At 43.0% G+C, this 288,358-nt stretch overlaps 1 protein-coding gene across 1 annotated transcript; it reads right to left on the bottom strand.

Moving 5' to 3' along the window:
• Nucleotides 1-70,846: 70,846 nt before the first annotated feature.
• Nucleotides 70,847-222,288, bottom strand: pemt (phosphatidylethanolamine N-methyltransferase). Its single transcript, XM_048552447.2, has 7 exons — nt 222,004-222,288; nt 214,203-214,310; nt 186,044-186,159; nt 144,959-145,104; nt 102,258-102,369; nt 80,794-80,868; nt 70,847-74,910 (listed from the first exon to the last, which is right to left on the bottom strand). Exons 1-7 carry the CDS (start codon nt 222,286-222,288, stop codon nt 74,886-74,888), a joined length of 867 nt encoding a protein of 288 aa, XP_048408404.2. The 3' UTR covers nt 70,847-74,885.
• Nucleotides 222,289-288,358: the final 66,070 nt, after the last annotated feature.

Below are 288,358 nucleotides of genomic sequence, written 5' to 3' on the forward strand. Positions count from 1 at the left end.
ATCTGCTAGAATTCTGCCAGCATTCACAATGCCTCTTCTCCCTCCAATACCTCCCTTCATGATTTCTCTTCAGTCACAGACCCCATAGGTGGGGAGCATTGGGCCAGTACAGTTGGAGCTGATTTTTCATTCTTCTCTTCTGCTTCCCTGTTAGCTGAGCTGAAACAAACAAGCCATCAAACCTTCTGGGATGGAAAGCCATTTAAATTCCTACTTGGTCTGGTCCAGGAGGATGCAGCCAGGGAGAACACTTTCCTCCCACTCAGTGCAGACGTGGGTTCAGTTCAACCCATATCCTCAGGGATTCTGTGGTTCTACATCAAGATTCTCCTTTGTTGGAGAGAAAGGATTTTTGGTTTAATTTATGTTGCGATGTTGCTATTCAGTTAAACTCAATGCATTATCGTCAATTCCTGTCTGGGATGTGAATTAAATCCAACAGTTTAGCAGGGGAATAGGGCACAGTGTGGACAGGAGCAAGGTTAGCCAGATATAAAAGAAATGCGGTACAGTCCAGCAGGTGGAGAAAATCTGGGCAGGATAATGCACATGGGAAGCTATTTTAGTGCAACCTTATTGGTAAGGTGGATGAACCTAGAGTATTGATCAGCACTTGGGAATCCGATATTGTTGCAATCATTAAGACATGATTGAAGGAAGGACTGGATTGGCCCCTCAACATTCCAGGGTATAGAAGTTTCAGGTGTGACAGGGTGGGGGCTGATGTAAGCGAGATGAGGGCATTGCATTATCAATAAAGGAAACCATCACTGCAGTAATGAGAGGAGATGTCTTAGAAGTCTTTTCAAATCAGGCCATCTGGCTAGAGTTTTGGAATCTAAAAAGGGGCAATTACCTTGCTGGGATTATACTTCAGGTTTCCCAACAGTCAGAAGGAGATAGAGGAGCAGAAATGCAGGTAAATCCCAGACGGGTGTGAGAAGCATAAGGTTACAGCTGTAGGGGATTTCAACTTTCCTAACATTAACTGGGGTTGCCTTTGTGTGAAAGATTAGACGGGATGGAATTTTTAGAGTGTGTCCAGGAGTGTTTTTGGTGCCAGTACATAGTCTGGCTAGAGGTGGGGCAGTGTTAGACCCAAGTGGATGACGTTTCCCAGGGCGAACATTTTGAGGATAGTGACCATAACTCAGTAAGTTTTAAAGTTATTATGGAAAGGGATAAGGATAGTGCAGAACCGAAGTGTCTAAACTGGGAGAATGCCATGACTGATATGATAGAATTCCTACAGTTTAGTAACAGGCCAATTGGACCAACAAGTCCACATCGCCCCTCTGAAGACCATCTCTTCCAGACCCATTTCCACCATCCTTTTCTCTATAACCCTGCATTTCCCATGGCTAATCCACTTAATTTACATACCCCTGGACACTATGGGCAATTTAGCATGGCCAATCCACCTAACCTGCAGTGCGAGGGAACCGGCAGAAACTCACACAGACACAAGGAGAATGTGCAAACTTCACACAGACAGTCACCCGAGGGTGGAATTGAATCCAGGTCCTTGGTACTGTGAGGCAGCAATGCTAACAGGCAGCGCTGTGGCTCAGTGGTTAGCACTGCATCCTCACAGCGCCAGGGAGCTGGTTCGATTCCAGCCTCAGGCAACTGTCTGTGTGGAGCTTGCACATTCTCCCCATGTCTGCGTGGGTTTCCTCCAAGTGCTTCGGTTTCCTTCCACAGTCCAAAGATGTGCAGGTTTGTCCATGCTAAATTGCCCGTAGTGATCAGAGGTGTGTGGGTTCTAGGGGAATGGGTTTGGGTGGGATGCTTCAAGGGGCAGCGTGGACTTGTTGGTCTGAAGGGCCTGTTTCCACACTGTAGGGAATGGAATCGAATCTAATCTAACCACTGACCTGATTGTGATTAAAAGTCTGTCACTAGTGGGAGAGGGATCAATACGCAGACCCTTACTCTTTGCTATGTACATTAATGACTTGGTGATGAATGTAGAAGATACAATTACTAAGTTTGCAGATGGCACAAAAGTTGGTGATTGTTGTTTATAGTGAGGAAGATGGTCTCAGACTACAGTCTGATATTGATCAGCTGGTAAATTGGGCAGAGAAATAGCATTTAAACCTGATAAATGTGAGGTGATGCATTTTGCAGAGTCTAATAAAGGAAGGACGTACACAATAAACGGGGGTCCCTAGGGAATACCGAGCTACATAGGGACCTTGGTGTGCAAGTCCATAAATCCCTGAAAGTGTCAGCACAGGTAAACAGGATGGTGACGACTGCACACAGGATGCTTGTCTTCATTAGACAATGTGTAGAGTGTGGGAGCAAGGAATGCTTGTTACAACTTTATAAAACATTGGTTAAGCCACAGATGGAATACTGGAGTGCAGTTCTGGATGCTACACGACTGAAAGGATGTGATTACACTGCATTGGATGCAGAAAAGATTCACAAAGATGTTACCTGGAATGGAAAGTCTCAGTTATGAGGAGAGACTGGGTAGGTTGGGTTTGTTGAGGGATACACGTTCACAAGAGGTATGGACAGGTTAGATCATGAAAGTCTTTTCCCGATGGCAGGCACATCTAAGATGACAGGGCATAAGTTTAAGGTGAGGAGTAAGTGGTTTAGAGGAAATCTGAGGAAAAGTGTTTTTTTTTATCCAGAGGGTGGTAGCAATATGGACTGTGCTGCCTGAGAGGGTGGTGGAAACAGATACTCTCAGAACATTTAAGAAGCATTTGGTTGAGCACTTAAAATGCCAGGGCATGCTAGGCTATGGACCAAGTGCAGGTAAGATTAGATTAGATTTGATTCCCTACAGTGTGAAAACTGGCCCTTCGGCCCAACAAGTCCACACCACCCCTTGGAACATCCCACCCAGACCCATCCCCCTGTAACCCACACACCCCTGAACTCTATGGGTGTTTTGGCATGGCCAATCCACCTACCCTGCACATCTTTGGACTGTGGGAGGAAACTGGAGCACCCGTAGGAAACCCACGCAGACTCGGGGAGAATGTGCAAACTCCACACAGACAGATTTCCGAGGCTGGAATCGAACCTGGGTCCCTGGCGCTGTGAGGCTGCAGTGCTAACCACTGAGCCACTGTGCCTGTTAAAGGGATTAGTTTAATTCAGTGCTTGTTGGTCGGCATAGGCATTATGGGCTGAAGGGCCTGTTTCTATGCCTTTCGATTCTAAATCCATTTGGCTGGGATTGGGCAAAGTGGTTAACAGAAGCGTACTTTTGAAACGTGCTTCCTCAGTTTGGGTCAAGGGCTGCAAGGTTTGCTTCTGTCATGCTCCTTTAGTCTTCAAATGGTGCCCACTCTGTGCCTGCACTTGCCAAACACCATTTTGGTGAGAACATTAGGAGCCTGTGCTTGAGGTGAGCAGAGTAGGCAGTTTGTACATGAGTTAGTATCGAACATCAAATGTATAGCAGTGCAATTACTCTGCACCTTCCTGCTTTAATCATACATTCAGCCGCAGGATTGGCTGTTATTCAAAGGGATTACCAGCTGCCGCGAGGTTAGCTATTGCTAACATTTGACTAGCTCTGGTTGTACTGGGAACTGGCTGTTTTGGGCAGTCAGCTTACGATTGGTGAGAGTCACAGGGAATGGTGCTGATGAGGAGAAGGCCTTGATCATGACAGCAAAGATCAAGGATGCTGTTGTTGCAAATCCCCCCCAGTCACTGGCTGAGACAGACATGGGCCAGGGCCAGCAATGACAAAGGTTAATTATTCCCAAACAGGGGAAGAGAAAGGAGAGGAGGCTCTAACCAGGAGGCCTTATCTATCTAGGCTCTCCAAGTCTTCATTCACTAACCAGCTTTCAGTCAGGGGATGTGCTTTATGAAAGAGGCACTCAAACAACATGAGTAATTCCTTGCAACCAGACCTGCAGCTACAGAGCAGGGTGAGGACAGAGCCCAAGGCTGTAGAAGGTTCATATTCTCTGAACATCCTCATGTATCAAGTTAGGGAAGCATTACTCAACTGACTGTGCACAGCAGCCTCAGAGAGCTATTAGAATGCAACAAACCAGGCAGCATCTTAGGAGCACAAAAGCTGACATTTTGAGCCTAGACCCTTCATCAGAAAAGGGGGATGGGGAGAGGATTCTGAAATAAATAGGGAGAGAGGGGGAGGCGGACCGAAGATGGATAGAGAAGATAGGTGGAGAGGAGAGTATAGATGCAGAGGGAGCGAGGGGATAGGTCAGTCCAGGGAGGACGGACAGGTCAAGGGGGCGGGATGAGGTGAGTAGGTGGGAAATGGAGGTGCGGCTTGAGGTGGGAGGAGGGGATAGGTGAGAGGAAGAACAGGTTAGGCAGGCCCCGGGGACAAGCTGGGCTGGTTTTGCGATGCAGTGGGGGGAGGGAAGATTTTGAAGCCGGTGAAATCCACATTGATACCATTGGACTGTAGGGTTCCCAAGCGGAATATGAGTTGCTGTTCCTGCAACCTACGGTTGGCATCATTATGGCACTGCAGGAGGCCCAGGATGGACATGCCATCTAAGGAATGGGAGGGGGAGTTAAAATGGTTCGCGACTGGGAGGTGAGGTTGTTTACTGTGAACTGTGTGTAGGTGTTCTGAAAGCGGTCCCCAAGCCTCCGCTTGGTTTCCCCAATGTAGAGGAAGCCACACCGGGTACAATGGTTACAGTATACCACATTGGCAGATGTGCAGGTGAGCATCTGCTTGATGTGGAAAGTCATCTTGGGGCCTGGAATGGGGATGCAGGAGGAGGTGTGGGGGCAAGTGTAGCACTTCCTGTGGTTACAGGGGAAAGTGTCGGGTGTGGTGGGGTTGGAGGGGAGTGTGGAGCGGACAAGGGAGTCGCGGAGAGAGTGGTCTCTCCAGAAGGCAGACAAGGGTAGGGTTGGAAAAATCTCCCGTCCCCCCACTACATCCCAAAACCAGCCCAGCTTATCCCTGCCTGCCAAGGCTGTTCTTCCTCGCACCTATTCCCTCCTCCCACCTCAAACAACACCTCCACTTCCTACCAACTAACCTCATCCCACCCCCTTGACCTGTCTGTCCTCCCCAGACTGACCTGTCCCCTCCCTACCTCCCCACCCATACTCTCCTCTCCACCTATCTTCTCCTCTATCCATCTTCTGTCTGCCTCCCCCTCTCTCCCTATTTATTTCAGAATCCTCTCCCCATCCCCCTTTTCTGATGAAGGGTCTAGGCCCGAAACGTCAGCTTTTGTGCTCCTGAGATGCTGCTTGGCCTGCTGTGTTCATCCAGCTGCACACTTTGTTATCTTGGATTCTCCAGCATCTGCACATCCCATTACCTCTGAGCTATTAGAACATGTGTGTTTGTGTGCCTGTGTCTGTCTCTGTGTGTGTGTGTATGTGTGTGTGTGTGTGTGTGTGTGTGTGTGTGAAAGAGTGCGTGCTTGAGTGTGTGCATATGAGTGCATATGTGTCTGTGTCTATGTGCGAACGAGAGCGTGAGTTTGTGTCTGTGTGTCTGTATTTTTGTATGAGTGTCTGTGCGTATTCTGTGTGTCTGTGTGTATTCTGCGTGTCTGTGTGTGCACCTGGATAATGAGCCTCACTGTCTTGATCAGACAGAATCCAGGAGGCAGTACACACAGCTTTGCCTAGCTTGAGAGTTGCCCCTCAGTGCAGTGAGCCATAGACTGCACCCATCTGTCTTTCTGGCTGAGCTGAGGTTACAGCTCTCTGACTCTGACATTAATACCAGGCTACACTCATATTGGTGAGTATTCACAAGCCTGGCAGCAGCTGTCATGCTTTCATGCTGTGCCCGTTTGGTGTTCCATCCAGCTTCCAGCCAGCTCACCACAGACAGAGGCTGCTACCCTTTATGGGTTGTTCTGAGCCAAGGTTCCTCCCCACAATCTGACCACATGTAGCCAGTGTGATGACAGTGAGAACCAACCTCCTGAGAGAATCGCCAAGGGGGAGATTATTGGAGATTCTTGAAAGTTTCTGGAGGAGTTACTTATTGGAGTGGGTGGTCTGGTCTTTCCTCTAGCCTCTGACCATTTGGAGAGGACAGTCTGTGGTACCTGTGAGTACTTCATGAGGAGGAGGAAGTGAAGAAAGGTAGGAGGCAATTGACACAACCACATTCCGACTGGGCTGGCCATAATCACACAATGTAACGCCTACCTCTGTTAGTACAATCTAATGCGACGAGGGTACATCTTTACTGTCATGAGAATGAGAGACTGCAGCACTCAGGATACACTCCATTCCAAAGACAGTACCTGACTGCAGCATATTATTAGCCAGAGACAGCAGGGATCAGGGATTAGAATCATAGAATCCCTACAGTGTGGAAACAGGCCCTTCAGCCCAACAAGTCCACACTGAATCTTAGAGCATCCCACCCAGACCCACCCTACAATAACCCACCTAATCTACACATCCCTGGGCACTGTGGGCAATTTATCATGGCCGATCCACCTAACCCGCACATCTTTGGACTGTGGGAAGAAACTGGAGCATCCGAAGGAAACCCACACAGACACGGGGAGAATGTGCAAAGTCCACCCAGACAGTCATCCAGGGTTGAATAGAACTCGGGATCCTGGTGCTGTGAAGCAGCAGTGCTAACCACTGAGCCGGATTATTGCAAGGTTTTTGATAAATCACTCAGGGCAGTACATGAGTGTGTAATGAACAGTTCAAAGGTTAGAGTTAGTGAGCTTGGAGCAGTCAGGGAGAAAGAGAGAGACTCCACATTGGACCATGCTCTTCATTCTTCAATGGGATGTGAGCATCACTGGCTATACTAGTGTTTACTGCCCATCCCTAATTGCCCAGAGGGCAGCCAAGAGTCAACCACATCACTGTGGGCCTGGAGGCATATGTCGGCCAGACCAGATAAGGTCAGCCGTTTGCTTCTCTGAAGGGAAGTAGTGAATAAGATGGGGTTTTACAACAATTCACAGGAGTTAATTTTCAAAAGATGTCAAGTTTTTAATTCAATCAAAATCCCACGAATTGCCACAGTGAAATTCAAGCCTTTGCCCCCAAAACATTCTCCTGAGTTACCGGATTTAGCCACCTTTGCAGTTAACTGTTTTCCTGGGAAGGTGACTAAACTCCAGGAGATGCAGAGACATAGAGTTAGAGAAAAAGTCGGCAATCTAACTCACCCACGCTGAACTGAACTAGCCCCCATTTGCCAGCATTTGGCCCATATCTGAGGGAGGGTCACTGGAACTGAAACATTATCTCTGATTTTTCTTCACAGATGCTGCCAGACCTGCTGAACTTTTTCAACAACTTCTGTTCTCACCTATCCATGTACCCCTCCAAGTGTGTGTTTAAATGTGGTTATTGTACGTTCCTCTACCATTTCCTCTGGCAGCTCATTACATACATGTACCAACCTCTGTGTGAAAAGGTTGCCCCTCAAATCCCACTTAAATCTTTCCCCACTCATCTTAAATGTATGCCCTCGAGTTTTGGACTCCCCTACCCTTGAGAAAAGACCTTGGCTATTTACCTTATCCGTACCCCTCATGATTTTATAAACCTCTCAGTTTCCGATGCTCCAGGGAAAAAAGTCACAACCTTTTGACCCTCTCCTTGTAACTCAAACCCTCCAGTCCCAGCAACATCCTTATAAATGTTTTCTGTACCCTTTCTAGCTTAACAAAAATCCTTCCAATAGCAGGGTGATCAGAGTATTCTAAAAGTGGCCTCACCACTGTTTTGTACATCCATAGCCTGATGTCCCAACCCCTATACACAACACTCCGATCCGTGAAGGCAAATGTGTGAAAACCTTCATCATCCTGTCTATCTGTGATCCCACCTTCAAGAAACTATGAACCAGCTATGAACCCATAACCGTAGGTTTCTCTGTTCAACGACACTCCCCAGATCCCTACAATTAACTGTGTAAGTACTATCCTAGTTTGTCTTACCAAAACATAAGGGCTCACATTTATCTAAATTAAACCCCATCTGCCACTTTGCAGGCTCACCCGATCAAGGTCTTGTTTTACTCTTAGATAGGCTTCTTCACAGTTCACGTTACCATCAAATTTGGTGTCACCCGCAAACTTACTAACCGTGTCTCCTGTATTCTCATCCAAATCGTGGATAAAAATGACCAACAATGGACCTAGAACGGATCCTCGCAGTACATGCTGGTCACAAGCCTCCAGTTTGAATGACAACCCACTGTCTCTTATCATCAAGCCAATTTTATATCCAATTGGCTAGCTCTCTTTGGATCTTATGTGATCTAACCTTACTAACCTGTCTACCATACAGGTCATTGTCAAAGACTTTGCTGGAGCCCATGGAGACAATCTCTGCCATTCTGCTTCATCTGTAAACTCTTCAAAAATTCTGTGCGTTTAGAAGACAGAGAGATGTTCTCAGGAGTAGGAGGCAATTAAGGCAGAGAAGTCTTAAAATAATTTATAACTCAGTACAAGGGAGAATGAGAAAGGAAAGGTCACAAACAATATTTGCTTAATGCCACTGAGAAAGATTGGAACACAAGGAAAAAGACAAAGAGTAATTTTAACCTGGTGCAGCTAGCGACCAGCAAACGCCTGAAGGCAGTTATAGCACAGTGTGTACTCTGTGGGAGGGACTTCAATGTCCATCACCATGAGTCCCTTGGCAGCACCACTCCTGACCGAGCCATTCCTGTCCTAAAAGACATAGTTGCTGGAATCTGTCTGTGGCAGATGGTGATAAAAATAACAAGGAGAAAAAGTATCACAACTGAGCTAGGCTGGATGAGCTGGGGAGGGCTAGGAAGGGCTGTGCTAGGCTGGACTGGGCTTGTCTGATCTGGTCTGGGATGCTACAAGGACAGGATGCTTGCTGAGTGGGCGATCAGGCCAGGGCTTGAGGCACCACCAGGTTGAAGGATGAGTCTGGGGACACTTCATAGGAAATCGAGACCTCTGCACAAATACTTGCAAGTAGTGGAGCTGATCTCCTCAACCAATACAACATGAGATTGAAATAGAGAGAGAGTGTGGGAGGCAGGGAGAGAGAGAGTATGGGAGTCAGTAAGAGAGAGATAGAGAAAGTATATCTGGAAGGGAAAGGGAGTGTCTGTATATGTGAGGGAGTAAATTTCATTCATCAATAATATTTTGAAGTAAGAAAGGAACTTTCTCTCTAGCGCAAAGGCTAAAATTTATTGGTTAATGACAACATCTGGAGAGACAAGTGAAGTCCTACATTACAATAAAGGCACAATGCAAGTGAACTGCTCCCCAAGTTATTATCACATTGCAATTGTTGGGAGCTTCCTTTGTATGAACTGTTGTCACAATTCCTACAATCTATTAGAGATTACACGTTATGTATACTTCAATGGTTGCAAAACATTTGATGCATCCTAATGTTGTGAAAGTCATAATATAAACTAATGGCTTTCAAAGAGGGTTCCAAATATGTATTTCCAAATGCGTTCTACAACAAAAACTCCATGCATTTACAGTGTCGTTCTAGTAGTATGGTGTCAGAGGAACTTAGGGCATCTGCAGCTGAAAGCATAGCCAGCAGTGCTGGCGTGATTAAAATTAGTCAGTCAAAAAACAGGAAACTCTGAAACAGGGAAACAAAGTTGTGGTTTATCTTTACACTCCAGGGTAGTCCAGGGACAGTAAGCAGTTTTAACGGATAACAGCAGATTCGGATAACCTTTTGTGCAGTTCAGCTAGATGTAATGGTAGACAGCAAGACTGGTCATCTACAGTGTCTTTTCAAGTCTGCATCCTTTGGACTTGACAGAACGGAGGTGTGGGCCATTCTGACAGCGGGAGCAGTTATCAACCATGGATTGAAAATATTTGGTTAATGCAAGGTCATTGTCAACACAGCAATCAAATTGTGGGATGTATCACAAGGATGTTTGATGACAAGTCAAAACAGATTATTCGAATCTATATTTTCAACTTCCTCTACTGCCCCATGCCCTTCTTATCTCTATAAATCTGTAACAGCTTTCCAATCAGCAGAGATCGGTACTCTTCTCCAGTTTTGGTTTCTAAAGTATCCCAATTTAACTCCTTCAGCACTGGTGACGATGTCTTCACTTGTCAAAGGCCTACACTTCAGAATTTTCTTCTAAAATTCCTTGTTTCATATTCGTCTTTTAAATCACCCCTTAAATGCCATGTCTTTGGCTAAACATTTGGTCACCAGTCCTAATATCTTCTGATATAGCTGTTTGGTAATGCTCCTGTGAACTACCTTGCAATATAGACGCACCATATAAATGCAAGACGTTGTTTCAGAGTCATTTGCAAAGCCATACTTAGGATATTTCTGACCAGAAATTTAAAAAGTAATCGTTGATTTATATTTTGCTTTTCACTGCATTATGATGTACCAAAGTGTTTCATAACTATTGACATACATTTAATGTGGAATGACTATAATAATATAGTCTGCTTCTGCTTCTCAAACATTTTCCTTGCCTGTAGGATGCAATGAAGGGTCCTGACCCAAAAAAGCGACTTTCTTGTTCTTTTGATGCTGCTTGACCTGCTGTGTTCCTCTAGTTCCACACTGCGTTAACGCACTGAATCATACCTCTTTGATCAGATTTTCGGACACCTCTTCTAATATCTCCTGAAGCATTTTGCCCTTGTATTTTGTCTAATAATGCTCTTTTAAAGTATTTCAGCAATTTTTATTACATTAAAGGTGCTACATTAATATAAGTTATATTATTATAATATATAAAGTTGCTTTTCTGTTGAATACTCACTGCAATACGCACATTTCACACTAAACTCTTTCTAATATCCTCAGTTTATTCATTTGTATTTGTTGGAATCATACCAATCACCCTCACACTAGTCAGTTGGTTTAGCATCACCAGCAACCTCAACATTATTATCAGAAGTGATTCCTCCATATCGTAGTGGGAATAACAGATGCCATGACCTCACGAAACACCATTAGTCACTTCCTCAGGCAGACAAATGATCCATTGCCCTTTCATCATTGGCACTTTTTCACAGCCAAGATAGGTTCACAATTCAGGAGTCAATATGTCTCAAATTCTGTCTTGTATTTTCTTTTCCACCCAAGACTGAAAATTTGGAGAAAATAGGTCTTGAAAGACAGATAAGAGAAAATTATTGGACTGCCAAAGAAGTCTTTTAAGCAACTAGAGGAAACTGATTGTGTCATTAGAATTTCCTGGGCACTATTTAAGAAAATAATAAATGGGAGCAGGAGTAGACCATTCAGTCCCTCAAACCTGCCCTGCCATTTGATAAAATCATGGCTAATCTGCCCTAACCCTTGACTCCTCTTAAATGCCTGCTCCTCAAAGTCCTCATCTCCCGAATATTTAAAAAATCTATCTCCGTCTTCTTTAAAACATTCTGTGAGCTAGCCTCCACAAATCTCTGGAGTAGAAAATCCCAGATATTTTAATTTGATTTGATTTATTATTGTTACACATACCCAGGTACAGTGAAAAGTTTTGTTTTATGTGCAGTACAGGCAGATCATACCATACAAAGTGCATTAGAGAATAGAACAGAGCAAGGAATACAATGTTACGGCAGCAGAGAAAGTGCACAAAGAATGAGATCAACATTAAATTTAAAATTTGAGAGGTCCGCAACGGAGAAGTCTGGTAGCAGCGGAAAAGAAGTTGCTGTTGAATCTGTTGGTATGTGTGTTTAAGATCTCCATTGAATCCCCACGTTGTGGAAGCTGGCCATCCAGCCCAGCGAGTCCACATCAACCCTCTGAAGATCATCCCACTCAGATATACTTCTCCTATCCTTATAACCCTGCATGCCCTATAGGGAAGTGATTACAACTGGGGTGGGGGGTGGTTTTGATTATGTTGGCTCCTTTCCCAAGGGGGCAGTGAGAAGTATAGATGGAGGCAACGGATGAAAGGCTGGCTTGCATGAGATATTCACCATCGTCTGAGAGAAGGAATTCCTTCACATCCCAGTTTCAAATGAGTGTCCCCTTAATTTGTAACTACCTCACCTAGTTCAAGATTCCCCTACTAACTATTTCAACATCCACTCTACCAAGCATGCTCAGAATCTTAAATTAAAAACTGAAATAACTGTGGATGCTGCAAATCAGAAGGAAAAACAGAAATTGTTGGACAAGCTCAGCAGGTCTTGTAGCATCTGTGGAGAGAAATCAGAGTTAACATTTCACGCCAAGAGATCCTTCCTCAGAACTCTGAGCCGACCTGCTGAGCTTGTCCAGTCTAATAAATAAAGGTATAACTTGTCTAGCCTTTCTTTATAAGTAAACCCCTTCAATCCAGGAATCAGCCTAGCAAATCTCTTTTGAACTGCCTCCAAACATATTCAGACTAAAACCGTGTACGGTACAATAGGTGTGGCCTCACTGACTCCCAATACAGTCGTAACAAGACTTCCCTATTTTTAACCTCCAACCCCCTTGCAACAAAGGGCAAAATTCCATTTGACTTCTTAATTACTTGCTGCCCCTGTATGCTGTTTGTGTTTCATGGACAGGTTCACCCAGATCCAACTGCACTGTTTTGGAATCTTTCTCCATTTAAATAATAGTCTGCCTTCAATTCTACATACCAGTGTGCATGACCTCACACTTCCCTACATTGAAGTCCATCTAACAAGCTTTTGCCCACTCACTCAATCAATCTATATCCCCTTGTAGACTCCTTATGTCTTCATCACAACATGCCCTCCCAGTTAGTTTTTTTATCCTCAGCTAATTTGGATACATTATCTCCTGCCCCTTCTCTAAGTCATTAATATAGGTAACAAATAAGAAAAGTTCCAACTCTCTTTTCTGTGTGTTCACAAATCCTCAATCCATGCAAACACGTTACTCCCAGTACTGCAAGTTCCTACCTTGCATAGTAACCTTTTACATGACACCTTATCAAATGCCTTCTGAAACACCAAATACACTTTTACCACTTCCCCTAATCAACTCTGCTTGTTATATCTTCAAGTGAAAAGTGTACAATGTTGCCACATTACCGTGCCATCTTGGATTACAGAGTGAATTACTGAATAAATTGTACATATGGTAAAATGCTGAATAAATTAATGCTAAATTGATATTACTAAAATTGAAAGAGCTTCTTTCCCTCTTCATCACCTTCACCCTCTCTGCTCCCCCAGTTACCCCAGGGTTCTGGCAATATGCTCCTTTCCTGTCCCCACCGGTGCGATCATTTACAACAACCTTCAGCGTAGTTTTTTCCCTGGAGATAGTAGGAACTGCCAATGATGGAGTCAAAGGTAACAAAGTGTGGCTGGAGGAACACAGCAGGCTAGGCAGCATCAGAGGAGCAGGAAAGTTGATGTTTCGGCTCAGGTCCCTTCTTCAAAAATGGGGTTTGGGGAGAGGGCGGGGGCTGTGAAATAATGAGAGAGGTAGGTGGGATGGTGATGGGTGAGTACAGGTAGGCCGTGGTGGGAATTGATCAGTGAGGTGGAAGGAATTGATAGGTGGGAGAGAAGATGGACAGGCTTTGTCGGGTCAAGGAGGTGGGGATGAGAGGGAAGGTTGGACATGGGATGAGGCTGGGGGGTGGGGAAATTTTGAAGCCTGGCTAAAGAAATAAGCACAGAGGTGGAGGCTCTGGAGAAAGTGTTCGACATCCACCTCCTTGGCATATACCTGCTTTTGGGTTATGTCAAATAACTCGTCCATTACTGACAGAGATCTAAGTGAACTCAGCGTACAAATTAGGATCAGGAATAAGCCATTCAGCCCCCTCAAGCCTGCTCCAACATTCTAAATGATTCAAAAGGGCTTATATTCAGTGTAAAAGACTTTTCTGCTGAACTGACCTATTTGGAAACTGCATATGCCTTGGTCACAATGATGTAACAACTGATGTAATGTCTTCGATGCAGTAAAATGTCCCACATTAGTTACAAGAATGGTGTCATACAGAATTTGACACCATGCCAAAATATGAAAATATTGGAACATATTATACTGAAGCTTGGAAAAAGAAGCAACTTTTAAAGAATGCCCCAGAGAGATGGAGAAGTTAATGAAGTGGCTTTGAAGATATAGAATGCAGGCAGCTCAAAGCAGAGGCAGCAATGGCTGAACTATTGAAAGGGGGATCCGAGAGGTTTAAATTGGAGTAGCACTAAGTGTTTTGAGAGGCTGGAAAACCCAACACATACTGTTATGTGGAAAGAGATACTAAAACACATCTTATTATCCACAGCCCATTCGAGAGTGGTTTGAGATTCATTGAATGTGAGGGTCGGGATGGGGTTGGGGAGACTGACATTTGTCTCCACCAGTAATGCAAAACAGGCTTGCAGCCAATCAGCTGCCGATTTGTCACCACGCCAATTTTTCACCAACCTAGTTCTTATTTTCCACTGACTTGGTAAACATGACCTAGAATTCTAATGTTAAAACAAGTAAAGTTGGCAGCAAAACTAGGAAGCAAGATTTTAAATGATTATTCTGTCAAATCGTCGAAAGAAAAGTGGTGAAAAATTGGCTGCTGATTCACTACAAGTCCATTTCACACGGCTAACATTAATATCACCCCCTTTCATTGCAGCTAGGGGAATGTGCTTAAAATAGGCAAATCAAAATGCCCATCTCTCTATTTTTACACCTAAAATAGGTTTAACCAATGAGTACACAGTGGTTCAAACCTATCAGATCCCACGTAATCAACATGAAATTTGAAGTAAAGAATGCCATTTCAGGATGTACAATGATAGTCTTCTCCTGACATGAGAACATCACACAATGATCCAAAATTAAACAAAATCTGTATTACAACGAAAATAATGCAGCTTTTTTTCTTTGAAATACCTGGGAAACTGTTCATTGCAAGCAGTTTTCTAAGAAACATGACTAAAATACTAAGAGCATGAAAGAACTGACATTCAGACTTTGATAACAAAGTGTGGAGCTGGATGAACACAGCAGGCCAAGCAGCATCTCAGGAGCACAAAAGCTGACGTTTCGGGCCTAGAGCCTTCATCAGAGAGGGGGATGGGGAGAGGGAACTAGAATAAATAGGGAGAGAGGGGGAGGCGGACCGAAGATGGAGAAAAAACAAGATAGGTGGAGAGGAGAGTATTGGTGAGGAGGTAGGGAGGGGATAGGTCAGTAGGGAAGATGGACAGGTCAAGGAGACGGGATGAGGTGGTAGGTAAGAAATGGAGGTGTGGCTTGAGGTGGGAGGAAGGGATGGGTGAGAGAAAGAACAGGTTAGGGAAGCAGAGACAGGCTGGGCTGGTTTTGGGATGCAGTGGGGGGAGGGAAAGAACTGGGCTGGTTTGGGGATTTCTCATGCAGATGGCCTCAAGGTCCTCCGTTTCTTCCTGTCCCGCAGGCCTGACCAACCCCCTCCACCGACACCCTCATCCGCCTAGCCGAACTCGTCCTCACCCACAACAACTTCTCTTTCGATTCCTCCCATTTCCTACAGACAAAGGGGGTGGCCATGGGTACCCGCATGGGCCCAAGCTATGCCTGCCTCTTTGGAGGTTACGTGGAACAGTCCCTCTTCCACACCTACACAGGCTCCAATCCCCACATCTTCCTCCGTTACATTGATGGCTGTATCAGCGCCGCCTCTTGCTCCCCAGAGGAGCTCGAACAGCTCATCCACTTTACCAACACCTTCCACCCCAACCTTCAGTTCACCTGGGCCATCTCCAACACATCGCTCACCTTCCTGGACCTCTCAGTCTCCATCTCAGGTAACCAGCTAGAAACTGATATCCATTTCAAGCCCACTGACTCCCACAGCTACCTAGAATACACCTCTTCCCACCCACCCGCCTGCAAAAATTCCATCCCCTATTCCCAATTCCTCCGCCTCCGCCGCATCTGCTCCCACGATGAGGCATTCCACGCCCGCACATCCCAGATGTCCAAGTTCTTCAAGGACCGCAACTTTCACCCCGCAGTGGTCGAGAACGCCCTTGACCGCGTCCCCCGCATTTCCCGCAACACATCCCTCACACTCCATCCCCGCCACAACCACCCCCAGAGGATCCCCCTCGTTCTCACATACCACCCCACCAACCTCCGGATACAACGTATCACCCTCCAACACTTGCGTCATCTACAATCCGATCCCACCACCCAAGACATTTTTCCATCCCCACCCTTGTCTGCTTTCCAGAGAGACCACTCTCTCTGTGACTCCCTTATTGGTTCCACACTGCCCTCCAACCCCACCACACCGGCACCTTCCCCTGCAACCGCAGGAAGTGCTACACTTGCCCCCTCAGCTCCTCCCTCACCCCCATCCCAGGCCCCAAGATGACCTTCCATATCAAGCAGATGTTCACCTGCACATCACTCCGCTTGGTTCGCAATAAACAACTGCACCTCCCAGTCGCGAACCATTTTAACTCCTCCTCCCTTTCTTTAGATGACATGTCCATCATGGGCCTCCTGCACTGCCACAATGATGCCACCCGAAGGTTGCAGGAACAGCAACTCATATTCCGCTTGGGAACCCTGCAGCCCAATGGTATCAATGTGGACTTCACAAGCTTCAAAATCTCCCCTTCCCCCACTGCATCCCCAACCCAGCCCAGTTCTTCCCCTCCCCCCACTGCATCCCAAAACCAGCCCAGCCTGTCTCTGCTTCCCTAACCTGTTCTTCCTCTCACCCATCCCTTCCTCCCACCTCAAGCCGCACCTCCATTTCCTACCTACCACCTCATCCCTCCTCCTTGACCTGCCCATCTTCCCTACTGACCTATCCCCTCCCACCTCCTCACCTATACTCTCTTCTCCACCTATCTTGTTTTTTCTCCACCTTCGGTCCGCCTCCCCCTCTCTCCCTATTTATTCCAGTTCCCTCTCCCCATCCCCCTCTCTGATGAAGGGTCTAGGCCCGAAACGTCAGCTTTTGTGCTCCTGAAATGTTGCTTGGACTGCTGTGTTCATCCAGCTCCACACTTTGTTATCTTGGATTCTCCAGCATCTGCAGTTCCCATTATCACATTCAGACTTTGTATGCCTCAGTTAGGAACATAGAAGTCATTGAATCGAAGGGCAGGGGTCGGCTATATGGACCTTCTGACCTGCCCTACCATTCATCAAAATCATGGTTGACCTTATTACGGCCTCAGCTCCACCTTTCTGTTGACATCCCATAAACCTGAGTCAGTTGTCCATCAAAATCTATCTAACTCAGTCCTGAATAAATTCAAAGACCTAGCCTCCACTTTTTTTCCAGGATAAGAGAAAAGCATACTTTAATGAACCACTGAATCTTATTCTTAAACTATGTCCTCTGGTCTAGTGTCCCCAAAAATTGGGGTGTTTCCCCAAGAGGATGCACGTTCAGCCAACCCAGGCCCCAAATGATCTGTTCACATCTAGATGATTACCTCTCTATAGTGATTGGAGTGTGGCTAGCCAAGCAAATCTCATAAAATATGAGTTCCTTGATGGGGGTTGTTATTCTGGTCTAATCAGGGTGCCCTGTCTGACAGATAGATACAGGAGCGTCAGAGGTTCTGTTTATTCTAGGAGCTGACTCTGCTGTGTCAATGTCATGTTCTATGTACGTGTAAATAAAGTGTGACTTGGTGATGGAATGCTGGCCTCTGGAGTCTTTTCACTCCCATTCTTCTAAACTCCAACAGATACAAGGTCTAACCTGTTGACCTGTTCTTCATAAGATAAGCCATTCATCCCAGGAGCTAGTTGAGTGAACTTTTCTGAACTACTTCCAAAACAATTAATTTTTTTTTTAAGTAACAAGACCAAAACTGTACACAGTTTTCCATATGTGGACAAACCCTGTACAAATGTAATAAGCTGTCATTTACTAAAACTGCCATTTCACTGAAAAGGGAATGATTGCACCTCAAAGGAAGCCCAGTTGTATAGTGTAATGGAAAAGGTAAAATTCTCAACATTTGCTAACATAAAAGAGCAGGGCCATGTGTAATTATCTCCATTTATGCCAATGTTTACTTGCTTTCACATGGGGCCAGAACATTGTTTGGAGGTTGGATAGGGTTTGGAGGTTGGATAGGGTTTAGCAGTGAATGGTGGCAGATGTTTTCTGATGCGCACCATTGACAATTGCACTGAAAACTGTTGGAAGGTCAATCCAGTAAGTGGTGTAGTGATGTCAGTGTCACAACAAAGAGAACATGAATATTGTGCTCAATGGTCTAGTTCCACAGAGTCAATAGAATGAGGGAGTGAGAGAGAGAAAGAGAGAGAAAGCAAAAAGACAGAGGGAAGAAAGCACGAATTAGAGTCAAACAAATAGTGGGGACAGAAAGAGGAGTTGAGAGAAAGAATGGAAGCATGGATTGTGGAAAGAGAAGTACGAAGCCATTCAACAGCCAAAGATGATATTGCAACCTGGTTGTAATTCAAGCTGATTGAGTGAATGGCAGTGTCACCCCCTGGCTTCAGGATGATGAATATGGAAACATCTGATGGCTATATCTTTATACTGCTTTCATAGAAACATGGGAATCTTGAAATAGTGAATGACCAAAGCACATCTATTTAAATAACAATAAGTAACTTAAGATTTGTGCAAACTGGCATCAGATAATTTCAAATATGAATGGAAATTCAGGTAATACCCAGCAGACACAGTATTTATACCTGGTTAGGAAAAACCTTTATCTGTCTGATCATTCTTCCCATGAGGCCACCTCCCACTAAAAACATCCTTTCCTCCAGAGAGGATCCATTCGAGTATTATAGTTTCCTCACCGGGTATCCTCCCTGATCATTATCACCTACTACTGGAGTCCTCAGCGCAACTGCTAAAGCGGCTCTGCTTGGTAACTTCATCAACATCACCGATTGCTGCTCAAGGTTCCATTACTAACGTCTTTGCTACAAGCTTACCACCCTTCCAACTACAGATAGCTCGCAGTGACAATTATTACATAATCAGCAGGTTCAGCTACACCACGACGGCCAGATAGGTCAGGTCCATGTTAATGGCAGCACTGTCTTTTTGCATCACCAATCTGGGAAAATGATAAGGGCTTCCTAACATCCAGCATTTTCCTGAGTGGACCTTCTGAACATTTGATTTGTACTTGCACCTTCCAAGTGATCCAGGCTCTACAGTGGATCATTCTCTTTGGGGCCTAGGTTGGTCAGATCTCCAGGAGTCATGACGGGTAGAACATAATCCTTATGCCTCTGTCTCTGCAGTTTTTTTAGAAAAGGAGTTAGTCTCCCCCAACCCCTGGATTCACAACATGTAGGTCAATCACAGATTCTACTAAGTGACTCCAGACCAGCCATCTCACATACACCAACTCTTCAGATTCTGCAACACTGCACAGAAAGCTGCTTGCCTTCATGTCATCCACCAACTCAAGTAAACTCCCTGTGTGAGCCACTTTCTGATGTTTCCCTCTATCTATTGGTCCAACAGCACAGGTGTGGCCACCTGTGTTCAGCCATTTGACTACTCCATGGTGTCTAGCATTCCAATTATCCTGTCTTTCAATCCAAAACCTGCTATTCTGATTTTGGAGGAACATACAAGTGCTGATTTCAAAGCCCCATCAGGCTTGGAATCATTCAATGCCTTCTCCTCAGCACATCTCTCTCAGTCCTGTTGGACGCCATCTTGAATACCTGGTTTAGCCTTGTCAGTTATCCATTCACGGAACCAAAGATTTCCATCACAAGGTGTGGCGAATCTGTGGAGTTGATTCACAGGGAGGACTAGGCCCTGTCTAAAAAAGAGCTAGTGGAGAGAATGGCCTGCAGGTGAGTGTGGCGTTGTGACTGTGAGCATAAACCAACTCTGGAAGGTATGTGGGCCACTTTGGTTTACTTTCAGGAGACAAGGTATGCAGATAGTAAGGTAGTGTTCAGTTATTTTAAAAATGTGGGCATCACCGCCTGGCCAGCATTTATTGCCCTTGAGAATGTGGTGGTGAGCTGCTTTCTTGAACCGCTGCAGTCCACCTGTGGGTTAGCCCCAGAATGCTGTTATGGAGGGAATTCCAGTTGAATCGTAACCACTGTCCATAACCATGTGGATCTTAGTGGGTGCTGTGACTCCTGGGAGGGCCTGGTAAAGCTACTGTAGAATCTTACTCCTTCAGTTACATCCCTGATCACTGTGAATCCAACATGGAATATAGAAATGGGACAAACCAATCACACTTGGGCTATTTTTGAGGCATTGGTCATGGGTGGGAATGGCCTGCATGAACTTATGCAGACATCCTTGAGTACAAGAGAATGCTCAAGTTTCATCGCCACCGAGTCAAATCACCATAAAATTGATTACAAGTCACTCCAGAGGTCTCTAGGCTACCAGGGAACCCATGTTGAGCAGAAATCATTTCCTCACTTTGGCCACAAGTACACATCTCATAATTATGGCAGTTGTTATTCATTTCAGCAGTGACCCATGGCCAGAAACACTGCCCTCTTTCAGGGCAGTCACCTTCTCCATTACCTGGTGTCCTGCTTGAGTGAGAATTGCTCCCAACAGTTGACACTTGAGGCTGTCAAGAAGAAGTTACTTCATATCTTGAACCAGCTGATACAAAACTCTATTCATAGAATCCCTACAATGTGGAAATAGGTCCTTCAACTCAACCAGTCCACATTGAACCTCAAAGCATCCCACCCAGACCCACCCTTCTATAACCCACCTAATCTACACATCCCTGAACACTATGGGCAATTTAGTCTGTTCAATCCACCTAGACTGCACATCTTTGGACTGCAGGAGGAAACCGGAGCATCCGGACAAAGCCCACTCAGACACAGGGAGAATGTGCAAACTCCACACAGACAGTTGCCCAAGTCTGGAATTGAACCTGGGTCCCTGGTGCTGGGAGGCAGCAATGCTAACCACTGAGCCACCGTGCCACTCCATAAATTTATCTATTCTCCGTCCTAGATAGTGGGAACTGCCGATGCTGGACAATCTGAGACAACAAGATGTAGATGAATACATCAGGCCAAGCAGCATCACTGGAGCAGGAAAGCTGACAGTCTCGACCCCTCTTCAGAAAAGTGGGAGGGGAAGGGGATTCAGAAATAAATAGAGAGGGGGAGGAGGCGGATGGAAGATGGATAAAGCAGTAGATAGAGTGAGAGGAGACAGACAGGTCAACGAGGCAGGGATGGAGCCAGTAAAAGTGAGTTTAGGTGGGGAGTTAGGGAGGGGGTAGGTCAGTCCAGGAAAGCCCGAGTGTGATTAGTTTGTCCCATTTCTATATTCCATGTTGGATTCACAGTGATCAGTGATAGGTCAAGGAGGCGGGATGAGGCTGGTAGGTAGGAGGTGGGGTGCGAGAACAGACGGACAGGTTAGGGAGGCAGGGACGAACTGGGCTGGTTTTGGGATGCAGTCAGTGGAGGGGAGATTTTGAAGCTTGTGAAATCCACATTGATACCATTGGGCTGAAGGGTTCCCAAGCAGAATGTAAGATGCTGATCCTGCGACTTTCAGGTGACATTGTTGTGGCACTGCAGGAGGCCCAGGATGGACATGCCATCCAAGTGTTGCTGAATAAAGAGATCTTAGAGTGCAGGTTTGTAGTTCCTTGAAAGTAGAGTTGCAGGTAGACAGCATAGCAAAGAAGGTGATAATGGGATGCTGTGATAAGGGGAACTGCAGATGCTGGAGAATCCAAGATAACAAAGTGTGAAGCTGGATGAACACAGCAGGCCAAGCAGCATCTCAGGAAATGCTGCTGAGATGCTGCTTGGCCTGCTGTGTTCATCCAGCTCCACACTTTGATACCCCCTGGGGGGCTAGTTGAAGTGGTTCGCAACTGGGAGGTGCAGTAATTTGTCACGAACCGAGCATAGGTGTTCCACAATGTGGTCTCCAAGCCTCCGCTTGGTTTGCCCAATGTAGAGGAGGCCACAACGCGAACAGCGGATACAGTATACCACATTAGTAATGTGCAAGTGAACATCTGCTTGATGTGGAAGGTCTTCTTGGGGCCTGGGATGGGGGTAAGGGAGGAGGTGTAGGGGCAGATGTAGCACTTCCTGCGGTTTCAGGGAAAAGTGCCAGGTGAGGTGGGGATAGTGGGGAGTGTGGAGCAGACAAATTAGTCACGGAGAGAGTGGTCCCTCCGGAAAGCAGATATGGGTGGGGAGGGAACAATGTTTTTGGTGGTGGGGTCTCTTTCCTAACCCTCTTTGCGCTTGTTTGGGCTCCCTTATCAGTTCTATCCCCTATCTTCTCCAAAAATTGAGGTGTGGCAGACAGCGAAGAATGCTACCTCAGAGTACATTGGGATTTTGATCAAATGGGCCAATAGGCTGAAAAGTGGAAGATGGAGCTTAATTTAGATAAATGTGAAGTGCTGCATTTTGCAAATCAGTGCAGGAATGATACAATTAATGGTAAGGTCCTGGGGAGTGTTGCTGAATAAAGAGATCTTGGAGTGCAGGTTTGTAGTTCCTTGAAAGTGGAGTTGCAGGTAGACAGCATAGCAAAGAAAGTGATAATGGGATGCTGTGATAATGGGAACTGCAGATGCTGGAGAATCCAAGATAACAAAGTGTGGAGCTGGATGAACACAGCAGGCCAAGCAGCATCTCAGGAAATGTAGAGGATTGCCCAATGTAGAGGAGGCCACAACGCGAACAGCGGATACAGTATACCACATTAGTAATGTGCAGGTGAACATCTGCTTGATGCGGAAGGTCTTCTTGGCGCCTGGGATGGGGGTAAGGGAGGAGGTGTAGGGGCAGATGTAGCACTTCCTGCGGTTTCTGCTGTGTTCATCCAACTCCACACTTTGTTATCATAGCAAAGGTGGTGTTTGGTTTGCTTGCCTCTATTGGTCAGTGCGTTGAACATAGGAGTTGGGAGGTCTTGTTGCAGCTGTACATGACATTGGTTATGATATTGGAATACTGCATTTAATTGTGGCCTTCCTGCTTTAGGAAGGATGTTGTGAAACCTGAAAGGGTTCAGAAAGGATTTACAAAGATTTTCCTGGGTTGGAAGGTTTGAGCTATAGGGAGAGGCCGAATAGGCTGGAGATATTTTCCCGGAGCATCAGAGGCCGAGTGGTGAACTTACAGAAGTTTATAAAGTCATGAGGCTTGTGGATAGGGTAAATAGACAAATTATTTTCCTCAACGGGTGAGTCTAAAACTAGATGGCATAGGTTTAAGGTGAGAGGGGAAAGATTTAAAAGGGACATCATGGGCAACGGTGGTGTGTGTTTGGAATGAGCTGCCAGAAGTAGTGGCGGAGGCTGTCTGGAAAGACGTCTGGATGGATGCATGAATAGGAAGGGTTTAGAGGGAAATGGGCCAAATGTAGGCAAATGGGACTAGATTAATGTAGGATATCTGGTTGGTATGGATGACTTGGACTGAAGGTTCCTTTTCCATGCTGTACAACTCTATGAGTGTCTGACTATTTGATGGATGTTAAAATGTACTGTTGTCCGCCTCAATCAGCTGAAGGTATATTGAGGTCCACTTTCAAGGTACTTAGCAAATGTGAATGTACAATCAAATTTGCAGACAACACAAAAATGGATGGAAGGGCGAGTTGTAAAGTCAATGCAAACAGCTTACATAGAGAATAAAAACTGAAAGAACTGCAGATGCTGCAAAATAGGAGCAAAAACAGGAGTCACTGGAAAAGTTCAGCAGGTCTGGCAGTATCTGTGAAGAAAACAGTGTTGACGTTTTGGGACCGGTGTCTCTTCGGCGGAACTGTTTTGAGGATCCGAAACATTCACTGATTTTTTCTTCAAACATGTTGCCAGACCCTGTTGAGCTTTTCCAGCAACTTCTGTTTTTGTTCCAGGTTACCTAGAGATATTCATTGGTTAAATAAGTGGCAAAATGTTGGCAAATGAAGTATAATGTAGGAAAATGTGAAGTTGTTCATGTTGGCAGGGAGAACAAAAGAACAGAGTGTTACTTAAATGGAGAAAAACTAAAGAAAACATCAACACAAAGGGACTTGGGTATACTTGTGTACAAGACACAGAAAGCTAGCACTCAGATGCAGCAGGAAATCAAGAAGGGAATTGGAGTATAAGAGTAGAGAAGTCTTACCGCAATGGTATAAAGTTCTGGTGAGACAATATCTGAAGTACTGTAAGTGGTTTCATCCCCTTGTTAAGAAAATATATCATTTCATTGAAGGCAGTTTAGAGAAGGTTTTGTCGGATGATCCCCAGTATAGAGAGATTATCTTATGAGCAAAGACTAAACAGGTTGGGGCTCTACTCATTGGAGTTTAGAAGAATGAGAAGTAATCTCATTGAAACATACAGGACTGTTAAGGGAACTTACAGGGTAAATGCTGAGAAGATGTTTCCCCCCTCATGGGCGAGACTAGTACCAGAGGGCATAGTCTCAGAATAAAGGGATGACAGTTTAAGACTGAGATGAGGAGGAATTTCTTGCCTCAGAGGGTTGTGAGTCTTTGGAACTCCTTGCCACAGTGAGCTGAGGGAGCAGAGTCTTTGTGTATTTTTAAGGCTGAGATAGATAGACTCTTGATCAGTTGAGGAGTCAAAGGCTAAGGGAAAAGGGCAGGAAAGTGAATGTTTGAAGTGTAGGATCAACTGTGATCTCATTGAATGGCAGAGCAGGCTTGAGGGGCCAAACTTCTGTTCCTACTCCTTATGGTCTTATAGTGAAGCAACATCTGGTTGTACTTCTCTGGAATTGATTCAAATCTCACTCATAAGTGCATGGGTGGAACTGTGTGAGTTCAGTGATCCAGTGGGTCTCTGTTGTTGAAAGTGGTTGGGTAGATTGTTGCCTATAACTGTTGAATTTCTGCATTGAACAGAATGCCTCTGAACTTCTGGAAAATAGCCCAACTGAAAGCCAGCAGTTCCAGTTTCATGCTGGGGTAATTCTATATGTTCCTCTCATTCAGCCTGGGTCCCTAACTGGTATGAACCACTGCTTTCTGCGTTTGAGCCTGTGCCCACACGAACCATAGGCCAAGGAAACTGGTGTCTGATTCCCACAGAAGATCATGGAATTGGGCAACCAACCATGAATGGCCTCGTACATTATATCCTGTTATAACCTGCGAGTCCAAGGACCCCATGCAGCTCCCTCTCTATCTTTGTCCTCTACTGCTCAGATCTTCAGATTGTCAGATGTACCACTTTCCCTGGTAACGAAGTGCTCAAGGTACTGTTCCTTTGTCTGGAAAAGTTAGGACTTCTGTTGTTTGATTTTCAAGTTAATGAATGACACACGGACTAAGGCAGTTTGTGTTCTTTCAAGGGTGTCCTTGAATGTCAAGGCAAAGGTGAGTGCATCATCCAGGTACACCAGGAGGGACTGGAAGTGAAGGTTGCCAAAACAATTATCCATTTCATGCAAAAATTTGACAGGGGCATTAATGACCTTAAACCACATTCTTATGTATTCATCAAGATCCCCCAGTGCCTGTTTGGAATAGTTTTAACAGTTAACAGGACCCAAAACACAGCCAGTACAACCTTCCTGTCTTGTCTTCCTCCACATACTGACAGTGTGCTTTCTGAAAAAGTGCACTCTTTGTTAAACCATTTTCAGCATGCTTACATTTTTTTTGTTTTTCATTCGTGGGCATTGCTGACTGGGCCCCAGCCTTTTGAGAAGTTGGTGGTAAGTTGCCTTCTTAAACCGCTGCTGTCCATTTCATGTAGGTTGACGCACAATGCCCTTTGGGAGGGAATTTCAGGATTTTGACCCAGTGATACTGAAGAAACAGCGATATATTTCCAAATCAGATGATGAGTGACTTTTAGGGAACTTAAAGGTGGTGATATTTCTTCTCTAATCAAATGAGCAGAAGCTCACCAACTCAACCTTTCCTCGTAAGAAAATCTCTCCAGTCCTGGAATCAACCCATTGGACCCTTCCTGGACTGCCTCCAATGCTAGTAAATCTTTCCATAGATAAGATGACCAAAACTGTTCACAGTATTCCAGCTCTAGTCTGACCAGTTCCTTGTATAGTATGAGCCTTTGAGGTGCAAGGAGATGCTGCACAGATTGGGGCTTTATTCACTGGAGCATAGGAGGTTGAGTGTGACCGTGAAAAGGTTTATAAACTCATGAGGGGTATAGATAAGGTGAATGGCAGGCGTCTTTTCCCTAGGGTGGGGGTTTTCAAGATTAGGGGGTGTATTTTTAAGATGACAGGAGAGATATTTAAAAAATACAATGGAGGCAAGTTTTTTTTTTACACAGACAGTGGTTTGTGTGTGGAATGAACTTCCAAAGGAGGTGATGGATGCAGGTACAGTTACAATGTTGAAAAGACATTTGCACAAGTACATGAATAGGGAAAGTTTGGAGGGATATGGGGCAAGAGCAGGCAGGTGAGGTAAGATTGTAGAAAGCTACAGCACAGAAGGATTTGGGGATTTTTGTGCATGAACTGTGAAAAGAGAGGATCCACGTTCGGTGGGTAATGGACTAGGCAAATTGATTGTTAAGTTTAGTGGCTGAATATGGTTGGTGTGGCGTAGTTGGATCAAAGACTGTGTTTCCAGGCTGTGTGAATGTATGAGTCATTGAACCCTTACTGTGTGAAAACAGGCCATTCACCCAATCAAGTCTACACTGACCCTCCGAAGAGCTTCCCACCCACACCCACCCTCTACCCTATCCCTGCATTTCCTACCCCACTGTGGGCAATTTAGCATGGCCAATCCACCTAACCTGCACAGCTATGGACTGTTGGGGAACCTGGAGCACAAGAGAAAACACAGACACGGGGAGCATATGTAAACTCCACATGGACAGTTGCCCAAGGCTGGAATCAAAACTGCGCCCCTGGCACCAAGAAGCAGCAGTGCTAACCACTGAGACATCGTGCTGCCAAGTCTATAAGATGCCGCTGTTGTTATATTCCATTCCCTTTGTAATAAAGGCCAACATTCAATTTGCCTTGTCTATTGCTCACCAAACATGGATCCTGTCTTTTCATGGCTCATGCACAAAGATCCCCAAATCCCTCTGTGCTGTGACGTTCTGCAATCTTTCCACATTTAAATAATAGTTAGCCTGACTACTCTTTCTGTTGAAATGCTTAAACCTCACATCTTCACATTATATTCCATCTGCAATGATTTTACCTTAGCCTGTCTATGTTAAACCATAAGACCATAAAGAATAGAATCAGGAGGCAGCCATTTGACCTCTCAAGCCTGCTCCACCATTCCATAGGATCACGGCTGAGCCAACACTCTTCACATCCTCTTTCTTGCCCTTTCCCCATAACTCCTGATTTCCCCATTGATCAAAAATCTATCTATTTCAGCTTAAAAGACACACAAAGTCTCTTGCCCCACTGTAGCATGGAGCTCCAAAGATTCACGATCCCCTGGGAGAAGAAATTGCAGAAGAAGAGTGGGCATGGGGAATATGCTTCCACTAGGCACAGACTCAGAGTGAAGAGACAACCCTTTAGAACTGAGATGAGGAGGAATTGACAGTGGAATGTGAAGCTCTCTCCCTACAATTTAATTGGTATTAACTCAATTAAAATATTAAATGTGGGATTTGAATTTTATTCTGAAGTTTATGCTTGCTAAGGACTCCTGTGCTGCAGTGGGATCCGGACTGTGTCTCAGTGATATAAAGGAGCACTGGAGACTTTTCACCAGCAATGCCTCTGTTGTAGCATTCTCCAGCTTCGACAGGAAGTCCAACAAGCAAATGCCATGCTCCTTCTTCAGCCAGGCCTAGTTGTAGCTGTTAGAAAGCCTGAAAAAACCAACTACAATGTTGGTCATAGAGGGTCTAGAATCCCTATCATAGAATCCCTACAGTGTGGAAGCAGGCCCTTTAGCTCTTTGAGTCCACACCAACCCTCTGAAAAACATTCCACCCACACCCACACCGTATGCTTGTAATCCTGAATTTCCCATTGCCCACCAACCTAGCCTGCACATCTCTGGACAAAATGGACAATTTAGCACGGTCAACCCACATATCCTGCGCATCTTTGGACTGCGGGAGGGGAACCCACACAGACACAGGGAGAACATGCAAACTCCACACAGACGGTCATCTGAGGCTGGAATCAAACCCGGCCCCTGGCATTGTAAGGCAGCAGTGCTAAGCACTGTGTTACCCCAAAGTGTGGGGGACACAGAGTGTGAAACTAAGGGTTGTGTGCGTGAGGGGACTTTGAGGGATAATCTCTTTATAACATTTACTTTTTATTAACAGTTAATAACCTTTTGAATTCAAAAAATAACATCCAAAAGAAGTAAGTTATTGTTTAAAAGAAAGGAGATAAATTTCTTCCGGCCTTAACAAGGATATACAGGGCCTGGAGAGCTGCTGTAACTAGTTAGTCAAGTAACTAGATTGAGCTGGTTTCTCAGCTTTGGCAGGGTGACCTAACGTTTTTCAAAGTTTATGCACACAGGGGTTTTCTCAAAGCTAACTGTGTGTGCAGAGCGCAAAGCCAGAACTGGGATGAATTGAGAGGAACCAAAACATCATCAGTTATAGAAGCCGAATTAGGCCATTTAGCCCATCCTGTCTGCTCCACCATTCAACCATGGCTGATATACTTCTCAACTCTGTTCTGCTGCCTTCTCCCCGTAATCCTGGATCCCCTTACCAGTCAAGAAACTATCTATCTCTGTCTTAAATACACTCAATGGCTTGGCCTCCATAACCTCTGTGGCAATGAGTTCCACAGATTCACCACCTTCTGGCTGAAGGAATTCCTCCTTGTCTCAGTTTGAAAGGGTTATCCCTTTACTCTGAGTCTGTGCTCTCAGGCCCTAGTCTTTCCTACTAGGGAAGACATCTTCTCTCCGTTTAAGATAACAAGGTGCAGAGCTAAATGAACGCAGCTAGACAAGCAGCATCAGAAGAGCAGGAAAGCTGATGTTTTGGGTCTGGACCCTTCTCTAGCATAAGCTATCCAGGCCCTTCAGTCTTCTGTAGGTTAAGATTCCCGTCTTCATCTTTCTAAACTTTACTGAATACAGACCCAGGGTCCTCATTCACTTCTTATATGACCATCCCTTCAACCCTGGGATCATTCTTGTAAAACTCCCTCCAATTCCAGCACATCCTTCCTGAGATACAGGACTCAAAACTACTCGTAATATTACAAATGTGATGTGGCCAAAGCCTTTTACACCCTCAGCCGTACATCTCTGCTCTTGTATTCTAGCCCTCTCGAAATGAATGATAACATTGCATTTATCTTCCTAACTATCAACGTAACCTTTATGTTAACCTTAAGAGAATCCTGGACATTGATCACAAGCTGTGGATTGAATATCCAGAGAATGTTGCCACTTGCTTGGCTCTGTAGCCCTATCACAAGGAGCAGGTGAAGAAACTGAAGTTATTGAAGAAAGATATCTAAAGTCCTTTGTGTATCAGATTTTTGAAGCTGTATTTCATTTCAAAAATATACTATACTTCTAGTCTTCCTACCAAGGTGCACAATCACACATTTTCCCACATTATATTCCATCTGCCACTATTATGCCCACGCTCTAGCCTGTCCAAGTCCTTCTTCATCACCCCTGCTTCCACAACACTACTTGTCCCTTCACTTCCTTTGTGATATCTGCAAACAATAGCACCCCCTCAGATCCTTTGTCCAGATCATTAATGTACAAATGAATAATTGTGGTCCTAATTTTGACCCCTGTGGAATTCAATTAGTCATTAGCTGCCATCCTGAAAAAAGATCCCTTTATCCCAACTCTCTGCCTTCTGCCAGTTAGCCAATCCTCTATTCATGCCAGTACTTTACCCCTAACAGTGTGGGGTCTTACCTGATTCAGCAGCCTCCTGTATGGCAACTTGTCAAAGACATTCTGGAAATCCGAATAGATCACATCCACTGGCTCTCCTTTGTCTGATTTCGTTGTTATCTCCTCAAAAAATTCTAACATATTTGTCAGACATGGTCTCTCCTTGACAAAGCTGTGTTGACTCAGCCCTATTTTACCATACTCTTCCAAGTACTCCCACAATTGCATCTTTAATAATGAACTCTAAAATCTTACCAATGACTGAGGTTAAGCCAATTGGCTTACACTTTCCTGTCTTCTGCCTCCCTCCCTTATTGAACAGGGCTGTTGCATTAACCATTTTCCAGCCATCTGGGACACTTCCTGACTCCATGATTCCCAGAAGATCACCAGTAATGCCCCCACAATCGCCTTAGCTATCTGCTTCAGAACTCTGGGGTGTCATCCATCCAATTTGAGTGATTTGTCCACCTTCAGATCTTTCAACTTCCCCAGCATCTTCTCCTTAGTGATGGCCATTTAACCTTTACCCCTTGACTCTTGAACTCCTTGCATGCTGGTGGTGTTTTCCACAGTGAAAACTGATGAAAAGTACCTATTCAGTTCCTCTTCCATTTCTTTGTTCCCCATTACTACTTCTCTAACCTCATTTCCCACTGGTCCAATGTCCACTTTTGCCTCTTTAACTTTTTAGGCATCTAAAAACAGTCTTGCAGTCTTCTTTTCTATCACAAGCTAACTTACCATCTTATGCCATCTTCTCTTCACTTATTGCTTTTTCAGTTAATCCATGCTCATTTTTAAAAGCTTGCTAGTCCTCTAGCTTCCAACTAATCCTCACCACATTATATGCTTTTCATTTGCTTTTATGCTGCCCCTGACTTCCCTCATCAAGTATTGTTGCCTTGCCCTCCCCTTAGTATGCCTCTTCTTCCTTGGGATAGATTTCTGTTGTGTCTTCTGAATTACCCTAGAAACTCCTGCCATTGCTGCTCCACCATGGACCCCCTTTTGATCAACTCTGGCTGGTTCTTCCCTTAGTTACCCTTATTCAATTGTAATACCATTGCATCTAATTCCAGCTTCTCCCTCTCAAACTGCATGGGGAATTCTAATATATTTTTGGTCATGTAGAGGTTTCCTCATCATAATCTCCTTAATCAATTAATTGATTATTTGACTGAAAAACTGACACAGTAAAGGTGACAGAGTAGATGTGTTGCAACTTCAGCATGTGGGAGGCCCTGGACGCCATGCCAATCCACAGCAACTACACATGTGATTAGTGTCTGTAGCTGGAGATGCTGCAAATCTGAGTTTTGATGCTGACATTGCAACACTTCAGGGAGGGAGATGGTTACTTGGACACTCTTGATTCAGAAGGCAGTCATATCCCCCTAGGTTGGTGTTGCCTAATTGGTTCAGTGGTCAGAGACAGAGTTGTGTGACTGTGAGCCTGGTAGGTAAAGGGATCAAGGAGACACTGTGGAGAAGCTTCAGCCCTTTCAATTGTCAAAGGTTGGAGATCTTTGCAGGTTGCATGGACATGAGTGAAAACTGCAGTGTGGATGAACTAACTGACCATGGCACCATGGAACATCAAGCCAGTCATATCAGGGGTAGAGTGAGGAGTGTAAAGAAAAATAGTGATAGTAAAGGAAAGTCTAGTGATGGGGTTACAGCACTGGGGATCTGGGCTCGATTCTATCTCACATGACTGTCTGTGTGAACATTTTCCCTGTGTCTGCGTGGGTTTCCTCTCACAGTTCAAAGACATATTTGGGTGGATTGACCGCGTTAAATTGCCTGTGATATACAGGTGGTGGGCCAAAAGGCCTCTTTCCATGATGTAGAGATTCTATTCTATAATTCACATGTAAAGGGTGAATGGCCTCCTTCTGTTCCCATTCCCAAGTTCTTGTGATTCTGTGCCCAGATGTGTGAAAATATCACTCCAGCCAGGACCTGTCTTCTCAAATCTCAAGTGTGTAGCATTTCAGTGGAATGTGATCAGGTAATGATGTAATAATGATGACTCTCTGAAATTCAGCAGCATTGACCGTTGGAGCTCACCACCAATTGCTCCAAATGTGGCAACTCGTCCTTCAAGCTGCCTCATTCTTTGAGTCCAAATGTCTCACTGATGAGGCAGAAGAGCGGCAGAAAAGGAAGCAAGTCCTGTTTTCCTGGTCCCATTGCATCGGAGGGGGGTCCTGCCTCATATGTTTAAAAGTCTGTGCTTGAGAGTCAGCCATGTGAAGACCCACACTAGCAACCAATGACCCTGAGTAGACATCACCCTCAAATCAAGAGACAGCAAATATCACCAAAGTATAGGTCAGCTGTCACTGAACAGTGAAACAGGCTCCTTGGACTGGCTGGCTCCTGTTCATTATACTCCTTGGATTCTTAGTTTTACAGCTCATTTACAAGTAGCTGCAGCAAAGCTGAGAAGTATCACTTTGATGCCTATGAGCGCCAGCCTACTGTGCAGGGAGCAGCTTGCCTTCCCTGTTTAATTAGGAGCGTGGTAGGAAAGGCAGTTTGTGCCAGCAGCCCGGTAGACATCCTGTTGTCCTGCATTCCCACTGCAAACACAGGGTTCACCCTTTTCGATTTACATAGTGCGTCATGGGGCAAGCTGATAGCATTTTATCATCCAGTTTCTCACATTTCCCATTGCAACAAGTAATTCAGCAGAGGCGAGTAAAAAAGGATTGCTTTTAAATAGCATCTTTCACAATCTAAGAGCAGCGCAAATGCATCACTAAAGTGACAAAACTCATTGACAGTTGAGAAACGAGTTTGTATTCCCTATGTTTCCCTATGAATTCTTGTCAATGATTAGAATATAAGCTGTTGGCACAAATGGGGTAGAAATAATCTTTGAAGAATTGGTGACATTAAATTTTCTCCCATTTCACAAGTTTATAATTTACTGTTGGCTTTGAGAAAATCACATGTTGATTTCACATCATTCTTGCTGCTCAGGGCTGATTCCACATCAAAGGCATCTCTCTTGACATTGTCTATAGGCACCAGGAAGTCAAATATACATGATATTTATAGGAGAGAAATGTTTTTGAGTGATTGAAAATATCTTTATTTTCACAAGATTTCAAATTGCTTTTTGGCTGAACTTTTATTATCACCTTTATTGCAATCTCTAAAGCACTTTGCAAGCTGTACCCCCACCACAAAACAAAAGCTGCATGGTGAAGTAATTGCACAAAAGCCTTGTTGAAAAATTAACCTTATATTCTAAATTGGCCAGCAAATGCAGGGGATTAAAGAGATATGTTCTGAACATTTCAAAAAACCCCAACGCTTTCTTCACAAAAATGACATCTCATTCTGAATTAGCTTACCAATTAGTTTTAATTCAAAAAAATGGCTGGTTAGGCCTGGTCATTCAGAAATTTTTTCTTTTTAAGAATTAGAGTTAGCTTTACTGTCACATGTACTCACATGAGTACAGTGAAAGCCTTACATGTCACCAGTTATGGTGCTATCTTAGGTAGAGACGCTTAAGGAAAAAAGTCTTAGGGGAAAAAAATTAGAAAAATACCCAAAGAAAACATTCAGAATAACAGTCCTTCCAACCCAGTCCACACTGGCACTTAGCCTCTATTCCATGTGAAGTCTTTATTCCAGACCGTGCCGGGCTTCACCTTGAGGCTCTTGAGACCGGGAGACTGCTCTGGAATCACTTTGAGGTCAGGAGTCCATGCTGGGGCCGAGAAACTGTCACACTGGACTGAGAGACTGACATGCCAGGCTGCGTGATAGAGACAACAAGTTGTAGAGCTGGATGAACACAGCAGGCCAAGCAGCATCAGAGTTGGCCAACCCCCATTCTAACTCCCCACCTACACTCACTTTTACTGGTTCCACCCCTGTCTCCTTGACCTGTCTGTCTTCTTTCCACCTATCTGCTCCTTCATCCATCTTACATCCGCCTTCCCCCTCTCTATTTATTTCAGAATCCCCATCCACTCCCCCATTTCTGAAGAAGAGTCCAGACCTGAAACGTCAGCTTTCCTGCTCCTCTGATGTTGCTTGGCCTGCTGTGTTCATACAGGTCTACACCTGGTTATCTCAGATATTCCAGCATCGGCAGCTCCTACTATATCTGGGAGATGGCGATGCCCAGTTGGGAGACTGGCACACTGGGTCTGTGCTGAGGCCAGGTGTCCGAGTCTGCGCTGAGGTCAGGATCTCAGGACATTGACAAAAAGAAAGAATGGAAAAAGAGCATGACTACCTTTGTTAAAAACACAATCATTAGCCTCTCTAGGTTGGAAGGGGAATGATTTTTATAGTTCAATTTCATTTCTGCACACTGTCAGTTGCTATAAATCTTTAAAATATATGGTTAAAGTTTTCATTGTTAATCTCAGAATCCAATTTTTCAATCTCTTTTGTAATTTCTATTTTTTAAAAGCTGGTTTGGTGCTGATTCACCCACACCTCAGTTGTTCCTCATCACTTCCCAATCTTTAAATCTCACTGGCTAAGGGTTGATATTGATGAAAGTTCCGGACAACCCATTGCCCTCACTGTTGTCAGTTTTGCACTTCCAGCAATTTATGGTACAAGCCCATTTTGAGTTTACATGTATGAGAGGAAGTCTTACCTCATGATGGAAATATTACTGTGCAAATGGAAATTATTCAGCCAATCATCTCTATATTTACTCTCTGAGGGAGCTATTCACTGTGTACCATTCCCCACTTTCTTCGCCTCACCCTGCACATTCTTCCTTTGCAAAGAATTCCCTTTGGAATGCCTTGATCAAACCTGCATCCCCCACACCCTCAGTTTGTGCACTCCTGGCTTCAACTGCATGAGCAAGATTTTTCTCACGTCACTTTTGACAATGACGTCAAAGCTCTGCTTTCTCATACTCAAACACTTTTACAACTGGGAATAATTTGTCGCTAACAACCTTGTTCGGTCATCTTGTGAATTTAAAAACCTCGAAAACTTGGATGTTTTGCTTCTGGCGAGATCCAGCCCAAAGCATAAATTGAATCATTACTGGTATGAACTGACCAGTGCACTTTTCAATAATTCAGTTCAGGCACTTGGAAATGAAAAGTTTCTGCATTGGGAGTTATTGCAGCTTGAAAATGCAAGTTGTTCCATGGCATTTCCTAAACGAATGGTCCAGAACAGATCGGCATCTGATATATGTTGCTAGGTAGAGCTGAGGGGAATGAGAGCTCCTATACACTGTTTTCTAAAATGGTGCATCATTGAATCTGTGGCTGGATCTTATGCTGCACTACATTCGCTGCTTTGCAATTGTGATAAAGCCTGCCCATGTTCGTCCATTTAATCCTGCGGTCACTTAACTGCTGTCAGGCTGTTTACTGGCCAGAGATGAGTGCTTCTGTTCTGTTGGAGTTGCCTCCCAATCAAATCCAACCTGTGGCCTCATTGGTGCCACCAAAATAGGTGGCCACTGCTGGAACTACATCCAGTCCCCAACAGTGAGGAGCCATTTTATCAGTCTTACAGGTAATTAGGACAGCAAGATGTAGAGCTGGATGAACACAGCAGGCCAAGCAGCATCATAGGAGCAGGAAAGCTGATGTTTTAGGCCCAGACCAAGGTAATTGGGATGGGAGAGGAATGGTCTTGGCAAGGACCTGGTAGACAGATCAATACAGAATGGCGATACGAGTTGTGTGGGAAGTTCAGTGTGTGGCTGGTGGGAGAGGAAACAAGGAAACATTGAGGAGGGGATTTTGTGGTCTCTGATGAGGCCAGCCAGCCTATAAATGAGTCATTGACCCTTATCTACCATAGGATCAGGCAGTAAAGACTGCCAAGCTGAATGATGAGGATGGGACTCTCCCGCTGCTGGGTAAATCTCTCAGTGGTAGTAGGATGAGCTCCTCAGCTGGTCATCAGTTGGCCAATGTGAACCTTGAAACTGACTGATACCGGCTCTTGACACTGGTAAAAGTGTAAACAAGGGCAAGGGCAGGAGGTAGGCAGCAGATATGGAACACGTGGCTTTGCAACCAAGTTCACAAGCTGCCCGCTTGGGGAAAAGTCAAATCCAGCCCTTGGTTTTTTAAGTTGGCAACAGTTATGCCGAGAATGTTGAACTTGAACCCTCAAGTCTGGGATTGGTTAAGCGGTATCAACATTTTAATTTATCATATTATTTCACCCAGCTCTTATCTGTCCAGCAGTAAACATTTGTAAGCCAATGATCTCCGTAAGACAGGTATGCATGATCAAAGCTTTTGTAAATTCCTGAATTTAAAAAGGTACCCACTACGGACTCAGCTGTGTCTTTGTGAAATCTGAGCTTTAGGGATCTGAATGGCTGGAAGATTTCCTCTAATGGTTGTTGTGGGCAATCTCCTACACACAGGAGTGCAATTCCAGACACAAATATTCATTTTATCATTTCTCTAAACCCAACTGTGCTCTCCCACCGCTACCCTTTCCTCTCTGTGTCTAACTGTTCAAAGATTTACTGATACAGAGCAGTAAAGAGTATATTGTTCAGTCTGAAGATATTATTAAAGGCAGAAAATATATCTGCGTATGAGCTGTAATATTTCCTCTTTGGGCTGGATTATAATGAGAGGATGTGTCCTCTATCATATAAATTCCAGGGGTAAGCTACTGTCTGCTTGGCCAACTACAGCACTCTTAGTTAGACCAGGGAGTAGTTTTTTTCTTTCATACTAGACCAGGCTGCCCCTGGAGGTTCCTGTATTTAAAGAGGAAGGTGGCAGCAATCTCCAACATGAACAGTACCTTACGCACCATAGTGAGCAGGACCTGCCCAAACAACATGGAGGCAGTGACGTGGATTTGATTTGATTGCTTGTAGACTCAGACTTGGCTTGAAGTCGCCGCTTATACATATAATTAACTGCAGGGTAGAATTGAAGATCCTTACAGAAGAAATCCTTATGCTGATCCTCAACAAGGAGGAATATTCCAGGTACTCAAATCTGGTAAGAGATGCACTGCAACAGGAGAGTTAGCAACTCCCTGGAGAAGGAATATTAGTAACACCAAAGCAGATGTAGACTGCTTTGCAAGGTGGTGGTCTGTGGGAGAGGTCCCAAGTTGGGGGTCAGCAGTGAGGGAACTGATAGTGGAGTCTCGGTGGGCATGGCTTAAAATCCCTGGTGGGCCAGGGAAATTTTAAAACAATGCAACAATTGCATTGCAGAGGGCAACGATTAGTGAGACACATCAAAGATCAGTGCTTCGGCCCCAGTTATTGACGATATATAAAAAGAGAATTGGATGAGGGACACAAATATAATATAACATTGTTTCAGAGATAGTAGGAACTGCAGATGCTGGAGAATCTCAGTTAACAAGGTGCAGAGCTGGATGAACACAGCAGACCAAGCAGCATCAGAGGAGTAGGAAAGCTGACATTTCAGGCCTAGATCCTTCTTCTGTAAAGGTATTAGAGCTATTAAATACAATTCTCTCCCTGCTGCAGCAAAAAGCCAGAATTCTCTCTCTGTTGATAGATAGATTCTTTCTGTGTCTTTCAGGAACATCAATAAAGGTTTTGTTTGCATTTTAACTATGTTGTAAGAATAAAGCATGTTTTACTGGAAACTGAATGGTGGATGTGTTGAATGTCATGACAGAGAAAATAAAAAGTTAAGCTCTAGGCTATCTCCTTGATATCTCTTGAGAGAGTTTGGTCAGATCCATAACAAAATCTAGAACTAGGTTTCATATTTTAAAAGTAAAGAGGTACCTACTTAAAACTGAGGTGAGGAAAGTCATACCCTCCCACAGGCTGATGCTGTCATTGAAATATCATCTTCTGGAGGTCCATCAGCTGCTCCATGATCGTCCTGGCTGAAGAATGGCTGCCTTTTATCTACCTTCCACATCGGTCAGGGCGTAGCATAGCAGAATCACCAGCGGATAGCCTTTTTGTCCTCCTGCCTGGGCTCAACATGGACCCCATCATGGAGAAGGGAGATGAAGTGGAGGATAACAAAGTGTGGAGCTGGATGAACACAGCAGGCCAAGCAGCATCTCAGGAGCACAAAAGCTGATGCTTCGGGCCTAGACCCTTTGTCATTCTGAAGAGATAGTGTGTCTCGTTCATCTGGAGAAAATAGCGTTGAGGGCAATCGATCCTGACCCTCCTGTACCTCTGGCACATCCTGATGGGCACTGCAGCTGGGACCTCTTCATGTGGAGGCTGTTTGGCATCTGCTGGTACTGCTGCTGGTCCTGGGCTGGCTGAACCATCTAGTGACCATTGAGGAAGCTACCTCCTGCAGTAACTATCACCCTCCAATGCACAATCATCTCCCCCTTGAGTTCACACCCTCACAAGTATTATCCCCTCTATATTTCAGCACAATCACCATGATTGAGTCCCCAGCTTCCCTGCACAGTGGTGACCTCTGATAAATGTTGCCTTGACTTTCAGTGGTCAGGCCGTCACCCATAGCAGTGACCAAGACTCCGGTACCTTGACTGATGTGGACAGAGAGCCCTGACTCACGAGTGACTGGACCCTTGACTAATCTCTGTGCCTCCCCGTACCTGACAGATCACAACTCCCCAGGCTGCTTTCACAGACCCACAGGACTGTCTGGGCCCTACTCCCTAGACCACAGTGATTGGACTGCCTGACATTGTACATTCCAAGAGGCTGACTAACTGTATCCAAACCTCTGAACTGACATTGGTGCATGCCCTTGACTCACTGTGCTTGGTCGCCCCTGACTGAAGAGTGTCACCCTTGACTGAGGACTGCTTGAGTACACTTGAGTACAAGAGTTGGCAGGTCATGTTACAGTTGTATAAGACTTTGGTTTGGCCACATTTAGAGCACCATGTACCGTTCTGGTCACCACATTCCCAAAAGGATGTGGATGCTTTGGATAAGGTACAGAGGAGGTTCACCAGCATGTTGCCTGGTATGGAGGGTGCTAGCTATGAAGAGAGGTTGAGTAGATTAGGATTATTTTCATTAGAAAGACGGAGATTGAGGGAGGACCTGATCGAGGTCTACAAAATCATGAGGGGTATAGACAAGGTGGATAGCAAGAAGCTTTTTCCCCCCACAGAGGGGGACTCAATTATAGGGGTCATGAGTTCAAAGTGAGAGGAGGAAAGTTTAAGAGAGATATGTGTGGAAAGTTCTTCACGCGGAGGGTGGTGGGTGCCTGGAACGCGTTGCCAGCGGAGGTGGTAGACGCAGGTATGTTAGCATCTTTGAAGATATACCTGGACAGGTACATGGATGGGCGGGGAGCAAAGGGATACAGACCCTCAGAAAATAGATGACAGGTTTAGACAGAAGATCTCAATCGGCGCAGGCTTGGAGGGCCGAAGGGCCTGTTCCTGTGCTGTAATTTTCTTTGTTCTTTCCTCCCTATGACTATGAGATAGGGCTGTTTACTTGCAGCACCTTCAGTGTATTTGCTACATTTGTAGCTCCACATGGTTTGAGTTTGACATAACCGCACTGCTGTACAGTAACATGTCCACCCACTTTGACTGATCCTTGCTGATAACCATAATGAGCTGCCTGGCTTTGGGTCCATGTGAAAGCGAAGGGAGGCAGAAGCTCTGTGAACCTGTTACCTCTGACTGAGAGAGCTGCAGCTCCTACAAGTTCCCCTCCAAGCTACTCACTATCCTGACTTAGGAACGTATCACCGTTCCCTCAGGGTTGCTGGGTCAAAATCCTGGAGCTTCCTCCCTAACACATGCACTGCTCAGTTCAACTTAGCAGCTCATTAAAACCTTCTCAAGGGCAACTAGGGATGGACAGCAAAGGCTGGCTCAGTCAGTAATTCCCTTGTCCCAAGAATGAATAAAGACAAAGTAGTCATGGGTTATGGAGGTTCTACATAAGTCTCCTGTCCCCCACTGAATCCGGTCTATTCCCTACTTCATTTCAAGAAAAATGAAAATGACATTCAAGAAGAGTGGAACTTAACACAAGTTGAGATAAAAGACATAAGACAAGTGTAACTTATTGGAAAACATACATTTGATTTCCCTGGGGTAGACTTCTTTTGCATCACTGAGTAGCAGACATCTGCTGCTTTCTCTCGCTCTTAAGAAAGCTGGGGGCTGATTGAAAATTTCAAACTGAGATTGATAGAAGCTTGTTTGTCAAGGGATAAGGGTATAAAGAGTTACAGAAGCAAGGTGGGTAAATTAATTTCAGTTGCGCTGTGATTTAATTCATTGGCAGAATGGGCTCAGGGAATTAAAATGATCCTGGCTTGTTCCTACAAAATGCCATGATAATAAATTGTTGTCAGTGATATCACCACTGATGTCAGTCCCAAAGCTTCACATTTATTGCAATTTCCTGTACTTTAAGAGAATTGGAATACAAATTAACTGATTTATTTCAGATATATCTATTAGACTTCCTGAATGCTCTGATCCTTTGTCAATTTGATTTCTTTGATACTGTATGATGTGGTTTCCCTCAATTTCAAATTGTAAGGCAAAGATTGTGTAAAATTGTGCTGCTGCTAGAAACAAAGGGCTCCATATAGAGAGCTGAATGGGTGATATTCAAAAGGCTGTCACAAGATACTTGGTGAGATTCTGGCATAAAAGTGCCGATAACAAGTAGAACCAGCGTATCTCTGATGTCTGATCTGCTGCACAATGACATCATTATGTTACCGGAGTGAGGAGTGACTCAAAACAAGCTCTGTATATCTGATCTCATTGTGATTTTTCAGCTGTCTGGGTCAGATTCATTATTTGCAATTCACCAGCTAAAGAAATATCTAGCAGTACCTGTGAAGGGTTTTATGATGCAGTGGAAGATAGGGGAGGGTGTAATAATGGAGGTGGCCTCACAGTATTGTTTAAGGAGTTAATTACAGCTGTCAGAAGAGATGATATTTTGGAAGAGTCACTGAATGAGGCTTTGTGGGTAGAATGTAGGAATAAAAAAGGGGACAGTCACACTGTTCGGAAACGTACAATAGGCCCCCAAACAGCCAGTGGGCGACTGAAATAGATGGGCAGTCAATTCACCGAGGTGTGTAAAAATTACAATAGGGGATCTATCAATCCCAATATTAATTGGGATAATCATATTATGAAGGGTTGGTGGGGCGGGTAAATTTCATGAAATGTATACTGGAGGAGAGTTTTGTAATGTCTAAATGTGATGGTCCAATAAGGGAAGGTGCAGTGCTTGACATAATTCTGGGGAATGAAGCTGGGCAGGTATATGAGCTGAGAGTTGGGGGAGTTTTATGATAGCAACCACAAGACTGTATGTTTCAAAATAGTTATGGAAATCTTTTTTCACGCTGACGGTGATGGGGAATCTGGAATGCTCTGCTTGGGAGGGTAGTTGAGGCAGGAAACTCCACAACCTTTAAAAAGAACTTAAATGAGCCCTTGAAATGTCGTAACATTCAAGTCTGTGGGCCTGGTGTGTGAAAGTGGAACTAGTAGAGGTAGGAGTGTGCTTTTTGTGGTAGAGACTGGCCGAGTCAAAGGGTTGTTTATTTCTATGCTTCTATGACTCTATGATAGTGACACTACCTCTGGGCCATAAAGTCCAGGATCAAGTCCCATTTGACCTGGAAATGTGTCTGAACAGGCTGATTAAAGTAATGAGAGATAATTACAGATTGTTTTATTGGAGGAGTTCCCAACAATGTGTACTAATTGAATTTAAAGCTGATTATGTTGACAGATAAGATCAGCACTTAATTTGAAACAGTTGTCTCAATGTTTTATATGAAACAGAAATGTATTAAACTAAAAAAAAACTTGCCAATTCCATTTTTTAAAACAATTCATTAGCTGATGTAATTTGTCAAATTATTTCCTTTATCATTGTGAATAATCCACTTTAATTGAGTTGAATTAGCTTTATTTAAAACAACTGTACCATTGCCTAATTTGATGATTAGATAATTTAAAAACAAACTTAACAATAAATGAAAAGCAAACTACTGTGGATGCTGGAAGATTGTTTCCAATGTTTTTTGACTTAAATTCATTCAACAGGAGCAGAGTTAATTTTTCCTACCAACGATCTTTCATTAGAAAGTATAAGTTAGATGATTTTAAGCTACTCAACTGGCATTTTAACACCACTTCCAGGTTTCAAAATCTACATGTATTCTTCCAAGTAGTTCCTACAAATACAGTGAATTGTCTACCATTGTGTTTCAATATAGAAAAGGTCTATGTTTTACCATTGAGAAGAGAAGGAGGAAATATCATTGAATCTCTACAATATGGAAGCAGGCCATTCAGTCCATCAAGCCCACACTGACTCTCCGCAGAGCATCCCAACCAGACCCCAAGCCCTATCCTATCTCTGTAACCCGACATTTCCCATCACTAATCCGCCTAACCTGCACATCTTATGACCGTGGGAGGAAACCAAAGCACCCAGAGGAAACACACATCGGCATAGGGACAGTGCACAAACTTCACACAGACAGCAACCGGAGGATGGAATCAAGCCTGAGTCTCTGATACTGCAAGGTAGTCGTACTACCTCCTGAGCCACCATTCTGCCCAGGCTTTTAAAATGCCCAGCAATGGAATCTACTGATTAAACTGGGACTGTGACAGCAGAAACAAGGTGGATAAGCTGGAAAAGTGAAAACCTTGAGATGTAAAGGATTTTATTTCTCCAAAGTAGTGAATATGCAGAATACATTCCAGGTTAATGCATTTAGTACAGCACCAGTGATCCTAATTCAGACAAATACCTACAGTGAAACAAGACTAATGGGGATATGGACAAATGTGCAGAATATGACATCACCAGGGCTCCAGGGGTCTTGGAAATGTGAAGCAGAACAGGGTAGCTCATCGAGGGTGAAGAACACAAGAAAGAAATTTGCATAACTAATTTGGAGATGGTATGATTGATCTTTTGGGGAAAGGTTCAGAAACCTGGCAGCAGCTTTTCACAGGAGACAAAATGAATTTCATTCAAAGTTCACATGTGTTATGATTTAGGATTGGAGTCATTTTGAAGGAATGAGCAATCTTTCTATGTTCTCACATTCCTTGAGGCTTGTGTATTTACAAATGACTTGGATGTATCTATATTAATCTTTCTGGCAGAGTAGTTGTGAAAAATCTCATTTGGAAGGCATAGATAGAAGGTTATAATTGAAGCATTTTGGAGGTTGTTTAGAGTAATGTACTATTGCCATTCTGTGCCAACACTAACGATGCAAATAAAGCAAGCTTGAGATTAAACGACTTTGCATCCTGAAACTGTTTTTAAGAGGATAGGTTGACATATTTATTAAATGCCAGCAGATATTCTTCTGCAAATGATGACACATTGCTTAAGCAATTTCTTTTTCCTAATTATTTCTTACTTGGTGCACACCTCCTCTGTTCGAGGTGTGTGCTCTTCATTGAAGAGTGATTGTATAACTAACTATCACTTATTGTTCTTGGTCAAGCGTGCGAACATTGAGGAGCATCAGATGTGTGCTATTCCCGTACCATAAAAATAACATCAGTACACCTCAAACACATAAAGGCAGATTGTTCCAGAACAGCTAATCTCCATCTCATCTTTCCAGCCTGGGTCATCAGAAAAGTGATTGAAGGTGTCATTAGCTAGGCTGTCAAGTGGTATACATGGAATGGAATCTAATGCACAGAATGAAAGGAATAAAGGAAAGGAAAGGTTAATTAGAAATCTTTGTAATTGGGCAAAAGACTCTTTCATCACCATTCGTGACTCTTTAGATACTGAAGTAGTCCATGTTCAAATACAACAAGACCTGGGAAATATCCAGGCTTGGGCTGACAAGTGGCAAGTTTCATTCACAATACATAAATGCCAGGCTACGACCATCTCCAGTAAAAGACAATCTAATCACTGTCTCTTGACACTGAACGTATTACCATCATTGAATCCCCCACTATCAACATCCTTGGGGCTACCATTGACCAAAAACTCAGCTAGACACATCATTTTAAAAAATGTATTTACAGGATGAGAGCATTATTGGCTTGGCAGCATTTATTGCCCATCCCTAATTGCCCAGAAGGCAGTTCAGAGTCAACCACATTGCTGTGAGTCTGGAGTCACATGTACAAACAGTGCCTAAAACATCAGGTCAGAGGCTAGAAATACTGTGGCGTGTAATGACTTTGTGACTACCAAAAGTCTGTCCATTTTCTACAAGGGACAAGTTGGGAAGTGATGAAATTCTGCCCACCTGCATGGATGAGTGCAGCTCAAATAACACTCAGGAAGTTTGACACCATCCAGGACAAAGCAGCCCACTTGATTAGCATCGTATCCACAATCATCCTTTCCTTTCACAACTGATGCTCAGTAGCAGCAGTGTGTACCATGCACAAGATGTGCTGCAGAAATTCACCACAGACCCTCAGACAGGACCGTCCAAACCCACAACTACTTCCATCCAGAAGGACAAACACAGCAGTTACATGGGAACACTACCAACAGCAAGTTTCCCACAAACCCACTCACAAACCTGACTCGTTAATATATCGCAGTTCCTTCACTGTTGCTGGGTCAAAATCATGGAATTCTCTAAGGGCATTGTGGGTCAACCTGCAGAACATGGGGTGCAGTGTCTCAAGAAGTCAGCTCACCACCACCTTCTCAAGGGCAACTAGGGATGGGCTGTTAAATACCAGCCATTTCCCATGACTGAATAAAAGGTCCATGGAGATGGAAAACACAGACCGGTCTCTTACAAATCTTGGTTGTTAAGTGATAGAGTGAGGACATGTGCAATATTCAAAAAGGGACCTCCATTAGCTTTAAGGTCACATGAGTAATTTGCTGACTTCATCTTAGATTGTCACATAATTATGGAAACAGACAATCACCCTTCAGTCACACAACTGAGCTCAGTGCAGTGATGTGGTAAAGAATTCAGAGGTTTTAAATAAAATTGATGAGATTTGATATTAGGATGGAATATATGCAAACAAAACAACACTCTGCAGAGAGATGTTCTTATGCTTTAAATGGAGATTCCAGAAAAATGCGATACTGAATTGGTGGAAGTCGAGGAGGTTACTGTAATGATTATTGGCAATCACGAAAAAGGTTGAGTAAAATTAGGTGATGGATGTAAGCAGATCAGAGAGTATTAGAGGATGTATACCATACCTATTCTGTGACCTTGAGCAGAGGATGTTCTGACAGTGATTGAGGGTTTACTATGAAATGATGATACTATAATACTCCCAAGGATATTGGGACTTGAGATCTGACGAGACCTAAATTATGAGCATTGAGGCATCACCAAGTGCAGAGCCAAAACGTGATGTTTGATTTGGTGACCAGGTTTTGCTAGATCATTCAGAGAAATAATATCCAGATGTGTCACATGGCCAACTTTGAGACAGGAATCAAAAGAACTGTTAATATCATTGCTTTCTTGTACAAGGCCGTGGCAAAGCCCAGGAATAGGTTTATTGGAGCATAAGGAGACAATGCTTTGAATAGTTTGAGATGACTACCCGAGATGGCTTGAAGTGAAACAGTTACACACTGCACAGTAGAAACAGTGATTATATAATTGAAAGAAATTTTCACAGGTCATAGGCTCTTTGATATTGGGATAATGGTTAATGTTCTTCCATATTCCCTTCCATATGCATTGATGTCAAAATCACAGACTTACAGGAAATGATTTGGAAAGGATATTTGCCACTAGAGTGATAAAACACAGATTGCTGATTTTCATATCTATCATCTGATTTCAATACCTGGGACTTTCACAGGCTGAAAGGGAAAAACAATAACAAAATTACTGCAGCAATCATTTGGTCACATAGGTGTCAAGTTGTGGGAAGCCAATGTGAAGTTAATTAAATTGTCTGAACTGGAATTAACCCTTTTAATAAGAGACTTCGAAACTAGGCCAAGCAGTCAGGCATGAGAAGATCCTTATCTTTTACCTTGATTTAGACCTGCATCAGTTTGTCGGCTTTGGAGATGAAAGGCATTTCCTATAATTGCCAAGCTTGGGAATCAGCTAACTCAGGCATTGAAATACACAGCCAGCTTCACGAAACTGCTTTTAGTAGATCAGGGGAGATGGATTTGTAACCGCAGAACTGGAAAAAGCTTTCCACCATTGTAACCAGCAACACAAATTGGAGAAAAACACATCTACAGAGCTTAAAACGATCTGCACATTTCATGATGGCTCAGTACACAAAACATCAATTTAAACAATCATTCTCAGGTTAAAACTTTTATATTAAGGACATCCTAAAGATGTTACACTGCCTATTCTCATATCTTCCTCTTCTATTGGACAGAAACCCTCTAACTTTGTACCTGCGTGTGTGGACCCCAGATGTTGCATCTTCATGATTTTTCTCTGGGTTAATGGTTAACTAAAATGGTCTTGAGGAAAACCTTGTAATTGTCTCCTTACTGATACGGTAGACATTGTTTAATAACTTTTTTTTATTCAGGGGAGGTATAGCCTCATACTAAAAAGAACACAAGTCTTTGCTGTGGTAGTTGTAAAGACTTTTCATCCTTCCTAACCTGGTTGTAACAGATGAAACCATTCCATTTGCCATTCAGCAAAAATCATGTGGATGTTATGGAAATTTGAGCAATGTCATTGTCAGCTGGCCTGCAAGATAGGAAACTTTTGAATCAAATTTTTAAATTCAATCTATTATTAAAGTAAACAGTAGGCTGTAATTGTGATTGTGAAGTCCTAATGCTACTACAGCTGTTATGTACTAGCAAGTCATCTCTTCCATTGCGTGTGCAATGTTTCCTATAGGTAGTTTCCTCAACTTAGTAATTATGTAATTTGTGTTGGTCACTGGAATGTTATCCTGCTGTTTATGATAAATATTGTAAGTAGGAGAAGGGGAAAAAAAACAGTATTATTATTATGTCATCTCCAATTACAATCACCTTGGAATAGGAGCAAAGCACAGCAGGCAGATGTCTCCTTATGTTACCCTTCCTTTTTCTCACATTGCTCTGTTTTAAACACAAACACAGCGTCGATCAACCTTTGAACACTTTCTGATGGTCAATGGCCATGCACAGTCATCTCAAACTCATTCTGTTATGAAGAGTTACAAAAGAATGTTTTTACTCAGATTGTTGCTGCACAAATAGAATCGCAAAATATCAAAATTACCAAAGTGAAAGTTTACACTTGGACACCATGAAATTCATTGGAATTAAACAACCAACATCAAAAGTTCCCACTTGGCTGCAGCAGATCACATGATTAGTCTATGCTTCTCCCCACCCCCAGCCAATTCACCAAACAAAAAATATTGATAAGAATGTAGGTGTGTGCATGTGCATGTTGTCAATATCAACAAAGGTTTTGCTTTCATTCCATTTGAGGCAGGGAGATCATGGAATTACCGTGATTTTGCCTTCTGCAAGTATGATCCTGCAAATAGGATCAAGGTTTTTCATGTTATTAAATCCTGACTTCTCTAGACTCCCTGCTAATTATCAGTGCCAAGGGACAGACCAATGGGGGAGTCTAAACAGAAGAAGCATTTCTTTGTTAACAAGACAGTTGAGTGTATGATAGCATTAAGTACAATCTACATTGCTAGTTATGCATTATCAGTAAAGACTTTTGAGGGCTGTACAGAATACATCTGCTCTCTGTGAAAGATGGCATGGATCTTGTGTATCATTGTCAGTTTGGGAGGAGTTAATGCAGCTTCAATATTAACTCTTTCAGAACCATTATAGTGAAATAACTGCACACAGAGGCCAAGGTCCTGTCACCAAATCACCCTTTGTTTACTTCTGCACAGTACACTGGTTATGACCAGCCACCTCAGAGTCAGCCCCTTGAAAAGGAGAAGACTCTAAATCTCCAGTTTATGTTTGTCAGCTAGGGTTTTCTGATTGGCTGGGTTAACAATCCAATCAAAGACCTCGTAGCCAACTAAATCCACCTAGTTCCAATCACTACATCCCTCCCCTTGAAGTCCAGAGATATCGGCCTGGTCTTTCTCTTGTAGCTTTTCTTGTGAAATTTTCACCCCAGTTCTGGTTCATCTGACTCAACTCTGACACAGAGCAGAGTGCACTGGAGTGTAGCCAGTCTCTCGTGTCTGGAACATCTTGGGAGAGTTTCCTCCTCTTCTTCCAGCAATAATGGTATCGAGGATGCATCCATCTCAGACTCTGAGGTTTCCTTGACTCTAGACAGAGGTGGAGAGCCTATGGTTTCTGACAGGCCTTCTGGCTGTTCCAAGGGTCCATTTCGCTCCTGCCCCTTTTGTGAGATAACAGCTATCAGGTGATCCACATGTTGTTCAGGACTTTACCACCTACCCAAACTTTGTACATCACAGGGCCTGACCTCACATCACCCTCACCTCGTACCCATACGGGGACATTTACGTGGTTCCAGCACCAAATGCCATCCCCTGAATTAAATTCTCTCCCGCTTAGAGGAGGCATGTGACCAGCCTTGACGTTCTTGCTGCTGTATCACCAACCCCCACCCCCATCCACACCAGGTATGGGAATATCAGGTTTAACCTGGTGCAGAGTCTTCTCCCCACCAGCATCTCTGTGGGAGCTTTCCCTGTTGTGTGTGGGGTGGTAGAACAGGAACTGGGACAGTTTGGTATCTAGTAATGCTATAGTCTGCTTCTTTAGGCCTGCCATCAAATGTTTGGACTGCTCTTTCCACAGGACCATTAGATGATGTATGGTGTGGAGCTGTTCTTATGTGCCAAATGCCGTTTGACTTTAGGAAACATTCAAATTCCCTGCTGGTAAATGACATCCCACGGAGTTGATCTGGCCATTCCCACAAATGTGGGGGTGCAGCTGGTGGCAACTTTTGTCCTGGTTGGCACTCTTGGGCACTGCCCCACCAATGCAGCTGTGTCAGCATCCAGACAGTGTTTTTTTTAATGAGTATTGTCATCTTAGAAACCCCTGGATGACCCTGGTGGAGCTCAGCCAGTATCTGGCAGCAACTTTTACTCGGGACAATCACGGTTGCTCCCCACAGTAATATGTTATCCTCTGCAGTGATCTCGTCTCACTGGGTCCAGAAAGGTTTCAATCCCTGTTTTGATGGCCATTCTGTCTCCCCCACTACCGCCAGCTGTTTCAGTTTCACTATGACAGAATCTTTGTGTCCACATTCAGATATTGTCAGCAGTGACAGGAAAGGTGACCAGGAAGTTTAAAACCAAAATGGACTCTTCTAGTCAAGGCACCACCAGTGGAGTATCTGCCAGTGGGCGGTGGCTCAAAGTATTCACAATAGCCACTTGGCTTCCTGGATGGTGTTTAACTTGGTATGTGCTGAGAATAAGGGCCCAGTGCTGAATTCTACTGAAAACTATGGGTAGCACCACCTTGTCTTCCTTTAGTAACCCTAGCAGGGATTTCTGATCTGTTACTGTGACAAATTCCTATCCATAAAGGAATGATAGAATCTTCTCTCACCAAAGATGAGCACCAAACCTTCCTTCTCTATCTGGGTGTATTTGCGTTCAGCATCAGCCAAGTTCAGGAAGCATATGTTATCAGGTCTTCCCCTCCACTGGGCCTCTGAGCCAACACTACCCCACTACTGAAAGGGGAGGCATTGCATCTCAGCACCAGCTCTCGCTCCAGATCATTGTGGGCCAACACCTTAGACAATGATAGCCTTTAGGGCAGCGAAAAAGCAGCTGCATCTTGGCTACATGACCATTATCCAAGGCTGGCCCTTTTTAAACAGCAGGTGTAAGCATGTCAAGATGGAGGCCAGGTTCCGTAAGAATTGTCTGTAATAATTCACTAACTCAAGGAAAGACTTAAGCTGCAGGACAGACATGGGAGCCAGGGCTATTTAGATCACCCTCACTTTCTCATCCACAGGTGTCACTAGGTTTTGTCAACTCTAATGCAAGGAGGTCACTTGGGATGCCTGGAGAACACATTTTTTCCACCTAAGGTGTATGCCCACCTGGGAGAAACATTTAAACACCATGTCCAAGTTTTCCAAGTGCTCTTTATTGATCTTCCCTGTTATTAATACATCATCCAGATAAATGCCAACCTGGGGTAGCCCTTGTAAAATGTTCTCCAGTCTGCTGAGAGTGTACAGGCTGACAATACCCCAAAAAGGCAGTCTTGTACATTGATATAAACCCTTATGGGTGTTAATTATAGCATACACTGGGATTGCTCATTCAGTTGCACATCCAGCTTCAAAGGACAGCATCACCCCACACCCCACACCCCACACCCCACACCCCACACCCCACCACCACCTCCCCGAAAAAAAAAAGCCCCATCAACTTTGTCTACAAATCCTCTCTGAGAGACATTGGGTATTTATCCAGATTTGTGAAGGAGTCTACTGTTTGCTTAAAATCCTCACAAAGGCGAGCCAAGCCACCAGGCTTCACAGTCAGTGCTGCCCATTCTGCAAACTGCACCGATTTAACGGCTCCTTCGCTCTCCAGCCTCCTGATCCCTGTCTCTACTTCTCCCCACAAGGCAAATGGCACCAGGCAGGCCTTGTAAAATTGAGGAATTGTGTCCTGGTCAACAAGTAAAGTAGTTTTGACTCCTTTGATAGCCCCATGCCCTTCTCTGGTATTTCACTAGGACTTCAAGGAGTCAGCCATTTTCTAATCAAAAAATGTTGAGGCAATCAAGGCAAATCTTTCTCATCCAATCCCACTCCAATAGGTTGGACCCAGCTTTTTAACCACCAATGATAACTGCACCAACTACTTCTTATAGGAGACTGGAACTGAAGTCATACTCATAATCTGCAACAGTTCCCCAGTGTACATTCAATCTGGCTGAGTTCTGTGTAAATTTAAAGGTTGGAGACTCAAGGGAATCTTGTTAAAACAGGTTCTGCAACCACACTTACAGCTGTGTCAGTATCAACCTCCACAGAAACTGGGTGACCATTTAACCAAACATTAATTATAATTGAATGTGAGGCTGGATGAACACAGCAGGCCCAGCAGCATCTCAGGAGCACAAAAGCTGACGTTTCGGAACTAGGCCCTTCATCAGAGAGGGGGATGGGATGAGGGTTCTGGGATAAATAGGGAGAGAGGGGGAGGCGGACCGAAGATGGAGAGAAAAGAAGATAGGTGGAGAGGAGAGTACAGGTGGGGAGGTAGGGAGGGGATAGGTCAGTCCAGGGAAGACGGACAGGTCAAGGAAGTGGGATGAGGTTAGTAGGTAGGAGATGGAGGTGCGGCTTGGGGTGGGAGGAAGGGATGGGTGAGAGGAAGAACAGGTTAGGGAGGCAGAGACAGGTTGGACTGGTTTTGGGATGCAGTGGGTGGAGGGGAAGAGCTGGGCTGGCTGTGTGGTGCAGTGCAGGGAGGGGACGAACCAGCCCAGTTCGTCTGCTGTGTTCATCCAGCCTCACATTTGATTATCTTGGATTCTCCAGCATCTGCAGTTCCCATGATCATTAATTATAATTGCTTGTGATTTGGGTGTCACTAAGCAATTAAATAGTTGCAACCCACATGTAGGGGAACTTTCTAGCATATGCACTCTCCAACAAGCTTTCTTACTCAAGTCAGGTCTTGTAGGACTTCTTTGCTATCTCAAACCTACATACCGGCAGCTACTATAACAGCATGTCAGTCCAGATCCTGAAGAACTGTTCAGCCACTTGGTTGAGGCTTGGCTTTATTGTGGGTTTCTGCTGTGGCTGGCCTAGTGTCCTTCTGCTCAGGACATGCCTTGTGTGAGGTTTTGCATTTGCCTACACTCACAGTGTTCCCAGAGCTCAGTCAGAGACATGAGGGTGTCCACTCCCATTGGGATGTCCTGTAGCTCCACTTGCTGCATTTTCAGCTAACAAGACCATACTGCAATGCCTGTTTGAGTCCACTTGGGCTTCAACTAGGAGAAGCTTCTGTATGGCTACATCATTAATCCCACATACCAAACAAAAAGTCTCCCCGTGCCTCATTCAGGGTTAATCCAAAAATCACAGGACTCTGCTAGTCATCTCAACCTTGTCAAAAAGCCCAATATAGATTCCCTTGGTTCTCTAACAGCCAAATAAAACCTATGGCATCTCAGGATTGAAGAAAGTTTGGGGTCAAAACATTCCTTGACCAACTCCATCAAATCTTAGAAGGTTTTAGTGTCTGGTGCCTCTGGGAAAATTACTACCCACCCCCCAAAAAAAAATTCTGTTGGGTCCACAAGCAGTCAGAAGGAAGGCTCAGGCTCTCTTCCCCCAACTGAAGGGATTCTAAATCTCCTGGTTACATTGATCAGCCAGGGCTTTCCCCATTGGCCCATGTTAATAATTCCAAACAAAGATCTCATAGTCAACACAATGCAGCTGGTTCCAATCACTACCCCAGATAACAAACCCCTAAACCTCACACTGTTATAGTGATATCCTTCATTCTGCCTAAGCTGAGAGAAAACTGGCATCGGGTGACTAAAGTCAAAGAGTTAAATGTGTGGCTCAAAGTTTGGTGATGGTGGAATTTAGTTTCAGTTTATGGGGCCCTGGAAACATACTGGGCTAGAAGGAGCTGTTATGGTGGGGTAGGCCTTACTTGAACCGTGCTGGGATCAGCATCTGGGTGAGTCAAGTAACTAGGCCTAATGGGAATGGATTCAAAATAAGTTGTGAGGGACTGTAAGGGTGGAACATAGGCTTACACAGCAAAGATATCGTGGCATTGTAGGGCAGCTACTTAGATACATATATACAGCGTGGGACAGGACGGGGCAGAGTGCACAAGCACCAAAGAACAAGCAGGCAAAGGTCAAAAGAATAATGATAAAGCCAAATTAATGGCTCTTAGATGTGTGCAGTGTTCAAGATAAACTAAATGAATTAATGGGACACATAGAGGTTAATGGAATGACCTTACAGACATAGTTACAAGAAAATCAACACTGGGAACTATAGAACTATGTGACTTTCCAAAAAGACAGACAGAATGGGCAGGGTGGTGGTGTAACTTTATCAGTGTGAGACGGAATAAATTCAATAGTCAGAAGTGACTTTTGATCAGACAGTACAGAACCCACATGACTGCTAGTAAGAAATAAGAAGAGGACAAGACATTGATGGAGAGGACTATATGCTCACTAACAGTCACTTTTCTGTACAACAGAGAATAAATCAGGAGAAAATCAGAGCCTTATGGGTGACTTTAATCTTCATGTAGAATAGGAAAATCAAATTGGCAAGGGTAGCCATGAGGAAGATATATTAATTGTCTTCAGGACAATTTCCTAGAACAAAATGTTGTGGATCCTACCAGGGATCAGATTGTTTTGGATCTGGTGATATATCATGAAGCAGGATTAATAAATGGTTTCTGAGTGCAAGATTGCCCAGGGAACCACCTACATAATTTAAAATTCAGATTTAGAATGAGAACCTTAGATCAGAAAGAACTATACTAAACTTTAAGAAAGGCAATTTCATCAGGATGAGGGCAGAGTGAGCTGGATTGGACTGCGAAAGGAATTTTGGGAAAAAAGACAGTTGAGGAATAACGGCAGGCATTTAAGGGATAGTAAATCACTTAAAATAAAGATATTTCCTAGAGTGGAAGAAGAATTTTAGGAAAAGAATAAGTAAACCATGTTTAACCAGGGAAATTAAGCATAGCAATTCCCAATCCCTCACACCATTAATCCTGCCTGCCCCCTGTGCTACCCACTCACTCACTCGAGTCACCTCCCCACCCACAACAACAGTGACAGCTGGGCCACCCATTACATTCTCCTGTAATATCGGCCTTTCTCTCCTTCTGGGGGAAAACAGTCCACACTAGGGCAGAATTAAGACGGGGTGATGATCGATTGGTATCCCCCTGACTGCTACCTATTAACAACCACAGCCTGCTTCCTGGTTTTGTGAGGAAGGGCCCTGACCCGAAACATCAGCTTTCCTGCTCCTCTGATGCTGCCCGGCCGGCTATGCTTCTCCAGCTCCTCACTGTAAAGCAATCTAGCAATGTTGTGAGCCTGGTATCTCTGGCTGAGGGGGCAAAGTGCATAAAGGCAAGACCATGCAATGCAATGCAGGGCAGGGCAGGGCAGGGATACTGGGAACATCGGGGGAGGCTCACAGTAAGTGAGAGCTGTGAGAGTGAGGAAAGCTCCTGGAGAAACAGCTTTTGGTGCAGTCCATGAGCTGATGGTGTGTCCCTGAGCACAGTGTCCCTACTGCAGCATTACAATGAGAGTTACCAGGGTTGCCTGAGGTATAGCATTGCAGGGTAGAAACATCCTGCAGTTGGATCGGAGATGAGCCTTGAGGGTTCTTAGAGATTGGCACAAGTCAGATATCAATGTCCATGGACATGGGGTGGAAGTGTCATGTGCCCTGAGATGTTGGTGCCTGATGTCCAATATGGAAGTCCTTTAGATCCTTCTGAATTTGCCATATACCTGCTTGAACTTCCATGTTATCATTTTTGCTTGTTTGATGTGTTTGCTAAGATAAAAATCTGAATATCAATGAGTCAAGTTGTGGCATTAAGTAGATATTTGACAAGCAATAGTCTCCCTTAATTGGGCGGCACGGTGGCTCAGTGGTTAGCACTGCAGCCTCACAGCACCGGGGACGCAGGTTCAATTCCAGCCTCGGGTGACTGTCTGTGTGGAGTTTGCACATTCTCCCCGTGTCTGCATGGGTTTTCTCCGGGTGCTCCGGTTTCCTCCCACAGTCCAAAGATGTGCAGACTAGGTGGATTGGCCATGCTAAATTGCCTGTAGTGTTCAGGGGTGTGTGGGTTATATGGGCATGGGTTTTGGGTGGGATGCTTCAAGGGGCAGTGTGGACTTGTTGGGCTGAAGAGCCTGTTTCCACACTGTAGGGAATCTAATCTAATCTAACTTCTTAGTGAGAACTTGGCAAATGCATAAATGATGCAGTGGATTGCTCGCAGCATCGAGATAGACCCTACCTGATCCCTTAGTCAGTTCTGCCATAAATCTTACCATTGCCACATTGTTCAGACCTTTATAAGATTCCACCCAATGCCTATGTGCCATGCACGTATTAGCTGTGCCCACTTCCATCTCCTGTAAGATGAGTGATCCTTAAGATATCATGTGCATTGGAAACTCTTGTGCTGATCTTATTCCTCCTCTGCTCAGATTGCAGAGACTAATCTCTGTTCAAAAGTTTAAAGGCCAACTCTAAAATTGCATAATATAATAGGTCCCTCAATCTCTTACTGGTATATAGACACTCATGATTAAACCTGCTCAGCAGTGAAAAGAATACTAAGTACAAACCATATCCATTAAATTCACCACTGCTTTTGAAGCTGCATTTCAAAAGTCAGCCAGTCTGGAGAGAGATCTTATTTTAAGAGATAAAGGTACTATTGTATAAGGAAAAGAGGCAGTAATAAATTTATCAGCATTCAGTATGCTGAATGATTAAATTTCCCTGACATTTTAAATAAATGTAGCTAGAAAAAAAGGAACGATCAATAATTCACTCTATCCCAGTTTTCTTATTGATTTGATCACTTAATTCCAGATCCTGTCACCAAATGAAATTACTTGTATCAATGTATCAATGAACCGGAGAGAACTTCAAGTACAGCATTCATAATATTACTGTTTCAATATCTTTCATTTCGTTTTGGCTTTGTAGATAACATAGAGGAAAGTTTCAAAATCTGGCAATTTTCTCCTTCCCTTGCTGAAATTTCCTTTCCCACATCATGAAATAACAACTTCCATTAATAAAGTGTGGACTTGTTGGGCTGAAAGGCCTGTTTCCACACTGTAGGGAGTCTAATCTTATGATTAGAAACAACACCTTAAGATTTAGGGATACATAATATGATCAAACAGAGTCAGCATGGCTTCATGGAGGGGAATCATACCTGACAAATTTATTTTAATTCTCTGAGAAGGCCAAAACACTGTAGATGAAGCTAAACAAGCAGGTGTAGTATATTTGGAGTTCCAAAAGGCATTCAGTAAGGTATTACATTTAATGCCACTGATTAAGAACCCTTGGTGTTGGAGGTAGTATATTAGATTAGATTACCTACAGTGTGGAAACAGGCCCTTCAGCCCAACAAGTCCACTCTGCCCCTTGAAGCCTCCCACCCAGACCCATCCCCCTATAACCCACATACCCCTGAACACTACGGGCAATTTAGCATGGCCGATCTACCTAGCCAGCATATCTTTGGGCTGTGGGAGGAAACTGGAGCACCCAGAGGAAACCCACACAGACACGGGGAGAATCTGCAAACTCCACACAGACAGTCGCCTGAGGGTGGAATCAAACCCAGGTCCCTACTGCTGTGAGGCTGCAGTACTAACCACTGTGCAACGATGTTGCTGCTTGGATAGCATTAGCATGGGTAGAGGACTGGCTAACAAATAAAAAACAGAGATTTGGAATAAGGGGAGTATTTTCAGGATGTAACCAGTGGAGTGCTACAGGAATCAGTGCTAGGGCTACAATTATTGAAATATGTGTTAATGACTTGGATGAGTGAAGTAAAGATATTGTCACCAAGTTTGCAGATGTTACAAAATAGTGGGAAAGCGAGTAGTGAGAATGAGTCTACAGATGGATATAAACAGGTTATGTGAATGGGCAATATCTTGGCATATAATGTGGACCAATTTGGAGGTTATGCAATTTGAGAGTATGAACAGAAAGCTGAAATTAACTCAAAAGGAGAAAACAAAACTGCAGAAAGCCGCTAAAGGTCACTAATCAGACCACAGCTGAAATACTGCGAATAGTTTTGTGCCCCTTACCGAAGGAAAGATATATTGGCATTGAAGGCAGCCCAGAGAGTGTTCATGAAGCTGATACCAGTTTGAATGGATTGTCTTATGGGCTTGAGGATGTTGGGCTTGTACTGCACTGAGAATGAGAGGAAAATGTACTAAAACATACAGAGCTCCAAGGGGACTTGACAAGGAAGATGTGGAAAGATTGTTCCTTCTTATGGGAGAGTCTACGACCAGAGGGCATGATGAGATAGTTAGCTGTTCTCCATTTAAGACAGAGATGAGGAGAAATTTCTTCTCTCAGAGGGGTAAGTGCATTTGTGAAATGTCTCACCGCAGAGACCTGTCAACAATGGGCCATTAAAGATATTGAAAACTGAGATTGACAGATTTTTAATCAGTAACAGAGTCAAAGGTTATGCAGGAAAGTGACTTGAGGATTATCATAGAACGCCTATGTTGCCAAAAGAGGCTATTTGGCCCACTGAGTCTGCACTGCATCCTACCCTATTCCCATAACCCTGCACTTCTGATGGTTAATCCACCTAGCTTGTACATCCCTGGACACTACAGGGCAATTTCCAATGTCCTGCCTCCTACCAACTTGCGCATCTTTGGACTGTGGGAGTAAACCAAAGCACCTGACATAAACCCGAGCAGATATGGGGAGAATGTGCAAACTCCACACTGACAGTCACGCGAGGATGGAATTGAACCTGGGTCCCTGGTGCTGTGAGGTAGCAGGGCTAACCACTGAGCCACTATGCCACATAAAAGATCAGCCAAGATCTCACTGAATGGTGGATCAGAACCCAGGGCTGAATGGCCTACTTCTGCTACTGCTCTGCCTTGTGGCCATTTGTCCGCATCCACAGCATCTGTGCAATGAAAGCAGAGTTAACATCTCAAGTCCACTGACCCTTCTTCAGAACCATTCTGAAATGTTTAACTCTGCTTTCTCCGCACAGACGCTACCAGACGTGCTGAGCTTTTCCAGAAATTTGTGATTTTGTTACTGATTTCCAGCGGTGGGACTGCCAACAGCTGAAAGCAACACAAGATGTCCAGAGATATTATCCCTGATACAATTTTAACCCCACAAGATGTCCAGAAGTACTTTTCAGTTGACTCAGAGTAGCTTGTTTGGTGTAGTTTGTACTGAAGTATATCATAAGCTAGAACAATAGTAGATCTGTATGTCCAAGGTAACACGATTAAGAAAGTCCACACAGGTTCCTGTTATAGACACACTGCTAAAGTTGGTTGTAGAGTGGCAGCTGGATAAGGACACCTTTGAGTCTGCTCATAGAAGAATTCCATACCTAGCTGATTTAAGATCTAAGATCCATCACAGATAGATTTACTTTAGTTAATCACAGTTAAAGATTTTGAATTAGTTATAGATTATGTATATAATCTCCTAAAAAAACACAACAAGCATTAAAGAGATTCCACTAAATAAGATAGACTTAGGCAGTAATGGAGGGCCCCACTTTACTAGCAGGGAGGATCAGTTACGGGGGTAGAAGTCAGCAGTATTGCAATGTGTTGAATGTGATACACTGTGAAAGCCCCGAGGGCAGAGATGAAAGTGCCTGGGAAACATCATGAGGGTCACGGATGACTGAGGGTTGTACATAAGGCTGCCCAACACTGACAGCACAGCCACATGTTTAATTTGATTGGGTGTGTATAAAAATAATGGATAACAATATTAGGCTGTATATATTAAAGGCAGGCTGAAAACAACGTATCAGAGTTTATGTCTTTCCTTTGTTTATTGAAGAAGATTCTAGGCCCTCAGAGATTTCCTCCCAGCTGTGTAACTTCAATAAACTCTTTGATGCTGGAGTTGGACACCAGATGTCAAGTGATTTCTTTCGTCATTCCACCCCAACACCCGGTATTTGCAGTTCCTTGGCTTTTTGTTAAGGAAGAACAGTGGACAGTATCTGTAAATCTTACAGCATATAAGGAGGCTGTTCAGCCAGTTGTGACTGTGCTAGCTCCCAGTCCCAATGTACATTGCTCATTGACTTGCAGGCTTCTCCTTTTCACATATACATTCCAAATTCTCGATTGAAAACTACTACCAAAATTGCAGGCACACTTGCCTGGATATAAATAGGAATTAACAATGGGACCAAGGGAAGCAGAGGAGTAGTAATGATTTTTTTTCTGGATGAATAGAGACATACTTTCATGGCAGTGAGAGGCCAGTGGAATGAATATCAGAGCGTTTGATCAGCAAAAAATGCTAGAACAGCCAGCAGAATTTGAAATTCATTAGAAGTTGAATTACAATGATATATAAAATTTTTAAAAAATTAAAAATCTTTACTTCTGTAAAGGGGTTACAGATAATTGATCACAGGTTAAAATGATGTATTATTCAACAGATGTTTAGTGATTTATTGCAAACTCAGTTGTAATTAAATGGATTTTCTATCAGATTGTATTATTCAGTGATGTTATCAGAAACAACATAAATAAGATTATTTAAAGATGTGACTGATCAAATAAGTTTGTGTGAGTCATAAATATTCTTTTGAGTTGCCAGTGGGAGTGTAGTTGGCAAGGAAAATGCCCTAAAATAAGTGTTTTTCTTTTAGCAGAGGGCTCAGAAATTATGGTTGTGGAGTTTAACACGGAATATTAATAAGTATTCTGCCTTACCATGTTTGTACCTGCATACATTAAAAATTGTAATACTAACAAGAGCCAAGTGTTAATCACATCGTGATCACATTTTAGTTTCAACACCTACAGTAAATATCACACTGTGAATACGTGTGGATCAGGTTAGATTGAAGATGGAGCCACAAAATTGGAAGGGACCAGGGGTGTTGATGATAAAGATACTGTCGGACAGATCTTCCCATTCTTTCATCCAGGTAATATACATCAGACAATAACTCAATGAGGAATGGATAGTACTCTTTATTCCGTGGAACAGAACTTGCCTAATTTCATTAAGTACTTGCATCTAATGCAACACTCTGCACACCTCAATAAATCCCTTCTTGCTCACGGTCATAGAATCTCTACAGCATGGGAATAGGTCATTCAAGTCCACAACAACCCTCTGAATCCTCCTAGCCTGCAAATCCCTGGACACTATGGCAATTTAGCACAACTAATCCATCTAATCTGTACATATTTGGACTGTGGAAAGAAACATACATAGATACAGGGAGAATATGCAAACTTCACACAGACAGTCACCTGAGGCTGGGATTGAACCAGGGTCCCTGGGGCAGTAAGGCAGTAGTGCTAACCTCCGAGCCACCGTACCAACCTGATTTAATGAGGTGAAGATGCCGGTGTTGGACAAGGTTGGACAAAGTCAGAAGTCACACAACACCAGGTTATAGTCCACCTGATGAAGGGGCTTCACTCCGAAAGCTTGTGATTTCAAACAAACCTGTTAGATTACAGCCTGGTGTCGTGTCACGTCTGACTTTGTCCAGCCTAATTTAAGTCAGTTACGTACTTTTTGTATTTCAGGCACCGTCGTTAGGGAACATGCCACCCTGTGAATGACCGTAGCATGGTGATGCCACTTTTGGGATTAGGGAAATGTCTAGCATTGCTGCTTGGGAAAAGCTGAAATGGTTGAGTTTTGCAGCTGGCTGGATGGTTGCTCAATGCTGGGCATTGACTGATCAAACGTTTCCACTTTGTACTCCAGACATCCTTCACTTTCACAACAAATTTCATCTGGCGTCTGTTTATTTTTCAAGGCCGTTAGTTCTGTCTGAGTAAGAAGGCTACATATGATAATGTGCACCTTGGAAGCAAGGAAGGTGCTGGCTGTGGTTGAGAAATGGAATTCCTCTTTGAACTGCACTTCATCGCCCTGAATAAAATGACCATGTTTATAGAGTCATTCAGCATGGAAACAGAACCTTCGGTCCAGCCAGTCTGTGCTGACCATAATCCCAAACTCAACTAGTCCCACCTGCCTCCAAACATTTCCTATTCATACACTTATCCAAATATGTTTTAAATATTATAACTGTGCCAGCATCCAACACTTTCTCTGGAAGTTCATTCCACACACAGACCGCACATTGTGTTAAAAAATAGTGCCCCCCATGCTTTTTAAAATCTTTCCCTTCTTACCTTAAAATTATGCTCCTTCACATTGAGCTCCCCTACCCCAGGGAAAAAACACCCACTGTTCATCTTATCAATACTCCTCATGATTTTATAAACCTCTATAAGGTCACCACTCTGCTCGCGTGTAAGAAGTCCCTGCGTATCCTGCTTCTCCTTATAACTCAAACCCTTCATTCCCGGCAACCTCCTGGTAAATCATGTCTGAATCCTCTCCAACTTAATCATTTCCTTCCTACGACAGGGCAGTGAGAACTTCACACAGTGCTCAGGAAGAGGCCTCACCATTGTCCTTAACAACCTCAACATGACGTCCCAATGCTCTGAGCAAATAAAGGCAAGTGTGCCAAACCTGCCAGTTTGGTGGGAAGGTAAATACTGATTTGTGATCATAAAAGCTTAAGCAATACATAAGGCAGGAGAGCCCTATTTTGGGTTTTGGGTGAGTTGCTGGCTGGGATTTCCTCTGCCTGTGCCTCTGAAATTCATTTGCTCTTACATTTACACATTTGATTCCAGCGATACTGAGCCCGTTTGTCCCCAGGACTTGAAATCGCAACTCCAAAATGAAGCTGTCAGCCTCCTTGTAGCATTCCACATCTCTCTGTCCCCAACCCCTCACCTCCAGAATAGATAAAATAAACTTATATCAGTAAATCAGTGTCAGACATCACTACAGCAGCAGCCCAACCTGTGTGAGATTGTCTGAATAAGCTGTTGATGCTGGACATGCTAGCCCAGGGTGAGCACCCCAATGTCTGCTATTTTATCCTGCTTTTGTAGCAGCTCCGTGAAAGTGGCTAAGCTCTTCGGCAGTTCCAACTCTTTCATGTGTACAGCAGAAAGGAGAGGATTATTAGTCTATAGACTATCACCTTTAATCATCAGATGTACCTTTCTCATTCTGAGGCTAATGTTTGAAGTCCACAAGAGGCCAAGTTCAGTATAGTAATTCTTGTCTGTATCTCACTGGAAGCAATGGAAGCAAATCCTAAGCCAGTAACTTGTCCAAAACTCAGTGTCCTGAGGTGTCCTGTCATCTGTACAACAGCATAATTTGCTAACCAGCCTAAGCAATCGCCTATATACTACTGGGACCCTCCAAATATAGCAGCTGACAAACATGCTCATCTTCACCATGAAGGACTATCTAGAAATTGAACCAAATAAGGCAATCATCATTATAAGCAGGGAGGGGAGCTAACATGAAAGCCACTGACAGTCAGGGACTGAGATCGGAGACGGACAATCTTGTGGAGTCTGCCAGGAGCTAGGCCATGGTCAAGCAGGCGGTGGGTTATGTATAAGCTTCTTGGTTGCATCCATGGTGTTGTTGAGGCTGCAGATACCTTATGCCTGGGGGTATCCCCTAGCTGAAGGAACGGTAACAGTAAGAGGAGACAACTGAATTTAGAAGGACAAGACCTGATAGCACAGGGGAGGGAACTAGACCGTCTCACAGTGGGGGCATCAAAACAATCATGTTCACTCCATACTCAACATGGGGAGGGGACAGGATCAGCAAGGAAGGCCCTATCATAGAATCATAGAATCCCTACAGTGTGGAAACAGGCCCTTCAGCCCAGCAAATCCACACTGACCCTGACAGCATCCCACCCAGATCCATCCCCAAATAATCCACCTAATCTACATGACCCTGAACACTATGGACAATTTAGCATTGCCAATCCACCTAGCCTGCACATTTATGGCCTGTGGGATGAAATCGAAGCAAACCCACGCAGTCACAGGGAGAATGTACAAATTCTACACAGACAGTCATCCAAGGGTGGAATCAAACCCAGGTCCCTGGCACTGTGAGGCAGCAGTGCTAACCACCACGCCAGCCCAAAGGCCATGGCTGTTTCATAGTTATAGACTTCAGGATAAAAATGGGGCATTGGTAGTAACATAAAGAGAACCAACTGAAATGGAGGAATAGTGAAGTGTCATTGGGGAAAAGAGTTAAGTGGTTAAAGTAAAGAGGGACTGCAATATATCAAAGAAGTGTGGATTGAAGGTCTATTGTAGGATATAGGGCATCTTGCAATTGCTTTCAGCAAATGCAAACTCTAAAACTTACCAGAGATAATAGGAACTGCAGATGCTGGAGAATCTGAGATAACAAGGTGTAGAGCTGGATGAACACAGCAGGCCAAGCAGCGAAACATGCTCCTATGATGCTGCTTGGCATGCTGTGTTCATCTAGCTCTACACCTTGTTATCTCTAAAACCTACCATATTGATCTGAAGACTAACTGTGCAGTATGGTTTTGATGCTGAGAAGGTTGCTGGTGGATGACTCTAGATACTGTACTTTAAGAGCCAGCACATTCATGAGAGATGGTAGGGGCCACTTTGCCATGCAAGTGGAATGTGGAACACATTCTCACAAAGAATTCAAGCTGATAGCTGGATTAGCAATATTAAATCTGTACCAATAGGTTTTTACTAGCCAAAGACATTAAGGGACATGAAGGGAAGGCAGGTAGATGAAGTTAGGAGATCATCCATGGCCTCCTTGAATGGCAGAAATTCTGCAAGGAGTTGAATAGTCTCCTCTTGTTTCTTTAAAACTTCAACAAGGAACTGGATAAGGCCAATATTCCAAAATTCAGACATAAATTGATGAAAATGGACTGGATACACCTCCTTGAAGGGAACATCAGTTACCAATATTTCAACAAATACAGGGAAATAAAGAAGTGAAAATATAAAGGAAATTAAGGGAAAGAAAGAGAATTAAAAAGAAAACTATTAAAATCAAGGGAAATGTAAATTTTTTTACCAATACACAAAGAACAAAAAGATAACTAAAGAAAGTACAGAGCCAATTGACATTTTAAAACATTGCTTGTTGTAGATACGGAAAATATTGTGGGAATACTTTGCACCTGTTTTCACGTAAGAGAAGCAAGCAGTATATTTAATTACGTGGATATTGTGTGGGACAAACAAGTCAAGAGAAAAAATACTAAACTTAACTTCTGTGAAATAAGTCACCAGGCTTAGATGAAATGTATCCAAGACTGCTGCAGGAAGTAAGCGAAGAAATAATGGAGACTGTGATAGTAATTTTCCAATTTCCTCTGACTGTGGTGCTCAAGTACGAAGGAGATGTTAATCCTGTCCCATTGTTAATACAGGGAGGAGCGATAACCTGAATAAATGCAGGTCAGTCAGACAAATCATTCTTATGCACAAATTATTGGAAACACTCCGACTGATTACAGCAGAATGTACTGGATTAATCAAGATCAGTCAGTATATTTTAGATGAAGGTCATGTCTGACTAGGTTGACCAAATTCTTTTTGAGGATATTACATGCAGTGTGTGTGTTTGTGATGTACAAAGAACAAAAAACAGTACAGCACAGGAACAGAGATAATGGGAACTGCAGATGCTGGAGAATCTGAGATAACAAAGTGTGGAGCTGGATGAACACAGCAGGCCAAGCAGCATCTCAGGACCACAAAAGCCGACCTGTCGGGCCTAGACCCTTCATCAGAAAAAGACGCTTTTCTGATGAAGAGTCGAGGCCCAAAACGTCAGCTTTTGTGCTCCAAAGATGCTGCTTGGCTTGCTGTGTTCATCCAGCTCCACACTTTGTTATCACAGAACAGGAACAGGTTCTACAGCCTACCAAGACTGCTCTGACACATGATACCTTTCTAAAATAAGCCTTTAGGCTCTATGTGGTCCATATCGCTCTAATTCCTGCCAATGCACATATATAAGATGCCTCTTAAATGTTGCTATTGTTTCTGTTTCCACACTTCTTCTGGCAGCACACTCTAGGCACTTACCACCCTTTGTGTAAAAGACTTGTCTCTTACGTCTCCTTTAACCTCATCCCCTTTTACCTTAAGCCTATGCCCCTGGGAAAAATACTCTGACAATGCATCCCATCCATGCTTCTCATAATTTCATAAACTTCTATCAGGTTTCCCCTCAGCCTTTGATGTTCCAAGTGAAAACAAGCCAAATTTGTCCAATCTCTCCTCATAGCCAACACCCTCCAAACTACTAACATCTTAGTAAACTGTTTCTGTGCCCTATCCAAAGCCTCCACATCCTTCTAGTAGTGTGGTGACCAGAGCTGCACACAATACTCCAAATGTGGCCTAACTCATGCTCTATACAGCTGTGACATTACTTGCCAATTTTTATACTCTATGCCTTGACTGACAAAGGCCACACACTTTCTTGGCCATCTTAACCCCTTGCTGGCTTAACCCTTCAAGGTGTCCTCAATAGGGAGGTGATATTCTCTCTAATCAGTAACGCACCTCCCCACATCTTTTAAAATCCATCTATATCACACCTGAAACATCTAAATCTCAGAAAGTTAAGCGGCCAAACTTGGCCCTCTCTCAACCAAGTCTCTGTAATAGTTACAACACAATAGTTCTGATCCAAAATGGCAGCAGAGTAGGCCTCCTGCGCCAGAGATTGTTTGCTCTGACTGCTTTGCTTTTTCTTCTTTATCTCATCTCTTTTCTTGTTTTTACTTTCTTATCTTGCCCTGAGCTTGGATGGCATTTATGGTGGTGAAAGCCCAACCTGCAGATCTTGAGCTGTCTTGATCTGGGCCCAAGGTGGGGTCCTTAGGTGGGCCTACCATGGTCCTTGAACAGGCTCAGGGCATGGAGGAGAGTGAACCCCTACTTACATCTCCAGAACAAGCACAGGACCTAGAATTGATTGCTGCTACGTTCGGCAGAGGAGACATCAATGCGGTATGCCCAGCCGTAAAAGATTGCATTTGAGGATCAGTGATTTCATTGTTGGTTGGCTTCCGCACTGGCAGCAGCAAAACAGTAGCTGAAGAGCATCACGGCAACATAAATGAGATGGATCCTGTGGTGAAAGAAACGACTGATGTCGGTTGGACCAGTGCAGATGGTGGCACAGTATCAGCCCAACAGTAAAGATGGTGCCTGAGGATTGATATTTTTGTTGTAGGTTCAGTCTGGAAGAGAGAAGGCTGAGGAGTGACATGATTGAGGTATACAAAATTGTGAAGAACAGAGATAGAGTAGACAAGAGGAACCCCTTTCCTTTGACAGAGAGTTCAAAAACCAGGGGTCATAGATTCAAGCGAAGTGGCAGCAGAGTTAGAGGGGGCGTGATGAAAAACCTTTCATCAAAACTTTCAACTTTTCATCCTCACTGTCCACAGGTATAGTGCTGAAAGATTGGAGTGAGGCAAACCTCATTCTCTTGTTCAAAAAAGGGAACAGGGATAACACCGGAAATTACAGGCCAGTTAGTCTTATGTCAGTGGTGGGCAAATTATTGGAAAGGGCTCTGAGAGACAGGATTTATGATCACTTGGAAAGGCACAGTTTGATTCATGATAGTCAGCATGGATTTGTGAGGTGTAGATCATGCCTCACAAACCTTATTGAATTCTTTGAAGAGGTGACCAAACATGTGGATGTAGGTAGAGCAGTGGATGTGGTATACATGGATTTAAGTAAGGCATGTGATAACGTTCCCCATTGTTGGCTCATGCAGAAGGTGAAGAGGCATGGGATGGGGGAAATGTGGCAGATTGAATTCAAAATTGGTTGACCCTTAGAAGACAAAGGGTGATAGTGGACAGAAAATATTCAGCATGGTGCTCAGTTATGAGTGGTGTTACAAAGATCTGTCCCGAGTCCTCCTCTATTTGTGAGTTTTGTAAATGATTTGGATGTAGTGGAAGGGTGGATTAGTAAATTCACGGACGAAACAAAGGTGGGTCAAGTTGTGGATAGTGCAGAGGGCTGTTCTAGATTACAAAGGGACATTGATAGGATGTTTAGCTGCGCTGAGAAGTGGCAGATGGAGTTTAACCCTGAAATGTGTGAGACGATTCATTTTGGAAGGACAAATTTGAAAGCAGAATACAGGGTTAATGGCAAGATTCTAGGCAGTGTGGGGGAGCAGAGAGATCTTGGGATTCATGTCCACAGTTCCCTGACAGCTGTCACCCAGGTGGATAGAGTTGTAAAAAAGGCGTATGGTGTGCTTGTTTTCATTAGTAGAGGGATTGAGTTCGAGAGCCGTGAAGTTATGTTCCAGCCATACAAAACCCTGGTTCGGCCACATCTGGAGTATTGTGTCCAGTTCTGGTCACCTCATTACAGGAAAGATGTGGAAGCGTTAGAAAAGTTACAGAGGAGATTTACCAGGATGTTGCCTGGAATGGAGTGAAGGTCTTAAGAGGAAAGGTTGAAAGAGCTAGGGTTTTCTCTTTAGAATGACGAAGGATGAGCGATGACTTGATCAGAGGTATAGATAGTTAGCCAGAGACTTTTTCCTAGGGTGGAGGTAGCTTTTACGAGGGAACATAGTTTTAAAGTGAAAGGAGGTAGGTGCTTTATTCAGAGAGTGGTTGGGGCGTGGAATGCATTGCCAGAGAGAGTAGTGGAGTCGGCCTCAATAGGGGCATTTAAGCAGCCTTTAGATGGGCATATGGATGATCACATGAAGTAGTTTAGAAGGTTAGACAGACCTTAGGTTTAGGGTAAAAGTTCGGCACAACATCATTGGCTGAAGGACCTGTACTGAACTGTTCTATGTTCTTATCATTTTACTTATTGGCATACTGCACTGGTTACAACCACCACCGCAACCACCCCCTACCCCCGCCATTTAGCCTACATGGATCTTAGACAGTATATGACGAGGTTCCATCTCACAGATTAGTCAGAAAATTGAACAGTTCCAGGGTCCATGGAGCCAATTGGATCTAACATTGGTTGAGAAGCATAATGCAAAGGTTGATGGGTGCATTGTGTGTCTGGAAGACTGTATCTAATAGGTTTTTGATGCTCTCGGGACTGGATCCCTTGCTGTTTGCTTCAAAAATGAATGAACTGGACTTAAAGGAAATGGGAATAATTAAAAAGGTCTGTAGATGACGACAAAAGACGATGACAGCTGTGATCTGCAGAAAGATGGCAGTGGACAGAAAACTGGTGGATGGAATTCAATTTAAAAATGTCTGAGCTAATGCATTTGGGGAGGGCAAAGAAGCTAACGGCTGCATATTGGTAGGAGTCTGAAAAGTATTGATGAACAAAAGGAATTTGGATGCAAGTCCACACACTCCTGATGGGAATACAACAAGCAGATAAGGTGATTAAGGCAGTATAAAAGATAATTTTCTTTACTGACCAAGGCATACAGTATAAAACCCAGGAGGTTTTAGAAAGAACTGAAAGAAACTTAAAGAACTGAATAAAACACCAGTTAGACTGCAGCTGGAGTACTGCATGGTCATGTCATTACAGGAAAGATGTGACATCTCCCAAAGGTGGTAAATTACATGATGCCAGGAATGGAGAATTTTTCTCAGAGGCAAGATTGGGCAGACAAGAATGGTTTTCTTTGGAAGAGAATAAACTGAGGGGAGAGTTAATTCAAATGCACATAATAGAGGTTCCCGGGCAGAGTGGATTATTGTTCTCATTGAGAGATAATACCCTGGGACAAAAGTTTGAAGTAATAGGCTTAAAGTGGAGTAGAGGAGAAATGTTTCCACTGAGAATGCAGAAATCACAACCTGCCGGTGTGGTAAAGGCAGAAACCATCAATGCATTTTAAAACAAAAAGGATGCGTGCTGGCAGTGCTGTTACATACACGGCTTCTGGATCAAGAACTAGAAGATGGCTTCAGTTGGATCACTATTAATAAACAAAATGGACAATACGGTCCCCTTCTGTGCTGTAAATCTTTTCATGTTTCTTCGAAGTTTAGGGACTTTGGTTCTGCAGCTTTTTCCACTGTCCAGTCATAGTGCAAGGGTATTAAGAATTATGGAGCTCAGTTGGGTAGATAAGGTTAAGACGCAGATCAGCCATGGTTTAAATGAACTGACTCAAGGGACAGGCTGTCCTTCCCTTGTTCATATATCCCAAGATTCCTTGTGGGAGTTTACCCTTTGAAAGCATATAAACACACACTTGTACATTGGTGTGATTATGTCAGCTACATAGAATCTGAAACGGAGTTTATGGACCTCTTACTGCAACATATGGCTGGGATAACAAAATATGTTAACATAGTAACACTGTGAGAAGCTGGATGAACACAGCAGGCCAAACAGCATCAGAGGAGCAAGAAAGTTTGACGTTTCTGGTCAAGACCCTTCTTCAGAAATGGTATCACACAACATCAAACTTTCCTGCTCCTCTGATGCTGCTTGGCCTGCTGTGTTCAACCAGCTACTCACAGTGTTATCTCAGCAGTTCCTACTATCTCTATGTTAACATGGTACACATCTTCAGAACTTGAAAAGTGTTTCAATTATGATGCTATGCCAATTTCCCAAAACTTTGTTCCACTGGATTCATGTTCATTGGCTGCTTGGAAAACATTGATAAATTATGTATCATCCACTGTATTAACAATTCTTACCCTGATACTTTAATTAAAATCTACCATAATTTTATGAAAAATAGGTTTCACCAGGCTGCACCTCTATTTGTTGTTCATTAGAATATACAAATAAATCTTTGATTAATTTTCTAGACTAAGTTAAACATTCATTATGATCACTTTCACTGAGGTTTACATTCATGAGAATGATTTATTTAAAATAGCAATTAAGTTCTCACTCCCAAACACCAACACATACCAATTAGTTGGATTAGATTAACAGTGTAAAACCCACAGGGTATGTCGAAATATCCTCAAAGCCTCTAATTTTTTTTGTGTGCATTTTGGATTCCTGCATGCTGTTCATATTTCGCATAAATTTCCTGTGTACAATTTATGGGTTCACATCAATTCTTCGACATGCAATTTTCGTGTTTGTAACATTTGATTCATTAATAAAGGTGTGTGCATGTGTGAGCTCACTGATTACAAAATCCTTTGTCATGACACAATGAAAGATGGTGCTTGAAACGTTAGCAGTGATGCATTCATATTACAGTTGAATGTCACATTGATCAAGGTGAAACATCTTTATTGAAGAAAGCACTCAACGGTTTTGGATGCAGTATAGGCATTAACTGCTTCCAGGTAACATAAATCATAGATTACCTGCATAATGAACTTAATTTTACACTGATGCGTCAAAGAGCCTAACCTTCCGACCTCTGAAGAACTCTTGTATTGGTGGTGAGGTAGGGGGGAGAAACACTCCTTCCTTGATTCCAGACTCACTTCTTTAATATACTTTGGCTCAGGGCCGAGGAATTTTCAATATCAAGCATTTGTCACTAATTTGTTACTAAACTGATTCTCTGATATCTGCTCTTTGTGTAAACTGCTTTTACAAAAATGTACTTCGCTTAACCAGTAAAAAGCACTGATAGATCAGTGTGTACTTCCATGATCTGATCCAACTGGATCCCTGCCTGGAAAAGTTGTGTCGCCTCCCAAGGCCTATGTAGTGTCCTAACGGCCAGACTGTTTCCCCTGGCACCACTGGTTTCCTTTCCAAGTTTAACACTTTCAGTCCAGAAAGCAATACACAGCAATTACAACACAATAATATTTGAGGTAGCTCAAAACAAAGTTACAACCAGAATTACATTGCATTAAGGTCAATACACTTCAGGGAGATTCATCACTGAGCAGCAGTAAAGTGAATGGATGACTTGTTTGTACAGAGGTTTTTTTGAGGGTGTATTAAGACGGGTCAACAGCAAGTTCAAGCAACTGTATATTTACATAGCAAAATCTTCATGTAATGTCAATTAAACAATCAGCTGTAGATTAAATATTAACTGGAAACCAGCTGTTTTAAACAGCAGCATCTGAGAGATGTTTTCAATCAGAAAGGGTACAGGTCAGCGCTGGGCAATCGCTGCTCATACCAGACTCAATTTATCTTTGAAGCAGATGGCGGCACAATGGAAATCGGTTCAAATTCCACTACAGCAGTTATCTGGGAGTGAGCAACAAAAGCAGGCATTGCCAGTGACACCCATATCCCATGAATAAATTGAACAAATGTAAAATCTTAGCTCAGAAATGGACTGATTTTCACAAAACCCTGGGAACAGCAAACGATATCATGATAGGTGATTGCCTGGTGGTATTATTGCTAGCTTATTAATCCATAGGCCCAGGTAATAGTCCAGGTTCAAATCCCACCATGGCAGATAGGGGAAATGAATTTTTAAAAATTCTGAAATTAAGAGTCTAACGATGACTAATGCAACCATTGCTGATTGTCAGAATAAAAACCCATCTGCTTCAGTGATGTCCTGAATGGAAGGAGATAACAAAGTGTGGAGCTGGATGAACACAGCAGGCCATGATGTTGCTTGGCCTGCTGTGTTCATCCAGCTCCACACTTTGTTACCTCAGATTCTCCAGCATGTGCAGTTCCCATTATCTCTTACTCCTGAATGGAAAGAAATCAGTTATCTTTACCTGATCTGATTTACATGTGACTCCAGATCCAGTGTGATGTGATTGACTCTTAGCTGCTTTCTGGGTAATTAGGGGTAGGAATAAATGCTGGCCTAGCCAGCAAACCCACATCTGCAAATGAATGAAACTGATTTCAATTACAGGTTACCTACTGATTGGTTCCATTGGTTGCACAACTCCAACAATGTCAATCATTTTCCATTATGCTACAGATGACTTTGGTGAGTGGAAGTACTCCAATTTTCAGGCTTAACTGCTGCCTTGCTGTGAAGGGAAGCTGCTGTCAACATGACCTCTGGAATTCATTTCTTTTCTGATAAAAAAACCTATAGTCCAAATCTGTAAAAAGGGCTGGAGTGAAGCACTCATCATGAACCCAAACTGAGCATTGTTGAAAATGTCAATATGAGCAGCATAACAGATCTGTTGAGGACAACTTGCGTCATTTTGTTGGTGTTTGAGAATAGATTGATGGGAATATAATTAGCTGGAACGGCGACATGGAACTTTGTTTGCTGTCACTGGAATATGCAATAGCTACAGGGCACTTCTGTTTTAAAGAAGGTTTCCGTCCCAATTTCATGGCAAGGAGACTCCGCTCTTAAAGTGACACAGACAAATCCAGGAATCCACAAAGATAGGAACAGAGAGGATCAAGGAGGAAACCCGGCCACTTTTTTTAACAATAAGTGCCATGTTCTATGTTTTAAAGATCCTGTAGCCAACTTAAAAGCTGCTGAGAGAAGGTAACTGTGAGAGAGAAATGGTGGTGGCAGAGAGGGGATTAGGGTGCCAGGTAGGTTGGGGAGGTAGCATGGCTTTTAGGTCAGGGAGATAGGGTGCCAGATGAATGATGAAGTAGGGGGTACGATAGTAGATGGGTAGGGTTGGGTAAGATGTCATGTAAGTGAAGGGTACGGGATGCAAGTTGCAAGGTAAGTGGATGAATGCTTAAGCATTGAACAGGAGCATTTGTCAGGCTGGGATCAGTTCAGTGCAAGTGGATATTCTGGTTTGGGGGCGGGGGGGGAAGGGTGCAGGCCTTGGGGATGTTGGGCTTAGGATCCTGTGTCAGATCACGGAGGAGAATGCCAGCTCCAGAGCTGCTAGGTGTTGGGTGTTAGCTGTTACCAGGTGCACATGGTGGTAGCAGTGGGGTTAGTTGGGGTGCAGGCTTTATTATTTCAAGGAAATTTCAGCGTGTTTAGTAATGCCTGCTGAGTCAGATACGTCAGGACTTCATGGCCTCAATGTGCAATGCCACCTTATTCTGCTGCAATGACTACTTTCCCTTCTGGATAGCCCTAATACTTAACTTTATAAGTCAGTTGAATGGTAACCAAACAATTACACTGTTGTGTGAGGCAACAAATCACAAACACAGTAATAAGGAACACAGTAGGAAATGTTTTACTGTGCCACCAATTTCAAATTCAAAATTGCACAGAAAATTTGCTTTTGTAACATAGTTAGCAGTCTGTAATTATTTCCTTGCTTTCAGAGTTCAATTAGTGGTCACTCAGGGTCAAGTGTGGTTTTCTTCAGCTTTCCTCCTCTCAAACAGATCTTAGAACATAGAACATTACAGCACAGTACAGGCCCTTCGGCCCTCGATGTTGTGCCGACCTGTCATACCAATCTGAAGCCCTAAGGTATGGCTCATGTTAAGGTAGGAGAGGATTTGAGATTATTCAAATTACAGTAAATTCTCTCCAACTTTTTTTAGTGTGATAGCAATAACTGAAACATTTCTTCCCCTTTGATGGGAAGAGGGAACATTTGTCCTGTTCTAAGGAACGGTCACTGGACCCAAAACGTTAACTGATTTCTCTCCACAGACGCTGCTGAGCTTTTCCAGCAATTTCTGTTCTTGTTTCGGGTTTCTAGCATCTGCAGTTCTTTTGGTTTTTACATTTGTCCTTTTACATTTAGTTTGATTTGAGTTTGCTAATGATGGCTAGCTGAAGTGGCAGTGTCTACTGTTACGTAGCACTGCTGTCCCTGTACCACACTGAAGAGTAGCAAAGGCAGGGTTGGACTCACCATGTGAAATAAATGGTCCAAATAAAATATAGAGCAACAATTATTCTTGTACAAATTACCCTTATCCTTTCAAAAGAAAAAAACACACACAATTTAAAAGGCTATATAATCAGTTGCAAGTAAACATCAGAAACTGCAGCAAAAAAAAGTGTTTTGGACTGGTCGCACTGACCTCCACAATTTTTTTTTAAAAAGAGCAGGGCACTGAAGTTAGACTCCTTTCCCACATCACTCCAGCAGCCTGTTGTATTGCCAGAAAGCAAGAAATGTTTTTGGAAGATGAAAATCATTTTAAAATTTTGTGTTGTGCTGATGAACTGATGTGACACAGGTGGCATACAACTGATTACTAATACACCGAGAATATCTCATTTACTCTAAAAACAAAAATCTTCTCAAACCTTTGGGCATCTTGGCTATAATCTAGTTTCAAGATCTGATTATCTCATATTGCTTACAGAGGTCCCTGTTAAAATCAGGCAGCTCAGAGGCTGCTATGAAGAAACTGGAGCACTGGCAAGTGCATTGGCAGTAAATGTGGAGCTGGAAAAGCACAGCTGGTCGGACAGCTTCCGAGGAGCAGTAAAGTCAATGTTTTGGGCCAAAACCCTTCATCAGGACAAGGTGTCTTTTCCATTTCCACATTTATTGATTTCTAGTTTCCAGCATCTGCCTTCCCTACCGTCTCCAAGTGCTTCGGCAGATTTAGGGAGGGGATTGTGATGGGTAGTGAGTCAACCTCAGGCCTGAGATGTCAGGTTTCCCTGTACAGCTTGGAGCATCAATCCTGCTTCAGTTGGTTCACTGGGAAACATGGAAAACATTAAAGGTGTAGAGTCACCACAGTCACTTTTAGCCCTGGATCTGGACTCTGTAAAGTTTGGTTTTGGGGAGAAGCCACCACTACTCTTTGCCCTTTACCCTTGGGTAAAAATAAGTCCTAGACTGTAATGACATAACTGGGGCTTAGCCCATACATTTAAAGGACACTGCCTGCTTCAACTATCAGTCAGAGTAAAAAACACAATACCTCCATTTAAATCTTATATAATACTACTGGAAAGGATTCCTGTTTTTCATAACTAACTGCAATGTATGCATGTACACCAAAAAGCTGTTTTACAATGTTACTACACACAGCAGAAATCCTTTTTCTCGCCTTACTGTTTAAATGTTTTTCCCTTTCATCCATTTTGCAAAGGCTCTTACAATACATTGTTCAAACAGATATTCTTCATTTGTAAGCCAAAACATTCCATTTCAGCAGACAATTTGACTGTAAGAGCCATTAAATCTGGTCCTCACTCAAAACGATACTTGTTCATATTTCAGAGAGTCATTGATTGTAAGCAGGGAACCAGAGCCCAAAGTGATTTTGCCCACCTCGGCTGAGAGGCACCGACACCAAGTATAATCCACTGATATCAACTAAATCAGTGCAGGCCAGGAATTGAATTTGGAACTCTCCAGAATACATGGCTACAAAATGATTTTCATGGTGATGGCTCAGACAAAGACACTGGAAACATATTCTATTGTATACGAAAATACATATTTTTCTCATCCATTAATACAGAATACAATTTGATCTATATTTGAGATATCATCGTTCAAATTACGCTCCGTTAGAGCACATCTTGGCAGTGCTGTAATATTTTTATATCAAGCAGGTTTGCACAAAAGTCAATAGCAGGCAAGAGTTTACAAAATAAAATGATCGGAAATGCTAACTGTGCAATATTTTTGATCAGTACTGTGTTCTAATGTAAAAATAACAGAATTCAGTAGGTGATGTGGTCTTTTATGCTGTGCCCTGCAAGGATTCATAACAATATGCACTGTCTTGCTGCAAGCCTGCAGAGTAGATTAATAGAAATGACAAATCCAATTTCTATGAACGGTTCCAATCTTGCCAGCTGTCAAAAAGAAACATATTGTTAAAAATCAGTCTTACAGTGCTACCATTACGTTATCAAGTGTGAAGGCAACACTAAATCAGAAGGAATTAATGAGATCATTAGCATAGCAGCAAGAAATGTTTGTGCAAATTTATCACTAATATAGCAAGATTAGACAATCTAGTTTGAGAGAATTAGTTTAATTAATGGAATGATGTGATTGGATATTTTGGGTTTTAACCGTCTGTCCAGATCTTAGCTTATTGGTATTGAGACAGTACCATTTATATGTACATTTCCAATGAAGTCATGCCAAACAATTCAATGTTAATCCATTGGCAATACGAATGAGACCATCATTACTTTGCATTGTATGAAATATCCTAGCACTCCTGTTAGCATTAAAAAAATTGTTGAGTTCACCCTTCAATGTTGGCAACAGAACTTTAATTAACTATATTTAAACGGGCCTTTATTAGTAGAACATCATAACTAAATAAAAGAACTCTTTCACAAAGCAGTGCAGCTCCAAATTGAATAAAATGAGGAATCCAACTGAATCCAATTAGATCTTGCCAAGATGTCCCATCCATTTAATTCTCCTTCATAACTTTTTCTTTTTGACGATATACTTCATCTGTGAATGGGCTGACGTTTACAAGAAAGAGACAAGACTGTTAGATTAATGTGCAGCTGAAACTGAAAATGCTGTTTGTGTAGCTGTACTCATGTATTCTGGCCAAAAGTTTGTATCATGCTGTTGATCCTCACTTAACAAGAATAGCGCCAAGAGGCAAAAATGGCATTCCCAAGAACAGTCAAAAGGTAAAATTGTAATGTGTCAATAATGGACTGTGTTGGTTTTATATAAGAAGATGCTTAAAGCTTTTCTCAAAATATCTTCTGGAATTTTGTACTGGTCACTTAAATTCCCATTACGCCATGTTATAGCAACTAACAAAATAATTCAAAAAAAGAAAGCAAATTGATGTATAGTTTAGTATTTTACATTGCTGAGCAACATTTTATCCCTTGCCAATTCTTTCCTTATTTTGAAATACACCTTCCTGACTGAGAGTTGCCATTTTGTACCATGACCAGACAGTTATTTACATGCACACTGAGGTGGAGCGGCACAGTGGCTCAGTGGTTAGCACTGCAGCCTCACAGTGCCACGGACCCAGGCTCAATCCCAGCCTCAGGCGACTGTCTGTGTGGAGTTTGCACATCATCTCCATGTCTGCATAGGTTTGCCCCCAGTGGTCTGGTTTCCTCTCACAGCCCAAAGATGTACAGATTAGTTGGACTGGCTGTGCTAAGTTGTCCAGTGGCCAGGGATGTGCGGGTTAGATGGATTAGCCATGGAAAGTGCAGGATTACAGGGAGAGGGTTGGAGGGTGGGATGTTCTTTGGAAGGTCAGTGTGAACACGATGGGCCAAATGGCCTGCTTGCACACTGAAGAGATTCCTTCATTATGTTACAAATGCTGGCAGACTATTTGCCATTGAAAGTTCAACCTGAACTGTCCTTGATTGACGTCCACAGACAAACGCTTCCACCAGGGGTTGCTGGTAGGAGGCACTCTGGCCAAATCGTCCCCCTCCTTAAAACAGGGTGATGAAACTTATTTTCATTTCAGCCAATGTCAACCCAGTGAAACCCTTTTGTTAGGTACAGCTGAGTCACTGACTGCAGAAGTGTGCGAACCACTGAGGCAGTTGGATTTTGTTTTTAATTCTAAATGAGTATAGTATCTAGGTCAAAAATTAAAACAGTCAGAGTGACTTACACACAAAGACAATTCAAAACGCAACATCACATCAAAAAAATGTTACCAATTCACAAATTCAGTTTTTAATAAAGAACTTGCCTTTGAAACCAAAGTGAAAGCACTTTCACAATAAAAGAGTCTAGGATTGCCAGAGAAACTGCAGGTTTAAATATCAGTTTCATGGACATTGTTGTAGACAAACAAGGAGAAAAATCTTGGAAGCATTGAAAGAACAATGTGAATTCTTTCAATGTACCATTTAATTACTCTTGGTCATTAACTATAAGAACACTGGAGATGTAAGCAAATATTGTTTGACTGGACGAGAGAATTGGTGGCAGGAGCACACGACCAGAAATATGTTCAGCCAGAGTTGAAAACCTGAGTCACAAGTGCATAATACTCCTGTCAACAGCAGCAGAATGGACTAGATTCATACAGAAGGCATGCCTCAATCAAAACTCTTCTGTCGGGTTAGGGGATTGTGGACTCCAAGCCTCTGATGGCTCAGTGGGCAGTTAAAGCAAAAGAGAGGGAGGAGCAAACAAACACCAAAAGACTCCTTTTCATTACTGCTGCTCCAAGACCCTTTATCAGAATGTTAAAATGCCTGTAGATACTCATGTTTTTAAAGTGGAAATCTCTCCCATTCGACTTGGCTGCAAGACTGGTATGAAAAGCACAGATTTGGTCTACACTTAATCAGTTGTTGGAGGTCAGTCATCTCAGCTTGAAATGTCTCTGCATGAGTTCCTCAGGGTAGCGTCTTAGGCCCAACCATCTTCAGCTGCTTCGTCACTGGCCTTCCCTCCATTATTAGGTCAGAGGTGGGGATATTGAGTAATGATTGTAGAATATTCAGCACTGTTTCCTATTACTAAATAATGGTACATACTAAATGTTTGACACTGGAGTAGTTTGTGGTCACACATAGCTCAAACTAGACCATTCAGTTTTACACTGATAAATGGCAAATAACATTCAAGTTTCAAAAGTATCAGAAATCAGAATCTCTGACAACAGAGAATCTAACCACTTCTCCCTAACAGTCAATGAATTTACTGTCACTGAATCAAAGCATCACCATCTCCTGTTCTGAAGAAGGGTCACTAGACTCGATATGTTAATTACAATGCTATTAGGCAAGAATTACGATGAAACAATTGGGATCAGATGTTCTCAGGGAAATGCACAATAGAAGTGTGGAGGTTGTTTAGGTGGCAGTTGCTACAGGTACTAGATAGGTTTGTCTCATAGATGCAAGGAAAGGATGGTAAGGTGAGGAACCTTGGATGACATGACATGTTGAACACTTAGTCAAGAGGAAGAAGGAAGCTTATTTAAGGTTGAGGAAGCAAGGACTGGATAGGGCTCTAGAGATCTACAAGGTAGCCCAGAAGGAACTGAAGAATGGACTTAGGAGAGCTAGAAGGGGGTATGAGAAAACCTTGGCTGGTAGGATCAGGGAAAACTCCAAGACTTTCTATACTTATGTGAGGAACAAGAGGATGGCCAGTGAGGGCAGGGCCAATCAGGGATAGTGTAGGGAACTTGTGTGCAGAGTCAGAGGAGGTAGGGGCAGTCCTTAATGAATACTTTGCTTCAGTATTCACCCGTGAGAGGGGCCTTGACGTTTGTGAGGATGGCATGAAACAGGCAAATATGCTCCAACAGGTTGTTGTTAGAAAGGAGGATGTGCTAGTAATTTTGAAAAACATGAGGATAGACAAGTTCCCCGGGCCAGACGGGATAAACCCAAGGTTACTATGGGAAGCGAGGGAAGAGATTGCTGCCCCTTTGGCAATGATCTTTGCATCCCCACTGTCCACTGGAGTAGCGCCAGAAGATTAGAGAGTAGCAAATATTATTTCCTTGTTCAAGAAAGGGAACAGAGGTAATCCTGAAATTACAGACCAATCAGTCTTACTTCTGTGTAGGGGGATGGGCTTAGATTAGTTCACAGGTCGGCACAACATCGAGGGCTGAAGGGCCTGTTCTGCGCTGTACTGTTGTAAGTTCTGTGGTGGGCAAATTATTGCACAGGATTCTGAGAAATAGTATGTATGATTATTTGGAAAAGCACAGTTTGATTAGAAATCATCAGCATGGCTTTGTGAAGGGCAGGTCATGCCTCACGAGCCTTATTGAATTCTTTGAGGATCTAAAAAAACACATTGATGAAGGTAGCGCAGTGGATGTGGTGTATATAGATTTTAGCAAAGCATTCGATAAGGTTCCACATGGTAGGTTCATTCAGAAAGTAAGGAGGCATGGGATTCTGGGAAATCTGCCTGTCCGGATATAAAACTGGCTGTCCAATAGAAGACAGAGGGCAGCAGTTGATGGCAAGTATTCACCCTGGAGCTCAGTGACCAGTGGTGTGCCGCAGGGATCTGTTTTGGGACCTCTGCTCTTTGTGATCTTTATAAACGACTTGGATGAGGAAGCGGAAGGGTGCGTTAGTAAGGTTGCCGATAAAACGAAGATTGGTGGAATTGTTGACAGCGTGGAGGGCTGTTGTAGGTTGCAATGGGACATTGACAGGATGCAGAGCTGGGCAAAGAAGTGGCAGAAGGAATTCAACCCAGAAAAGTTTTGGAAGGTCGAATTTGAATGCAGAATACAAGGGTAATGGCAGGATTCTAGGCAGTGTGGACGGAACAGAGGGATCTTGGGGTCCACGTACATAGATCCCTCAAAGTTGCAACCCAAGTTGATAGGGTTGTAAAGAAGACGTAGGGTGTGTTAGCTTTCATTGGCAGGGGAATTGAGTTTAAGAGCTGTGAGGTTATGCTACAGCTCTATAAAACTCTGTTAGACCACATTTGGAATAGTGTTCCGAGCCAGTCACCTCATTACAGGAAAGATGTGAAAGCTTTTGAGAGGGTGCAGAGGAGATTTACCAGGTTGCTGCTGGGACTGGAGGGCAGGTCTCATGCGGAGAGGTTGAGGGAGCTAGAGCTTTCTTCATTGGAGTAAAGGAAGATGAGCAATGACTCGATAGAGGTTTACAAGATGACGACGCACAGATAGAGACAGGGTGGAAACGACTATTACAAGAGGGCATAATTTTAAGGTGACTAGAGGAAGGTATGGGGAGATGTCAGAGGTAGGTTCTTCACACAGAGGGGTAGGCGTGTAGAATGCGCTGTTGGCAATGGTAGTGGAGTCAGATACTTTAGAGACTTTTAAACAACTCTTCGGTAGACATATGAAGGATAGTAAAATGTAGGGTATGCAGGGTAGATTGATCTTAGTCGGGTAATATGTCAGCACAAATTCGTGGGGCAAAGAGCCTGTACTGTTCAATGTTCTAGGTTAACTCTGCTTTCCGTCCAGGTGCTGCCAGACATGCTGAGTTTCTTAGCATTTTCTGTTTTTACTACAATGACTAACTCACCTCCTGTCTAATTAAAGCCTGTCATCATCTGCACAACTACATGAGATGGAATACTCTTCAGTTGTCTGGATGAGTGCAGCTCCAAAATACCATCCAGGACAAGACAGTTACATAATCAACATCCTATTCATCAGCTTAAACATCCAGTCTGTCCACCACTGACACTCAATAGCAGTGGTGAGCACCATAAACAAGACACACTGCAGAAATTCATCCAAGGCTCCTCAGACAGCACCTTCTAAACTCATGACTTCTGCCAAATAGAAGGATAAGAGCGGCAAACAAATAGGACCACCCCACTGAAAGTTCCTCTCCAAACCACCCATCATCCTAACTTGGAAATACATCAGCATTCATTCAATGATGTTAGATCAAAATCCTGGAAGTTCCTTCCAAACAGTTTTGGGTTTATTTACACCACATAGACTAAATATCTTTTTAAAAAGGAACCATCTTCGGAAGTAAACTGGCACAAAAAGGAACAGCAGCACCATTAGTATGAAGTAAAGGTGTAAAATCCTCTTCATGGATGTAAATAAATGAAGATGAATATAATGCTATAGATTGACCTGAATACTGGGACTGTCTAAAATATACTTTAACAGTAGTTAATTTACACATTTGGCAACACTTTATTCAGAAGTACATTGAAATATAAACATATGCAATGGACATACCAGGAAAATACAGCTATGGACATTAATTCAAACTAGATAATACAAGACCTACCTTTCAATCAGAATTGCAACCTTGTACACAGCTGCTACCCAAGCAGTAAGGACCAGTCCGGTAGGACTAGCGTTCCTGTTGATTTATACCAGTGGAAGGGAAAAAAGAAAACAACATTACTCCAAATTACTCTGAAATTAGGTACCTGATTAAAACAATTCTTTTCTTTTAAAAAGCAATACAAAGGCAATACACTGCAGACGTTGGAAATTTTTTAAAATTCATTTGTGGAATATAGGTATCACTGGTTGGCCAGCATTTATTGCTCATCCATCATTTCCCATGAAAAATCTGAAATAAACAGAGAAGAACTCTACAAGAAAGACAGCCCTTCTGGAAACAGAAAGATAGTTAGGTTTCAGGTCTGTGACCTGATGTTTTGATGAAAGGTCACAGACCTTTGGGACGGCACAGTGGCTCAGTGGTTAGCACTGCAGCCTCACAGTGCCAGGGACCTGGATTCCATTCCAGCCTCGGGCGACTGTCTGTGTGGAGTTTGCACATTCTCCCCATGTCTGCATGGGTTTCCTCCAGGTGCTCCAGTTTCCTCCCACAATCCAAAGAAGTGCAGGCTAGGTGGATCGGCGATGCTAAATTGCCCGTAGTGTTCAGGGTTGTAGGGGAATGGGTCTGGGTGGGATGCTTCAAGGAGCAGTGTGGACTTGTTGGGCCGAAGGGCCTGTTTCCACACTGTAGGGAATCTAGTCTAATGCATTAACTTTGCCTCTCCATTTCTTCCAGACTAGCTGAATCTTTCCAGCATTTGATGTTTTTATACCTAATACAGCAGGCTTGAACAGATACATTCGGGTGCAGTCTAAGTTTTTGCACTTCACTTTATTAAGCCGATCAAACATTATACGTTAGATGCTCTGTTCCATTTACTTCGCCTCCATCTTCCAAGTTAATCTCAAATCTCCCTTGTTACAAGGCCTCACTCATTTCTTTTCCCCAAACCACATCATTCGATCACCCGTGCCCAACAATTGCGGGCAGATAGGCAGACATTTCAAGTGGTCCAAACTAAGTGAGTAATTGTACATCACCAACCGCAAAATCAATAAGTACTGCCCAACAACTATCAAATGAGTTAATAATTCAAAACAGCTCTCAGCATAGGCTAATTAAAGCAGTAGTTCATTTCATGAAGATCAAAACATTGCTTCTCTCTACAAATTCACTTACTTGGCCTAAAATGAGAAAGAATATATTTAAAATGACTGTAGCTCAAAACCAAATTATAATAACTCTTACAACAATAAATTATAAAAAAAAACCAGGCTCGACTTCAAAAGGAGTACATAAATGAGGTCCTTGGCTAGTAATGTGCTCGGAAAAACTGAGGTATTGATGCTATGTTGCTAGTTTCCAGAACAAAGCAGTTATAAACTATTTGGTTTATGGGGAATATTCAGTCTCTATTTGTCAAAGACAATTACCAAAACGTAAAACGGAGAGGAATAAGTTTGGCAGGGACTCGCCATCAATGTGAAGACCTCAAATAAATGACTCATACAGGGCACTGTTGTAAATAGTTTGGAATGTCAAACCTATTTATTAGATAAACATACATCTAACATAATCATCATGTTAGCAGACATACTGGCACAGTGGTTCAGAAATAGAAATCTTGGCACTGGAAATCCATAAACCCTTGTCTACACATAATGCAGGCAGTTTCATTGGAACGTTCTTAAGTGAATCATTTTTATTTGCTTGGAGAAGGCAGTGGTGTAATGGTATTGTCACTGCAGTAGAAATCCAGAAGCCCAAATTAATGCTCGGCGGCCATGGATTCAACTCCCACCAAGGCAGCTGTTAAGTCTGGAATTATAAATTAGTGTCAGCAACGGTGACCATGAAATCACTGTCTATTACAGTCTTTTATTGTTCTAAAAATCTTTACGGAAGGAAATCTACCATCCTTACCTGATCTGGCCTATGATCCAGACTCCACATCCACAGCAAAATGGTTGACTCTTAAATGGTGAAGCAAACTACTCAGCTATTCCAAACTAATACAGAAAGTTCAATAAGGAATTAAACTGGCACCAAAATGACAAAGGCATAATCAACTCTGTCAGCCCTGCAAAGCACACCTTTCTAATATCTGAGGGCTTGTGTCAAAATTGGGAAAGCTGTCGACGGACTGTTCAAGTAACAGAGTCAATACTCACAGAACTGTACCTTAAAGACACCACTATCACTCTCCCTCACATCACCTTCCATCCCACTGGCAGGCTAGACCAAAAATGCAGCAAAGTAATGCAAAGGCACAGGAATGGCTTTGAGTGAGGGGTTTCAGAGTCCATCACCATGCATGCCTCAGTAGCACCAGTAATGCCTGAGCTGGACGAGCCCTAAAGGACAGGGTCTTTAGGCTGGGCCAGCAGCAGGTATTGAGGGAACCAATAAGAGGGAAAAAAACTATCCGATCTCATCCTGGTTTCCTGTGGAAAAGGCAGGAAAGTATGTCAACGATTATTAGATCCACTATGCTCTCACTGAATGACTAGTCTAATGGCAACCATGTAACCACTGCAACTTTGGTAAAAGCCCGACTCATTCACTAGTGCCCTTTGGAGAAGGAAATCTGTCATTCTTCCCTGATCTGGTCTTTAGACCTACACACCACTGCACTCTTAACTGCGATTAGGGATGGGCAATAAATGCTGGCTTAACTAGCACAATCCACAACACATGAATGAATTAAAACGAAACAATACTGTCCATTACAGTATTGGTAGGAATGACCAATATGAATGAATCACATGGTCTTTGTGGAGATGACGAAATCCTCACATTGAGGATACCCTTCATCCTGTTGTGTGGTATCACACCATGGAGATGGATTTTGAGCAGACCTATTAACTCAAAATTGGGTATTCAGGAAGCACTTTGGGCTATCAGCAGAGGCAGAATTGTATTTAAACACAGCCTTTCACCTCATGGCCCAGCAGAACACCAATTACAATTAAGCCAGGGGATGAACACATGAACAGTGCAGGGGGGCATGCCGGAGCAGCACCAGGCATGCCTAAAAACGAGTTGTAAATTGGTGAAGCCACAACAGAGGGCTACCTGCATACCAAACAGCGCAATAACAAGTCACTGACAGAGTTAAGCAATCCCACAACCAAAGGAGTAGATCTGAACTCCTTAGTCCCGCCACGTCCAGTTTTGAGGGCAGTGGACAATAAAACACTTCACTGAAGGTGGAAGCTCCACAAATATCCCCATCCTCAATGATGAGGGAGGCCAGCACACCAGTGAAAAACATGTGGCTGAAGTATTTGCACTCATCTTCAGCCAGAAACGCTAAGTGGATGATCAATCTCGGCCTCTTCCTGAGGTCCCCAGCATCACACACACCAGGTTTCAGTCGATTCATATCACTCCAAATGATATCAAGAAAAGGCTGAAGGTTTTGAATACTGCAAGGGTATGGGCCTTGATAACTTTCCATCAATAGCAAAGAGTCAAAGAGTCATACAGCATGGAAACAGGCACTTCAGTCCAGCAAGTCCATGCTAATCATGTTCCCAAACAAAACTTGCCTGCATTTGGCCCTTATTCTTACAAACTGTTCTTTTCATGGACTTGTTCAAATGTCTTTTAAATGATGTAATTGTACCTGCAACAACCACTTCTTCTAGCAGTTTATTCCACACAAACCACCCTCTGTGTAAAAAGTTGCCCCTTGTATCCTTTTTAAAACTTTCTCCTCTCACCTTAAAAATATGCCCCTTAGTTTTGAACTCACCCACCCTAGGAAAAAGACTTTGGCTATTCACCTTATACATGCCCTTCATAATGTTATAAACCTCCATAAGGTCACACCTCAACTTCCAACACTCCAGGGGAAAAAGTCCCAGCCTACCCATATAACTCAAACCATCCATTCCCAGCAACAACCTTGTAAATCCTTTCTGAACCCTCTCCAACTCAACAATATCTTTCCTAAAGCAGGGCAACCAGAACTGCACATGGTAGTCCAGAAAAGGCCTCACCAACATCCTTAAGCTCAACATGATGTCCCAACTCCTATACTCAATGGTCTGAGCAAATGAAGATGAGTGCGCTAAGTACCTTCTGAACCGCCCTGACCACCCATGATGCAAATTTCAAAGAACTGTGTATGTGAACCCCTAGGACTCTGTTCTACAAGTCTATTCAGGACCCTACATTAATTGCATAAGTCCTGCCCTTGTTTGTTTTACCAAAATGCAATGCCTCGCATTTATCCAAATTAAACCCCATCTGTCATTTTTCAACTCATTGACCCAACTGATCAAGATCTCTTTGTAATCTTGGACATGTGCTCCAGAACTTGTTGCACTCTTAGCCAAGATGTTCCAGTACAGCTACAACACTCATTTACCCTACAGTATGGAAAATTGCCCAATGTGAAAAATGTATCCAAAAAGCAGGCATACCAACACAGATTATCACTGAGTTCTGAGGAAGGGTCACTGGACTCGAAACATTACCTGTTTTTTCCTTCACAGAAGCTGCCAGACCTGCTGAGCTTTTGTAGCAACTTTGCTTTTGTTCCTAATTTACAGCATCTGCATTTCTTTCAGTTTTTATACAGATCATTACTACCTCATCAGTCCATTCTTGATCACCAAGAAAATGATGGAAGGGAATCGCTGCTGAACTGTACCCGCTCAGCAATGATGTGCTCACACACTCAATTTTCCCACCAGGATTATTCAGCTCCCAATCTCATTGTAGCTTTGGTTCAAATGTGGACAAACAGTTCAACTCAAGTGGTGAGGTAAGAGTTACTGCATTTGACCCAACTGTGGCATGACGAAGTCTGAGCAAAACTGCTGTTAATGGGAATTCAGGGAAAATTCTCCACTGGTCAGGGTCGTACCTACCCCAAAGAAAGACACTCTTTCTTGATGAAGGCCAGTCATCTCAGTTCCAGAGCATCAGTGCTCGAGTTCCTTCAGGTAGTATTGTCGGCCCAAACATCTTCAGTGTTTTTCATCAAAGACTTCCAAGTCACATACCATCCTGAATTAGAACTACATCATAATTCTAGTACTGTTGCTGGCTTGAAATTCTGGAACACCCTTCTTAACAAAATCTTGGCAACACAGACTAATATTTGGAAAAAGCAGCTCATGTCCAGTTTCTGAATGGTAACCTGGGGCAAATGATAAATACTGGCTTAGTAATAACAAAATCGTATGAAAGAACATAGAAAATAAAATTCATGCTCATGTAAGAAACTGGTAGAAATGTTTTTATGGAATATGTAGTGCAACTGTAGAAGGTGTAACTTTACCATGACAGCTTATCGCCTCCCTCCTCACTACCCAACGCTTTAGACTCATCTTCCAGGTGAGGAGTGATTTACCTGTAGTTCACTCAATTTAGTTGACTGTACTCACTGCATGCAATGTGGTCTGATTTACTTTGGGGAGACGAAACAGAGACTAGGCGACTGCTTTACAGAACACCTATGCTCTGCCCATAGTGCTCTGTTCCTGAGCTTCCAGTTGCCTGCCGCTTCAACACACCACTGCTTTCCCTGATCAACGTTTCTGTCTCAGGCCTGCTGCAGTGCTCTAGCAAAGCTCAGAGAAAGCTGGAAGAACAGTATCCCATCTTCTGCTTGGGGACCCTGCAGCCTTCAGGATTCAATAGAATTCAGTAATTGTAGGGCCTAAGCATTTCTTTCCATGTCCTTTACGCACCCACACATCGCCGGCCCTGTCACGGTGTAGCTGCTTTCAGCACAGCTACTACTACTCATTGTCCCCATTTTCTTCTCCACGACTTACTATCAACAATCCGTCTTGTCTGCCTAACCTTCTTCCTCTATCTCACCCCATCTCCACCTATCTGCTTATTCCTTGCTTCTCCACTTCCTGACATCAGCTAGATACTAAGTTTTTCAGAGCTACTATCTGTTCTGAAGAAGGGTCACTGGACTTGAAATGTTAAGTCATTCTCTCCAATCGATGTTACCAGAGCTGCTGAGTCTTTTTCCAACAATTTGGTTTTTTTAATTCATTCACAGGATGTATGTGTCACTCACTAAGCTGGATTTATTGCCCATCCCTAATTGCCCAGAGGGCAGTTAAGAGTCAATCACATTGCTGTTGGTCTGAAGTCACATATAGGCTAGACCAGGTGAGGATGTCAATTTCCTTCCCTGCAGGGAATTTGTGAACAAGATAGGGTTTTCTGACAATTGACAATAGTTTAATGGTCATTAGACTCTTAATTCCATATATTTATTGAATTCAAATCCCACCATTTGCCTTGGTGGGATTTGAATCCGGATGCCCAGACAATACATGGGTCTCTGAATTAGCAGTCCAGCAATAATATCATTGGGCCATTGCTAATAAGCAAAGGTGCAGAGAGGAAGAAAGAAATGAAATATAGTGAGAGATTATACTGTATGTATGTGAATGCACAGACTGCAGTTAATAAGGTTGATAAGTTTCAGGTGCAGACTGTCATGTAGAATTATGATGTTGTGGCTGGTGCAACAGACATGGCTCGTGGACTGACATCAAATATTCTTGGTCGCAAAGTGTTCAGAAAAGATAGGAAAGAGAGAAAAAGAGGAGGGATGGCACTATTGGATAAGGAGAGCAATGTAGTGATGCAGTAAGAGGATATCTCAGAGACCAGAGTCTTTTTAGCTAGAAATAAGAATTACAAAAGGGTCCAGTTAAATTGCTTGGTGTAAATTATAGACTATCAAATAGAGGGGAGGATGTGGAAGAATAAATCTGCAAGAAAGGTACAAAGATCATGGAATGGAGGACTTCACCCAAATAAATGTTGTTTAAACAGCAATGAGGTGCATGAGTTCCTAGATGTTGTTCAAGTGAAATATCCCATCAGCAAATGCCCAGTCCCAACAAGAAAGTTATTACTAGGCCTGATTCTTGGGAATGCAGTGGGTCAAGCTGAGCAAGTGTCCGTGGAGGTCATTTAGGATGCAGTGATCATTGTGTGATCAGGTTTAGGACGATGGTGAAGAAAGGACAAAGGACAATCCAAGGTAATTCACTGGGGAGACCCGACTTCAGTAGGTAAATGTGAAGTTAAATTGGACTGACTGGAACTGAAGGCTGAAGGGAAAAACAACAGCTGAACAATGGGTTACTATTTCTTCGGAAGCAGTTCAGAGGAAGTTCAATGTATAATCCCAGGTAAGGAGGAATTGTCTTATGAGCAAACATTAAACAGTTTGGGACACTACTCACTGAAGTTTAGAAGAACGAAAAGCAATCTCAGTGAAACATACACGATTCTTAAGAGGCTTGATAGGGTCAATGCTGGGAGAATGTTCTCCACTCATGGGACGCTCTAGGATCAGACAGCATAGTCTTAGAATAAAAGAGTGCCAATTCAGGACTGAGATGAAGAGTAATTTCTTCTCTCAGAGGGTTGTGAATCTTAGGAACTCCTTGCCACAGACAGCTGTGAGGGCAGAGTCCTTGTGTATATTAAAAGCTGAGATAGAGATAGATTCTTGAACAATAGAGCAATCAAGGGTTATGGGGAAATTGCAGAAAACTGGACATAAGGAATGTCAGATCAGTCATGATGCTACTGAATGAAAAAGCAGACTCAAAACATGGATGGTCTACTCCTATTCCAATTTCTTCTAGTCTTCAAACAAGAGATTCTTCAGACACAGTTCAGGTATGTTCCTTCAAAACGGAAAGTTAGGGTAAACACATCTAAGATTCTCAGCATGAGAAAAACAGACATTAAGATAAAGAAGAAAAAGTATTTTTATGACAGGTGTCAGTGGAACCCAGGACCAAGCTGAATGCAGAAGGTTCAGCATAGAAGTGAAAAAGCAAATACAAATAACAAAAAGGGATTATAAAAAAAAAGTAGCTAAAATAAAAAGAAATTCCAAGGACTTCTTTAGGCATATAACCAGTAAAAGGGTTGTAAAAGGATGAGTAGGATCAATTAGAAATCAAAAAAGTAATTTACACATGGGAGTCAGGATGCATAGCAGCACAGCTGAATGATACTTTAGATCCTTTTATCCTTTAGATACTTTTTTTGTCCAAAGTGTGCAGGAGGGTTTCCTGACTCAGTATGTCGAAGGGCCGACAAGAGGGGAGGCCACACTGGATCTGGTACTTGGTAATGAACCAGGTCAGGTGTTTGATTCAGTGGTAGGTGAGCACTTTGGAGAGAGTGACCATAATTCGGTTACGTTTACTTTAGCAATGAAAGGGATAGGAACATGCCACAGGGCAAGAGTTATAGATGGGGGAAGGGCAATTATAATGCGATTAGGCAAGACTTAGGAGGCATAGAATGGGGTAGCAAAATGCAGGGGATGGGGACAATCGAAATGTGGAGCTGGTTTAAGGAACAGATATTGCGTGTCCTTGATAGGTATGTCCCTGTCAGGCAGGGAGGAAGTGATAAGGTAAGGGAACCGTGGCTTACTAAAGAAATTGTATCTCTTGTTAAGGCGGAAGAGGGAGGCTTGTGTGACGATGAGAAGAAATGGTTCAGATGAGGCGATGGAAAGTTATAGATTAGCTAGGAAGGATTTAAAGAGAGAGATAGGAAGAGCAAGGAGGGGACATGAGCAGACATTGGCAGGTAGAATAAAGGAGAACACTAAAGCTTTCTATAGGTATGTGAGGAATTAAAGGATGATTAGGGTAGGAACAGGGCCAGTCAAAGACAGAAGTGGGAAGTTGTGTGTGGACCCTGTGGAGACTGGAGAGGTGCTAAATGATTATTTCTCATCTGTTTTCACTGAGGAACAGGAGAATATTGTAGAGGACATGTCTGAGTTACGGGCTGCTAGAATTGAAAGGATTAAGGTTAGTAAGGAGGAGGTGTTATCAATTCTAGAAGGTGTGAAGGTAGATAAATCCCCTGGGCTGGATGGGATTTTTCCCGAGGATTGTCTGAGAAGCTAGGGAGGAGGTGGCGGAGCCTTTGGCCTTGATCTTTGAGTCCTCATTGTCGACAGGTTTAGTACCATAGGACTGGAAGATTGCAAATGTTGTGCCCTTGTTCAAGAAGGGCAGTAGGGATGGCCTAGGTAATTATAGACCTGTGAGCCTTATGTCTGCTATAAGAAAAATTTTGGAAAGGATTATAAGAGATAGGATTTATAATCATCTAGCAAGCAACAATTTGATTGGAGATAGTCAGCATAGATTTGTCAAGGGCAGGTCGTGTCTCACAAACCTCATTGAGTTTTTTGAGAAGGTGACCAAGCATGTGGATGAGGGTAGGGCAGTTGACGTGGTGTACGTGGACTTTGGTAAAGTCTCTGATAAGGTTCCACATGGTAGGCTATTGGAGAAAATACAGAGGCACGGGATTGAGGGAGATTTAGCAGTTTGGATTAGAAACTGGCTTTCTGTAAGAAGGCAACGAGTGGTGGTTTATGGAAAATATTCAGCCTGCAGTCCGGTTACTAGTGGTGTGCCTCAAGGATCTGTTTTGGGGCCGCTGCTGTTTGTCATTTTTATAAATGACTTGGACGCAGGCATTGGTGCACGGGTTAGTAAGTTTGCAGATGACACTAAAGTCGGTGGAGTGGTGGACAGTGTGGAAGAATGTTGCAGGTTGCAGGGAGACTTGGAAAAACTGCAGAATTGGGCTGAAAGGACAAATGTGAGGTGATTCACTTTGGGAGGAATAATAGGAAGGCAGAATACAGGGTCAATGGAAAGATTCTTGGTAGTGTAGATGTACAGAGGGATCTTGGTGTCCATGTACATAGATCCCTGCAAGTTGCCACCCAGGTTGATAGTGCTGTTATGAAGGCTTATGGTGTTTTAGGTTTTATTGGTAGAGGGATTGAGTTCCGGAGCCATGATGTCATGCTGCAACTGTACAAAACGCTAGCGCGGCCGCACTTGGAATATTGCATACAGTTCTGGTCGCCCCATTACAAGAAGGATGTGGAAGCATGGAAAAGGTGCAGAGGAGATTTACCAGGATGTTGCCTGGTCTGGAGCGCAGGCCCTATGCAGAAAGGCTGAGGGACTTGTGTCTGTTCTCATTGGAGAGAAGGAGGCTAAGAGGGGATTTAATAAGAGACTTGCAATATGATCAAAGGATTAGATAGGGTGGACAGTGAGAGTCTTTTTCCCAGGATGATTACTTCAGCTTGTACAAGGGGGCATAGCTACAAATGGAGGGGTGATAGATTTAAGACAGATGTCAGAGGCAGGTTCTTTACTCAGAGTGGTAAGGGTGTGGAACGCCCTGCCTGCCAATGTAGTTAACTCAGCCACATCAGGGCATTTAAACAGTCCTTGAATAAGCATATGGATAATGATGGGATATTGTACGGGGAGGAGCTTAGATTAGTTCACAGGTCAGTGCAACATCGCGGGCCGAAGGGCCTGTTCTGTACTGTATTGTTCTATGTTCTATCTGTCTTTGTTAAGGAAGAGGAAGCTGCCCAGGACATAGTGATAGAGAAGGAAATGCAGTCACTAGACAAATTCAAATTTAATAAAGAAAGTGGAATTGGAGAGGCTGATGATAATTACAGTTGATAAGTTACTGGGACAAAATGAAATATATCCAAGGGTACTGAAGGAAGTGAGAATAGAACTGCAGAGAAACTGCATGCGAAATTACTTGCCTCAGCTCAGTGGACTGGGGAATTACAAATATTACACCCTTGTTCAAAAAAGGTTCTAAGGATAAGACCAGCAATTACAAACCATTTCAGTTTGAATTCAGAGGTGGAAAAGCTTCTTGAAACAATTATTTGGGATTGATATAATAACACAGGGAATACTCACAATGCGATAGAATTCAATGTTATGCTTTAAATGAGATAATTTGAAGCAAGGATGTTACATTATGGAGGCATGAGGCACAAACTGGCTGAAGTGGATTGGAAAAATACAGTAAAAAGGCACTACAGTACATAGCTATCGAAAGAGCATCCATTGCCTATCTTAGATATTAAATGTGAGGCTGGATGAACACAGCAGGCCCAGCAGCATCTCAGGAGCACAAAAGCTGACGTTTCGGGCCTAGACCATTCATCAGAGAGGGGGATGGGGTGAGGGTTCTGGAATAAATAGGGAGAGAGGGGGAGGCGGACTGAAGATGGAGAGAAAAGAAGATAGGTGGAGAGGAGAGTATAGATGGGGAGGTAGGGAGGGGATAGGTCAGTCTAGGGAAGACGGACAGGTCAAGGAGGTGGGATGAGGTTAGTAGGTAGGAGATGGAGGTGCGGCTTGGGGTGGGAGGAAGGGATGGGTGACAGGACGAACAGGTTAGGGAGGCAGAGACAGGTTGGACTGGTTTTGGGATGCAGTAGGTGGAGGGGAAGAGCTGGGCTGGTTGTGTGGTGCAGTGGGGGGAGGGGAAGAACTGGGCTGGTTTTGGGATGCGGTGGGGCAAGGGGAGATTTTGAAGCTGGTGAAGTCCACATTGATACCATTGGGCTGCAGGGTTCCCAAGCGGAATATGATTTGCTGTTCCTGCAACCTTCGGGTGGCATCATTGTGGCACTGCAGGAGGCTGATGATGGACATGTCATCGAAAGAATGGGAGGGGGAGTGGAAATGGTTTGCGACTGGGAGGTGCAGTTGTTTATTGCGAACTGAGCAGAGGTGTTCTGCAAAGCGGTCCCCAAGCCTCCGCTTGGTTTCCCCAATGTAGAGGATGTCACACCGGGTACAGTGGATGCAGTATACCACATTGGCAGATGTGCAGGTGAACCTCTGCTTAATGTGGAAAGTTATCTTGGGGCCTGGGATAGGGGTGAGGGAGGAGGTGTGGGGGCAAGTGTCGCATTTCCTGCGGTTGCAGGGGAAGGTGCCGGGTGTGGTGGGGTTGGAGGGCAGTGTGGAGCGAACAAGGGATTCACGGAGAGAGTGGTCTCTCCGGAAAGCAGACAGGGGTGGGGATGGAAAAATGTCTTGGGTGGTGGGGTCGGATTGTAGATGGCGGAAGTGTCGGAGGATGATGCGTTGTATCCGGAGGTTGGTGGGGTGGTGTGTGAGAATGAGGGGGATCCTTTTTGGGCGGTTGCGGCGGGGGCGGGGTGTGAGGGATGTGTTGCGGGAAATGCGGGAGACGCGGTCAAGGGCGGTCCTTGAAGAACTTGGACATCTGGGATGTGCGGGAGTGGAACGCCTCATCATGGGAGGAGATGCGGCGGAGGCGGCGGAATTGGGAATAGGGGATGGAATTTTTGCAGGAGGGTGGGTGGGAGGAGGTGTATTCTAGGTAGCTGTGGGAGTCGGTGGGCTTGAAATGGACATCAGTTACAAGCTGGTTGCCTGAGATGGAGACTGAGAGATCCAGGAAGGTGAGGGATGTGCTGGAAATGGCCCAGGTGAACTGAAGGTTGGGGTGGAAGGTGTTGGTGAAGTGGATGAACTGTTCGAGCTCCTCTGGGGAGCAAGAGGCGGCGCCGATTGCCTATCTTAGTGGCTTGCAGCAACTATACATCGCTTCAAGATGCAATAGCGCCTGACAAAGGAAGTTAGTGACTGTAAAAGATTCAACGTAAAGGCTAAAAAGTTGCAGCGAGAGTATTAAATCTGAAAATTGCAAGGTGTTTCGAATGTGAAGAGATTGGAAAGTGTAGATGTGCAAAGAGATCCAGGTGACCTTGCGAATAAGCCACAGAAGGCTAACACAGCTTGCAGCACCTACATAAGGAAGGTCTATGGAATGTTAACCTTTATTGGAAGAGGATTTGAGTACAAGAGTAGTGAAGGCTTCCTTCAGTTGTACATGACCTTGGTTAGACTGCACCTGGAGTACTGAGAGAAGCTTTGGTCTCCTTATCTTAGTAAAGACATTATTGCTTTGGGGCAGTGCCACGGAGGTTCATTAGACTCGCTGCTAGGATGGCAGGGCTGTCCTCATGAAGACAGATTGGGCAATCTGGGCTTACATTCTCTAGAGTTTCGAAAAATGAGAGATTTGATAGAAAATACTTAAAATGATAGGTAGGTGCAGGTAAGATGTTTCCTTTGTTTGTATAGTCTAGAACCATGGGACACAATTTAAAAATAAGGGGGATGCCATTTAGAACCAAGGTAAGGAGAAATATTTTTACTCTGATGGCTGTTCAACCCGAGAAAACTCAGGAACCTAAGTCGTGGGTTGAGTATGTTTACAGTAGAGATTGATAGCTATCTAATTACTGATGGCACAAGAGATTATGGGAATAACGTGAGCAAAAGACATTGAAGTGTTCGATCAGTCATGATCCTATCGAATGGCGGAGCATTTTCAAGAGGTTAAATGGCCTACTCCTGTTCTTATAGAAAAATGTGAGTTAATTAGGAAGACCCTGCATGGATTTCTTAAGAGAAAATCCTGTTCTAACTAACTTGCTGAAATCTATTGAAAATACAACAGAGTTGATGAGGGTAATTCTGTTCATGTGTTGTACATGGATTTTCAAAAGACTTTCAGTATGAGGCTATAAGACAAACAGTCATGAAAGAAACAAAAATAAAGTTGCTGGAAAAGCTCAGCAGGTCTGGCAGCATTTGTGAAGAAGAAAACAGAGTTAACGTTTCAGGTCCGGTGACCCTTCTGGGGACCCAACACATTAACTCTGTTTTCTCCTTCACAAATGTTGCCAGACCTGCTGAGCTTTTCCAGCAACTTTCTTTGCGTTCCTGGTTTACAGCATCCACAGTTCTTTTGGTTTTTAGTCATGAAAGAAAAGTAGCTCACGGAATAAATGGGTCAGTATCAACATGGATACAAAATCTAAGGGCGATGGATATTTTTTAGGTTGGAATTTTTCTGCAGCGGAATTCCCCAGAGGTTGCTTTTGGGATTCTTCATCTGCCCGAGAGATGTTCATGATCTAGATCTTTGGTGCACAGGAGACAATTTCAAAGTTTGTTGATAACTGAAAGCAGATTGAAAGGGTGATAACTGGTTGATCAATGTTCATTTGTAGTTTTTACATTTGTCCTCCTCCCAGTTTACAATTTCATATCATTGGAATGAGTACCACTTTTTCCTAGCTGTTATCAGTTATTAAGAGGAGTCACCAGTCTCTAAAATGTTAACTCTGCTTTCTTTCCACAGATACGGCCAGACCTGCTGAGTTTCACCAGCAATTTCTGTTTTTGTTATCATCACTCAATCTCCCACTAACAACATCCTGGAGGTGACAACTGACAAGAACCTGAGCAGAACCAGCCATATTAATACTGTGGCTAGAACAGCTGATTAGAAGCTGGAATCCTGCAGCAAGTAACTCATCCCTTGTCTCCATGAAGTCAAGTCAGCATTGTGACAGACTGTTCTCCACTTGCCTGAAGGAGTGCACCATCCAGATCAAAGCAACCTGTTTGTTTGGGCTTCCTCTCCATCATCTTCAACATTCATTCCCTTCACCACCTTCGTAATAGTATCAAAGTGAACCACGTACAGGATGCACTACAACATCCTCAAAACTATGTCCTCTCCCACTAGAAGGATGAGGGCAGCAAATACATGGAAACATCTTCACCTACTTGGAACTTCCTTCACTGTCACTGCATCAAAGTTCCTGAGTCCCTTTCCAACAGCATTGCTAATGACCGCGTGCCTAGCCAGCAGTACCCATATACCTTGAATGAATTTACAAACATGGCAATCTGGTGGTATGGGTAGATAGATGGTAGGCGAAGTTCAACGTGGAGAAATGTGAGGTAAAATTGGTAGAAAGAACAAGGAGATACAGTGAGACACAGACTGAAAGAACAAAGAAGTTATGATGAACGTGTATAAGACACTTTAGCTGAAGTGTTGCATGCAGTTCTGGGCGTCATACTTTAGAAAGGGTGTGAATGCACTGGAGAAATGCAGAAGTGACTTATGAGAATGATTTGAGGAATCAGGCACTTCTTATGAAGACTGGAACTGCTTTCCTTGGAGGGAACAAAGTTTACTAAATCACAAGGAGAGCTGGGCAGATGTTCACTCACAAAGAGATTGAGTGACACTGGGTGTAGATATGAGGTAATCTGCAAAAGAAGGAAATGTGATGATATGCAGGAAAAAGAAAATTTATTCATTGGAGTCTGGAATGCACTGCCTGGAAATATGATGGAGGCAAGCTCAATTGAGGCATTCAAGGGGGAAATGGGTGATTATTTTAATTGATTAATCAATTGAGTAAAGGTAGAAGAATGATACAGTGCTATAATGTTCAGTCAGAGACACAATGGGGCCAAATGACCTGTTACAAATCTAGGACTCAAATCGTGTATCCAATCTCCCTTCAAAATGTCTAACCCTTGTATTTATGGGTTTCTTTTCCTTTTGGGTCGCTTTTCCTCCTTCTAAATAAACTGCTGTGCCCTGGAGTACAAGCAGAACAGAATTTTGATTTCAATGGTGAAGAATATTAGAAGTGCTAATCCCTATTAAAAATCCACACTGAATAGTCATTTAGCCCTACCATGAAAAGAAAATGTGGGCTGGTACAAACATAATACGTTGTAGCTGCGTTCCGAAAAATTACAAATTTAAGTGAAACAACTTAAGTGAATCATGTGTTCCCATAGGAATTAATAATACAACTGAAATTAGGCTCTTTTGTACGTCATTCATTTGGAAAAAACAAATATTTAAGTGCAGCAAAAATAAGAAATACCAGACTTGTGCAATACTGTGAATTTCTGGATTAAACATGTTTGCCTTGCTTTAGGGTTTCTTAGGTTTTAGGGCTAATGTTCCCAATTTACCTGTACAATTATATTCAATTGAAACTAAAGGTCATTTCAGCATCATTTTGCATTGTTTCACATTGATAGGACATGGAATTGCTAACCTATTTAAACAATCAGGAAACTGCCAGATTCATGAATCATCTCACTGTGGCAAATAAAAGCCATCTAGGAGATCTTAGAAGGACAATCCTGTCATTCTATATTTCAGCCAGAAGTTCAGGGTGGCTACATTTCATTTACGAATGACAAACAAACTGCTTTTGTGCTCCTGAGATGCTGCTGGGCCTGCTGTGTTCATCCAACCTCACATTTCGTTATCTTGCATTTGCAGTAGCTGTACAGGTGTAGTGTGGCCAGATAGAACATGATTGATACAGCATGTATACACACTCCTCATGACTATCATTGTTGCTGCCTGGTTTCTTTCCTACTGACATTGTTGGGGCTTCAAATTGACTACCAGAAAGAATGGGGAAACTAAGGAGGGAATGGGTTCAGTGGTTAGCACTGCTGCCTCAGAGTAGCAAGAATTCAGGTTCAATTCCAGCCTGGGGTGATTGTGTGGATTTGCATGTTCTCCCAGTGTCTACATGGGTTTCCTTTGTGTGATCCGGTTTCCTCCACAAGGATGTGCACGTTAGGGGGAGTGCCATGCTAAACTGCTCATAGTATCGAAGGATGTGTGGGCTAGGTGGTTTAGCCATGGAAAATGCAGGGTTAGGGAAACAGGGTGGAGGGCTGGGTCTGGGTGCGATGTTCTTCAGAATGTTGGTGTGGACTCAATGGGCCAAATGGCCTCCTTCTGCACTGTAGGGATTCAATGATGCTATGACAGGAGGCAAAGAGCAAGAGATTAAGAGAAGAGCTTAACTATCAATTATCCCTGCCTGGAAAATTCATACCACCAGCAGCCAGCCTGGAAATCTTTCTGCATCTCAAAGGAAGTCTCAAAGCTTGAAAACACAGTATTTAATGCCTGCTTTGCTGCTAGAAAACTCTAAAAAGGGTCACTTGTTTGAAAACAATGTCGTCAACAAAGTTGCTGATCTAGCAATGTTTCATTTAAGAAGTTGGGTTTGTTGAAACAATGTTCCAATTACTCATCAGTTGCTAGGACTGTGGTGAAATGACAATGATCTGATAGGAAATGATGACTGAAGCCCGACTTAATGCCCGGTCCTTTCATGTATTTGTAACAGTTGTTAAAGTTTGAGCACATGACCACAACCCTGAAAGCAGACAGAAATGTCACCGATTTTTAATGTGGTTTGTCAGGGCAGCATTGCTTTATTGGTTTTCTTATATTTTGAAAACTGACCATGACTTGTGCTGGAAGCCAGAATAAAACTTAAGTTCTGAGGTGGATATTGCTAGAGAGAATGGACAAAGAATGAGGGACACAGGTATATTGTGCCTTCAAAATGGTGTCGCAAGTCGGCAGGGTGGTGGAGGTGGCATTTGGCACACTTGCTTTCACTGGTCAGAGCACTGAGTATAGGAGTTGAGAGTCATGTTGATGTCGTCCAAGACATTAGTGAGGCCATTTCTGGAGTACTGCATACAGTTTTGGTTAGGGATAATAAGAATTGCCAATGCTGGAGTCAGAGATGACACAGTGTGGAGCTGGAGGAACACAGCTGGCAAGGCAGCATCAGAGGAGCAGGAAAGTTGATGTTTTGGGTCAGGACCCTTCTTCAGAAAATTCAGAAACCCATACAGACATAGGGAGAATGTGTAAACTTCACACAGACAGTCGCCCGAGGGTGGAACTGAACCTGGGTCCTTGGCGTTGTGAGGCAACAGTGCTAACCACTGAGTCACCGTGCTGCCCACTTTAGGCTTATTAGTCATCTCACAACACATTGGACTGGAAATGGAAACAAGTTATCCCTAAAGTTGGGGGTTGCCTAAGAAAGAGAGCCTGGCGAGTGTTATCTAATTTGAATTTATTTAGCTTATCTTTCATAATTAGTAATGCACTTTTTAAAAAGTTATTTTAGCTAGGAATGCAGACAGCATGGATAGTACAATATTTGAACTTGTTTACTGGAGATTTCTCTTCTGGAAAAACCAGCAAAACATCAAAGAATCTTCGTGGGGCTGAGAGATTTCATTTGGTAGATAAACTGGAGACACTGGGTTGATCTCTTTACAGAAGAGAACGTTGAGAGGTGTTATATTCGGGACATTCAAAACCTTGGGCAATCTGAGCAGAGATGATCAGAAGAAACTGTTCCTGTTAATGTAAGGGTCAAGAACCTGAGGATTCTATTTAAAATAAAACAGTAAAAAGAACTGAAGGTGACAAGAGGAAACAGTTTTTCTTATCCTACAGTGCATGATTAGGATCTGAACTGAACTGCTTAAGTGTGTGGTGGAGGCTGTTTCAAATTGGTTTTTAAAAGGAATTGGAAATTATCTTAAGAGAAAAAAAACTGTAGGTCTACAGAGAAAGGGCTGGACATAGATGGAATCGCTTTGTGCAGCGTTATCATAGAAGTAACAGGCTGAATGGCCTTTTCCTTGCTGCAACCATTATGATTCATTTATTCTAACTGTCTTTTGGAACTTTAGCATGCACTAGTTGCTATGGGCTCAACAAATTCAGAAGTTATTAATGCTTTACCCTGTAAATTGTTTCGTAATTAGAATCATACAGCACTGAAATAGACCCATCAGTCCAACTGTTCATGCTAACCGAGTTACCAAACAAAACTAGGTCCATTTGCCTGTGCTTGGCCCACTTCGCTTTAGACCTTTCCTATCCATGCATCTACACAAATGTCTATTAAATGTTGTAACTGTACTTGCATCTATCACTTCTCCTGCAAGTTCATTCCACATATGAACCACTATTTGTGAGAAAAAGTTGCCCCCTCAGACCCTTTTAAAATCTTTCTCTTCTCATTTTGAAATGATGCCCTCTAGTTTTGAACTCACCAATCCCAGGAAGAAGGCTATGCACCTTATCTATGCACCACTGAGCTGATACCTGCTGCCAACATACTGTGAGGCAGCCAAAACAGATTAATTTTGCAAGTGACAATGAATTACTCTCTGTTGATATGGCGAATAGGTCTGGCAGTCCTGAGCTGTGAAAGGGTTCAGTTCTGGAGTCCAGTCGCAAGTTGATTTATATGCGAGTCAGAATATAATGCAGGAATTATTAAGCAGCTCTGATTAAGTACAAGAAACATTCATGTGTCAGATCTTTGAAATCACAACCCAGTATGGGATCATGTTCTTAAGTATGTGCGTTCATAAATTGGACATTTGTAGATCAGGGACTTCCTTTAATGGCTGAATCAACTCCATCTTAGAATGTGAGATATTTCCTAGCTGTCGATATAGTATCTCATGGGTGATCCTGATGCCAATTAATGGCTTTCTGCATTTTAAAACTTTTGAGCTTGAATTAACTAGCATTGAAACTTACTTAAGGCAAGCTTCTTATTGGTGAATTTAAATTGTATTTCTTGGAAATGGAATAAAAAGTATATTACCACCACTAATGGAGCGGCAGTTAGAAGACAGATTAATGTATAATATATTACCTCAAGTTAATTCAGGTAATTATTTAATTAAAAAAGCACCCAAATCTAATAAAATTAATCTAGATTGCTTTTTAAATTTTAAGTCAGTTTTTGGACATTTTGTAACAGATTGACAATGTCCCATTCAAGGTAATTAATTTCATTCCAAATACACAAAGTTCTTAATAAATGTTTCTGTACAGAATTTTAAATTAAATGACTATGCATTTATTATGGGTATTACAGAGAGACCTAAAATCTCTAGAACCAAATCGACATGTTTCATTACAGCTTTAAAATCTAAAATTGTCAATTAGTGTAGCTAATGTGCAAAATTAAAATTCTAATTTATAACTATTTGATCATCACTCCAAAGCCAATTCATTTGTTCAGTTATAATTTCATTATCTTTAAAGCGGAGAACCTGAAGTGCTGTACAGTGGAACAGTTTGTTATGATAAAACAAAGTACTAGAGCTAAAAGCATGACCGTCAAGATTAAAATATATTACTATATATTTTAAGGTATATATTATAGATATATTTATACTGTCCTTTTTCAGAAAGTCCTGGACAATATCAAAGCCTTGATGAAAAGTGGCAAATAACATCCATACCACACAAGTTCCAAGGTAATGACCATCACCAACAAGTGAGAATCTAACCGTTACCCTTCAACATTCCCATTACTGAATTCCCCATGGTCAACAACCTGGGGGTTACCATTGACCAGATACTGAACTGGGCTAGCCATACAAAATATTGTACTACAACAGCAGGCTCAGAATTCTATTACGAATAATTCAGCTCCTGTCTCTTCAATGTCTGCCCACCATCTATAAAGGCAGAAGTCAGGACTGTATTGGTTAGAGGCATTCCTGGCACATAGGAAAATGGTTGTGGTTGTTGGAGGTCAGTCATCTCAGTTCCAAGGCACCTTTCCAGGAATTTCGAAGGGTAGTGGCCTAGGCCCAACTATTTTCAGCTGCTTCGTCAATGACCTTCACTCCATGATAAAGTCAGAAGTGGGAATGCTCACTGATAACTGCACAATGTTCTGCATACCTCGGGATTCCTTAGATACTGCAGCAGTCCGTGTTCGATTGCAAAAAGATTAACATTCACGCTTGGGCTGAATAGTAGTATATAACATTTGAGCCACACAGTGTCAGGTGATGACCATCTGTCACCTTGACATTCAACGGCATTACCATCACTAAATCAACAATCTGGGCGTTACCAATGACCAGAAGTGACTAGTGCTACAACAGCAAGTCAGAAGTTTGAAATCCTGCAGCAAGTAACTCATCTCCTGAATCCATAAAGCCTTTTCACCATTACAAGGCTCTCATCTGTCTCCAACAACACTCGTGAAGCTTGACCTTGTTCAATCCACTTGACTGCAATCACGTCCACTACCTCCACCACTGACGCTCAGTAACAGCAGTACGTACCACCTACAAGATGCTCAGATAAAACCTTCCAAACCCATTTAGAAGCACAAGGGCAGCAAATAAGTGGGAACACCATCAACTCCAAGTTCCCCTCCAAGCCATTCACTGCTGACTTGGAAATATATTAGCATGTCACTCAGAATCCTGGATCTCCTCCCCAAGGGCACTGTAGGTTTACCTTCAGAACATGGATTGCAGTGAATTAAGAAAGCAGCTCACCACCCCTTCTCAAGCACAACTATAGATGGGTAATAAATGCTAGCCCAGCCGAGACTCCCATGTCCCATGAATGAATGAATGTAAAAATAAGTGCACTTAATTAATTAATTAATCACTTAAGGGCAGTTAGGGCTTGTCATCAAATGCCAATAGGATAGTAATATCCAAAGTGTTCCTTTTAAAAAATGCTGCCCATCCAGAAACTGCATTAACCCCTACTCGTTGGTTTCTGTTTTTTAGTCAACTTATTTTTAATACCATAAAGATTCATTTCATTAAGGGTCCTAAATAGTGCCTTACCACATGCCTTTTAAAAATCATTCTCTGTAATTCATTGTAAATAATAATTATCAGTGATTGCTTTATTCAAAGTGTGATTAGAAGTATTTTGTTTTAACTTATGCATTAAAAGATTGGACAATAATAGTCACATTAGCATTCAGATCTCACCTTTTCATGAAAATTTCAAGGCTCTATGTTATGAAAGGAAAACTGAAAATTAGGAGTGAGCAAAGAAGGCAAAGACAAGAAGAAAATACACATGATTTTAAGTTACATACTCACATGACAGCCCAGCCCAAGTAGACTAATGTGCTCCCCCAATACATAGGATTCTCCATGATATTGAAAGGAAAGGTCAGTACCTTAGCCTCCATTAAGACTCCAAAATAGTCTCCTGTGAAAAGTAGATGCTAATTTTAGTTGGCGTGTACAAGCAGTGCAAATCATTTCTTCACCACAGCTCACAGTATGAATGTTACGGGCCATGTACATATAAAAATGAATAATATTACAATATTTGTAACATGCTTTCTTTACGGTCAAGTACGAGGGGCAATTATATTGTACCTTTCTTAAGATCAATGTTCCAAAGTGCCTTATAACCAATTAAGCACTTTAAGGTATAGGTACATGGTTTGAAAACATGACAGCTAATTTGTGCACAGCAAGAATGCATAAAAAGCAATGAAACAAATGATCACATAATATGCTTCGGTGATGTTAGTATAGGGATGATATGGACATGACCTCACAATAACATGATGGGTCTATTATGTCAACTCAAGAGAACAAATGGAGGTGAGATACTCAGGAGACTTGCACTTTTTTCAGTCAAGTCTACTGCCTTCGCTGTGCACAATATGGTCTCCTTCACTGGTGAGACCAAATGCAGATTGGGTGATTGCTTTGCAGGAATCCACTGCCCAGTTCATAGGATCATCCCCACATCTCAGTTCCTTGCCATTTTAATAATCCACATTTTTCTTTTGTAAATATTTCCCTCCCGGGCCTGGTACAATGCCCCAACAAAGCATAAATTTAAGCCGGAAGAAGAACACCTCATTTTCTGCTTTAGCACTTTTCAGTCTTTCAGACTCAATATTAGAGTCAGAGCTTTTGCAGTAGAAAGAAGCCCTTTGGCCAGTCATGTCCACACTGGTCATCAAACCGAGCTATTCTAATCTAATTTCCCAGCACTTGGCTCCTTGCCTTGAGTGCTATGACATTCAAGTACTCATCTAAATAGTTCCTGCCTCTATTATCCTTTCATGCAGTGAGTTCCAGTTACCTAGAACTGTTTGGGTGAAAACTTTTCTTCAAATCCCCATTAAGCCTCCTGCTCCTACCTTAAAACAGCACCTCTGGTTATTCACACATTTAAAAAAAATTTAGAAACTTTAGAAAAAGTTCTTCCCATCGATGCCCCCTAGAATTGTAATTTTAATCAGATTCTGCACGCCTGCTACCTCAGCCTTCCCTGCTTTGAAGAAAACAACCCCGGTCTATCTAGTCTCTCTTCATAGCTGGATGAACACAGCAGGCCAAGCAGCATCTGAGGAGCATATGTATCTTGTTGACTTTGTTTGGTATTGCTGTCAGCATAGCAGGCACATTTTCTCCTTTTCATTTACACACATCCTACAACCTCTAATTTTCCTCGTCACTACTAGCAACCCTTTCACCTTTGCCTCTGGACACCTTCACTACCTGTTCCACTTGCTCCTCCTCCCGCTTTGTCTACAGCATTAAAAACACGATTTTACAGCTCCTTTCAGTTCTGAACAGCAGTTACATCAGACTTGAAATTTTGTTAACTATTTCCTTCTCTACAGGTTGGTTTGGCCCAGCACACACTGTGTTCACTTTAGACTTCCAGCATTTGTAGTATTTTGCTTTTATTAGAATATAAAGTTGTTTGCTTTAAAGCTTCAAGTACTGTCAGACACATTTGCTTTGCTCAAGGGTTACATTTCAGAGCTACCTGCCTAATTTACATCCTAAAATATCAACGACTCTCAGCCATTTACTTGTGTATTCTACAACCAGAAAATACCTCACATAATTCTATCAAACTGTTTAGTTTCCAAGGTAACTCTAATTGCTACAGGCTCCTCCATCACTGGGCTATTCTATTATTGAAAAGATTACAGTAATATTTTTAAGTTGCAAAACAAAATATCAAGGTGACTTTTCTGAAATGCTCAAGCTAGGTTACAAAGCCATTACCAGATTGGGGCAGGCCAGAGAGGAGTGCAGTGCAACAGCTTATAAAATAAACACAAAATGCTGGAAATACCCTGCAAATCTGGCAGAAACCAGTTTTTGTATTTCTTTTCCTTTGGACATCTGAAAATATGCTTACACTGAACAGATTTCAAAATCATTTTAAGTCATCACCATTGGTATAAAAAGAGGAATAGCAGAGAAGCCCTTTATTAAGCTATGTTTAAGCAGGATCTTCATGTTTCCCTTCGGTTTTATCAGAGGTATCTCTAATGTTCTCACAAATTAACTTCACAGTACAGCTGCAGGAGATGGAAGCCCTGCGCTTAGGCTTGCAGAACCTCAACTTTACCTTACTCCACAATCTTGATGAACTTTACCTGACAAAAATGTTTAACTTGCCCCAGTACCTTCAGACTTTGGGAATAGGGAGTTTGTGATATCTATTAACCTTGTGTGGAAAGCACTTCCTGATCTTGCATCTAAATGGGCTAGCTTTACTTTGTTTTTGATTCTGTTCTGACAGGATATCGTTTTGCATAAGAGAGATCTACAGAAAAAGGCCCTTTAACTGATTCTGATCAATGTGGACACAAATAAACCAGCTAACTATTCTAATCCCATCTCCCAGCACTTTGCCAAAAGGTCTTGTATGTCTTGGCATCACAAATGCACATCTAAGTATTTCTCATATGTTGAGAGTTCCTGATTCTAACACCTTGCAGACAGTGAGTTCTACCACCTTCTGGATGAAAATGTGCTTCCTCGCATCTCCTCTAAACCTTATACACTTTACTTTGAATCTATTCCCCCGTGTCACTGGTCCCTCTATCAAGGGGAAAAGTTTTTTCCTGTCTACCTTATCTAAGCTGCTCATAACTTTATACACCTCAATAATGTTTTCCTCTCAATCTCCTCCACTCTAAGGAAAACAAACCCAGGCTGTCCAATCTCGCTTCATAATTGAAACTCTCCAGCCCAGGCGGTATGTTGGGAAATCTCAACATCTCCAGGGATATCACATCTTTCCTATAACATGGATTCCAGAACTGCACACAATACCTTAGCTGTGACAAAACCAACATTTCAAACAGTTTCAACATAACCTCCCCGCTCTTAAATTCTATGCCTTGACTAAGAAACGGCAAGTATACCTTATTCCTTCTTACCCACTTTATCCACTAGTCCTGCTATTGCAAGGGACTAGCGTACATGCACACCATGGTCCCTCTGAATCTCAATGCTTCCCAGGGTCCTACCATCCATCATCTATTCACTTGCCTTGTTGATCTTGCCCAAGTGTACCACCTCACAGTTATCCAGAATAAATTCCATTTGCCACTGATTAACCCTTATTATGTCCTCTTCTAGTCTAATGTTATCCTGATCACTATTTATCAACCCAACAATTTGTGCCTCATCTGCGAACTTACTGATCAACCCTCCCCATTTAAATCCAAATAATTTATATAAACCACAAACAGCAACGGCCCCAACACTGACCCTGAGAGACCTTAATGGGTACTGGCTTCCAGCCAGATAAACACCTCTCAACTGTCACCCTCTGGTTCTGGCCACTTAGCCAACTGTGGATTCAATTTATAAAATTTTCTTGGATCTCATGGTCTCTTACCTCTGTTTTCAGTCTCCCACGTAGAACTTTACCCAAGTCTTGCTGTGGCCAAACAGAAATCTGAAATTTTTGCAAGTATCCCTACTGTTTCCTCCTCTGCCTCATTCAACAATTTGGGATATATTTCATCTGCCCCTGGAGATCTATTTATTTTTGAGCTTGACAGACCACTCAGAACATCCTCTCTGTCTATGCTAATTTCTTTAATTGTATCACAAACCTTTTCCTGGATTTCAAAATCCACAATGACCCTTTCATTAGTGAGCAACAACACAAAGTCTTCATTGAAAGCTCTACATCCTCTGGGTTTGCACTCAAAAGTACCACCATGGTCTACTCTTTCCCTCATTACCCTTTCACTCTTAAATGACCCTGTAAAACAACTTGGAGAACTTTATTTTACCTACCAGTAGCCTTTCATACCCACTTTTAACTCTCCTAAACTCCTTTCAAGTTACATCTTTACACTCTACACTCCTCTTGGGCATCTGATATTTTGTGCCCTTGGTATCAGCCATGAGACTCACTTTTTGGTGTCCTACTGAATCCTTTACAAAACTTTAATCATGTCAATCAGATCACTCCCATCTTTGAAATGCAAGGAAAAACAAGGCTATGAAACGCATTCTCCTAATTTTCTTACTTTATTGCACCAGAGGAATAAATGTGAATGAGGTTAGCACGGGGGACTTACATATTATCTTTTGAACTAAGTTTTCAAAGGTTTACTTAATATGAAACTAGGGCCCTGAAGATAATTAAAAGGTATGAGGTGTAAGATGGCAATGATGGATAGGGAACCTTACAAAAGATTGACTTTGTATAAGCAATGGCTCATATTTAAGCATCATATGCATGAATTACAGCAATTATTCATGGTTGTCTGGTGCAAAAATGAAATAACCAAGACAGCTTAACCATGGCTTCCAAAAGAAATCAGGGACAGTATTAAATCAGAAAAGACACAGATAATTGTCAGAAATAAACAGCAAGCCTGAGGACTGGGAGCAATTTAGAATTCATAGAACATAGAACAGTACAGCACAGTACAGGCCCTTTAGCCCACGATGTTGTGCCGATTTTTTACCCTAAATTTAAGGTCGATCTAACCTCCACCCCTACCTTATACTATCATCCAAATGCCTATCTAATAGCTGCTTAAATGCCTCTAATGAGGCCGAATCCACTACCCTCTCCAACAATGCATTCCACGCCCCTGCCACTCTCTGAATAAAGAACCTACCTCTGATGTCTTCCCCATATCTACCTCCACTCACTTTAAAACTATAGCCCCTCGTAATAGCTACATCCACCCAAGGAAAAAGTCTCTGGCTGTCTACTCTATCTATACCTCTGATCATTTTGTACACCTCTATCAAGTAACCTCTCATCCTTCATCGTTCTGAAGAGAAAAGCCCTAGCTCTCTCGACCTTTCCTCTTAAGACCTTCCCTCCATTCCAGGCAACATCCCGGTAAATCTCCTCTGCACCTTTTCCAATGCCTCCACATCTTTCTTGTAATGAGGCGGCTGGACACAATACTCGAGTTGTGGCCAAACCAGGTTTTTGTATAGCTGGAGCATAACTTCACGGTTCAGGAACTCAATCCTTCTATTAATGCAAGCTAACACACCATATGCCTTCTTAACAACTCTATCCACCTGGATGACAGCTTTCAGGGAACTATGGACATGAACCCCAAGATTCCTCTGCTCCTCCACACTGCCAAGAATCTTTGCGCTAACCCTGTACTCTTGCTTTCAAATTTGTCCTTCCAAAATGAATCACTTCACACTTTTCAGGGTTAAACTCCATCTGCCACTTCTCAGCCCAACCCTGCGTCCTACCAATGTCCCTCTGTAACCTAGAACAGCCCTCCACACTATCCACAACTCGACCCACCTTCGTATCGTCCGTGAACTTACTAATCCACCCTTCCACTCCTACATTCAAATCATTTACAAAACTCACAAATAGTGGAGGACCCAGAAAGATCCTTGTGGCACACCAATTGTAGCTGAACACTATGTTGAAGATTTTCCATCCACTATCACCCTTTGTCTTCTAAGGGTCAGCCAATTCTGAATCCAATCTGCCATATTTCCCCCATCCCATGCTTCCTTACTGTCTGCATGAGGCTACCCTGGGGAACCTAATCAAACACCTTACTTAAATCCATGTATACCACTTCCACTGCTCTACCTTCATCCAGGTGTTTGGTCACCTCTTTAAAGAATTCAATAAGGTTTGTAAGGCATGATCTACCCCTCAATAATCCATGCACTATCACAAATCAAACTGTGCCTATCCAAGTGATCATAAATCCTATCTCTCAGAGCCCTTTCCAATAATTTACCCACCAGTGAAGTCAAACTAACTGGCCTGCAATATCCAGAGTTATCCCTATTCCCTTTTGTGAAAAAGGAAATGATGTTTGCCACTCTCCAATCTTCCGGCACTATACCCGTGGCCAGTGAGGACAAAAAGGCCATCGCCAAAACCCTTGCAATCTCTTCCCTCGCTTTCCATAGAATCCTTGGATAAATCCCATCAGGTCCGGTGAACTTATCTAATTCCTAGTACATCTTCCTTACCAACATCCATCTCCTCTAGCCTATCAGCCTGTTTCACACTGTCCTCCCCTACAACTAAGTACCCCTCAGTTGCGAATGCCGAAGAAAAGCATTCATTGAGGACCTTTCCTATCTCTTTAGGCTCTGTGCACAAATTCCCTTTACAACCTCGATCGGCCCTACCCTTTTCTCTGGTCATTCGTGTAAAAAGCCTTGTGGTTTTCCTTGATCCTATCTGCCAAGGTTTTCTCATGCCCCTTTACAGCTCTCCTAAATCCTTTCTTCAGCTCCTTTCTGGCTAACTCTAGAGCCTTTTCTGATCCTTGTTTCCAAACCTTATACAAGCATCCTTCTTCCTCTTAACTAGTCGTTCGACCTCTTTTGAGAAACAAGGCTCCCTCACTTGACTGCATCTTCCCTGCCTGCTAGTGACAAACATATCGAGCACATGCAGTATGCATTCCTTAAACAATCTCCATATTTCTACAGTGCTCTTCCCTGAAAGCATCTGTTCCCATTTTATGTTACCCAGTTCTTGCCTAACTGAATTATAATTACCCTTCCTCCAATTATAAACCTTACCCTGCTGTATGTACCTTTCCTTTTCCATGGCTATTGTAGAAGTAACAGAGTTATGACTGCTACGACCAAAATGCTCTCCTACCAACAGGCCAAATCCAAAATGGCCTCTCCTCATGTTGGTCTATCTACACAGAAATCTACAGAATTCTTCCTGAATGCACTAGACAAAATCCACTCCATCAAAACTATTACAACTAAAAAGTTTCCAAACAATATTTGCAAAGTTGAAGTAACCCATGACTACAACCCTGTGACTTCTGCACCTTTCCAGCATCTGCCTCCCAATCCGCTCTTCCACTTCTCTGCAACTATTTGGGGGTCTGTAAAAAAAAACCCAACAATGACCCCACCCACGGCCAGCGCCGAGGGACCCCGCCCACGGCCGACGACCTCATCGCTCCGCCCACAACCTCCACAGCCAGCAACCCCAGAGAAGACAGCGACACTGAGCCTTGCCGCATCTTCACCATCCCCCCAGACCACCCACTGACTGAGGACGAACGGTCAGTCCTTAGTAAGGGGCTCACCTTTGTCCCCCTACAACCACACATCAACGAATACCAGTCACAATTGGACACAGAGCAGTTTTTCCGCCGTCTTCGCCTCCATGCCTACTTCTTCAACCGGGAGCCTAACACTCCCTCCACTGACCGCTTCACCCGCTTCCAACACAAGTCCTCCTCCTGGACACCACCCCCAGGCCTCCTACCCTCCCTCCACCTCTTCATCTCCAACTGCCGTCGAGACATTAACCGCCTCAACCTCTCCACCCCTCTCACCCACTCCAACCTCTCCCCCGCAGAACGGGCAGCTGCCGCTCCAACCCCAACCTCACCATCAAACCCGCAGACAAGGGTGGCGCACTGACCTCTACATCGCCGAGGCCAGACGCCAACTCTCCGACACCACCTCCTACCGCCCCCTCGATCATGACCCCACACCCGAGCACCAAACCATCATCTCCAACACCATTCATGACCTCATCACCTCAGGGGACCCCCCACCCACAGCCTCCAACCTCAATGTTCCCCAACCCCGCACGGCCCGTTTCTATCTCCTACCCAAAATCCACAAACCTGCCTGCCCTGGTCGACCCATCGTCTCAGCCTGCTCCTGCCCCACCGAACTCATCTCCACCTATCTGGACTCCATTTTCTCCCCTTTGGTCCAGGAACTCCCCACCTACGTCCGTGACACCACCTACGCCCTCCACCTCCTCCAGGACTTCCAATTCCCTGGCCCCCAACACCTCATCTTCACCATGGACGTCCAGTCCCTATACACCTGCATTCCGCATGCAGATGGCCTCAAGGCCCTCCGCTTCTTCCTGTCCCGCAGGCCCGACCAGTCCCCCTCCACCGACACCCTCATCCACCTAGCCGAACTCGTCCTCACCCTCAACAACTTCTCTTTTGACTCCTCCCACTTCCTACAGACTAAGGGGGTGGCCATGGGCACCCGCATGGGCCCCAGCTATGCCTGCCTCTTTGTAGGTTACGTGGAACAGTCCCTCTTCCGCACCTACACAGGCCCCAAACCCACCTCTTCCTCCGGTACATTGATGACTGTATCGGCGCCGCCTCTTGCTCCCCAGAGGAGCTCGAACAGTTCATCCACTTCACCAACACCTTCCACCCCAACCTTCAGTTCACCTGGGCCATCTCCAGCACATCCCTCACCTTCCTGGACCTCTCAGTCTCCATCTCAGGCAACCAGCTTGTAACTGATGTGCATTTCAAGCCCACCGACTCCACAGCTACCTAGAATACACCTCCTCCCACCCACCCTCCTGCAAAAATTCCATCCCCTATTCCCAATTCCTCCGCCTCCGCCGCATCTGCTCCCACGATAAGACATTCCACTCCCGCACATCCCAGATGTCCAAGTTCTTCAAGGACCGCAACTTTCCCCCCACAGTGATCGAGAACGCCCTTGACCGCGTCTCCCGCATTTCCCGCAACACATCCCTCACACCCCGCCCCCGCCACAACCGCCCAAAGAGGATCCCCCTCGTTCTCACACACCACCGCAACAACCTCCGGATACAACGCATCATCCTCCGACACTTCCGCCATTCACAATCCGACCCCACCACCCAAGACATTTTTCCATCCCCACCCCTGTCTGCTTTCCGGAGAGACCACTCTCTCCGTGACTCCCTTGTTCGCTCCACACTGCCCTCCAACCCCACCACACCCGGCACCTACCCCTGCAACCGCAGGAAATGCTACACTTGCCCCCACACCTCCTCCCTCACCCCTATCCCAGGCCCCATGATGGCATTCCACATTAAGCAGAGGTTCACCTGCATATCTGCCAATGTGGTATACTGCATCCACTGTAGCCGGTGTGGCTTCCTCTACATTGGGGAAACCAAGCGGAGGCTTGGAGACCACTTTGCAGAACACCTCCGCTCAGTTCGCAACAAACAACTGCATCTCCCAGTTGCAAACCATTTCCACTCCCCCTCCCATTCTTTAGATGACATGTCCATCATCGGCCTCCTGCAGTGCCACAATGATGCCACCCGTAGGTTGTAGGAACAGCAACTCATATTCCGCCTGGGAACCCTGCAGCCTAATGGTATCAATGTGGACTTCCCCAGTTTCAAAATCTCCCCTTCCCCAACTGCATCCCTAAACCAGCCCAGTTCGTCCCCTCCCCCCACTGCACCACACAACCAGCCCAGCTCTTCCCCTCCACCCACTGCATCCCAATACCAGTCCAACCTGTCTCTGCCTCCCTAGCCTGTTCTTCCTCTCACCCATCCCTTCCTCCCACACCAAGCCGCACCCCCATCTACCTACTAACTTCATCCCACCTCCTTGACCTGTCCGTCTTCCCTGGGCTGACCCATCGCTCCCTACCTCCCCACCTATACTCTCCTCTCCACCTATCTTCTTTTCTCTCCATCTTCGGTTCGCCTCCCCCTCTCTCCCTATTTATTCCAGAACCCTCACCCCATCCCCCTCTCTGATGAAGGGTCTACGCCCGAAACGTCAGCTTTTGTGCTCCTGAGATGCTGCTTGGCCTGCTGTGTTCATCCATCCTCACATTTTATTATCTTGGATTCTCCAGCATCTGCAGTTCCCATTATCTCTATCCCCAACAATGTGACTGCTCATTTCTTATTCCTGACCTCAACCCAAAATGACTCTGCAGATATATCATTCTTGAACTGTCTTTCAGTAGCTGCCCAAAATGACTCTGCAGATATATCATTCTTGAACTGTCTTTCAGTAGCTGCTCTACTAACCCTGACTAGCAATGCCACTCCCCCGCCTCTTTTACCACCCTCCCCAATTCTTTTGAAGCACCTAAATCCCAGAACTTCCTATAACCATTCCTGTCCATGAGTTACACAAGTTTCTGTAATGGCCACAACATCGTAGCTCCAAACTGACCCATACTCTAAGTTCATCCGCCATATTTCTGATATCTAGCAGTGAAGTATACACACTTCAAACCATCCCTGTGTCCACAATTTCACTCCATCAACTGCCTTTCCTTATTAATAACCTCATTCTCTGTTGTGTCTGAAAGGATTGGTTGAGATGCGAAAAATACGAAAAGTAAAATTCCAAGTGACATAAGTACTGACTGTAAAAGTTTCTATAATTATACGAAGTGGATAAGATAGTGAAGACAAATGTAGGTACTTTACAATCAGAATTGAAGGAAATTATAACCGAGGGCAAAAGAAAAGGGAGAAGATTTGAACGTATACTTTGGTTCTCTTTTCACAAAACAGGATACGAAGAGTTTTCCAGAAGTGTGAGGGGAGTATAGGTCTGGTGAGAGGAAGGAATTGAAAAAAAAGTATTAGAAAATAAAAATGGTGCTGGAGAGCGTAATGGGGTTAAAGGCTCACAATCCCCAGGGCCTAATAATCTACATCCCTGAATACCAAAGGAAGTGACCCTGGAAATACTGGATGCACTGATGACCGCTTTCCAAAAGTCTAGAGACTCTGCAGCAGTTCCTACAGATTCAAAGGTGGAAAATGTCACTGCTTTCATAAAAGAAAGGAGAAAGAAAACACAGCATTTCACGAGTTAGCCTCACACCAGTACTGGGGAAAAGGCTACACTGATATTAAGAGATGTGATAACTGAAATCTTGGAAAGAATTAGACAAAGTCAGCATGGATTTATACAACAGAAATTACGTATAACACAGTTGAGAATTTTACTCATTAAATAAATAAATAAAGGAGAACCCGCTGATTTCAATTTCATAAAGTTTTGATAAGGTTCCACATATAAGGTTAATTGACAAAATTAAAGCACAAAGGATTTGGGGTAATATACTGACACGGATTGAAAATTGGTTGACAGACCAGAAACACAGTGGGGATATATAGATCTATTTCTGGGTGGCAAGTGGTGACTAGTGGTGTACTGCAAGGATCAGTTCTTGGGCTTCAGATATTCATAACATATTTAAGTAACCTTGATGAGGAGACCAAATACAACTTCCCAAGTTTGCTGGTGACACAAAACAGCGGGTTATGAGGTACGAGGATTAGATTAAATTAGATTCCCTATAGTGCGGAAACAGGTTCTTCGGCCCAACAAGTCCACACCGTCCCTTGCAGCATCCCACCCAGACCCATCCCCCACACACCCCTGAACACTACGGGCAATTTGGCATGGCCAATCCACCTAGCCTGCACATCTTTGGAATGTGGGAGGAAACCGGAGCACCCGGAGGAAACCCACACAGATACAGGGAGAATGTGCAAACTCCGCACAGTCACCCGAGGCTGGAATTGAACCTGGGTCCCTGGCGCAGTGAGGCTGCAGTGCTAACCACTGAGCCACTGTGCATCATTTGGGGCAACAAGAGGGCTGCATGGTGCTCTACACAAGTTAATTGTGTGGATAAATATATGCCAAATATATAGAACATTGCTATACATAAAGTTATACACTTTAGAGTGAGAAACAAAGGCAAAGTATTATTTTAATGACAAATATCCTTGAAAATGTGGCGGTACAAAAGGATCTCGGTGTCCTTGTATACTGGCCAATGAAAGTAAACACGTCGCTGCAGCAAGCAAAGGTATGTTGGCCTTCATTACAAGGGGATTTGAGTTCAGAAGTAGAGATATCTTGCTCAGTTATACAGGGCATTGGAAAGACTACACTTGGAGTACTGTGTGCGGTTTTGGCCTCCCTACCTAACAGAGGGCATACTTACCATACAAGAAGTGCAATGAACATTTACTTGGCTGATACTAGGGATGGCAAGACTGTAGTATGACAGGAAATTGATTTGACTGGAGCTATATTCACCACAGTTTAATCAGAACCCCTCTCCTTCTTCTAAAATGCATAATATTCTAAGAGCCGGACAGAATGCTTCCGGGGGTTGGGGTATGTTGCCCTTGTTGGGCAGTCTAGAACCAGGGTTCAGGATATGGAGTAGGCCATCTAGGACTGATAGGAAGAGAAATATCTTCACTCTGCGGGGGAGGGGGTGGCCAACCTGTGTAATTCACTACCACAGAAGGCTGCAGAGGTCAAGTCACTGAATACATTCACGAAAGATACAGAATCATAGAGTACAGAAGAGGCCCTTGGGTCCATCACTTTTACACCAAAAATATACTATTACCTATAGTAGTCCCACTCTTTGACGCTAGACCCCCACAGCTTTGAATGTTGTGACACTTCTAATCCTCATCCAAGTACTTTTGAGTACGTTGTGAGGTTTCCCACCTCAACCCCCCTCTCTTGCAGTGCATTCAAGTACCCCACCATCCTCTGGGTGAAAAAGCTTTTCCTTAATACCTCTCTAAAGCTTTTGAATTTCAGTATACCCCCTTGTTATTGAACCCTTCAGAAAAAAATAATAGTGGCCTAGGCTGAGCCATAATGAGCACAAATTGAAAATTTGGGGATTGCACAATGGGCTGAATTTTCTGAAGGTGGCAATCTCATGCAGATTGGAGCTCAGGTTCTTCTTTTCATGGGCAAGGCAGTGGGAAGAATCAGACCATGTCGGCCTGGGGTCAGGAACGGACTGTCCAGGGCATGCGGGGTGGGATCAGGTTGGGTGTGGTCTGGTGGGTGAGAATAGTGTGGTCATGTAGAGCTGAGAGATGGGGTGGAGGAGGAGGGAGTTGTGTCAGGCAGTGGGAGTTGGGTAAAGTGGGGGTGGGGAACGGTGTTACAAATGGACCGGAGTTATACTATGTACTTTAACAGACTATATATTTAATGGTCTAACTTTTCCTGGGTTACTATTTTACTTTATTTCATCAAAATGCTCTGAGGTCTAATTTAAATGGAGCCTTTTGGAGGGTTCCACACGTAGAAGAATTGCAGAGTGCAAAACTGAACTTCCCTGCAATTCCTTTAGAAAATGCATTGTTGGACGTTCCACATGCAGCACCCACCTGAAAGATTGACTTTGGAAAATCCAGGCCACTAGGAAAGCCTTCACCTAGTGGAACATATTAACTTTTACTGAACAGCAGCAAAAGTGAAGAAACAAACAAACGCAATGTTTGCCTCATGTCTCACAAATTTATAATTAATGAATAGTCACTGCAGCCAGTTCAAATCTATTGGAACTGGGTACCAGTTTACTCCTGTCTGACTTGTAGTGGCTGACACTGCATTACTCTATCATGCCAAAGGTGATGTTCCTCCCACTCAATGTTCTCATCTTCCTCCTCAGAAAACTGAAGTTCAGTGTCTATCACATTGCCGTTTTGCCTGCTTTAGTTATGCAGAGCACAGGACTGTGAGGAATACAAAGCAGCAGACTGGACTGAGCTGGACTGCAACCACCGGAACCTCATGTTCAGGAAGCCAGTCATCTGTTTCATGATTGCCCTGGTGGAAACATGGATTGCACTGTATCTAGGCCTCTCCTCAGTCAGGGAGCTGTGTAGCAGAGCAATCAGCCATGGTTGCAGAGGGTAGATCTTGTCTTCAAGTAACAATCTTTATAAGGCATCCAGCTCTTGAAACAACACAAACATGAGTGATCTCAAGGATGTAGGATGGACTCTTGCAGGGGTCTCAGCAACATGGCCTATGGTGAGATGTGTAATACAACTAAGCAACAGGTTTAGTGAAATCATCTCACACCACTTGTGAAAAGCATAAAGAAATGGAATAAGTGGGATTCTCTACTGAAAACCAGAAGTCCTGGAGATCACAGTGGGTCAGGCAGCATCCATGGAGAAAGAGCAAGCTAACATTTCGAGTCTGGATAATTCTTTACGAGAACTGATGAGATTCTCACTTACCAGTGGTAAGATGACAACCGACAGTCATTACTGCTTGTTAAATGCCTTGTTATCATCACAAAATGCCTTATTAATAAACAAATTCCCATTTTACCACATTTGTTAAACAAGCTAGACATTGGGAAAACTTGATAAGGAAATCAGATTCTGTTTGCTGCTTGTTCCAAACCACCTCCATGTTGGAAACTGGGCATCACATTTTAGGGTGCACTCTGGGACACCGGCCATAAACGTTCTACGTTGAAGGACTATGGCAGCTGACAAGTACTAGCTTTGAAGAGTCCTTGTGGTACGTCTCCAATTCACTGACATATCGCTTCTGTATTTCAATGTTCCACTGACATCTATCACTGCAATACTGCTGCAAGGACACCGCATGCTGAAGGACACACACCAAACTCATGGAAGATATCAGGCTGCACTGTCAGTGCTCATTCGGAGCTTACTCAGATGCTTGCAGTATCCCTGTCTAGCATTTCCTTGCTTTGTTTTTTAGTACTTTTCCCTCCTGAGTCAGAGATACTAGGCTCACATTACTGCCAGGAAGCTGGTCACAGTTATTATCGCGCCTCATTCAAGATAAAGGGATAGTCTTCTCTCAGGAGTCCCCGCACATTAAGTCAAGGGCCACCTCCGATATGGACAGCGGACCACGCATCATGACTCCTTCTACCTTGTCCAATCCAGGCAGGGCACTGCAAGCTGCGGCACTAAAATGGAGAAATGCATCCAAAGTGAGTCAGAGATGTGCTATGATGTTGAGGCTGGTGTGTGTCTGATTCCAAACTCCATAGGAAAGAGGATTTCAAGCAAATCTTGTGACCATGGAGCACAACCTGAGATACTGAGGATTTGGATGTGAGTTTGATTGCTGAGCTGGAAGGTTAGTTTTCAGACGTTTCGTCACTTTTTTTTATTTGAAAAAATATACTTTATTCATAAGATGTACAAAAAATAAAACATTTATACACCTACCCAGTCATGCAAGCCGCTTCGGGTTACCCAGGGGGTACGTACACCAACTAAAGGAAAAAAACAAAGAAGAAAAAAAAAAGCAAAGAAAATACCCCGGCAGTCGTCACCCCGCACAGTCCCAGTGGGCCCCCTGACCAGTTGGGGAAGGCGCCAGCTGGGCCCAGTTATCAAATCGGGCCCTTTTTTCTATTCTGGACGAGGGGTTTCATACCGTGGTCTTTCCCCACAGCGCCTTGGCGGCGGAAGCCCAAGCTTTAGCGCGTCCCTCAGCACATAATCCTGGACCTTGGAGTGCGGTCGGGGTCAGTTCTTTCAGCTGGCAGACCAGCAAGTTGCGGGCAGACCAAAGAGCGTCTTTCACCGCATTGATGGTGCTCCAGGCGCAGTTGATGTTGGTCTCAGTGTGCGTCCCGGGAAACAGCCCGTAGAGCACGGAGTCCCGCGTCACGGAGCTGCTCGGGACGAACCTCAACAAATACCACTGCATCCCCCTCCAGACCTCCTGCGCATAGGCACACTCCAGAAGGAGGTGATCGACAGTCTCGCCCCCCTGCCGCAGCCACCTCGAGGGCAGCATGCGGTGGCGCACAGATTCCGGGCATACATAAAGGATCTCACTGGCAGAGCCCCTCTCATCGCTAGCCAAGCAATGTCCTTGTGCTTGTTTGAAAGTTCTGGCGATGAGGCATTCTGCCAAACGACTTTGGCAGTCTGCGTGGGGAACCACACGACGGGATCCACCCTCTCCTTTTCCCGAAGGGTCTCGAGGATACTACGTGCTGACCACTGCCTGATGGCCTTGTGGTCAAAAGGTGTTTCCTTTCAAAAATTTCTCCACAAAGGACAGGTGGTACGGAACGGTCCAACTACTCGGAACGTTCCGCGGCAACGAGGCCAGGCCCATCCTTCGCAACACCGGGGACAGGTGGAACCTCAGTAAGTAGTGACACTTGGTGTTTGCGTACTGAGGATCTACGCACAGCTTGATGCAGCCGCACACAAAGGTAGCCGTCAGGGCGAGGGTGGCGTTCGGTACGCCCTTTCCCCCATTTTCCAGGTCTTTGTACATGGTGTCCCTGCGGACCCGGTCCATCCTCAACTCCCAAATGAAGTGGAAGATGGCCCGGGTGACCGCAGCGGCGCAGGTCCAGGGAATAGGCCAGGCCTGCGCCACATACAATAGTACCGAAAGCCCCTCGCACCTGACAACCAGGTTCTTACCCGCAATGGAGAGGGGCCGGAGCGTCCACCTGCCCGGCTTCTGCTTCAATTTGGTGATACGCTCCTCCCAAGTCTTAGTGCACGCCCCAGCTCCACCAAACCAAACACCCAGCACCTTCAGGTAGTCTGTCCTGACGGTGAAGGGGGTGAAGGAGCAGTCATCCCAGTTCCCGAAGAACATGACCTCGTTCTTACCCCTATTGATTTTGGCACCCGAGGCCAGTTCAAACTGGCCGCAGATGTCCAACAGTCTACTCACCGACCGACGATCGGTGCAGAAGACGGCGACATCGTCCATGTACAGGGAGGTCTTGGCCTGAAGGCCTCCGCTGCCTGGGATAGTCACACCCTTCAGGCTCACGTCCTTCCTGATGGATGCGGCGAAGGGCTCCACACAGCACACGAACAAGGCAGGAGAGAGCGGGCAGCCCTGCCTGACTCCAGATCTGATGGGAAAACTGTCCGATTTCCACCCGTTGATCGAGACTGCACTAACGATGTTGGTGTAGAGCAGCCGGATCCAATTGCGGATGCCCTCCCCGAACCCCAATTTGGAGAGGACGTCCCTCATGTAAGCATGAGAGACCCTGTCGAAGGCCTTCTCCTGGTCCAGGCTGACGAGGCAGGTGTCCACCCACCTGTCCTGTACATAGGCGATCGTATCCCTGATGAGCGCGAGGCTCTCAGCGATCTTCCTGCCGGCACAGCACAGGTTTGGTCAGGGTGAATCACCGACTCCAGGACAGACCTGACCCGGTTGGCTATGACTTTGGCCAGGATTTTGTAGTCCACGTTCAATCGTGAAATGGGACGCCAATTCTTAATTTCTTCCCTCTCCCCCTTCCTCTTGTAAATGAGGGTGATGATGCTCTTCCTCATGGACTTGCACATTTTCCCCTGCCTGAAGCGCACTATCGTACACTTCCAGCAGGTCCTGGCCGACCAGGTCCCACAGAGCGGAATACAGCTCGACCGGTAAGCCATCGCTCCTGGGAGTCCTATTCCTCTCCAAGGACTTGAGCGCTCTGGTCAGCTTGTCCAGGGATATTGGCCAGTCCAGCCACTCCCTCGTGCCGTCGTCTAAGACCTCCGTCACAGATGACAGGAACGACTCGGAGGCTGTGCTGTCTGTGGGCTTCGTGTCATACAGTCCGGCATAGAAGGATCTGCTGATCCTCAAAATGTCGGGCCGAGACGATGTCACCGAGCCGTCGTCCTCCTTCAGCCGGCTAAGCACAGAGCTCTCTTTGTGCACCTTCTGAAAGAAGAAACGCGAGCACGTCTCGTCCTGCTCCACAGAGCGGACCCTGGACCGGAAGTTATCCTGGAGACTTCCGCGGCGAAGAGCGAGGCTTGCTGGCCCCTCACCTCACGGAAGTCCTCCGTGACATCGACCCCCATCAACTGCAGAAGGAGCAGGTTCTGCACCCTTTTCTGGAGTCGCGACAGCTTTCCCCGCCTCTCTCTCGCCTTCTGAACACCCTTGAGGACAAAGAACCTCTTGATGTTCTCCTTCACCATCTCCCACCAGTCGCCCGGAGACCCAAAGAGGGGTTACACAGTTCTCCAACCAGCGTACTCCCTCTTAAGCTCCTCGACGTTCTCTGGGGTCAACAGAGTCGTGTTGAGCTTCCACGTCCCCTTGCCGGCCGGCTGGTCGTCCTGTAAGTGACAGTCGGCCGGCAGGAGGCAGTGGTCAGAGGAGAACACCAGCTCGACGCCGGTGGACCTGACCGAGAATGCCCGTGACACAAACAGGAAGTCTATCCTTGAGCGAATAGACCGGTCTGGCCGCAACCAGGTGCGCCTCTGCTGCACTCCATCAGCAGGGGTGCTGAAGACATCGAGCAGCTTGGCGTCCTTCACCGTGCCCATCAGGAATCTGGACGTGACATCCAGTTGGCTCCCCCCACCCGCTGTCCCCACGCCGGATCTTCCATCTGCATCGATGATGCAGTTGAAGTCTCCGCCTAGGATGGCCAGCCTGGACGTAGTCAGCAGGGGTGGAAGCCGCTGCAGGACGGCCAACCACTCACTCCGTACCGCTGGGGCGTACACGTTGATCAGCCTCAGGGGAGCGTTCCTGTAGGTGACATCAGCCACTAGGAGGCGCACCCCCACCACCTCCTGAACTTGAGAGATGGTGAAGTTGCGCCCCCGCAGCAGAATAGCCAGGCCTGAGGAGCGACAGTCGTTACCCCCGACCAGATCGAAGGCCCACAGGTCCAGGCGCCGGACCATTTCCCGTACCTGCTGAGGTGCGGTATCCCGCACTCCTGCAGAAACAGGAGGTCCACCCTGACGGTGGTCAGGTAGGCCAACGTGGACACACATCTTGCGGTGGACTTGACGCTGAGCACATTAATGCTCGCAACTCGTACCCCCATTGTGGGCAGTGACCGCAGTACCCTCCCCAAGTCCAAGGTCCAGCTCCTCTATCTGTCCCTTCATGCCCATTGCTCGGGCTAACTGCTGGACGCTCTCCGGGCTCAGGAAACCGTCCGTGCTGCCTTCCGGGTGGCATCCGCCCGTCGGGGGTATGGAGGCAGGAGAGTCCGGCTCTAGGTCAGGCTGGGGACACGCTGTTTCCTCCTTCCCGCCTGGAAGTTCCGGGGGGCCCTCCAGTGCCCCAGCGGCACGTGACTGGGTGACGGAGGGAGCCTCAGGACGCCTCCCGTCACCTGGAGGCGGGGTGCTGCTTTCCTTCTCCCTTGAGATCTTTAACTTCTGCTTCGGGTGGGACCTCTCCGAATCCCCCTCGTCAGAGGAGCTCTTATAGACCCCCTGTAGCTGCCTCTTCCCGCCTGATGGTTGCGGTTCCTGGGCCCGCCGACGCACCTTCCTCCTCGCTTTCCGGACCGTCGTCCACTCCCCTGGGTCGCCTGTCGCCGCCTCCATCAACTCTGGGTTGTCGGGGGGGGGGAGCGGAGCCTGCAGGGGCGCTTTGCTGGCCTCGGGCCCATCCTGCGGGGCTGGGCCCTCCTGCACGACCTGGCCCTCCTGCACATTAGTGGGGTCCTGCAGGGCCCTGGTGCCTTCCTCTCCTCCGGGGGAGGCTGGCCCCACTTTGCCCCTGCCGGCGACCTGGGCGTAGATGGTTCCCCCACTGCGGGCATGCCCTACAGAGGTGGCCCGCTTCCCCGCAAAGGTTGCAGCTTTTCTCTTGTGGGCAATCCTTTGCAAGGTGTCCCTCCTCCCTGCAGTTCCTGCAGATGGTGGCTTTGCAGTCGGCCGCCACGTGACCTGACCTACCACAGGCATGGCTGACTTTAGGTTGCCCTGCATAGGTCAGGTTGCCCTTGCACCCGCCGATCGCGAAGCTGGACGGTGGGTTACGACGTTCCCGTCCGGGCCCCTCATCAGCGTCACGTTGACCTGCCTCTTACTGGTCCAGATGCCAAAGGGGTCCATGTCAGTTAGGTCCCCCTCCACCTTCATGTACCTTCCAAGGAAGGTCAGGACATCAACTGTTGGCACGTGCACGTTGTACATGTGTACAGTCACCATACGGCTCCTCTGCGCTGGCATCACGAACAGCGGGACAGCGATCAATACAGAGAGGGGGCCCTCACCTCCTTTCTCCTTGAAAACCTCCAGGAAGCGCTCGCAAAGCTTGGAACTCCTGAAGGTCACGTCGTAAAAACCTCCTCCAGGGAAATCCTGCAGGCAGTAAAAGTCCGCAGCAGCGAACCCACAACAGTCCAACACGACCCTCTTCACGAAGAAGGTGCGGTCCACAGGTGCACCTTCATCCACCTTCTTTACAGAAACACGGATGGTGTTCCGGACCCCCTGACCTGGGGCACGAGCACTTGCCGCAGCCATCGTTGCAGGTTGGCTGCTCCCCTGAACCAGCGTTAGGCCGAAGCCAGCATTAAGATCCACTGGTTGCAAGGGTGCACAGCCAACCCGACGTCCTCCTTTCACCTCCAAGATAGCACTCTCCTCCTCTCGGTCCACAAGAGAGTGGGTCTTTATTGTGTTCGAGATGTAAGCTAGTTCACTGAGCTTGCCGGTTTGTTCCCAGATGTTTTGTCACCATTCTAGGTAACATCAACAGTGAGCCTCCGACGAAGCACTGGTGTTATGTCCCGCTTTCTATTTATCTGTTTAGGTTTCCTTGGGTTGGTGATGTCATTTCCTGCGTGGGTGATGTCATTTCCTGTTCTTTTTCTCAGGGGATGGTAGATTGGCTCCAAATCAATGTGTTTGTTGATGGAGTTCCGGTTGGAATGCCATGCTTCTAGGAATTCTCGTGCGTGTCTCTGTTTGGCTTGTCCTAGGATGGATGTGTTGTCCCAATCAAAGTGGCGTCCTTCCTCATCTGTCTGTAAGGATACGAGTGATAGTGGGTCATGTCGTTTTGTGGCTAGTTGATGTTCATGTATCCTGGTGGCTAGCTTTCTGCCTGTTTGTCCAATGTAGTGTTTGTCACAGTTCTCGCAAGGTATTTTGTAGATGACGTTCGTTTTGCTTGTTGTCTGTATAGGGTCTTTTAAGTTCATTAGCTGCTGTTTTATTGTGTTGGTGGGTTTGTGGGCTACCCTGATGCCAAGAGGTCTGACTGGTCTGGCAGTCATTTCGGAAATGTCTTTGATGTAGGGGAGAGTGATTTTGGTTTCTGGGCCCGTTTTGTCTGTTTGTTTGGGTTTGTTGCTGAGAAACAGGCAGAAAGCTAGCCACCAGGATACATGAATATCAACTGGCCACAAAACGACATGACCCACTATCACTTGTATCCTTACATACAGGTGAGGAAGGACACCACTTTGATTGGGACAACACATCCATCCTAGGACAAGCCAAACAGAGACACGCACGAGAATTCCTAGAAGCATGGCATTCCAACCGGAACTCCATCAACAAACACATTGATTTGGAGCCAATCTGCCATCCGCTGAGAAAAAGAACAGGAAATGACATCATCAACCCAAGGAAACCTAAACAGATAAACAGAAAGCGGGACGTAACACCAGTGCTTCGTTGGAGGCTCACTGATGATGTTACCTAGAATGGTGACGAAACGTCTGAAAACTAGCCTTCCAGCTCAGCGAGCAAACGCACATCCAGAACCTCAACCTGAGCTACAAATCTTCTCAAAACTCGCTAATATTGAGGATTGCTGTCTAAAATGTGGGCTGTTTTCTTCCTGCCATGACAGGCAGGCAGACAGGCATTATGGAAGAGGAATGTGGATGGCATGGTTATTGTGACTGGTGCAGGTGAGGCGATATCTTGAATGAGTATGTAGACCATGCAGAGGGCATACAGAGTTAGTGGTTTTGGGGCAAGGGCAACTGGGGAAGATATTGTAGGCAAGACAGATTGTGGTAGACCATGAATTTTGGTGGGAGATGGATACTGTAGCAGAGACAGAGTGAGGTGTCAGTGAGAAAATGGTAGAACTTACACTGGAGGACTGAAGAGGATACTGACCTCTGTCATTGCTGGATATTCCACCAGACAGCTGAGACTGAGGCATGGTCAGTAATTCTGGCCTCAAGTATCAGTCCTGGGGAAGAGGATGTCCTCATGTGTACCACCCCTTCCAGTAGAATTTCCAGGGCCCTGACCCCCAAGAGACTACCCCATCTGCCATCCCTCCAACAAATGTCAGCAATTGTGCAGGGCAGCTCCAGTCCGGAAGTGTTTGTCTGGGTGTACAATGGGCTTTCAAACATGGCATTGATGCAAGGGATGCTGGTGAATTCTGGGATATCCACTGAGTGATGAGTTGTTCCAGGAACGGCATGTGTTATGATGGGGAACAAATTAGACACGAGAGAATCTATAGCAGGGTGGCAGGTAATCAATGAGATGAGTTTGGCAAGACAAGGCAAGACGTCCCACAATGCCTCATGGTGAGAATCACTCCAAGAAACTCAAAGCAACTTGGACCCAGCCAGGAAAGTAGTTAGATTCAGTCCATAGGTATCATGGCAGCTTTAACAGTACCTGGCAAGGACTTCTATGCTGTGGTTCCAATGATATGAAAGGACATGTACAGGAATGGAACACTTTCCTGTTGAAGAGATCAGCTTCATTATATAATACTCTGAAAGCGACGTGTGTCCCTGGCCCTGAGGGAAGGCAGCTATGTTTGCAAAGCCTACTTCTCAGGCTGCTGCACTGACCTTGTCACAGGGAAAGGAGACGCTGCAGTGTGATCTGACACAGACTGGAGCTGGCCCTAGGCTTCCAGGTGCATCCTTTCCTCTTCCATTTCTCTGTGCTTTTGTGGCACCCTGCCTACAGCAACAATGCCCACCTGTGAACCCACGTGAGGAATATCGAAGCAGAACAGATTCTTGGTGATATAAGCAGTCAGCATTCGCATCACATACAAATGATAGTTTAGCCTACTCCTGCAGACAGGAAAACATGAAAGCACCACGGAACGTCTCTACACAGGCTTCTCACATAAAGGACCTTATTCCAATGAATGCATCACAAGTCATGCCATTCGTACATGGAATAGTGTAGGTTAGATCGGCTTGAGATCAGTATGACAGGTCGGCACAACATCGAGGGCTGAAGGGCCTGTGCTGTGCTGTAATGTTCTATGTTCTAAATGCTATATAAGACAAAATGGGGTATTATTTCCAATTGCTTGTCCTCCCACTCCCACATCACTCACTTAGCAGCATGTTGGTAAATGTTTATATTTTAAAGGTAAAGGAAATTAGCTCCATGTCCCGTGCAGCCTAAGACATCTTGAATTGTCTGTGTTCTGTGCCCCACAGGTGCCACATTTTAAATAGCCCGCAATTACTTCTTCCTCACAGAGATAACTATCTTCAATCTGCATTGACCAATGACACGGTCAATGCTTTTGACAAGGATTTGCACGGCAAATAGTTGGTCACTGCAAGCATTTAACATACACGATGCTAGGATTACAGATGTCTTCATCCTGTACAGTGTAAGTGCCTTATTAATGCAGCTGCCTCTTGAACGGTCTCACATCAGCAGCTCGTACAGCCTGTGAGCTCAGACAGAAAAATCCGTTCTCTTGGCAGCGCCCACACCTGGAATGGGCCATTCTCCATTTGTGGTTCGGATGAGAAAAAAAGGCAATGCAGGTTGTGTTTAGTGGAATGAGCTTCAGCTCAGCCAGGTATCCAAGAGCCCCTGTTTAACCTCTCTGTCCTTTTGTTGCTTTCACTCCTTGCCACTCCCATCAGTACTGAGCTTCCACATATTCCCACCCAAATCTTTCATTCACTACTTCAATTTTCAACTGTTCCCTTGGAGACCCCAGCAAACTGACTGGTTGAGTCAAACACCATACTGCATTGAAACCAGAGTGGTTGTGACCATTTGCAATTCCCTCCCACCCCCAATGTTCTCGAACGCATTATTTTCATCCTGATGTTGAGCTGAGCCTGCTTCACAATTATCTCAACCTCTGCATCCCAGAATGAGCCTACAATCCCCAGAATGGATTTTCCCAGCTTCCTTAAGAAAACAGTGATCACTAATAAACCCTCTCGAGTTTCATTGATGAGATACCCTGGGACTGAATACGACCTACCCCTGAATGACTGATGAACAACCCCAACTGGTCAGTGATTGGGTACCTGATATCTTTGCGCAGTCCCCTTACTGACTCACCATGAATCTAGGTTGGATACATGGGACCTGTGAGACTGGTCAGGCTCCATTTGGGGTATTGTGAACTTGGATATATGGGTCTTTGAGGGAGTACAATGTGGATTTCGAAGTATATGCCCTGGAATTCAGGGAGCAGAGATTATACACACCAGACTCCATCTTATAAACTCCACCAGTCATTTCTTCTGCCTGACTATATATATTGCTGAATTAGGCCTGCTTGTTTTAGAACTTACAAGGTTAAGGGGTGATCTGATTAAAGTCTTCAAGATATTAACAGGAAAAAGATAGGGTAGATAACTATTTCCACTGGTTTGGGATTCTAAAACTAGTTGACATTGTCCAAAAATTACAGCCAGGCTATCAGGGAAGATGTTAGGAAACAATCAGATCCAGAAACAGCAGTTGATGCTTCTTCAGTTGTTGGTTTTAAATCAGTAAGTCAGTGAGTCAGTAAGGGGAGTGCGCAAAGATATCAGGTACCCAATCACTGACCAGATGGGGTTGTCCAACAAAGTCATTCAGGGATAGGTCGTATTCAGTCCTGGGGTGTCTGGTCAGTGAAACTCAAGACGGTTTATCAGTGATCACTGTTTTCTTAAGGAAGCTGGGATAGATTTTTGTTAAGCAAATATATTAAGATGTATGGGTCAAACGCAGGGAGGGGAAGTTAGGCCACAGATCAGCCATGATCTCACTGAATGGCAGAACAGGCCTCAGGGGCTGAATTGCCTGCTCCTGATCCTATGAACATGCATATTTTATGACTTAAATTACATGTGCATCTGATTAAATAGATTTGAGCAACAACCAAGGAAAATAGAACTGACCCTTATTGAACTTTTAACTGTTTAAAGATGTAAAAATACATGACAAGCAAGGGAGTTTTATTCACATTAAAACTCCAAACCCAATGAGCTAAGGCAGGTCCTATATATGGGCACCAGATCCGTGTACACTTTGTATACTTTAATAGAGATTGACAGATCTTGAAAACAAAACCAGATGGGATGCAAACCAGATTCAAGTTGCAATCACTCATTTTGTGTTACTGACAGATGACCAATTTCACTTTTGGTTGTTATTGGAACACAGGTGTTTTGGCCAAGTCAGTATTTATTGCTCAGAGGAAAGTTAACAGACAACTACATTGCTGTGAGTCTACATTCATATACAGATGGAAGATACGGTAAGGATGGAAGATTTTTTTTTCCCTAAAGGACTTTAGTGAACCAGGTGTGTTTCCAAGTCAATAAACACTGGTTACATGGTCACATTAGGCAAGCTGACAAAATCTGGATTTTATTTATTTGTTGAATTCAAATTTTACCATCTACCATCGGACTTGAGTTCTTGTTCCCAAAACATTAGCCTGGGGTTCCGGATTACTAACCCAGTTACATCACCACTACTCCACTCCTGCCCCACAGTGAAATACTGTGAATGTTGAAAAAACAAAATCAAAACAAGAAGTGCTGGGAATAGTCAGGTTAGGCAGCAAATGTGGAAAGAGAAACACAGTTAACAATCCTTTGGCAGAACTGAAAAATGCTAAAGACATAACAATTATCAGGTTAGCACAGAGGGTGGGGCTGTTGAAAGGCAAAGATATAACCTCTCAGAACATGTTCAGAGTTAACAACTGTCACTGGTATTACTAAAAATGATTCAAACCAGGAGAGCCAGGGTAGCAGACTGGAGAAGCACCCAACCCCAAACTCCATTTAGATCATAGCCACAAGTAATAAGAACAGTAGTAGGCCTTTTGGCTCCTTAGGCCTGTTCTGTCATTCAATAACAATGGCTAATCCGACATTTCTCATGTCCACTTTCCCACGTTTTTCACACAACCTTAGGGAATCTATCTCAGCTTTAAATGTACACAATGATTGTGCCCCCACAGCTGTCCACGTCAAGGACCTCCAAAGATCCTCAACCCTCACAGGAAATTCCTCCTCATCTCAGTCTTAACTGGCACTCCCTTATTCTGAGACTACGCCTCCTGGTCCTAGACTCCCTCATGAGGGGAAACATCCTCTCAACATTTATCTTGTCAACCCCTTAAGAATCCTATATATTTCAATGAGATAACCTCTCATTCTTCTAAACTCCAGTGAGTAGAATTATAACCTGTTTAACCTATGCTCATAAGACAATCCTTCCATACCAGGTATCATCTGAGTGCACACACTCTGAGCTGCCTCCAGGATCTTTCTTTAAATAATGGGGCCAAAACTGCTCACAGTACTCTAGATGTGGTCTCACCAGCACCTTATAGAGTTGCAGTAACACTTCCCTACTCTTGTGCTGCAAACCCCTCAAAATAGGGGCTAATATCCCATTTGCCTTCCTGATTACCTGCAGCACAGTGTGGTACCTTTGTGTTTCATGCATAAGTGACCCCAAGTCTATTTGTGTTGCAGCTTTCTATAGTATTTCTCCATTTTAACAGTATTCTGTTCCATTGTTCTCCTTTCCAAAATGAACAATTTAACATTTTTATACATTTTAATCCACTTGTCAACGCTTTGTCCACTTACTTAACCTATCAATAGCTCTCTAAACTGTTTCTATCCCTTTCACAACCTGCCGTTCCGCCTACTTGTGTGTTGTCTACAAATCTGGCAACAGTACATTCACCTTCTTCCACCATGTCATTAATATATAGTGTGAACAATTGCAGTCCTAGCATTCGATTCACAGGTTGCTAACCTAAAAAAAAACCCTTATCCTCACTCACTGTTTCCTACCCTTTAGCCAATTCTGTAGACATACCACTTCTAAAGCCACGTGCTCTTACGATTTTACCTTTTGTGGAGCACCTTTTGGAAATCCAAATTCAACATATCTACTGGTTTCCCTCTATCCATTTTGGTTCAGACTTCCTTGAAAAACTCCCAAAAAATTAGTCAGACATGATTTCCTTTTCATGAAGTCATGCCGACTTGGCTTGATCGTGGTGACCAAGCTCAGAATCTGAGTACCTGTGCACCTTCACTCCTAGAGTCTGAGTAAAATCATGCCTCTATCTTCCTACACATGATGTTACACAAGTAAATGTTCAATGATGCATTCAATGCATGACCATACAACATTAATAATTTGAAATTTCATATTGTAGAACTGTACAGCATTGAAGGCGGCCATTTGGCCAATACATTTCGTTGACAGCTCTCCGAAAGAGTTGCCCAGTAGTTGCACTTCCCCGCTCTTTCCCCAAAGCCATGCAGTTGCTTCCTTTTTAAGTATTTATTCAATTTCATTTTTAAACATTATTCTTGGATCTGCTGCTTTTACCTTTTTAGGCAGTGAATTCCAGATCACAACAACCTGCTGAATCTTTGTCCTTGCATTTTGCCAATTGTCTTAAAACTGTTACTGACGCTTCTGCTGGTAGAAACTGGTTCCTTTATTTGTTCCTATCAAACCCTGTCAGAATTTTGAACAGTTTTATTAACTGTCACTTAACTACTCCGGCTGAAAGGAAACCCATTTTAATTCTTCCACTTTCTCGACGTTACTGAAGGCTCTTATCTGTGGTACCTTTTGGGCAAGTGCCCTTCTTACCTTCATCAAGGCTTTAACATTACTGTTCAATGTACATATCTCATGCTTGCCCACAAAAATAGCATGTAAGCTTTTAAAGAAATCTTTTTCAAACTTTAAACTTAGTTAGTTTTGAACAAATAAGTTTAACATTGAATTGTTTAAAAGTTTGCTGCACAGTTTTTACAATGTTCTACAAGATTTGTGACTCTCAGCTGACTAATTAATGACTTAAAAAAACAGCAACGGATGTTATTACCTGCATGAATCTGAATTTTTAAACCATGATTCTTTTTCACTTTATGACAAATCATAATTCCCGAAGTAGTAAATACTTGATTTACTCTAATGGATCTCAACAGGATGTTAGATTATTTGATATAATATAAATGTCGAAAATAGCTCTCTATCAAAATTTACATAAGCTGTAAACTAATTAAGTCAAACCAATACAGTTGAATAGTTGTAATTCTGTATCAAAGGAACAGTTTTCTGTCTGCGTGTGAAGACTGAATGGCAAAAATCGTCATATTGTTAGCCAAACAGACTGGAAACAATTTATTGATTCCCAGATATTCCCAATACAATTTTTAAAAAATTTTCTAATGCTGAAAGGGTAAGGAATTAAAGTAAACATCTGTTCAGTAAACTCTCCTTTTTAAACTTCATACTTACATCTGTGTGTACATTTGTGCGTGCATTTTGTTATTTTTCTTGGAGTTCCTAAATAATAAAATAGTAATATTTGAATATTACTATATGTTTAGAGGGAAGCACTGCAGGCAATGAAATCTATGCAAAAATCATTTTTTAAAAAAAAAGAAGATGCATTTCAATTTGCTATTTCTACATGTATTCTGCCTTCTTCAAAAATGCAACGTAACTCAGATTATCAAAAAAAATACTGGCACAAATTAGATTAGATTAGACTAGATTCCTACAGTGTGAAAACAGGCCCTTCTGCCCAACAAGTCCACACCCCACCTTGGAGCATTGCACCCAGACACATCCCCCTATAACCCACACACCCTTGAACACTATGGGCAATTTAGCATGGCCAATCCACCTAGCCTGCACATCTTTGGACTGTGGGAGGAAACCGGAGCACTCGGAGGAAACTCACACAGACATGGGGAGAATGTGCAAACTCAGCACAGACAGTTGCCCAAGGCTGGAATCGTACTCGGGTCCCTGGTGCTGTGAGGCTGCATTGCTAGCCACTGAGCCACCATGCCACCCCTCGATTAGATTAGATTTTGTAGTTTTTGTAGTTTTGTAATCTAAATTAGATTGTGTAGTTTTCTCTTTGCAAGTTTAGAGATTGATTTATACTGAATCCAATTTCAAAATTCTTTAAATGTTTTGATAATTATCACTGATATAAAAAAGAAGCCATGGAAGAGCCAAAGCTCTACATTGAACTGGCATTAAAAATGCTGCAACATATGGATATCTTTTATGACGCTTGTGCCAAAGATATCTCTGTAATGTTGTGTTTGGGTGGCTCACTCGCCGAGCTGATTTGCGGTTCTGTGGATGTTTCAATGCGGCCTCTGATAAAGCGCTGTTGTGTTTTCCTACCTGTTATTTAAACTCTCGTGTCCATTGAGCTGGGTTACCTCACTTCCTGTTCTCTTTTGCAGTGGAGTATATATGGGGTCTAGCTCTATGTGTTTTGTTGATGGCTTTCTTAGTGGAGAACCAGGCTTCCAGGAATTCCCTTGCTTGTCTCTGCGTGGCCTGTCCCAGGATCCTGGTGTTGTCCCAATCAAACTGGTGGTCTTCCTTATCCATGTGGATGGAGGTGAATGAGTATTGGTCACGTCCAACATAATATAAAAGATTCCCTGCCAAGACTGCACAAACATTACATTGGACAGACAGGAAGAAAATTAGTCTCAACAGTACATGAACATCCACTAGCAACAAAAAGACATAACCGTTACTCACTCACCTCAGTCCACATGGATAAGGAAAACCACCAGTTTGATTGGGAAAACACCAGGATTCTGGGACAGGCCAAGTAGAAACAAACAGGGGAATTCCTAGAGGCTGCTTCTCCACTAAGAATGCCATCGACAAAACACATAGCGCTAGATCTTATATATATTCCACTGCCAAGGAAAACCGGAAGTGAGGTAACCCAGCTCAATGGACACGAGAGTTTAAATAACGTGGGAAAGCACAACAGAGCTTTATCGGAAGCTGGACCGATGATGCTAACCACCAGGGTAATGAAACATCAGCAGAACAACAAACCAGCTTGGTGAGCCAACCATACACAACCTGAGCTACAAATCTACTCAAAACCTCAGTATTTCTGTAATGTTTACACAAAGTGCCTCTGCAAAACAGCAAAATTCAGGCCCTTGGGTCAGTTCTGACATTCAAATAGATCAGTGTCAGTCATTTACCATCATTGATCTGTCTTTACTCATTATTCCTTGACATCTCAATTCAACAAAAATCTTTTCAGTTGCAATCGGGCAAACTTCTAAGAATTCTAGCACTAACAGTATTTTGTGGGAGAAATAATGGAGGAGTGAAGACGGTAAACTACACTAGCAGCTGGCAGGACTCAATTTGTTTTTAATTTCTCTTCCCAGGCTCCTTGAGCATTTTCCTACTTGCTAGTTTGCTATGCTTCCACTTTCAGCTTTTAATTTTCATAGCCTTCAAATATTCACAGTTCCTTAATTTCTTTGCATTCTTTTACCTCCTATATCTCAATCAAGTGCCTCTCTGGGCAATCTATTTATTTTCTCGCATGTATATGTACATGCAGACATGCAATAAAATGAGTGTGCGAACTCATCTCCCCATTCTCTTCATCCTCTTCTTTTCAAATAGTAGTTTTAGTCTTTGATAGGTCCACATCCAAAATGTAATTTCATCTGTACTTTTTACAGATGCTGCCTGAGCTGCTGACTGTTTCCAGCATTTTCAGATGTGTTTCAGATCTCTAGCATCTGCAGTTTCTAGCTTTTTGGTAGTTAGCTTACTGATCAACAACAGCAACAGAATATTTCAACTCATGGACCTGACTGGACTTTGCTGTGAATGAACAGCACCAGTTGTTTGTTGCGTTTAATTTGACCATGGACTTTGAGGGTTTCCAAATGATTCCAATATTTCATCACAGCCCCCTTCACAGGGACTGTGGGCGGGAGCACCTTGAGAGAGATTATTTATTTATATTTTATCACAGGATGTGGGCATCACTGGTTTGACCAGTATTTATTTCCCACTGCTAACTGCTTGCAAACAGCTGGCGGTGACTGATTGATAAGCAGCTTAGAAAAAAATGATTACCCATCTGTTGCTGCACTTTCAGTCTTAATTTTTCACATTTCCCAAGGACTGTTATATAGTTGATCCCGTTATGAATACAAGTTTCAAAATCTCCAAAACCATTTATTTAGGTGGGACAGCATTCACATTTGAGTGAGTTTTCAGAAGTTACTGAAGGATTATATGTCTTTGATGTGGTTTGTGACCAGACGTTTCTTTTACTTCTATAATCTATTGACCATTTGAGAGTATTTAAATTTTTTCTTTGAGATTTTTTTTTCCAGAACTAAAGTTGTATGAGTGAGAGCTCTCTGAGATTGTTAACAGTTCTTTTTCAATTCTGCATTGCATCTATTAACATTGAGTGTCTATGGAGGTGGTGTGTGGATACAGGAAACATGGAGGTGGAATGGAATAGGGTCAAGGAGGTTGCATTTGGGGAGTGCGTGGAAGGATAAGGACTAGAGGGTTTAAGAACTCTTTAAATTATGGTGTGGGCTAAAATCTCATAACTGAGTTGGACTTTCTGAACAACCTCTCATGATACTGGCCCACCTCTGTTGATGTCTCTGACCTGTCTCTGGAAGCTGTGAGGCTAACTCAATCAGGCCTCTGTGTCCCCAGACTAAAAACCATGCAGAGGTTAGCACTGACATATCTGTGTGGGTATGTGCGTACAGGGTGGTCTATAAATACGCGTCACAGAATTGTAATCCTGCATGATAAGAATACTGTTGGGCAAACTTATGCAGGGGCCTTACTGACGTGGGCTATGGCAAGTAGAATGGCAGAAATACAGTCAAGCTCATGTTGTTCTATCGTGGCATGGTGACTCAGTAGTTAACTCTGCTGTCTCACAGCACCGGGTTCAATTTCATCCTCTGGCAACTGCCTGTGTGAAGTTTGCATATTCTCCCTGCATCTGTGTGGGTTTTCTCCCACAGTCCAAAGATGTGCAGGTTAGGTGGATTGGCCATGCTAAATTGCCCGTAGCGTCCAGGAATATATAGGCCAGGTGGGTTAACCACAGGGAATGCAGGGTTACAGGGACTGGGCTGGGGATGAGTCTGGGTGGGATGCTCTTCGGAGGGTTGGTGTGGACGTATAGGCCAAATGGCCTACTTCCACACTGTAGGGATTCTAAGGCTCCACTCTATCTAATAACTCTTGATCCCCTTACCAGCCTATCTCTGCCTTAAATACACTCAGTGAGGTCCACACATTTACCACCTTCTACCTGAAGGAATTCCTCCTCATCTCAGGCAAACAAGGCCCAAGTCAGGAGCATGATGGAATACTCCTCACTTGGTTAGCCAAATACAGCTTCAACAACCCTCAAGAAGCTTGATACCACCCAGGTCAAAGCAGCCGTTAACTGGCACCACATCAACAAGCAAGAATTCCCTTTGTCACCAATGCTCAGTAGCAGCAGTGTGCGCCATTTACAAGATGCATTGCAAAAACCCACCAAAGATCCTTACAGCATTCCAAACTCATGAACGTTTCCACCTAGAAGGACAAGTGCAGCAGATACATGGGAACACCATCCACGCAAATTGCCTTCCAAGACACTCGCCGTCCTGACTTGGAAATATAATCACTATTATTTCACTGTCACTAGATCAAAATCCTGGAATTCCCTCTTTAATGTGATTGTGGGTTGACCTACTGCACACAGAACACAGCAGTTCAAGAAGGCAGTCCACCACTATCTTCTCAAGGGCAACCAGGGATGGGCAATAAATGCCAGCCAGCCAGCGATGCCTATTTCCTACAAGGAAATAAAGCTATTTAATGAGGCAGGACAAAAATGTCATCATGACTCAATGCCATGTATTTACATTGGTAACCCTGGGGGCACTCGTGTCTGGACAGGCCAGAAATGCCGAAAATCTTCTTCAGAAGAAACCTGACCCTCTTCGGCTTCCAAAATTTGAAGGGTAGGCAGACAGACTGGAGGTGGAGGGCCTGACTACCAATGTCCTGAGTAGAAAGTGCAGAGGTACCTGTGTATGATCCCACCTTCAGCTGGATGTTTTGTCTTCTTACGAGGACGGGGTGCCTGGAGTGGGCTTAAGGATCCCCGCCTGCTGTTGCCATGAAGAATCAGTGAGTGGAGCAAGTGTGCGCACCTCTCTGGCATCACTTGATGATAGTGGACCTGGCAACTACTAACCTCTCCATGGAAGCAGCCAGAGAGTTGTAGATTCACTGCATTGATGCAGGTTCTGGGAAATGCGGGTGAATATTTCCCACAACCCTGTTAGATGCTCCTGCCCCTCCCTGTGGACGTGGATGAAATCTCTGACTGCCAACATTACAGGCTCCTCATCTGTCTGCACCTGAGCTGGTGCCTGGTCTCCAGCAGTCTGCGAAAAGCCAGCGTCCTGGAAGTTTATTTCTTGGTCGCAGTAGGTGGTCAGCAGATTGCGAACCTACGTTCCCTAAGAATAATATTCCCGCCTAGATGTTAGTGTCTGAGCTGGCAGAGGATGCAGGAGGCAGTATTGCCGATGTTTCCTCGGAGATCTCGGTACTTTCACCCTCACAGGCCAATGATGGTATTTCTGATGGAGTTGGGTTTTTTCAACAGAGGTCATAGGCAGCAGGGTGGAACTGGCAACGCAAGAGAGAGAACCAGTAGCCAGTTGTTAGAAGGGGTGTGCAATGATGAAGAGCGACAGTAGGGTTAATCTGAGAGTTATTCATTTAGTGGGATATGGATGCTTCTGCATCCCTACAGAAGTGGTCCCAGTCTTGTCATGCAAGGCCTAGGATTCCACCTTTGACGTAGATGAGTAGACCTGTATGTCAGACACCCATGCAAGCTTTCCCTGCCCGTTAGGGGCTGTCTTCTCCTATAATAAGCAAAAGGAAGGTGGCCGGGGTGGGGGGCAATGCGTGAGATTGCAGTAATGAAACAGTTGTTAATCCTAGTGTAGATAAGGTAATCTGAAGGAGCAAGAAGGCAGCACAGAGGGAATGCAGGGCTACAGGTGTAAGTGACTGGATGGATGAGGCAGAATGAGGGAAGATGCGACAGGCAACAGTGGAAGTGGCAGTCCTTAAGCATTGGTGGCAGGTGTATGCAGAATTAGAACGAGTCTGAGGAAGCAGAGACAAGACTGTGGCACTTACCAAGGTAGAGGAGAAGGTCACTAACTTTCTTTTGACTGTTTGCCATTCATCTGCACTCTGGAGACTGCCGCCAGATCAGTGCTATCAGACCAGGTGGCAGAGTCTGGTGGTGCAGTCTCCTCTGCCAATCATCTTGGAATGGGACACCACTCCTTGCCCCAACCCTTCTACAAAGATCTCCAGGATGCAGTGCCATCTTCCCTTACAATTCTATCCTTGGCTGAACAGAGTAGTTTCAGAATGCCAGAGCTCTTCTGGGCACAATGGGTCTTTAGAGATGGCATTTATGCAAGGGATGCTGATGTTTCAGCAGATATCCACTGACTGACAAGTTGTTATGAGGCCTGTGCATGATAAAATGAGGCAGGAACTGGATGAGAATTGTCATAGGGTCAGAGTACGTAATTAATGAGGAGAGATTGGTGAGATATAATGAAAGAACTTACTGGGCCTTCTACCAACACTGCCCAAAAAAGCTCAACACAACTTGGATTTAGCTAAGAAAATACAAGATTCAGCTTCAAGCCTTGTTGTATCTATATTTGCTGGCTTCTTGCTATCCTTGACTCATTAAAACAATTAATCTAGCCTGTTTGGAATGGCAAGGAATGGCCATGCACACCACTTTGTGTACTGCGATTCTAATGCCCCACAGCATTCACACAATTAGAAGGGGCAAATAAAGCAACTACAATAAAGACTGCACTGATGCCAGCAAAAACAATGCATGGAACGTATGGAAGAATGTCACAACATGTGCCAAAAAGTACAGGAATTGAGTCCAATTGCCATTGGCTATCTATTTTTAAGAAGGCTGATTGAGCAGACAAGTACACCTGCCTTAAATGAGTGAGGAATACACCATAGGCAATTCCCATGTGGAAATCTGGGCATGAGACCAAATGGAATAGTTATACACTTCAATTAAAGCCCACATAAGCCTTGAGCATATCAAAATTACAATAATTTCCCAATATTTGACCAGTACGTTGGAGGGTTCACATGTAACAGAGGCTTGGATTTAATTTGAAATGTCATCGCACTTGATCAATACAAAAACAATTTTCCCAGACTTTACATATTAATGCATGAATTATTTTGATAGCAGATAGGTCCAGCCTTTAGTTGCACCAAGCTGTTTGGCGTTGCATTATAGTTGCAGATATTTCAAACTGCTGTTTTGAAGAAACGGTTGTATATTCTTACCAAATCAATTTTAAGCAGGCCACAACAACAATACATAGAAATTAACTTTGGTTCACCAAAAACGAAGGCTAATAGTTGATGAACCAAGTGGCAATCCAATTCCTTAATGCATGAAGTACATTTCTAACACATAAAGCATAAAGAGGTCCACAAGACTTAAAGCAATTCATCCAATATCCTTATAATGCCCCGATATACCAAACTCTCAGAGCTTGTAGTTTTCACATGTGTCACTGTCTAGTGTTACTATTCCCATCCAAGACTTAAAAGTCATATGTTCAAGAACCATTTCAGCAACTTGAGTACAAAATCATGACTAGCACTCCAGTAGAGGGATTGCTGCACATCTGGAGCTGACATGTTTTGGAGGAGATATTTAAGTAAGATGAACAGGGGTGAACATCAATTTCCCAGGGTATGATTCAAAGAGTGGTCCTGGCCAACATTCGTCTCTCGACCACCACCTGCAAGTGCTTATCTGGCCATTCATTTCATTGATGTTTGTGGCACCATGGTTTGTGAAGGTGCAGCTACAATCAAACTAGGTTGGCCGAGATTGGGAATGCTACCTTACCAATCAAAACCGGGCACAATTTGAGCAAAATAATCTAGCAGGTCTCATGAGAAGGTTTAACACCAGATGTAAGGATGCGCTGTGGAGGGAAGACAAAATAATCAACACGTCTAGAGATCAACAGTGTGTTTGCCCACAAGCTGAAACTGCTCAGAAGCCAATTTATATTCAGCAGCAATTCTGATAAGGTACACAAAGGTTAAAAACACATATATGTATTTTTTTTTAAAGTTTGTTCATGGTATGTGAACATCGCTGAGAAGACTTAAATATAAAAGCAGGAATGTATTTCTGCGGCTCTATAAGGCTCTGGTCAGGCCACATTTGGAGTATTGTGCGCAGTTTTGGGCCTTATACCTCAGCAAAGATGTACTGGCCCTGGAGCAGGTTCAGAGGAGGTTCACGAGAATGGTCCAAGGAATGAAAAGCTTAATATATGGGGAACGTTTGAGGGCTCTGGGTCTATACTCAATGGAGTTTTGAAGATGAAAGGGGGGGAGGCGGGACCTAATTGAAACCTACAGAATACTGAATGGCCTGAACAGAGTGAATGTTGGGAAGATGTTTTCATTTGGAAGAGAGATGAGGACCTGAGGGCACAGCCTAAGAGTAAAGGGAAGACCTTTTAGAGTTGAGATAAGAAGAAACTCCTTCAGCCAGTGATGAATCTATGGAATTCAATGCCACAGAAGGCCATTGAATTTATTTAAGATGGAGATAGATAGGTTCTTGAGTGTCGAGGGGATCGAGGGTTATGGGGGGAAAGCAGGAGAATAGGGTTGAGAAACTTATCAGAAGCAATGGGCTGAAAGGCCTAATTTCCGGTCCTATGCCTTATGGTCTATTCCTAATTTCCCAGAGGACATTTAAGAGTCAAACACATTGTTGTGGGTTTGGAGTCAAATGTCGGCCAGACCAGGTAAAGATAGCAAATTCTCTTCCCGACAGGGCATTAGCAGATCAGATACATTTTTACAACTAACAACATTGGTAACATAGTCACAATTATTTATTCCAGATAATGATCGAATTTAAATTTCACCAGAGATATAGAGAAACAGGTTGAAGGAAGTGACTACACAGCAAGAACTCAGAGTAAAACTGACCTAATACAAGCAGTACAAAATATATGATAATAAAGTGTGAAGCTGGATGAACACAGCAGGCCCAGCAGCATCTCAGGAGCACAAAAGCTGACGTTTCGGGCCCAGATCCTTCGTCAGAGGGGGATGGGGTGAGGGTTCTGGAATAAATAGGGAGAGAGGGGGAGGCGGACCGAAGATGGAGAGAAAAGAAGATAGGTGGAGAGGGGAGTATAGGTGGGGAGGGGATAGGTCAGTCCAGGGAAGACGGACAGGTCAAGGAGGTGGGATGAGGTTAGTAGGTAGGAGATGGAGGTGCGGCTTGGGGTGGGACGAAGGGATGGGTGAGAGGAAGAACAGGTTAGGGAGGCAGAGACAGGTTGGACTGGTTTTGGGATGCAGTGGGTGGAGGGGAAGAGCTAGGCTGGTTGTGTGGTGCGGTGGGGGGAGGCGACGAACTGGGCTGGTTTTGGGATGAGGTGGGAGAAAGGGAGATTTTGAAGCTGGTGGAGTCCACATTGATACCATTGGGCTGCAGGGTTCCCAAGCGGAATATGAGTTGCTGTTCCTGCAACCTTCGGGTGGCATCATTGTGGCACTGCAGGAGGCCCATGATGGACATGTCATCTAAAGAATGGGAGGGGGAGTGAAAATGGTTTGCGACTGGGAGGTGCAGTTGTTTGTTGCGAACCGAGCAGAGGTGTTCTGCAAAGTGGTCCCCAAACCTCCGCTTGGTTTCCCCAATGTAGAGGATGCCACACCGGGTACAACGGATGCAGTATACCACATTGGCAGATGTGCAGGTGAACCTCTGCTTAATATGGAAAGTCATCTTGGGGCCTGGGATAGGGGTGAGAGAGGAGGTGTGGGGGCAAGTGTCGCATTTCCTGCGGTTGCAGGGGTAGGTGCCGGGTGTGGTGGGGTTGGAGGGCAGTGTGGAGCGAACAAGGGATTCACGGAGAGAGTGGTCTCTCTGGAAAGCAGACAAGGGTGGGGGATGGAAAAATGTCTTGGGTGGTGGGGTCAGATTGTAGATGGCGTAAGTGTCGGAGGATGATGCGTTGTATCCGGAGGTTGGTGGGGTGGTGTGTGAGAACGAGGGGGATCCTCTTTGGGCAGCTGTGGCGGGGGCGGGGTGTGAGGGATGAGTTGCGGGAAATGCGGGAGACACGGTCAAGGGCATTCTCGCCCACTGTGGGGGGGAAGTCGCGGTCCTTGAAGAACTTGGACATCTGGGATGTGCGGGAGTGGAATGCCTCATCGTGGGAGGAGATGCGGCGGAGGCGGAGGAATTGGGAATAGGGGATGGAATTTTTGCAGGAGGGTGGGTGGGAGGAGGTGTATTCTAGGTAGCTGTGGGAGTCGGTGGGCTTGAAATGGACATCAGTTACAAGCTGGTTGCCTTAGATGGAGACTGAGAGGTCCAGAAAGGTGAGGGATGTGCTGGAGATGGCCCAGGTGAACTGAAGGTTTGGGTGGAAGGTGTTGGTAAAGTGGATGAACTGCTCGAGCTCCTCTGGGGAGCAAGAGGTGGCGCCGATACAGTCATCAATGTAACGGAGGAAGAGGTGGGGTTTGGGGCATGTGTAGGTGCGGAAGAGGGACTGTTCCACGTAACCTACAAAGAGGCAGGCATAGCTGGGGCCCTTGCAGGTGCCCATGGCCACCCCCTTTATCTGTAGGAAGTGGGAGGAATCGAAAGAGAAGTTGTTGAGGGTGAGTACGAGTTCGGCTAGGCAGATGAGGGTGTTGGTGGAGGGGGACTGAGCGGGCCTGCGGGACAGGAAGAAGCGGAGGGCCTTGAGGCCATCTGCATGCGGAATACAGGTGTATAGGGGCTGGACGTCCATGGTGAAAATGAGGTGTTGGGGGCCAGGGAATTGGAAGTCCTGGAGGAGGTGGAGGGCGTGGGTGGTGTCACGGACGTAGGTAGGGAAATTGCCAAGCCTGTGACCAGCCAAAGTCAAATGCTTGCAACAGATAGCAATGATTCTCTCAGAGTAATATCATAGATATCCTTAGAACAGCAACTTATAATCATATTTCCTGTGGCGCTCCTCAATAAGTCCCTGAAGCAGGGAAAATCTTAGAACAGCCCTCTGTGGCAGTGAATTCTATAGATTCGCCACTCTGGCTGAAGAAGTTTCTTTGTATCTCAATTCTAAAAGGTCTTCCCTTTACTCTAAAAAGAAAAAGGAAGATAGACTTGTATTTATGTAGCTCTTTTCATAACCACAGGGCATCTCCCAAAGCCAAAGCCAGTGGCTGCGGCCCACTGATGGGCAAAGGAAAACAGCCAGAGGTCATTGTTCATATCAGCATCAACAATGTGGGCAGAAAGAGGGTTGAGGTTGTGAAGAAAGCAATTATGGATCTTGGAAAGAAGCTCACAAGCATGAATTAAAAAGGAAGTATTTGAGAGCTGGTGACCAATATCTTTGCAGGGCAATTTGAGTGTGATATTTCAGAAGGCTTAAATGACCTCAGCAGAGATTCTAACACTAGGATGTTAAATTCGGCAGGATAACCGAAACAGCGGCCAACAGCGTGAGTGTAGGAAACAAAAATTATTGCGTGGAGTTAGAGTAAGAGGCAATAGAAAGGTCTAAATTAAACTGAATGTGGTCAATAAGACTGATGAACTGCTAGCACCGATTGCTGGTATCTCGCCGGCCATCATAATGGGATAGGAAGTTGGTGCTATTGTTGTTGATGTGTGCCTGGAAGTGGCAATTTTGCACCCATTTAATGCATTGGTGCATGGGCAGTGTTACTGATATCATCGAATGCCTAATGAATTATCAGCCATGTTTACCACCCTGCTTGCTACCTCACTGACTACATGCTTCTCAATGGTGCACTTGATACTCTAGTCACAACCGTGCCCCATTTACCATCTCCCTAATCATCCTGTCCATAACCTCTCAGTGTATCCATCCCACTAGCCATCCAAAACAATGAGGGAGTAGGATCCTGAGCAGGAGGCAGGCAATGAGGGGTTAAGTGGGGTGGCCTAGGAGGTAGCAAGCAGGGCTGCTGATTGTTGGAACAGTAAGGGACAATGAGCAGATCACATTCCAGGATTTGAACTGATATGTAACATTTGCAAAAACATTTTTTGATGCTTATCTTCTTAAAGTATCTTTGCATCACTTAATATAATGAGTGATTCTGTCCTTTGATGCAAACAGCTATCTATAGTGAATGCACCCCCTGCAATTGTAGTGGACATAAACACAAAGATTGTCACGTGGAAATATGATTATATGGTAATGACAAATCCTAGCTGAAGAAAGAACGAGACTGGGTTATTAAATATCCCTGGATGATGCCACTCAGGAAAGAAATGGGGGCGGGGGGAGGTGGGTGGGGGTGAAGAGACAGGAAATGGCAGTATTGATTGATGAGAATGTTCCACTGCAGAAGTGACAGCATGTATTAGACAGGGTCAAGGATAGAATGCATTGGTTACAGCTAAAAATCAACAGAGGTACTCTTATTTTGCGGGGAATATTCTACAGGCATCACCTAGTGGGAAAGATATAGAGGAACAAATTTGCAAGAAAATTACTGACAGGTGCAAAAATTACAGAGTAGCACTGATGGGGGATCTTCAGTTGTCTTAATATAGACTGACATAAAGATGGAAATGCAACATGAGAAGGGTGCATAAGACAGATGTCAGATGGATAATTTAGGGCCAGGCTACATATGGGACTGTGTTAAAATAAGTAAGAGAAGCAAAGACAGAGTTCAAAAAGAGACTGGTAACTAATATAAAAAGGGAATGTGCAAGTTCTCTATAAGGATATAAATAGTGAAAATGTGGCGAACGGAGAAATGGGGCTGATTAAGATCACTTAAATGGAGATCTACACATGTAGGGAGGGGGCATGGCTAAGGTAGTAAGCAAGGCCTTTGCATCTGTCTTTCCCAAGGGAGAGCAGAATATCATTGAGACAGTGGATGAACTAAAAATTGAAAAAGTGGATTTATTAGCTAGAACTATATGCAATGCATTTGGAGCACTGAGGAAACTAAATGTAGATACTGTGGTAACTGGGAATAATCTTCCAATCTTCCCTGAATACAGGCTTGTTGCAAGGGGACTGAAGAATTGCACGTTAAACCTTGTTCCAAAGAAGGGTGCAGGGACAAGTCCAGCAACCACAGTTTACCATTAGCGGTGGGAAAGCTTTTAGGAATGAAAACATAGGATAAAATTAAGAGCCACTTAGACAAATATAGATTCATTAAGGAAAACTAGCATGGATCTGATAGCAAATCATGTGAACTTGCTTGAATATTTTGTTTGTGTAGGTAGTATTGTTTATGTGATTTTCCAAAAAAGCGTTTGAAAACAAAAAGCACGTTCGTCAGTAAAATTAGAATAAATGCAATCAACAGGTTCAAAATTGGCGAAGTGAAAAGAATCAGGCAGAAGAGGTGAATAATTACTTTTGGACTAGAGTAACATATACAATGGGGTTTTGAGACTCCTGTTATTTTTGATACTTATACCAATGACTGAACCTTGGTTTTCACTGAGCACAATTACAAAATTTACTGATGACACACAAGTTAAAAGTTCTGCTAACTGTACGGATAGTGACAAACTTCAACAGGACACAGATAGGCTGACGGAATAGGAAACCGAGTGATGGATGAAATTTAATGCAGAGAATTATGAAGTGATTCACTTTGATAGGGAGAGGTGAGCCAATATAAAACAAAAGGTACAAATCTAGAGGTGGCACTGGAACAGACAGACTTGAGAAAAAGTGGAAAAACCATTCAAATTGGCAGGGCAGGTTGAGGTGGCTGGCGTAAAAAGCAGCAATTGTGACATGAGGAAGAATTCTTATTAAACCAAGAGTGATTAGGATCTAGAATGTACTGTTTGACAGTATGTGGAGGCAGATCCATTTATTGTCTTTAAAAATAATTGACTTATTAGGTGGACAAAAAGAAATTACAGAGTTTAAACGGGTAGGAGAATGAAACTAAGTGAGTAATTCTAGCAGACAGCAACCTTGACTACCTTGGGCTAAATGGTTGTTTGTTTTATTCTCAAACTGCTATGCAGTCAATGGAGTTGCCACCATTGTAAGGCAAGAAATCTGGCAGCCAATTTCCACACAACAAAGTCCCACAAAAGGCAATGTGATAACAGGTAACTTGTTTTTATGATGTTGATTGAGACCAATATTAGCCAGGACACCGAGGAGGGGTCCCTTGCTTAAAAAAAATGCCTTCTACATCCACGCCCAAGCAGGCAGATGGGGCTCAGTTTAATATCTAATCTAATAGATGGTACCTCAAAAAGTGAAGCATTCACTCAGAACTGCACTAGGATATCAATTTTGATTTTTGTGCTCAAATTGTGGAGTAGTGCTGGAGCCTTTGTGACTCAAAGGGGTCTGCAATATCAACTGAGCCACAGATGACACGAGTTAGCTTGTTCTGTTGTTGACTAAGGATGAACGTTAGCCAGACAACCAGAACAATTCCCTGCTCTTCAAACTTTTTACATCCCTTAGATAAGAGTCTCAGGATCTTCACGAAATAAATAAAACAGACCTATAATAAAGGAAATTGAACATACAGTCCCAGAGCTGTACAGCATGGAAACAGGCCCTTTGGTCCAACTCGTCCATACTGACCAAATATCCTAAATAAATCTAGGCCCATTTGCAAGCATTTGGCCCATCTCCCTGTAAGTCCCTCCTATTCATACACCCATCCAGATGCTTTTTACATGTTATAATTGCAATAAAATATTAGCCTCGTTGTTTGCTCAAGTCTGGCACCGTAGTGAACTCAGTCTTCTGACAAAGGGATATAGACTCCCAAACAGGAGAGCTCAGTGAGTACATGCTGTTGCTGTGAACAGCAAAGGCATAAACTCATGGGAAACAATTTAGGAAATCTAGTTTTAATGCAAATTATACTGATCATACACAAGTGATGAGACAAAAAAAAAAGTGACAGGCTTAGATCAGAAAAACTGTACTGTAAAACGACCATTAGCTTGACTACTTTCATCAGTAATTGTTCTCACCTAAAAATGTACCAATGAATCCCAGTGCAAAGAAGCTGCTCAGGACAAGGATGGTTCCAAGTAGTGACAGGCCAAGGCCTATGTAAAATGCTGCAGCACTGTCAAGGACTTGAACCTTAGGCTGAATCTTCATTGCTTCAGTAAAACTACAAGGAAGACACAGAAAGCATTCGTTAGATAAGAAATTAAACATGAATCAGCTTGTTCAGAACTCTAGTTTCATCTGTTGAGCAAGCTTTCTGTGTGCACCTTAAAAAGAGGACATGAAATTTAAATCACCACACATTTAACAAATAAGCAGGTTAGTATCAATGCACTTGATCCAGGTAGCATCAACTATATGAAGGCATCGTCTATATTGTTGGGAATGTTACACTGAAGCACTGCAGGGTTTTTCTTGGGCTATCACAGATAGGCCATGTTGCAGCAATGAGCGTGCTCCCAGATTCAACGAGCGTGGACCCACTTTGCCAGAATTCCGAGACCATGTTTCTGGTAGCAGACAAGATACCCTCCTGAGAGACAGTGAAGGACGAGGAGTGCATGTCACAAAGACAAACAATGTCCAGAATGTAGCACCACATGACTTTGTCGCTGAATTTCAGACCAGAATGTCTGGCTGCAAACTGAACTTAAAAAAGCTGACTCAAAAGAAGCCACAACAGGAAAATTACTTTGCGAGTGAATTCTGGGATTTGAACAAGTGTCAGTCAAGGTAAATCAACATGTCCATTATTCTGCATTTACTACATCATAGTTTGAACTAAATTCATTACTTGTGGTTCAGAATAAATTCATCCGTACACTGATCCAAATTAAATAACTTTATTTAAATATTGTGGTTCAATGTTCCTCAATTCGAGGATAATGCCTACTCAGGGTCACAAGTTTATTTTTATTTACTCGTGGAATGTGGGGTGGCTAGCCAGCATTTATTGTCCATTCATAGTTGACTTTGAGAGGTGGTACGGAGATACCTTCTTGAACCACTGCAGTCCAAACACAGAAGGTTGACCCACTTCCCTGAGGGAGGTAATTCCAGGATCCTGATCCAGCAAGAGTGAAGAAATGGCCATATGTTTCCAAGGCAGGGAGATGAGTTCCTTGGAAAGGACCTTGCAAGTGGTGGTGTTCCCATGTATTTGCAGACCTTGTCCTTCCAGACAGAAGTGGTCACTGATAATGAGAACTGCAGATGCTGGAGAATCCAAGATAACAAAGTGTGGGGCTGGATGAACACAGCAGGCCAAGCAGCAGCTTGGCCTGCTGTGTTCATTCAGCCACACACTTTGTTATCATAGAAGTGGTCACTGGTTTGTAAGGAGTATCGAAAGATCCTTGGTGAATTACTGTAGTGCATTATGTAGACAGTACATACTGCTGCTACTGAACATCAGTGGCAGAGGGAGTTGGTGTGTGAGAATGTACTGCCAAACAAGTGGATTGCTTTGTCCTGGATGAGGTCAAGCTTCTTTAGTGATGTCAGAGCTGCACACACTCAGGCAAGTGGGCAGTATTCCATTACATTCCTGACTTGCACCTTTTTTATGTTAAATAGACTCTGGGGAGCGAGGTGTGTTACTTGCAGATTTTGTAGACTCTGACCTGCTCTTGTACCCACTGGGTTTATAGTCCAGTTGAATTTCTTGTCAATGGTAACCCTCAGGATGTTGTCAGTGGGGGATTCAATGACAGGAACTCCATTGAAAGTCAAAGGGTCGTGGTGAGATTGTCTCTTATCGGAGATGGTCATAGACTGGCATCTGTGTGGCGCAAATGTTACTTGCCAATTGTCAACCCAAGCCTAGATATTGTCCAGATTTTGTTGCATTTGAACATGGGCTATTCCACTACCAGAGAAGTTGTGAATGGTCTGAGCAGTGCGCAATCATCGGCAAACAATCCCATAATGATGGAGGAAAGTTCATTGATTGAGCAGCTGAAGATGGTTGGGGGTATAACATTACCCTGAGCAATTCCTGCAGAGTCCTGAAGCTGAGGCGACAGACCTTCAAAACCACAAGCATCTGCCGTGCATCTTCTTGCGAGTGAATAGACCAATTTACGACCAGCAGATCTTGGCATCAGAACATGGCAATCGCAGTGGTTCATTTAGCATACAAAGCCTGCCCCTCTATTAAATGCAATAATGGCTGATTGAAAACTTCATCATTCTTTTAGCGACCTCATCCACACAACTTTGTATGCAATTGGTAATCTTTACCTTAAATACACTCAAAGACTGAGCTTCCACAGCACTCTGTGGCAGAGAATTCTAAAGACAACTGTCTCAGTAAAATAAATTCTTGTCTTGGGCCCTTAGCACGACGCCCCATGGGGTTCTGAAATCCAGGATTTGCCTCCTTTTCCTTCCTTTCCCACTAAACTGACCCATCATTTGGACTCAAAGCATGACACAGCTTGGTGGACAAGGTGTCACCATTCTGAATGACGGGCAGCGAGCTGCTCACTGGCGTTAATGTGAATACTGTCAAGCTTTAAGGAAAACTCCAGAATTATTATTCAAATATTTCCTAATTATTATAAAACACACTTGTACTGAAAAAGGAGAGGACCTATTGGGAAATGAATCTCTTTTACCAGTTAGTCATTGTGCGAGGTCCTGTCAGTGGTACGGGATCTCTGAAATTCAGGCCAGCGTGTTGTAACTACCTTTTACCTTACAAAATACCAGTTGCACAAGGTATTATGTGCAGTAGGAAGTAAGTTTGGTTTGACTTTAATTACAGTTTTGTTACACATTCCAACGTGTTGAAATAGAAAGACTAAAGAAATAGCAATTAAATATATTGCAAATGAAATGGACATCTTCTTTCATCACCAATATTTGACGAATGAAGACGTCAGTTTCATTTTAAACAAACCAAAAACAATCATTAATATTTCACAACTGCCTGCATTTTCTGTTATCAACTTTCTTCAGTACATATTCCTAGATCTAAAGCCATGACAAAAACTGCATAAGTTAATGTGACATACTGTAATGGCCCATCCCGTCAACAGAAGTACTATTATGTAATTATAAAGGTGCAAATACAGTATGACAAGTTCACATGAGCACTTTCCATTTCAAGTGTGGGTGTAATTATTTATAACTAGCAACACCAAATCAGGATCACAATGCACAACCGTCAATTGGGTCTGAAATAAACATCAGTGTGTTCTGGTTCAACTATAGAGTCACTTTTAACCTATGTCACCTGTAATCTTCACTTAACATATGTTCAGCATTCTGGGAAATCTACAACTTCATATACGGAGCCATTTGGTGACCAGCATATGTATATATCATCACACATTTTGAAGAATTATACCAGGAAGTGCACCGCAATGACATCAGCATGCTGTAAGGTACAGAAAATCATGAATCGATCAATTAACTGCTAACTGTTAAGTCACCACTTTAAAGTCGACTTGTGAACAAGTCAAAATCATAAAATTTACCAGACTGAAAGCTCAGCAATCAAACACCTCAATTAGTTTTTATATTACGCACTTATGACTGACAGGCTATAAAATCAACCAATAAAAATGCTCTAAAAAGATTTTCAGATGTTACTTTCTCCCTGTACTCAGGTTTGAGTACTGACCACAAATAACCATCGTAAAGAAAAAACTCTAAGATCCTGAAGGGACAACCAAAGTGGTCATAAAATTTGTTATTTAGCATTAGGTAAGTTTACAAATCTGCCCTTCACCCTGGTACTATTCTACAATTTGACCACTGGAGATTTTCATAGTTGGGTCGACTCGGTAGGCCCCTAACTATGGCAGCTTGTTTGACTGCAGGACTTCTGATTCCAGTCTTGGGCTTTCAATGTCGGGAGGCTCCTTTAATGGTGTAGCTGGTTTGGATTGCGAGCCATCACCCGATAGTCCTGCTCGGGCTGGCTCCATGCCTACCGCTCCATAACTTTTGTGCAGTCTGATCAGTCATGTATCATAGCCTGCATGAGTCAGCCTTTTGAAATGCAAGTTCGCATGAGTTCCTTATGCCACTCATGCCAAGGAATACCCTCTCAAAAAACCCTATTGCCCCTCATGGCTTTTCTACCAGCCCCCATGTTCCATAATGCTTTCCCATTCCTAGGTATGCCCTTTTTCCCAGGCCCTCTAGCTCCTTTTCCTAAATGCCAAGGTATGGAACTTCATATCTATTCACCCATTGTACACCTTACAGATGGCATTAACCTACATTGACAGTTGTATGTGTAAAACAAAGCTTTAAGAAAATGGGAATCATTCACGGTGGCTTTAATATAGTGGAAAGTTGTGTTTAAACATAAACTTAATTCCATTCAGACGGACGAAAGTTTCAACTATACACATCCTTACAAGTTTCAAAACATGAAACCACAAGGCACTTGAAACCATGCAGGCTGCTGAAAACGTAGAAACATAGAAAACAGGTGCAGTAGGCCACTCAACCCCTTGAGCCTGCACCACACTCATTACGATCATGGCTGATTATGCAATTTTAGTATCCCATTCCTGCTTTCTCTTCATACACCTTGATCCCTTTAGCTGCAACGGCCACCTCCAGTTCCCTCTTCAATATATCTAACAAAGTGGCCTCAATAGTTTTCTGTGGGAGGGCATTCCACTGGTTCACAACTCTGAGTGAAGAAATTCTTCCTCATCATAGTCCTGAATGGTTTACCCCGTATTGTTAGACTGAGACACCTAGTTCTAGACTTCCCTAACATCGGGAAGATTCTTCCCTAGCCTGTCCAGACCTATCAGGATTTTATATGCTTCTGTGAGATTCTCCCCCACTGCATTCCTCTAAATCTCAGCAAATACAAGCCCAGTTGATCCAGTCTTTCCTAATATATCAGTCCTGCCATCCTGGGAATCAGTCTGACGAACCTTCACTGGACTCTATCAGCAGCAAGAATGTCCTTCCTCTGACTAGGAAACCAAAACCGCACACAATACTCAAGGTGTGGCCTTTCCAAGGCCCTGTATAACTGCAGCAAGACATCCTCGCTCTAATACGCAAACCCTCTCGCTATAAAGGCCAGCATGCCATTAGTTTTCCTCGTGTCCTGCTGCATCTACATGCCAACATTCAGTGACTGTTCCATCATGACATCCAGGTCTCATTACACCTCACCTTTTCATAAACTGCTATCATTCAGATAATAATCTGCCTTCCTTTTCTTGTGGCCAAAGTGGATAACCTCACCCCTATCCAGGCTATACTGCATTTGCCAAAATTTGTCCACTCAACCGGTCTGTACGAGTCACCACGTAGCCTCTTAGCATCCTCTTCATAGCACACACTGCCACCAAGCTTAATGTCAGCTGCAAATTTGGAGATATTGCATTCAATTCCTTCATGTAAATCATTAAAATTGTGAACAGCTGGGGTTCCAACATTGAATCCTATGGTACCCCACTCATCGCTGCCTGCCACTCTGAAAAGGATCTGTTTATTCCAACTCTCTGCTTCCTGTCGGCAAATCAGTTCTCTATCCATGTCAACACGTTAACTCCGATACCATGAGCTTTAATTTTCCTTACTAATCTCCTGCGTGGAACTTTGTCAAAAGTCTTTTGAAAGTCCAGATACAGAAAATCTACTGATTCTCCCCGCTCCACTCTACTGGTCACATCATCAAAAAATTCTTGACTTTTCAAACATTATGTCCCTTTGGTGAATCAATCCTGACTCGGACAAATTCTGTCACCGCTTTCCAAATGCACAGCAATTACATCCTTACTAATTGACTCCAGTGTTTTCCCCACCACTGATGTCAGGCTAACCAGCTTATAACTCCCCGTTTTCTCTCTCCCTCCTTTTTAAAATAAAAAGTGGGGTTACATTAACTACTCGCTAGTCCACTAGAACTCTTCCAGGGTCTGCAGAATGCTAGCAAATGATCATCATTGCATCTGCTATTTCTAGGGCCACTTCCTTAAGTACTCTGGGATGCAAAGCATCAGGCCTTGGTGACTTGGTGGGTTTTAATCCCACCAATTTCCCCAATACCATTTCCAGAATAATAATGATTTCCTTCAGTTCCTCTTGCATTCTTGACCCTCTGTCCCCTAATATTTGTGAAATGTTATCTGTATTCTCTTAATGAAGTCAGACCCAAAGAATTTGTTCAAATGATCTGCAATCTCTGTCATCCATTATGAATTCACCTAATTTTAACTGCAAGGAACCTACATTTGTCTTCACTAGTTTCTTTCTCCTCACATATCTATAAAGCTTTGAACATATCTATGGAAACATTGTGTAATTATTAGAGATCAATCACACTTTTCAATCAAACAGGCTCAGGTGTTTCAACAAAGTAATGGTTGCCTGGGTTCTTCGCCAAGCTTCCTTATCAGTTTTGCCTTTGAGAAGCTCAGAATGATCAGAAATATTTGTCAAAAGGAAGCTGTCAAGACAATTTAAAGGTTCTTTGGTTTACTTGAACAAAGGCTTGAAGTAATAAAATAAGCCAGTCTTGCTATTTCACTCAGCCTGTTGACATAAGCCTCTGGGTTACTTCTATTGTTGCATGACCGATTTCACGAAAATCCATTATCACAGTAAGGTGCCTACCATTTCACAATATGCTGGAAATGGTGCTTGAACACCGGCACTTGTTATCATTCGGGATTACAAACTTGAATTAAATGTCTGTTGCTGCAGACATCATGTACTTAAGATATAGCAAGTGGTTTTATGAATGAAAGCATTTTCCCAATGTAGTGAAGTTGGTGACAGACACAGCTGCATGTCTATATTCACATCTGCATAGGTCCTGAGGTCTGCTCATGGCATATTTGATTAGTTGTTATGATAGGTATGGGGCATTTGGTGCGTGGGTATGGATTAGCATGAATTTGGCATATAAAGGACAATGGGTTTAGGTACAGAAGCATAGGTTGGCATGGAGGGTGTGAGGCGTCATGGGGTGAGTATAGGACATAAGTGACATGGTGTCATAACTCAAATGAGAACAATGTGCCAAAAGTCAAGCACTACTATTCCATAAGTCACCACAAATGTGCAACGACTCAAATAAATCACCAAGATGATCAATTTACTGACAGACTGCTATTCAAAAGTTATACACACCAGATTTTGTCATTAACAGGGAACTAACAAATGACAGAAGAATGGATTCGTACACAACTATGTGACTTAAGCGAGATCCCTTTAAAATCCCACACAGGATTTCAGCTCCAGATTTTCTGCACTCTTGCCAAGTTGTTCCAGAACAACTACAACATTGGTATCAAATTGACAATGTAGGAAAGCACCCAGGTATGTTTCGTACATTGGAAGCAGAACAAATCTAGCCCGGCTAATTAGCCTCCCAGTCTATTCTTGCTCATCGGTGAAGCGCTGAAAGGTGTCATTAACAGTATTAATAAATGCACTTGCTCAGCAACAACCTGTTCACTGACCCTCGTTTGGGTTGCACTACGGCCACTCAGCTCTGGATCTCATTACAGCCTTAGTTCAAATATGGCCAAAAAAAGGTGAATTCCAGAGGCGAGGCGAAAGAGACAGCCCTTGATATCAAGATCCTATCTGATGGAGTGTGGCATTAAGGAGCCTGAACAAAACTGGGATCAATGGGAATCTGCTCGTTTGTGTCATACTTGGCACATAGGAATATAGTTGTGGTTGCTGGAGGTCAGACATCTCAACTCCAAGACATCTCTGCAAGAGTTCCTCAGGTTAGTGTCCTCGACACAACCATCTTCAGTTGCTCCAGTAATGACCTTCCCACCATAAGATCGGAAGTGGGGGTGTTCGCCGATGATTGTGAAATGTTCAGCACCATTCATGACTCCTCAGATACTGAAGCATTCCATGTTCAAATGCAACAAGATCTGGACAATGTCCAGGCTAGGGCTGACAAGTGGCAAGTGGCGTATACAACAGGCAAAGCCTATCTCCAAAAAGAGATAATCTAACCATCTTCCTTTGACATTCAATAGCGTTGCCATCACTGAATTCTCCACTATCAACATCCTTGGGTTACAGTTGACAAGAGACTCAACAGGACTCACCACAGAAACACAGTGGCTACAAAAGCAGGTCAGAATCTTGGAATATTACGGAAATATTATCTAACTCCCGAATCCTGTCCATTATCTACAAGGTGCATTCAGGAGTGTTATGAAATACCTGCCATTTTCCTGTTTCCAAAAACATTCAAGAAACTTGACACTATTCAGGGTAAAGCAGACCATTTGTTTCGCACTGCATTCATTAACATCCATTCCCTTTACCACTGATGCTCAGGAGCAGGAGTGTGTAATGTCTACATAATACATGCGGAAATTCATCAAAGATAATGCATTCCAAACCCACAACCACTTCTATCTGGGAGGAAAAGGTCTGCAGATACACAGGAACATCGCCACCTGCAAGTTCTCCTCCAAACCACTCAGCATCCTGCCTTGGAAATATATCATCATTCCTTCATTGTCGCTGGGGCAAAATCCTAGAATTCCCTCCCTAACAACATTGTGGATCTATAGACAACACCACTACCTTCTGAAGGGCTACTAGGGACAGACAATAAATGTTGACTAGTCAACTATACCCATGTTCCACAGGTAAACAAAAACAGACTGTTGTACTCGTGAGCGAAGTGATAGCTCATGGTGTGAAGAGGACGTCAGTAACATGTATCCAAAATTTGGCTGAGTCATAGAATGACAGAATCCCTACAGTGCAGAAAGAGGCCATTTGACTCAGAATCTGAACAGCATCCGCCCAAACCCAACTCGCCCTAACTCTATAACCACACATTTACCACCTAGACTGCATATCCTTGGACACTGTGGGGCAATTTAATATGGCCAATCCAACTAACCGACATCTTTGGACTGTGGGAGGAAATTGGAGCATCTGGCAAAAACCCATACAGACATGGGGAGAATGTCAGTGCCGAGTTTGCACATCACCCAAGGCTGGAACTGAATCCAGGCCACTGGCACTGTGAGGCAGCAATGCTAATCAGTGAACCACCATGATGTCCAGGAAACAGTGAGTAGTAACTAAGATATTTTTCAGGCTAAAGGAAGGCCTGAAATGTGCTGAGAACCATGTTTTTCCTGATTATATTAATGTCTGGAACCTTGATCTACAGGCTCTAATTTCAAAATCTGCAAATAAATGAAATCTGAAAGCATTGTGGACCATGAAAGGGGCAATATAAACATCAAAGGATCATAGAGGGGTTGGTGAAATGGACAGACATATGGACAGTAAAGTTCAAATAGAGAAATGTGAAATATCATGACCATGCATTGCAAGCCTGGGTCTCCCATGGGCATATTGAACTTTAGTTCTAACGCGTTTTTGAAAGAGGATCGATGTAGCCAATTAACACCCTGAATTGTTGCATGTAATGAGGTGTCGAGAAAGCTTCAAAATTATTGATTTAAAAGGGATAAATGAATTATAAACTGAACTACAAATTCATACTGTAAACATGACAGGGGAAAAGACAGCAGACTGGGCATGAGGCATGTTTGTGTTTTCAGCTTTCAAGAATGCACAAGAACAGAGGTTAAAAGCCAGTTGAGCCTTGGCCTGTGCTTGTATGGAAGAAAGTGGGCAAAGGTACTTGTGCACAGTCGGACTTATAGCACTAGCATGCTGCCATACTCAACTGAAAAACCACTTACTCGCCACTCTTCTATTGTAGGTAAATGTCTGTCCTTCTGTGTGCTAGAAGCCACCTACCGAGTCTGAATTAAACAGAACTTGATCCGGCTGCTGTAAGCCAATTGGACAGATGGGTTTCAATTTATCTACAAAGCCAAGAATCCTAAAATCAACTGTTCAACTGTCGATGGGCCATGACCTTCTCTTCATGATTGATCCATACAGACTGATCTTTTAACTTTTTTAAATAATAGGACTCACTTCTAATCTATGGTATGATAAGTTGCTTTATTAAATCTTCTCTTGTTTAGTAATTAATAAATTCACTTTTATTGTTCACTCGAGAAAGGCTAGTTTAATTGGCTCCTTTCAAAACATAAATTCAATTGGATTGGGAGAAATGTATCAACAAGGGAGGGTTCCCTTACAAATTAACAACGTTGTGACACCAAGTAGACAGGTGAATAAAGGAAGGGAACCAGCCCATTCCTCCTCACCTGGGAGCTTGAAAATTTGGAGCATCTCATCTGGATCAATAACAACTCCCCAGATGGTGGCAGTGGGGTTGTCAGTGATGGCAGTGCTGAGGAGGGATAATTAAACATTCTTGATGGAGATGGTCAATGTGCCGCACTAATGTGGTGCAAACATTACTTTCCACTTCTCCGTCCAAGTCTGAATGTTGTCCAGGCTTGCTGCATGTGTGCATAGACTATTTCAGTAATAAGAAGCTTCAAATGGCAATGAACACTACGCAATCATCAGGAAATACTTTTGACCTTATGTTGGAGGAAGGTCATTGCTGAAGATACTTTGGCCTAGGAAACTACCCTGAGCAGCTCCTGCAGTGATGTATTAAGTAATGTTACAACATACAACAGAATTAACATTTCAGGTCCGGTGACCCTCCCTCAGAATGCTTCCTCAGAAGTTCTGAGGAAGTGTCACCAGACCAGAAACATTAAATCTGATCTTTTCTTCACAGACAATGCCAGACCTGCTGAAGTTTTCCAGCTACTTCTGTTTCCGTCTCTAAATCACAACCGTCTTCATTTGTGCTAGCTGACTTCAGCCAGTGGAGATTTTCAATCAAATAGAAGCTAAATCCTGGGGATGCTGAAAATCTGTAATGAAATTAGTAAAGAGTGCTAGAAAAGCCCAGTAGGTCTGACAGGCGGGGAAAACAGAATAACATTTTGAATGCGACTGAATTGTCCTTCAATGAGTTTTTCCCTGATTCCAAATGATTCCAGTCTTGCTACGGCTCCTTGATGCCACACATTGTTAAATGGTGCTTTGATGCCAAGGGTTGTCACCCTCACATCACATTGAAAATTCAATAAATGTGGAGCTGAAAAAGCACAGGAGGTCAGATAGTATCCAAGGTGCAGGGAAGTCAATCTTTCGGGTCAAAATCTTTTGTCAGGCTGTGCTGAAGCTGTGTTTTTCCAGCTCCGTGTTTATTGACTCTAGCTTCCAGCAACTGCAGTCCTTACTGTCTCCAAATCTCTATGAGTTCAGTATCAGTAAGAACTGCAGATGCTGGAGAATTTGAGATAACAAGGCTTAGAGCTGAATGAACACAGCAGGCCAAGCAGCATCAGAGATGCAGGAAAGCTGACATTTCGGGCCTAGCCCCTTCTTCAGAAATGAAGGTAGCTCTACACCTTGATATCTCTATAAATTCATTTGGCCATGCTTGAATCAAAGCTATAATAAATCAGGTGGCAGAACAATCTGAGCAATGATAAGCAGGTTACTGGTGAGTTAATGCCGCATGACAGCACATCAACGGTACTTTCCATCATTTTGCTGATGATTGAGAGTAGATTGGTAAATGCATTAATGACATTAAACAGGGGTAGCTTTTCTCTTCAATTGATTGCACATAACCTGGGAATTCCTAATGGTGAGAATGCATGCCTCAAACAAGGGAGGTGATGGTCTTGTGACATTATTGTTGGACTGTTAATCCAGAGACGCCGATGATGTTCTGGGGACCAGGCTCGAATTCCATTACAGCAGATGGTGGCATTTGAATTCAGTAAATATCTGGAATTAAGAATCTAATGATGACTCTGAATCCATTGTCAAATGTCAGGAAGAAAGCCATCTGGTTCACTAATGTCCTTCAGGGAGGGAAACTGCCATCCTTAACTGATCTGGCCAACTTGTGATTCCAGACCCAGTGGTTGACTCTCAACTGCCCTCTGGCCAATTAGAGATAGGCAATAAATGCTGGCCTAGCCAGTGACGCTCTCATCCCATTAATGAATAAAGGAGACATGAGTCATCACTAACATTCATTTTTATGAGCACAAAGTAGGAGCAGATTTCAGCTACAATCTTCGATATGCTACAATTAGCTCTGATTTGCCTGGTTTGGTAATGAGAACAATGGTTAGACCTTCTGATAAGTGTCCAGAGATCACTGATAGAATTGGACATGGAGTAAACATCAGGGGATACAGGAAGATGAAACTCTGTTCAAATACACGCATGAAAGAAGATGCATTTTAGTTAGATACTGGAAAGAGGCCAGTGATACAGTTCAACAAATAAGCAAAAGCGAGATGAGGGGAAAAATTGAAACAAAAAACAAAACAAAACAAGGTAACACCAAATTGTGCAGTAACTCGTACAGTATGAGCAGTGGATTCAGTGGGGCAGTTTAGTGAAATGTACAGTTTCAGCTGTCTCATGCCAAGTTTCAAGCTTTGAAATACGCAGTCTGACCCATATTTCTGTGAAAAGTACTGAATTGGTCTTTCTTTTAAATATCATGTGAGTGACACAACTTTTGAGAATTATCTACCAGATGGATACATGGTCACTCCATGCAATTACAATCTACAATTACAAAAGCAAAAGTTGCATTATTCAATGGGAATGAACGTGAGCATAGTTTCATAGCTCAGAGGCAAGCTACAAGATCTCACATGCGAGGCAACATTTAAGGAACTAAGAAATTACATACTTGCAATGTTAACAATAATGTTAGGTTGCAAAAAGATGTATTATTCTGCTGGAAACTGCAAATGTAGGCCTTTAAAAAAGATTCAAAGTTGCTTCATTAGAACTCACTTCAGTTAATGCTGCCATTCCTTCGCAAAGTTTAAATCATGATTCAGTCTTTTAAACTATGAAAATTGCACTTTTAATAGATGAACAGGGTGGCATGATGGCTCAACAGTTAGTATTGCTGCCTCACAGCACCAGGGACTCGGGTTTGATTCTACCTTCAGGTGAGTTGTGTGGAGTTTGCACATTTTCCCTGTATCTGAATGGGTTTCCTCCGGGTGCTCAGATTTTCTCCCACTATCCAAAGATGTACAGATTAGGTGGATTAGCCATGAGAAAGGTAGGGTAACAGGGACAGGATCGGAGGAGGTCTGGGTGGGATGCTTTTCGGTGGTTGGGGGGGAGGTGTCGAAGTAAACCTGATGGGCTGAATGGCCTTTTTTCACACTGTCGGATTCTATGGTGCTATTTCTTTACAATAAGTCAATATTACTTTGAAAGATCAGTATTAGTGAAAATTGCAGATGAATATATATCAGCAGCCTTTGAAACAGCAAACTTGTGCTTGTATGCTGAGTTGACAAAGAGCATAAAATATTGCACGATGCAGTGATTGCAAATTCAATTTCACTTATGTCCCTCAATGATAATTAACAACTTTATTAAATGGCCATTTCTCTGCTTTAAAGGAAAACCCCAGCTTCTTTCCTCATAATCAAATCCGCTCATCACTTGCACCAATCCAGTGAAGGCCAAGATTCTTGGCAACGTTTTTTTACACTGATCCCTACATTTGGGCACAATGCTGAAATTGAGGTTTATTCAGTGATTTATAAAGGTTTACCACAGTTTTCCAGCTTGGGCACAGAATCATAGAGGTGTAATATTTCCAATACTAAGTGTTCATATAGAAACTGACTCTTTGGTCAGATTCATCCATGCCAACCAGATTTGCCAGCATTTGGCCCATATTGCACTCAACCCTTCCTATTCATCTACCCATCCAGGTGCCTTTCAAATATTGTAATTGTACCAGCTTCCACTACTTCCTCTGGCAGTTCATTATATATAAGATAACAAAGTGTGGGGTTGGATGAACACAGCAGGCCAAGCAGCATCTTAGGAGCACAAAAGCTGACGGTTCGGGCCTACAGCTTTCATCAGAAAAGGGGGATTGGGAGACGATTATGAAATAAATAGGGAGGGGGGGAGGCCAACCAAAGATGGATAGAGGAGAAGATAGGTGGAGAGGAGAGTATAGGTGGGGAGGTAGGGAGGAGATAAGTCAGTCCAGGGAGGACGGACAGGTCAAGGGGGCGGGATGAGGTTAGTAGGTAGGAAATGGAGGTGCGGCTTGAGGTGGGAGGAGGAGATAGGTGAGAGAAAGAACAGGTTAGGGAGGCGGGGATGAGCTGGGCTGGTTTTAGGATGCAGTGAGGGGAGGGGAGATTTTGAAGCTTGTGAAATCCACATTGATACCATTGGGCTGCAGGGTTCCCAAGCGGAATATGAGCTGCTGTTCCTGCAACCTATGGGTGGCAGAATTATGGCACTGCAGGAGGCCCAGGATGGGTATGTCATCAAAGGAATGGGAGGGGGAGTTAACTCATATACTGCCTGGGAACCCGGCAGCCCAATGGTATCAATGTGGATTTCACAAGCTTCAAAATCTCCCCTCCCCCCACTGCATCCCAAAACCAGCCCAGCTCGTCCCCACCTCCCTGACCTGTTCTTCCTCTCACCTATCCCCTCCTCCCACCTCAAGCCCCACCTCCATTTCCTACCTCCTAACCTCATCCCGTCCCCTTGACCTGTCTGTCCTCCCCTGACTGACCTATCCCCTCCCTAACTCCCCACCTGTACTCTCCTCTCCACCTATCTTCTCCTCTATCCATCTTCGGTCCGCCTCCCCATCTCTCCCTATTTATTTCAGAATCCTCTCCTCATCGCACTTTTCTGATGAAGGGTCTAGGCCTGAAACATTAGCTTTTGTGCTCCTAAGATGCTGCTTGGCCTGCTGTGTTCATCCAGCTCCACATTTTGTTATCTCGCATTCTCCAGCATCTACAGTTCCCATTATCTCTCATTCCACATATACATCACCCTCTGCATCGAAAAGAATGCCCCTTAAGTCCCTTTTAAATCTTTCTCCTGTCATCTTAAACCTATGGTCTCTAGTTTTAGACTCTTCTACCCGGAGGAAAAGACCTTGACTATTTACCCTCATGGTTTTACAGATCTTTGTAAGGTCACTCCTCAGCCTTTGATGCTCCAGGGAAAAAAGCTCAGCCGATTCAGCCTCTTTCTACATCTCAAACTCTTCAAACCTGACAAGATCCTTGTAAATCTGCTCAGAAGTCTTTCTAGTTTCACAATATCTTTCCTATAGCAGGGATATCTGAATTGGTTAGGCCATTTTTGGAATGTTGCATTCAATGTCCTGTACTGCCACAGCATGACATCTCAAGTCCTATACTCAACACACTAACCAATAAGGGCAGTGTACCAAACACCTTCTTCACTACCCTGTATAGTACTGGGAATGAAAGCGCCTTGAGCTATAGTGAATACAGTGAGGAGTAAGAAACCCTAACAGACGATGACAAAGTGAAAGAAGGACTATTTCATGTTGAGTATAACACATTCATTAGTTGGGATGTCAGATCTCACAAAGACCAGGAAATACAAGTTTCAAGTGTTGAACATCTCTGCAGTAAGAAAATGAGGGGCTTACACTTTTGACTGGCAGATTTAAATATTGCATATTTTGTCCAGTTTCTCTAAGTTTTGCATTTGCTACCTGCAATACTTTTTCAATCGCAGTGTGTAATTAATGTCCTGCTGTTATAAAGGAACATATCATCTCACTGACAGTAAAGCAACATGGATCTGATGTTTACATGAACAAGTGCCAAATGAATAATGTAAAATATTCAACAGCAGAAAGAATCTCAGTCTTTCCTGCTATTGTTTCAGCTACCGAAATTATTAAAAGGTGCCAGTAAGGGATTCAAATGACACATCTTACTCATGATCAGAACCATTTCTATAGTGGGGCAAATGTGTGAAATTGTTCCCAGTGGAAGCACACACACTGCTTATGATTTTCACATAATTACTACTGCATTTATATCTTTCCATTATAATGTTTACAAATGTCATTGTTCAATGGAACTAGCTGAGGAATGTCATCTCTGTATGAATGTAACTTTCCATTTCAAGAAAAAAAATTCCAGTCAGTTACAAAGTTGCATGCCTGCCATTTTAAAGAAACCTATACAAAAACCGAGTGATCTAATGGGGCTTGGTTTCCCCTTCCCAGATGTTAATTCAAACTTACCAACAACATCAAGGGGATCTAAAGGCAATCAGCAAATAGTGTGATCAAGCAAGGTAAGCAGTCTGTCATGCTGACAGATTCTTACAGACAGAAAGCCGGCAAAATGAGAGAACCTTTTAAAATATGATTTTATGGATAACTAGAATTAGAAATTAGACACATGATTATAGGAGATGCTGATGTCATAAACTATTTAAAATTATTTTACAACTATGAACTCTTATCAATACATATGATAATCCACAAACACAAAATCAGTCTTTAAGGCTCAGATGCAGTTCAGCAATATTTACGAATCCAGCACAGTTAAAACCTGGTTCCATCTCATTCGACAAAATAACTTTTTCCAAGAGTTTTTACAACAAGATTAAGTGCATAAAAGGACAGAGTCTCATCTGCTGAATGATTGCTAATTAAATGCAGTCAGTTGGAAGTTCAACAGTGCAACAGAATCATTGACAGCAACCTCTCAATTTCTGCATTTAATCACATACAGGCACAGACTCTAGAAGTTGCAAATGTTGTGATTATTACTGAAGAAGTAGTGAAAATACCACTCTTTCCTTATCCACTTCAGAGGTTCATGCATCATGCTCAGATAAAGCTGAAGCTGAAATTGACTCAACCTACATTTTTGACTTTAATGTGCAGTCCAAAAATATCATAGAATTCACTGGCAAGGAATTTTCCTAGATCTACGATTACTTTGCAACTGTTGTTTCACATGAGCTGTAATAAATAAAAGGAGCAAGTCTTTAAGTATTCAACATGTTAACAACTTAAAGAAGAAAACAGTGCCCTTCTCCTTGGATCTGGGATAAAAGCCTAATGCAGGATGCAGATTCAATGACGTCTCACTATTTCTTGGAAGAATTAAGGGTTGTGTAAAATGGGTTTAGTTTATTTACTGTGAGATACCCGGACTAGTTTCTTAAAATGCAATCATTGAAATGTCACTGTGAACACTGGAGATTTTTTTTAAACAAGGCTTCTTAGAATTATATGACTTGTGATAGCTGCTTGCTTTACTACAGACCCATGATGGGTCTGGCTGAACTATCACTACCCTAAAGCATATCTTCTTTTACCTAGACTTTCATTAGGAAACACAAAGACTGTGAGGATGGTTGCCCAGCAGAATGCTTCTATTTCCGAAGAAAATTTTCTTGTTGAATTCAAGGTGAGAACTATTTGCTCTGCTGAAACAGTCATTGAAGAAAACTTCGCAATGTTGCACTTCCAAAGCAACTGTGTCTGTCAAGACTTCATGATGAGTGCATAAGTGACTTTGCTAAAACCTTAATGGTGGGCCAGAAGGTTTTTCCACCTCTCCCCCCTTTTTCTTTGGAAGTGAATGAATGAGCAAGTGAGTATTTCCTTGTGTGCATGTGCTTTGGGGGAGAGGTACAGTACATTGTTCACTTATTCTTTATGCAAAGATGAAGAATACATGAGTTTGGATTTCGAGGAGCAAATTACTGCAGATGCTGGAATCTGAACTGGAAACAAAAAGTGCTGGAGATTCAACCTTGCTCTTTGCCATCGCAATGCTGTTTAGGAGGATCTTGCAGGGTTTTTTTTTAAATACACTGACAGCAAAAGGAACAGCAACACCAGTTCCAGACCAAGATATTATATGACTTAAAGAGGAACTTTCAGGTAGAGATGTTTCCATGCGTCTGCTACCTTTGTTCTTCTATTCTGCATGGTCGAAGTCATAGGTTTGAAAGAAGCTCTATCGCAGGTTTGGCTAGTTGCTGGCACTGTATGTCAGTGATGTTTATGGTGCTGGATGATGTGTCAATCAAGCTGGTTGCTTTATCTTAAAATATGTTTAAGCTGGGAAGTTGTTGTAATCATTCAGGTAAGCAAGCAGTATGCCATCATATTCCTGAAACGTGCCTTGTAGATGGAAAGGCATTACAGAGGTAGGAGGCAAGTTACTCACCAGAGAATTTCCATTCTCTTCTGTGGTCTTACAGCTGTAGAATATGGTGTATTTAGGTAGATACCTGGTCAATGTTAACTCCCAGGATATCAATGGAAGGGAATCAGTAAATGGTAATACCAATAATGCAAAGAGAGGTGTGTGCAGCTTTTGTTGCAGATAGCCATTGCAGATAGCACATGTCTAATGCAAATATTACTTGCAATTTACCATTTTAATCCTTTGCATTGTTCAGGTCTTGTTGCACATGCACACAAACTGCTTCAGTAGCTAAAGGAGTTACGGATAGCAATGATCACTGGGCAACGATCAGCAAACATGCTATCTTTGACCATATGATGGAAGGAAGTTCGTTGATGAAGCACCTTAAGATGATTGGGCCCAGGAAACTACACCGAGGAACACCTGTTGTGACGTCCTGGATTGAGATGACTGACCTCCAGCAACCACAACCATCATTCTTTGTGTTGGGTATGGCTCCAACTAGGAAATGTTACAAATATACAAACATGGTAAAAGGGTAGGCTACTTGGCCCTTCGAGCCTGCTCCACCAACTCTGCAATCCACGTACACAGATAATTTTTCACCCTTTGGTAATCTAGAATCTATCCACCGGAAGTGAAGAAACATACAATCTCCCACATTTTCCTTGACTATACATCCTCACACCCTATCTCCTGCAAGGACTTCATTCCCTCTTCCAGTTTCTAAAACGCCATCACATCTGTTCAAATGGTGTCACCTTCTGCAGAGGGCTTCAGACATGTCCACTGTTTTTCCTCAACCACAGACTCCCTGCCACCATGGTTGACAGGATCCTCAGCTGTGTTCAACCTAATTTCTGCACTTCTGCCCTTACCTCTTCCCTTCCCCTCCCATCCTCACTTTCTACCCCATCAGCCTCTGCACCCAAAGGACCATAAAATCACCGGATCCAGTGAGATGCCACCACCAGACAAATATTTCCTTATCTTCCTAGCATTCTGCAGGGACTATTCCCTTCAGAATATCCTGTTCCACTCTTCCTCTACTTCCAATAACTCACCACATCCTTACGGCATCTTTTTATGCAATGATAATTGCTCATTTACCTCCTCCCTCCTTACTATTCAAGGCTCCCGAGCTTTCAGCTGCCTGTAGCTTCATCACACCACGCTGTTCCCATTGTCAACATTTCTGTTTCAGATCTGTTGCAGTGCTCCGATAAAGTTCAATGCAAGCTGGAGGACGAACACCTCACTTTCCGCCTTCTGGTAACTCACAGCTCTCAGGGTTCAACATTGAGTTTAACAATTTCAGAGGATGAATGCCTTCCTTCATGTTGGCTAGCCATCCCAACACCTTTAGATCCTTGTTCTGTAAGGGTTGCTCCTAGCACTTCAACTATTCTGCAGTTTTTGAGAAGAAAAATTATTATCTTCCACTGTGATAACAGAGACAAAATACTGACTTAGTGCCTCTGCCACTTCTGGCTTTTCCATTGTTACCTTGCATTTTCGTCCTCTCAATGGCCAACATTTGCTTTCATTATTCTCCGTTTACATCCTTACACAAGGTTTTGGTATCAGTGCTTATGTTCCCGTCTAGTTTCCTTTTGTAGTGTATCTTAGCTCTTTTGATTTTATTTTTAGCAATCCCTTGCTGAATTTTAACACTCTCCTAATCCTTCAGTATCTTTTGCCGTATATGCCCTAGTTTTTGCCTTGATGTTACTCTTGACTTCCTTATTAAGCCATGAATGAGTTTTCACCTTTTTACAACTTCTCTTTCTCTCAGGAATATACTTTGAGAGGTATTTAATATCTTCCCAAGCATTTGCCACAGGTCTTCAACTGTTCTGCCCTTTAATATTTTTGCAGAGTCCACTCAGGCCTACTCCTTTCTCAGGCCTGTATCTTTATTCAGCATTAAAATTCTTGTATGTGACTCTGTCGTCATTCTTTCAATCTGAACTTTAAACTCTTGGCATGTTGTGGTCACATCTTCCAAGAGGATCCTTAACTACAGGACCATTTATCAATTCTTCCTCATTACATAATACCAAATCCAAAGCAGTCAGTTCTCTGGTTAGTTCCATGACTCATTGCTCTAAAAACAATCCCTCATACACTCTAAGAGATAATAGGAACTGCAGATGCCGGAGAATCCGAGATAACAAGGTGTAGAGCTAGATGAACACAGCCGGCCAAGCAGCATCAGAGGAGCAGGCAAGTTGACATTTCGGATGAAAGGTCTAAGCCCAAAACATCAGCTTTCCCGCTCCTAAGATGCTGCTTGGCCTGCTGTGTTCATCCAGCACTACACCTTGTTATCCCTCATAAACTCTATAAGCCTTTATTCAAGGCTACCTTTGCCAAGTTGATTAATCCTTTCGATATGCATGTTCAAATCACCCATAATCATCATTGTGCTCTTCTTACAGGGCGTCATTATTCCCTGGTTTATACTATGCCCTACTTCAGAAGTACTGTTGTGGGGGCTTGTCAATTACTCCTACTAAGAGGTTTCTTCTCTTGCTGTTTATTTTGATTTAATATTTTGGTCCATAGTGTCAATATTCTTTCTTAATGCAACCTTGATGTCATCCTTAACCAATAAAGCAATCCACCTCCTACTCCTTCTTGTCTATCATTTTGGATAATAAGGGCTGGATTATAGAAGTAAGGAATTGTTATTACAATTATATAAGGCATTGGTGAGACCACACTTGGAATATTGTGACCAGTTTTGATCTCCTTACTTGAGGAAGGATGTGGTAGCACTGGAGGCAGTACAGAGCAGGTTCACAGATGGACTGCGGAGTTGAAGGAGCTGTCGTACAAGGAGCAGTTGAATAGCTTGGGCATGTGCTTGTTAGAATACAGAAGAATGGAGGGGAGGTCCTGATTGAGGTATATAACACGCTGAAGGGGATTGATAAGGTGGATGTTGAACAGATGTGGCCTCTTATGAGGCAGTCTCAAACGTGGCATCATACATACACTGAGACGAGGTAGGTTCAAAACTGAGATGAGGAGAAACTACTTCTCTGACAGTTGTGAATCTGTGGAACTCACTGCCCCAGAGTGCAGTGGAAGCAGAATTAATCAACAGAATCAAGAAAGAAGTGGATATGGTTCCGATGAAAAGCAGGATAAAGGGCAATGGGGAGCAGGCAGGAGAGTGAGTTGACACCAGCATAAAATCAGCCATGATCATGTTAAATGATGGGGTGGACTCGAAGGGCTGAGTTGCCTAATACCAGCCCTAATTCCGATGTTAACTGTTCACAGTTTCCATTATCACTTACTCAGCCTTTACTGCTTCCCCACCTTGTTGTCAGCAATCCCTTTCTCTACTTCTTTTTCTTGTCTCTCTCTTTATCTGGGCACAATCTCTATTAATTTATCATAGTCCTGTCCAATCACCCTGCCCCCATCATCTCATCACGAATATAAATATCATCATTTCCCAACTGCTTTAAGTTCTGATGTAGGTCACTGGACACTTTTTCTATATTCTCTACTGCGAGGAACTGCTGAGTTTCTCCAGCACTTTCTGATTTTGTTTCAGACCTCCAGCATCAGCAGTTCTTTCTTCGGTATAAAAATCTATCTCAGCCTTAAAAATATTAAAAATTCTGTGTCCACTGCCTATCAAGAAAAGTATTCCAAAGACACTCAACCCCGAGAGAACCTTTTCTCCCCCTCATCTGTCTTAAATGGGTGGCCCCCTATTTTTAAACTATGACCACTTGTTCTAGGCTCTCCTACAAGAGTAAATATCCATTCCACATTCAACCAGTCAAGTCAGCTCAGGATCTTGTGTTTGAGTTAAATTACCTGACTCTGCTAAACCCATAAGGTTACAGGCCTAGCTCTCTAAGCTGACCCCATACAGTCATACAACATAGAAATGGAGCCTTCGGTCCAACTCATCCATGCTGACCAAGTTTCTCAAACTAAACAAGTCGCATTTGCCTGTGTTTGGCCCATATTACTCCAAAACCCTTCTTACTCATATACCTATGCAAATATCTTTTAAATGCCGCGTCTGTGCCTGCATTTACCACTTCCTCTGGTAGTTCATTCCACACACAAACCACTGTGTGAAAAAGTTGCCCCCCAGGTCCCTTTTAAATCTTTCTCCTCTCACTTTGAAAATACGCCCTCTAGTTTTGAACTCCCCCACCCTAGGGAAAAGACCTTTGCTATTCATCTTATTTCTGCCCCTCATGATTTTATAACTCTGTAAAGGTCACCCCTCAACCTCCTATGCTCAAGTGAAACAAGTCCCAGCCTATCCAGCCTCTCTTTATAACTCAAACCCTCCAGACCTGGTAACATCATCATAAATCTTTTCTGCTCCCTCTCTAATTTAATAATATCTTTCTTATGGCAGCACAACCAGAACTGTACACAGTACTGCAAAAGTGGCCTCACCAACATCCTGTACAATTGCAAAATGATGTCTCACTCCAATACTCAATGGTCTTGGCAATGAAGATAAGATGCCAAACGCCTTCTTTACCACCTTGCCTACCTGCCCTCATAAGCAATCCACTCCTTCCAGGTACTAGTCTAGCAAGCCCTCCCTAAACCAATTCCATTACATTAACACCCTTCTGTAAGTACAGTGACTAGTACTATATACAGTACTTCTGATGCAGTTTCACCAACTCTCTGTATAACTGATGCGTAACTCCCATACTACGGAATTCAATTCTGCTTGCAATTAAGAACATTCTATTAGTTTCCTGATTATGTGCTGTGCCTGCAAATTAATCTTCTGTGACTCATGCACTAGGCTACCCAGATCTCTGCAATCTCTCACCATTTAGAGATGCTTTTTTTAAAAATTCTTTCTGCCAAAACGGATAGTGTCATGCTTTCCCACATTGCATTCTAGTTGCCAGTTCATCGTCTACTCACTTAAACTATCTATATCCCTTCGCAGGCTCCTTAAGTCCTCTTCACGACTCACTTTCCTACCAATCTTTGTGTCATCAGCAAATTTAGTTACCACACCTTAGGCCTCTTTATCCAAAGCATCTACATAAATCGTAAACAGTTGAGGTCCACAGCAACGAACCCGCAAGGTTGAAAAAGATTCACTTATTCCTATTCTCTGCTTCCCGTTAGCCTGGCAATCTCATCTCATTGGCTTCTTTTAATATAAATAAAATCCAGCAGGACCTGGGAACTTATCAACTCGTAGTTCCAACATTTTACTCAGTTCTACTTCCCTGGTAATTGCACTTTCTTTGAGTCCCTCCCTCCCTTTCAATTACTGATTACAGCTATTTCCAGGATGCTACTTGTATCTTCCCTCACATGTTCAACACTAAATATCTGTTCATTTCATCAACCATCTGTTCATGCTCCACTAATTCCCCAGACTCATTTTTCATGACACCAACACTTACTTTGTTAACTTTTTCCCTTTTTGAATAACTGAAGAAATTCACTTGTTTTATATTTTGGCTAATGTTCTCTCATAATTTTTTCCTCCATATTAAACTTCTAGTAATCCTTTGCTTTTTTTTATACTCTATCTAATCTTTGGACCTGCCACTTATCTTTGGTACAATTATGCCTTTTCTTTCAGTTGCTATGACTTTTTAGTTACCCACAGATGCAGGTCCATCCCTTCAATTTTTTCTTATTTGTTTTAATGTATCTATTTTGCACTTTCTGGATTATCCGCCTCAATGTTTGTCACTGTATCTCTTTTGAAATATCCCTTAATTTGAACCAAAAGAACTGCGGATGCTGTAAATCTGGAACAAAAACAAAGTTGCTGGAAAAGCTCAGCAGGTCTGGCAGCATCTGTGGAGGAGAAAAAAAGAGTTAACGTTTCGGGTCTGGTCACCCTTCCTCCTGAAGGAGCAGCTCTGTGAAAGCTTGTGATTTCAAATAAACCTGTTGGACTAGAAACTGGTGTTGTAGGACTTCTGATTTTCACCTAAATCGCTGGTTTAAATTTGATAGTTCTCTGAAGATGGTGAACTCAGTATTAAATCCAGATTGTGGAGCACCTGATTGTGAACCCTCACCCATTTCTTCCCTTTCTTTTATCTTTACTTGTTACATTCTCTTTCACCACGTGCACTCTCTCCTCCTCCAATCCAGTGGGGCTGTCCGTTCTTTCCAGTCTGGCAGTTAGACACACCATTGTTCTGTCATTCTCACATTCTGATCATTTAATCTGCACTAACAACAGCCCTTCCACCGCAACAACGCCCGACCCCACCCACAACCGCACTCCAACTGCCACCCCAAACGATAGCATCAATGTTGCCACCTAAATACTTCACATCATCTCTGATGAAGAGGCATCTTGAAATGTTAGCTTGTTCTTGCTCCATGGATGCCACCTGATCTGCTGTGAATTCCAGCATTTTTTTTGTTTTCTGCAGAGATTCCAGCATTTGCAGTATTTAGCTCCTGGCCCAGTCACGTTTTGTTGCTGCTACTTAGCAGCACTTTCGCTGTTAGGTCAGTAATAAATCCTATCTCTTTGGTCAAAACCCAGTCTAGCATAGCCTGCTGACTGGTCGGTGCTTTAATATGCTGGTCTAAAAAACTGTCCTCTTGGGCATATAGTCCAGTAACATCACCACTATGCATCATTCACGTGGTAATAGTTTGGGTTTAATTTTAGACTCTATTTTGTTTGTAACTGTTCTCCATTCACTACATTGTTCTAGATAGTTAACATTACTTAGAAGATTTTGCCATAATACGAGTTCCACAGCTATAATTAGTAAAGGTACTGATACTCAGACTACACGCTGTATGAAAAAACTGCTTTAAAATAGTAAACAAAAACCGAAAAATCTGCAGGTGCTGTAAATCAGGAACAAAAACAAAGTTCCTGGAAAATCTCAGCAGGTTTGGCAGCATCTGTGAAGGAGGAAAACAGAGTTAGCATTTTGGGTCCGGTGGCCCTTCCTCAGAGTTTTGAGTTCTGAGGAAACGTTACTGGACCCGAAACGTTAACTCTGTTTTCTCCTTCATGGATGCTGCCAGACCTGGTGAGCTTTTCTAGCAACTTTATTTTTGCTTTAAAATAGTGCCTGCCACAAATCCGGCTAAACTTTCCATCCCAACTCCAACTCAGTGGTGTCAATAGTCATTTTTTTTTTTGCCATTTATTGCTTCTAAATTAGGGCTCAAAATCTCATGAGGATCTTATTGCAAAAAAAGTAAGCATTTAAGAAATGTAGAATTTTCAGTAAAGAACTTATTCATAGATTTTCAAAGTAGAATTAGGGGAAAGGATTTGATTTTTGATATTTGCTGCTCTTTATTTTACATCAGAGAGTGCTGCCACTTCTTGCAAACTAGAATCTTACAGGGAGCAACTGAATTTTGAAGTCTTGAATAATCCTAAATTGAGCAGAGTGCTGCACAGGCACTAAGAAAAACAAAACGCATTGCATACATTACCAGCTCATGCATTAGTCAGTATTACCTTTCGCTTCTCTCCTCCACCACTACCCATTTCCGTTCTCCAAATGGTGTCAGTCTGACCAGCGCAATTTCGGAACTTAAGTACCAAACCATTAAAAATGCTCTCTCTTTATCAAAGTTAATCAGGTATCTATTGCATCTACTCTGACAATTCTTGATTAAAGCAAGTAAAAACAGTTTACCTCAAAGCTGTTTAAATCACTCCATAAGCATTAGCTGGTGTACCTAGGTGACAAAATTACTCAACATAATTTACATATCTATGCTTATAGTTTTTGCTTTGAAGTAGATTTTTGACTGACAGCTACAATTACTTTGAAAGCATTGTTCAATCTTTTCTAGCACTGTGTTGAGTAAATCCTCAAAATTGCAAGGGTTAATCAATGCTGATCTAATTTCCCTTCCTGCTATATCCTTTAAAGGGAAGCAGTAGGTCAGTTGTCTTTCTCGATCCAGCGTTTTTCTTCACAGATGTATGCACTGAGATAATGAAAATTAATGGATTCCAGAGATTGTCATTTTTGAGCAGTGCTGAGAAATCAATGATCACATGGCCAGTGAATTAATTTGTTTGCATTCTGATTTGTATTTTTCCCGAGAATTGGGAATTTTAAACCTATACTGTACTGCCTACTCATTTTTCTTCCAGCTTTAGAGAGATCAGGAGTAATTCTGGAATAAATACAATATAGTGTGTTGTCATCTATGAAAGGGATCATCGTTTATCCTATAGTCCATAGAATCCCTACAGTATGGAAACAGGCCGTTCGGCCCAACAACTCCACTGTGACTTTCCAAAGACCATCCCACCCAGACTCATCGTTCCCACCTGATCCCCATAACCCTGCATTTTCCATAGCTAATCCACCTCACCCACACATCCCTGGACATTATGGGCAATTTAGCACAACTAATCCATCTAATCTGCACACTTTTGGACTGTGGGAAGAAACCAGAGCACCTGGAGAAAACCAACGCAGACATGGGGACAATGTGCAAATTACACACAGACAGTTGCCCAAGGCTGTAACTGAACCTAGGTTCCTGGCATTGGCAGGCAGCAGTGCTAACCACTGAGCCACCGTGCCACGCCAAAGACAATGTTGTACTTCACAGGAAACAAAAGGTTTCTTATGAAAATAGATTCTTGGATTAAGGGAATCTAACAACAAGCAGCCCCTAACTGGCTCTAGTATCCTGAAAGATAGAAGCTTCATTGAGAAACTAAGCAACAATTTTCACTCACATATCAGGGTTAATACGTAAAAATGTCCCAAGCCTCTTGACACAGTGAAAAGTAAAGGTTAAATGAACACAGCCATTTTGGGCAATTGTTAGTACAGGTAATGAAAAGTTTAATTAAATATATGCTTTAAGACGTCTTTACAAGATGAAATTAGAAAGGCAAGTACTACTGAAGGGACAAGTGTCTGTGAGTAAAGCTGCTATCTTCTTTCTCACTTTCAATTACAGAGTGTACTGGTCAAGGCCAAATGACTTAAGAGCTGCTTGGCCTGCTGTGTTCATCCAGCCTCACATTTTATTGACTTAAGAGCTGTTAGTTTTTCATCTCAAATCCCTTTCCTAAACTACATCTACATTCAAAATTTCATCATCTTCTTTGAAGCCTTAGAAAATATATTTATTTAACATCTCCAGTTTTGTATCGTCCTCCACAATCAGATCTCACCTCCATTCCTGAATGTTTCAACTGTTATTAAATTTTATCAAAACAAAATGTATCCTCTCTGTTACTTTTAGCCTTTTAAACTTCCTTTCCATTTTGCCAACATTTAGGTTTGCCATTAACTTCTTTAAAGATTATCTCTAGACTTTTTAAATGCCTCCTTTTTCCAAACATTTAATTTTAATGCATTTCTTCATGAAACTTGATTCTTTGATGTTTAACATTTTTGTTTTATAGGAAGACATCCTTTGCAGCATACAATATTTGAAGGATTGCACTACTGATCTGTTAGCTTTACAGCCATTAATTCAAGCCAGATCACTTTCTCTTTGATTTTATTTTGCTTTATTCCAGTTAAAAACTCATTTTAAATTGCTTATCATTCTTTGTTTTAATGTTAAATTGAACTACGTTAATGTACATTATCACAAGTCGCCAAATTGTTCATCCACTCTGATCAGTTCAAAACAGTCCATTTAGATTTTCTCTCAGTTAGCAGTATCCCATTTTTTTCTGTAAATCTGTTTTTTTCCCACTGCTCCCGCTGATTAGGAACTTACCAATATTTACCTATATAATATTGTGACCCAGAGGGTGATAACTATGAATTCTCTTGTGATAAGAACTGCAGGCTATAATTCTGCACCCACTACCATGTTCATTTCTCCAATCTTTTGGAAAGTAGACTGATTAACACTAACAAGGCCAAATGTCAATCACTGAGCTGATTTACCTCAAAATCAAGTTCTTTTGTAGGATATATAACAATTAAGGAAAGTCTTTAAATTATTATAATTATAATTCCACACTGTAGGAAATCTAATCTAATCTAATAAGAAAAAGTCCAAGCATTGTGATAAAATTCTTTATCAATGCTACCATCTTTTAGAACTCTTCTGAAATTGTTATTGCTTGGAATATCTAATTCTCACTCTTACCAAAACTAACGTTGTCATTTTTAGACAGCTGTTGTAATATGTTTGTCTGTCATTATTAATGCTTACTATCTGATTTTAGTTTGCATAATCAAGTCACTCAAACATAACGGTCAAGTTATTCCTTCGTAGCTCAATTTCAGCATTGACCTTAAATGATTTACAGTTTTCTCATTTAGCATTCCCATTCTTACCTGCATGATGCTTTGTCATAAAACAAAGTCACAATTTTCCTTCTCTCTTAACACGTCAAAACGGGGCATGGATGAATTGGACCAAAGGGTCTGCTTCCATGCTGTACGACTAAGACTGGCGCTGTTACTACTCAGTAACTATATTAAGTTGGCTTCCCTTCTCTAGTCCTTGGTCTATAAAAATAGTTTAAAATCCCACTCTACATACTTTCTCAAGAACAACAGTATCACTTTGGTTCAGATTCTGTTTTTTATATTATCACATTTCCAGTATCCAGACAGAATTTTGCTTCTATTTGTATATGGGCATCAACTTTTTGCTATTGATGTCCCTTCCTCATTAGTTTTGACACACATTCCATGAAAGCCTTCATCCTGGTTTCATGATGACATACACTATTCTAGTTAAGAATACAATAAAAATCTCTAATCCTCGAATTAAATAATCTTCTATTTCTTATTCCTGTGGTTGTCTTGTTTTCTACCGCTTGGAATGTTCACTGTTGCATGGTATGAAAATAAGCATTATCTGGGTCTTCCAAGAAGCATTTTTATCTGAGCCAGATTCACAGTTCAACTCATAGATACTTACTAATACTTATTAGATTGTTCCCATATCTCTGGGATTCCTGCAACCAAGTCTTCTGCCTGTTTCTGCTGGTCTTAAAGCTGGGTATCAATTTCTCATCTGTAAATTTTTGCTACATCTTGAACTTTCTTCTTTGGTAGAATATATTCAGAATAGCACAATCTAAAAAACCTTATTCTCTCTGATAATGCATGGTGTAGACAATTGACCCCGTCCCCGAGTACAAAGATGCTCAGCTCTATAGACACAGATTTCTAAAACTTTTGTCAAGCCATGCCACCATAGTTAGACATCTGTTTTTCAACAATTAACTTCATAATATAGATAATGTTAACCTTGGCTCCCTCCGAAACCTTATCTCTCTTTCTCAGAAACCTCATACTGCAAATTGCCTTTCTTTCCAGGAATTTTTTATGAAATTGTTTACAAAACATATTTCTCCTTCTGTTTTGCCTCCCCCAAGAGAGTAAAGAAATGATTAGAGAAGGTGAGGTACTAGATTGTGATGTATAAATTAGAATGAGTATCTGTTGAGAATGAGACCTGTTGATCTTTTACCTGCTCTTTCCTCCAGTAAAAGAAATTCAGCTCTGGAAATATGTATTCATAACATGCATCCAACATTACAGCATCATCATTACTGCACATGTTGATCTATCAACTCTGTACAAACAAAAATTATTTAAAAGTAATGATTTTTTGCTATAGGTATCAGGTAGGACATCCTGGAATTAGCCAATAAATTGTGGGCATTTCATGCTCATTTATGCCTTAAGGCAGGTCATGCCACTTTTTTCTTTAAAAAAAGGACATAAACTACATCCATTTTGACACAGATGGCCAGCACAGGCACAGCAAGCAGTGGACTATGCTACAAGGCATACCCTGGATCCAGGGATTTAATTGGTTGCACCTTTGTAGCCATCAGTGAACCAGCAGGCTAACTAGTTCCTCAAAAAGAGAGGGGCTTCTATTCACTGAATGGTTAACTGACCTGTGACTAGAAGAAGCACATCTTTTAGATCTGGGCTCAGTTTCTGGGCATCTTTCATAATGACATCTACCTGAAGGACGTTTTGCACCTCTTCAGACTAGATTATGAAGGCTAGAAACATTAGATTCTGTGGGTGGCCACTGGGGTTAAGAACAATCCTCTGAAGACCTTGCTTCTGATGCTCTTCTAGTACCTAGGCACGGAAATAGGGAATCGCAACAACCACAGCAATCTGGTAACATATCCCAGCACTGAGCAGCCTTTTGGCATCTTGAAGATGTGCTTCCATTGCCTCGATTGGTTGACTGGTGCTCTCCAATGTGAGCTGCCAAGGCATCCTAAATTATCGTTATCTATTGTATGTATATACAAAGATGCCTGGGACTGAGTGAAGTAGCTGAAACACCACTCTTCCTTGGAGGATGACAGAGAAAATGGTGTTTAAAAGAAGGTGCTAATGGAGGGGGATTGACAAAACTATTCCAAGCCTCAATGATTATCATGGCTGCAAACAGAATTAATAAGCTTTCACAGGACTAGCTCTGAGCCCTACAGCAGATAACTACGAAACTCAACCTTCAGAGAGGCAAATTATCCAGCATGCTCAATTATACGAATCACAGATGCTCAGAGGCATGGAACATAGGGTCTTCACTGCCTCTGGAGACCCACATAACAGGCCATGCAACTGCACCAAATCCAGGCCCCTCCATCCAACTTCCAATCTCTACACCCCTTCAGTCTTCACAGCAAACTACAAAAACACAAAAGACTGATTGATATCACAAGACTATACATTACCAAACTGGGATAAATCAATGAAAAAAAACAGAATAAACTTCACCCATGTGACCCAAAGGTAACTAAATAGCATGGGTCACAGACATTCCTTGTGAAAATTGCTTCCTTTGCTGTCTGAGTGTGAAGTAGAGGCAACTCGTTCCATTGTATCTGCACCCTGCTCAGTGCTAATGGCTTCCAGCCTCATAGTGAGATACCTGGGAGTCTAGTAACAGGCTGCTGCATTTGTGTCATTGCAGGGTCAGCCTCTGTCACAGGGTCTTGTGACAGGGATGGTTACAGGGATGGAGGGGCCAGGGAAGCAAACAATGATTCCAGTGCCTTGAGGGCTGGTCCCTCATAGGTCCTTCGACCACAGCAGCCCTTTAATGGTGTCTTTGGAAGGGAGTGAGGTCTCTGGTCAGGATGCACCTGGCATCCACTTCAAAAATCACTGTGCAATTAGCAATACTGACTGTTTCATGTAACAGTGACTCTCTTTTTCTTCAGGTCGACATGCTGCTTCTATAGCCAAAGTGATGGCGCCAAAGTCTCTCGTGTCAGTGGTGACTATTTCAACAGAGGGACTTAAGTACTCAAATCACTGAGTGATAAAGTAGCACATGTACTGCATGAACTGAACCACTTATCACCACAATACCTTAGGGATCCCCAACATTTGAAAACTCATCAGGAATACCCTCTTTGAATGCAGTACATGAAGATCAGCATTTTTGCCCTCCAGTGTTAGTCCTCTGCCCTCCAAGGGTTTGGCAACAGTTGACCTGATCTCACTCGCTTTTACTTTTCCATTCAGTGTTCCCAAATATAATGTTAATTAGCAGTTGTTGACTTGCTCGCCAAGCTGGTTATGCAAACAAATTTACCAGCTCGGTGAGCAAGTCAACAACTGCATCAACAACCCAAGCTGCAAATCTTCTCAAAAGCCTTTTCATTTGTGACCCAATCAAGGCGAGTGTATTGAATGCTGGCGAACACTGCAGAACTCAGATGTAACAGTATAGATTTCCTCAGATAAGGAGACAAAAACTGCTATAGAATCATAGAATCACTGTTCACAGTGTTCCAGCAGTGGGCTGACCAATGATTAGTATAGTTTGAGCAAGACTCTTACTCAATGAACTTAGATGCTGGCCTTATGTGATTCATGCGCCAGATCACCCATAACCGTCTGTCCTGCAGCTTTCTACAGTCTTTCCCCATGTAAACTGATGTAGAAACTAGGAGCACGAGTTAGGAGCACGAGTAGGCCATTCAGTTCTTTGAACTTACTTCACCTTTCAAAATGATCATTAATAATCCTTTATTTCAACATCATATTCCTGTTTCTTTCTCCACACACCTTCATGTCGTTAACATCTAAAAGAATACCCATCTCTTTCTTGAAGATATTCAGTGATCTGGCCTCCACAGACTTCTGTGGTAACAAATTTCTCAGGTTGACCACTCTCTGATTGAAGCAACATTTCTTCATCTCAGTCCTAAATGGCTTACTTATAGCATAAGACTATTATTCCGGTTCTAGGCACTCTAACTAAGGGAAACATCCTCCATGCATTTGGGGCGGCACGGTGGCTTAGTGGTTAGCACTGCAGCCTCACAGCACCAGGGACCCACGTTCAATTCCAGCCTCAGGCAACTGTCTGTGTGGAGTTTACACATTCTCCCCGTGTGCGCGTGTGTTTCCTCCGGGTGCTCCGGTTTCCTCCCACAGTTCAAAGATGTGCAGGCTAGGTGGATCGGCCATGCTAAATTGCTCGTAGTGTTCAGGGATATTATGCGTTATAGGGGAATGGGTCTGGGTAGGATGCTTCAAGGGGCATTGTGGACTTGTTGGGCCAAAGGGCCTGAAAATGCCACCCTTATCCCAACTCTCTATATTCTATTATTTGACCAATCCATGCTATTATACTATCTCCAATAGTGTGGGCCCTTATATCACTGAGTAGCCTTATATATGGCACGTTATTGAATGCCTTTTGGAAATCTAAATACATTATATTCACTGGTTCCCCTTTAGCTACCTCCTCAAAGAACTATAATATATTTGTCAGGTACGATTTCTCCTTCATGAAGCTATGCTGACTTTGCTTGAATATACAATGGATTTCTAAATGATCCAACTATGCCATAATTTATAACAGATTGTAACATTTTCCAAATGTCAAATGTTAAGCTATCTCTTTAAAAAAATTATCTTTTTTTTAAATCTCTCTCCTTTTTTTGACTAAAGGTGTTACATTGACAGTTTTCCTCTGGCACTTTTCCAGAATCTAGAATTTTGCAAGCTTATTTAAAGCGCACCCACTATCCTGGTATCCACTTCTTCTAAAAGTCCTAGGATGCAACCCATCAATTCAAGATTTATCAGGTTTTTAGTCCCATCAGTTTCCCAAATGCATCTTCTCTAGCAATAGTTATTGTGCTTATTTTGTCTGTCCCCTGGGGTCCTGTTAATTATTTAATATTTTTAAAATGCTATTATGTTCTCTACTGTAAAGGCTGAAACAAAATATTCTTTCAATTCCACTGCCATATCCTGGTTACCACTGTCCTAGAGACTCTCTCTGAGAAGCCTATGTTTATGTTCATGTTTCCTCTTTACATATTTAAAGAAGTCCTTACTATCCTTTTTCATATTACAGGCAGTCCCTGATTTATGAACACCTGACTTAAGAATGGGATCTCATATTAATACTACACTAATTTTAAAGATCTAACATGAATGTTTTCTCACACTTAAAAACAGCTATTTTAAACTGTACTGCACAGTATTGTGTTCTCACTTGTCACAAATCGACTTACAAACGTACTCTAGAATGAAACCCAATTATAACCCGAGGGCTGCCTGAAGGGTCCCGACCTGAAACGTCAACTTTCCTACTCCTCTGATGCTGCCTGTCCTGCTGTGTTCCTCCAGCTCCACAAGGTTATATCTTATAACTGCTTGTACTTGCTAGTTTGAACCGATACTTTTTTAAAGTTATCTGCTGTTAGTTTTTAAAACTTTCCATTTATCATTAATTTTTGCCACATTAATACTTTTAATTCAATCTGATATTATTCTTAACTTTCTTGTTAGCCATGGTGGCTTATTCCTTTCCTGCAGTTCTTATTCCTCACTCGGATGTATCTCTGATGTGAGTCATGAGCTTTCTCTGAGAAGTGTGCCATTGTCCCCAAACCATTATTTTTCTGAACTCCTTTCAATCCACTCTAGTCAATTCAGCCCTCATCCCTACATCAACATCTTCATTTAAGTTTAGCACAGCTAACAATGATGAATCAAAATACAGAAGGGAGACAGAGGGCTTGGTGACCTGGTGCAATGAGAACAACCTCTCTTGTAACATTGGCAAAACTAAAGAACTGATTATTGACTTCAGAAAGAAGGGAGGGGAACATCCCCCCATCTACATCAATGAAACTGAGGTTGACAGGGTGAAGACCGTCAAGTTCCTTGGAGCGATTATAACCAACAACCTGTCCTGGGCTTCCCATGTAGATGTGACAGTCAAGAAGGCACAACCATGCCTCTGCTTCCACAGGCAGCTCAGGAAATTTGGCCTGTCCATAAGGACCCACAGCAACTTCGAAAAATGCACAACTGAAAGCAGACTCATGTCTGAGTGCATTATAGGCTGCTATGGCAACTGCTCTGCCCAGGACTGTAAGAAACTACAGAAGGTGACGTGCACAGCCCAAACCATCATAGAAGCTAACCTTCCATCCACAGACTCCATTTACACAGCTTACTACCATGGAAAGACAGCCAACATCATCAAACACCTCCATACCCTGGTAATGATCTCCCACAATCTCTTCCATCAGGCAGGGGAAACAGAAGCCTGAACACACAGACCAGCACATTTAGAAACAGCTTCTTCCCGGCTGTTATGACATGGACAAGTGGACTCTAGTCTCAAACAACGCTGATCTTCTAACGTTGATCTCACCTACCATACGCCCTGTGCAATGTAACCTCTGTCTGAGTCTTTTCATCTGTACATCCTTGCTTACTATGATCTGCCTGTACTGCTTGTAAACAAAGCTTTTCACTGTAGTTTGGCACATGTAACAATAAATCAATCCAACAATCACTATCCATTCTGAAAAAGTCAGATCCCTAGTTGGATCTACAATATATAGCTCAAAGAAATTGTCCAAATACACAGTATGAATTCTTCCTGATTGCTACCTTTGTCAATTTGATTTTCCCAATATATGTGATGATTATAGTATTCCATTAATGCACTATATTTTTTACATGCCTGAATTATTCTCTTTCCTACAGTACAGTTACAATTAGGGGGTCTGCAGACTACTTCCATCAATGCCCATTGCCCAGTTAATTCATCCTTCCGCCCACATGGATTCTACATCATCGTACCCAAGATTATCTTTTGCTCCCACACCTATTCCATCTCATTCTAACAAAGTTACCCCACCACACTTCTCTTTTTGCCTGTGCTTTTGAAAAGTCACGTACTTTTGAACATTGAGTTCCCAACTTTGATCTCATTGTAACTGCATCTTCGTAATGGTTATAAAGACATACCCATTAACTCTGTGCCATTAATTAATTTATTTTGTTCCAAATACTATGCGTTCGTAAGAGTGAATAATTTGCTGCTTTAAAAGTTTTTTCCCCTTTTGATCCTATTTGCTGCTGTTTTCTTATGCCAGCGTGGACAGTTCCTTCCTGCCACTCCGTGGATATCCTTATCCGAGTAATTGCCCTATGTGTTCCTCTCTTGAGCTCCCCACTAATTAGGTAAAATCCCTCCATACAGCTCTAATTAATCAATTCACCTGGACATTGTACCAACATTGTCCAAGTGAAGATCACCTAACTGGAACACTTCCCTTCCACCTCAATGGTGATGTTCGTGCCCAATGATCTGAAGCCCATTCCTCCCACACTAATCTTCAAGGCACAGATTTAACTCCTGATTTATTTACCCTGTACTAGCGTCAATCAGGGTGATCAAAAACATGGGTGGAGGGTAGTAAGGAAGTGGGTTCTGAACGCCAACCCTCTCTCCTTGTCTCTGATATCCCATGACCCCATTCTCCCTGTCAACACCCGTCCACAAGAAGTTGTACAAAATACTTACCTACTCATCACTAGATTCACCAAAGATTAGCCTCATCCAACCAACTATAACACATGCCAATTGGTTAACAGCTTTTGAAAACTCAAGTCACCAGGGCAGAGGGTTGTGGTTTGATGAGAAATTTGTCTGTGATCAGCTTTCAGGTCTTAATGATTTAAATTGGCAGGCAATGCAGTGAGCTTTCTCGGTGATGGAGGTAGATTATTAGTTGTCACTTACATGCTCATTCCCACACTTCCAAAATAAATGGGAATATTCTGCCCATGTGCTGATATCAACAAATGGTCAAATTAATTATGAAACTATTTACTGAGATATAAGGCGAGTTTCTGCATTTGAGTATTTAATAACCACTGTGACATTGGCACATTTCATACATTCATCCAAATGTTTCAACAGCATAATCATGCATAAAGCAGTGCAACTTTCAAATTAAAAGGATGCATGATTATGTCTAATTCCCAATAAATGCACAAAAATTTCCTTTTTCTGCAATGGGGCTTTAGTAATGAAGAGCCATTACACAGGTTTCAACTACAGGAATACGATGGAATACTCCCCACTTGCCTGGATGAGTGCTGTTCCAGCAACACTTGTGAAACTTGACACCATCCAGGACAAAGCAGACTATCTGATGGGTGCCACATTCATAAATACCCAATGCCTCCACTACCAACGCTCAGTAGCAGCAGCGTGTACTATCTATAAGGTGCCCTGCAGAAATTCACCAAAGATTCTCAGACAGCACCTTCCATACCCATGACCACTTCCATCTAGGAGGACAAACGCAGCAGATACCTGGGAACACCACTACCTGCAAGTGCTTGTCCAAGCCACTCACCAACCTGAAGTGAAATATATCACACTTCTTTCACTGTCATTGGGTCAAAAACCTGGAATTCCCTCTCGAAAAGCATTGTGCGTCAACCCACATCAGGTGGGCTGAAGGAGGCAGCTCACCACCTTCTCAAGGGCATTAGGAACAAGCAATAAACGCCGGCTGGCCTGCCAGCGATGCTCATATCTCACGAGTGAACTAAAAGAAATTCATTCTCAACTGGAGACATCTAATTTCGGGATGTGTCCACTAATCAGGGATAGAAAAACAAGCAATAAACGCCGGCTGGCCTGCCAGCGATGCTCATATCTCACAAGTGAACTAAAAGAAATTCATTCTCAACTGGAGACATCTAATTTCGGGATGTGTCCACTAATCAGGGATAGAAAAGAATTCAGAACAATTAATTCTCATAGTAACAGGTCACCTGTCCAATGTGGCAAATGGAGAAACATTGTGCCTTTCATGTTATTTTGAGCAGAAGGAAAGAAGCTGTGCTAAACTATTAACTCATCGTTGCTTGATGTCTGTATGCCCTCCAAATCTGTATTCTACTTGCATGCTATTTTTTCTACTTAGTTCCAGCAGTAGGCTGGGTATAATAATGAGTCTTTAAGGGCTCTCACTGTTACTCATACCAGTATGATTTTCTTTGCACAAGTAATAACTAGAAAGACACAGAATGTAATCAAACTGATCCAATATGTTAATCAACCTAATTGGAAAACTGAGGACTTTTATCTGAAAACCAGTTTATTCACGTAAGTGAGAGATAATGGGAACTGCAGATGCTGGAGACTCCAAGATAATAAAATGTGAGGCTGGATGAACACAGCAGGCCAAGCAGCATCTCAGGAGCACAAAAGCTGACGTTTCGGGCCTAGACCCTTCATCAGAGAGGGGGATGGGGGGAGGGAACTGGAATAAATAGGGAGAGAGGGGGAGGCGGACCGAAGATGGAGAGTAAAGAAGATAGGTGGAGAGGGTGTAGGTGGGGAGGTAGGGAGGGGATAGGTCAGTCCAGGGAAGACGGACAGGTCAAGGAGGTGGGATGAGGTTAGTAGGTAGCTGGGGGTGCGGCTTGGGGTGGGAGGAAGGGATGGGTGAGAGGAAGAGCCGGTTAGGGAGGCAGAGACAGGTTGGACTGGTTTTGGGATGCAGTGGGTGGGGGGGAAGAGCTGTGCTGGTTGTGTGGTGCAGTGGGGGGAGGGGATGAACTGGGCTGGTTTAGGGATGCAGTAGGGGAAGGGGAGATTTTGGAACTGGTGAAGTCCACATTGATACCATACGGCTGCAGGGTTCCCAGGCGGAATATGAGTTGCTGTTCCTGCAACCTTCGGGTGGCATCATTGTGGCAGTGCAGGAGGCCCATGATGGACATGTCATCAAGAGAATGGGAGGGGGAGCACAGCTCTTCCCCCCCACCCACTGCATCCCAAAACCAGTCCAACCTGTCTCTGCCTCCCTAACCGGCTCTTCCTCTCACCCATCCCTTCCTCCCACCCCAAGCCGCACCCCCAGCTACCTACTAACCTCATCCCACCTCCTTGACCTGTCCGTCTTCCCTGGACTGACCTATCCCCTCCCTACCTCCCCACCTACACTCTCTCCACCTATCTTCTTTACTCTCCATCTTCGGTCCGCCTCCCCCTCTCTCCCTATTTATTCCAGTTCCCTCTCCCCATCCCCCTCCCTGATGAAGGGTCTAGGCCCGAAACGTCAGCTTTTGTGCTCCTGAGATGCTGCTTGGCCTGCTGTGTTCATCCAGCCTCACATTTTATTATCTTATTCACGTAAGTGTTACAATCACGACCGAGATGAATAATTTTCAAATCAAAAAGAAATGAATTTTCAGTGATCTACAAGCTTTCACAATTGACACAATTTACAAAAATGAAACTAAAACTAACAACGTTTCAGTTGACTAAGTTAGGGACAGGGGGAAATTTTTTTGGACTGACAGCATTCCCTGGAATTTGAGACATTTTAGTCAAACATTAATAAAACCAAAAGTACTACAGATGCTGGAGATCTGAGATAGAAACAAAAAAAAGTGCTGGAGAAACTCAGTATGTCTCGGCAGAGACCTGTGGAGGAAAATGTCTAATATGACACATCTTCAGTAGGTAACTCTGCTTCTCTCTCCACAGTTGTTGCCAGTCTGGAGTTTCTCTGTTTTTATCCCAGGCAAGCACTAAGTTAGATTTTAAGGGGCTAAGTAAGTTTTATGTTTTTGAATTTTTTTATGTTGTAACATATTGAAAATGCTTTATACACTAGGATTTGATGACCACATGCGTTAGCATCATTAGAAAATAAACACTATTCATCCCATATGTATTCTTTCCAACTGAGAGTACAGTTTTTAGACAGTCCATTGAATGTAATGCATATATTGATACAAACTGTACTTTATCAATTGGAAAGAAAAGAATAAGGATGGTGAATAAACAAGATTAATTTGTAGAAAGGTTTTCCTTTTTTCTCAAAGCTCACAATGGAAACTCAAGGATATTAAATTTAATATTGTAATCAGCACTAATCAGCAATAATTTCACTTCATACTTTCCGAGTGCAGAAACCATTTTCTTCTGTCAAAATTGCAAGTCAGTGTAGCATTGTCAATAGTTTCATACTACAAATCTGCACTCACCTCAGAATTGGTTGTGTGCCCACCAAAACAAAAAAAAGACTTCCATTACATCTAAGTTTGATTTAAATGCAAAATTCCAAGAAGACTGTATAATCTATCGCACTCACAACTACTGCAATAAAATTATTTTACGATAATAGGACATTAAAATGGTCATGGATTACATTCAGTTTTTATTTCAGTGCTTAGAGTCACAGTCACGGAGTTGCACAGCACAGAAACAGACACTTTGTCCAACTTGTCCATGCTGACCAGATATCCCAAATCAATCTGTCCCATTTGCCACCATTTGGCCCTTATCCCTGAGCGTGTCCTATTCATGTAGCTATCCAGTTGCCTTTTAACTGTTGTAATTGTACCAGCCTCCACCATTTCCTCTTTGGAGTTCATTCTATACACGCACCATTCTCTGCTGAAAAAAAAAGATGCTCCTTATGTCCCTTTTAAATCTTTCCTCTCTCACCTTAAACCTGTGCTCCCCAGTTTTGGACTCTCCATCGCTGGAAAATAATCCTTGGCTATTCACCCTATCCACGACACCCCCTCATGATTTTATAAACCTTTATAGAAGATCGGCCCTCAGCCTCCGGTGCTCTAGGGAAAGTAGCGCCAGCCTATTCAGGTTCTCCCAACAGCTCAAATGCTCCAAACCCAGCAACATCCTACTAAATCTTTTCTGAATCCTCCCAGGTTTAATAACACCTCCCCTGTCACAGGGAGCCCAGAACTGATCTAAGCATTCCAAAAATGGCCTAACCAATATCCCACATATAGCCGCAACATGACATCCCAACTCTTATACGCAATGCATTGACCAATAAAGGCAAGCATACCAAACACCTTCTTCACTACGCAGTCTACCTGCAATTCCACTTTCAAGGAACTATGAACCTGTACCCCAACGTCCCTTTGTTTGGCAACACTTCACATATCTCCCATGCTGATTTCCAAATTATTTATATAAAATGACAAAAAGCCGTGAACCCAACACCGATCCTTGCAGCACATAGCTGGTCACAGACTTCCAAGTGTTAAGCTACCCTCCACCATCCCTCAGTCCTCTACCTTCAAGCAAATTTTGTACCCAAAGGGGTGGTTCTCCCTGGATTCCTTGTGATCGAGCAGTGCTAACCAGTCTACCATGTAGAATCTTGTCAAATGCCTTACAGAAGTCCATACAGACAACGTCCACTGCTCTACCTTCAATCTGCTACTTCTTCAAATTATCATTCAGTTTAAGACTGGAAAGCAATTCTTTGCTTAAGGTTTTTCAACTGTGCAGAATTATGTCATAATCAAAGATGTAAAGGAAACCTTATTACTGTTTTCAAAGCAATAATCTTTAATTACATTCAGTTTCTAGCACTGACAAGAACTATGCAGAACTACACAAAAGCCAAAGATTGACAAAGTAATTAGAATAAATGAAAACTGGATTAATTTATTTTTTGCTCAATTTAGTGCCAAGAGTTGACTGGTACAGAACTTATGTAGCATTAAGTACTGGATACACAAATATGAAGCTAGCTGTACAAGTTAAACTCAATTTTACATGTAAATCTCAAGGTTACCAAGTACAAAAATTAAAATATCAAATCTTAGGCTTGCACATGAGATGTGCAAGAATATAAACTACTTTATATCACTATCCACGTAGCAAATTATTTTTTCCAAAATTGATTTGGTTACAGGTGATAACATACCTGTCTTCTCTGTTACTTTATGCATGCTTAATATTAAACGCATTTGTAAAGTCAAATGAAATTTCTTGGTTATTGTTTATAAAAGTACATCTCCCATCCCAACCAGTTATCATCTGCTTCATCTGTCAGCACATGAAGTATGGATATTGACTCACCTGTAACTCCTGTAGAAGTTCAGAAGGAGAATTATGACTGCAACAGAGTAACACGCAGTGAAAGGAGAACCAAACAACTTAGTGAGAGATCTTGTTCTGTGTTCCCACCGCCCTACCTGTGCAATCAAAACAGACATGCCAAAACATCAGACGTGCATATAAAGTATAAATCATCCACTCTACATCCACAGCATGCAGCAAGTTTCCAGAGAAGGCAACGAATTGTTTTCACTGATAGACATTTTAGAAATTTCAACATTCCTACACTTCTTCATGTGATCGGGCAGCACGGTGGCTCAGTGGTTAGCACTGCAGCCTCACAGCACCAGGGACCCACGTTCAATTCCAGCCTCGGGTAACTATCTGTGCGGAGTTTGCACATTCTCCCCATGTCTGCGTGGGTTTCCTCCGGGTGCTCCGGTTTCCTCCCACAGTCCAAAGATGTGCAGGCTAGGTGGACCGGCCAAGCTAAATTACCCGTAGTGTTCAGGGGTGTGTGGGTTATTGGGGGATGGGTCTGGGTGGGATGCTCCAAGGGGCGGCATGGACTTGTTGGGCCGAAGGGCCTGTTTCCACACTGTAGGTAATCTAATCTAATGTCTATTGCACAGGCACTTCAGGGAGATAAATAATTTTTGTAAAAGTCCAAAGCAGATTGGGTAGCTGCTATACACTAGGTAGTTGTTATCTACAAGGTATAAGGTACAGGAGACCCACCGTAACCAAAAACGTGGATACTACACTAAAAGTTCCAAGGAGGACCTGGAAGAACAAATGAAAAAGTACAGCGCAGGAACAGGCCCTGCAGCCCTCCAAGCCTGTGCCGACCATCATGCTCTAATTAATCTAAAAACGAACCTGCCATTTTTCGATCCATATCGTTTATTCCCTCCCTAATCATGTACCCATCTAGGTGTTGCTTAAACGTCTTCAATCTGCCCGCTTCCACCACCTCTTCTGGTAGTGCATTCCAGGCTGCCACTACTCTCTGCATACGTTTTCTCGCACATTTCCCTCAAATTTTCCTCCTCTGACCTTGAACCTGTGTCCCCTTGTAATTGAAACTTCAATCCTGGGAAAAAGCCTGACTATCCACCCCATCTACGCCACTCAATTTTGTAGACCTCAATCAGGTCTCCTCTCAGTCGCCACCTTTCCGGTGAAAGCAATCCTAGTCTTTTTAACCTTTCCTCATAGTCAATGCCCTGGAGACCAGCCAATGTCCTTGTGAACTTTCTCTGTACGCTCCAACGGAAGGATGTGGAAGCTTTGGAATGTGGTGGCAAAGACTGCACACAATATTGCAAATGCAGGCTAACAAGGGTTTTATATAGCTGCAACATGTTTTGCCAACTCTGGTACTCCATTCCCTCGGCAATGAAGTAAGCATGCCATATGCCTTCTTAATCACCTTGGCTAAATTTGTTGCCATTTTCAGGGAGCTGTGGGCTTGCACACCCAGATCCATCTGAATGTTAGTGTTCCCAACAGTTCTGCCATTAACAGTACAATTCATACCTAAATTTGACCTTCCAAAATGCATCACCTCGCATTTGTCTAAATTAAACTCCATCTGCCATTTCTGTGCCCAAGTCACCAATCTATCTATATCCTGCTGGAACCTTTTGTAATCATTGGCATGATCAGCAACTCCACCAATCTTCATGTCATCAGCAAACTTGCTTATTGGACCACCCAAATTTTCCTCCAGATCATTTATATATACTACAAACAACAAAGCACCCAAGATTGGCCCATGTGGAACACCATTAGTTACCAGTCTCCATTCTGAAAAATATCCTTCCTCCACTACCCTCTGTCTACTATCCAACTAGCCAGGCCACCCTGAATCCCTTGTGATTTTAGTTTTTGTATCAACCTGCCAGGTGGGACTTTATCAAATGCCTTACTAAAGTCCATATAAGCTACACCCACAGCCCTTCCTTCAGCAATTATCCTTGTTACCTCCTCAAATAATTCAATCAGGTTGGTGAGGTATGACCTTCCCCAGACAAAACTGCGCTGCCTGTCACTAACTAGTCCATTTTCCTCCAAATGTGCATACATCCTGTCCCTCAGTATCGTCTCCAAGAGATTCGCCACCGCAGAAATCACGCTCACCAGCCTACAGTTTCCTGCATTATCCCTGCTTCCTTTCTTAAGCAACGTAACAACATTCACTAACCCCCAGTCCTCTGGAACTTCACTTGTAGTCAACGAGGATGTGCAGATATCTGCCAATGCCCTAGTTGTTTCCTCCCTTGTCTCTCCGAGTAACTTGGGGTAGATCCCATCTGGTCCTAGGGACTTGTCTATCTTAATGCAATTTAGGATTCCCAAAACTTCCTCTTTCGTTACGCCAAAATATGAAACACCAGAAACTTTACTTGGGGAGATGTTTAGTCTCAGGCAGCATGTTAGACTGAGCTGTTTCCCACCTCAAAAAAAATTGACCTTAAGCTACTTAATTAGTAAGAAGTCCATGGTGTATATCAAGATGGAGAGAGGAATGGCTAACTAATAGAAGATGTAGAGTTGGGATAAGGGTGGCATTTCAGAATGACAACCTGTAACTACAGGTGTGTCACACAGATCTATGCTGGGGCTATAATTATTTACAACCATTGCTGTCATTGTCAGCAATCACTCATTAACAAAGACAACAGAAATTCTGTCACTGCTCATGGGTTCTGTGGGTTTTACATGGTTGATTCTAGAACCACATGTTTGGCCGCACATTTGGCAGGTGTTTCTGGAGGTTGAATTAATTCTTGACCTTGAGATCTCTGGCACTCCTTTCTCTAGTTCATTTTCTATACTGTCCTCTTGCTACTAAGTGTTTTCGAACAACTGCGCCCCTTTATACAGGCGCATCCTCTAGGTCAGATCCTTCTGAACAAGAGTCTCCAACGTGTTGGCAACTACTTTGCATTTCTTGAGGGAAGCCCTAGAGAGGTCTTTGAAAAACTTCCTTTGTCCTCTCTCATTCAAGTGCCTTCCTTGAGCTGGGTGAAGATTTGCTTTTGGGAGTCCTATCTCAAACAGCAACGACAGGATTCTCAAGGGACTTGAGATGGCATCTCCACATAGTGCACATTCTGAAGCCATATAGAACACTCAGAAGGATGAATGCCTTATACTCAAGGATCCTGGTATCAGCATGGATGTCACAGTTGTTGAAGACTCTTATCCTTAGGTGTCATTCGAAGAACAGATGCGATGCTGAATCTCTGCTGTCAGCCTTAGATGAGAGGTAACTTCTCAGGTAGGGGGCAATGTTCCACATTTGGGAGAATTTTTCCATTGATTTTAATGGCCAGAACATGACCTGGACAGGTTCATGAAAGGATTTGAGTGCAAGGTTGAGGCCGGGACCAATCCTTTGATAAATTTCTGCAAAGGCATGGGCTGAGGCTTGAACAGTCTCTTCTGAAAGAACAGAGAGGACACTGTCATCCACATACTGAAGTTCCACAACGGAGGTCAGTGTCAATTCCTTCTTGGACTTCATCCAGTTGAGGCTGAAAGTTCTCTGTCCCTTCTATAGGCAATGTCCACACCACGGAGATGCTTGCTCTTGACAAGAAGAAGAATGGTGGCAATGAAGATGGAGAATAGGTTGGGCAATGACCCATCCCTGCTTGATCCCTATGTTGACTTCAAAGGATTCTTTTATTTTATTGTTGGTGAGGACTATTGATGACATCTTGTTCCGGAGGATATTTCTGAATTTCTCTGGTCAGCCAGCCTTTGACAGGGTCTTCCACAGCACTTTCAAACTGACTGAATTTAAAGCCTTGGTCAGGTTAACGAAGGCCATGTAGAGTGGTTGGAGGTGTCCCAGGCATTCCTTTTGAAGTTGCCAAGAATGTCATGTCCATAGTTCCATGGCTTGGTTAGAAGCCACACTGGCATTCAGGAAGATTTTCCTCCAGGAGTGGGAGAAGGCAACTCGTGACCATTCAGGCAGTCATCTCCACAGCAATGGAGAATAGGGAGATTCCTCGATAATTCCCATAGTCCATGTTATCACCTTTCTTGAAAATGATGGCAAGGGTAGCATCCCTGCTCTGCTTCAATTTTAAAATCTCTGCTGAAATACCATCTACTCCGGCAACTTAGCCATTCTTCATGACTCCAAAGAATGCTTCAACCTCTATGACACTAGATGGGAGTCCAAGATCATCTTTGACAAAGAGCTGATGGCTTTCCTCAATCGTATTCTTGTTGACAGTCGTATAGTGATTTAGGAGTATTCTCTCATCAGAGGCTGAGGTTTTCCCTATCTCTCAAAGGGGTGTCATGTAACAGGCTTTGGTAGTACTTAAGAAATCCTAGTGGTCACGATTGTCAGGAAGGAGTTGTAGCTTGTAGCTTTCTCAGTCCACATGGGTCTATGATTCCCCGCATTCTTCTTTGTAACTCTGTCTCTGCTATTTGATGAGCTTTCCTCTCTGCCTCGCTGGTGATGTTGTTTTGCCAGGTGCAGAGAGGTTTCTTCTTCTTGTCAATGAGGTCGTAGATAACGTGGTTAATTCTCATTGAACCAGTTTTGATGTTTCCTGGTCTTGTAGTCAATGCTTTCTTCACAATGAGATTGCTGCTATCTTCAGCTCTTTCCAGATTTTCTCTACTCCTTTAAAATGAATGTTTTGGAGATACTGGTGAAGACATTGTTGGAGGTTCACTAGTTTACTTGGCTCTTGAAGCTGCTTAGCGGTGAGCTTTTTTCTGAACTATTTCTTCACATTCAGCTGCTTCTGATCGTGTCTGTCCAGCAGTTGTTTGTACCGGTCACTGCTTTGGCAATGAGGTCATCCATTAGGTCTTGGGATTGAATCATGACATAGTCGATCATGTGCCAGTGTCTTGATCATGGGTAGCTCTAAGGTGTCTTGAACTCTTTTTTTTAGTGGAACAGTGTGTTGGTGATGGCCAACAGGTGCTCCGCACATTTGGTGTGTAGGAGAATCTCATTGTTGCAATTCCTGATTTGTTCCATTCTGATTGATCCTCTCTAGTGCTGGACATTCTTTCCAACTCTTGGAAGACTCCAAGAAGGGGAATTCTATTTTCCTTAGGGTTATTGAGGAGTACGGTGTCTAGGGTGGGTAGAAACTTTCTTTGGACCCTATTTACAGCATAAACTAATGACCTGGACAAGGAAAATTAATGTACTATAGCCAAGTTTGTGGACGACACAAAAATAGGTGGGAAGGCTGAAGATGACACAAAGAGTCTAAAGAGGGGCACAGACAGTTAAGTGAATGGGCAAAACTTAGCTGATGGAATGTAATGTGGTATAACATGAGTTACGTCCTTGGCAGGAAGAAGTGAAGAAATGATTATTACTTAAATGGAGAACGTCTGTGGCAAGTTACTGCAGAGAGGTATCAGAGATTGGAGTTCCTTAGTTTACAAGCTCAGAAGGTGCTAGTGAAGACAAATGAAATATTGGCTCTTATTTCAAATGGACTGGAGTGTAAAAATGGAGAGGTCTTACTCATATTATACCAGATACAATACAGACCACAGCAAGAATATTCTGAACAGTCTTGATTCCTTATGCCAGGAAAAATATGCTGGCATTAGAGGCAAAATAGGGAGACTGCTTGTACCTTTTAGATTAGCATATCACTTACTATAAGCAATACTTTATGAAAATTGCTTAAAATAAATTCTCAATTTTCATATGAAATGCTACATTGCAAATAATTTCTTTTAGCTAAAACGACACAGTAAAAGTGCTTGAGCCAAACTGGGCATGTTGCCTGTTCCCATGTACATTCTATCTTTATTGCTGATTTCCTCTCTGGAGATTTTGGCAGTCTTGGGAAGCAGTTGACATTACGAGAACATTCACTTGAAGAACTATGATTAATATTCCAGGAAGTAGTTGTATAAGTGCTATGTTTTTAGATGAAGATCACATCAGGTTTGCAGATCTTTGACAGGATGATATGCAAAAGTAGTATCACCTGAAAGGATGTATCAGCAGTATTGTCAGTTTAAGCATACAATATTGTCAGGCCATTATCATTTAGAAACGTGATTACAATGCACCTATTTTGAGTTTAAACTGGATTAACCATCACATTCTTAAGGGCTACAAGTGCTGGCTTAGTCTGTCGCACCCATTTCACATTAATGAATTTAAAACAAATTCAATAAATCAGCTGTACCAGAAGAACTCTACCTACCCTATTGGTAATGATACAGGCAGCCAATGACATGGCTGAACAGGCATTAAGCCTGATTACATCTGATGTGTGCTTGAAATCCCGTTTGCAAAACAGTTGACTGTGGTATTTGTAGCTAGTTAGCAACCAATGGAAAGTAAAGTTATTCTTTATGTGTGTTACTGCTGAACAAGAATGCTCTTCTTAGCTCTAGACTCAATTTTCATGTTGTTAATCACTGCTTGTCCGATAGCAATTGCCTCCAGTCCTCTTTAAAACACTGGCAACTCGTGACAGATCAACTCCTCGGATCTCCAAGCTCATCCAGGACTGACTGACACTCACCAGGAGACGATTTTCACTCAGTCTGCCATCAACATTTTTACTCGTCATAATGCTTTCTGGAAGCTTTGAAGCCACAAATTTGCTAATTGGATAGAATTTAAGTCACTAGAAATTAGTTAAATAGAACACTGTTAAACAGCACTAGAAGGCTGACATTCCAAGATTGTGGAGTCTGGAGGCTTTTTTAAACTCAGATTTTAAATTGCAGGTCTGATACCAAAACAATTTTCTATCAATTCATTTCACAGATGGAGATTATTAAAATATACCCATGATTTTCTCATAGGAGCAGCAGATGGATGAGTTTTTCGTGAGTGGAGCAAATATGGAAAATTATCCTTAAGCCACAGTTTTCTTTATTATAGTTTACAACTGCATATCTACAGGGCCATTTACTTTACATGCACTTTCAACATAATTTTAAGTTACCATAATTGTGATGATTCTAATATAGCATTGTAAAAATTAACTTACTTATATAAGCTATTCATAGTGTTTTTCAGGAATGTGTCAAAATACTTCAGCATTAACAATTTTGAATTTAGAGTCATGTAAAACTACAACACAGTGAAAAGCTTTCATCTGTCGCCACAAAATGGTGCTGTTTTAAGTAATTTTAGAATATGGAAAAATGATATCGCTTGAAGGCAGCCCCACCATTCCTGATACAGCTCATGTCAATAAATGTGGTGGTGGAAAAGCACAGCAGGTCAGACAGCATCTGAGGAGCAGGAAAATCAATGTTTCTGGCCGACAAAGGATTTCAGCCCGAAACACTGACATTCCTGCTCCTCGGATGATGTCTGGCCTGCTGTGCTTTCTCAGCTCTATACCTGATGACTCTGAGCAAGCTCATCACTGTCAATGATTACTGCGTGTTGAAGTGGTGAAATACTTTGAGAGTAAGGATTTGTTATACCCGTAAAACCATACGGCAATCTTTGGAATGGTGAAATAAAAAGGTGGGTTATGTGGAAAGGGATAGTAGGGAATGGAATTTAGTGCCACTGAAAGGATCCTAGGGAACAGAAGGAAACAGTAATTCAAGAGATGGGAGAGTGATGATGACAGGCAATTAGAATCCAGAACCCTACCAGGCCCTTCGGCCCAAAAGTCCACACCAAACCTCGGAGCATCCCACCCAGACCCATCATCCTACAACCCACTTAACCTACACCTCCCAGAGCACTATGGGCAAATTAGCATGGCCAATCCACCTACCCTGCACATCTTTGGACTGTGGGTGGAAACCGGAGCACCCGGAGGAAACCCATGCAGACACGGGGAGAATGTGCAAACTCCACACAGATAGTCGCCTGAGGCTGGAATTGAACCTGGGTCCCTGGTGCTGTAAGGCAGCAGTACTAACCACTGTGCCACCCCATTAGGTCAACAATGAATAAGAACTGCACATTTACAGTGGGGATCACAATGGAGTGATGTTGGGGAAGGATGAAGAGAAGGTGAACTTAATGAGGAGCTGTGCAAGGGTAAGCTGGGTATGAAGATTTGAATTGAAGTGGGTTCGGGCATTACAGCAGGACAGTGCAGGGAAATGGTGAAAGGGCTGATAAGCTTGTGGTGGGATTGGGAAGTGAAGCAGGACGCAATGGATGCAAGAGGTTCAAGGTCAATTACAGTTATATGGTAGAGAGTTGGGCAAGTGTCTAGGAGAATGCGCAGTGCAAACTGGAGGGCCCCCTATTTGTTTACACGCTTTCCTACACATTGCAAACACATGTAACTAAGGGAACTGAAAAAGAACCTGTAAAATACTCTTGCAGGAGCACTGAGGGCTTTTGTATACCAGAGAAGCACCCACTGCAGAATAAAAGGTGAATAAGCTCTTAAATCTGCAAACAGTCGTGTCCCAACCACATCTTATTATCATCACGCTCTGGCAAAAAGGGCACTGAAGAATCATAGGAGAGCTAATGGTGTTGGATCATTTTACATTCCGCCATGCAGCAGCATTGACAGGACCATGTGAAGGTTGAAGACAACCAACATGAAAGTATTACAATAAAGACGTTCATGCTGAGGTTGTAGGGCTGAAAAGCAGGAGATAATGCAAGGCAACGAGAGTCACAATGTGCTATCATATGCATGGAAAACAATGTAAAGATCCCATCCACAAATATCTTTAATGGCAGCATCAGGAGGGGAAGGGAAGTCACAGGTTGTTGAGGATGCACCTCACCATGCAAGGATGGCAGTACATCAAATTTTCACCCAATATATAAGCAATCTGATAAGGGCCTGAAAGTTGCACTGAATACGTTAAAATGCCAAATGGAAGGCATATATTGCATTCCTGATACGTCTTCACAGATCAGTACTTTAATGCTACATATTTGTTCCATTTAATGCTGCCATTATTTTAGCTTTGCAAAGATTGAGACAGAAGAAGAAATAAAAGAGGAAGAAGAACAACAACAGAAACAGATGTGAGGCTCAGGGGGCTACAACTGTGGACAGGTAGTGCAAGAGAAGAATCATAATCTTCAAAGGCCTAAGAAGAAACTCACATTAAGGGTAATTAGGGACGAGTGACAAATGCTGTACTTGCCTATGAGGCCCACCTCCCATGAAAGAATAAAGATTGACAAAAGGAAGCCAGGATAATAGTCAGATAATAGTGGAAAGCTGATTTCAGGTCAATTAGCTTTGAGTGAACATTTCTGAACCCGCAGAAGTATGAGCTAATTCTGGATCAGAGGTGTTCTTGTTTGAGGCATTTCAAGTTGTTGAAATGTTCTACTTAGTCAAGACTAGAAATGAATTTGCTCCCTTTGCACCAATAACCTCCTGCTCAGTTTTCTGGCCACAATTAGTACGGAGCCCTGAAAGTTTAAATAGGAATTGCAGCTGAATGCCTCAAACCTTCATTTGGAAGGGACAACTATCTATAACTGAAAGGTAAAGGGGTATACAATGCCAATTCATTGATAAAACCAAATGACGTAACTTAACTTCCTGCTTTCTAGAGGTTTTACTCCTCCCAAAGATTGAGAGCCTTAGTGGTCTTCACATTGCTGTACATATTTAGGGATAATCATCACACCTTAAGCTAGTCTACAATATAAGCAAAAGTCATAGGTCTCAAAAAAACTTTCAGCAAAATGCTATGATAATAAAATGTGAGGCTGGATGAACACAGCAGGCCAAGCAGCATCTCAGGAGCACAAAAGCTGACGTTTCGGGCCTAGACCCTTCATCAGAGAGGGGGATGGGGGGAGGGAACTGGAATAAATAGGGAGAGAGGGGGAGGCGGACCGAAGATGGAGAGTACAAGAGAGTTGCAATGGGAGAGAGATTCCCTGAGGTTGGTCCGGAGGGAGGAGGGTAACTTCTTCAGGTTAGGCATCCCTGGAAGAGGCTTCGCAGTGAGGTTAAAATAGTATCAGAGATAATGGGAACTGCAGATGCTGGAGATTCCAAGATAATAAAATGTGAGGCTGGATGAACACAGCAGGCCAAGCAGCATCTCAGGAGCACAAAAGCTGACGTTTCGGGCCTAGACCCTTCATCAGAGAGGGGGATGGGGGGAGGGAACTGGAATAAATAGGGAGAGAGGGGGAGGCGGACCGAAGATGGAGAGTACAAGAGAGTTGCAATGGGAGAGAGATTCCCTGAGGTTGGTCCGGAGGGAGGAGGGTAACTTCTTCAGGTTAGGCATCCCTGGAAGAGGCTTCGCAGTGAGGTTAAAATAGTATCAGAGATAATGGGAACTGCAGATGCTGGAGATTCCAAGATAATAAAATGTGAGGCTGGATGAACACAGCAGGCCAAGCAGCATCTCAGGAGCACAAAAGCTGACGTTTCGGGCCTAGACCCTTCATCAGAGAGGGGGATGGGGGGAGGGAACTGGAATAAATAGGGAGAGAGGGGGAGGCGGACCGAAGATGGAGAGTACAAGAGAGTTGCAATGGGAGAGAGATTCCCTGAGGTTGGTCCGGAGGGAGGAGGGTAACTTCTTCAGGTTAGGCATCCCTGGAAGAGGCTTCGCAGTGAGGTTAAAATAGTATCAGAGATAATGGGAACTGCAGATGCTGGAGATTCCAAGATAATAAAATGTGAGGCTGGATGAACACAGCAGGCCAAGCAGCATCTCAGGAGCACAAAAGCTGACGTTTCGGGCCTTGACCCTTCATCAGAGAGGGGGATGGGGGGAGGGGGGGGAGGATTCTGAAAAATATCCCTTTTTAACACATCGAACCGTCTGCTGTTTCTGGTCCCAAAAATAACTTGAAATAGTTGTAACCTGTCTGCCAATTTAATAGAAAGAAACACGAGATAAAAAATATTTTTCTGTTCCTATTTACTTGAAATTTAGATGGCATTATATGTAGAAAGTTGCTTTTTCTTGTGTTCTCGCTGCTGTATGCGCTTGCTTGCTGTGCGTCTCTTTTTCACTTCCTGGCCCCCTCATCATAAGCTCTCTGCACTTGAATGATATGCATGTTAAACAGCAAAATGCTATATTTGTTTCCAATGTAGCGCTGCGTGAAGGTTATCCCCTGTGCAAAGCAAGTTCAATGTTGCAAACTTTTTTTGCCAACACTAAAGTTCGATGTGCCTTGGCAGCTGCAGCTGAATCCAAAGAAGCATGTTGATCACCTTGCTTTTTGTAAATTTGTTGGGGATCCTGTTACGGACTTTGGGGTAAAGGATTTGGCCCTCTGATAATTTATTGCATAGGTGCAGGTGAAATCTCAATCTCCATTACCTGAAATTACAAAGGCATTTTGGTGCCTGGCAGAGGGAACGCAGAGGTGCAGGGTACCTTTGGAGTGCTCCAAGATGGGTGTCCCTGGGTTTAATTCTCCCTGTTAGTTGCAATGGCACCTCCCTCATCGCATAGGTGGCCTTGTTGATCTCTAAGGGGGCTTACTCTCTCCCAGTTAAGCTTTTGTCCTTTATGTATTTGCAGAATCCTTGTCGATTCTCCTTAACTCTTTTGGTCAAAGCTATCTCAAGTACCCTTTTTGACCTCCTGCTTTCCATCCTGAGTGCTGCCCTTGTACTGTGGTACAGATTCACTGGATCCCAGCTGTCTCTATCTGACATATGACTCTTTTAGCGAGTTTTAAGAAGATTTGTAGCTCAGGTTGAGGTTCTGGATGTGAGTTTGCTCGCTGAGCTGGAAGGTTCGTTTTCAGACGTTTCATCACCATACTAGGTAAGATCATCAGTGAGCCTCCGACGAAGCGCTGGTGTTATGTCCCACTTTCGATTTATCTGGTTAGGTTTCCTTGGATTGGTGATGTCATTTCCAGCGTTGGTGATGTCATTTCCTGTTCTTTTTCTCAGGGGATGGTAGATTGGCTCCAAATCAATGTGTTTGTTGATGGAGTTCCGGTTGGAATGCCATGCTTCTAGGAATTCTCGTGCATGTCTCTGTTTGGCTTGTCCTAGGATGGATGTGTTGTCCCAATCAAAGTGGTGTCCTTCCTCATCTGTATGTAAGGATACGAGTGATAGTAGGTCATGTCGTTTTGTGGCTAGTTGATGTTCATGTATCCTGGTGGCTAGCTTTCTGCCAGTTTGTCCAATGTAGTGTTTGTCACAGTTTTTGCAAGGTATTTTGTAGATGGCGTTTGTTTTATTTGTTGTCTGTATAGGGTCTTTTAAGTTCATTAGCTGCTGTTTTAGTGTGTTGGTGGGTTTGTGGGCTACCCTGATGCCAAGAGGGTATGACCCACTATCACTCGTATCCTTACATACAGGTGAGGAAGGACACCACTTTGATTGGGACAACACATCCATCCTAGGACAAGCCAAACAGAGACACGCACGAGAATTCCTAGAAGCATGGCATTCCAACCGGAACTCCATCAACAAACACATTGATTTGGAGCCAATCTACCATCCCCTGAGAAAAAGAACAGGAAATGACATCACCAACCCAAGGAAAACTAACCAGATAAATAGAAAGCAAGACATAACACCAGCGCTTCATCAGAGGCTCACTGATGATGTTACCTAGTATGGTGACAAAACGTCTGAACACTAACCTTCCAGCTCAGTGAGCAAACTCATATCCATATGACTCTTTTATCTTGACCAGGGCCTTAATTTCTCTAGTTATCCAGCATTCCCTTCATCCACCAGCCTTGCACTTCACATTAACAAAAAAAAACTGTCTCTAGGCTCATTTTTTTTTAAAACGTTTCCCTCTTTCTAGCTGTCCACTTACCTGTGAATTTGTTCAGGTCCACTAATGTTGCTGCAATTAAAGTGCTGCTGGATGCCTTTTTAAAAGCACAACCAATGGTTCATGCCAGGGTGGTGGTGGTGTTTGGCAGGGGTGGGTACTTCCTATCTGCCCACCTCTAAAAGCTGGTGTTTTACCACAGTATGAAAATAGAATGAACTGAGAAGAGTATGGACACGTAGGAAAACCTAACATCTGTGTTAGGGAAGTCCTGCAAGTTTTTACATCTCTCTCCACACTTAGTGCCAAAAAACCAGAATTCCACACCATATTCCATAAAACAAAGTCAAGCAACTGACCAGAAATTCAACAGTATTTATTTAGAAGCACATATTCCAGGATCAACTGACATCAATGCTACACCTCTTGCTGCCGAGTCAAACGTTTTTGGATTCTAGCTGATCCTTAAAAGACTGCAGTTTAACAGCTATACTGCAATCTCATTTGGCGCCTCTGCTGGAGATGTGATCCCTTGGCATTATTTAACAAGGTCTTCTGATGTCCTAACGATATTTATCCCTTAATCAACATCACCATTAAAAAGCAAGGAACCTGGCTTTTTATTGTATTGCTATTATAACATATATGCAAAAACAGGCTACTATATTGCCCTCAATTGTACCATTTTATCTAACAAATGATTCCAAGGTAGAGAAATACTTCAAGATAGCCCATACTCATGAAAGGGGTTGTAGAAACAGAAAATGCTAAGAAATATTTTGTTTCTGTCTGTGCTCCAAGGGATTTAGTTCTTTCAACCAATAGTAGGTAAAAGGGACAATGCTCCCTTAGTTCTTATGCCTTCTTTTGCCCACAGTTTATTTGCTAGCTCTTCAACAATGATCACCAGTAATTAACAATTGCTCACCATGACACATAATGACACAACATGTGTGAACAAAACAACAAATGTATAGGATTGCAGAAAATCCAGATACCAGAATAGATTCATCACCCAAAGAGCAATTACGCCAGAGATTAAAGACACAGAAACATTACTGACCATTGCTTGAAAGTTTTTACTTCTGCTCAGCACTTGTTGAGTGATAATGTTCTGTAGAGGTCCAGCTGTGATTTGGTGAGCGTTATATTGAAAGTCACATTTCAATAAATCAGATGCAAGCAAGATCATCACTATGACAACTCGTTTCCATTTTTGAGCTAACAATCTTCTCGGCCAATTAGCCATTCTTTTATTACTTCCAGATTTAACTATTCGCGTTCTCCAGCTGACCTCTCAGCTGTCATCTTCCATAAAGCTCTACAGGCAATGCCCTGACTCATGCCAAGTTCCCATCGCTCATGGGTTGCACTGACTGGCTGTAACTTGTGCTGTAGTAGCACTCAAATTTAAAATTCTCATTGTCCATTCAAGTCTCACCGCTCCATCTTCAGGTCCCATGGCATTGCTCCATCTCCGAATGCTTTGCCAGTCCTACAAAGTTTCAAGAAATTTGTATTCTTCCATTGCTGACCTTCTGTCCCTAATCTTCTCTTCCCTTTTTCTTGCAACTGGTCTTCAGCTTCCTTGTTCCTCAGCTGTGGAATTCCCTCGCTAATTCTCTTCACCTTTCTATTAATTCTGTCATCCTTAAGTGAAAAATAAAATAGGAATGCTGAAAATCTGAATTAAAAACAGAAAGTTTAAGTCATATAGGCTTGAAGTGTTAACTGTTTCTACTTTCACAGATGCTGACAAACCTGCTAAGTTTCTCCTGCACATTCAGCCATTACGTTGTAAGTTGCTCATCAAAATTTGCCTAAATGGTCAAACATTGTCAACTCTCCTAATACCTCTAGCAGCTCTCTGCTAAATTTTAATTCATAAGTTTCCTGTGAAGTACTTTAGGATCTTATAATATTTTAAGGGGACCACAGAATTGTAAGCGGTTATTGTAACTTCTGGCCAAGTGAAGGTGCAAGTCAGAACAGTTCAAACACAACACTGAAAAAAATTAAACAAAGTTTTCCAAAAATCAGAAAACACAAATGTTTGAAATGTAGAAACATCAGCATCTGCTAATAAACAAAAGCTAGGACAATGACATTTCCGGTCCAAGGCCCTTGCTGAGGACTGGAAATGCAAACAGAGTTACAAGCACAGTATGTTCTACTTCAAACTGCTTACTTATAAACTGAGATTATCACACTCTGTTCACACCAGACAGAAATCCCACTTTGGATCAACACAGAGCTGTATCGCCTGATTAATTCCTTTGCACCATTATTTGCAAAATCATTTTTTTCTGCAATCAAAGGAAATTAAATGTGAAATGAGAAGTTTATCTTGTGTTAGTAGTTTTATGTACCCCACTACGTCAACAAGAAAATATATAACTTTGAATTTGGGCGCCACTATTAGTAAGATTCACATAAAACTTCTTCCAAGTTGCAGTATTTAAAGATAACATTAATATAGAATACGTTAAATTAAAGACTAATGAAAAACAATTTTGATGTTGCAATCGATCAGATAAATTCCACAAGTACTTATGGACAGGCTTGATTAATTCTTAGCTTCTTAAAAATCAGAATCAGATTCATTTCATGTTAGACTAATTGTTAAAATAATTGACAGTAAAATTAAAAATAACCTCAATCATTTAGAAAGGCAAGGGCACAAGATGCCTGGGAATACAGCTACACACACGCAAGTTACCCTCAAAGCCGAACACCATCCAAACCAGGAATGAGATCACTTCCCTTCACGATCGCAGTCAAAATCCTGGACATCTCAGCTTGAAACTATTGTAGGTACACCATCACCAGATAGACTTCACTGGTACTGCAGGGCAGCTCACCATCACCTTCTCAAGGTCAAATAACAGATATTTAACAGGCACAAGCCAGCACAATAACAGTGGCCTGTATAGACGGTATGTGGGGGTGGGGAGAAGGCAGGGGTGCTCAGGAAAGCAATTAGAAGAGGGGAAAGAAGGGCAAGATTAGGGACAGAATACCAAGGTATTCAAAAGTATACAGCCAAAGAGTAGGGCTTATTAGGAACTATGGGGTAATCTGTGTGTGTAACCAGAAGACTTTGGAAGAGTTGTTTCAGAGACAGTAGGAACTGCAGATGCTGGAGAATCTTGAGATAACAATGTGTCGAGCTGGATAAACACAGCAGGCCAAGCATCATCACAGGAGCAGGAAGGCTGACGTTTCGGGCCTAAACTCTTCTTCAGAAATGGGGGAGGGAAGGAGATTCTGAAATAGATAGGGAGAAAGGAGGAGGCAGATAGAAGATGAATAGAGTAGAAGATAGAGTGAGAGGAGACAGACAGGTCAAAGAGGCGGGGAGGCAGCCAGTAAAGGTGAGTGTGTTTGGAGAGTTAGGGAGGAGATGGGTCAGTCCAGAGAGGACAGACAGGTCAAGGGGCTATGATGAGGTTGGTAGGTAGGAGATGGGGTTGGGGCTTGAGGTGGGAGGAGGGGATAGGTGGGAGGAAGGACAGGATAGGGGAGGCAGGACGACGTGGGCTGGTTTTGGGATGCGGTCAAGGGCGGGGAGATTTTGAAGCATGTGAAGTCCACATTGATACCATTGGGCTGCAGGGTTCCCAAACGGAATATGAGATGCTGTTCTTGCAACCTTCGGGTGGCATTATTGTGGCACTGCAGGAAGCCCAGGATGGACATGTCGTCTCTTGAACAGGAGGGGGAGTTGAAATGGTTCGTGACTGGGAGGTGCATTTGTTTATTGCGAACCGAGCGTAGGTGTTCTGCAAAGCGGTCCCCAAGCCTCCACTTGGTTTCCCCGATGTAGAGGAATCCACAATGAGTACAGAGGATGCAGTATACCATATTAGGTGAACATCTGCTTGATGTGGAAAGTCTTCTTGGGGCCTGGGATGGGGGTGAGGGGGGAGGTGTAGCATTTCCTGCGGTTGCAGGGAAAAGTGCCAGGTGTGTTGGGGGTGGAGGGGAGTGTGGAGCAGACAAGGGAGTCACGGAGAGAGTGGTCGCTCTGGAAAGCAGATAAGGGTGGGGAGGAAAAAATGTCTTTGGTGGTGGGGTTGGATTGCAGATGGCGGAAGTGTCGGAGGATGATGCTTTGGATCTGGAGGTTGGTGGGGTGATACGTGAGGACGAGGGAGATTCTGTTTTGGTTGTTATTGCAGGGACGGGGTGTGAGGTATGAGTTGCGTGAAATGCAAGAGACACAGTTCTCGATCTGGGGGTGGGGGGGAACGTTGCAGTCCTTAAAAAACGAAGACATCTGAGATGTATGGGAGTGGAATGCCTCATCCTGGGGGCAGGTGTGGCGGAGGCAAAGGAATTTGGAAAAGGGGATGGCATTTTTGCAGGAAGGTGGGTGGGAGGAGGTGTATTCTAGGTAGCTGTGGGAGTCTGTGGGATTGAATTGGATATCAGTTTTCAGGTGATTGCCTGATATGGAGACAGAGGGGTCCAGGAAGGTGAGAGAGATGTTAGAGATGGTCCAGGTGACCTTGAGGTTGGGGAGGAAGGTGTTGCTGAAGTGGACAAACTGTTCGAGCTGCTCGTGGGAGCACGAGGCGATGCTGATACAGTCATCAATGTAACGGGGGAAGAGGTGGAGTTTAGGGCCAGTGTAGGTGCGGAAGAGGGATTGTTCCACGTAACCTACAAAGAGGCAGGTATAGCTTGGGCCCATGCGGGTACCCATGGCCACCCCCTTTGTCTGTAGGAAGTGGGAGGAGTTGAAAGAGAAGTTATTGAGGGTGAGGACATGTTCAGCTAAGCGGATGAGGGTGTCAGTGGAGGAGGGCTGGTTGGGCCCGTGGGATAGGAAGAAGTAGAGGGCCTTTAGGCCATCTGTATGGGGAATGCAGGTGTATATGGACTGGATGTCCATGGTAAAGATGAGGCGTCGGGGACCGGAGAATTGCAAGTTTTGGAGGAAGTGGAGGGCGTGGGTGGTGTCACGCACGTAGGTAGGGAGCTCCTGGACCAATGGGGAGAAAATGGAGTCGAGATAGGTGGAGATACGTTTGGTGGGGCAGGGGCAGGAGGAGACAATGGGTCAACAAGGGCAGTCAGGTTTGTGGATTTTGGGAAGGAAAATGTCTGTCTCCTCTCCGCTTATCTTCTCCTCTATCCATCTTCTATCCGCCTTCCCTCTCTCCCTATTTACTTCAGAACCTCCTTCCCCTCCCCCATTTCTGAAGAAGGGTCTAATCCCAAAACATCAGCCTTCCTGCTCCTCTGATGCTGTTTGGCCTGCTGAGTTCTTTCAGCTCTACAACTTCTTACCTCAGACTTTGGGAGTGTTGGGTTACATAGAACATAGAACATTACAGCACAGTACAGGCCCTTCAGCGCTCGATGTTGTGCCGACCTGTCATACCGATCTGAAGCCCATCTAACCTACACTATTCCATGTACGTCCATATGCTTATCCAATGACGACTTAAATGTACATCGGAGGCAACTTAGTAACATCACCCAAGGGATCAGCAGCAAGACAACTTTCAAGATGAAAGAATAGTGAGGGGTAAAACAAAATCTTGGCACGTTTGAATTGTTTGAATTCTTGTAGATGGTGAAATGCACCTGTCTGATGTATCAAGGTACAGACAGCAACATCGATTTATTTCATTTTAGTTGTGTTTAGTATTGCAAGTAGCACCAGCTGCAACAATCATTAAGGCCACTTTGCTTGTCGTTTCAAACTGTAGAGATCCTAAACTACACAGTTGCATAGCCTTCAAAGTTTGAACACAAAAGGAATACTACACAACTGTGTAGTCTTCCACATTTAGCACTATTATGATTATATTGCTCAAAACTCTATAATCTGTCCACTACTTCCTCACATTTGTCTTTACTTTGGAGAAGGATGCAAGTGCAGCATTCGAGAAGCTCACTGTGAGGCTCTTGAGCAGATGTAAGAAACAGGGGCATCGTGGTTTTGGCAGATTTTTAAAAATGGACAAATCTACATAATGATAAGAAATTGGAACAGGAGTAGGCTACTCGGCCTCTTGTCTGTTCCGCCATTCAATAGGATCAGGGCTGATCCGACATTCCTCACGTCCACATTCCTTCAGAGGGTGGTGAAGGAAGGCTGGTTGCAGGAAGATATGAACAAATTGGTCAGGAAGACAGATCTGTGACAGTTGGAATTTAACCCCGATAAATATGAGATGATGATCCTTCTTTCAAAGTGCAAGGCAAGGGAGTATTCAATGAACAGCAGGACACTAGGAAGCTCAGAGGAAAAGAGGGACTTTGGAGTGCTCGGTCACAGATCCTGGAAGGTGGCAGGATAGGTTAATAGTGTAGCAGGGAAGGCACGCAGGATGCTGGCCTTCACCACTTTATGGCATAGAGTGTAACCGCAGAGAGGGCATATTGGAATGGCACAGAACTTTAGTTAGGCCACAGCTTGAGCACTATTGCGCAATTCTAGTCACCACATTTTAGGAAGGATGTAATTATACTGAAGGGGCCGCAAAAGAAGATTCACTAAGATGCTGTCTGGGATGAAGCATTTCAGCTAGGAAGAGTGGCTGGGTAAGATTGGATTGTCTTCTTTGGAGCAGAGAAGTTTGAGGGGGAACATGATAGAGATGTATAAGATCATGAGGGGAATGGACAAGGTGAATAGAAAGCAGCCATTTCCATCAGTCAAAAGATCAGTAACAAGGGGGCATAGCTTGAGTGAAAAACAGGAAGTTGAGAGCAGACCCAAAGTAAAACATTTTCAATGTACTGCCTCAGGACAGTCAAAGTAGTAAATATCACTAGCTTGAAAAACTACTTAGATGAGCACTCAAAGTGTCATAACATTCAAGGCTATAAATTGGACGGGGGCAGAGGGCATGGTGGCTCAGTGGTTAGCAGTACTGCCTAACAGTGCCAGATCCTCAGTGACGATGTGGAGTATGCATATTCTCTGCATGTCTGCCTAGCATCAATCATATCCACATGGGACATACAGCAACTGAGCCAAGATTATGTCATAATCCAGAGCTATGAACAGTGACGGTTCTTTGGAGACAGTAGCAAAGTCACTGGGCTAGCAATTCAAAGGCCCAAGTTAATGCTTTAGACTCAGGAGTTCAAATTCCACGACATAAACGAGTAGTACTTCAATTCAATAAATGTGGAATTGAAGACTAGTTTCTAAATGGTGATGTCTATTACCAATTGATGTAAGAACACATCTGGTTTACTATTGTCTTTTAGGGAAGAAAAGGACTGCAGTCCTTAACTGGTCTGGGCTACATATGACTCCAGACTCACACCACTGTCCTTCAAATTACCTACTATATCAGTCATGTTAAGGATAACAAGGGATGAGCCAAAACAAAAAGCTTGCAGAGATGCCGTCATCCCACTAAAGAAAAATAAAAAAAATTAATGCTGAGGCTCCAGTTTCTTCTTCCATCACATTTTATCAGGAATCTCTCCCACTTTTACTGCCTGTCATTGGTATGCAGTAAGCAAGTTCTTCATTACAAACACATCTTCCTTGGCCATCAAATCCTGGAGTGTGACTTGAATTCAAAGCTGCTTTTGGCTCAGAGCTGACAAGGTGGTCCTTGAGGCAGCTTCGGCATCATCTTCAGCAGCATGGTAATGTGGATTGGGATTCCAACAGCCTAAGATTCAGCAATTTCCATGGCGTTTTTTTGCAGCAGTGGAGAATGTGGCTCCTGTCCTTGCCTCAATCTTGGGAACATAAGAGCAGTGAATTGAGCAAAGATGGACTGTGTCCTAATTTCTTTTTAAAATACCGGATTTCTTTAATAAGACAGGCAGCAGCATTTAGCGACGTAAATATTTTTCACAATTTTTTTGTAAAAATATGTGATAATAAATTACTATTCTATCCATTGTGACAAAAGACCTTGCACGCTACCACCAACATAGTAAAGTAAAATAGTAACAACAAAAAAAACTGAATACACAAGCAAGACACAGACAGATTGCAATGCTGATGTGCCTATTATGAGAGAAAAAAATATGAATATTCATCATGATTAATCTGGCAATAGTGAAATTCGAGACTTTTTTTGGAGAAAATCCAAATGCAATAGATACAGTTTTATTGTTTATAAGTCAATAAATATTGGCACAACTGTTTTCTACTAACACACATCACTATGGGAGAAAAGGCACAATAAAAGCCATGAATAGTCATGGAAAAACAGAAGTGTTACTCAAGATCTTATAGTGTATTCATGATTTTAAGAGATAACAGGACTTTTTTTTCAGAAAATAGTTTCCTCAAAGCAAAGAATAACAATATGCTTCTTCCCAAGTTCTGTGTAAACCCCGTTCTGAGATAGTAATCAAATAAAACACAATCCCGAAAAAAAAACTTGAGAGATATTTCAGGGAAAGAATGTTAACACTGGCAATTAGAACAAGTTTCCATTTTAGGTACCATGCATCTGCTACTATGACTCCCCAAATGGATACAGCATTCAGATACAGAGAAGCACCCTTTTCTCTGTCCCATGCCAAAAGCGTAAATGACCTTTTTGTCATTTCCCACATGAATCTTTGAATGCGTTTGTCAGTTTAATGCCATAGTCAATGCGTTATCTTCTAATGCACCCAGCAGACAGTCAAAACCTTCGGCACTTACTGCTGGACTTGGTTCTTGACAGGAAAGTCCAGTGTGTAATTTATTCCACAACAGAAGTTGCTAAATAAGAATGTTATTTTCAACTTTGATCAAATTCATGTCAACACAGTACATTTCAAGAACCAAAAGGTCACAACTAATGGATTTATGTAGGATATTTCTTGCGCCTTTGAGAAAAACCGATATTTTGCATGATGATTCCTTTAAGAACTAGGTTTCCCTAGAAGATGATTTTAAGAGTAAAGACTAAATTGGTCATGGATGGCTCATGTGACCAAGCTATCTTGGATATGATCAGCAGAAGAAAAAGTCAATGAGAAGTTAGTTGCAGGAATAGTGGACATGGCTCTGCTTTCAAGTAGGTTAATTTACAGTTAAAAATTTAAAATTTACTGAACACATCTCTCAAGCAGAATTCTGTCAAAAATCTCCATACTGGATAAAAAGCTTGACATACTTGACAACCAAAGGAGTCTATGAACTTCTGCGTTAGCCAATGGAAGTAGAAGCGCGACAATGAGGCGAAATAAAGATTCCTGATTTAAGGAACAATAAGAAACAAGCCAGCTCCGAACTGAGATGCTGAAGATGCCAGTGACACCTGTGTTCAATTGGGAGTTCACAACTGTAGGATAGTTGGAGCAGATGCAAAGGGCCAATTTTGGTGGAAGCAAGCAGAAAGCCCAAGAAATGCCAACCTTATGTAATTTCTTTTCAGACGGCACTCAGGCTAAGTGGGTTAACCTTTGGATTTCTGACGTGTTTTGGATGAATGTATTTGGTTGTAGATGGAAATTTGAGTAAAAAAGTTTAATATAGAATAAAAGAACAGTGATCATTAAACTTTTAAAAATTAACATTACTGACTACTTCAGATAGTGGAGCCATGAATATTTGTGCTATTTTGTGTAGTAAAATTGTTTGCTTTAAACAATGACGCTTGTGGCTTTTTTTAAAAATTAAGTTCAGTAACTGGGCTTTCATATGAAAGCACGAACATATGAAACAGGTACAGACGCAGACCAAGCTTGCTCTGCCATTTAATGAGGTCATGGTTAATCTGTCTGTGTTTTGAATTCTACATCACCATCTACCATAGATAGTCCTTACTCCCTTACCTAAGTAGAAATCGAGGAACGCTATCTTAAAAATATTCAATGGCTCCCACCACCACCTCTTGAGGAGAATTGCAAAATCGCATCAACTTCCAAGAGAAAAAAGTTCTAATCATTTCTGTTCTGAAAGCATGGCACCTGATTTTAAAATCATGCTTATTTCTTGACTGACACAAAAGATGTAACATCTTTCCATATCTACCTTGTCAAAACTATTCAGGGTCTTATACAATTCAGTCCAGTCACCCCTCACTTTCCTATAAACTCCAGTGGAAATAAGCCCAGCTTTCCATCCTTTCCTCAACAGACAATCTACAAACTTCTTCTACAAAACCTCTAAAGAATTTGCATCCTTCCTGAGACAAGGAGAAATAAAGTAAATATTGTATTCAAGATGTGTTTCCATCAGTGATCTAAGTGAAGCGTAGCATCCTTCATTTTATGTTCAATTCATCTCATAATAAAGGATAGCATCCCATTAGGCTTCTTGATTATATGCATATTTATCTGGTGTGAGAGTCGCAAGAACACCTAAATCCCTTTGCACCTCAGAATTATGTGGTCATTCACTGTTTAAGTCATACTTTACTTTCTCATTCTTACTGCCAATGTGAACACATTTTCCCACACTTGTTTTCCAGATTTTGTGCATTCAATCAACCCATCTAAAGCTGTCTGCAACTTCTTTAGGTCTTCTTAACAACACACTTTCTTATCTATCTCGGTAGCATCTGTGACTTCAACTACCGTGTCTTTATTCATCTCACCAAAGTCATTTATGCAATTGTAAAAGCTTGAAGCCACAACAGATCCCTGCAGGACTTTATTCATCACACCTGTTTTCTGCCAGGCAGCCAGTTTCCCATTTTTTCAAATCAACTTGTTCAGAGACATTATTACACACCTCAGGCGCAGGTGGGACTTGAAGCTAGACCTCCCAGTCAAAGGGTAGGGACATTACTACTGAGCCACAAGAGGGCCTCAGTATGCATGCTAATATATCTCCTCCTACACCACTTTTATTTTTGGCTGTTACATTTGACACGTCAACTCATCAAATGCCTTCTCTGGATATCCAATTATAGTGCATTAAAAGTTCTCCTTTATCCACATGCATGCTACTTCTTCAAGAAATTCCAATAAATTGGTTAAAAACAATTTTCTTTGATGAAACTGTGTTAACACTTCTTGTTTAACTTCAGTTTTTTTATAAACATGCTGTTATAATCTTTTTAATGATTAATTCCATTGCCTTCACACAACGACATGTGTCTACACTTTGGGGTCCTGCTGTGGACGCCAGAAATGTAACACAAGATTTCATCGAATGGAAGGCCCAAAGCTCAGGATGTGGATCATGATTCTTTATTGCTCACACCTCAGGTCTTTACAAATGCGAAGAGAAATTGAGCTTATCAAAGATGATGCAACATTTACACAAAATCAATTCTGTGGCTTACATCTTGCTGTGAAAATTCTTTACCTCTGATTTCTCTCCCCACAAGGCCTCCATACTCAAATAACCCCTGTCCAACATACAGGGTCTGTTTAAATGATCGAGCTGCCTTGTTCGATGCCCTCCCACATCGTTGCTGCTGGAAGTCCCATCATATTGAAAGACTGAGAGGAGCAAGCAAGGTAAAGATCCCAAGGCAGGCAGTCAGAGACAAAGCTGGTAGTGTTTGGAATGTCTATGAGGGAAAAATGTTCAACCAAAAAACAAGAGTAGGCCATGTGGCCCTTCCAGCCTGCTCTGTCATTCAAAAAGTTCATGGCTAATCTGATTTTATCCGAAGCTCTACATTTTAGTTTTAGCCTTCAGTAGCAGGTAAGGCTAAGGTGTTGCAATTCAGATGCAATTCAATTCGTCAAACAAATTCTAAGCAAAACACACTTTAATTTTACACTACAATTCAAACACACAAATACTCCCATTAATTGTTCATGCCCTTACCAATGCAAGAATCTATGTCCCTCTACCTTAGCAATAGTTAAAGATTCTGCATCCTCCTGTGGATGGGAATTCCAAAGACTCTCAAACCTAAGAGAAAACATTTATTTATACTTGCCTCAAACGGGCAACAACTTGTTTTTTGACTGTGAGCCCCAGTCCTAGATTCTCCCACAACAGTAAATATCCTTTCCAAATCCACCTGATTAAGTCCTCTCAGGATCTAATGTGTTGCAATTAAGTCATCTCTGATTATTCTAAACTGCAGAAGATACAGGTGTTGGCTGCTAGTCTTTCCTCATTCCAATATTAGATTAGAAAACATTCTCTAAACTGTTTCCAAGTAATTTGCATAAGAGTGCTGTTACAGACCAGACCAAATATATCAAGATAGCCGAGACCCCTAACTTTTTCTTGAAGGTAAGGCTAAGGCGTTGCAATTCAGATGCAATTCAATTCGTAAACAAATTCTAAGCACAACACACTTTAATTTTACACTACAATTCAAACACACAAAATGAAAATAAAAGAATTGGCTTAATTGTAAGTCAATCGAATAGCATATTAACTACTAATAATTAACTCTTCCAATATCGTAACACACTCATAGCATAGGCAAATTCATTAGAATAGATTTTCTCACATTCAATTCTAGCACCTGGAAGAGAGCCCGTTATTAGCGGTAACAGAGACAGGAATAACTGCTTCCACATCCAGCTTCAAGACCCTAACAATTGCTACTGAAGGCTAAAACTAAAAAAAATCCTGGTTCTATGTGAGCTTGACCCCCACCCTCTCAGGCTTCTTCCACTGTTCCAACATTTTTTATAAAACTTAAGGATTCTCAAGCTGTTTACTTCACTGGCTTGTAGCAAACCATTCAGTAACTATCTCAACATTTCTTCATAAAAATAACCATGACAAATTATACCTCTAAAAGGCAGAGAATTGTCACAGCGCTGACAGAGATGCTTTTTTCAATGATGCCCTGTTTAGTTGAAGCATAACCTATATATTCTTGCAATCAATGCCCTCCACCCTTGCAATAAAACACAACATTTCTCTTGGCTTTCCTAATTAATCCTCTGTGATTCATGCAAGCACATTTGGTCTCTCTGCATCTTAGAGCTCAGCAATCTCTCACCATTTAGATAACCTGATTATTTCTTTGTATGAAAATGGACAATTTCATACCTTCCCACATTGTATTCCATTTGCCAGATTGTTGCTAACTCACTTAACATATATATGTCCCCTTTTAGGCTCCTTATGCTCCCTTCACAAGTCATTTTCCTATCTACCTTTGTCATCTGTAAATTTAGTTACCACACCAGTCGTCGCTGTGTTCAACTGAATTTCGTAAACTGTGAAGAGTTGAGGCCCCGACATTGGCAAACCAGTCATGATAATCTGTGAGACTGAAAAAGACCCACTTGGTCCTACTCTGCTTCCTGTTAGCTAGGCAACTTGCTATCCATACCAATATGTTGGTCCTCGTTAAACTTCTATAATGCAGTAAGTGAGGTACTTCACATCACAAGGTAAAGGTAGAAAATTAAAATCTGAACACATTATAAAGTAATATAGGAAACGATATGGAGGCAAAAGGATTCAATTAGATAAATGTTTGGCAAATTTGAGGAAAGGTTTACTGAAATAAAAGGTGTGCACTAAATATTCAACTATTCAAATGCTTTTGAAGTCTTGTAAATCAATCTTTACCAATATCACTGACATTCTCATACTTAAGCAAAAATCCTAGCAAAAAATCCTGAAGTGATTCAGCAGAATTTGAGAGCTCACCAGGATCTTCCCAGACTAAGCCCTTCAAAGAAAATGCACAATGCTCTTTTTTAAAAAAATCCAGTCATCTATTTTTTTGAAACGTCTGAAGGTCATTTTGGAACCAAAAAGAAAATCTCAGTCGCCAGAGTCTCTGAGAAGATTTTCTGTTGACATCCATACTGATGGCATTTCACCTATTCAAGACACAGCTTGGATCAATATGTTATTGTTCCTGTTAAAACATTGATAACACAAGAACGCCTAACAACACCTCCCAAGGTCATCCAAAGTTTTCTTTTTCTTGTGACCCTTGACCTGAATGGTGACATAAGAAAAACATATCAGGCAACTCAAAAGTAAAAATGAAAATTACTTCCAGATTCATGTTTTCCACTACTATCTCAGCAGTGAGGGACTGTTGCAATCTTAAATCAGTGAGGTGACAGCATTGTCTAATAATTTCCTCCCAGTATTCTTGAGGGCAGAGAGATGCCCAGAGCAAAATTGTGGAAAGAACTGGCTGCAAATGAATCCAAAAATATATTCACAATCATTTATCCTGTACTGCAAAAATATTAAAGATTAAAACAGAAGCATTAATTTCTGTATGGATAAACACCATAATTCCACATTTAAATGCAGGCATTATTATATACTTAATGAGCAGCATAAGAACAAAGTTTTATTGGCTTTACTTCACCCACAACCTAGAAAAACAGACTGCCTTTATTACAGGTAGATTTCATCTTGTTCTTCTGGAGACTGACATATGAAATTTTTGCTTTTGTTGTCGTTCCCAGAAATTTGAAATCATTGCATTTTTAGACATAAAAGCTTCAGAACATTTCACACTGCTGTGGACTGATTTTTTGAGAATGCAATACAAGACTGTAGTTCAGTAGTATGTGATGTGACATTCTAGATACTTATGCATTGATACACAGGAACATTAAGTTCTTGGGCTATAGTGAAATAAAATAACAAAATAAGAAAAATTATTACAGTTTTCAGCTACATTATACATATAATAGAGTAAAACATCACAAAAATGTTCACAGGAACATAAAAACACTGATCACAGAAAGAGTTCAAGAAAGAGCTGATTCAAGGAATTGCCAAAGTTTGACCAAAGAACTAGACTTGTGGAAGTTCTTCAAAAGGACAAATGATGGAGAGGCGAGAATGTTTATAGTGGCCTGGAGGTAGGGACTAACAATCTAAAACTCTGATTAATTTTCTGGGGACAATGGATTGAATAGCAGATGGTGCAATTTAAATTTAAAATTAGAAGAAAAGCTGGCTTAATGTCAGCACTATCTAGTTCACTGATGTCCTTCAGGAAATCTACAACCATTATCCAGTGTGGTCTACATGTGATCCACAGTAATGTATTTGACTCTTAGCAGTTACAGACGGGGCAGTACATCCTGGTCCAGTGAACGACCCCCACAACCAATAACCAAACTAAAAAAAATTAACTCAAAAAGAATTCTAGAGCTTAGGACCTACAATGCTTACACTTCGGATTTTTTTTGGGGGAGTGGGGGAGGTTGCTGTTTCCATTATTTATGCAAGAAAATATGTTTTAATGGGTAAATGCAGGGATGGTGAGAAACTAATAGTTAATTTAAAGACTTCATAAACATTACTTTCAGGGAATTGATTGCTTGCTTAAATGGACGATCATTTCTTGTTTTTTTACTGAATTCAGATTGTATAAAATTGATGTTTTATGGTTCATGATTTTGGATGATTTTTAGTAAATACCAAACTTGAGCTAAGGGCGAGCCAAAGGACCTACCTTCACTTCTTTTCAATATCCACAATGTGCATTTTTCTTTAATATTTTAATACTGATTCGTATTACTGTCTGGGCGGGGATTTTTCAAATGAGACCCTTCTTGACAAATGGAATGAAAGTACACCAGACAAATGCAGTGAATTGTACTGCAGTCAAGCAGAATAGTTTATACATCCAGTACTCACAATATTCCAGAACAGCGGGTTGAAAGCAACAGCCAAGATAGCAATATTGAACTTCACGTCCGTCCAATCGAAGTAGCTAAAAACATTGGCCATTATTGAAATGTCGATCTGAAAGAAAAAATTTTATAAACTTTAATTTCTGACAAATGCAATTAACACCTAATTCACAAAACACACATTTGAGCCATTTCAGAACTGAGGCAAGGTCACTAGACCCAAACAATTAACTCTGATTTCTCTTCACAGCTGCTGCCAGACCTGCTGAGCTTTTCTAGAAACCTCTGTTTTTGTTCCTGATTTACAGCATTTGCAGTTCTTTCCATTTTTATTAAGTATAGTAGATTTCCTTTCCTAGCAACCCGGTGGGTTTTTTTTTACCAATCACAGCTGTCATAGTCACAGCCATCAAGCTGTGGTGCGATTTGAACTCACCTCTTAAGAACATTAGCCTCAGTCTCTAATTTAACAGTCCTATGACCCTACATCACCATTTCCCCATAGCTCTGTGATATCTCTCACATAGACAACTTGGCAATTGAAGTAAACATAAACTACCAAGTGGGTAAGTCACTGTCACTTGTAGAGCAACACTCTCTCTGGTCAAGATAACAAAGTGTGGAGCTGGATGAACACAGCAGGCCAAGCAGCATCTCAGGAGCACAAAAGCTGACGTTTCGGGCCTAGACCCTTCATCAAAGAGAAAAGGGTCTAGGCCCGAAATGTCAGCTTTTGTGCTCCTGAGATGCTGCTTGGCCTGCTATGTTCATCCAGCTCCACACTTTGTTATCTTGGATTCTACAGCATTTGCAGTTCCCATTATCACTCTCTCTAGTCAATCCTCTTCTGACAGTGGGAAGTGGATTTATTTTTATAAAACTGGTGGATCAAAAAACCCAAGCCATATATTACAGATGATAAAACGTGCTGACAATGCTTGTATGTAATACAATGGGAGAAGCATGTCAAGTTTAACTGGAAATAGTTGTGGTTTGGAAATGTGAACTAATTCTCAAAAGTATTAAACAAATTATAGTAATTTAATGTTGACTTTACCACATTTAGAACACAAGAGATCAGCAATAAAGACATGATTCTGCTATTAGTTTCAATGTAGCTCTGTGAAATATAAAATATTGAAGGCCACCACAGCTACGCTTAAAACTATTTTAGGATACTTGAGAAAATGCTTCGAATCTTTGGCAATTATCCCTCATAATCGCTGAAGACAATAGTCAGTGCAGTCCATAAAAATCAGTCAACAGATAATTCATAATGCCTTCAGAGTCAAGTACTAGACAAAAATCAAAAGAACTGCAGATGCTGGAATTCAGAACTAAATACAGAAATTGCTGGAAAAGCTCAGCTGATCTGGGAGCATGTGTAGCGAAATCATAATTAATGTTACAGGTCCAGAGATTCTTCCTCAAAACTGTGGGCAGCTAATAGTAATTCCCCCAACCCTATCATCCCCCTCAACCCAACTCTGTCTTCTGCATATAAACCAACACCTTCCAGGCTACCATCAGTTTTGAGGAAGAATCAATGGACCTGAAACATTAACTCTAATTTCTCTTCCCAGATGCTACAAGACATGCTGAGCTTTTCCGGCAAATCGTTCAGAATCAAGAACATTTTGTGTCCTTGTAGTAGAGGTGGTGGGGAGGCTGCAGAAAGATTTAGACAGTTTAGGAGAGTGGTCCAGGAAATGGCTGAAATTTAACGTGAGCAAATGTGAGGTTTTGCACTTTGGAAAAAAGAATACAGACATGGACTATTTTCTAAACGGTGAGAAAATTCGTAAAGCAGAAGTACAAGGGGATCTGGAATTGTTGGTCCAGGATTCTCTAAAAGTTAACTTGCAGGTAGAGTCCGTGATTAAGAAAGCATATGTAATGTTGTCGCTTATCTCAAGAGGGTCGGAATATAAAAGTACTGATGTGCTTCTGAGACTTGATAAAGCTCTAGTTAGATGCCATTTAGAATACTGAGTCCAATTTTGGGCCTCACACCTCAGGAAGGACATACTGGCCCTGGAGCGTGTCCAGCGGAGATTCACATGGATGATCCCTGGAATGGTAGGTTTAACGTATGATGAACGGCTAAGGATCCTGGGATTGTATTCATTAGAATTTAGAAGCGTGAGGGGAGATCTAATAGAAACTTACAAGATAACGTATGGCTTAGAAAGGGTGGACACTGGGAAGTTGTTTCCGTTAGGTGGGGAGACTAGGACCGTGGGCACAGCCTTAGAATTAAAGGGCGTAAATTTAAAACAGAAATGAGGAGACATTTCTTCAGCCAGAGAGCGGTGGGCTTGTGAAATTCATTGCCACGGAGTGCAGTGGAGGCCGGGACATTAGATGCCTTCAAGGCAGAGATCGATAAATTCTTGATGTCACAATGAATCAAGGGTTATGGGGAGAGTGCAGGGAAGTGGAGTTGAAATGCCCATCAGCCATGATTTAAATGGTAGAGTGGACTCGATGGACCAAATGGCTTTACTTCCACTCCTATGTCTTATGGTCTTTGCCAATATTTATAATGTTGTAAAACATTTCAACATAGTGGTATCAGAGTGGGTGGTAAGTACAGAAAACAGTTCCACTCCACAATTCTTAACCTGAAGAATCATTCAATTTAATAAATTACTGCAGAATTCTGCTTTCAAATGCAAGTAGATTGACTGGTTGCGAAGTAAACAGTATTGTTGTGGTTTCCTGTAGCACAATGAAAAAGGCACGATTTGTTGCAAGTTTTTTTTATTCATTCACAAAATTTGGCTATCACTGGTACTTATTGCCCAATTCTAATTGCCCAGAGGGCAGCTAAGAGTCAACCACATTACTGTGGTTGGAGATGCATGCAGACCAGGCCAGGTAAGGATGGTAGCTTCCTTCCCTAAAGGATATTAGAGAATCAAGTGGTTTTTTCCAATAATTAACAATCGACTTATGGTCATCATTTGGTTCTTAATTCCAGGTTTTTACTGAATTCAAATTCCACCATCTACCACAGTAGGTTTTGAACGCAAGAACACTCTGCCCAGTGATAATACCACAAGGCCATCACCTCCCCTTTACTACAACATACTGAAAATACTGTAGTGCTTTTGATTTTTTTTAAAACAAAATACTCAGTCAGCCAAGAGACCAATGTCTGGTTTGCTGTAACATTTCACAATTCAATACATTTTATAAAACATCAAACAGTAATCTGAAGTCGGTGCTTTCATGATAATAAAATTTAAGACAAGGAGTGGAGGAGCAGAGAAGAAATGTGTAAATTAGATACAAGTTGCAAATGAGATGATTCTAATTATTGCTCTATGGAAAGTCAAAGTTTTGAACAAAGAAATAATAGGACATGCTGTATGGACAACTTGTTACAAATATCACACATGGGAGGCTGAGCTACTTCTAGTGTTCAAATCAAGGACTGTAAAGTTCCCAGAACATGATCTGTACACCAGCACAATTTGTACTGTGCCAAAAAAAATCATAACTGAGGCGCATCCTATCTTTGTTGATGAATCATTCTGTAATAATCAATTTAAAATGATTACAGTTTGCATCTGTAAATACACTGCAATACATAGAAAGACTTAATTGATATGGGTCTTAAACAACAGCATAAAAACATTAGAAGAACTATTTAACTGAAATCTAGCCAATCCTTTTCTTAAAAGATAAAGCAGCACCTGAATATTTTAAGGAAATAATCAGACTTGAGTGTTGAATGTTAAATGCACTTAGATGTGACTAATTTTAACACAGGTTAAAATACTTCGGACATAAAGCTAGGACTGTCAAAGTTACCAAAGTTGCCTCCAGTGATAATAATTTAAATACAGTTACAAAATGAATTACAATATCTGAAGTTCAGAAAAAGATAAGTGGCCATAACGGAGCAAGATTTGCTTTTTATAATTGATTTTATCATCCTAATTTATAAAGGACAAACAAAGCAAGGGAATACATGATGAAAGGTTGGATCTTGGGAAATACCAAGGGTCAGAAGGGCCTTAGTGTGCCTGTCCAACGGTCCTTTAAGGTGTCAGGACAGATGGATGAATTGGTTATTAAGGTACATCTTATACTCGCCCCACTAACATCATAAGTGCAGTTTCAATCAGTGGCTGGGAATCAGAAAGCTTACCGATCAGGTGCAGAGTCAGGCAGGGTGCCCACTCTCTTCTGCCTTCTGCCCCGTGTGCGTGTGTGTGTGTGTGTTGTTCAGCCCGTCAGGAAGGATGGGAGCCCGAGAGAGATAACTATTCCAGGAAGGAGAGGCCTGCACGGCAAAGCCTCCCTATACACGGATGACATCAATGCTTTCAGCTCAGATTCACTGTCATTGTGCAGATTCATCAGCATCTGTGACCAGTTTGAATTGGGCTACGGAGCCAAGGTAAATTGAGCAAGAGCAAAGCTATGCTCTATGGGAACTGAGTCAACCAAATCTTTATCCCCGTTACTATCAAGACAAATACCTGAAGGTGCTGGAATATGGTTTGGAGAAGGTGTGGCAGAAACTGATCTTTTGGAAGCACCAGTCCCTCTCTATTGTGGATAAAAGCCTGGTCCATCAAGTGTGAGGCACTCTGTTACTGTACATAGTGCAGATATGGCCCTTTTCCTGAACCTGCGCCGCTGCAGTCTGCTGAGCTATCTTCCACTTCATCTGGAGGTCTAAGATGGACCAGATCCACAGGGACAGCTTAAACAAAGCTCTGAATAAGGTGGTGGTGTAGTGGGGTCAGAGAGGGAACGTACTCAATGCTGCCACCGTCTTGATGGCCACCTTTGTGTGTGTGACTGCATTAAGTTGTGCGCAGACCCTCAGTTTGCAAACACCAAGTGTCACTATGTACTGACGTTCTACTCGTCGCGGGTGTTGCTAAGGATGGGACTGGTCTCACTGCCATGGAAAACTCCTTGTAGCTGGCCCATTCTGTATCACCTGTCCTTTGTGAAAAAATCTGCAAAGAAAGACACCTTTGACCATAAGTCCATCAGGGAGTGGTCAGCACATAGCATTCTTGAGACCCTGCAGGAAAAGGACAGGGTGCGTCCTGTCACGTGGCCCCCTGATCAGACTGTCAAAGTCAGCTGGCAGTATGCCTCATCACCAGAACTTTCCCACAGGCGCCAAGACACGTGCTTGGCATGGAGTGAGAAATGTACGACCTATGCAATCCCTCTTGTACGCAAGTCTGCCACATCACCGCATGCTGCCCTTGAAGTGGCTGTGGGGGGGTTACAGACTATCACATATCTCCTTCTGGAATGTGCCTTTGCAAAAGAAGTCAAGAGATAGATGCAGTGGTTTTTGTCAATGTTCATCCCGAGCAGCTACGTGACACAGGATTCTGTTCTCTACAGTCTGTTCCCTGGGATGCATACAAACATTGGCTGCATCTGGAGGACCATTAAGGCATAGACATAGCATCCTAGAATTCGGTGCAAGATGCTCTTTGGTCTGCCCAAAACATGTTGCTCTTCCGGAACAAGGAGTTTAACTCAAGCTGGTATTGCAGATTGGCACATTCCAAGGCTCAGGATTACCTGCCTAGGGACACACTAAGGTTTGGGGCAGCTGCCATCAAGACACAATGGAAAAAGGCCACAGCCTAAGGTCTTTCTGCCAAAGTTAAATGGTGGTCCGTTCAGTTATCGGACCATCCCTGTGCCTCAAATGTATGTAAATATAATCCTGTACAAGAAAGAAATGCAGTGGGTTGTTTTGATGACTACAGCCAAAATCCAATGTTTCTGTGTTCCTCATACGCTACTGTACAGAACCGAACTGTGTTTATGATGAAGCATATATACAAAAGGTATCTTTACTTATGAAGAACATTTTTAAAATAAAAAAATGTTGAGGCATAGAGTTTAAAAGCAGGGATGTTATGCTGGAACTGTACGAAACATTATTTAGGACACATCTAGATTGTGGTGTGCAGTTCTGGAATCCACATTAAAGGAGCGAATACAATAGCACTGGAAACAGTAGAGGAGATTTACCAGAATATTTGTTGGACTGGAGAGTTTCAGTTATGAAGAGAGATTGAACAAACTGGGGTTGCTTTCCTTAAAGCAGAGAAGATTGAGAAAGGACACGCTTGAGATGTATAAAATAATGAAAGGCACACACAGGGTAGAAGAAGAAAGAAAGATACTTTTCCCTTGATGGAGGGATCAACAGTCAGGGGCTGGATTTAAGGTCAGGGGCAGAAGCTTTAGAAGCGATGTGAGGCAAAAATAACTCTTTCATCCAGAGGGTGGTGGAAACCTGGAACTCACTGCTTGTAAGGCTGATACAGGCAGAAAGCCTCACAATATTTTAGCATTATTTAAGTATGCATATACAATGTAAAATCACTAGAAAATGAGATTAGATAGTTGAGGGTTAGGTGATTGTTTTGACCAGCATGGACATCTTAGGCCAAAGGATCCTTTTCTATGCTGTAAATCTCCATGACTCTGAAAGTTTTTTAAAAATCCTTCATGTGATATCAGAGAGGTCCAGCATTTTTGTTGTTTGCCTCTAACCACCCTTGAACTGACTGGCCTGCTAGGACACTTCAGAGGGGAATTACATTAAACAATCAAAACTGTGTGCAATTCTGGTCTCTCTGCTAGAAGGATGTTGTGAAAGCAAAAGGGTTTAGAAAAGATTTAAAGGATGTTGACAGGGTTGGAGGGTTTGAGCTATAGAGAAAGGTTGAATAGGCTGGGGTTATTTTTCCTGCAGTGTCAACAGGCTGAGTGGTGACCTTGTTGAAGTTTATAATATCATGAGGGGCATGGGTAGGATAAATAGACAAGGTCGAGTCCAAAACTAGACAGCATACAGGTTTAAGGTGAGAGGAGAAAGATTTAAAAGGGATTGAAGGGGCAAAATTTTCACACTAAGGGTAGTGCATGTATAGAACGAGCTGCCAAGGAAGTAACCGAGGCTGGTAGAATTTCAACACTTAAAAGGCATGGGTATGTGAATAGGAAGGGTTGAGACAGATATGGGCCAAATGCTGACAAATGGGTCTAAATTTATTGAGAACATATGATTAACATGGACAAGTTAAGACTGAAATGTCTGTTTCCATGCTCTACATCTCTATGACTAAGACTGAACGTTGTCCAAATTTTATTGTAGCATAAAACGCTACCATAATAAAAATTTTGAAACAATTTTTTTTCTTGGCAATAGCAATGCCCTCCAGAAATGCATACTTTCACTCAACAGGTAGTTTGGTTAGTTGAAGTTGACACATCATTTGAAAAGATTTTTGAGCATTTAGCTTACTTAACAAATATTAGTGGCTCTGAACTATCACTAAATTAGAAAGCAAAACATATGAAAAATGTGGGAACCCCTGAAAGATGGCTGGAAATCGATGGCAGAATATTTAGTTTAACTGTCGTGGTATTAGTGTGAAAACACCATTCTACCTCAGGTCAGCTCCAAAAGCATTTTTCGATCGTGCCACGGCGTTAGGGGTTAAGCATGTTTTTTTTCGGTTAAAGTCAGTGAAGAGAAGATAAGCAGAATTTTTTAAAAAGCACCTCCTGGTATAACAGGTAGAGAGATTGGCTAGTGAGGCGGAATTAAATGTCGCACAAAGTGCCAAACTGGCCAAAGCCCCTATAAATGGGAAGCGGGGTAGGGGGGTGGCTGATTGAATGCATTCTCTGCCCCTCCCTGAGTGTGGGGGAGCCATAGCAATCACGCGGCCTGCTCGCTGAGGCTGTCAGTGGGGGAAACGGGAAGAACGTGGGTTTGTGGGGGTGACGGCCGCTACCTTGCCGTAATCCAAACTGGCAAATCCTCCACAGCAATCCACGTTTGAACCGCTCACAAGTCGCGGAACACCTTCAAGCTCCAGCCACTTCGACTTTAGGCTGCCGTTCCGTCCTCTCCGTACCCACCACCTCCCCACACGGAGGATGTCAACGGCCGGAGGTTTGAGGGGCACATGTATGTGTCGGGGGGGGTGGTGGTGAGGGAAACGGTCCGTGAGCGCGTGCGCATCGGCGCGCTGCCCTCTGGGAGATGTAGTCCTTGTTGGCCCAGGCTCCAGACGCATAACTGACGTTTTGTCTCAGGAATCACTGAATTCGCTTGTAGGGGAATGTTGGAGCTAATTTGTTCGAACCAACATTGACGTCAATAATCTGTGTGAGTGATGTTGGCTGACTGACAAATGTAGGTCAGGATTTAACAGAACAACTTTGCTGCTCTGCTCGAATGATGGCATAAGGTTTATTTGCAATTTCCTTTGGAAGTTCTTAGAATCCCGAGTGTGGAAACGGGCCCCTCAACCCATCAAGTCCACGCTGACTCGCACGGCATCCCACCCAAATCCAGTCCCCTCTCCATAATCCACCTAATCTACACGTCCCTGGACCACTATGAGTAATTTAGCATGGCCAATCCACCCTAACCTGCATATCTTTGGACTGTGGTAGAAACCAGAGCACCCGGAGGAAACCCGCGCAGATATGGGGAGAATGTACAAGCCCCACACTTGCACCGTAGTGTGGAATCAAACCCAGACCCTTGGTGCTGTGAGGCAGCAGTGCTAACCACTGAGCCACCATGCCATTGCAAGTTAACTTGAACTTCCTTTGCTGGTCCCAAATTCATTCTTTTAAAGTGCACGTCCTTTGCAGTTGAATAGGAATCAATTTGTACACAATAATGAGATTGGTGTGAGTTAATCAATGCTGGTGATGTTCATCTGAGGAGAAATTTAGCCAGAACAATACTTTGTAAACCACCTGCGGTGTCCTTCATAAAGTCCCAAGTAAGATCTGTCCACCTGAACTGCTGACGTGCTTTGGTTCAACACACATCATAATTTTAATGGGCATCCATGTTGGATTGCAGCCTCAGGTAACTGTCTGTGTGGAACTTGCACATTCTCTTGTGTCTGTGTGGGTTTCCTTCGGGTGCTCTGGTTTCCTCCCACAGTCCAAAGATGTGCAGGTTAGGTGGATTGGCCATGATAAATTGCTCCATAGTGCTCAGGGATGGGCAGGCTAGGTGGGTTAGCCATAGGAAATACAGGATGGGGATAGGGGTGATGAGTCTGGGTGGGATGGTCTTCAAAAGGTCCATATGGACTCGATGGGCCAATGACCAGCTTCAGCATTGTAGGGATTCAATGATTCTATGATACAAAAAGACAAGATCAAACACAAATGTCAGCCTAGGTTACCAACTGTATTTTCTATTTGGTCTTCAGCCTACAAGCTCTAATATACAATATATTCAAATGTTGACAAACTCCTTATGAGCGTAGAAAAGTACTTTTTACCTTTGTTTTCAATAGACATGGAAACATTAGTATGGCTATTTTCAAAAATTAACAGACTTTACTTAAAACGTTCAAGGTCATATTTCTTCAATTTGGATATGATCACCATATGTCTACCTGCATTGCCCTTTGGACCCAGCTTTGTACACACACTGTTATCTTTTTTCAGTTATTTTCATCTCAATCCAGCAGAGTTTACCTTATCAGTTTATTTCTATGACTAGTTTTTTTTGCACTGTATATTGTGTTAATTAACAACAGTTGTGCGTCTAGTTCGTATTAAATGTGTGGAATTCATAGCTAAAGCTTGACTGCACTGGCAAATATGCAGTCATAAAATGCCCAAAGGATGTTTTATGGACTTAAAGGTAAATAGGTCAAAGTGAAGATAAACTTAACCTGGTTTATCACACTAGCATATATTTAACCAACTTACTTTATTTTCTATCAATTATGAGCAAGAATGTATTGATACCCCATGCTTCATTGTCCTTCTGAAAACTGTAATTTTGCATGAAAGATAAAAGGCTTCTTGTGTAGTTCATTTACTTTGAAGTTTAATCATTGACCTGATATAGGAGACATGGTAGTGAATTTGCACACAGCATGGTTGCACAATCAGTATAACATTAATTGGACAATCTGTTTTACATTTGTTGATTATTTGAGAAATAAATATTGGCCAGACATGGGTCTAACAGTCCCAAACTTTTTTGAAACAATACCATGGACTCTTTCTATCTTCCAGATAGAACAGATGGAGCTTTTAAGAAGGATTGACTTTGAATGATTATATCTTGTTCTCAATCAATAGCAGTAAAGTATATTTAAACAGCAGCCTTAATGGAGTAAAACATGCCAACCACTTTGTAGAAGCATGGTCAGTCAAAAATTGACATTGAAACCAATGAAGAAAAATATTAGGACACTTGAAAAATGCTCAATCAACGAGGTAGCTATTAATGAGCGTCTTGAAGCAGGAGAGAGACTGTATATGAGAGAGAGATGAAATGTCTTGATGGTGGAAGACACAGCTGTTAATATTGGAGTGAAGTAAGTCAGACTTGGAGGAATGGCAAGTTATCAAGGAATGTGGGGCCTGAGAACATGACAAAGACCGTAGATAACAAAGTGTGAAGCTGGATGAACACAGCAGGCCAAGCAGCATCTCAGGAGCACAAAAGCTGATGTTTTGGGCAGTTCCCATTATCTCTGATCACAAAGACAGTAGACGTGAGTTCACAGACTGATTGGAACATGAGGTTAAGAATTTTAAAATCGAGGAACTGGTGCACTCGGAGTCAATGTAGCTCCAGAAGTAATGGAACTTGGGGAAATAGCAATTTTGCAGGGGCTCAAGAAACAAAATGCACGGCTGTGGCCAGCGGAGCATCATAAGTAATTGAATCAAACCCGAAAACTTCACCTGAATTAGTGGAGGAGATGGCTGGTGGCGTTAAGAAACTTAATAGTAAACAATTTTTATGATGGATATTGGAGCCAAAACACAGTTTAGGATGAAATAAGATGTTGGAGTTTGCAAATAGCATGGTTCAGCCTGAGATCTTCGACAGGAAAGAGGATGCAATCATTGGCTACAACAGTACTTCTCAAACTAATCTACAAAATGAAGGGTCTAAGCCCGAAACGTCAGCTTTTGTGCTCCTGAGATGCTGCTTGGCCTGCTGTGTTCATCCAGCCTCACATTTTGTTGTCTTGGATTCTCCAGCATCTGCAGTTCCCATTATCTCTCAATCTACAAAATGACACTGCTTTTAACACTTAAAAATTAGTACGTGCCCAGATAGTAACAACACAGCAAAGACAGCCACATAATAACTATCAGTACATAATTATGAGTATGTACAAACTTGAATATAAGTACAAACATCTGTGTTTTTAAGTTTTTTTTAATAAAAATGTTCGTATTTTATGTACTTGCGGGTTTCACTAATGCAGTCCACATTTCCCAGTTACAGATAACTCAGTGAAGGTCCTCACACATACTAAATACACTCACTCTAATCAAACTTTCTCATCCCAAACCACATAAACACACTGCTTTCAGCCCCTCTCCTCTCTGCACAGCTCACAAGTCAGCCAGCTCTAACAGGCTCGGTGATAATAAGTGTGTGTCTGATTCATTAATCACATTCTGCTGTTGAGCTAGAAGCTACTGCTTGTTTGGAAAATATGGAGAAAATATTTAAAAATTTGAAATTGAGCTTGTTGTTCTTCCTCCACTGGAGTAAACTAATGCTAGGAAAAAAGTTAGAAATAGTGGGAACTACCAATGCTGGAGAATCTGAGACAACAGGGTGTAGAGCTGGATGCACACAGCAGGCCAAGCAGCATTAGAGGAGCAGGAAAACTGACGTTTTGGGTTGAGACCCTTCTTCAGAAATGGGGAAGGGGATTCTGAAATAAATAAGGAAAGAGGGGGAGGCAGATAGAAGATGAGTAAAGGAGAAGATAGGTGTTGAGAAGACAGACAGATCAAAGATGCGGGGTTGGAGCCAGTAAAGGTGAATGTCGGTGGGGAGTTAGGGAGGGGATAGGTCAATCCAGGGAGTACGGACAGGTCAAGGAGGTGGGATGAGATTAGTGGGTAGGAGATGGGGATGGAGGTTGAATTGAGAGAAATAGTTAGGGAGGCGGGGATGAGCTGGACTGGTTTTGGGATGCGGTTGGGGGAGGGGAGATTTTTGAAGCTTGTGAAGTCCACATTGATAACCTTGGGCTGCTGGGTTCCCAAGCGAAATATGAGATACTGTTAGCCTTTAGGCCATCTGCATGGGGAATGCAAGTGTACATGGACTGGATGTCCATGATAAAGTTGAGGGGTTGAGGACCATGGAATCGGAGGTTTTGGAGGAGGTGGAGGGCATGGGTGGTGTCCTGGACATAGGTGGGGAATTTCTGTACCAAGGGGGAGAAAATGGAGTCGATATAAGTGGAGATGAGTTCAGTAGGGCAGGAGCATGTGGAGACAATGGGTCGAGCAGGGCAGTCAGGTTTGTGGATTTTGGGAAGGAGATAGAAGGGAGTGGTGGGGAACAATGAGATTGGAGGCTGTGGGTGGGAGGCCACCTGAGATGATGAGGTTGTGGATGGTTTGGGAGATGATGGTTTGGTGGTCAGGGGTGGGGTCATGAGCAAGGGGGTGATAGGAGGAGCAGGAAGAACCAATTTCTGTTAGTACTCTGCACAAAGATTTTGAAAAGGCCTCGAGGAAAATTAGGAATTAAGTGAGAGGAAAATAAAGCCAATTACTCATGTGCCAGACTTGTTCATTGTGGCAGCAGGCAGGAATTGCCTCACCAACTTGGAGACAGACTAGGTAGGGCAGGGGAACTACCTGGGCTTCAGTGCAGGCTACCAACTTGAATATAAGAGAGCCTGTGCTCACTGTCTCTCCGACCACATTTGTGAACATGACCCGCCATTTTGGGAACAGTTGAGCTAGTGAATTAGAATTGTGACCATGGTCTTCCCAGAGGTAATTGTGGCTCATCTGGGACTAGATGTAAGACAACCGGTATGACAATACAGAGTCTGAATGCTGTCCAAGACAACTAGTAATGAAGTAGAGCTGTATGTCATCAAAGTCCAGGTGGAAGTTGTACGTATGATTTAGCACCAGAAGTCAGCTATTTGGGAGACCAAACCTGAAGGGCCATTTGATAAGATCATTACTGATTTATTTGTGTTCCAAATTCCACATTCTCATCTATCCCTGATAACCTTTGATTCCCTACTAACAAACATTTAATAACTCCTCTTCCACCACCTTCTAAGGGATTGAGTCATGGAGTCAGAGTTATACAACACAGAAACAGATCCTTCAGTCCAACTCATCCGCACTGACCAAATGTCCCAAACTGACCTTGTCTCATTTGCCAGCATTTGGCCCGTCTCCCTCTTGAACCCTTCTTATTCATGTAGTCATCCAGATGCGTTTTAAATGTAATTGTACCAGCCTCCACCACTTCCTCTGGCAGCTCATTCCATACACACAGCACCCTCTGCATGAAAATGGTATTCTTCATGGCCCTTTTAAATCATTACCCTGTCTCCTTAAGCCTGTGCTCTCTAGTTTTGTACTCCCCTGCCCTGGGAAAAAGGCCTTCCTGACCATGGCCTTCATGGTTTTGTAATACTCTGTAAGGTCACTTCTCAGCCTCTGATGCTCCAGGGAAAACAAAAAGAGAAGTATGGCACTGAAACAGGCAGTTTGGCCCTCCAATTCTGTGACAATCATTATGCCCTGTCTAAGCTCAAAAAGAATCCTTCTGCCCTTTTTAGGCCCACATCCCTCTAGTCCTTCCCTATTCATGTAACCATCCAGGTGCCTCTTAAATGTCGCCAATGTGCCAACATGCCCACGTCCACCACTTCTTCTGGCAGTGCATTCCAGGCTGCTACCACTCTCTGCATGAAAAACTTCCCTCGCATATCCCTTAAATATTCTCCCTCTGACCTTGAACTTGTGTCCCCTTGTAATTGAAACTTCAACCCTGGGGAAAAAAGCCTCTGACTTTCCACTTTCTATGCCTGTCATAATTTTGTTGACCCCCTATCAGGTCTCCCCTCAGCCGTCGTCTTTTCAGTGAAAACAATTGTCTTTTTAATAAAAACTAAAAATACCGCGGATGCCGTAGATCAGGAACAAAAAGAAAGTCGGTGGAAAAGCTCAGCAGGTCTGGCAGCATCTGTGAAGAAGAAATCAGAGTTAACGTTTCCGGTCTGGTGACTCTTCCTCAGACTGCTCTGAGGAAGCGTCATCAGACCCCAAACGCTAACTGTGTTTTCTCCTTCACAGATGCTGCCAGACCTGCTGAGCTTTTCCAGCAACTTTGTTTTTGTTCCTAGTCTTTTTAACCTTTCTTCATAGCCAGTGCTTTCAAGACCTGGTGAATGTTCTCTGTACTCCAAATTTTCCATATCCTTCTCGTAATGTGCCAACCAAGACTACACACAATATTCCAAATGCTGTCGAACAAGGGTTTTATATAGCTGCAACATGTTTTGTCAACCCTCGTACTCCATGCCCTGGGCAATGAAAGCAAGCATGCCATGTGCCATCTTAATTACCTCGGCCACCTGTGTTGCCACTTTTAGGAAACTGTAGACCTGAATGCCCAGATCCATCCGTATGTTAATGTTCCTAAGGATTCTTCCATTAATAGTATATTTCACACCTAAATTTGATCCTCCAAAATGCGCCACCTCACATTTGTCGGGATTAAATTCCATCTGTCACTTCTCTGCCCAAGTCGCCAATCTAACTGTATCCTGTTGTATCCTTTCATATTCGTCAGCATTATCAGCAACTCCACCAATGTTTGTGCCATCTGCAAACTTACTAATCAGACTACCCACACTTCCTCCCAATCATTTGTATGTACTACAAACAAGAAAGGACCTAAGACTGATCCCTGTGGAACACCACTAGTTACCGGTCTCCATTCAGAAAAATATCCTTCCACCGGTACCCCCTGTCTTCTATGATCAAGCCAGTTTTGTATCCATCTCACCAGCCCAACCTAAAAAGCAGCTCAGCCTATTCAGTCTCTCCGTATCGTTCAACCCTCCAATCCCAGCACCATCCTTGGAAAGAGATAACAAGGTATAGAGCTGGATGTACAGAGCAGATCAAGCAGCATCAGAGGAGCAGGAAGGCTGATTTTCGGGCCTAGTCCCTTCTTTCTGAAGGATCTAGGCCCGAATCGTCAGCCTTCCTGCTCCTCTAATGCGGCGTGGCCTGCTGTGTTCATCCAGCTCTACACCTTGTCATCTCAGATTCTCCAGCATCTTCAGTTCCTACTATCTCTGAAACCATCCTTGTAAATCTTCTTTGAACCCTTTCAAGTTTAACAATATCACTCCCATTGCAAAGAGACAAGAATTGAAGGCAGTATTCTAAAGGTGGCCTTATCAATGTCCTGTGCAGCTGCTCCATAATATCCCAAGTCCTATACTCAATGCACTGAGCAAAAGAAGGCAAGTGTGTCAAACACCTTCTTTACCTCCCTGTCTATCTGCAACTCCACTTTCATGGAACTATGTACCTGCACCCAAGGTCTCTTTATTCAGCAACACTCCTCAGGCCCTCGCATAACTGTATAAGTCTTGCCCTGGTTTGCCTTAGCAAAATGCAACACCTCAAATTTATCTAAATTTAATTCTATCTGCCTCTCCTTGGCTCATTGCCCCATCTGATCAAAATCCTGGTGTGCTCTGAGATAACATTCTTCACTGAGATAGTTGGAACTGCCAATGCTGGAGAATCTGAGAAGTTGGATGAACACAGCAGGCCAAGCAGCATCAGAGGAGCAGGAAAGCAGATGTTTCGGGTTGAGACCCTTCTTCCGAAAAATAAAAATTCTTCACTGTCCACTACCCCACCAATTGTGCTGTCATCTGCAAACTTACAAACCATGCCTCCTATATTCACATCCAAATCATTTATATAAATGTCAAAAAGCAATGAACCAGCACTGATCCTTGCAACACACCACTGGTCACAGGCCTTTAGTCCGAAAAGCACCCCTCCACCACCACCCTCAGGCTATTTTTATATCCAATTGGCTAACTCCTCCAGATTCCATGTGATCTAATCGGATAGCTTTATGATCACTGACCTCAAAGTGCTCCCCCACTGACACGTCAGTCACTTGCCCTGCCTTATTTCTCAAGAGAAGGTCAAGTTTTGCTCCTTCTCTAGTAGGTAAATCCACATATTGAATAAGAAAATTTTCTTGAATGCACTAAACAGATTCATCACCATCCAAGCCCTTAACACTATGCTGCTCCTCATCTATATTTGGAAAGTTAAAATTCCCTACCAATGTAACCCTATTATTCTTACAGTTATCTCAGATCTCCTTATGTATTTCTTTCTCAATTTCCTGCTGACTTGGTAGGGTGCCCTGTAATACCATCACTTCCTTATTTCTCAGTTCCATTCATGAAACTTGACTGGACATTCTCCCGGGAATATCCTCTTAAAGTACAATCATAATGTTATTCTTAACAAAAGATATCACTCCTCTGTCCTCTCTTGCCCCCTTTCGATCCTTCCTATAGCATCTATACCCTGGGACATTAAGCTGCCAGCCCTGACCCTCCCTAAGCTGCATTTCTATAATAGCTATGACATCCCAGTCCCATGTTCCCAACCATGCCCTAAGTTCATCTGCCTTACTTGTCAGCCCTCTTGCATTGAAATAAATGCAGTTTAATGCATTTATCTCACTATTCTCTCTCATACACCGTTCTCACTATTGCATGCAACATCTTCCCTCTGTTGCTCTTAGCTGCACAATTTTCCCACTCCACTAACTCTGTATGGCCTCTGCACCACCTACTCAGTCTCTGAGCACCTCACTACCTTCAGTACACAACAGACGAGAAAGTTGGGTGGTAGGGTTTCTGATATTCAGTACTACTCACCCCCAAGAAGGAAAAGATTCTAATCCAGACCACGCCAGATGTGAATTCTATTAGAAAATGCAATCGGTTGCTTCCGAAGTTGAGAGTGCCTGACTGGATCTCTCATGACTTTCCTAAATATCTTGAACAGCCACATCATTTAAGGCTGTCCTCTAATTCTACAATTAACTCTGTTTCTGTCTCTGCAGATGCTTCTAGACCTGCTGGATTTCTTGCGTGCTTTCTGTTTTTATTTCCGATCTCCAGCATCCATTGCACTCCATTTTTATCGCCTCAGGTTTCAAGCAAGTTTTCTAAACTCCTGCCAATACAAGCCTAACATGTCCAACTGTTCTTCAAAAGTGAGCCCCTCCATTCTTAATCCACATAAAATCTAGAATAATAAAACGGAATGTCTGCATCACTTGCAACAGAAAAAAAAATCAACTTCATTTGGTTCTACAGTGAATTCCTCAGCATCTAAAATTAGATTGAGTTAACCTATTTATAAGGTCAATGCAATTGGATTAGAGTCGTTTGATTCTTCCTGAGATTCTAACTTCAATAAGTACTCTAGAATTCCTGTTTCAATAGTCAGCTTCCAAGCATGAACCAGAAACATTACTGAAGAAACAACATTAATGTTTTGAGTCTAGTTCAATAAACCATGTTGCCACCATTGCTGTCTTAGATCTACTGCAGTGTTCTAACAAGGTGCAACACAAAATTAGAGGAACAGTAAGTCTTATTCTACTTAGGTACATTACTGCTTTCGGCTCTCAACATCGAGTCAATCAATGTCAGAGCATGAACACTGACCTCCATTTTGAACCACACTCCCCACAGCATTTTGTTCTTTTGTTGACTTTGCTGTCAGCACAGTGAGCTATTTTCCCATATTCAAGCAAACCAATGATACCCTTTTGCATCTGAATCCTTCCTTTGCCACCATTATTATTCTACTTGACTTTGATCTGGGCACCTCACCATTGATTCCACTTTCTTCTCCTCCCTGACTGTCAACAGCAGAAAAAAAAACATAATTTTCCAGACCCTTCAGTTCTGAAGAATTGTCTTTGGAGTCAAAATGTTAACTTTGTTTTTCTTTGTCCACTGATGTAGCCTGACCTGCCGAGTTTCTCCAGTATTTTCTGTTTCTGTTACAGGTCTTCTGTCAGTCACATGCTGTCTCATCTCCCAATGTCTGAGTCTGCTCTTGTACAGGTCAAGATGATGCAGTCACAAAAACCCAGCACTAGCCTATGAGCTGCTGGATCTTTGGAGCTAGGGTGTGAGCGGCCAGTGTCTGACTCTACTTAAAACAATTGGATTGCACCACATAGCCAAAGGAGAAAAAGAGGGTGTGCGCAGAAATACTTCTGTGTGAGTTTGAGAAATGTTTCAATAACTTTTTGATATTTTGTATGTTATTGTTTTCACTACTCTCCTGTCTGGACCACTCTTTGATATTGCTGGTAAAGGGCCTCCAAGCTTATTTGATAAAGAATGTGAATTAACATGAACCAATTAGGGATGTTGAAAGTGTGATAATTTCTTGCCAGACTGCTTTGCGTCAGTATTTGGTACTCGTGGGAAAGGAGTGAGCCTTGCATTTTTAGGTGACAGGCCACATAGCTACAGCCTAAATGAGGTGAGGTGGAGAAGTAGTGGTATTGTCACTACAGTCCAGAAGACCAGAGAACATGGATTTGAAGTCACTATATTCTCTGAAAAAATGCACAGCAGGCGATTCATCACTGTCTTCCACACCCCTTCTCCTCCTCTTTCTTCCCTGGCACCAAAACTATAAACTAAATCATTAAAGAGCTTTTGAGCTCTTCACCTTGCTCATTCCACTGGAGTGGCATGGTGGCTCAGCTCAGCACTGCTGCCTCACAGCGCCAGGGATCTAGGTTTGATTCCAGCCTCACGTGACTGTCTGTTTGGAGTTTGCATGTTCTCCCTGTGTTTGTGTAGGTTTCCTCCCACAGTCCAAAATGTGCAGGATAGGTGGATTAGCCATGCTAATTTGTCCATAGTGTCCAGGAATGTGCAGGCTGGCTGAATTCGCCCGAGTAAATGCAGGGTTACAGGGAAAACATAAAGGCGTGGGTCTGAGTAGAATGCTCCTCAGATGGTGTGTATTGGACATAATGGGCCAGATAGCCTGATTCTGCACTGTAGGGATTCAAACATTCTGTGAACTGGTCCATGAAGAACACAGCGAACCAGAGTCATCCTGGAGACCTTGGCTGGTGGATACTAATGAGGCACCTCCAAATCTGTCACAGCATGTCTATTTTTTCTGTATCTGCCAGCTTGCTTAAGGAAGAATGTAATTGCATTGGGGGGAGTCTGCACTAGATTAATTCCAGAAGTTGTCTTATGAAGAGAGATTGAACAATTTAGACCTATACTTGGTAGAGTTTAGAAGAATGAGATGAGATCTAATTGAGGCACCTAAGATGACAAAGGGGATTGACATGTAGACATAGAAAGGATATTCGCCCTTGTGAAGAAATCTAGAATGAGAGATCATAGTTTTAGGATAAAGGGTAGCAGATTTAAAACAGAAATGAGGAGGAATTACCTCTCTCAATGGGTAATGAGGCTGTGAAATTCATTGCCCCAGAGTGTGGCGAACACTGACAGATTTTTAATCTTGACCAGGTTAAAGAGTTATGGAAAGTGGGCAGGAAAGTGGAGTTGAGGTCAGATGAGGTCAGCTGTAGTTATATCAAATGGCAAAACAGACTCCAGAGGCTGAATTGAGATCAGAGATAATGGGAACTGCAGATGCTGGAGAATCCAAGATAACAAAGTGTGGAGCTGGATGAACACAGCAGGCCAAGCAACATCTCAGGAGCACAAAAGCTGATGTTTTGGGCCTAGACCCTTCATCAGAGAGGCTGAATTGCTTACTCCTCCCAGTATCTTTTGCTCTTGGGCCTATTCAGTCTCACACCCGGCTGTGATGTGATATCACTGGTGAGATTCAGTGTCGTGATCTGTGTTTGCAATGGGAATCCATGTTGTGTGGCATCTACCTCTTGAAGTCTCCTTCCATGTACAAACTGATAACTTGACCTGCAGTAGATCAATAATATCGTGGCAGCTCCTCCGATATCCTGCAGGATAAAGATCTTTTACAGTTGAATCACCAGCTGCACATTGATGGAGTGGAAGCCTTTGAGATTTATGAAAACTACTGTTTTTTTTGGGAGCACCCTACATATGTGTAGTCAATGAAACCTGCACCTTTGGATAGCCAACTACAACCAATTAAATGTAAAATTGGCCTTAGAAAACAACTCTTCAGTGACCTATCTTCTGCATTTGCGTTGTTGATTGGGATATTAGTCATGGAAGGATCCAAAGGCAGGAAACTGAGGTCAGTGATAACTTTGAGAACTGCTAGTAATATATGGCTTCCAGATTCATGAGGAACCAGAGCAACTTCTAGGAGGCTACAAGATATACGTCACCACCTCATGTGATACCCTGAACCTCCTGAGACACTGACATTTGGACACATGAAGAATATACTGCAATTGTCCTAAATTTCCAATTCACAGTTCACTCCCATGTTGAGTGACCTAGATTGACTCTTGGTCCAGCCTCCATTTCACAATTCTCACCCTGGTTTTCCATTCCCTCCGAGGTTTTGCTGTGCCTTTCAGTGTAACCTATTCTGTCCTTACAACCATCCGAGGTCTCTGTACTCTACTAATGCTGGTTTCATGAACAGCTCCAATTTTAATGATTCTTACTCAGCCAAGGGCACACCTCAAATGGTAGAATATTAGCATATGAAGCTTTTAAAGGTAAACTCTCTCAAAGGCTAGGAGAACTACTCTTCTCCTCAGTCATGTTGATGATAATAGTCTAATGGCCTCTTTTTATCTCCCCCCCAGATCCTGAGCCCACCATGGAACATAAGGCTACTGCGTCCACAATGGCCACTGACTTTATTTCATCCTGTGACTCCCCAACACCACCTCCAAGCTCATTGTCTTCCGTACAACCCATTTCTACTTCCTTCCCTAAATCCACAATCAGGATTACCTAGGCAGGCTCACTGTTTATTTCTAGTCTTGCCCTAGAGAACAACATTTGAAAAAACATTTGGACTGGTACACGAGTAGGAAAGGTTTAAGGGGATATGGGCCAAATGCAGACACATGTGAATAGTTTGGTTTTGGAAGATTGTTCGGCCTAGATGAGTTGGACGAAAGAGGCTGTTTTTGTGATGTGTGACTCTGACTTTATACCTCATCTCCTCCTACCTCAACCCAATTTTTTTCTCCCCTTGTCCAGTCCCTTCCCACTTATGTCCACAATTCCTCTGATGTTTTATGTCAGTTTCAAAATTTCCAGTTCACAGGTTCCAGCCTCCTCCACTTCACCATAGACATGCAATCCATTTACATGTCCATCCCCATCAGGGTGGTCACAGGGCTGGGAAAATGGCCTGAACTGATCCCATCTGACACCAGCCTCTTCCACTGGCTGAGCACATCCTCACTTTGAACAACTTCTGTTTTGACTTCTCTCACTTTCTTCAGGACAAATCAATGGCCACGGGTATCCACATGGGACCCAGTTATCCCTGTCTCTTTGTGGGGTATGTAGAACATTCCTTGTTCCAGTCCTGCTCTGGCCTCCACCCACAACTCTTTCTCATGACATCATCGGTGCTGCTTCCGTCTCTCATCTGGAATTCGACACGTTTATCAATTTTACTTCCAATTTACAACCCACTCTTACCTTCGCCTGTTCTACCTCTGACTTCTTCCTTCCCTTCCTCAACATCTCTGTTTCTATTTCTGGGGAAAGGCTGGCCACCAGTATCCACTACAAATTCACCAATTCCCACAGTTACTTGGACTATGCATCGTCGCACCCTGCATCCTGTAAAGACTGCTCCTCCATCTCCACTACACCTGTTCTAATGATGACCTTCTACAAAGGGACACCCAAAATGTCTACTACCTCCCTCAACCGAGGATTCCCCAGCACCATAGTTGACAGGGCTCTCCCACACTTTGACTCTCACATCCCTCTTCCCTCCTACAACAACTTGTCCTCACCTACCATCCCACCAGCATCCACATCCAAATGATCATTAGCTGTCATTTCCGCCACCTCCAGCAGGATGCCACCATCAGACACATATTCCCCCCTCCTCTCTTGTCAACCTTCCACAGGGACCCTTCTGTCAGGACCCCCTGGTCCATTCCTCCTTCCGTCTCAACAAACCCCCACAGTCCCACAGCACCTTCCCCTGCAATGGCAGGTGTCACACCTGACCATTTACTTTCATCCTCCTCACTATCCCAAGCCCCAAACACGCTTTACAGGTGAAACAGTGCTTTACCTGTATTTCACTGAATCTAGTCTACTGTATTCGCAGCTCACAATATGGCCACAAAAATGACCCTGAGCTTCCAGTTGCCTGCCATTTCAACACCACCTTGTTCCCTGGCCAATATCTCGATCTCAGGCTTGCTACAGTGCTCCGGTGAAGCTCAGGGCCACCTGGAAGAACAACACCTCACATTCCGCTTGGACACCCTGCAGCCGTCAAGACTTAATGTCGAGTTCACCAATTTTAGAGCCTGAGCACCTTCTCCATGTCCTTAACCCAGCCTCAGAGACCAGCCATTGCCATTACATGGGCCGCTGCCATACACAACCTATTGTCAGCTAATAATGACCCCATTAGCAGCTATTCATTCCCCGAGACTGAACTCCACCCGCTCTTTTGCTGCCCAAGTGTTCATCTCTCTCTTTGGGCTCAGTCTCCACCAATTGTTTACTCCCTATCTTTTGCATAAATACCAACCTTTTCCCAGCTACCATCAATTCTGAAGGAGGGTCACCAGACCTAAAAAGTTAACTCTGACCTCTTTCCACAGATGCTGTCAGATCTGCTGGGTTTTTCTAGCAATTTCTATTTTTGTTTATGGCCTCATAAACAATCATTTGTCAGAGATGGGTCAACTCCATTGGTCAGTTTGCTTAAAACAGTAAAACATATGATAAGTTATAAAGTAGACATTGTGGTATAACAACTAATTTTGTATGTGTAGAGCTTGTAGACTCACAACAATAAATTACCAGAAATGGTTGCAACATTGTATACACAAAGCACGTAGAACCTTAAAGGTAAACTCTCTAAGAGGCAAGCTACAAATACATTACCCTCTACTTTAATACTTACCACTCTGATCAAGCTTTTGGTCAGCTGCCCTGATGTAGCTTGTCGTCAAATTTTGTATGATGAACTTCCTCAGAACATTTCACTCGAATAAAGATGCTGGATAAATGCAAGTTATTGTTATTGAATCTGTGAGTTTGCGTATTTAGCCATAGGAGTGCACGTTTGCTGAATGACCCTTGCGTTCACTGCCCCTGACTCTCCACTACCTCAGCGAACTTTGGCATATGGGTGCATTGCATGATACTGGTCAAAATTAGAGCCACCTTGCTTGTGGTCCTGAGATGATGCATCTGCATACAGCTGTATCTGATCTCCATTCTCTGAGAATATAGATCAAGTCAAGCTATCACTTGACTAGCTCCCATGGTTTCATCAAAGGCCCCTATTTTTGATGATGCCAAACAGGCTTGCTCTCCTACAAACAACTGGCTATGTGGTCCATGTGGGAGGCACCGAAAGGAGATCATGAGAATTCACCTTCTTCAGCAGATGCTTCTGCAGAGCTGACAATTCCCATTTCACTTGTCAGATGGGGAGGGGTGGGATCCACTTTTTTCATCGACAGAATTCAATATCGTTTTACCTCCTCTAGGTTTTCATATTTCTCTATTGCCCATTTTATAGTACATAGAACAGAACATTACAGCACCGTACAGACCCTTCGGCCCTCGATGTTGCACTGACCCGTGAAACCAAACTGAAGCCCATCTCATCTACACTATTCCATCATCATCCATATGTTTATCCAATGACCATTTAAGTGCCCTTAAACTTGGCGAGTCTACTACTGTTGCAGACAGGGCATTGCATGCCCTTACTACTCTCTGACTAAAGAACCCACCTCTGACATCTGTCCTATATCTATCACCCTTCAAATTAAAGCTATGTCCCTATTAAAGCTATATCACTATTCGAGGAAAAAGGGTCTCACTGTCCACCCTACCTAATCCTCTGATCAACTTGTATTACTCTATTAGGTCACCTCTTAACCTTCTCTCTATCGAAAACAGCCTCAAATCCTTCAGCCTTTCCTCATAAGACCTTCCCTCCATACCAGGCAACATCCTGGTAAATCTCGTCTGCACCCTTTCCAATGCTTCCACATCCTTCCTATAATGTGGCGACCAGAACTGTGCGCAATACTCCAAGTGTGGCCACACCAGATTTTGTACAGCTGCAACATGACCTCATGGGTCCGAAACTCAATCCCTCTACCAATAAAACCTAACACACTGTATGCCTTCTTAACAACCCTGTCAACCTGGGTGGCAACCTTCAGGGATCTATGCACATGGACACCGAGATCTTTCTGCTCATCCGACCTGCCAAGAATCCTACCATTAGCCCAGTATCCTGTATTCCTGTTACTCCTTCCAAAGTGAATCACCTCACACTTTTCCACATAAAACTCCATTTGCCTCCTCTCAGCCCAGCTCTGCAGCTTACCTATGTCCCTCTGTAACCTGCAACATGTTTCTGCACTAGCCATAACTCCACCGACTTTAGTGTCATCTACAAATTTACTAACCCATCCTTCTACGCCCTCATCCAGGTCATTTATAAAAATGACAAACAGCAGTGGCCCCAAAACAGATCCTTGCAGTATACCACTAGTAACTGAACTCCAGGATAAACATTTCCTATCAACCACCACCCTCTGTCTTCTTCCAACTAGCCAATTTTTGATCCAAACCACTAAATCACCCTCAATCCCATGCCTACGTATTTTCTGCAATTGCCTACGGTGGGGAACCTTATCAAATGCTTTACTAAAATCCATATACACCACATCAACCGCTTTACCCTCATCCACCTGTTTGGTCACTTTCTCAAAGAACTCAATAAGGTGTGTGAGGCATGACCTACCCTTCACAAAACCATGTTGACTATCCCTAATCAAATTATTCCTTTCTAGATGATTATAAATCCGAACTCTTATAATCCTTTCCAACACTTTATCCACAGCCAAAGAAAGGCTCACTGGTCTGCAATTACCAGGATTGTCTCTCCCCTTGTTGAACAAGGGGACAACATTTGCTATCCTCCAGTCTTCTGGTACTATTCCTGAACATAATGACAACATAAAGATCAAAGCCAAAGGGTCTGCAATCTCCTCCCAATATCACCCAGCACCACCTGATATCCAAGATAACAAGGTGTGGAGCTGATGAACACAGCAGGCCAAGCAGCAACTTAGAAGCAGGAAAGATGACGTTTCGGGCCTAGACATTCTAACTTCACCCAATATCCATTTCTGTATCACTGTCAAGATGGCAGGATGCGGCATTCCAGCTCCTCTTTGCCATTTTCTCCCAAAGCATGCTCTTCTCTTCCAAGGACAAGACAGAAAGAAAGTGTCATCAATGTCAGTGGCTTGTTTACATAAGCTGCAAGAATGAGTGCTGTCAGTGCTAGGGCATTGCTAATGGTTAATAATTAGTCTGGTGATACAACACTCCCACGTGCAGCTGGTGTGTCCCTTTGCTCTGGTTGCTGTGGTGTAGTGGTCAGCACGCTGGTTTCTGAGCCCTGCGATCCGAGTTCAAATCTGGGTGCAGCCATTTCCTGCCCCGGTTAGGGCTGAGCCTCAGGAAGCCTTGTTTTAGGGGAGGCAATGGCCTAGTGGTGTTATCACTAGACTATTAATTGGGAGACCTTGGTACTTTTCTGGGCATCTAGGTTCAAATCCCGCTGTGGCAGATTTTGGAATTTGAATTTAGGGCGGCACGGTGGCTCAGTGGTTAGCACTGCAGCCTCACAGTGCCAGGGACCCGGGTTCGACTCCCACCTTGGGCGACTGTCTGTGTGGAGTTTGCACATTCTCCCCGTGTCTGCGTGGGTTTCCTCCGGGTGCTCCGGTTTCCCCCCACAGTCTAAAGATGTGCAGGTTAGGTGGATTGGTGATGCTAAATTGCCCGTAGTGTTCAGGGGTGTGTGGGTTGTAGGGGCATGGGTCTGGGTGGGATGCTTCAAGGGGCAGTGTGGACTCGTTGGGCCGAAGGTCCTGTTTCCACACTGTAGGTAATCTAAATCTAAAAATCTTTGTGGCTGGAGTTTGGATGACATGTTCTTCTGGGTGCTCTGGGCTCTTTCCAGAACAAAGATGGTGAGAGGCAATGTTCTGTGACATCATACTCATTCCCTCTAAGATCTGCCACAGCCGATTACCTCTAGCTAATCTTGTTTAGTTTGACTGAGTCACCTTTTCCTTCCAGGTTGAAGAAACAAGATCCCACATATCTTGCATAAAAACTTGAACATAACTTCAAGGGTAGCATCAGTAAACCACAGGGCAGCCTTGCCATAGCCACACAGACCTTTACAGCTCAGATGGGGGTTCCATTGATATGCTTGAAGTTACCATTAAATCAGATTTATTCTCGTAGAGTTCCATCTCCAAACTGGCTACAATCCGAATAATTGATCACAAAACCCGCCCTCCAGCCAGTTTACAGTGACCTTGGAGAAACCTGTGAGCTGTGATTACTTACTCATTTGGTTTTAGAGTCAGGACCAGGAAATGGTTCCTACTTCTGTTTACCAACCCCAAAAACAAAATTCTGCCATCCCATACACTTTCAATCTCCATCAATGCTGCTTGACCTGCTGTTTCCAATCTTGCCTTTATTATTACAAACTGGTTAGATTTAGTTCACAGACAGTTGGGGGCAGAAGCAGATCCACAGTATAACACAATTTTTATGGGGAACAACTTCTCACAATGAGAAGAAAGGGCTGGGTTTTAGGTATTGGGATGGGTCCTGATGTTCAGGTCAAATGGGAGCCATCACACTGCATAGAATCATAGAATTTCTTTAGTATGGAAGCAGGCCATTCGGCCCATTGAATCCACACCAACCCTCTGAAGAGCATCCCACCCAGACTCATTTCCCCACCCAATTCCTGTAACCCTGCAATCCCCATGACTAATCCCTGGACACTGCAGACAACCTAGCATGGCCAGTCCACTAAGCCTGCACATCTTTGGGCCGTTGTCTAGACTCGTTGACTGGAACAGACCAGCAATGGTTTTCATTGACACAACCAGATACGCTCGCTATTAGGGAAAGCTTTCGAAGTTGGAGGGCCACGAAGTGACTTAGCAGTGTAGTAGGTGGTACAGACTGCTGTTGTAGAGAGACACTGACAGGCAGAGTGCACCCATCTTAGATACAAACCATGTGACGTTAGAAATGGCTGCAGCTGCCAGGTTACCATCATGGGGGGATGTCTATTGATACATGATGGCCAGGTAGGGCATCAAGCCTGTTTGGAGTACTGAGAACCTGATTTGCTTCCAAGAGGTAGAACCCCCCAGCACAGGCCTGGCACATGCTGCTGCAGGAGGCCAATTAGAAAATTCCATTGTTAAGTGCCTGCAGACATTTTCTACTAAAACTTGCTCCAGGGCTTCTAGCTCAGAAACAGAGACACTGCCATTGTGCAATGTGAGTTCTGAAGCATTACTAGCACTTTCTCATGAGGTGTAGCTGAACAGCTCAATAATCCTAACTTTTTAATTAATTAATTAGTGTGGGCATTTATTGCCCATTCCTAATTGCCTGGCAGGGGCAGTTCATACACACCTGTGGGCAGGGTATCATATATAAGTTAGACCAAGTGAGGTAGATTCCCTTTCCTAAATAGTATTAATGAATCAGATGAGTTTTGACAACACCCACAGTGGTTTCATGATCCATTAGGCCAGCTTTCTGTTCCAGTTCTTTATTGAGTTCAAATTTTGCCATTTGCCTTTGAGAGATTTGAACTCACATGCTTAGAGTATTAGTCTGAGGTTTTGGAATACTATTCCAGTGACAATATTATTTTGCTGATACCTCTGTAGGTATTTTGTAAGTAACCTATTCACAGGTGTTATTAAACACACCTGGAGCAGGTGGGACTTGAATCCAGGTTTCCTGGTTCAGAGGTTAAGACATTACCACTGTGCCACAAAAGACCTTGATAACCACCTCTATACTTAACTAAATTGTTTATTCTCTGTTGTTATGAGGACCCTTCAACATCCCTCTATCCTCTACTAAACCCAGTGTCACACCTCTGGGAAATTACCCGGTCAGGTTGACAGAATGAGCCTGTCCACCTTTCACAGCATCAGAAAAGGCCAAAGGTTTTGCCTAAAATGTGTGATGAAAATGTAACCAGAGGAAGTCAAATTGTGCAGACAGTTAGTGCTATGCATAGACACTGTTACACTTTCAAAAGTTTATAATCTGAGGTCATTTCACTGATTGCCAACTAAGATTGTTGTTGCGTGCAAGTAAGCAAGATTCTAATTAATTCTTGCTGTGGTTAAGATGGGAACCATTTCTTAAAACTGTTTTCTTCACTCCCTGGCTTTCTGCCAAAACATGTACACACTCTCACTGATGTCCACAGAACAACGGGAAGCTAGTAATTACTTTTCAACTCAGCATATTGCCATTTCGATCCATTTTCAATTTTGCAGCAACCCTGTTTGAAGAGACAGATGTGGAGTACAGATCAAGTCTGAGTGATTGCCTATTTATAATGACAACAATTCACTTGAAATTGCATTCAGAGACTTAGATTACTGATTGCTATATTTAGGTCTGTTCTTCTCAATCAATATTATAGTGTTTCAAACCAAAATAGAATCAATTAAGAGTTCATTGTATGATATTGTGGAAAATTCACAATATGTAATGTCCAAAAAATTGCCCCTAATGGGACTGAAAATTAACTGGAATAAAAGGTTCTTAGTCACTGACAATGCACTGAAATGATTTTATTTTCTTTTATTCATTTGACTTCACTATTAATGCAGTATAATACTCATAATGAATTTGACCAATTTCTAATGCATCACCGGTAACATAGATGTTGGATAAGTTTACATAGGGTTTATGGTGCTGAAACAGGCCACCTCCCTTATACCCATGCCTAGATCAACTTTCATAACCCTCTATTCTCTTCTCCTTAATTTACTGGTCTAGCTTCTCCATAGATGCATCTGTACAGTTTACTTCAACCATTTTTTGTGATAGTGACTTCCACACTTTCCTTAAAGTAAAGAATTTTCTTCTGATCTCCCTGTTTGATTCTCCTTCCAAAATATGAGACATTCTGGAAAACCTTTTCAACACCAGTCATTGATGTTCTTCCAAATAAAAACCAAAAGAACTGTGGATGCTGGAAAGCAGGAACAAAAACAAAGTTGCTCAGCAGGTCTGGCAGCATCTGTGAAGGAAACAACAGAGTTAACATTTTGGGTCCGGTAACCCTTCCCCAGAACTGATGGTGGCTGCGAAAACGTCAATTTATATGCAGAAAATAGGGAGGTGGGTGGGGTAGGGAGTAAATGATAAGAAAGAATCTAAAGAGTGAGAAAGACAGTTGGACACACAAAAGAGTTGAGAACAATCAGGCTGGAAGGGTGAATAATTGTTAATGGGGATTATTAGTGACTAACAACACAGGGTGTATAACTCATATTCCACTTGGGAACCCTGCAGCCCAATGGTATCAATGTGGACTTCACCAGCTTCAAAATCTCCCCTTCCCCCACCGCATCCCAAAACCAGCCCAGTTCGTCCCCTCCCCCCACTGCACCACACAACCAGCCCAGCTCATCCCCTCCACCCACTGCATCCCAAAACCAGTCCAACCTGTCTCTGCCTCCCTAACCTGTTCTTCCTCTCACCCATCCCTTCCTCCCACCCCAAGCCGCACCTCCATCTCCTACCTACTAACCTCATCCCACCTCCTTGACCTGCCCGTCTTCCCTGGACTGACCTATCCCCTCCCTACCTCCCCACCTATACTCTCCTCTCCACCTATCTTCTTTTCTCTCCATCTTCGGTCCGCCTCCCCCTCTCTCCCTATTTATTCCAGAACCCTCACCCCATCCCCCTCTCTGATGAAGGGTCTAGGCCCGAAACGTCAGCTTTTGTGCTCCTGAGATGCTGCTTGGCCTGCTGTGTTCATCCAGCCTCACATTTTATTATATAGGGTGTATAATGGCAGGTTATCTGGTAACAAGGCCTGGTGTGTGGGGTAGGGGACTGGGACATGGGAAAGTTTAGGCCTAAAGTTATTGAACTCCTGATATTCTTCTTCCCAAAAATCCACTCAATTAGCATTTTGTTGACAGCAACCAGGGGAGTGTCTTTGAGGGCTGGAAGTTAAAACTGCAAAGACTTCAAGCTATTAAAGTCAAATGGGCAAGGAAGGCATGGATCATGGTTTCAATAGTGGATGAGCTGAAACAGTGCAGTGATTTTGTGGAGGTGGGAAAAGTCTTCCAGATGTGTGATCAAAGACTTATCACAGGACCAAATGTGACAACAATGTTGCAAACTGACAAACTTAATTTCAGTCTGTTACCAGTGACAGCAATCAATAGTTGGGGAACGGAGTTCAGATATCTGAATAAAAGCAGAAATTTGTAGAAATTCTCAGCAGGTCTGGCAACATGCGAGGAAAAAGAAAGCATTTGACATTTCAGTTCTATGATTTTCATCAGAACTGTATAATCTGACTTACAATTGGCTGAGAAAGCAACAAACGCATGCAATCCTTCTCTGTGTGGAATCATTGAGAAGCAGCACAGGCTTTGAGTTAAAAGGTCAGAAACCAATTACCTTGGCATTGTCATAGATCATACCAACATCTACACAATACAAAGAGAATTATTAAATGTGCTGCATTTTGATTTCAAACAGTGTGCATTTTACAAAGCTTACTTTTTGTATTTGCCAGGAATTGGAAAGTTTAGACATCCATCCAGTCATTAGTGTATTAACATTTATTTCCTCTATTCCTTTCATGGGATTTGGATGGCACTGGCAATGCCAGCATTTGCTGTCCATCTCAGATTGCTCCGAGAAACATGCTAAGCTGTTTCAAAGGGCAGTTAGGAATCAACCTCTTTGCTGTCACATGTCAGCCAGGTAGGGATACCAACATACAAATAAGAGACAGGTGTAGATCGTGCTGCCCGACAAACCTGCTGAGCCATTTAACAGGATAATGGCTCATCTGATTATATCCTCAAATCCTCATTCCATTCCAACTTGATAACCTTTCACCTCTTACTTAACAAGAATCTATCCACCACTGCCTTAAAAATATTCAAGGACTTTCTTCCATCACCCTCACAGGAAGAGAGTTTGCCTTAACTCTATAATAAATAGATGACCCCTGAGTTTTAAACAGTGACCTCGAGTTCTTGTTTATCCTGTAAGGGGAAGCATTCTCTCCACATCTACACTGTAAAGACTCACGAGATCTTAAATATTTCAATCAAGTTACCTCTCATTCTTCTAAATTCTGGTGGTCACAAGCCTGGCTTGTCCAATCTTTCTTCATGAGACAACTCATCCATTCCAGTTACTATCCTGATAAACCTTCTCCAAATTATTTCCCATTTATATTTACACCCTTCCTCATGTTAGGTGATCTAAACTATACACACTACTCCAGATGCAGTGCCCCATACAACTTAAACATAATCGCCAAGCTTTAGTGTTCAATTCCCAGTAAATGGTATAATTCCATTAGAGCATCTTGCTGTGCATACAAACTGTTGCAACTGAGCATCACTGGTGGAGGAAGTCAATGTTTGTGGATCAAACAAGTTGCTTTGTCCTGGATGTTATCAAGCTTCAGAAACATGGTTGGAGTTGCACTCTTCCAGGCAATTGCATCATATCCCTGACCTATGCCTTGTAAATGGTGGACAAGTTTTGGAGAATCAGGATATGATTTACTTGCTGCAGGATTCTTAAACTCTGAACTGCCCTTTTTTGGATCAGCGCATATATGACTAGTCTAATTCAATTTTTGGTCAATTGTCGACCCCCATGATTTTGATAGTTTAAGGTTTCAATAATGATACCATTGAATGTCATAGGACAATGATTATGTTCTCTCATGTTGGAGAATGTCGTTGCCTGGCATTTGTGGCACAAATGTTATTACCACTTGGCTTTCCAAGCCTGGATATTGTCCATGTTTTGCTGCATTTGGACATGGATTGCTTCAGAATCTGAGGAGCCATGAATGGTGCTGAATTATTGTCAGCGAACATTCCCACTTCTGACCTTATGATTGAGGGAAGGCCATTGATGAAGTAGCTGAAGATGGTTGGGCCTCAGACACTACTCTGAGGAATTCTTGCAGGGATGTCCTGGAGCCCTGAGCTGGCTGACATCCAATCACCAGAACCGTCTTCCTTTGTGCTGGGTATGACTCTAACCAGTAGAGACGTTCCCTCTGTTTCCCATGGATTCCAGTTTTAGTAGGGCTCCTTGATGCCACATTTGGTCAAATGAAACCTTGATATCAAAGACAATCATTCTCAAATCACCTCTATAAATCAACTGTTTTGTCCATATTTGAACCAGGGCTGTGGTGAAGTCAGGAGCTGAATGGCCCTGGTGGAACCCAAACTGGGCATCACTGAGCAGGTTATTGCTGAGCAGGTCTGCTTAATAGCGCTGACAATGAACACCTCCCATCACTTTACTGATGATCGAGAGTAGTCTGACAGGGCAGTAATTGGCCGGGTTCGACTTGTCCTGCTTTTCGTGCAGAGGGCCTACTCAGGCAATTTTCCATATTCTCGAGTAGATGATGGTGTTGTACTGGAACAGCTTGACTAGGAGCGGCAAGTTCTGGAGCACAAGTCTACAATAATGTTGCTGCAATGCTTTCAGGGTGCATGACCTCTGCAGTATCCAGTGCCTCTGAGCATTTCTTGGTAATCACATGGAGTGATTAAATTGGCTGAAAACTGACATCTAAATATTGTTGTAAATGCTTCAACTTTATCATTTGCACTGATGTTCTGTATTACTTCATTATTGAGCATGGAGATATTTGTGGAGCCTTTTCCTCCAGTGAGTTGTTTAATTGTCCACTATCATTTATGATTGGATGTGGCAGGACTGCAGAGCTTAGATCTGATACATTGGTTATGCAATCTCTTAGCTCTGTCCGCCTCTTGCCGTATGTACTGTTTCATTGCTTCACCACATTGACAACTCATTTTTAGGTATGCCTTGTGCTGCTCCTGACATGATCTCCTGCACTCTCCATTGAATCAGGGTTGATCCCCTGGATTGATGGTAATGGTCGAGTGGGAGATGCCAGTCCATGAGGTTTCAGATTGTGCTGGGGTATAGTTTGCTCACAATGCCCCATGCATGTCCAATCCTGAGTTGCTCAAAATCTATCCCATTTAGCAGGGTGACAGTGTCACAGAACATGTTGGAGAGTGTTCTCAATATGAAGTTGGGACATTGTGTCTACAAGGACTGTATGGTAGTCACTCCAACAAATATTGTCATAGACAGATGCATTTGCAGCGTAGAGATTAGTGAAGATGAGGTCAAGTATGGTTTCTCTCTTGTTGACTCCCTCACCACCTCCTGCAGACCCAGCCTAGGGGCTAAATCCTTTAAGATATGGGTATGGGACTCCTTGACTAGAGACCCACAGATCCATCAGGATCTGTCGGAAATGCAGTTTGAAATTCTCACAACCGAAATTAGTTTTGGGAAGGTGCAGTTGCAGATAGTCTTGGTGTGAAGGGGCGCCAGTTTTGGACTGGGATGGGGAGGAGTTTCATCTTTCGGGCATTTGTGCATCATTGGAGTGCTTTGCCATGAAAGATTGTGGGGGCAGAGTCCCCACATGTTTGAGGCTGGGAGGGAAGAATGATTTGGAAGTAGGGGGTTGTGGGAGTGGGAAGTATTGGAGCAGTTGTGGCCCTGTTGGGTGGCGAAGCAGACGGGTTCCTGCTAGGTGGCCTGCTCCTGTTCCTGTTTCTTTTGATCTTGGTGAATGGATCTTGGATCAGAGATTTAACTTGCCATGGTTCTTCATGCACAGCTGACACCTACAGTTATTTGGTTGTGGATCCTTGATGCTGAAAGCAGATACTCAGATAGCTGGGAATGTTGCTGGGTTTGGGATGTTTGAGTTGTAAAGAAAGGCTGGCTAGGCCTTTTTTCACTGGAGCATAGGTGGTTGAGAGGTGACCTTATCGAAGTTTATGAGATAATGAGGGGAATAGAAAGAGTTAATGATAGTTGTCTTTCCTTAGAATGGAGAATTTCAAGACTGGGGGAACATTTTTAAGTGAGAGGAGAATGGTTTCAAAAGGACGTACGAAGCAACGTTTTTATGCAGAGCGTGGTTTGTGTGTACAATGGACTTCCAGAGGAAATGGTGGATGTGGGTACAGTTACAAGGTTTAAAAGACATTTAGATAAGTGCATGAATATGAAAGATTTGGAGGGATATGAGCCAGAAGCAGGCAAGTGGGACCTGCTTACTTTGCTATTATGTTTAGAATGGACTCGTTGGACCGAAGGGTCTATTTCTGCACTGTATGATTTTATGGCTCTCTGACTCTGTGTGGATCAGATTTAGAGGAAATAGAGCAGCTTTGTATTCCGAAGAAAGACATTTTCGATTACTGCTGGGTAATCATCTGCATGTTATATCGTGCTGTATTTTTGATTCGGCAGCTTATTCCTCATTGTCACCTTCACGTTCCTGCAGTAAAATAACATTCCCGTAATCTTTAACCCATAGTGAGGTCTCTGCAGGCTAAATTTATCAATTGATAATGATTATTAATGATGATTAATGATTATTAACTGATTAGTTAAGACCTTTGAAACATTACTTTGAGGTTTCATTGATTTAGTTTATACTTGTTCTGATTATAGCATAGGTCTTTTGCTGTATATTCAGCGAACTGCTGCAACGTTTGAATATTTCTGCATTATTCTAAATAGATTCAGTTTATACTTAGTAATCTCCAAAAACATATTTGTGAACATGCTGAGTCAATTGTGCTCATTTACATGTGGCATGCTGGCTCAGTTGTTAGTGCCGCTGCTTCATAACATCAGGGACCTGGGTTAGATTCCACCTCAAGTGATTGCCTTATGGAGTTTGCACATTCTCCCCATGTCTGTGTGGGTTTCCTCTGGATGCTCTGGTTTCCTTCCACAGTCCAGGTTAGGTGTAAGAGGCCATGCTAATTTGCCCATAGTCTCCTGGGGTGTGTATACTAGATGGATTGGCAATGGGGAATGCAGGGTTACAGGCATGGGGGAGGGGGTGAGTCTGGGTGGGAAGCTCTTCAGAGGGTTGGTGTCAGCTTTCGGGCCAAATGGCTTGCTTCCATACCATGCGAATTCTATGATTCAAAATCACACTGAGCATAATGTTTAAAAGAAAATTTCAGGTCTGGGTAGTGTGCAGCTTATTCTTTTCAATTCAACAAAATCTAATGACAGATGTAACTTTTTCCTTTGCTGAAAATTTGAAAATTAATTTCAATCCACTTCAGAACTCATTTATAGCATTATAATTCTGTTTCTTTGAAATGTTGATGCTGAATCATGCAATTAAACAACCCTATGCGTTCAGCTTGGTTTTGAAAAAAAATGAAAATCTATGACATTTATCCCATTTGGTGTATGGACCGTCAACAAATAGATGTTTCATTTAACTCCATGCTGTGAAGATTCTGCCAATCCCAAAAGCTATGATCTAAAGATTACAGAATATTAAACTGATGGTGCGGCCTACATTTAATTAATTCTGGTCAGCACATTAGGAACTGATTCAATTGTCCTGCTCCCAGACTGGCATTCTGACCTCTCCTTCGTATTGTCAATGAAGTCAAGACCAGGGCTCTGACGTATGTGAAAGCTGTGCTGCTTGCAGGATATTAAATAGCTGCTGGTCTTTGTAGGTATACCGATTATGATGTTCATGTCCAACGTGTCTCATTAAGAGACTAACCAGTCATTTCCGGTCAGTAATTTCTGTATATTTGCATAATCTGCTTTAAAATTCAGGTCGAAGAGAGTGAGAAAGAAGGGTACAATTTACTCTATCTGCTTAGCAATAACTGAATAAATTATAGAATCATAGAGTCTCTCAGCCCATCAAGTCTGCACCAACCCTCGAAAGAGCATCCCACCCAGACCCTATCCCTGTAACACCACATTTACCATGGCTAATTGACATACCCTGTACATCCCTGACACTACAGGGCTGTTTGGCATGGCCAATCTGCCTAACCTGCAAACCTTTGGGTAGTTGAAATGTTTTGACTTACTTATCCTTTTTGACAAAGTTGAGAAGATGAGGCAGAGAGAAGGGAAAACAGAAAGGTAGCAATGAGGAAGTTGAAAATGAACTATGGCAGGAAGAGTTGGAAAGTACAAACCTGTGAGCAAATTAATTGACAAGAATAGACTGAAAAGAAAGCTGCAAAGAGAACATGAAGAGGTTGGAAATAGATGTAGGTTAAATGAGTGGCAAAGATCTGCCAAATGGAGCATAATGTGGGAAAATGTGAAATTGTCCATTTTGGCAGGAGGAATAATAAAGAAGCATATTACAGTATCTAAGTGGTGAAAGGTTTCAGAGCTTTGAGACACAGAGGGAACTGGGTGCCCTGGTGCATAAATCTTAAAGGTCTTCTGTAGAGGTACAGCATGTAATCAGGAAAATATTAGAATGTAATCATTTATTATGAGAGGAATTGAATGTAAAAGTAGGGAGATTCTGCCTCAAGTAAACAGGACACAGGTGAGATCGCATTGAGTCATGCAGCACGGGAACAGACCCTTTGGTCCAAGCAGTCCATGCTGAACATACTTCCAAACTGAACTAGTCCCACCTGCCTGCTCCTGGCCCATATCTCTCCAAATCTTTCCTATTCATGTCCTTAGATAAATGTTTTTAAACATTGTAATTACACTCACATCCACCACTTCCCCAGGAAGATCATCCCAGATGCAAACCACCCTCTGTATAAAAAATTTGGCCCTCATGTTATTCTTAAATTTCTCTCCTCTCATCTTAAAAATGTGGCCCCCAGTCTTGGAATCCCCCAACCTAGGGAAAAACAGTTATCATTAACTCTATCTATAACCCTCATTTTTTCAGAAACTTTTATGAGGTCTCGTCTCAACCTCCTATACGAGAGTAAAAAAAGTCCCAGACCCAGTCTATCTTTATAACTCAAACCCTCCATTCCTGGCAATATCCTGGTAAATTTCTTCTGACCCTCTCCAGCTTAAAAATATCTTTCCTATAACTGGATGACCAGGACTGGACACAGTGCTTCAGAAGAGGCCTCTCCAATGTCCTGTCCTATCTTAACATGACTTCCTAACTCCTATACTCAGGGGACTGAGAAATGAAGATAAACGTGCCAAATGCTTTTTTAACCATCTTGTCTATATATGATGCAAACCTCAACAAATTATGTACCTGAACCCCTAGGTCCCTCTGTTCTACAACACTACCCAACAACTATTTGGAGTATTGTATATAGTATTGGCCATTTTATTTAAGGAAAGATGTAAACTGCCGACTGAAGTCTGTGCATGCAGCATTCAAGTTAGATGACCCAGACCTATATAGAAAATGCACTTATGACTGGTGCAAAGCCTTCTGAGATTGTAAGAGGCAGTACTGGACCAAGTTAGTGGCCCAAACCAACCATGCTGTCACCCAATGTCCGTGGCAAAACCTACGCAATAAACCAGGATACAAAATGAAGCAGAGCAAGATATTGTAGAAAAACAGTTCCCTCACTGACGCGCTCAGCTCGAGCAGAATGCCAGCGGCACAGTGTCACCTGCCCTGACAGCCCTTGGATGCACCTGTTTACTCCATCACCGCTGCAGACGTCAGATCAATCTTCCTGGGATTCAACCCAAGGAAAGAAATGGGTCTGGATGGAGTCACCAGCCGTGTGCTTAAGTTCTCTGTGGACCAGCTGGGTGGAGGTGTTCATTGACATCTTCAATCTCCCCTTGCAACAAGCTGAAGTCCCCACCTGCTTGAAGAAGACCACCATCATCCCAGTATTAAAGAAAACGCTTGCAACATGCCTTAATGATGACTGCCCAGTGTCTCTGACCTCCATAATCATGAAGTGCTTTGAGAGGTTGGTCAAGGCCCACATTAACTCCAGCCTGCCTCGATCTCCTGCAATTTGCATTTTGGTGAAACTGGTCCACAGTGGATGCCATTTCCCTCGCCCTACACTCATCCCTGGAGCATCTGGATGAAAGGACACCTACATCTGGCTTCAACTTATTGGTCACAGCTCCACCTTCAACACCATAATCCCTTCCAGACTAATGTCAAAACTCTGAGACCCAAGTTTCAGCTCTGCCCTCGGCAACTGCACCCTCAGCTTCCTGACTTACAGATGGCAATCGTGAGGATAAACACTGTACCTCCTCCAGGATAGTTCTTAAGTCTGGTGCCCTGCAAGGATGTGTTCTAAACCTCCTGCTGTATTCCCTGTACACCTGTGACTGTGTAGCGAAATTTTGAATAAATGCCATCTACAAGTTGGCTGGCAACACTGCAATGGTAGGATGGATATCAAACAACGATGAATCAGACTACAGGAAGAAAATAGAGTGCTTGATGTCGTGACACAGTGATAACAGCATCTCAATGATGGGAAAACAAAGAACTAATCATTGACTTCATGAAGAAAGGAGGAGGACACTCCCCTGTCTACATCAACGGAGCTGAAGTGGAGAGGGTCAAGAGTATCAAGTTACTATGGGTGATGATAACAGACAGCCTGTCCTGGACTTCCCACGTAAATACAACAGCCAAGAAGGCACAACAAAGCCTCTTCCTCAGAAAATTCCTTAGGAAATTCAGCATGTCCATAAGGACCCTCTCCAGCATTTACAGATGCACCATAAAAAACATACTTTCCATGTGTACAGCAGCTTGGTACAGCAACTGCTCTGCCCAGGACTGTAAGAAACTGCAGAAGGCTTTGTGCACAGCGCAGATGATCATGGAAGCCAACTCCTCATGCTTGAACTCAATTTACATTTCTTGTTGCTGCAGAAAGGTTGCCAACATCTTCCACCCTAGTAATGCTCTCCTACAATCTCTTCGGTCACGCAGAAAATACTGAAGCTTGAACACATGCACCAATAGGTTCAATAACGGCTTCTTCTGTTATTAGACTGCTGAATAGATCTCTCTAACTTCAAATGGTGTTGATTTTGCTAACATTGATCTTGTTTTGTGCACCTCCTGTGCAGCCATAACCTTGTATGCCTCACTCTGTCTAAGCACCCTGTGATCTGTATGTGCTTCTTTGCTATGTTCTGCCTGCACTGCTCACAAAACAAAGCTTTTCACTGTACTTAGGGACATGTGACTACTGTAAATCAAATCAAATGTATTGGAGGCACTTCAGAGAAGCTTTGATTTGATTTATTGTCACATGTACCTAAGTACAGTGAAAAGTTTTGTTTGTGAGCAGTACAGGCAGATCATAGTAAGCAAGGACACACAGATCATAGGGTGAAAACAACACTTGGGCAGTGTAATGCATGCAGGTTACACCACCCAGGATGTGCACTAGGCAAAATCAACATTAACAAGACCAGCATTATTTGAAGTTAGAGAGTCAATTCATCAGTCTAATAACGGCAGGGAAGAAGATGTTCTTGAATCAGCTGATCCATGTGTCCAAGCTTCTGTATCTTGTGCTTGACAGAAGAGGTTGTAGGAGAGCATTACCGGGCTGGGATGGGTCTTTGAAGACGTTGGAAGCCTTTCTGTGGCAACTAGATCTTGAATGAGGATTTATCATATAAGGAAAGGTTGGATGGGGCTTGTTATCTACTGGATTTTAGAGGTGTCATAGGCGACTTGATTGAAGTTGATAAGATTCTGAAGGCTTTTCACAGGGTAGACGTGGAGACCATATTTCCATTTATGAGAGAATCTAGAGCCAGGGCTCACTGTTTAAAAATCAGGGGTCACCCAGTTAAAACAAAACTGATGAAACTTTTTTTCTCACAGATGATGACAAGTCTTTAGGCTGTCTTCCTAAAAAGCTGATGGATATTAATGAGACAGATGTGAATTGATCTTTTTATTTCTTTAAGTTCACCCATGGGGCATGGGCGTCACTGGCTGGCCAACATTTTTGCCCATCCCTCGTTGCCCTTCAGAACATGGTGCTGAGCTGCCTTCATGAACCCTTGCAGTCCATGAGCTTTAGGTAGATCGACAATGCCCTTAAGGAAAGAGTTCTACGATCTTGTCCCAGCAACACTGAAGGAACAGTGATATATTTTCAAGACAGAATGGTGAGTGGTTTGGAGGTGAACTTGTAGGTAATATCTACTCCAATTGTCCTTCTAGAAGTGGTCATAGGATTGGAAGGTGCATGATAAGCAAGCGAGTGAAAGGTTACTAGGAGTCAGGGAAGTGAATTTGACAATGTAAACTGATCAGTCACGATTTTACTAAATGGCAGAGCAAACTCAAGGGGCTGAATGGTCTATTCCTGCTCCTTTTTTGTCTGGTCATATGATTAATTAAAGTGGAATAATTTTGTGCATGTTTTAATTAACGTTAGATTTCTGTGATAGAATTTTTCTCTATTTTTATCATTCATTATAAGCATTCCTAAAAAGAAATAATTAATCTACCCAAACTTTACCCATCTCTGCACTTGCCACCCTGTTCTTTCAACAGCATAGCATTTAACAGTTATATTGGATTTATCGTCACAGAATCATCATAATCAAATCCCTACAGTGCAGAAATAGGCCCTTCAGCCCAACAAATCCACACCAACTCTCAGAACATCCCACCCATACCTATTGCCTATAACCCACCTAATCTGCAGATCCCTGAACACTATGGACAATTTAGCATGGCCAACCCACCTAGCCTGCACATCTTTGGACTGTGAGAGGAAACCAGAGCATTTGGATGAAACCCATGCAAACACGGGGAAAATGTGCAAACTCCACACAGACGGTCGCCCGAGGGTGGAATCAAACCCAGGTCCCCTGATGCTGTAAGGCAGCTGTACTAACCACTGAGCCATTGTGCTACCCTGTGTTCAGGTGTTCAGGTCTCCAGACTCCAAGCCTTCAGACTCAAACACAGGTGCCTGATCGAGCTAAATATCTTGTATCTATATTCAAGTTAGCAACAATTGTATTACTTTATAATAGCTAAATCGTTCATACAATGGGTGATAATAAGGGACGAAAATAAAGTTGTTCAGTGTAATAAATGGCCATGACGAAAAGCACATTCAAATGCAGTAGAGTGACTGAAATAAATAAGGATTGATGGTGGCTTGTCTATTATCATCAATGATAATAGCCTCTGATTCATCTGCAATTATACAGTTTGTGAGCTCTCATGGAGTCTTTTCCTAAGCACACAACATCCAAGGTTGGGTTGACCTCAGGGGTTATCTTTCTTTGATATATTTAGCCTCATGTTTTTTCTGAGCATCTGAAAGATCTGTTTTGCTGTACTGAATTGTGTTTAGCCATGTTTTCCTGTCAAGGATATCATGCTGCCTTGTATCATTTTATATGTCACTTTTTCATTTGGTTGGTCTTTGGGCAAAACTTATATCTCTTGTATTGATCTCTAGCAAATCTAACTCACTTTAGAAGACAGTGACTTAAAGATTACAGTTGTATTCCTGAAAATCACAACTTTTATGTGAAATGACTTAAAGTGAATAACATTTCGTCATTAAAATAAATGTAACCTTCTAGGGGTGTGAAACTTCAGTGATGGAGATGAGATGGTGGGACTGTTCTTGTTGGAGAAAAGAAGGTCGGAAATCACATGACACCAGTTTATAGTCCAACAGATTTATTTGAAAAAACAAACTTTCAGATCCTCACTCCTTCTTCAGGTATTAGTGAGAGAGGTAGTATCAGACACAGAATATATAAGTAAACAATCAAAGGGTCACACAACTGATGAGGATGTATTTGACAAACTTAAGATGCTGTTAAACCCTCAATCAGTTAGAAGATTTTAATTGATTAATATGTATCTGAAAATCCACGAATTCCTTTCAAACCCCTGTCCTGAGAAAACTAAAGATTTTATCAGTGTAAAGAAGTGGTGACAGTTTAGGTCAGGCAATGTTTGTTAGGTGTAAGGCCTAATGTGCATTGTTAGAGACACACCACCATGCAGAGTTGCTGAGCAGAGGCTGATAGCCAAGTTCGGTCCCCACGAGGCAGCCTCAAGTGGGATCTTGGGTTCATGTTGCGCGCACACACACACACACACACACACACACACACACACACACTCTCCCTTCCACACAAACACTCTGTCACTCCCACACGTGCCTGTGCACAGGCACTCTCTCTCATATACACACACACTCGCACACACACACTCGCACACATAGAACATACAGAACATAGAACATTACAGCACAGTACAGGCCCTTCGGCCCTCGATGTTGTGCCGACCTGTCATACCAATCTCAAGCCCATCTAACCTACACTATTCCATGTACGTCCAAATGCTTGTCCAATGACGACTTAAATGTACCTAAAGTTGGCGAATCTACTACCATTGCAGGCAAAGCGTCCCATTCCCTTACTACTCTCTGAGTAAAGAAACTACCTCTGACATCTATCCTATATCTTTCACCCCTCAATTTAAAGCTATGCCCCCTCGTGCTCGCCGTCACCATCCGAGGAAAAAGGCTCTCCCTATCCACCCTATCTAACCCTCTGATTATTTTATATGTTTCAATTAAGTCACCTCTCGACCTTCTCTCTAATGAAAACAGCCTCAAGTCCCTCAGCCTTTCCTCGTAAGACCTTCCCTCCATACCAGGCAACATCCTAGTAAATCTCCTCTGCACCCTTTCCAAAGCTTCCACATCCTTCTTATAATGCGGTGACCAGAACTGTACACAATACTCCAAGTGCGGCCGCATCAGAGTTTTGTACAGCTTCAGCATAACCTCTTGGTTCCGGAACTCGATCCCTCTATTAATAAAAGCTAAAAAACTGTATGCCTTCTTAGCAGCCCTGTCAACCTGGGTGGCAACTTTCAAGGACCTGTGTACATGGACACCGAGATCTCTCTGCTCATCTACACTGCTAAGAATCTTACCATTAGCCCTGTACTTTGCCTTCTGGTTACTCCTACCAAAGTGCATCACCTCACACTTGTCTGCATTAAACTCCATTTGCCACCTCTCAGCCCAGCTCTGCAGCTTATCTGTGTCTCTCTGCAACCTGCAGCATCCTTTGTCACTATCCGCAACTCCACCAACCTTAGTGTCGTCTGCAAATTTACTAACCCATCCTTCTATGCCCTCATCCAGGTCATTTATAAAAATGACAAACAGCAGTGGACCCAACACCGACCCTTGCGGTACACCACAAGTAACTGGTCTCCAGGATGAACATTTCCCATCAACTACCACCCTCTGTCTTCTTTCAGCAAGCCAATTTCTGATCCAAACTGCTATATCTCCCACAATTCCATTCCTCCGCATTTTGTACAATAGCCTATTGTGGGGAACCTTTTTGAACGCCTTGCTGAAATCCATATACACCACATCAACCGGTTTACTCTCATCTACCTGTTTGGTCACCTTCTCAAAGAACTCAATAAGGTTTGTGAGGCACGACCTTCCCTTCACAAAAACGTGCTAACTATCCCTAATCAATTTATTCTTTTCTAGATGATTATAAATCCTATCCCTTATAACCTTTTCCAACACTTTACCAACAACTGAGGTAAGGCTCACCGGTCTATAATTACCAGGGTTGTCTTTACTCCCCTTCTTGAACAGGGGAACCACATTTGCTATCCTCCAGTCATCTGGCACTATTCCTGTAAACAACGATGAGTTAAAGATCAATGCCAAAGGCTCAGCAATCTCCTCCCTGGCTTCCCAGAAGATCCGAGGATGAATCCCATCCAGCCCAGGGGACTTATCTATCTTCACCCTCTGTAGGATTTCTAATACCTCTTCCTTGTGAACCTCAATCCCACCTAGTCTAGTAGCCTGTATCTCAGTATTCTCCTCCACAACATTGTCATTTTCTAGAGTGAATACTGTTGAAAAATATTCATTCAGTGCTTCCCCTATCTCATCTGACTCCACACACAACTTACCACTACTATCCTTGATTGGGCCTAATCTTACTTTCGTCATTCTTTTATTCCTTAAATACCTATAGAAAGCCTTAGGGTTTACCCTGATCCTATCCGCCAACAACTTCTCATGTCTCCTCCTGGCTCTTCTGAGCTCTCTCTTTAGGTCTTTCCTGGTTACCTCGTAGCCCTTAAATGCCCTAACTGAGCCTTCACATCTCATCCGAACATAAGCCTTCTTCTTCCTCTTGACCAGAGATTCCACCTCCTTCGTAAACCACGGCTCCCACACTCTACAGCTTCCTCCCTGCCTGAAAGGTACATACTTATCTAGGACACACAGGAGCTTTTCCTTGAATAAGCTCCACATTTCAACTGTGCCCATCCCCTGCAGTTTCCTTCCCCATCCTATAGTCCCTAAATCTTGCCTCATCTCATTGTAATTGCCTTTCCCCCAGCTATAACTCTTGCCCAGTGGTATACACCTATCCCTTTCCATCACTAAACATAACAGAATTGTGACTGCTATCACCAAAGTGCTCACCTACTTCCAAATCTAACACCTGGCCAGGCTTAATACCCAGTACCAAATCTAACGTAGCTTTGCCCCTTGTTGGCCTATCTACATACTGTGTCAGGAAGCCCTTCTGCACACACTAGACAAAAACTGACCCATCTATAGTGCTCGAACTATAGTGTTCCCAGTCAATATTTGGAAAGTTGTAGTCCCCCATGACAACTACCCTGTCTCTCTCACTCCTATCGAGAATCATCTTTGCTATCCTTTCCTCTACATCTCTGGAACTATTCGGAGGCCTATAGAAAACTCCCAACAGGGTGACCTCTCCTTTCCTGTTTCTAACCTCAGCCCATACTACCTCAGTTGACGAGTCCCCGAACATCCTTTCTGCAATTGTAATACTGTCCTTGACCAACAATGCCACACCTCCGCCCCTTTTACCATCTTCTCTGTTCTTACTGAAACATCTAAATCCCGGAACCTGCAACAACCATTCCTGCCCCTGCTCTATCCATGTCTCCGAAATGGCCACAACATCGAAGTCCCAGGTACTAACCCATGCTGCAAGTTCACCCAACTTATTCTGGACGCTCCTGGCATTGGAGTAGACACAGTTCAAACCAACTTCTTGCTTGCCAGTGCCATCTTGCTTCTCTGAAACTTTATTTTGGACCATCCTAATCTCAACCTTTTTTACAGTCGAACTACAATTTTGGTGCCCAGCCCCCTGCTGAATTAGTTTAAACCCACCCGAATAGCCTTAGCAGATTTCCCCGCCCCCAGGATATTGGTACCCCTCTGGCTCAGGTGAAGACCATCTTGCTTGTAGAGGTCCCACCTACCCCAGAAAGAGCCCTAATTATCCAAGAATCCAAAACTCTCCCTCCTGCACCATCCCTGTAGCCACGTGTTCGACTCCTCTCTCTCCCTATTCCTCGCCTCACTGGCACGTGGCACGGGCAACAAACCAGAGACAACAACTCTGTTCGTCCTAGCTCTCAGCTTCCATCCTAGCTCCCTGAATTTCTGCTTTAAATCCCCATCTCTCTTCCTACCTATGTCTTGGTGCCAATGTGGACCACGACTTGGGTCTGCTCCCCCTCTCCCTTAAGGATCCCAAAAACACGATCAGAGACATCACGCACCCTGGCACCTCGGAGGCAACACACCAACCGTGAGTCTCTCTCGTCCCCACAGAACCTCCTATCTGTCCCCCTAACTATGGAGTCCCCAATGACTAATGCTCTGCTCCTCTTCCCCCTTCCCTTCTGAGCAGCAAGGACAAACTCTGTGCCAGAGACCTGTGGCCCACTGCTTTCCCCTGGTATGTCCCCCCCCCGCCCCCCTCAATAGTATCCAAAACGGTATACTTATTGTTGAGGGGAAGGGCCACAGGGGATCCCTGCACTGCCTGCCGGTTCCCTTTCCGTCCCCTGACTGTAACCAATCTGCCTTTTTCCTGTACTTGAGGAGTGACTACCGCCCTGTAATTCCTCTCAATAACCCCCTCTGCCTCCCGAATGATCAGAAGTTCATCCAGCTCCAGCTCCAGTTCCCTAACACGCTTTTCCAGGATCTGGAGTTGGGTGCACTTCCCGCAGATGTACTCAGCAGGGACACTAGTGGTGACCCTTACCTCCCACATTCTGCTAGAAGAGCATTCAACTGCCCTGACCTCCATTCCCATTATTCTAAATTCCCAAGACTTTAAAAATAAAGAATAAAAAATAAACTTGTTACCTTACCAATCAGGCGGACAGAACCATTTTTTTTGGTTAGTGGAGGAGGATGGGTGGGAGACACTACCCGGGTAGTCTTTCGGGTAATGCAACCACACAAATATATTACCTCACTCACCCACCAGTCCCGTGTCGGCTCCTGCTCAGCGTACCTCCGCCTGTTCACGAGGTAAGCTTTTTAAAGATTCAAAAACAGTGACTCACCGGCTTCCCGACAGGCTCCTGCTCTAAGCTCCCACTCGCGCTGCAGCTCAACCAGAAATTCAAAAAGAACACAATTTTTGGACAGTCAGTCAATATGGCATTATATAAATTCCTACTTTAGAAATAAAACCAGTCTGACTGGTTGATGGGAAGGCAATTATCATTGGACTGTTAATCCAGAGACCCAGGTAATGTTCTGGGGACCTGGGTTCAAATTCTGTCATGGCTGATAGTGGAATTTGAGTTCAATAAATAACTGGAATTAAGAGTTTAATGACCATGAATCTGTTGCTGATTGTCCAAAAAAAACCCATATGGTTCACTAATGTCCTTCAGGGAAGGAAACTACCATCCTTATCTGGTCTCGTCTACATGTGACTCTAGACCTACAGCAATGTGGTTGATTCATAACTGCCCACTGGGGCAATTAAGGATGGGCAATAAATGCTGGCCCAGTCAGTGATGTCCTCATCCTCTCAATAAATAAATACAACCCCAAATCAAAACACAAACAGATTCTAAACAAGGCTTCACAACTAACATACATTGTCTGACCTAAAATGTCACTTCTTCTTTACACTGATAAAGCCGTTAGTTCTCTCAGGACAGGCACTTGAAAGGAATTTGAGGATTTACATATACATATTAATCAATTAAAACCTTCTGACTGATTAAAGATTTTACAGTATTTTGTCAAAAACATCCTCCTCTGCAGTGGCAACCTTTGATATTTTACTTATAAATTTTCTGTCTGACACAACCTTTCTCACTCGCACCTGAAGAAAGAGTGAGGCTCCAGAAGTCTGTGATTTCAAATAAACCTGTTGAACTGTGACCTGGCGTTGTGTGATTTCTGACTGTGTCCAAGCCAGTCCAACACCGGCACCTCCACATCAAGGAGAAAAGAAGGCTGAGAAGAGATTTGATAGAAGTTTTTTAAGTCATGAATTGCCTGGATAGAGTAGCTGGGGAGAAGTTGTTCCTATTGCTAAAGGGAACAAGGACAAGAGCACATAGATTTAAAGTGATGCACAAAAGAAGCAAAGGGTGACATGAGAAAAAATTTTCACTCAGCAAGTAGATTTGGTGTGCAATGCACTTCCTGGAATGATATTGGTGGCAGGTTCAATGAAAGCCTCCAAGAGGACATTGGTTGGTTATTTGGACAAAATATGTGAAAGGCAGGAGATTGACACTAAGTAGCAACAGTCATTTGAAGAGCCAGTGCAGGTATGATGGGCCAAATGGCCCTTCTGTGTTGGAACATTTTTGTGATTCTGTGAACAGCTATCATTGGACTCTCACAGTCACTTTCATCAGCAACAAAACCTTAGAATGTTATACCCTGTAAATTGCAATTACAATGCTAATTTCCTATATTGACAAATTAAGTCACTTCTAAGGTAGAATAAACTTTAAAATATCAAAGAAACGTGGTAACTTTCTTTTTAAATTGCCTCCAGCTTGCTGTCAATTATGCTGACTGTATATCCAACTCTCGGAGCCCCTTGATTGCTGCAGATCTTAACTTTACTGACCTTCTGACTTGCTGCCTCTCCCACTCCTTGAGTCACCCTCTCATCAATCCTTACTTTAGTCTATCCTCCCACTGTCTACATTCCGACTCAGAGTTTTCCTCATCTGAACACTTGCAGTGACTGAGAGCCCAGATGGGGGCTGAGCAGTTTCGACCTGCAGGAGGCCAAATTCACTTCAAATGAGTTTGAGATCAGCTTTGCTTCTTTTTGACCAGAAATCTTCCTTTCCATTGCCATCAGGGTTTAATTGCTGTCAGAAGAGGCTCCAACATCTGTAGCAAAGGGAAAGTAAAGTTTTATCACAGCAGAGAGGAACCATGTCCTGACCCAGCACCCCAAATATATTCAATCCATTCTTGAACCAATTGTTCACTCGACAGCCACAGTTGCCTTTTTAATTTTATTTTACGATATGTAAGCATCATTCACAAAGCCAATATTTGTTATCCATCCCTAATTTCTCTTAAGAAGTGGGTGGAAACATCTTCTTGAATTGCTGAACCATTTTGTATAGGTCCAACACAATTTTGTTAGGAAGGCCATTTTCGGTTTTTGATCCAATAACAGGACAAACCAAATCAGTTTAAGATAACAAAGTGTGGAGCTGGATGAACACAGCAGGCCAAGCAGCACCTCAGGAGCACAAAAGCTGACGTTTCGGGCCTAGACCCTTCATCGGAGAGGGTTCTGGAATAAACAGGGAGAGAGGGGGAGGCGGACCGAAGATGGAGAGAAAGGAAGATAGGTGGAGAGGAGAATATAGTTTGGGGAGGTAGGGAGGGGACAGGTCAGTCCAGGGAGGATGGACAGGTCAAGGAGGTGGGATGAGGTTAGTAGGTAGGAAATGGAGGTGCAGCTTGAGGTGGGAGGAAGGGATGGGTGAGAGGAAGAACAGGTTAGGGAGGCAGGGACAAGCTGTGCTGGTTTTGGGATGCAGTTGGGGAAGGGGAGATTTTGAAGCTTGTGAAGTCCACATTGATACTATTGGGCTGCAGGGTTCCCAAGCGGAATATGAGTTGCTGTTCCTGCAACCTTCGGGTGACATTGTGGCACTGCAGGAGGCCCATGATGGACATGTCATCTAAAGAATGGGAGGAGGAGTTAAAATGGGTTGCGACTGGGAGGTGCAGTTGTTTATTGCGAACCGAGCGGAGGTGTTCTGCAAAGCGGTCCCCAAGCCTCCGCTTGGTTTCCCCAATGTAGAGGAAGCCACACCGGGTACAAATCAAGATAATAAAGTGTGAAGCTGGATGAGCACAGCAGGCCAAGCAGCATCTCAGGAGCACAAAAGCTTTTGTGCTCCTGAGATGCTGCTTGGCCTGCTGTGCTCATCCAGCTTCACACTTTAATATCTTGGATTCTCCAGCATCTGCAGTTCCCATTATCCCCGGGTACAAATCAGTTTGTTGTCATCGATGAAGCAGCTGATGACTGTTGGGTCTTGGACATTACTCTGAGGAACTCCAGTAGGGATGTCTTGAGATTGAGGTGAGTGGCCTTGTGTTATAGAGATCCTTTTCAGTTGTCTGATCATTGAAGCTGCTGTAATTGATTGGGTTATAGGGAGAGATTGGCCAGGATAGGACTTTATTCCTTGGAACATAGGAGATTGAGAGGTGACATTATTGAGGTGTATAAAATCATGAGGGCCATAAATAGGATGAATGCAATTCCTCAGGGTTGGGGAATTGAAAACTATAGGAGCATAAGTTTAAGGTGAGTGGGGCAAGATTTAAGAAGGACCTGAGGGGCAACTTCTTCATGCAGACAGTGGTGAGTATATGGAATGGGCTTCCGGAGAGAATGGTTGAGGCAGGTGCAATAGCAACATTTTAAAAACATTTGGATAGGTACATGGATGTGAAGGGTTTCGAGAGATATGGACCAAATATGGGCAATTGGATCGAGCTGAGTGGGCACAGTGGTCAGCATCGACCGGTTTGGGCCGAAGGGCTGTTTCCATGTTATGTTATTCTACAACACTATAAATCCTATCATTTTGGTCTATATTGAATTATCGTCAACTAGTTTGAAATACATTCTCCTCATGAAACTGAACAAATTTGTTGCTTGCCTTTCCTGTGGCCTTTCTTGAAATGTTGAAATAACTGCAGTCTGCTGTGGCAGTGGTTGAAATAGCTCCACAGAGGCCAGTGTGCCATCAGCAAGTTACCCTTTATTTATACGTGCATAGTACTTGACACTGATCCAGCTCTCTCAGACCCTGCTTTTAGAATGAACAGAACATCTGACACTCCTGTTTATATCTGTCAGCCACAGCTCCTTGATTGGACCAGGTTAGCAGCCCCAATCAGGGAACTCATATTCAATAGGCAGCACCTCGAACAGCACAGCATTCAAGAACTGGACTGGATTTAGTGGATAGGAACAAACTCCAATCCTTCTAAACTGAAACATGGCTAACTGATCAAGCTAAATATCCTATATCTATATCCATGTTAACAATAATTAAATTACTTTATAATATCTAAAATAATAAGCTAAAACATTCATACAATGGGCGATAATAAGGGATGAGCTAAAGTTGTTCGGTGTAATAAATGTCCATGAAGAAAAGCACATTCGAATGCAGTCGAGTGACTGAAATAAATAAAGGTTGATGGTGGCTTGTTTATTATTATCAGTGAAAATAGCCTCTGACAGTTTGTGAGTTCTCATATAATTTTAAAGCCCAGTTCTCATGGGGAATCTTTTCCTAAACACAAGATATCCAAGGTTGGATTGACCTAAGGGATTGTTTTTCTTTAATATGTTTTGGCCTCATGTTCTTCTGGTCTTCTAAAAGACCTGTTTTGATGTAGTGAATTGTGTTTAGCCATGCTTTCCTGTCAAAGATATCATGCTGCCTTGTGTCAGTTGACATCTTGGCTTTTTTTTATTTTTGGTTGGTCTTTAGGCAATACTTACAACCATTATATTGATCTCCAGCAAATTTAATTCACTCTAGACAGTGATTTAAAGTTGTATTCCTGAAAATCACAACTTTCATGTGGAAAGACTTCAAGCCAATAGCATTTCATCACTAAAATTGATGTACAATTCTAGGTTGAGGGACTTCAGTGAGGAGGATAGATTGAAGATGCATGTTCTCACTGGAGAGAAGAAAGCTGAGAGGAGATTTGATAGAAGTTCTTTACATCATGAATAGGTTTAACAGACTCGATAGAGAGAAGCTGTTCCTAGTTGCATTCCTGAAAATCACAACTTTTACGTGAAACAACTTTAAATGAATCTTGTTTCCTATTTAAACCAGTGTAGCAGTCGTTTTGTAGGATATTCTTCATCAGAGAAAAAACGCATTAAAACATAATACCTATAAATTATAATACTTCACAATATTAAATTCCTTTATTAGTGAATTAAGCAACTTATAAAGTAAATGGACATAAATTATTGTAGAAATATGGCAACTTTCCATTTGCAAGTACTCTTGCTGCCAATCCTGTTCACCCCACACCCTGTTCCTTACTATTCTGTAGCTGTCCTGTTTATTGCAGAGCCTCCCATTTGCTGACCCATCCAGCTCACTGCCACTTAACCCACCCTCTTGCTTCTAATGCCCCAAATTGTGCGGCTTGAGATCATTGCGCTTCGGACACTAATCTGAGGGCCTATAATGATGGCCCAGGACTAAGATATCTGACGTTTTGTAAAAACTGGAAGAACTGCAGATGCTGTAAACCAGAAACAAAAACAGAAATTGTTGGAAAAGCTCAGCAAGTCTGCCAGCATCTGTGGAGAAAAATCAGATTTAGTGTTTCGGGTCAAGTGACCCTTCCTCAGTTTGACTTTTAGAGCTGTTTTGGTCTGCGCTAAAGTTTTTAGGATGTCTAAGGACCAGTATTTTATCTGTTTGTAATTAATTGAACATTTCTGTTTTAGTTGGGAGAAGTTAAGCTTCCTCCCAGCTTTAAAGCTGAAGTGTCTACCTTTTCTGAGAATAGCTGCAGCCATTTAATGAGTAGCTAGCTTAAACTGGTTTTTAGAGGCTTCAATCAGTTGCTTTTTAGAAAGCATGAAAAGAGCCCTTCTTCAGCAATGTTTTGATCTACACTGACTGCTACTTTGAGTGCACAAAGTGTAACGTAGGTATTTTGGCAAGTGAGTGAGTTTAGTGACTGAGTGGGTTGAGTGAGTGACATGAATTAGGCAAACAAGGAAGGAGGTGCTCCTTTTTCTACAGTTTTCAGCCTCCACTAATTCACAGGGGAACAAATGGATAGTGAATAACCGGTAAGTTATACTGCTTAGATAATAAAATGTGAGGCTGGATGAACACAGCAGGCCAAGCAGCATCTCAGGAACACAAAAGCTGACATTTCGGGCCTAGACCCTTCATCAGAGAGCTCTCTGATGAAGGGTCTAGGCCCGAAACGTCAGCTTTTGTGCTCCTGAGATGCTGCTTGGCCTGCTGTGTTCATCCAGCTTCACACTTTGTTATCTTGGCTTTGAGAGTCAGGCTTGTTTACTGTGGAATATTCTTTGGTAGGAGTAGAGTTGAGGGTGAGTAGCCTGTTTCCATCTATTTTTTGTATATTTTAACTTGTGTTCCTCTTCTTCTTGGCAAAGTCAGTGAGACGATCTGAATGTGAGGCAATTTGGTGTTTTATTTAATTGTCAAATTAAGAGCTGAGCATCAGTGTTTTGCTGCTATGTGTTTTTATTTTATAGTTGTTGCCAGGTCTCTCAGTCTTAGGAGTAAGAAGGTCTGTTTCCATCTGCCTATAGCTTTGTAATGCCAAGAGCTGCTAAGCAGCATCAGTTGTAAAAAGACAAAACTTACATAAGTGAAAGGACTTATTCATACAGACTAAATCCACCCAGAGTACATGTCAGGTGAGCCATGTTATTTACACCAAGTCATTGCTTTATGAAATACTAACCTTAAATATTACAACCAGACAAAGCAAAAGTACTGCAACTTACAAAAAAGGCGATCATCTTAGGGTAATAGTAATGGACAAATACTTCAGGTTTTTGTTACTTCCAGGTGTCAACCATTTTACATTAATAGTTGAGTGTCTGATAAAGCAACCAACTCAGGATGGTCATGTGAAAATGTTATGCATTCATCCACAAACATTGTCAACAGTAAACCCTTCCCAAATCAATGCCAGTCAATACAGCAATCATCAGTTAGAAAAGAGGTGAAAGATAAATACATTGCAGCCAACTATCTAGATGCAGCTAATTGAGAGTGAGATAAAAATCAAAAGAAGGAAAGAAGATACTACATCAAGAAAATGCATAATGCTCTTGTATATTGTGTGCCTCAGAATTGTGTTAGCTATTGCTATTATGAGTCTGATTAACTAATGGTAAGCTGAATATTGTTCATTGACCAGCAATTGGAAACCTAGAGACTATGTTACTAAGGTAACTTTTAATAGCCTGTGAACTATCATGCTGACAGTAATCTCATGCACAGTTTGATATTATTGCCATTGGGGAGCAGAAGCACATTCTACATCAGGAGATCAAAGAAAGACTGAGTCTATCTCAGGTGTCATAAATAATTTGAGCTAATTACTCGAACCCAAAGCAGGTACAAATTTGTCTTGAGAATTAGTACGAAACTGATCGTGATTCTGCAGCAGAATTTTCACTTGGTCTGGTTTTATTTTTCACAATGCAAAAGAGAATTGGATGGAAGAGGTGGAGGAGGAAGGAAGTACCATCACCATCACTAGAAATTGGGCTTAAAGGCAGGTAGGTCTCTTGGCCATGATAACGTGCATCTTATGATGCTAAAATAAGTAGCTATAGAGATGGTAGATGCATCAGTTGGAGAAGAACCAGAAGATTGGACAACTGTTAATGTGACACCTCTATTCAAAAAGGGAGGGATGCATAGAGCAGTTCACTATAGGCTAATTAACCTAACAAATTATTAGAAAAATATTGGAATCTGTTATTAAGGAAGTTACAGCACAACATTTGGAAAAATCTAATCTATCAAGCAGAGTCAGCATGGTTTCATGAAAGGGAAGTTATTTTTGACTAATTTATTAGATTTTCTCAAAGAAGGCTCAACCATAGTGGACAGAGGTAAAGCAGTAGATGTAATATATTTGGGATTCTAGAAGGTGCTCAGTAAAGTACCTCACAAAATGTTATGTCATAATGCCGGAGCCCATGTTGTTGGAGGTCGTATACTGGCATGGATAAAGAATGAACTAATGGGCAGTATTATAAAGTGGAGGTTAACACCGCCCCCCCCCCCCCGAAGACATAAAACTGAAACACCCAAAGAGGACTCTTCACACTGTAACCTGTAAAAGGAGTGTGAAAAGTGGTGTAACCTGCCTTTCAGCAACTTCTAGCGGTTAAATAAAGTAAACCACTGGCACTCACTTTACAATCAACAATTAACAATTTATTTATCTAACTCTAACAAATTAACTACACTATTAACAAACTGAATAAACCCCTTCTAACTACTGGCCATTCCTGAATAAATCAAGATTCTAATGGTATACTGTTCCAATAAATACATGTCCCACTTATATAAAACAAAAATAAAAATTAGAATTTAGTCCCTCGAACTTTAGTCTCTTTCAGGTTACATGTCTTCCAGAATGTTCTGTGCCTCTTCCGTTGAATGTTCTGTCAAGAATGCCTTCTCCGTTGAGTCTTCTTGATTTAGATGGTGCTTTCTCTAAAATTTAGAGAAGGCTGTGAGAGCCTGTGATTCTCGCTTGAGAGCTGAGAGCTGTCAACTCTGGCAGATGGCAGTTTGCTCTCCTGCCTTTGTCCAACTGCCGCCTTCTTTTATACCCATGATGACATATCAATTCTCTCCTATTTTTTGAAAACCATCAGATTTAAATTGAATTTATTTTGGTATCTAAGTGCCTGGTTCAAATTGATTGGTTAAATTCAAAACTTGTCTTGATAACAAAACAGAAAGGAGTCTAACTTCAGTGCCCTGCTCTTTTAAACAAAAATTGTGGAGGTCAGTGCGACCAGTCCAAAACACTTTTTTTTGCTGCAGTTTCTGATGTTTACTTGCAACTGATTACAAGTTTTACAATTTTGAGTTTGTTTTATATCTTTCCATTTATAGCCTTTTAAATTGTGTGTGTTTTTTTTCTTTTGAAAGGATAAGGGTAATTTGTACAAGAATAATTGTTGCTCTATATTTTATTTGGACCATTTATTTCACATGGTGAGTCCAACCCTGCCTTTGCTACTCTTCAGTGTGGTACAGGGACAGCAGTGCTACGTAACAGTAGACACTGCCACTTCAGCTAGCCATCATCAGCAAACTCAAATCAAACTAAATGTAAAAGGACAAATGTAAAAACCAAAAGAACTGCAGATGCTAGAAACCCGAAACAAGAACAGAAATTGCTGGAAAAGCTCAGCAGCGTCTGTGGAGAGAAATCAGTTAACGTTTTGGGTCCAGTGACCGTTCCTTAGAACAGGACAAATGTTCCCTCTTCCCATCAAAGGGGAAGAAATGTTTCAGTTATTGCTATCACACTAAAAAAAGTTGGAGAGAATTTACTGTAATTTGAATAATCTCAAATCCTCTCCTACCTTAACATGAGCCCTACCTGAGGGCTTCAGATCGGTATGACAGGTCAGCACAACATCGAGGGCTGAAGGGCCTGTACTGTGCTGTAATGTTCTAAGTTCTAAAACTGCTCCTTGGCTTGCTAACAGTATTGGATTTTGATATAAATGTTTCAATTCAGATGCACTCTGTGCTCTTACAAATTTTCAAACTGCTCACAGAAGTCCTTTTTAAATCTCTAAACATGAAAAAAAGATATCATAGTTTAAAGGGACCACATACTGCTTCCACCCAGCATTTTACAAACTCCCAATTCTAACTTCCTGCTTCCTAATCCACAAATACTGCACCCTACTTCGCATCAGCAGGAAACAGCAATGGGACAGAAAGGGTTCATTTTCAAGTCGGCAACCTGTGACCAGTGGGGTTCCACGGTGATCAATGCTGGAACCACAACTATTTACAATTGCTGATTTTGTGGAAGAAAGTGAATGCATTGTAGCCAAATGTGCAGATGATACCAAAAAAGGTAGAAAGGCAAATTGTAAGAGGGATCAAATCAGTTTACAGACAGATATTGATGGGGCAAGTAAGTGGAAAAAAATGATGACAAATGGAGCATAATCTGGGAATATATGAAGTTTATTTTGGAAGGGATAACAAAAGAACAAAAGTATTTTTCAATGGACAAAAGCTGCAAAATGCTGCAACTCAAAGGGATTTGTGCATGAAACATAGCACACGGGTGCAGCAAGTAATGAGGAAGATGAATTGAATTTTGGCCCTTATTTCAAGGGGGTAGGAGTATAACAGTGGGGAATCCTAACAGCAGCTGGACAAGGTGCTGGTGAGACCACATTTGAATAATAGAATCCCTACAGTGTGGAAACAGGCCCCTCTGCCCAACAAGCCAACACCGACCCTCAGAGCATCCCACACAGACCCATCCCCCTATAAACCACCTAATCTACATATCCCTGAGCACTTGGGGCAATTTAGCATGGCCAATCCACCTAACCTGCACATCTTTGGATTGTGGGAGGTAACCGGAGCACCCAGAGGAAACCCACAAAGACATGGGGCAAATGTGCAAACTCCACACAGACAGTCGCCTGCGGGTTGAATTGAACCCGGGTCCCTGGCGCTGTGAGGCTGCAGTGCTAACCACTGAGCCACTGTGCCACCCCAGTATTTAGAATACTGTGAGGAATTTTGGCCCCCTAATTCATAGAAAAATATTATTTTGTTGGAGGCAGTTCAGAGAATGCTCATTTGGATGTTCGCTGGCATGGAGGGATTTTTCTCACTGGAGTTTAGAAGAATGAGAGGAGATCTCATTAAACACGTATAGGATTCCTATATGACAGGGTAAATGCTGAGAGGTGTTTCCCCTCATGGAGAGTCGAGGGCCAGAGGGTTTAGCTTTAGATTAAAAAGTTGGCAATTTAAATTCGAGATGAGGAGGAATTTCATCTTTCAGAAGATTGTAAGTCTTTGAACCTTCCTGCCATAGAGAGCTGTGGGAGCAAGAGTCCTTCTGTATATTTAAGCCTGAGATAGATAGATTCTTGATCAGTAGGGGAATCAAATATCATAGACAAAGGGCAGGGAAATGGACGTGAGGTGTGTTGGATTAGTCATGATCCTAATGAATGATGGAGCAGGCTCAAGGGGTTGAACGGCCTACTCCTGTTCCTATTGTTTTGGTCTTATGATCTTGAGGAAACTGAATTCTGCGCCCCATCAAAAACCATAAGACCATAAGACATAGGAATGGAAGTAAGGCCATTCGGCCCATCAAGTCCACTCCGCCATTTAAATCATGGCTGATGGGCATTTCAACACCACTTCCCTGCACTCTCCCCATGGCCCTTGATTCCTTTTGAGATCAAGAATTTGTTGATCTCTGCCTTGAAGGCATCCAATGTCCTTGTCTCCACTGCACTCTGCGGCAATGAATTCCACAAGCCCACCACTCTCTGGCTGAAGAAATGTCATCTCATTTCAGTTTTAAATTTATCCCCTCTAATTTTAAGGCTGTGCCCACGGGTCCTAGTCTCCCCGCCTAACGGAAACAACTTCCTAGCGTCCACCCCTTCGAAACCATACATTATCTTGTAAGCTTCTATTAGATCTCCCCTCAACCTTCTAAACTCTAATGAGTACAATCCCAGGATCCTTAGCTGTTCATCATATCCAGGGATCATCCGTGTGAATCTCTGCTGGACACACTCCAGGGCTAGTATGTCCTTCCTGAGGTGTGGGGCCCAAAATTGGACACAGTATTCCAAATGGGGCCTAACTAGAGCCTTATAAAGCCTCAGAAGCACATCGCTGCTTTTATATTCCAGCCTCTTGAGATAAACGACAAACTCGTTCTTGAAGGAAAAATTAATTTTAAAGGAAATGTACCCTAATGCCATATACCCATGGTATTATAGAGGATACATCTAAAGGCTCCAATAAATAATGACTAATGAGCAAGTGCAAATTACATTCCATACATAGAAAAGACAAAACATATAGCATTGCCTGATAACAAAGTGTGGAGCAGGGTGAACACAGCAGGCCAAGCAGCATCTCAGGTGCACAAAAGCTGATGTTTCGGGCCTAGACCCTTCTCTGATGAAGGGTCTAGGCCCGAAACGTCAGCTTTTGTGCTCCTGAGGTGCTGCTTGGCCTGCTGTGTTCATCCAGCTCCACACTTTGTTATCTTGGATTCTACAGCATCTGCAGTTCCCATTATCACATGTAGCATTGCATTTTGTGTTCTTTGTAGCTTTACATTGTAATTGGTCAGAAAGGAAGTGACAACAATGTCAGGGTTGTCAGGGTTGTATCTGATTGTTGGTAATGGGTTTTTGGATTTTGTGCAATGTTTACATCTTCAACGTCACAAGCAAGAAATGAGAGCACACTGCAACTCACTTAAGCATTTTATTTTTGACCATCAGCAAAAACGCAATCATCTTAGTTTTCATTGCTTAAAGCCCCTTTTAAAAAAGATGTAATGAAAGTTGCGCAATACAATTGCTGAAGCTTTGGGGAATAAGTTAAATATTTTTAAAAATAGTTAGAGCAGTGACTTGCGTAATTTGAATACTGTCTAAATCATCTTGAACATAAAATCCTTTTCAACATCTTAATATGTGTGCAACAGAGTAGCCTTCAATCGGATAATGTTAGTGAATTATACAATTTCCTTGGATAATTGAAGTTGACATCAAGGACAATATATTTTATGCTAATAAAACAGCAAAAACAATTGGGTGCTGAAGAGATTTGTTGCTAATCACTTACAAACGAAGTGTGATAGTGTCATAATGTGCACCACTGACACTAATTACCATATACATCTGCTTCAGTTTATGTCATTTGAAAAGCAAATGAAAAGCTCGTGAAAGAACACAGAACAACATTTGATCACTTTATTCAGCAACAATTTAAGAATATTTCAAAGTGCTATCAACCACCTTCCTTAATCCTAACCATCCTCCAAAGTAACATATGTAGAAGTTGTACACTTTTGATTCTCCCATTACTGTCATCACGCTCCCCCCCATCCTTTTTTTAAAGAGACCAATCTTTTTGTAAAGAAAATAAAACATGTGGGTTGGCAGGCAGGAGTTAGTTGGTGAGAGAACCAAAGCAGATAGAGTTGTTGGAGGTTTTTAAAAGAAGCAAACCCCAACAGTTTTCAATCGTCAGATCCCGTAAAAATAGACATGGGGGGTTTGTGCATAATTGGGTGTGCTGAATTCTACACATCACCATCAAAGAGGGTCGGACCTGAAGGAGGTAAGAATATACATCATCAGTTTATGTGATATATAAACAGACTAGCAAAGGCGAGGCAGAGGAAAAAGGCACAATGCAAGATATTGCGCTTAGAGGTGCAAAGATTCTTTAGTTGTTCAGTGGTGCTATGGAGCCATTCAGTTCTCTAACTAACAGTGCTGGGAACCTCAGCTACTGTGCTTTTCATCTTGCAATGACTTACAAAGCAGATGCATAAACTGCTCTGAAAAAATTAGCAAACCCAAGTGTTAGTAGTGGTGACATTTTAATCTGATTCTAACCACAATCCTCTCTGTGAAATCAAATGCACATAGTGCTTTTTTTCAGAGAATGCTTTGTCACTCTACGAATTCAATGATGTGCTCCTTCATAGCCTCAGCAGAGTTGACAATAGGCTGCTGTCATACTGAGCCCCTTGAGATGCCTGTGACCAGTCGCCTCTGGTAATCTACCCTCAGCTACTGCCTCACTTGGCTGATTTCAGGATGTTTGATGGATTATATTTGAAGAAATGGTGATGGAGAAGGCTTGCTGCCATCCTGATAAAAGTTGTTGTGTATTGCACTGTTCCTCCCATAGGACTCCAATTGGTTTCTCACTTCCACTGAGGTGAGGGAGCACAAATAGTGCAGCAACCATTTCTACCTGGTCTGCCTCTATCCATCTTAAAGTTGGAACATTCTATGAGATACACAGTTTAGATGGTTTCAGTCACCAAATCTGCACAAGTTGGCACTACAAAGGGGGCATGCACTGTATGATAAATTGCACAGTGAAAATGCCAGAGAAGAAACTTAGCATATTTTAAAAGTAGATTCCTCCATTCTCAATGCCTTTGGCAGGCCTTTCACTATATCATATAATCATAGGTCTGGATGAGCTGAGGCGGAGAAGGCACAAGAATAATAGGAATGTTTATGTTCATCGAAATAACTCCACAGAGGCTGATATCCCAACTCAGAGTCACCCTTTATTTACTCTAGGAAGATCCTTGACTTTGGCCTCGTCAGAGTTAGAACCCAATGTGCCAGAATCTCTCACCCTCCTGTTTTTATCTGTCAGCCACAGCTCCCTGATTGGACCAGATTAGCAGCCTTAATCAGGGAACTCATTTTCTGTGATGTCCAGCTGGCTGACCTTGTTATAAACACTACATCCCTCCCCATCTGAGTCTGAAGACATGGGCTGGTCCTTTTCTTGGAGAGCCTCCTGGGAATTTTAACAGTGGGCCAGGTTCCACTGACTCCACATTCATTACAGATTCTGTGTAACGCAAAGTAGCTCACCTCTCAAGCCAAGAATGCTGCAGTAAAGATTCACTTTCTTCTTCCAGCGGCAAAGGTATTGATGCGGCTGCATCCATCATGTCCATCTTGGATTCAGAAATCTTTTCAACACTTGACGGAGAGGGTGAACCCATGGGTTTTGGCAGCCTTTCCACCTATTCCGAGGAGCAGGCCACATATTACTCCTGCACTGTTTGTGAGTTCACAGCTTTCATGTGACCCATATGCTTGTTCAGTATCGTTACATCAAAACAAACTTTATACATCACTGGTCCTGATCACATTGATCTTGTATCCTAAACATGCAGAGCCATTTCTGTGGTTCTTACGCTAAACTTCATCCTCTGTGGTAAGCTGTCTTTCTCCCTTAGCTGGATGACCTTATGACAATCACTTCATTCATATTTTCTTCTTACAATAACATAAAGAAAGTTTTGGCTTCAGTTGCCTGGACTCCCCATTTCACAGCTGTGAAATGAGCCTGATTCTCCCCTTCCACCCTTACTATTTACCTTGCACCCTGAAATTTTCTGACTTTTCTGAAGCTCCCTGGCTGCCTGTATCAAGTATGCAGTTGGTTGTTTTGTGAAACGTAACTTGGATTGGTAACATAAAGGCTCAGCTTAATGGTTTTGGGGCACAGGTTCAGTTGGCACCACACCAGCTGTGGAAGTTAAACTCAATAAACGAGTCTGTAATTTAGGCTCATTGAGTTATGCAGCATGGAAACAGACCAGAAATAATGGGAAGTGCAGATTCTGGAGAATCCAAGATAACAAAGTGTGGGGCTGGATGAACACAGCAGGAGCTTAGGAGCACAAAAGGTGATGTTTCAAGCCTAGACCCTTCATCAGAAAAGAGGGATGGGGAGAGGATTCTGAAATACATAGGGAGAGAGGGTTAGGCGGACTGAAGATGGATAGAGGAGAAGATAGGTGAAGAGGAGAGTATGGGTGTGGAGGTAGGGAGGGGATAGGGTTAGGAGTCGCAAACCATTTCAACTCCCCCTCCCATTCCTTAGACGACATGTCCATCCTGGGCGTCCTGCAGTGCCATAATGATGCCGCCCGTAGGTTGCAGAACAGCAACTCATATTCCGCTTGGGAACCCTGCAGCCCAATGGTATCAATGTGGATTTCACCAGCTTCAAAATCTCCCCTCCCCCCACTGCAACCCAAAACCAGCCCAGCTTGTCCCTGGGGGCCTGCCTAACCTGTTCTTTCTCTCACCTATCCCCTCCTCCCACCTCAAGCCCCACCTCCATTTCCTATCTACTAACCTCATTGCGCCCCCCCCCTTGACCTGTCCGTCCTCCCCAGACTGACCTATCCCCTCCCTACCTCCCCACTCATACTCTCCTCTGCACCTATCTTCTCCTCTATCCATCTTCAGTCCGCCTCCCCCTCTCTCCCTATTTATTTCAGAATCCTCTCCACATCCCCCTTTTCTGATGAACAGTGTAGGCCTGAAACGTCAGCTTTTGTGCTCCTAAGATGCTGCTTGGCCTGATGTGTTCATCTAGCCCCACACTTTGTTATCATGGAAACAGACCATTTAGTTGAACCAATCCACGTCAACTAAATTAGTCCCGACTATGCACATACACCACTTCCTATGGAAGTTCATTTCACACATTACACATAGGCTATGTAAAAACATTGCCCCGATGTCTTTTTTAAATCTTTCTCTTCTCACCTTAAACATAGTCCCCCAGTATTGAATTCCTCCACCGTAAGGTAAAGACACCTGCCATTCAGTTTATCTATACCCCTCATGATTTTATAATTGTCCAGAAGGTCACCTCTCGGCCTCCTATGCAACATTGAAAAATGCTCCATCCAATGCAGCCTCTCAAGCCTTCCATTCCTGGCAACATCCTGGCAAATCTCTTCTGAAGACTCTTCAGCTTAATGATATCCTTCTTATGACAGGGAGACCCGAACTGGACACAGTACTGTAGAAGAGGCATCACTAATGTCCTGTACAACTTCAACCTAATGCCCCAATATCTATACTCAAAGGTCTGTGCACTGAAGGCAGGTGTGCTAAATACCTTATTTGCCTCCTTATGTATATGTGAGGCAAACTTTAAAGATGTGCCTGAAACATGTAACGAAAAATCAAAGATATTGCCATGAAACTATATCAAATGTTTTTAAAACCCATCTGATTCACTAATTTTAGGGAAGGAAATATGCCACCCTTACCCACTGTGGCTGACATGTGACTGTAGACCCACAACAATGTGACAATGAAAATTAAGTCAATCAGTTCCAGGGCAATTAAGGATTGGCAACAAATGCTGGCTTTGTCAATGACACCCACATCTGATGAAAGAACAAATAGGTTTCTAACTGATGACATTGGATAGGCTTGACTCTCCTTCAGCTACCCGAAACAAACCTCCAGTTAACCTTCACCACATATTTGTAAATTGTCATTATTATTTTTCGTGTGCTTCTACATGGGAATCAATTGAAACTGGGATCTGAAGGTTTTCAGTAGCAAAATTTACTCCTAAATTTCAGATTGAACTGTATGAACGTGCTTTATAAAATTATCAAAATGGAAGCCAGGTATTAAAGATATAACAAGCTTAAAGGTTACGAGAAAGTGTGCAAGAGACATGACTGTAGCATTCCTAGCATAATGTGCTTCAAGCCTTTGAAATCAGTCACTAATTGGTCATTAGAAATAAAATATTACATGAAATTCTGTAATTTATTGGATTGAGCAATTTTTCACTTGAAAGATTAAGGCACTTTATTAAAATTGAAATAAGTGTAATTTAATGTCTTTCTAAATTTAGAATGAAATTTAAAAGTGTAAATTGCCTTTGCTGACTACTAGAAGTCATAACATTAAAAGGTATCATCTGACTTTTTATATAACCGTCACGCTGTGTTTTTGTTTGGGATTCATGGCAAAAAAGTGAACCTTGCATGACTCAGTCCCAGAGTAACACATTCATAAATGCTATCATGTTGCACCCACAGTTAGAGGGAAAAAAAGTCGTCATTGGAAACAACAGACCCCTGCTTACAAGCCCCTAAACAGCGTCATTGGGAAAGTTAAAGAGAAGCTAAAGTTTTGGGGAAGTTAAAGAGAAATAAAACTACATGAGAGGAGGTTTTCAAATCATTGCACTTAAATTTTACTTGTCTCTCATGTTAAACTTAAAATAGTGTGGTACTGCAGGGAGGTCCTGAGACACAGTGTTTGCGATCCTACCTCTGGACCCAACCACTCCAGGACTTGATGGCCACAGATGAGCCTGCATCGCACAGACAAGCAATTTGATTATCGGCCTGCACATCATTCCAAAACATCTGATGGCAAGTGGTATGAGCAGGACAGTCTCCTGGTAAGCTACACTGCAGAAGACAATGACAGTAACTTGCCATATATGCTCACCAGCCAAAATAAATCAAATGGAAGTCTACGATTGCCAATGCTCTCTCAGGTCATACACCTTGGAGTGACAGAGTAAGGTTATAAACTCATCGAACCCAATTCTATGAGACTCACCTGAGTTCTTAACATTAACCTAGCAGCAAGAAATCCAGAACTCTAGGCTAAATCTTACCAGAAATCATTACCACTACCATTTTGGTTGAGTTTATGGAGGGTTTCTGTCCACAAGGCCCAATGAGTTTTCTTGTGCAATCCTGATGGATGAGTGGTCCTGATGGATGGGATGGTGCAGGAGAGAGATGTCTGCTTCTCTCCAAACTAACAGAGGAGGTCACAATGTATGACCCGGTCAGCCTGGCCCGAAGCTACAACCTGGCCCCAGCCATCACAACTGACAGAGCAATGGGCAGCAAAGTTGCAAGGAGACTAATGACCTTCTCTAGACTGCCAGGAGAAGTGCCACTGTCTTTTTGTTGCTATGTCACACTCACTCTTTCTTTGACCCTGTTCTGACCCCCAACAAAGGCTTATGTTCTGACACTCACAGTGCTATAGACAGCATCTTCCCCACTCGCTCACACCCATCAAATCCCCACAGATCACTAAGCCTGCATGCCCTCCGCATCTCCGACTCACTCACTTTGTACACCTCAGCACCCTGCACCCACCTGCATTTGCACTAACAGCTGTGGCATTCCCTCACTTTGTCCCATTCCAGGAGACAATGGTCGACAATGGGGCAAAAAGAGTTAATTCACATGTTGGGGTGCCCAATATTTGGCTCCTAACCCCCTTAGGAGAGGATTCTACCATGCCTACCCGAAGTGGCAAACTGACTGTGCCCATACCCATGGGCTGATAGAGAGGTTGCCCTTGACTGTGTTGGGACCCCCTGACTGAAGAGCATCTCCCTTGATTTAACTATTCCCCTTAGACTTTGAGACATAGCCATTTGGTTGAAGCACATGCAATGTGTTGAATGCACACGTGACTGGCATATGTTACTCCAGTGCTCACAATCCTGTCCCTGTAATCTCTCACTAATCGCTGCGAGTGTGTGTGTCTGAGCGTGTCTGTGTGTGTGTGTGTGTCCTTTCTGCTTGGATTGCTGTTGAGGACTTATTTTGTCTGGTCTCTCTGCTGGGATCTTACCATCAGGGATGGCCTTGCCAGCATTCCAGAACTCCCGCTGGCATCACTCTCAGAATCAATGAAATATTCAAACCTCTCCATCACAGGAAGATGGAAATCCACAAAAAGGTATCTCCTTTGTAGAAATATTAATATATATATATAAAATTACAATGGCATGGATGAAAATTGTTTTAATAGCGACAGCCATTCATTACTTTCCATTTTCAGAAAATAACTTCCATTTTACTGCAAAGGAATGAAAGTATCAATTATTCAGATCCTTAAAAGGTATCAAAAACAGAAGCTGCAGGCTTTTGGAAACTGTCTTTTGTAAACAAAAAATGTTAAATTGGCAGCAGAGTTCAAGAGTGCATAAAGAAGCTTGTCCAAGAACCCAGGCATCCATTATTCAACCAAAATAAACTCATGCACCTCTACTTTAGCCCTCTCTGATTTTGCTGTCAATTACACAACATGTATTTACACGAGGTTAAGAGGTTTCAAGTACTTGACAGCTCCCTTGACAGTCCTATTGAGTTAATGCACACACTCATGTCTACTTTTAACAATCCCAAAGAGCACTTGGCCCCTCAAAATGTGTCCCTGGAGCTATTTAGTAGGGAACGTGGATCTTTAGCACTTTTGACACGTACGGTTGTGAAAATTATAGCCGAGCCCTGGCTGACACCACAGATTCATCTGTTCCCTGACTCCTGGAGAAAGGGCAGGGGCTGGATTTGGGACAAATACTTTAATGTTTGGACCTCTAGTACCATTTTTGCTAAAGAATTTGCCATCTTTATTAACATTCAAGCTTATCAGGCTTTACCGCATGAATGTTCCTCCGTGCTGTTCAAGATCTCCATCAGGCTATTGTGTCGACAATGATCCCTAACCTTATTTGTCTGGTGATAGCCCCGCACTGCCTCCAAGCTCATAGTCTTCCAACCCCGCACAGACCACTTCTATCCCCTTCCCAAAATCCACAAACAGGAATACCTGGGCAGACCCACTGTTTACGCCTGCTCTTGTCCAATAGAACAACATTTAAAAGACATTTGAAGAAGTACATGACAGGAAACATTTAGAAGGATATGGACCAAGTGCAGGCAAATGGGAATAGTTTAATTTGGGAAACTTGGTCCCCGTGGATGAGTTGAACCAAGGGGTCTGTTTCCATGTTGAATGACTCTAGGACTCTATTAGGCTACTCTTCTTCTTTCTCTTTCACATAGGAAACAGCATCAATCACTGTAATAAAAAAGTGTGGAGCTGGATGAACACAGCAGGCCAAGCAGCATCTTAGGAGCACAAAAGCTGACGTTTTGGGCCTAGACCCTTCCCGAAACATCAGCTTTTGTGTTCCTAAGATGCTGCTTGGCCTGCTGTGTTCATCCAGCTCCACACTTTTTTATCTCGGATTCTCCAGCATCTGCAGTTCCCATTTTCTCTGAGCATCAATCACTGTATTCAGTCTGTCCTGAAAGTTATTACCTCACAGTTCTGGTAACATCTTTATTAACAATTTTAACACTTTCTCTATGGCCTTTATGTCCCTTAGTTACATGGAAACCAGAGCTATGAACAATGTTGCAAGTACTGTATGTTAAGGTTCTATATTTTTAACATGATTTCTCTGCTTTTCTGTTTCTCCACAGAACCAGTGTAGTGGTTGAAGTGAAAAACATGTTTATACACGGGTTGAGTCATGAGAAACAACATTTGATGTCTGTCTGATTCTAATCAGGACACAGCATGCGTACCAATCTATTTGCAATTATGAATAAATTGTGTATCTGTATGAAACATGCAGTTAACTATGTTGCAACTTGAAAGCTTTAATTAAAAACAAATCAGGAGTACAGTCAGTTTTCTGATTAACCATACAACTTGAAATAATTATCCATATGAAGAGGGTCATTAAGGTGAACTAATAATATTATTCCAGTCTTACCATAAAATCCATGTGATGTGGAACAAATCCTTTGGAAGCTCTGATGACAATCTTCTGTACTGCCAGAAACTGAGATTTCTCTATTTGTAAATAATGGGCAGCATTGTGGCACATTGGTTGGCACTGCTGTCTCAGTGCCAGGGACTGCCTCGGGCAACGTTTGTACATTCTCCCTGTGTCTGCGTGGGTTTCCTCTGGCTGCTCCACTTTCGTCCCACAGTCCAAAGGTGTGCAGGTTAGGTGGATTGGTCATGCTAAATTGCCCGTAGTGATCGGGGATGTGTAGATTAAATGGTTTATAGGGGGATGGGTCTGGTCTGGTAGGATGCTCTGAGGGTCAGTGTGGACTTGTTGGGTCAAAGGGCCTATTTCCACATGGTAGGGATTCTCTTCCATGGTTCTTATAGAGAAGGTGGAGAGGAAATTTGACGGAGGTGTTGAAACGCATGATGGGTCTGGAGAGACCAGGTAGTGAGAAGTTGTTTCCATTGGCGGAAGAATGAGAGGGCTCTGAATAAAAAAGACAAAGAAAAATTATTTATGCAGTGAGTGATCAGGCTATGTCTGAGGGTGCATTGAAGAAAATTAAAGCATGGCTTTCGAAAGGGAGTTAAATAATTTTCTGGAAAGAAACAATTTGCATGGCTACAGGGACTAGGCTGGGGAAGTGAGGCTGCTACATGATTGCCTTTATGGAGTCAGTGTGAACATGAAGGACTGAATGTCATTCTTTGAAGCTGTAAATAGCTAGAAATTTGCACACTTTGTTTCTGTATTTGCCGTAGTAACCTTTCTCTGTCAGTTTGTGAGTTTAAACTTGTAACTCAAGAAAATTAATTAATTGATTAAACCTTGCAGTGGTTTTTTTTAACACTTTTCAGGTGAAATAAAAACAAGAAAAGCATATTGTAGGTCAATCTTTAAATATTTCTAACAGATATTGTGTTTATCAGTCTTCCATATTTTGTGTCTATGTTGGAAGTTTTGTTGTTTGAAATATTTCAAACAATGATAGGGTCTAATTTTCTACTTCCTTAAACAATGTGGAGAATAGTGAGACAGTTGGGAAAATACAGTGAATTCATCAAAAAATATTTCTGATTTTCCTCTTGATGTTTTATCAATGAATTCTGAATCTCACTAATGAGCAATGACTACCTTATTTCCGTCTCATTATTAGCTGGTCTCACCTCATACCTAGGCATCTCCTGATTTATTCCTCCTTCTGTAAGTCAATTCCCAACATGAAAATAGTGTGATTATGGAGTTAAGGCAGCTCACTGTGTCCTTCTTTGGGCCTTTATCAAACTGCAGCTTCACTGCCATTTCCCTGTGTGCTCCATGGGCACCATCCTCTTTCACCTTTCGTCCTTGTAACTGCACGTTGCCAAACCATCAGCCTCATCATATCATTGTGGCTTCCTTTGGACCAACTCATACACAGCACGTCAACCCTTCAGAACTTCACTTGGAGCTCAATGGCACCTGTGCCTTACTTGCTTCTGTCAGGTCACTTTAGCTGTAGGGACACATGCATCTCATATATCTACACACTGTTACATCTTATAGCTTTTAGCTTATTTTGTGCTCACTGAGTCTGAGCTTAATTAGCTACCCACCTTTGTGTCTTGCATTGCTTTCATTACAGAGAGAAAGGCAGGCAGCTTATCACTGAACAATCCTGGTGTATAGCATCATTCCATACTGGGCTACTTCAATTTAGACCTGCAACATGTGGCAAAAGCTTACACAGCAAACACAGTGCATGTGCTTCGAGCGAATCTGAAAGTTAAAGGGGAGCCGTTCTTAGTGGACTACGGTTAGACTCTGAGAAGGAGCTCATCCAGTCTAAGTTCAGATTGATTGGCCACGGTCAGTCACACAGAGTCTCCCACCAGAGCCCTGGGATCTATCTCCAGGCAGTGCAGGAATTGTGCTGCAGTCAGTGCCCATGGGTCAGGTGCAACTAGGGATTGGGGAGTTGGGGAGCTGTGGAGACCATGCCCTACAGGGGCCTGAGCCCATGTTCAGTCAGAGCTCTTGTCCTGAGCCAGTCCGGGAGCTGAGTTACTCTTCCGTTTGGAGTGTTAATAGTCAGGAGCATTATTGGGCCAGTCCATCGAGTTCAAGGAAAAGTAAGAAGATGGGCTTGGGATTCATTGAAGTGGATTGCTCAGGGGATGTTGCTGATGGATGGGACAATTCAGGATGCCATAGAGCACAGGAAGGGATGGGAAACTGGGAGGGAGAGATTCTCACAAGTCACAGTCACTCTGACCTCAAGATGAGGAGAGTGTACAGCCCCAAGGTCATGGTAATTTGCAAAGCCGTGAGCTCAGGGGGTAATCTGCAGCCTTTGACAGTTATATAAAGGGATGAAAGGAAACTGCAGGCGTCTGAATTTCACCAGAAATGCAGGAACTGAACACAAACCTAACAGACAATGCCCCAGACACCAACATCACCATCCTTGGGTATGTCCTGTCCCACCAGCCGGACAGATGTAGTAACAAAAAACATAGAATCCCCACAGTGCAAAAAGTGGCCATTCAGCCCAGGCCAACCCTCCAAACACCATCCCATCTGGACGTATTCCCCTACCCCATCCTTGTATTTCCCATGGGTAATCCATCTAGCCAGCACAATCCTGAAGACCAGAGGACAATTTAGCATGGCCAATCCACCTAACATGCACATTTTGGACTGTGGGAAGAAACCAGAGCAAACCTATGCAGACATGGAGGGAATGTGCAAACTCCATATAGACAGTTGCCTGAGGGCAAAATCGAACCCAAGTGAGGTGGCAGTACTAACCACTGAGCCTCCATGCCACCCAGTTGTCAAAGGCAATTAGGGATGGGTAATAAATACTGGCCCAGTCAGTGATGCCCATTTCCCATGAATGAATAAAATTAAACAAAAAGGAACATGAAAGATGGAAGGATCACCATTCGACTCAGACAAACCCGCAAATCAATCAAAAAAGAACATTGCCAAGCCAACAGTATGATGTTGAGAGAAATTAGCTGGCACCACTTGTAGAGTGAATGGAATAAATCACTGATTTTTGTCTTTGGGGCCTGAGTATAATTTTTTGAATGTAATTTTTTGAATCATTCATGCATCTACTGATTTCCAGAAGGCCTTTGATATAGTACCACACTGAGGGCTGCTAAATAAGATAAGAGCTCATGGTGTTAGGGGCTGATGAGGTACTGGCGTGGATAGAGGATTGGTTGACTGGCAGAAGACAGAGATGTGGATAAAGGTGTCTTTTACAGTCTGCAGGGGTCAGTGTTGGGATTATGACGATTCATGTTATACATTAATGATGTATGTGAAGGAACTGATGGCATTATTGCTAAATTTGCAGACGACACAAAGATAGGTGGAGGGACAGGTAGTGTTGAGGAAGTGGGACTTGGGCCGGCCAGGTGGCTGGAAAAGAAGTTGCAGATGGAATACAATTTGGGAAAGCGTGAGGATATGTACTTTGCTAGGAAGAATAATGGCATTGATTATTCTTTAAACGGTGAAAGGCTTCAGAACTCTGTAGCACAAAGGGACTTGGAATACTCTTAATTTTTACATGCAAGTTCAGTTGATAGTTAGGAAAGCAAATGCAATGTTAGCATTCATTTAAACTGATCTAAAATACAAGATCAGAGATGTACTGCTGAGACTGTAAAAGGCTCTGGTTACACTGTATTTGGAATGTTATGAGCAGTTTTGAGCCCTATATCTAGGGAAAGATGCGCTGGCATTGAAGGAGGTCCAGAGGAAGTCCACAAGAATGATCCTGTGGGTTGAAGGGCTTGTCAATGAGGAGCATTTCAGGGCTCTAGGCCCTTGCTTGTAGCAGTTTTTGAAGCTCAAGTTGTTGGAGCCTGCTGCCCATTCTGAGTAGGAGATCCCAAAGTACTTGGAGAGGGACCAGAGATGGTTTGTTGACCCAAATAGGTCATGCTAAATTGCCCATGGTGCCCAGGGATGTGTAGCTAGGTGGATTAGCCATGGTAAATGCAGGTGTGGGAAGGATGTTTTCTGTTGTGGGTGAGTTCAGTACCAGGGCAAACTGTTTTAAAATTGCGACTCCCCCTTTTTGGACAGAAATGAGAAGACTATTGTTTTTTCTCTCACAGAGGGTTGTGCAACTTTGAAACTCCTTTCTTCAGAAACTGTTGGTAGTTCGGTAATTGATTACTGTCAGTGTAGAGGTAGATGGATTCATCTTAGCTAGGAGAAGGGTTATCGGGCTTAAAAGGAAATGTGGAAGTCAAAACAAACATATCAGCCATGATCTTATTAAATAGTGATGCAAGCTCAAGGGGCCAAATGGCCTAATTCTGATTCTATTTCATATTTGTGCACCAGGCCATGGTGAAACTGACCATTGGCCTTCTTGAGGCAAAGTAGGTTCGAGCAGTATGCCCCAGAAAATGCAATGTATCATTTTAACATGCTTTTCTCTTCATAACCAGAGCTGACAAATTGGAACATCCTGGATGCAGAAGAGCTTGGGCATCGACAGCTATCCTTTGAGGGTGCTGATGGGGATAAGGATCAGGCCATTGATCAGGACAGAAATCCAAGAGACTGCGACAGACCTATGCACCATCAAATGATGCAGGAGACCTGCCAGAACCCTCACAGATTGCCAGTTTTGGTGGAATGAACTGCGTTTGGACTTCCTTTCCTTGTCTAACTTTCTGTTGGTTACGGAGCAAACTGCCTCAGCTGAGCCCATAACCTGGTTATTCCTGCACTTTGTGAACTTTTCTGCTGCTGAATGATTGTTTGTTTATCCATGTGACTGTATCTTCAGTTGATCCCAACTTCAAGTGTCTGCACATTGCAAGCCCTCCACACTGTTGGGGAGGAAGCAGCAGGTAGTCAGACAGGCAGTAAGACTGTGTAGCACTAGTGCTAAGTGGATTCAAAAAGCACTTATATCTGAGTGCCATGCACTGAAGTCTTTTATGACAGGCAACATGTTGGGAGAAATCCTGAGGCACCTCCTTTGCCACCATCTTGAACATCACTACCCCAAAGGTTGGTAAAGTGAGGGCCTAACATTGAGCACCACTTCTTCAGGGATGACAGTCAGCATGAAGAGAAAACCGAAAGAACTACAGATGCTGTGAATCAGAAACAAAAACAGAAATTGCAGGGAAAGCTCAGCAGGACTGGCATCATCAGTGAAACAAAATCAGAGGGGGCCCAGTGACCCTTCCTCAGCACACCATGATGGTCAGTTCCTGGCTTGCAGCTGTGTTAAGGACAGTGAGCAGGCTTTTGAAGCTGGAGGGTCAGTCAAAGGACAAACCTTTAGACTGTGTTTGCGCATCGAAGAGAGAAGGATGGTGAGCCTCTATCTTGAGACACCCCCTCTGTAACTAGAAATGATGAATGGCCCTGGTAGAAAGCGGAATGTATGTACCCAGGTAGTGGGGGGCGGTATTTCAGAGTGTAAATAGAGCACTGGTCTTTCATGAGCACTTGAAAGGGGGATAAATGGTCCTCCTCCAGATGGCTGCTCTGCTTCCAGCTTTAAACTAACCTCAGGTTACAGAAACCTTACAGTGTTAAAGTAGGTCATTCAGAGAATCCCACCCAGACACACCACCCCCACCCAGTCCCTTGTATTCCTGCATTTCAGCATTTCCCATTGCTAATAAACTTGCATGCCAAAGTAAAATTATAAAACTGCCTGCCTCTGCCCTTGTCCTGGAACAGGGTAAAAATTCTTCCCCATATTGCAAAGGTACACCAAGTTATTTCAAGGCTGCTAAAAGAAGGCACTTCAGTTCTGGGAGTCTCCATGGAATGTATTAGATTATTTTTAAGCAATGAAGAGTTTGGTTTCGTGGAATTACAGAATCACAGAACTGTTGCATTGTGTTTCTGGAGATGTAGGAGAACGATTGTCATGTAGTGATAACCATTTGAGAGCACAGACAGCTTCTGAGTTCAACATCTCACTAAGAGAGAGCCCCTTTTGACACTGCAGTGATGATCACTTGTTATATCGAAGTGCTTTGTAATGAGTTTATTCAGCACTGTTTATTAAAGGAAAGCAAGTTTTAAATAAAACTGGGACAGGGTAGTTAGTTAACTTTTTTTTAGCTTTGATATTAAAGCTATTTCCTCACAGTTTGTAAACAAAAAGCAATTAATTAGCCAGTGTAGCAATTAATAAACACACACCCATTGCATTGGGTAGACCTGAATCCTGAGTGTTCAGCAAAGGCTATACTGATATTGAGCACCTCCTTAAGATGCAGGAAAAGAGATACAGGATACTTACTGTGAGTGGGGAAGTTATTTTAGTGACAAAGGTGAAGAAAGGTTCTAAATGGCACTGTGTTAATAGGATACACCTGAATGTTTCACTTCTGCATCGGGTTTTGGTTCTAACTGCTGATTGCCACAATTTGTATTTTACTGGAGATGCTTCTACAGGTTTAGAATTCAAATGTGATTGGAAACACTTTTCAAGGTCAGAATTTCTGGCCTTGATGCTCCTGTCTCCACTGAAGTTACGGAGCATGCTGTCTGACGAACGGTCCATGTTTCAAGGTGACCATCGGATTGAATGGATTCAATGGTGGTGGTGGCACAGCGGCTCAGTGGTTAGTATTGTTTCTTCACAGCACCAGAGCCCTGGGTTCAATTCCAGCCTTGGGTGACTGTCTGTATAGAGTTTGCATGTTTTCCCTGTGTGTAGGTTTTTCCTTCCACAGTCCAAAGTTGTGCAGATTTGGTGAGTCTGCCATGATAAATTGCCTGTAGGGGTTTGGGTGTGTGGCTCTGAGTAGGATGCTCTTCAGTGTGTTGGTGTGGACTTGATAGGCAGGCTGAACTGCTTGCTTCCACTGTGTAAGGATTCAATTCTGTGAAGAGGTGGGAGGTGCAGGGATTCTCACTGGAGGTGAATCAGAGAGTGAAAGATGCCCCATACCCACAGGGGTAAGGTATCCACCTTTGTGTTAAACACAGCAGGTGTGGGAGATGTCAATATATTATGTAAACATTTTGCATTTTTACACAAGCATGTTGAATGATGTGAAAGTCAAACTTAAC

The sequence above is a fragment of the Stegostoma tigrinum genome, chromosome 23 (genome assembly GCF_030684315.1).
Source record: "Stegostoma tigrinum isolate sSteTig4 chromosome 23, sSteTig4.hap1, whole genome shotgun sequence".
Taxonomy (NCBI): Eukaryota; Metazoa; Chordata; class Chondrichthyes; order Orectolobiformes; family Stegostomatidae; genus Stegostoma; species Stegostoma tigrinum.

Bases quoted from the DNA above. Each gene is read 5' to 3' on its own strand.
- pemt (XM_048552447.2), bottom strand. From the start codon at position 222,288: ATGCGTCTGGAGCCTGGGCCAACAAGGACTACATCTCCCAGAGGGCAG. The intron at 186,160-214,202 runs GTGAGTACTGGA...TTGATTGCACAG, and splicing joins ACCCGCTGTTCTGGAATATT to GTAGGGCGGTGGGAACACAG. The intron at 145,105-186,043 runs GTGAGTCAATAT...TCTTCCTTGTAG, and splicing joins AACTTCTACAGGAGTTACAG to TTTTACTGAAGCAATGAAGA.